This window comes from Chlamydotis macqueenii, chromosome 28 (genome assembly GCF_036417535.1).
Source record: "Chlamydotis macqueenii isolate bChlMac1 chromosome 28, bChlMac1.mat, whole genome shotgun sequence".
Taxonomy (NCBI): Eukaryota; Metazoa; Chordata; class Aves; order Otidiformes; family Otididae; genus Chlamydotis; species Chlamydotis macqueenii.
In genome coordinates this window covers 3008944-3290335 of record NC_141583.1, presented here as the reverse complement: position 1 = coordinate 3290335, position 281392 = coordinate 3008944, and the positions used below count along the sequence as shown (strand labels likewise).

At 45.5% G+C, this 281392-nt stretch overlaps 13 protein-coding genes, 1 long non-coding RNA gene and 1 other non-coding gene across 35 annotated transcripts; 6 read left to right on the top strand and 9 right to left on the bottom strand.

The window, feature by feature from the left end:
• Positions 1–561: 561 nt before the first annotated feature.
• Positions 562–2013, bottom strand: LOC147597371 (protein NDRG2-like; the record flags this gene model as incomplete). The annotated part of the gene is made up of 3 exons (XM_086768129.1): positions 1873–2013; positions 1057–1113; positions 562–656 (listed from the first exon to the last, which is right to left on the bottom strand). Coding segments are annotated over exons 1-3 (293 nt in total), but the record flags the coding sequence as incomplete, so codon positions are not given.
• A 652-nt stretch (positions 2014–2665) lies between these two features.
• LOC147597370 (protein NDRG2-like) lies at positions 2666–57060 on the bottom strand. The gene is made up of 8 exons (XM_086768128.1): positions 56998–57060; positions 56853–56908; positions 56753–56768; positions 56591–56644; positions 5513–5618; positions 5345–5464; positions 2850–2912; positions 2666–2730 (listed from the first exon to the last, which is right to left on the bottom strand). Exons 1-8 carry the CDS (start codon positions 57058–57060, stop codon positions 2666–2668), a joined length of 543 nt encoding a protein of 180 aa, XP_086624254.1.
• Positions 57061–65215: 8155 nt separating this feature from the next.
• Positions 65216–66685, top strand: LOC147597369 (uncharacterized). Its single transcript, XM_086768127.1, has 2 exons — positions 65216–65312; positions 65736–66685. The coding sequence occupies exons 1-2, from the start codon at positions 65216–65218 to the stop codon at positions 66683–66685; spliced, it is 1047 nt and encodes a 348-aa protein (XP_086624253.1).
• Positions 66686–83932: 17247 nt separating this feature from the next.
• Positions 83933–94219, bottom strand: LOC104482174 (acrosin-like). Its single transcript, XM_086768398.1, has 6 exons — positions 94123–94219; positions 86514–87646; positions 86000–86197; positions 85388–85653; positions 84970–85112; positions 83933–84482 (listed from the first exon to the last, which is right to left on the bottom strand). Exons 2-6 carry the CDS (start codon positions 86597–86599, stop codon positions 84123–84125), a joined length of 1053 nt encoding a protein of 350 aa, XP_086624524.1. The 5' UTR covers positions 86600–87646; positions 94123–94219; the 3' UTR covers positions 83933–84122.
• Positions 89626–98547, bottom strand: GOLPH3L (golgi phosphoprotein 3 like). The gene is made up of 4 exons (XM_010129663.2): positions 98365–98547; positions 92638–92769; positions 92341–92455; positions 89626–91869 (listed from the first exon to the last, which is right to left on the bottom strand). Exons 1-4 carry the CDS (start codon positions 98545–98547, stop codon positions 91442–91444), a joined length of 858 nt encoding a protein of 285 aa, XP_010127965.1. The 3' UTR covers positions 89626–91441.
• Positions 98548–100306: 1759 nt separating this feature from the next.
• HORMAD1 (HORMA domain containing 1) lies at positions 100307–115233 on the bottom strand. Its single transcript, XM_010129666.2, has 13 exons — positions 115187–115233; positions 114700–114844; positions 114306–114369; positions 112549–112585; positions 112137–112157; positions 112008–112034; positions 111272–111339; positions 109215–109363; positions 108353–108609; positions 106202–106265; positions 103010–103068; positions 102200–102283; positions 100307–100443 (listed from the first exon to the last, which is right to left on the bottom strand). The coding sequence occupies exons 1-13, from the start codon at positions 115217–115219 to the stop codon at positions 100363–100365; spliced, it is 1089 nt and encodes a 362-aa protein (XP_010127968.1). The 5' UTR covers positions 115220–115233; the 3' UTR covers positions 100307–100362.
• A 6940-nt stretch (positions 115234–122173) lies between these two features.
• On the top strand, positions 122174–181806 carry KHDC4 (KH domain containing 4, pre-mRNA splicing factor). 7 transcript variants are annotated; one of them, XM_086768470.1, is made up of 15 exons: positions 122217–122280; positions 122418–122655; positions 124900–125028; positions 125382–125461; positions 126123–126175; positions 127542–127705; positions 128078–128289; positions 128862–128922; positions 129799–129856; positions 130069–130322; positions 131267–131422; positions 132443–132555; positions 134561–134652; positions 134982–135033; positions 181791–181806. In XM_086768470.1, exons 1-14 carry the CDS (start codon positions 122234–122236, stop codon positions 135011–135013), a joined length of 1689 nt encoding a protein of 562 aa, XP_086624596.1. In that variant the 5' UTR covers positions 122217–122233; the 3' UTR covers positions 135014–135033; positions 181791–181806. The 7 variants fall into 7 exon arrangements, 5 of the variants coding, with proteins under 5 accessions (XP_086624594.1, XP_086624592.1, XP_086624596.1 ...); XM_086768468.1 differs by lacking the exons at positions 122217–122280; positions 134982–135033; positions 181791–181806 and adding exons at positions 122174–122211; positions 135607–137000; XM_086768466.1 differs by lacking the exons at positions 134982–135033; positions 181791–181806 and adding an exon at positions 135607–137000 and having other exon boundaries at positions 122174–122280.
• On the top strand, positions 127847–127975 carry LOC147597368 (small Cajal body-specific RNA 4). The gene has a single exon (XR_015261269.1).
• On the top strand, positions 137142–148052 carry RIT1 (Ras like without CAAX 1). Of its 2 annotated transcripts, none has more exons than XM_086768482.1 (6): positions 137142–137260; positions 137337–137455; positions 137953–138009; positions 138969–139042; positions 140162–140353; positions 141413–144152. In XM_086768482.1, the coding sequence occupies exons 2-6, from the start codon at positions 137359–137361 to the stop codon at positions 141641–141643; spliced, it is 651 nt and encodes a 216-aa protein (XP_086624608.1). In that variant the 5' UTR covers positions 137142–137260; positions 137337–137358; the 3' UTR covers positions 141644–144152. The 2 variants fall into 2 exon arrangements, 1 of the variants encoding a protein (XP_086624608.1); XR_015261261.1 differs by lacking the exon at positions 137142–137260 and adding an exon at positions 147735–148052 and having other exon boundaries at positions 137272–137455; positions 141413–145797.
• Positions 152351–162977, bottom strand: SYT11 (synaptotagmin 11). 3 transcript variants are annotated; one of them, XM_086768476.1, is made up of 4 exons: positions 162841–162977; positions 159211–160034; positions 156952–157075; positions 152351–155388 (listed from the first exon to the last, which is right to left on the bottom strand). In XM_086768476.1, the coding sequence occupies exons 1-4, from the start codon at positions 162872–162874 to the stop codon at positions 155078–155080; spliced, it is 1293 nt and encodes a 430-aa protein (XP_086624602.1). In that variant the 5' UTR covers positions 162875–162977; the 3' UTR covers positions 152351–155077. The 3 variants fall into 3 exon arrangements, with proteins under 3 accessions (XP_086624602.1, XP_086624601.1, XP_086624603.1); XM_086768475.1 differs by having other exon boundaries at positions 152351–155391; positions 156955–157075; XM_086768477.1 differs by having other exon boundaries at positions 156955–157075.
• On the top strand, positions 162844–192012 carry LOC104483680 (GON-4-like protein). 3 transcript variants are annotated; one of them, XM_086768464.1, is made up of 32 exons: positions 162844–163114; positions 163552–163927; positions 165869–166030; positions 166776–166972; positions 168311–168385; positions 168739–168789; positions 169217–169267; positions 170223–170318; positions 170562–170666; positions 171479–171649; positions 172473–172665; positions 173416–173517; positions 174163–174203; positions 174495–174598; positions 176880–177078; positions 178169–178255; positions 178786–178957; positions 179671–179815; positions 180002–180152; positions 180836–180952; positions 181456–183180; positions 183775–184018; positions 184982–185163; positions 185721–185918; positions 186453–186596; positions 187077–187220; positions 187519–187638; positions 187924–188037; positions 188570–188777; positions 189738–190521; positions 191003–191105; positions 191747–192012. In XM_086768464.1, exons 1-32 carry the CDS (start codon positions 162851–162853, stop codon positions 191894–191896), a joined length of 6975 nt encoding a protein of 2324 aa, XP_086624590.1. In that variant the 5' UTR covers positions 162844–162850; the 3' UTR covers positions 191897–192012. The 3 variants fall into 3 exon arrangements, with proteins under 3 accessions (XP_086624590.1, XP_086624589.1, XP_086624591.1); XM_086768463.1 differs by having other exon boundaries at positions 165869–166090; XM_086768465.1 differs by lacking the exons at positions 162844–163114; positions 163552–163927; positions 165869–166030 and adding an exon at positions 166069–166090 and having other exon boundaries at positions 166778–166972; positions 185703–185918.
• Positions 180645–181752, bottom strand: LOC147597367 (uncharacterized). The gene is made up of 2 exons (XR_015261262.1): positions 181626–181752; positions 180645–180911 (listed from the first exon to the last, which is right to left on the bottom strand). It is a non-coding gene; the product is annotated as an uncharacterized LOC147597367 (long non-coding RNA).
• Positions 192013–192034: 22 nt separating the features above from the next.
• MSTO1 (misato mitochondrial distribution and morphology regulator 1) lies at positions 192035–196765 on the bottom strand. 3 transcript variants are annotated; one of them, XM_086768472.1, is made up of 14 exons: positions 196675–196765; positions 196324–196447; positions 196204–196258; positions 195963–196120; positions 195441–195579; positions 195203–195320; positions 194980–195114; positions 194709–194861; positions 194019–194150; positions 193672–193856; positions 193328–193429; positions 193083–193201; positions 192693–192830; positions 192035–192215 (listed from the first exon to the last, which is right to left on the bottom strand). In XM_086768472.1, exons 1-14 carry the CDS (start codon positions 196747–196749, stop codon positions 192040–192042), a joined length of 1809 nt encoding a protein of 602 aa, XP_086624598.1. In that variant the 5' UTR covers positions 196750–196765; the 3' UTR covers positions 192035–192039. The 3 variants fall into 3 exon arrangements, with proteins under 3 accessions (XP_086624598.1, XP_086624600.1, XP_086624599.1); XM_086768474.1 differs by lacking the exon at positions 192035–192215 and adding an exon at positions 195884–195932 and having other exon boundaries at positions 192388–192830; positions 196045–196120; XM_086768473.1 differs by lacking the exon at positions 192035–192215 and having other exon boundaries at positions 192388–192830.
• A 137-nt stretch (positions 196766–196902) lies between these two features.
• Positions 196903–213209, bottom strand: DAP3 (death associated protein 3). Of its 4 annotated transcripts, none has more exons than XM_086768479.1 (14): positions 213089–213163; positions 211755–211817; positions 210994–211041; positions 207575–207697; positions 204621–204722; positions 201863–201971; positions 200182–200274; positions 199623–199753; positions 199156–199236; positions 198597–198755; positions 198117–198176; positions 197324–197413; positions 197137–197254; positions 196903–197020 (listed from the first exon to the last, which is right to left on the bottom strand). In XM_086768479.1, exons 3-14 carry the CDS (start codon positions 211033–211035, stop codon positions 196935–196937), a joined length of 1194 nt encoding a protein of 397 aa, XP_086624605.1. In that variant the 5' UTR covers positions 211036–211041; positions 211755–211817; positions 213089–213163; the 3' UTR covers positions 196903–196934. The 4 variants fall into 4 exon arrangements, with proteins under 4 accessions (XP_086624605.1, XP_086624606.1, XP_086624604.1 ...); XM_086768480.1 differs by lacking the exon at positions 213089–213163 and adding an exon at positions 213028–213043; XM_086768478.1 differs by lacking the exon at positions 211755–211817 and having other exon boundaries at positions 213089–213209.
• A 149-nt stretch (positions 213210–213358) lies between these two features.
• On the top strand, positions 213359–280332 carry ASH1L (ASH1 like histone lysine methyltransferase). 5 transcript variants are annotated; one of them, XM_086768431.1, is made up of 28 exons: positions 213359–213494; positions 222249–222771; positions 230963–231026; positions 242996–243097; positions 246342–247083; positions 248158–248337; positions 255203–255297; positions 258703–258776; positions 260338–260383; positions 260607–260715; positions 261071–261277; positions 262284–262430; positions 263380–263488; positions 263677–263838; positions 264048–264142; positions 264399–264556; positions 266701–266853; positions 267301–267355; positions 267458–267590; positions 268033–268281; positions 268729–268815; positions 269083–269173; positions 273424–273562; positions 274169–274341; positions 274832–274998; positions 276217–276257; positions 276989–277290; positions 278044–280332. In XM_086768431.1, exons 2-28 carry the CDS (start codon positions 222349–222351, stop codon positions 278133–278135), a joined length of 4395 nt encoding a protein of 1464 aa, XP_086624557.1. In that variant the 5' UTR covers positions 213359–213494; positions 222249–222348; the 3' UTR covers positions 278136–280332. The 5 variants fall into 5 exon arrangements, with proteins under 5 accessions (XP_086624557.1, XP_086624553.1, XP_086624555.1 ...); XM_086768427.1 differs by having other exon boundaries at positions 230963–235706; XM_086768428.1 differs by lacking the exon at positions 213359–213494 and adding an exon at positions 226806–226839 and having other exon boundaries at positions 222750–222771; positions 230963–235706.
• The last annotated feature ends 1060 nt before the right edge of the window (positions 280333–281392 follow it).

The window sequence follows — 281392 nt, the reverse complement described above, 5'->3', positions numbered from 1 at the left end:
TTCCCAGTCCCTCCCAGTTCCCTCCCAATCCCCCCCGGTTCAATCCCAGTTCAATCCCAGTCCTCCTAGCCCAATCCCAGTCCCCTCCCAGTCCCCTCCCAGTCCCCCCCAGTCCCCCCCAGTCCCCTGCCAATCCCCCCCCAGTCCCCCCCCAGTCCCCACCAGTCCCCCCAGTTCCATCCCAGTCCCCCCCCGGTTCAATCCCAGTGCTCCTAGCCCAGTCCCAGTCCCCCCCCAGTTCCCTCCCAGTCCCCCCCGGTTCAATCCCAGTTCAATCCCAGTTTGATCCCAGTCCTCCTAGCCCAATCCCAGTCCCTCCCAGCCCCCCCAGTTCCCTCCCAGTCCGCCCTGGTTCAATCCCAGTTCAGTCCCAGTCCTCCTAGCCCAGTCCCAGTCCCCTCCCAGTCCCCCGCAGTCCCCTCCCAGTCCCCACCAGTCCCCCCAGTTCCATTCCAGCCCCTCCCAGTTCCCTCCCAGTTCAATCCCAGCTCGATCCCAGTGCTCCGAGGGCAGTCCCAGTGCCCCGCAGCCCCGCCGCAGCGCCCCCAGTTTGCCCAGTACCTGTTGTACATGGCCCAGAGCAGGGGGGCGTTGGGCGCCGCCCCCAGCCGCCGCCGGGCCTGCTGCACCGGGGGAGGGGCGGCCGCCAGCTCCTCCTGCGGCCTGCGCGTCACAGCCCCGCCCCCCGCCCCGCCCCTGCCCCGCCCCTGCCCCGCCCCTGCCCCGCCCCTGCCCCGCCCCCGTGTCACAGCCCTGCCCCCGCCCCGCCCCCACCCTGTGACCCACAAGTGACCCTCCCCCAACCCTTAACTGAGCTCCCTGACCCACAAGTGCCCCCCCCCGATCCACAAGTGGCCCTTGGGGCCTCCAGGTGGACTCTGGGCCCCCCAAGTGCCCCCCACAGGCCCCCCAAGTGCCCCCAGGCCCCCCAAGTGCCCCTTGAGGGCCCCCAAAACTGACCCCCAGGACCCACAAGTGGCCCTCCCCAGACCCCCAAGCGCCCCCCGGACCCACAAGTGGCCCCCCACGGGACCCCCAAGTGCCCCCCCGCCCGACCTGCGTGAAGAGGTGCGCCAGGATGAGCTCGCTGCTGGAGGACGTCAGGCCCGACAGCTGGGGGGGCACCCGTGGGACCCACGGCGACCCACGGCGACCCACGGCGACCCACCGCGATCCACCGGCACCCACAGACACCGTAGGGACCCACCGCGACCCACAGCGACCCACAGCGACCCACAGACACCGTAGGGACCCACAGCGACCCACGGCGACCCACGGCGACCCACAGACACCCACAGACACGGTAGGGACCCACAGCGACCCACAGACACCGTAGGGACCCACAGCGACCCACGGCGACCCACGGCGACCCACAGACACCGTAGGGACCCACCGTGACCCACAGCGACCCACAGCGACCCACAGACACCGTAGGGACCCACGGCGACCCACAGACACCGTAGGGACCCACAGCGACCCACAGCGACCCACAGACACCGTAGGGACCCACAGCGACCCACAGCGACCGTAGGGACCCACCGCGACCCACAGCGACCCACAGACACCGTAGGGACCCACAGCGACCCACGGCGACCCACAGACACCGTAGGGACCCACAGCGACCCACAGCGACCCACAGCTACCGTAGGGACCCACAGCGACCCACAGCCGCCCACCAACACCGTAGGGACCCGCAGCGACCCACAGCCACCCACAGCGACCCACGGCGACCCATAGGGACCCACAGTGAGCCACACGCGACCCCAAGCGACCCACAGCGCCATGGGGCCAGCAGCAGGGAACCCCCCCAAACCCCGCCCCCTTCTGCCCCCCCCTCCCCATTGGCCCTCCCCACCCGCCGGCCCTGCCCACCTTGTGCGCCACCCAATCCACCCAGCCCTTGGCGCGGGGGTTGATGTTGATCAGCACCAGCCCCTCCACCGCCTCGGGGTGCAGCAGGTGTGGGGCGGGGCCAGACCCATAGCGCCCCACGGCCACGCCCCCCCACCCCATAGCGACCCCCCAGCCCCATAGCGACCCCCCAGCCCCACAGCCACGCCCCCCGAGAGCCCCCAGCGACCCACAAGTGCCAAACCAAGAGACCCCACTAACCTCCTCCAGCCCCATAGCGCCCCACGGCCACGCCCCCCCGCCCCATAGCGACCCCCCAGCCCCATAGCGAACCCCTGCCCCATAGCGATGCCCCCCGACAGCCCACAACCCCCTAGCGACCCACAAGTGCCCAACCAAGAGACCCCACTAACTTCCTCCCGCCCCATAGCGACCCCCCCAGCCCCATAGCGACCCCCCAGCCCCATAGCCGAGCCCCCAACCCCCCAGCGACCCACAAGTGCCCAGAGACCCCACTAACCTCCTCCAGCCCCATAGCGCCCCACGGCCATGCCCCCCTGCCCCATAGCGACCCCCCCAGCCCCATAGCGACCCCCCAGCCCCACAGCCACGTCCCCCTGCCCCATAGCGACCCCCCCCGCCCCATAGCGACCCCCCCAGCCCCACAGCCACGCCCCCCCTGCCCCATAGCGACCCCCCCAGCCCCATAGCGACCCCCCCCAGCCCCACAGAACCTCCCCCGAGATTCCCGCAGCCCTGCATTCCCCCCAAATCTGCCCCCCACCCTGCCCCGCCCCACGCCCCGCCCCACATCTCACCCCAAATTTAGCCAGGACGAAGGCGCCGGCGCCCACCCCGATGCCCACGACGCTGGCGATGCTGGGGGGGGTGGGCGGGGTCAGGCCGGTGCTGACCCCGCCCCCCCGTCCCGTCCCGCTACGGGTCAGGGGCCCCCTCCCCGCCCCACAGCGCTGTGGGGCGCCCCCCCGCCCACTCACTTGAGGTGCCGGAGGACGCAGGGGACGATTTCGGCCAGTTGCTCCAGGGAGGGGTACTGGTACCTGCGGGGGAGGGGCGGGGGGCGGGGGGGGAGGGGCGACGGGGGGAGGGGCAAGGGGTCAATCGGGGGTCGAGGTGGGGGGAGGGCGGGCGAGGGGACCAATGAGGTGAAGCGATGGCGGTTGGGGGGGGGGAGGAGTGCGTAGGGTGACGCTGCGATGTGATGGCGGTCGCGGTGGGGGGACGGGGGGGCGGGGGGTCAACTGGGGGGGGAGGGGTGGGGGGGTCAACAGAGAGACGACAGGGTCAACTGGGGGTTAATGGGGGCAACTGGGGGTTAGTGGGGGGCAACTGGGGGTTAATGGGGGTCAGTGGGGTCAACTGGGGGTTAATGGAGGCAACTGGGGGTTAATGGGGGTCAACTGGGGGTTAGTGGGGGGCAAATGGGGGTTAATGGGGGTCAGTGGGGTCAACGGGGGTTAATCGGGGTCAACTGGGGGTTAATGGGGGTCAACGGGGGGCTTATGGGGGGCAACTGGGGGTTAATGGGGGAAACTGGGGGTTAATGGGGGGCAACTGGGGGTCAATGGGGGCAACTGGGGGTTAATGGGGGTCACGGGTCAACTGGGGGTTAATGGGGGTCAACTGGGGGTTAATGGGGGTCAATGGGGGGCTTATGGGGGGCAACTGGGGGTTAATGGGGGGCAACTGGGGGTCAATGGGGGCAACTGGGGGTCAACTGGGGGTTAATGGGGGGCAACTGGGGGTTAATGGGGGTCAGTGGGGTCAACTGGGGGTTAATGGGGGTCAACTGGGGGTTAATGGGGGTCAACGGGGGGTCAACTGGGGTTTAATGGGGGTCAACTGGGGGTTAATGGGGGTCAACGGGGGTTAATGGGTGTCAATGGGGGGTTAATGGGGTCAACGGGGGGTCAATGGGGGTCAACTGGGGGTTAATGGGGGTCAACTGGGTGTTAATGGGGGCAACCAGGTGTTACTGGGGGTCACTGGGGGTTAATGGGGGTCAACTGGGGGTCAATGGGGGGCAACTGGGGGTCAATGGGGGTCAACGGGGGGTCAATGGGGGTCAACTGGGGGTTAATGGGGGTCAACGAGGGGTTAATGGGGGCAACTGGGGGGTTAATGGGGGTCAGTGGGTGTTAATGGGGGCAACCAGGTGTTACTGGGGGTCACTGGGGGTTAATGGGGGTCAACTGGGGGTTAATGGGGGTTAACAGGGGTCAATGGGGGTCAACTGGGGGTTAATGGGTGCAACTGGGGGTTAATGCGGGCAACTGGGGATTAATGGGGGTCAACAGGGGGTTAATGGGGGTCAGTGGGGTCAACTGGGGGTTAGTGGGGGGCAACTGGGGGTTAATGGGGGTCACTGGGGTCAATGGGGGGCAACTGGGGGTCAATGGGGGTCAACGGAGGGTCAATGGGGGTCAACTGGGGGTTAATGGGGGTCAACGAGGGGTTAATGGGGGCAACTGGGGGTTAATGGGGGTCAGTGGGTGTTAATGGGGGCAACCAGGTGTTACTGGGGGTCACTGGGGGTTAATGGGGGTCAACTGGGTGTTAATGGGGGTTAACAAGGGTCAACTGGGGGTTAGTGGGGGGCAACTGGGGGTTAATGGGGGTCACTGGGGTCAATGGGGGGCAACTGGGGGTCAATGGGGGTCAACGGAGGGTCAATGGGGGTCAACTGGGGGTTAATGGGGGTCAACGAGGGGTTAATGGGGGCAACTGGGGGTTAATGGGGGTCAGTGGGGTCAACGGGGGGTCAACGGAGGGTCAACAAGGGGTTAATGGGGGCAACTGGGGGTTAATGGGGGTCAGTGGGGTCAACGGGGGGTTAATGGGGGTCAACTGGGTGTTAATGGGGGTCAATGGGGGTTAATGGGGGCAACTGGGGGTTAATGGGGGTCAACGGGGTGTTAATGGGGGCAACTGGGGGTTAATGGGGGTCAGTGGGGTCAACGGGGGGTTAATGGGGGTCAGTGGGGTCAACTGGGGGTTAATGGGGGCAACTGGGGGTTAATGGGGGTCAACGGGGGGTTAATGGGGGCAACTGGGGGTTAATGGGGGTCAGTGGGGTCAACGGGGGGTTAATGGGGGTCAATGGGGGTCAACTGGGGGTTAATGGGGGCAACTGGGGGTTAATGGGTGTCAGTGGGGTCAACTGGTGGTTAATGGGGGCAACTGGGGGGTTAATGGGGGTCACTGGGATCAACTGGGGGGGTCCGTGGGGTCAACTGGGGGGGCAGTGGGGTCAACCGGGTCGTCAGAGGGGTCAACGCAGTCAACTGGGAGTCACTGGGGTTAACTGGGGGGGCAGTGGGGTCAACAGGGGGGTCAGTGGGGTCAACCTGGGGGTCACTGGGGTCAACTGGGGGGGCAGTGGGGTCAACTGGGGGGGCAGTGGGGTCAACGCAGTCAACTGGGAGTCACTGGGGTCAACTGGGGGGAGCGGAAGAGGGGAGTGCAGACGCACCCCGGGGGTAGGGCGGGGCGCCCACCTCCATGCCGGGGGGGTCGAGGTGGACGAGCAGGAAGTGGCTGGCGACCTCCCGCGTCTCGGGGTGGGCGAACAGCGGGGCGAAGCACGAAGCGTCTGCGGGGGAGGGGCGCGGCGGGAGAGGGGGAAGGGGGCGGGACTCACGCGTGTGGCCCACGTCCGGCAGCATCAGCAGGGCGGGGCGACCAGGGCGGGGCGCGCCCTCCAGCGCCACGTGAACAGGCCCCAACGGCGTCTCCAACACCGCCCCCTGCTGGCCGGGAGGACCGGACACCGGAACGGGGAGTGGTCGCCGCCACAACCCCACAGGTTCGCCCCCAAAATCTCGCGATTTCCCCAAGATTCCCACCTTTTACCCGCCAAATCCCGCATTTTTGCCCCAAATTACCCCATTTCGCACCAAAATCCCCCATTTTGCCCCAAAATCTAACAATTCCCCCCAAATTCCCCCATTTTGCCCCCCAAATCCCGCATTTTTGCCCCAAATTCCCCCATTACATACCAAAATCCAACATTTTGCCCCCGAAATCCCGGGATTTCCCCCAAATTCCCACATTTTGCCCCCAAAATCCCCCAGTCTTGCCCCAAATTCCCCCATTTCGCACCAAAATCCCCCATTTTGCCCCAAAATCTAACAATTCCCCCCAAATTCCACCGTTTCGCCCCCCCCCCCCCCCCCCCCCCCCCCCCCCCCCAATCTCGCATTTTTGCCCAAATTCCCCCATTTCACACCAAAAGCCTACATTTTGCCCCCAAAATCCTGGAATTTCCCCCCAAATTCCCCCATTTCGCACCAAAATTCCGACATTTTTGCCCCAAATTCCCCCATTTCGCACCAAAATTCCCACATTTTGCCCCCAAAATCCAGCATTTTACACCAAAACCCCACATTTTGCCCCCAAAATCCCCCATTTTTGCCCCAAATTCCCCCATTTCGCACCAAAATCCCACATTTTGCCCCCAAGTCCCACATTTTTGCCCCAAATTCCCACATTTCGCACCAAAATCCACATTTTGCTCCCAAAATCCTGTGATTTCCCCAAATTCCCCCATTTTGCCCCCCAAATCCTGCATTTTTGCCCCAAATTCCTGCATTTTTGCCCCAAATTCCCACGTTTCGCAACAAAATTTCCACATTTTGCCCCAAATTCCCCCATTTCACACCAAAATCCACATTTTGCCCCCCAAAATCCCGCAATTTCCCCCCAAATTCCCCCATTTTGCCCCCCAAATCCCACATTTTTGCCCCAAATTCCCACATTTTTCCCCCAAATTCCCGCATTTCGCACCAAAATCCCACATTTTGCTCCCAAAATCCTGTGATTTCCCCAAATTCCCCCATTTTCCCCCCCAAATCCCGCATTTTTGCCCCAAATTCCCGCATTTTTGCCCCAAATTCCCACATTTTACACCAAAATTCCCACATTTTGCCCCAAATTCCCACATTTCACACCAAAAACCCACATTTTGCCCCCAAAATCTCCCATTTTTGCCCCAAATCCCGCATTTTTGCCCCAAATTCCCACATTTTCCCCCCAAATTCCCCCATTTTGCCCCCCAAATCCCACATTTTTGCCCCAAATTCCCCCATTTCGCACCAAAATTCCCACATTTTGCCCCAAAATCCCGTGATTTCCCCCCAAATTCCCCCATTTTGCCCCCAAAATCCCGCATTTTTGCCCCAAATTCCCGCATTTTACACCAAAATCCCACATTTTGCCCCCAAATTCCCCCAGTTTTGCCCCAAATTCCCGTATTTAGCCCCAAATCCCGCTTTTTTGCCCCAAATTCCCCAATTTCGCACCAAAATTCCCACATTTTTCCCCAAATCCCCCCATTTCACACCAAAATCCCACATTTTGCCCCCAAAATCCCGCAATTTCCCCCCAAATTCCCCCATTTTGCCCCCAAAATCCCACATTTTTGCCCCAAATTCCCGCATTTTACACCAAAATCCCCCATTTTGCCCCCAAAATCCCCCATTTTCCCCCCAAATTCCCGCATTTTGCACCAAAATCCCACATTTTGGTCCCAAAATGCTGTGATTGCCCCAAATTCCCCCATTTTGCCGCAAATTCCCGCATTTTTGCCCCCCAAGTCCCACATTTTTGCCCCAAATCCCCCCATTTCACACCAAAATCCCACATTTTGCTCCCAAAATCCCGCAATTTCCCCCCAAATTCCCCCATTTTGCCCCCAAAATCCCACATTTTTGCCCCAAATTCCCGCATTTTACACCAAAATCCCACATTTTGCCCCCAAAATCCCCCATTTTTCCCCCAAATTCCCGCTTTTTTGCCCCAAATCCCGCATTTTTGCCCCAAATTCCCGCATTTCGCACCAAAATTCCCACATTTTGCCCCAAATTCCCCCATTTCACACCAAAATCCCACATTGTTGCCCCAAAATCCCGCGATTTCCCCCGAAATTCCCCCGTTTTGCCCCCAAATGCCGCATTTTTGTCCAAAACTCCCACATTTCACCCCAAATTCCCACATTTTGCCCCCAAATTCCGTGATTTCCCCCAAAATCCCCCATTTCGCACCAAAATCCCACATGTTGCCCCCAAAATCCCGGGATTTCCCCCAAATTCCCCCGTTTCGCCCCCCAAATCCCGCATTTTTGCCCCAAATTCCCCCATTTTGCCCCCCAAATCCCACATTTTTGCCCCAAATTCCCCCATTTCGCACCAAAATTCCCACATTTTGCCCCAAATCCCCCCATTTCACACCAAAATCCCACATTTTGCCCCCAAAATCCCCCATTTTTCCCCAAAATTCCCGCATTTCGCACCAAAATCCCACATTTTGCTCCCAAAATGCTGTGATTTCCCCAAATTCCCCCGTTTTGCCCCCAAATCCCGCATTTTTCCCCCAAATTCCCCCATTTCGCACCAAAATTCCCACATTTTGCCCCCAAAATCCCGCAATTTCCCCCCAAATTCCCCCATTTTGCCCCCAAAATCCCACATTTTTGCCCCAAATTCCCGCATTTTACACCAAAATCCCACATTTTCCCCCCAAAATCCCCCATTTTCCCCACAAATTCCCGCTTTTTTGCCCCAAATCCCGCATTTTTACCCCAAATTCCCGCATTTCGCACCAAAATTCCCACGTTTTGCCCCAAATTCCCCCATTTCGCACCAAAATCCCACATTGTTGCCCCAAAATCCCGCGATTTTCCCCCCAAATTCCCCCGTTTTGCCCCCAAATGCCGCATTTTTGCCCAAAATTCCCACATTTTCCACCATAATTCCACATTTTGCCCCCCAAGTCCCACATTTTTGCCCCAAATTCCCACATTTCACACCAAAATCCCACATTTTGCCCCCAAAATCCCGTGATTTCCCCCAAATTCCCCCATTTTGCCCCCCAAATCCCCCATTCTTGCCCCAAATTCCCCCATTTTGCACCAAAATCCCACATTTTGCCCCCAAAATCCCGTGATTTCCCCCAAATTCCCCCGTTTCGCCCCCCAAATCCCGCATTTTTGCTCCAAATTCCCACATTTTTCCCCCAAATTCCCGCATTTCGCACCAAAATCCCACATTTTGCTCCCAAAATCCTGTGATTTCCCCAAATTCCCCCATTTTGCCCCCCAAATCCCGCATTTTTGCCCCAAATTCCCACATTTTTGCCCCAAATTCCCACATTTTACACCAAAATTCCCACATTTTGCCCCAAATTCCCACATTTCACACCAAAAGCCCACATTTTGCCCCCAAAATCCCAGAATTTCCCACCAAATTCCCCCATTTTGCCCCCAAAATCTCCCATTTTTGCCCCAAATTCCCGCATTTCACACCAAAATCCCACATTTTGCCCCCAAAATTCCGCGTTTTTGCCCCAAATTCCCACATTTCGCACCAAAATCCCACATTTTGCCCCCAAAATTCCCCATTTTTCCCCCAAATTCCCGCTTTTTTGCCCCAAATCCCGCATTTTTGCCCCAAATTCCCGCATTTCGCACCAAAATTCCCACATTTTGCCCCAAATTCCCCCATTTCACACCAAAATCCCACATTGTTGCCCCAAAATCCCGCGATTTCCCCCGAAATTCCCCCGTTTTGCCCCCAAATGCCGCATTTTTGTCCAAAACTCCCACATTTCACCCCAAATTCCCACATTTTGCCCCCAAATTCCCGTGATTTCCCCCAAAATCCCCCATTTCGCACCAAAATCCCACATGTTGCCCCCAAAATCCCGGGATTTCCCCCAAATTCCCCCGTTTCGCCCCCCAAATCCCGCATTTTTGCCCCAAATTCCCCCATTTTGCCCCCCAAATCCCACATTTTTGCCCCAAATTCCCCCATTTCGCACCAAAATTCCCACATTTTGCCCCAAATCCCCCCATTTCACACCAAAATCCCACATTTTGCCCCCAAAATCCCCCATTTTTCCCCAAAATTCCCGCATTTCGCACCAAAATCCCACATTTTGCTCCCAAAATGCTGTGATTTCCCCAAATTCCCCCGTTTTGCCCCCCAAATCCCGCATTTTTCCCCCAAATTCCCCCATTTCGCACCAAAATTCCCACATTTTGCCCCCAAAATCCCGCAATTTCCCCCCAAATTCCCCCATTTTGCCCCCAAAATCCCACATTTTTGCCCCAAATTCCCGCATTTTACACCAAAATCCCACATTTTCCCCCCAAAATCCCCCATTTTCCCCACAAATTCCCGCTTTTTTGCCCCAAATCCCGCATTTTTACCCCAAATTCCCGCATTTCGCACCAAAATTCCCACGTTTTGCCCCAAATTCCCCCATTTCGCACCAAAATCCCACATTGTTGCCCCAAAATCCCGCGATTTTCCCCCCAAATTCCCCCGTTTTGCCCCCAAATGCCGCATTTTTGCCCAAAATTCCCACATTTTCCACCATAATTCCACATTTTGCCCCCCAAGTCCCACATTTTTGCCCCAAATTCCCACATTTCACACCAAAATCCCACATTTTGCCCCCAAAATCCCGTGATTTCCCCCAAATTCCCCCATTTTGCCCCCCAAATCCCCCATTCTTGCCCCAAATTCCCCCATTTTGCACCAAAATCCCACATTTTGCCCCCAAAATCCCGTGATTTCCCCCAAATTCCCCCGTTTCGCCCCCCAAATCCCGCATTTTTGCTCCAAATTCCCACATTTTTCCCCCAAATTCCCGCATTTCGCACCAAAATCCCACATTTTGCTCCCAAAATCCTGTGATTTCCCCAAATTCCCCCATTTTGCCCCCCAAATCCCGCATTTTTGCCCCAAATTCCCACATTTTTGCCCCAAATTCCCACATTTTACACCAAAATTCCCACATTTTGCCCCAAATTCCCACATTTCACACCAAAAGCCCACATTTTGCCCCCAAAATCCCAGAATTTCCCACCAAATTCCCCCATTTTGCCCCCAAAATCTCCCATTTTTGCCCCAAATTCCCGCATTTCACACCAAAATCCCACATTTTGCCCCCAAAATTCCGCGTTTTTGCCCCAAATTCCCACATTTCGCACCAAAATCCCACATTTTGCCCCCCAAATCCTACGATTTCCCCCAAATTCCCCCATTTTCCTCCAAAATCCCGCATTTTTGCCCCAAATTCCCGCATTTTTGCCCCAAATTCCCCCATTTCGCACCAAAATCCCACATTTTGCTCCCAAAATGCTGTGATTTCCCCAAATTCCCCATTTTTGCCCCAAATTCCCGCATTTTTGCCCCAAATTCCCACATTTTGCCCCAAATTCCCCCATTTCACACCAAAATCCCACATTTTGCCCCCAAAATCCCACAATTTCCCCCCAAATTCCCCCATTTTGCCCCCAAAATCCCACATTTTTGCCCCAAATTCCCGCATTTTACACCAAAATCCCACATTTTGCCCCCCAAATCCCCCATTTTTCCCCCAAATTCCCGCTTTTTTGCCCCAAATCCCGCATTTTTGCCCCAAATTCCCCCATTTCGCACCAAAATTCCCACATTTTGCCCCAAATTCCCCCATTTCGCACCAAAATCCCAAATTGTTGCCCCAAAATCCCGCGATTTCCCCCCAAATTCCCCCGTTTCGCCCCCCAAATCCCGCATTTTTGCCCCAAATTCCCACATTTTTTCCCAAATTCCCCCATTTCGCACCAAAATCCCACATTTTGGTCCCAAAATCCTGTGATTTCCCCAAATTCCCCCATTTTGCCCCCCAAATCCCGCATTTTTGCCCCAAATTCCCGCATTTTTGCCCCAAATTCCCACATTTTACACCAAAATTCCCACATTTTGCCCCAAATTCCCACATTTCACACCAAAAACCCACATTTTGCCCCCAAAATCTCCCATTTTTGCCCCAAATCCCGCATTTTTGCCCCAAATTCCCACATTTTTGCCCCAAATTCCCACATTTTGCCCCAAATTCCCCCATTTCACACCAAAATCCCACATTTTGCCCCCAAAATCCCGTGATTTCCCCCAAATTCCCCCGTTTCACCCCCCAAATCCCGCATTTTTGCCCCAAATTCCCGCATTTCACACCAAAAGCCCACATTTTGCCCCAAAATCCCGGAATTTCCCACCAAATTCCCCCATTTTGCCCCCCAAATCCCACATTTTTGCCCCAAATTCCCCCATTTCGCACCAAAATTCCCACATTTTGCCCCAAATCCCCCCATTTCACACCAAAATCCCACATTTTGCCCCCAAAATCCCCCATTTTTCCCCCAAATTCCCGCATTTCGCACCAAAATCCCACATTTTGCCCCCAAAATCCCGCAATTTCCCCCCAAATTCCCCCATTTTGTCCCCAAAATCTCCCATTTTTGCCCCAAATTCCCACATTTTGCCCCAAATTCCCCCATTTTGCACCAAAATCCCACATTTTGCCCCCAAAATCCCGTGATTTCCCCCAAATTCCCCCGTTTCACCCCCCAAATCCCGCATTTTTGCCCCAAATTCCCGCATTTCACACCAAAAGCCCACATTTTGCCCCAAAAATCCCGGAATTTCCCACCAAATTCCCCCATTTTGCCCCCCAAATCCCGCATTTTTGCCCCAAATTCCCCCATTTCGCACCAAAATTCCCACATTTTGCCCCAAATCCCCCCATTTCACACCAAAATCCCACATTTTACTCCCAAAATCCCCCATTTTTCCCCCAGATTCCCGCATTTCGCACCAAAATCCCACATTTTGCTCCCAAAATGCTGTGATTTCCCCAAATTCCCCCATTCTGCCCCCCAAATTCCCGCATTTTTGCCCCAAATTCCCCCATTTCACACCAAAATCCACATTTTGCCCCCAAAATCCCGCAATTCCCCCCCAAATTCCCCCATTTTGCCCCCCAAATCCCACATTTTTGCCCCAAATTCCCACATTTTTCCCCCAAATTCCCGCATTTCGCACCAAAATCCCACATTTTGCTCCCAAAATCCTGTGATTTCCCCAAATTCCCCCGTTTTGCCCCCCAAATCCCGCATTTTTGCCCCAAATTCCCGCATTTTTGCCCCAAATTCCCACATTTTACACCAAAATTCCCACATTTTGCCCCAAATTCCCCCATTTCACACCAAAATCCACATTTTGCCCCCAAAATCCCGCAATTCCCCCCCAAATTCCCCCATTTTGCCCCCCAAATCCCACATTTTTGCCCCAAATTCCCACATTTTTCCCCCAAATTCCCGCATTTCGCACCAAAATCCCACATTTTGCTCCCAAAATCCTGTGATTTCCCCAAATTCCCCCGTTTTGCCCCCCAAATCCCGCATTTTTGCCCCAAATTCCCGCATTTTTGCCCCAAATTCCCACATTTTACACCAAAATTCCCACATTTTGCCCCAAATTCCCACATTTCACACCAAAAACCCACATTTTGCCCCCAAAATCTCCCATTTTTGCCCCAAATCCCGCATTTTTGCCCCAAATTCCCACATTTTTGCCCCAAATTCGCACATTTTGCCCCAAATTCCCCCATTTCACACCAAAATCCCACATTTTAGCCCCAAAATCCCGTGATTTCCCCCAAATTCCCCCGTTTCACCCCCCAAATCCCGCATTTTTGCCCCAAATTCCCGCATTTCACACCAAAAGCCCACATTTTGCCCCAAAATCCCGGAATTTCCCACCAAATTCCCCCATTTTGCCCCCCAAAATCCCCCATTTTTCCCCCAAATTCCCGCTTTTTTGCCCCAAATCCCGCATTTTTGCCCCAAATTCCCGCATTTCGCACCAAAATTCCCACATTTTGCCCCAAATTCCCCCATTTCACACCAAAATCCCACATTGTTGCCCCAAAATCCCGCGATTTCCCCCGAAATTCCCCCGTTTTGCCCCCAAATGCCGCATTTTTGTCCAAAACTCCCACATTTCACCCCAAATTCCCACATTTTGCCCCCAAATTCCCGTGATTTCCCCCAAAATCCCCCATTTCGCACCAAAATCCCACATGTTGCCCCCAAAATCCCGGGATTTCCCCCAAATTCCCCCGTTTCGCCCCCCAAATCCCGCATTTTTGCCCCAAATTCCCCCATTTTGCCCCCCAAATCCCACATTTTTGCCCCAAATTCCCCCATTTCGCACCAAAATTCCCACATTTTGCCCCAAATCCCCCCATTTCACACCAAAATCCCACATTTTGCCCCCAAAATCCCCCATTTTTCCCCAAAATTCCCCCATTTCGCACCAAAATCCCACATTTTGCTCCCAAAATGCTGTGATTTCCCCAAATTCCCCCGTTTTGCCCCCCAAATCCCGCATTTTTCCCCCAAATTCCCCCATTTCGCACCAAAATTCCCACATTTTGCCCCAAATTCCCCCATTTTCCACCATAATTCCACATTTTGCCCCCCAAGTCCCACATTTTTGCCCCAAATTCCCACATTTCACACCAAAATCCCACATTTTGCCCCCCAAATCCCGCATTTTTGCCCCAAATTCCCCCATTTTGCCCCCCAAATCCCCCATTCTTGCCCCAAATTCCCCCATTTTGCACCAAAATCCCACATTTTGCCCCCAAAATCCCGTGATTTCCCCCAAATTCCCCGTTTCACCCCCCAAATCCCGCATTTTTGCCCCAAATTCCCGCATTTCACACCAAAATCCCACATTTTGCCCCAAAAATCCCGGAATTTCGCACCAAATTCCCCCATTTTGCCCCCCAAATCCCGCATTTTTGCCCCAAATTCCCCCATTTCGCACCAAAATTCCCACATTTTGCCCCAAATCCCCCCATTTCACACCAAAATCCCACATTTTGCTCCCAAAATCCCCCATTTTTCCCCCAGATTCCCGCATTTCGCACCAAAATCCCACATTTTGCTCCCAAAATGCTGTGATTTCCCCAAATTCCCCCATTTTGCCCCCCAAATTCCCGCATTTTTGCCCCAAATTCCCCCATTTCACACCAAAATCCACATTTTGCCCCCAAAATCCCGCAATTTCCCCCCAAATTCCCCCATTTTGCCCCCCAAATCCCACATTTTTGCCCCAAATTCCCACATTTTTCCCCCAAATTCCCGCATTTCGCACCAAAATCCCACATTTTGCTCCCAAAATCCTGTGATTTCCCCAAATTCCCCCATTTTGCCCCCCAAATCCCGCATTTTTGCCCCAAAATTCCCGCATTTTTGCCCCAAATTCCCACATTTTACACCAAAATTCCCCCATTTTGCCCCCCAAATCCCACATTTTTGCCCCAAAAACCCACATTTTGCCCCCAAAATCTCCCATTTTTGCCCCAAATCCCGCATTTTTGCCCCAAATTCCCACATTTTTGCCCCAAATTCCCACATTTTGCCCCAAATTCCCCATTTTGCACCAAAATCCCACATTTTGCCCCCAAAATCCCGTGATTTCCCCCAAATTCCCCCGTTTCACCCCCCAAATCCCGCATTTTTGCCCCAAATTCCCACATTTTACACCAAAATTCCCACATTTTGCCCCAAATTCCCACATTTCACACCAAAAACCCACATTTTGCCCCCAAAATCTCCCATTTTTGCCCCAAATCCCGCATTTTTGCCCCAAATTCCCACATTTTTGCCCCAAATTCCCACATTTTGCCCCAAATTCCCCATTTTGCACCAAAATCCCACATTTTGCCCCCAAAATCCCGTGATTTCCCCCAAATTCCCCCGTTTCACCCCCCAAATCCCGCATTTTTGCCCCAAATTGCCGCATTTCACACCAAAATTTCCACATTTTGCCCCAAAATCCCGGAATTTCCCACCAAATTCCCCCATTTTGCCCCCCAAATCCCGCATTTTTGCCCCAAATTCCCCCATTTCGCACCAAAATTCCCACATTTTGCCCCAAATCCCCCCATTTCACACCAAAATCCCACATTTTGCCCCCAAAATCCCCCATTTTTCCCCCAAATTCCCGCATTTCGCACCAAAATACCACATTTTGCTCCCAAACTGCTGTGATTTCCCCAAATTCCCGCATTTTAGCCCCAAATCCCGCATTTTTGCCCCAAATTCCCGCATTTCGCACCAAAATTCCCACATTTTGCCCCAAAATCCCGTGATTTCCCCCCAAATTCCCCCATTTTGCCCCCAAAATCCCGCATTTTTGCCCCAAATTCCCGCATTTTACACCAAAATCCCACATTTTGCCCCCAAATTCCCCCATTTTTCCCCCAAATTCCCGCATTTTAGCCCCAAATCCCGCATTTTTACCCCAAATTCCCGCATTTCGCACCAAAATTCCCACATTTTGCCCCAAATTCCCCCATTTCGCACTAAAATCCCACATTGTTGCCCCAAAATCCCGTGATTTCCCCCCAAATTCCCCCGTTTCGCCCCCAAATGCTGCATTTTTGCCCAAAATTCCCACATTTTACACCAAAATCCCACATTTTGCCCCCAAAATCCCCCAGTTTTGCCCCAAATTCCCGTATTTTAGCCCCAAATCCCGCTTTTTTGCCCCAAATTCCCGCATTTCACACCAAAATTCCCACATTTTTCCCCAAATCCCCCCATTTCACACAAAATCCCACATTTTGCCCCCAAAATCCCGCAATTTCCCCCCAAATTCCCCCATTTTGCCCCCAAAATCCCACATTTTTGCCCCAAATTCCCGCATTTTACACCAAAATCCCACATTTTGCCCCCAAAATCCCCCATTTTCCCCCCAAATTCCCGCATTTTGCACCAAAATCCCACATTTTGGTCCCAAAATGCTGTGATTGCCCCAAATTCCCACATTTTGCCCCAAATTCCCGCATTTTTGCCCCCCAAGTCCCACATTTTTGCCCCAAATCCCCCCATTTCACACCAAAATCCCACATTTTGCTCCCAAAATCCTGCAATTTCCCCCCAAATTCCCCCATTTTGCCCCCAAAATCCCACATTTTTGCCCCAAATTCCCGCATTTTACACCAAAATCCCACATTTTGCCCCCAAAATCCCCCATTTTTCCCCCAAATTCCCGCTTTTTTGCCCCAAATCCCGCATTTTTGCCCCAAATTCCCGCATTTCGCACCAAAATTCCCACATTTTGCCCCAAATTCCCCCATTTCACACCAAAATCCCACATTGTTGCCCCAAAATCCCGCGATTTCCCCCGAAATTCCCCCGTTTTGCCCCCAAATGCCGCATTTTTGTCCAAAACTCCCACATTTCACCCCAAATTCCCACATTTTGCCCCCAAATTCCCGTGATTTCCCCCAAAATCCCCCATTTCGCACCAAAATCCCACATGTTGCCCCCAAAATCCCGGGATTTCCCCCAAATTCCCCCGTTTCGCCCCCCAAATCCCGCATTTTTGCCCCAAATTCCCCCATTTTGCCCCCCAAATCCCACATTTTTGCCCCAAATTCCCCCATTTCGCACCAAAATTCCCACATTTTGCCCCAAATCCCCCCATTTCACACCAAAATCCCACATTTTGCCCCCAAAATCCCCCATTTTTCCCCAAAATTCCCCCATTTCGCACCAAAATCCCACATTTTGCTCCCAAAATGCTGTGATTTCCCCAAATTCCCCCGTTTTGCCCCCCAAATCCCGCATTTTTCCCCCAAATTCCCCCATTTCGCACCAAAATTCCCACATTTTGCCCCCAAAATCCCGCAATTTCCCCCCAAATTCCCCCATTTTGCCCCCAAAATCCCACATTTTTGCCCCAAATTCCCGCATTTTACACCAAAATCCCACATTTTCCCCCCAAAATCCCCCATTTTCCCCACAAATTCCCGCTTTTTTGCCCCAAATCCCGCATTTTTACCCCAAATTCCCGCATTTCGCACCAAAATTCCCACGTTTTGCCCCAAATTCCCCCATTTCGCACCAAAATCCCACATTGTTGCCCCAAAATCCCGCGATTTTCCCCCCAAATTCCCCCGTTTTGCCCCCAAATGCCGCATTTTTGCCCAAAATTCCCACATTTCGCACCAAAATCCCACATTTTGCTCCCAAAATCCTGTGATTTCCCCATATTCCCCCATTTTGCCCCCCAAATCCCGCATTTTTGCCCCAAATTCCCCCATTTTCCACCATAATTCCACATTTTGCCCCCCAAGTCCCACATTTTTGCCCCAAATTCCCACATTTCACACCAAAATCCCACATTTTGCCCCCAAAATCCCATGATTTCCCCCAAATTCCGCCATTTTGCCCCCCAAATCCCCCATTCTTGCCCCAAATTCCCCCATTTTGCACCAAAATCCCACATTTTGCCCCCAAAATCCCGTGATTTCCCCCAAATTCCCCCGTTTCGCCCCCCAAATCCCGCATTTTTGCCCCAAATTCCCACATTTTGCCCCAAATTCCCCCATTTTGCACCAAAATCCCACATTTTGTCCCCAAAATCCCGTGATTTCCCCCAAATTCCCCGTTTCACCCCCCAAATCCCGCATTTTTGCCCCAAATTCCCGCATTTCACACCAAAAGCCCACATTTTGCCCCAAAAATCCCGGAATTTCGCACCAAATTCCCCCATTTTGCCCCCCAAATCCCGCATTTTTGCCCCAAATTCCCCCATTTCGCACCAAAATTCCCACATTTTGCCCCAAATCCCCCCATTTCACACCAAAATCCCACATTTTGCTCCCAAAATCCCCCATTTTTCCCCCAGATTCCCGCATTTCGCACCAAAATCCCACATTTTGCTCCCAAAATGCTGTGATTTCCCCAAATTCCCCCATTTTGCCCCCCAAATCCCGCATTTTTGCCCCAAATTCCCGCATTTTTGCCCCAAATTCCCACATTTTACACCAAAATTCCCCCATTTTGCCCCCCAAATCCCACATTTTTGCCCCAAAAACCCACATTTTGCCCCCAAAATCTCCCATTTTTGCCCCAAATCCCGCATTTTTGCCCCAAATTCCCACATTTTTGCCCCAAATTCCCACATTTTGCCCCAAATTCCCCATTTTGCACCAAAATCCCACATTTTGCCCCCAAAATCCCGTGATTTCCCCCAAATTCCCCCGTTTCACCCCCCAAATCCCGCATTTTTGCCCCAAATTCCCTCATTTCACACCAAAAGCCCACATTTTGCCCCAAAATCCCGGAATTTCCCACCAAATTCCCCCATTTTGCCCCCCAAAATCCCCCATTTTTCCCCCAAATTCCCGCTTTTTTGCCCCAAATCCCGCATTTTTGCCCCAAATTCCCGCATTTCGCACCAAAATTCCCACATTTTGCCCCAAATTCCCCCATTTCACACCAAAATCCCACATTGTTGCCCCAAAATCCCGCGATTTCCCCCGAAATTCCCCCGTTTTGCCCCCAAATGCTGCATTTTTGTCCAAAACTCCCACATTTCACCCCAAATTCCCACATTTTGCCCCCAAATTCCCGTGATTTCCCCCAAAATCCCCCATTTCGCACCAAAATCCCACATTTTGCCCCCAAAATCCCGGGATTTCCCCCAAATTCCCCCGTTTCGCCCCCCAAATCCCGCATTTTTGCCCCAAATTCCCCCATTTTGCCCCCCAAATCCCACATTTTTGCCCCAAATTCCCCCATTTCGCACCAAAATTCCCACATTTTGCCCCAAATCCCCCCATTTCACACCAAAATCCCACATTTTGCCCCCAAAATCCCCCATTTTTCCCCAAAATTCCCGCATTTCGCACCAAAATCCCACATTTTGCTCCCAAAATGCTGTGATTTCCCCAAATTCCCCCGTTTTGCCCCCCAAATCCCGCATTTTTCCCCCAAATTCCCCCATTTCGCACCAAAATTCCCACATTTTGCCCCCAAAATCCCGCAATTTCCCCCCAAATTCCCCCATTTTGCCCCCAAAATCCCACATTTTTGCCCCAAATTCCCGCATTTTACACCAAAATCCCACATTTTCCCCCCAAAATCCCCCATTTTCCCCACAAATTCCCGCTTTTTTGCCCCAAATCCCGCATTTTTACCCCAAATTCCCCCATTTCGCACCAAAATTCCCACGTTTTGCCCCAAATTCCCCCATTTCGCACCAAAATCCCACATTGTTGCCCCAAAATCCTGCGATTTTCCCCCCAAATTCCCCCGTTTTGCCCCCAAATGCCGCATTTTTGCCCAAAATTCCCACATTTCGCACCAAAATCCCACATTTTGCTCCCAAAATCCTGTGATTTCCCCATATTCCCCCATTTTGCCCCCAAAATCCCGCATTTTTGCCCCAAATTCCCCCATTTTCCACCATAATTCCACATTTTGCCCCCCAAATCCCACATTTTTGCCCCAAATTCCCACATTTCACACCAAAATCCCACATTTTGCCCCCAAAATCCCCCATTTTTTCCCCAAATTCCCGCATTTCGCACCAAATTCCCCCATTTTGCCCCCAAAATCCCGCAATTTCCCCCCAAATTCCCCCATTTTGCCCCCAAAATCCCACATTCTTGCCCCAAATTCCCCCATTTTGCACCAAAATCCCACATTTTGCCCCCAAAATCCCGTGATTTCCCCCAAATTCCCCCGTTTCGCCCCCCAAATCCCGCATTTTTGCTCCAAATTCCCACATTTTTCCCCCAAATTCCCGCATTTCGCACCAAAATCCCACATTTTGCTCCCAAAATCCTGTGATTTCCCGAAATTCCCCCATTTTGCCCCCCAAATCCCGCATTTTTGCCCCAAATTCCCGCATTTTTGCCCCAAATTCCCACATTTTACACCAAAATTCCCACATTTTGCCCCAAATTCCCACATTTCACACCAAAAGCCCACATTTTGCCCCCAAAATCCCGCAATTTCCCCCCAAATTCCCCCATTTTGCCCCCCAAATCCCACATTTTTGCCCCAAATTCCCACATTTTTCCCCCAAATTCCCGCATTTCGCACCAAAGTCCCACATTTTGCTCCCAAAATCCTGTGATTTCCCCAAATTCCCCCATTTTGCCCCCCAAATCCCGCATTTTTGCCCCAAATTCCCGCATTTTTGCCCCAAATTCCCACATTTTACACCAAAATTCCCCCATTTTGCCCCCCAAATCCCACATTTTTGCCCCAAAAACCCACATTTTGCCCCCAAAATCTCCCATTTTTGCCCCAAATCCCGCATTTTTGCCCCAAATTCCCACATTTTTGCCCCAAATTCCCACATTTTGCCCCAAATTCCCCATTTTGCACCAAAATCCCACATTTTGCCCCCAAAATCCCGTGATTTCCCCCAAATTCCCCCGTTTCACCCCCCAAATCCCGCATTTTTGCCCCAAATTCCCACATTTTACACCAAAATTCCCACATTTTGCCCCAAATTCCCACATTTCACACCAAAAACCCACATTTTGCCCCCAAAATCTCCCATTTTTGCCCCAAATCCCGCATTTTTGCCCCAAATTCCCACATTTTTGCCCCAAATTCCCCCATTTTGCCCCAAATTCCCCCATTTCACACCAAAATCCCATATTTTGCCCCCAAAATCCCGTGATTTCCCCCAAATTCCCCCGTTTCACCCCCCAAATCCCGCATTTTTGCCCCAAATTGCCGCATTTCACACCAAAATTTCCACATTTTGCCCCAAAATCCCGGAATTTCCCACCAAATTCCCCCATTTTGCCCCCCAAATCCCGCATTTTTGCCCCAAATTCCCCCATTTCGCACCAAAATTCCCACATTTTGCCCCAAATCCCCCCATTTCACACCAAAATCCCACATTTTGCCCCCAAAATCCCCCATTTTTCCCCCAAATTCCCGCATTTCGCACCAAAATACCACATTTTGCTCCCAAAATGCTGTGATTTCCCCAAATTCCCGCATTTTAGCCCCAAATCCCGCATTTTTGCCCCAAATTCCCGCATTTCGCACCAAAATTCCCACATTTTGCCCCAAAATCCCGTGATTTCCCCCCAAATTCCCCCATTTTGCCCCCAAAATCCCGCATTTTTGCCCCAAATTCCCGCATTTTACACCAAAATCCCACATTTTGCCCCCAAATTCCCCCATTTTTCCCCCAAATTCCCGCATTTTAGCCCCAAATCCCGCATTTTTACCCCAAATTCCCGCATTTCGCACCAAAATTCCCACATTTTGCCCCAAATTCCCCCATTTCGCACTAAAATCCCACATTGTTGCCCCAAAATCCCGTGATTTCCCCCCAAATTCCCCCGTTTCGCCCCCAAATGCTGCATTTTTGCCCAAAATTCCCACATTTTACACCAAAATCCCACATTTTGCCCCCAAAATCCCCCAGTTTTGCCCCAAATTCCCGTATTTTAGCCCCAAATCCCGCTTTTTTGCCCCAAATTCCCCAATTTCGCACCAAAATTCCCACATTTTTCCCCAAATCCCCCCATTTCACACAAAATCCCACATTTTGCCCCCAAAATCCCGCAATTTCCCCCCAAATTCCCCCATTTTGCCCCCAAAATCCCACATTTTTGCCCCAAATTCCCGCATTTTACACCAAAATCCCCCATTTTGCCCCCAAAATCCCCCATTTTCCCCCCAAATTCCCGCATTTTGCACCAAAATCCCACATTTTGGTCCCAAAATGCTGTGATTGCCCCAAATTCCCACATTTTGCCCCAAATTCCCGCATTTTTGCCCCCCAAGTCCCACATTTTTGCCCCAAATCCCCCCATTTCACACCAAAATCCCACATTTTGCTCCCAAAATCCTGCAATTTCCCCCCAAATTCCCCCATTTTGCCCCCAAAATCCCACATTTTTGCCCCAAATTCCCGCATTTTACACCAAAATCCCACATTTTGCCCCCAAAATCCCACATTTTTCCCCCCAAATTCCCGCTTTTTTGCCCCAAATCCCGCATTTTTGCCCCAAATTCCCGCATTTCGCACCAAAATTCCCACATTTTGCCCCAAATTCCCCCATTTCACACCAAAATCCCACATTGTTGCCCCAAAATCCCGCGATTTCCCCCGAAATTCCCCCGTTTTGCCCCCAAATGCCGCATTTTTGTCCAAAACTCCCACATTTCACCCCAAATTCCCACATTTTGCCCCCAAATTCCCGTGATTTCCCCCAAAATCCCCCATTTCGCACCAAAATCCCACATTTTGCCCCCAAAATCCCGGGATTTCCCCCAAATTCCCCCGTTTCGCCCCCCAAATCCCGCATTTTTGCCCCAAATTCCCCCATTTTGCCCCCCAAATCCCACATTTTTGCCCCAAATTCCCCCATTTCGCACCAAAATTCCCACATTTTGCCCCAAAATGCTGTGATTTCCCCAAATTCCCCCGTTTTGCCCCCCAAATCCCGCATTTTTCCCCCAAATTCCCCCATTTCGCACCAAAATTCCCACATTTTGCCCCCAAAATCCCGCAATTTCCCCCCAAATTCCCCCATTTTGCCCCCAAAATCCCACATTTTTGCCCCAAATTCCCGCATTTTACACCAAAATCCCACATTTTGCCCCCAAAATCCCCCATTTTCCCCACAAATTCCCGCTTTTTTGCCCCAAATCCCGCATTTTTACCCCAAATTCCCGCATTTCGCACCAAAATTCCCACGTTTTGCCCCAAATTCCCCCATTTCGCACCAAAATCCCACATTGTTGCCCCAAAATCCCGCGATTTTCCCCCCAAATTCCCCCGTTTTGCCCCCAAATGCCGCATTTTTGCCCAAAATTCCCACATTTCGCACCAAAATCCCACATTTTGCTCCCAAAATCCTGTGATTTCCCCATATTCCCCCATTTTGCCCCCCAAATCCCGCATTTTTGCCCCAAATTCCCCCATTTTCCACCATAATTCCACATTTTGCCCCCCAAGTCCCACATTTTTGCCCCAAATTCCCACATTTCACACCAAAATCCCACATTTTGCCCCCAAAATCCCGTGATTTCCCCCAAATTCCGCCATTTTGCCCCCCAAATCCCCCATTCTTGCCCCAAATTCCCCCATTTTGCACCAAAATCCCACATTTTGCCCCCAAAATCCCGTGATTTCCCCCAAATTCCCCCGTTTCGCCCCCCAAATCCCGCATTTTTGCCCCAAATTCCCACATTTTGCCCCAAATTCCCCCATTTTGCACCAAAATCCCACATTTTGTCCCCAAAATCCCGTGATTTCCCCCAAATTCCCCGTTTCACCCCCCAAATCCCGCATTTTTGCCCCAAATTCCCGCATTTCACACCAAAAGCCCACATTTTGCCCCAAAAATCCCGGAATTTCGCACCAAATTCCCCCATTTTGCCCCCCAAATCCCGCATTTTTGCCCCAAATTCCCCCATTTCGCACCAAAATTCCCACATTTTGCCCCAAATCCCCCCATTTCACACCAAAATCCCACATTTTGCTCCCAAAATCCCCCATTTTTCCCCCAGATTCCCGCATTTCGCACCAAAATCCCACATTTTGCTCCCAAAATCCTGTGATTTCCCCAAATTCCCCCATTTTGCCCCCCAAATCCCGCATTTTTGCCCCAAATTCCCGCATTTTTGCCCCAAATTCCCACATTTTACACCAAAATTCCCCCATTTTGCCCCCCAAATCCCACATTTTTGCCCCAAAAACCCACATTTTGCCCCCAAAATCTCCCATTTTTGCCCCAAATCCCGCATTTTTGCCCCAAATTCCCACATTTTTGCCCCAAATTCCCACATTTTGCCCCAAATTCCCCATTTTGCACCAAAATCCCACATTTTGCCCCCAAAATCCCGTGATTTCCCCCAAATTCCCCCGTTTGACCCCCCAAATCCCGCATTTTTGCCCCAAATTCCCTCATTTCACACCAAAAGCCCACATTTTGCCCCAAAATCCCGGAATTTCCCACCAAATTCCCCCATTTTGCCCCCCAAAATCCCCCATTTTTCCCCCAAATTCCCGCTTTTTTGCCCCAAATCCCGCATTTTTGCCCCAAATTCCCGCATTTCGCACCAAAATTCCCACATTTTGCCCCAAATTCCCCCATTTCACACCAAAATCCCACATTGTTGCCCCAAAATCCCGCGATTTCCCCCGAAATTCCCCCGTTTTGCCCCCAAATGCTGCATTTTTGTCCAAAACTCCCACATTTCACCCCAAATTCCCACATTTTGCCCCCAAATTCCCGTGATTTCCCCCAAAATCCCCCATTTCGCACCAAAATCCCACATTTTGCCCCCAAAATCCCGGGATTTCCCCCAAATTCCCCCGTTTCGCCCCCCAAATCCCGCATTTTTGCCCCAAATTCCCCCATTTTGCCCCCCAAATCCCACATTTTTGCCCCAAATTCCCCCATTTCGCACCAAAATTCCCACATTTTGCCCCAAATCCCCCCATTTCACACCAAAATCCCACATTTTGCCCCCAAAATCCCCCATTTTTCCCCAAAATTCCCCCATTTCGCACCAAAATCCCACATTTTGCTCCCAAAATCCTGTGATTTCCCCAAATTCCCCCGTTTTGCCCCCCAAATCCCGCATTTTTCCCCCAAATTCCCCCATTTCGCACCAAAATTCCCACATTTTGCCCCCAAAATCCCGCAATTTCCCCCCAAATTCCCCCATTTTGCCCCCAAAATCCCACATTTTTGCCCCAAATTCCCGCATTTTACACCAAAATCCCACATTTTCCCCCCAAAATCCCCCATTTTCCCCACAAATTCCCGCTTTTTTGCCCCAAATCCCGCATTTTTACCCCAAATTCCCGCATTTCGCACCAAAATTCCCACATTTTGCCCCAAATTCCCCCATTTCGCACCAAAATCCCACATTGTTGCCCCAAAATCCTGCGATTTTCCCCCCAAATTCCCCCGTTTTGCCCCCAAATGCCGCATTTTTGCCCAAAATTCCCACATTTCGCACCAAAATCCCACATTTTGCTCCCAAAATCCTGTGATTTCCCCATATTCCCCCATTTTGCCCCCAAAATCCCGCATTTTTGCCCCAAATTCCCCCATTTTCCACCATAATTCCACATTTTGCCCCCCAAATCCCACATTTTTGCCCCAAATTCCCACATTTCACACCAAAATCCCACATTTTGCCCCCAAAATCCCCCATTTTTTCCCCAAATTCCCGCATTTCGCACCAAATTCCCCCATTTTGCCCCCAAAATCCCGCAATTTCCCCCCAAATTCCCCCATTTTGCCCCCAAAATCCCACATTCTTGCCCCAAATTCCCCCATTTTGCACCAAAATCCCACATTTTGCCCCCAAAATCCCGTGATTTCCCCCAAATTCCCCCGTTTCGCCCCCCAAATCCCGCATTTTTGCTCCAAATTCCCACATTTTTCCCCCAAATTCCCGCATTTCGCACCAAAATCCCACATTTTGCTCCCAAAATCCTGTGATTTCCCGAAATTCCCCCATTTTGCCCCCGAAATCCCGCATTTTTGCCCCAAATTCCCGCATTTTTGCCCCAAATTCCCACATTTTACACCAAAATTCCCACATTTTGCCCCAAATTCCCACATTTCACACCAAAAGCCCACATTTTGCCCCCAAAATCCCGCAATTTCCCCCCAAATTCCCCCATTTTGCCCCCCAAATCCCACATTTTTGCCCCAAATTCCCACATTTTTCCCCCAAATTCCCGCATTTCGCACCAAAGTCCCACATTTTGCTCCCAAAATCCTGTGATTTCCCCAAATTCCCCCATTTTGCCCCCCAAATCCCGCATTTTTGCCCCAAATTCCCGCATTTTTGCCCCAAATTCCCACATTTTACACCAAAATTCCCCCATTTTGCCCCCCAAATCCCACATTTTTGCCCCAAAAACCCACATTTTGCCCCCAAAATCTCCCATTTTTGCCCCAAATTCCCACATTTTTGCCCCAAATTCCCACATTTTGCCCCAAATTCCCCATTTTGCACCAAAATCCCACATTTTGCCCCCAAAATCCCGTGATTTCCCCCAAATTCCCCCGTTTCACCCCCCAAATCCCGCATTTTTGCCCCAAATTCCCACATTTTACACCAAAATTCCCACATTTTGCCCCAAATTCCCACATTTCACACCAAAAACCCACATTTTGCCCCCAAAATCTCCCATTTTTGCCCCAAATCCCGCATTTTTGCCCCAAATTCCCACATTTTTGCCCCAAATTCCCCCATTTTGCCCCAAATTCCCCCATTTCACACCAAAATCCCATATTTTGCCCCCAAAATCCCGTGATTTCCCCCAAATTCCCCCGTTTCACCCCCCAAATCCCGCATTTTTGCCCCAAATTGCCGCATTTCACACCAAAATTTCCACATTTTGCCCCAAAATCCCGGAATTTCCCACCAAATTCCCCCATTTTGCCCCCCAAATCCCGCATTTTTGCCCCAAATTCCCCCATTTCGCACCAAAATTCCCACATTTTGCCCCAAATCCCCCCATTTCACACCAAAATCCCACATTTTGCCCCCAAAATCCCCCATTTTTCCCCCAAATTCCCGCATTTCGCACCAAAATACCACATTTTGCTCCCAAAATGCTGTGATTTCCCCAAATTCCCGCATTTTAGCCCCAAATCCCGCATTTTTGCCCCAAATTCCCGCATTTCGCACCAAAATTCCCACATTTTGCCCCAAAATCCCGTGATTTCCCCCCAAATTCCCCCATTTTGCCCCCAAAATCCCGCATTTTTGCCCCAAATTCCCGCATTTTACACCAAAATCCCACATTTTGCCCCCAAATTCCCCCATTTTTCCCCCAAATTCCCGCATTTTAGCCCCAAATCCCGCATTTTTACCCCAAATTCCCGCATTTCGCACCAAAATTCCCACATTTTGCCCCAAATTCCCCCATTTCGCACTAAAATCCCACATTGTTGCCCCAAAATCCCGTGATTTCCCCCCAAATTCCCCCGTTTCGCCCCCAAATGCTGCATTTTTGCCCAAAATTCCCACATTTTACACCAAAATCCCACATTTTGCCCCCAAAATCCCCCAGTTTTGCCCCAAATTCCCGTATTTTAGCCCCAAATCCCGCTTTTTTGCCCCAAATTCCCCAATTTCGCACCAAAATTCCCACATTTTTCCCCAAATCCCCCCATTTCACACAAAATCCCACATTTTGCCCCCAAAATCCCGCAATTTCCCCCCAAATTCCCCCATTTTGCCCCCAAAATCCCACATTTTTGCCCCAAATTCCCGCATTTTACACCAAAATCCCCCATTTTGCCCCCAAAATCCCCCATTTTCCCCCCAAATTCCCGCATTTTGCACCAAAATCCCACATTTTGGTCCCAAAATGCTGTGATTGCCCCAAATTCCCACATTTTGCCCCAAATTCCCGCATTTTTGCCCCCCAAGTCCCACATTTTTGCCCCAAATCCCCCCATTTCACACCAAAATCCCACATTTTGCTCCCAAAATCCTGCAATTTCCCCCCAAATTCCCCCATTTTGCCCCCAAAATCCCACATTTTTGCCCCAAATTCCCGCATTTTACACCAAAATCCCACATTTTGCCCCCAAAATCCCCCATTTTTCCCCCCAAATTCCCGCTTTTTTGCCCCAAATCCCGCATTTTTGCCCCAAATTCCCGCATTTCGCACCAAAATTCCCACATTTTGCCCCAAATTCCCCCATTTCACACCAAAATCCCACATTGTTGCCCCAAAATCCCGCGATTTCCCCCGAAATTCCCCCGTTTTGCCCCCAAATGCCGCATTTTTGTCCAAAACTCCCACATTTCACCCCAAATTCCCACATTTTGCCCCCAAATTCCCGTGATTTCCCCCAAAATCCCCCATTTCGCACCAAAATCCCACATTTTGCCCCCAAAATCCCGGGATTTCCCCCAAATTCCCCCGTTTCGCCCCCCAAATCCCGCATTTTTGCCCCAAATTCCCCCATTTTGCCCCCCAAATCCCACATTTTTGCCCCAAATTCCCCCATTTCGCACCAAAATTCCCACATTTTGCCCCAAATCCCCCCATTTCACACCAAAATCCCACATTTTGCCCCCAAAATCCCCCATTTTTCCCCAAAATTCCCCCATTTCGCACCAAAATCCCACATTTTGCTCCCAAAATGCTGTGATTTCCCCAAATTCCCCCGTTTTGCCCCCCAAATCCCGCATTTTTCCCCCAAATTCCCCCATTTCGCACCAAAATTCCCACATTTTGCCCCCAAAATCCCGCAATTTCCCCCCAAATTCCCCCATTTTGCCCCCAAAATCCCACATTTTTGCCCCAAATTCCCGCATTTTACACCAAAATCCCACATTTTCCCCCCAAAATCCCCCATTTTCCCCACAAATTCCCGCTTTTTTGCCCCAAATCCCGCATTTTTACCCCAAATTCCCGCATTTCGCACCAAAATTCCCACGTTTTGCCCCAAATTCCCCCATTTCGCACCAAAATCCCACATTGTTGCCCCAAAATCCCGCGATTTTCCCCCCAAATTCCCCCGTTTTGCCCCCAAATGCCGCATTTTTGCCCAAAATTCCCACATTTCGCACCAAAATCCCACATTTTGCTCCCAAAATCCTGTGATTTCCCCATATTCCCCCATTTTGCCCCCCAAATCCCGCATTTTTGCCCCAAATTCCCCCATTTTCCACCATAATTCCACATTTTGCCCCCCAAGTCCCACATTTTTGCCCCAAATTCCCACATTTCACACCAAAATCCCACATTTTGCCCCCCAAATCCCGTGATTTCCCCCAAATTCCGCCATTTTGCCCCCCAAATCCCCCATTCTTGCCCCAAATTCCCCCATTTTGCACCAAAATCCCACATTTTGTCCCCAAAATCCCGTGATTTCCCCCAAATTCCCCGTTTCACCCCCCAAATCCCGCATTTTTGCCCCAAATTCCCGCATTTCACACCAAAAGCCCACATTTTGCCCCAAAAATCCCGGAATTTCGCACCAAATTCCCCCATTTTGCCCCCCAAATCCCGCATTTTTGCCCCAAATTCCCCCATTTCGCACCAAAATTCCCACATTTTGCCCCAAATCCCCCCATTTCACACCAAAATCCCACATTTTGCTCCCAAAATCCCCCATTTTTCCCCCAGATTCCCGCATTTCGCACCAAAATCCCACATTTTGCTCCCAAAATGCTGTGATTTCCCCAAATTCCCCCATTTTGCCCCCCAAATTCCCGCATTTTTGCCCCAAATTCCCCCATTTCACACCAAAATCCACATTTTGCCCCCAAAATCCCGCAATTTCCCCCCAAATTCCCCCATTTTGCCCCCCAAATCCCACATTTTTGCCCCAAATTCCCACATTTTTCCCCCAAATTCCCGCGTTTCGCACCAAAATCCCACATTTTGCTCCCAAAATCCTGTGATTTCCCCAAATTCCCCCATTTTGCCCCCCAAATCCCGCATTTTTGCCCCAAATTCCCGCATTTTTGCCCCAAATTCCCACATTTTACACCAAAATTCCCCCATTTTTCCCCCCAAATCCCACATTTTTGCCCCAAAAACCCACATTTTGCCCCCAAAATCTCCCATTTTTGCCCCAAATCCTGCATTTTTGCCCCAAATTCCCACATTTTTGCCCCAGATTCCCACATTTTGCCCCAAATTCCCCATTTTGCACCAAAATCCCACATTTTGCCCCCAAAATCCCGTGATTTCCCCCAAATTCCCCCGTTTCACCCCCCAAATCCCGCATTTTTGCCCCAAATTCCCTCATTTCACACCAAAAGCCCACATTTTGCCCCAAAATCCCGGAATTTCCCACCAAATTCCCCCATTTTGCCCCCCAAAATCCCCCATTTTTCCCCCAAATTCCCGCTTTTTTGCCCCAAATCCCGCATTTTTGCCCCAAATTCCCGCATTTCGCACCAAAATTCCCACATTTTGCCCCAAATTCCCCCATTTCACACCAAAATCCCACATTGTTGCCCCAAAATCCCGCGATTTCCCCCGAAATTCCCCCGTTTTGCCCCCAAATGCCGCATTTTTGTCCAAAACTCCCACATTTCACCCCAAATTCCCACATTTTGCCCCCAAATTCCCGTGATTTCCCCCAAAATCCCCCATTTCGCACCAAAATCCCACATTTTGCCCCCAAAATCCCGGGATTTCCCCCAAATTCCCCCGTTTCGCCCCCCAAATCCCGCATTTTTGCCCCAAATTCCCCCATTTTGCCCCCCAAATCCCACATTTTTGCCCCAAATTCCCCCATTTCGCACCAAAATTCCCACATTTTGCCCCAAATCCCCCCATTTCACACCAAAATCCCACATTTTGCCCCCAAAATCCCCCATTTTTCCCCAAAATTCCCGCATTTCGCACCAAAATCCCACATTTTGCTCCCAAAATGCTGTGATTTCCCCAAATTCCCCCGTTTTGCCCCCCAAATCCCGCATTTTTCCCCCAAATTCCCCCATTTCGCACCAAAATTCCCACATTTTGCCCCCAAAATCCCGCAATTTCCCCCCAAATTCCCCCATTTTGCCCCCAAAATCCCACATTTTTGCCCCAAATTCCCGCATTTTACACCAAAATCCCACATTTTCCCCCCAAAATCCCCCATTTTCCCCACAAATTCCCGCTTTTTTGCCCCAAATCCCGCATTTTTACCCCAAATTCCCGCATTTCGCACCAAAATTCCCACGTTTTGCCCCAAATTCCCCCATTTCGCACCAAAATCCCACATTGTTGCCCCAAAATCCCGCGATTTTCCCCCCAAATTCCCCCGTTTTGCCCCCAAATGCCGCATTTTTGCCCAAAATTCCCACATTTCGCACCAAAATCCCACATTTTGCTCCCAAAATCCTGTGATTTCCCCATATTCCCCCATTTTGCCCCCCAAATCCCGCATTTTTGCCCCAAATTCCCCCATTTTCCACCATAATTCCACATTTTGCCCCCCAAATCCCACATTTTTTCCCCAAATTCCCACATTTCACACCAAAATCCCACATTTTGCCCCCAAAATCCCCCATTTTTTCCCCAAATTCCCGCATTTCGCACCAAATTCCCCCATTTTGCCCCCAAAATCCCGCAATTTCCCCCCAAATTCCCCCATTTTGCCCCCAAAATCTCCCATTTTTGCCCCAAATTCCCGCATTTTACACCAAAATCCCACATTTTGCCCCCAAAATTCCGCATTTTTGCCCCAAATTCCCACATTTCGCACCAAAATCCCACATTTTGCCCCCCAAATCCTACGATTTCCCCCAAATTCCCCCATTTTCCCCCAAAATCCCGCATTTTTGCCCCAAATTCCCGCATTTTTGCCCCAAATTCCCCCATTTCGCACCAAAATCCCACATTTTGCTCCCAAAATGCTGTGATTTCCCCAAATTCCCCCATTTTGCCCCAAATTCCCGCATTTTTGCCCCAAATTCCCACATTTTGCCCCAAATTCCCCCATTTCACACCAAAATCCCACATTTTGCCCCCAAAATCCCACAATTTCCCCCCAAATTCCCCCATTTTGCCCCCAAAATCCCACATTTTTGCCCCAAATTCCCGCATTTTACACCAAAATCCCACATTTTGCCCCCAAAATCCCCCATTTTTCCCCCAAATTCCCGCTTTTTTGCCCCAAATCCCGCATTTTTGCCCCAAATTCCCCCATTTCGCACCAAAATTCCCACATTTTGCCCCAAATTCCCCCATTTCGCACCAAAATCCCACATTGTTGCCCCAAAATCCCGCGATTTCCCCCGAAATTCCCCTGTTTTGCCCCCAAATGCCGCATTTTTGCCCAAAACTCCCACATTTCACACCAAAAACCCACATTTTGCCCCCAAAATCCCGGGATTTCACCCCAAATTCCCACATTTTGCCCCCAAAATCCCCCATTCTTGCCCCAAATTCCCCCATTTCGCACCAAAATCCCACATTTTGCCCCCAAAATCCCGTGATTTCCCCCAAATTCCCCCGTTTCGCCCCCCAAATCCCGCATTTTTGCCCCAAATTCCCACATTTTTGCCCCAAATTCCCCCATTTCGCACCAAAATCCCACATTTTGCTCCCAAAATCCTGTGATTTCCCCAAATTCCCCCATTTTGCCCCCCAAATCCCGCATTTTTGCCCCAAATTCCCGCATTTTTGCCCAAAATTCCCACATTTTACACCAAAATTCCCACATTTTGCCCCAAATTCCCACATTTCACACCAAAAACCCACATTTTGCCCCCAAAATCTCCCATTTTTGCCCCAAATCCCGCATTTTTGCCCCAAATTCCCACATTTTTGCCCCAAATTCCCACATTTTGCCCCAAATTCCCCCATTTCACACCAAAATCCCACATTTTGCCCCCAAAATCCCGTGATTTCCCCCAAATTCCCCCATTTCACCCCCCAAATCCCGCATTTTTGCCCCAAATTCCCGCATTTCACACCAAAAGCCCACATTTTGCCCCAAAATCCCGGAATTTCCCACCAAAATCCCCCCATTTTGCCCCCCAAATCCCACATTTTTGCCCCAAATTCCCCCATTTCGCACCAAAATTCCCACATTTTGCCCCAAATCCCCCCATTTCACACCAAAATCCCACATTTTGCCCCCAAAATCCCCCATTTTTCCCCCAAATTACCGCATTTCGCACCAAAATCCCACATTTTGCTCCCAAAATGCTGTGATTTCCCCAAATTCCCCCATTTTGCCCCCCAAATCCCGCATTTTTGCCCCAAATTCCCCCATTTCACACCAAAATCCACATTTTGCCCCCAAAATCCCGCAATTTCCCCCCAAATTCCCCCATTTTGCCCCCCAAATCCCACATTTTTGCCCCAAATTCCCACATTTTTCCCCCAAATTCCCGCATTTCGCACCAAAATCCCACATTTTGCTCCCAAAATCCTGTGATTTCCCCAAATTCCCCCATTTTGCCCCCCAAATCCCGCATTTTTGCCCCAAATTCCCGCATTTTTGCCCCAAATTCCCACATTTTACACCAAAATTCCCACATTTTGCCCCAAATTCCCACATTTCACACCAAAAGCCCACATTTTGCCCCTAAAATCTCCCATTTTTGCCCCAAATCCCGCATTTTTGCCCCAAATTCCCACATTTTTGCCCCAAATTCCCCCATTTTGCCCCAAATTCCCCCATTTCACACCAAAATCCCACATTTTGCCCCCAAAATCCCGTGATTTCCCCCAAATTCCCCCGTTTCACCCCCCAAATCCCGCATTTTTGCCCCAAATTCCCGCATTTCACACCAGAAGCCCACATTTTGCCCCAAAATCCCGGAATTTCCCACCAAATTCCCCCATTTTGCCCCCCAAATCCCGCATTTTTGCCCCAAATCCCGCATTTTTGCCCCAAATTCCCACATTTTTGCCCCAAATTCCCACATTTTGCCCCAAATTCCCCCATTGTGCCCCCCAAATCCCACATTTTTGCCCCAAATTCCCCCATTTCGCACCAAAATTCCCACATTTTGCCCCAAATTCCCCCACTTCACACCAAAATCCCACATTTTGCCCCCAAAATCCCCCATTTTTCCCCCAAATTCCCGCATTTCGCACCAAAATCCCACATTTTGCTCCCAAAATGCTGTGATTTCCCCCAAATTCCCCCGTTTCACCCCCCAAATCCCGCATTTTTGCCCCAAATTCCCGCATTTCACACCAAAAGCCCACATTTTGCCCCAAAATCCCGTGATTTCCCACCAAATTCCCCCATTTTGCCCCCCAAATCCCGCATTTTTGCCCCAAATTCCCCCATTTCGCACCAAAATTCCCACATTTTGCCCCAAATCCCCCCATTTCACACCAAAATCCCACATTTTGCTCCCAAAATCCCCCATTTTTCCCCCAGATTCCCGCATTTCGCACCAAAATCCCACATTTTGCTCCCAAAATGCTGTGATTTCCCCAAATTCCCCCATTTTGCCCCCCAAATCCCGCATTTTTGCCCCAAATTCCCCCATTTCACACCAAAATCCCACATTTTGCCCCCAAAATCCCGCAATTTCCCCCCAAATTCCCCCATTTTGCCCCCAAAATCTCCCATTTTTGCCCCAAATTCCCACATTTTGCCCCAAATTCCCCCATTTTGCACCAAAATCCCACATTTTGCCCCCAAAATCCCGTGATTTCCCCCAAATTCCCCCGTTTCACCCCCCAAATCCCGCATTTTTGCCCCAAATTCCCGCATTTTCCACCATAATTCCCACATTTTGCCCCAAATTCCCCCATTTCACACCAAAATCCCACATTGTTGCCCCAAAATCCCGTGATTTCCCCCCAAATTCCCCCGTTTTGCCCCCAAATGCTGCATTTTTGCCCAAAATTCCCACATTTTACACCAAAATCCCACATTTTGCCCCCAAAATCCCCCAGTTTTGCCCCAAATTCCCGCATTTTAGCCCCAAATCCCGCTTTTTTGCCCCAAATTCCCCAATTTCGCACCAAAATTCCCACATTTTTCCCCAAATCCCCCCATTTCACACCAAAATCCCACATTTTGCCCCCAAAATCCCGCAATTTCCCCCCAAATTCCCCCATTTTGCCCCCAAAATCCCACATTTTTACCCCAAATTCCCGCATTTTACACCAAAATCCCCCATTTTGCCCCCAAAATCCCCCATTTTCCCCCCAAATTCCCGCATTTTGCACCAAAATCCCACATTTTGCTCCCAAAATGCTGTGATTTCCCCAAATTCCCCCATTTTGCCCCAAATTCCCGCATTTTTGCCCCCCAAGTCCCACATTTTTGCCCCAAATCCCCCCATTTCACACCAAAATCCCACATTTTGCTCCCAAAATCCCGCAATTTCCCCCCAAATTCCCCCATTTTGCCCCCAAAATCCCACATTTTTGCCCCAAATTCCCGCATTTTACACCAAAATCCCACATTTTGCCCCCAAAATCCCCCATTTTTCCCCCAAATTCCCGCTTTTTTGCCCCAAATCCCGCATTTTTGCCCCAAATTCCCGCATTTCGCACCAAAATTCCCACATTTTGCCCCAAATTCCCCCATTTCACACCAAAATCCCACATTGTTGCCCCAAAATCCCGCGATTTCCCCCGAAATTCCCCCGTTTTGCCCCAAATGCCGCATTTTTGCCCAAAACTCCCACATTTCACCCCAAATTCCCCCATTTTGCCCCCAAAATCCCGTGATTTCCCCCAAATTCCCCCATTTCGCACCAAAATCCCACATTTTACCCCCAAAATCCCGCAATTTCCCCCCAAATTCCCCTATTTTGCCCCCCAAATCCCGCATTTTTGCCCCAAATTCCCGCATTTTTGCCCCAAATTCCCACATTTTACACCAAAATTCCCACATTTTGCCCCAAATTCCCACATTTCACACCAAAAGCCCACATTTTGCCCCCAAAATCTCCCATTTTTGCCCCAAATCCCACATTTTTGCCCCAAATTCCCACATTTTTGCCCCAAATTCCCCCATTTCACACCAAAATCCCACATTTTGCCCCCAAAATCCCGTGATTTCCCCCAAATTCCCCCGTTTCACCCCCCAAATCCCGCATTTTTGCCCCAAATTCCCGCATTTTCCACCATAATTCCCACATTTTGCCCCAAATTCCCCCATTTCACACCAAAATCCCACATTGTTGCCCCAAAATCCCGTGATTTCCCCCCAAATTCCCCCGTTTTGCCCCCAAATGCTGCATTTTTGCCCAAAATTCCCACATTTTACACCAAAATCCCACATTTTGCCCCCAAAATCCCCCAGTTTTGCCCCAAATTCCCGCATTTTAGCCCCAAATCCCGCTTTTTTGCCCCAAATTCCCCAATTTCGCACCAAAATTCCCACATTTTGCCCCAAATCCCCCCATTTCACACCAAAATCCCACATTTTGCCCCCAAAATCCCGCAATTTCCCCCCAAATTCCCCCATTTTGCCCCCAAAATCCCACATTTTTACCCCAAATTCCCGCATTTTACAGCAAAATCCCCCATTTTGCCCCCAAAATCCCCCATTTTCCCCCCAAATTCCCGCATTTTGCACCAAAATCCCACATTTTGCTCCCAAAATGCTGTGATTGCCCCAAATTCCCCCATTTTGCCCCAAATTCCCGCATTTTTGCCCCCCAAGTCCCACATTTTTGCCCCAAATCCCCCCATTTCACACCAAAATCCCACATTTTGCTCCCAAAATCCCGCAATTTCCCCCCAAATTCCCCCATTTTGCCCCCAAAATCCCACATTTTTGCCCCAAATTCCCGCATTTTACACCAAAATCCCACATTTTGCCCCCAAAATCCCCCATTTTTCCCCCAAATTCCCGCTTTTTTGCCCCAAATCCCGCATTTTTGCCCCAAATTCCCGCATTTCGCACCAAAATTCCCACATTTTGCCCCAAATTCCCCCATTTCACACCAAAATCCCACATTGTTGCCCCAAAATCCCGCGATTTCCCCCGAAATTCCCCCGTTTTGCCCCCAAATGCCGCATTTTTGCCCAAAACTCCCACATTTCACCCCAAATTCCCCCATTTTGCCCCCAAAATCCCGTGATTTCCCCCCAAATTCCCCTATTTTGCCCCCCAAATCCCGCATTTTTGCCCCAAATTCCCGCATTTTTGCCCCAAATTCCCACATTTTACACCAAAATTCCCACATTTTGCCCCAAATTCCCACATTTCACACCAAAAGCCCACATTTTGCCCCCAAAATCTCCCATTTTTGCCCCAAATCCCGCATTTTTGCCCCAAATTCCCACATTTTTGCCCCAAATTCCCCCATTTTGCCCCAAATTCCCCCATTTCACACCAAAATCCCACATTTTGCCCCCAAAATCCCGTGATTTCCCCCAAAATTCCCCCGTTTCACCCCCCAAATCCCGCATTTTTGCCCCAAATTCCCGCATTTCACACCAAAAGCCCACATTTTGCCCCAAAATCCCGGAATTTCCCACCAAATTCCCCCATTTTGCCCCCCAAATCCCACATTTTTGCCCCAAATTCCCCCATTTCGCACCAAAATTCCCACATTTTGCCCCAAATCCCCCCATTTCACACCAAAATCCCACATTTTGCCCCCAAAATCCCCCATTTTTCCCCCAAATTCCCACATTTCGCACCAAAATCCCACATTTTGCTCCCAAAATGCTGTGATTTCCCCAAATTCCCGCATTTTAGCCCCAAATCCCGCATTTTTGCCCCAAATTCCCCCATTTCACACCAAAATCCCACATTTTGCCCCAAAATCCCATGATTTCCCCCCAAATTCCCCCATTTTGCCCCCAAAATCCCACATTTTTGCCCCAAATTCCCCCATTTTACACCAAAATCCCACATTTTGCCCCCAAAATCCCCCATTTTTCCCCCAAATTCCCGCATTTTAGCCCCAAATCCCGCATTTTTACCCCAAATTCCCGCATTTCGCACCAAAATTCCCACATTTTGCCCCAAATTCCCCCATTTCGCACCAAAATTTCACATTGTTGCCCCAAAATCCCGCGATTTCCCCCCAAATTCCCCCGTTTTGCCCCCGAATGCCGCATTTTTGCCCAAAATTCCCACATTTCACACCAAAATCCCACATTTTGTTCCCAAAATCCTGTGATTTCCCCATATTCCCCCATTTTGCCCCCAAAATCCCACATTTTTGCCCCAAATTCCCGCATTTTACACCAAAATCCCACATTTTGCCCCCAAAATCCCCCATTTTCCCCCAAATTCCCACATTTCACACCAAAATCCCACATTTTGCTCCCAAAATGCTGTGATTGCCCCAAATTCCCCCATTTTGCCCCAAATTCCCGCATTTTTGCCCCAAATCCCCCCATTTCACACCAAAATCCCACATTGTTGCCCCAAAATCCCGCGATTTCCCCCGAAATTCCCCCGTTTTGCCCCCCAAATGCCGCATTTTTGCCCAAAACTCCCACATTTCCCACCAAATTCCCACATTTTGCCCCCAAAATCCCGTGATTTCCCCCAAATTCCCCCGTTTCGCCCCCCAAATCCCGCATTTTTGCCTAAAATTCCCCCATTTTGCCCCCCAAATCTCGCATTTTTGCCCCAAATTCCCCCATTTCGCACCAAAATCCCACATTTTGCCCCCAAAATCCCGTGATTTCCCCCAAATTCCCCCGTTTCGCCCCCCAAATCCCCCATTTTTCCCCCAAATTCCCGCATTTCACACCAAAAGCCCACATTTTGCCCCAAAATCCAGGAATTTCCCCCCAAATACCCCCATTTTGCCCCCCAAATCCCGCATTTTTGCCCCAAATTCCCCCATTTCGCACCAAAATTCCCACATTTTGCCCCAAATCCCCCCATTTCACACCAAAATCCCACATTTTGCTCCCAAAATCCCCCATTTTTCCCCCAGATTCCCGCATTTCGCACCAAAATCCCACATTTTGCTCCCAAAATGCTGTGATTTCCCCAAATTCCCCCATTTTGCCCCCCAAATCCCGCATTTTTGCCCCAAATTCCCCCATTTCACACCAAAATCCCACATTTTGCCCCCAAAATCCCGCAATTTCCCCCCAAATTCCCCCATTTTGCCCCCAAAATCTCCCATTTTTGCCCCAAATTCCCACATTTTGCCCCAAATTCCCCCATTTTGCACCAAAATCCCACATTTTGCCCCCAAAATCCCGTGATTTCCCCCAAATTCCCCCGTTTCACCCCCCAAATCCCGCATTTTTGCCCCAAATTCCCGCATTTTCCACCATAATTCCCACATTTTGCCCCAAATTCCCCCATTTCACACCAAAATCCCACATTGTTGCCCCAAAATCCCGTGATTTCCCCCCAAATTCCCCCGTTTTGCCCCCAAATGCTGCATTTTTGCCCAAAATTCCCACATTTTACACCAAAATCCCACATTTTGCCCCCAAAATCCCCCAGTTTTGCCCCAAATTCCCGCATTTTAGCCCCAAATCCCGCTTTTTTGCCCCAAATTCCCCAATTTCGCACCAAAATTCCCACATTTTTCCCCAAATCCCCCCATTTCACACCAAAATCCCACATTTTGCCCCCAAAATCCCGCAATTTCCCCCCAAATTCCCCCATTTTGCCCCCAAAATCCCACATTTTTACCCCAAATTCCCGCATTTTACACCAAAATCCCCCATTTTGCCCCCAAAATCCCCCATTTTCCCCCCAAATTCCCGCATTTTGCACCAAAATCCCACATTTTGCTCCCAAAATGCTGTGATTTCCCCAAATTCCCCCATTTTGCCCCAAATTCCCGCATTTTTGCCCCCCAAGTCCCACATTTTTGCCCCAAATCCCCCCATTTCACACCAAAATCCCACATTTTGCTCCCAAAATCCCGCAATTTCCCCCCAAATTCCCCCATTTTGCCCCCAAAATCCCACATTTTTGCCCCAAATTCCCGCATTTTACACCAAAATCCCACATTTTGCCCCCAAAATCCCCCATTTTTCCCCCAAATTCCCGCTTTTTTGCCCCAAATCCCGCATTTTTGCCCCAAATTCCCGCATTTCGCACCAAAATTCCCACATTTTGCCCCAAATTCCCCCATTTCACACCAAAATCCCACATTGTTGCCCCAAAATCCCGCGATTTCCCCCGAAATTCCCCCGTTTTGCCCCCAAATGCCGCATTTTTGCCCAAAACTCCCACATTTCACCCCAAATTCCCCCATTTTGCCCCCAAAATCCCGTGATTTCCCCCAAATTCCCCCATTTCGCACCAAAATCCCACATTTTACCCCCAAAATCCCGCAATTTCCCCCCAAATTCCCCTATTTTGCCCCCCAAATCCCGCATTTTTGCCCCAAATTCCCGCATTTTTGCCCCAAATTCCCACATTTTACACCAAAATTCCCACATTTTGCCCCAAATTCCCACATTTCACACCAAAAGCCCACATTTTGCCCCCAAAATCTCCCATTTTTGCCCCAAATCCCACATTTTTGCCCCAAATTCCCACATTTTTGCCCCAAATTCCCCCATTTCACACCAAAATCCCACATTTTGCCCCCAAAATCCCGTGATTTCCCCCAAATTCCCCCGTTTCACCCCCCAAATCCCGCATTTTTGCCCCAAATTCCCGCATTTTCCACCATAATTCCCACATTTTGCCCCAAATTCCCCCATTTCACACCAAAATCCCACATTGTTGCCCCAAAATCCCGTGATTTCCCCCCAAATTCCCCCGTTTTGCCCCCAAATGCTGCATTTTTGCCCAAAATTCCCACATTTTACACCAAAATCCCACATTTTGCCCCCAAAATCCCCCAGTTTTGCCCCAAATTCCCGCATTTTAGCCCCAAATCCCGCTTTTTTGCCCCAAATTCCCCAATTTCGCACCAAAATTCCCACATTTTGCCCCAAATCCCCCCATTTCACACCAAAATCCCACATTTTGCCCCCAAAATCCCGCAATTTCCCCCCAAATTCCCCCATTTTGCCCCCAAAATCCCACATTTTTACCCCAAATTCCCGCATTTTACAGCAAAATCCCCCATTTTGCCCCCAAAATCCCCCATTTTCCCCCCAAATTCCCGCATTTTGCACCAAAATCCCACATTTTGCTCCCAAAATGCTGTGATTGCCCCAAATTCCCCCATTTTGCCCCAAATTCCCGCATTTTTGCCCCCCAAGTCCCACATTTTTGCCCCAAATCCCCCCATTTCACACCAAAATCCCACATTTTGCTCCCAAAATCCCGCAATTTCCCCCCAAATTCCCCCATTTTGCCCCCAAAATCCCACATTTTTGCCCCAAATTCCCGCATTTTACACCAAAATCCCACATTTTGCCCCCAAAATCCCCCATTTTTCCCCCAAATTCCCGCTTTTTTGCCCCAAATCCCGCATTTTTGCCCCAAATTCCCGCATTTCGCACCAAAATTCCCACATTTTGCCCCAAATTCCCCCATTTCACACCAAAATCCCACATTGTTGCCCCAAAATCCCGCGATTTCCCCCGAAATTCCCCCGTTTTGCCCCCAAATGCCGCATTTTTGCCCAAAACTCCCACATTTCACCCCAAATTCCCCCATTTTGCCCCCAAAATCCCGTGATTTCCCCCCAAATTCCCCTATTTTGCCCCCCAAATCCCGCATTTTTGCCCCAAATTCCCGCATTTTTGCCCCAAATTCCCACATTTTACACCAAAATTCCCACATTTTGCCCCAAATTCCCACATTTCACACCAAAAGCCCACATTTTGCCCCCAAAATCTCCCATTTTTGCCCCAAATCCCGCATTTTTGCCCCAAATTCCCACATTTTTGCCCCAAATTCCCCCATTTTGCCCCAAATTCCCCCATTTCACACCAAAATCCCACATTTTGCCCCCAAAATCCCGTGATTTCCCCCAAAATTCCCCCGTTTCACCCCCCAAATCCCGCATTTTTGCCCCAAATTCCCGCATTTCACACCAAAAGCCCACATTTTGCCCCAAAATCCCGGAATTTCCCACCAAATTCCCCCATTTTGCCCCCCAAATCCCACATTTTTGCCCCAAATTCCCCCATTTCGCACCAAAATTCCCACATTTTGCCCCAAATCCCCCCATTTCACACCAAAATCCCACATTTTGCCCCCAAAATCCCCCATTTTTCCCCCAAATTCCCACATTTCGCACCAAAATCCCACATTTTGCTCCCAAAATGCTGTGATTTCCCCAAATTCCCGCATTTTAGCCCCAAATCCCGCATTTTTGCCCCAAATTCCCCCATTTCACACCAAAATCCCACATTTTGCCCCAAAATCCCATGATTTCCCCCCAAATTCCCCCATTTTGCCCCCAAAATCCCACATTTTTGCCCCAAATTCCCCCATTTTACACCAAAATCCCACATTTTGCCCCCAAAATCCCCCATTTTTCCCCCAAATTCCCGCATTTTAGCCCCAAATCCCGCATTTTTACCCCAAATTCCCGCATTTCGCACCAAAATTCCCACATTTTGCCCCAAATTCCCCCATTTCGCACCAAAATTTCACATTGTTGCCCCAAAATCCCGCGATTTCCCCCCAAATTCCCCCGTTTTGCCCCCGAATGCCGCATTTTTGCCCAAAATTCCCACATTTCACACCAAAATCCCACATTTTGCTCCCAAAATCCTGTGATTTCCCCATATTCCCCCATTTTGCCCCCAAAATCCCACATTTTTGCCCCAAATTCCCGCATTTTACACCAAAATCCCACATTTTGCCCCCAAAATCCCCCATTTTCCCCCAAATTCCCACATTTCACACCAAAATCCCACATTTTGCTCCCAAAATGCTGTGATTGCCCCAAATTCCCCCATTTTGCCCCAAATTCCCGCATTTTTGCCCCAAATCCCCCCATTTCACACCAAAATCCCACATTGTTGCCCCAAAATCCCGCGATTTCCCCCGAAATTCCCCCGTTTTGCCCCCCAAATGCCGCATTTTTGCCCAAAACTCCCACATTTCCCACCAAATTCCCACATTTTGCCCCCAAAATCCCGTGATTTCCCCCAAATTCCCCCGTTTCGCCCCCCAAATCCCGCATTTTTGCCTAAAATTCCCCCATTTTGCCCCCCAAATCTCGCATTTTTGCCCCAAATTCCCCCATTTCGCACCAAAATCCCACATTTTGCCCCCAAAATCCCGTGATTTCCCCCAAATTCCCCCGTTTCGCCCCCCAAATCCCCCATTTTTCCCCCAAATTCCCGCATTTCACACCAAAAGCCCACATTTTGCCCCAAAATCCAGGAATTTCCCCCCAAATACCCCCATTTTGCCCCCCAAATCCCGCATTTTTGCCCCAAATTCCCCCATTTCGCACCAAAATTCCCACATTTTTGCCCCAAATTCCCCCATTTCACACCAAAATCCCACATTGTTGCCCCAAAATCCCGCGATTTCCCCCCAAATTCCCCCGTTTCGCCCCCAAATCTCGCATTTTTGCCCAAAACTCCCACATTTCACACCAAAATCCCACATTTTGCCCCCAAAATCCCCCATTTTTCGCCCAAATTCCTGCATTTTTGCCCCAAATCCCGCTTTTTTGCCCCAAATTCCCCCATTTCGCACCAAAATTCCCACATTTTGCCCCAAATCCCCCCATTTCACACCAAAATCCCACATTTTGCCCACTGAAAAGGGAAGCTAGGGAAGGAATTTGTCCTGTCATAGAGCGGTTCATAGAACTAAGACTACTAAAAGAATGTGAGTCAGAATTCAATACACCTGTACTTCCAGTTAAGAAACCTGATGGGTCCTATAGGATAGTTCAAGACTTAAGAGCCATCAACAAAATAACAGAGGACCTGTGGTAGCTAACCCCTATACCCTATTAACCATGCTAAAACCTGATTTAGCTTGGTTTACGGTCCTAGATTTAAAAGATGCTTTCTTTTGCCTCCCTCTCCATGAAGCCAGCCAGAAAATTTTTGCTTTCGAATGGGAAAATCCCAAAAGTGGTCGAAAGACCCGGCTCACATGGACGGTGTTGCCGCAGGGTTTTAAAAATAGCCCCACAATTTTTGGGAATCAGCTAGCAAAGGACTTGGAATCATGGGAACCACCATCAGAAGAAGGGAAGGTGTTACAATATGTAGACGACCTTCTTATTGCAACCAGAACCAAAGAATCCTGTGTCATTTGGACCGTGAGTCTGTGAAATTTCCTGGGACTACAGGGATATCGGGTTTCTAAGAAAAAGGCACAGGCGTTGTTACAACCCCAGGTCACGTACCTGGGGTACGAGATCAGTGCCGGACAACGGATCCTAGGACAAGCCCGGAAAGAGGCCATATGCCAAAGCCCCCGACCACAAACTATAAAGGAACTACGGACATTCTTAGGAATGACGGGGTGGTGCCAACTTTGGATATGTGATTATGGTCTGCCTGTTAAGCCACTCTATTCCCTGATAGCAGCTAACCAAAAGGATCTCCAGTGGGATGCTGAGTCAGATCGAGCCTTCCATCAGCTGAAGAAAGCCCTGATGTCGGCATCGGCATTGGGACTTCCTGATGTGAGTAAGCCATTTTTTCTATTTTCCCACGAAAAACAAGGAATGGCACTAGGAATATTGGCACAAGATTTGGGACCATACAGACGGGCGGTAGCATACTTCTCCAAACAGCTGGATGCCGCTGCGAAAGGGTGGCTGTTCTGGTTTTGTTAGTGGGGGGGGGCCTAAGGTGGCAGCTTCTGTAGGAAACTGCTAGAAGTCGCTCCCCTTTGTTCAGTGGACTCGGCCGGGCCTAGGGCGGACCCGCTGCTGGCCAAGGCCAAGCCAATTGGTAGCAGAATGTCCCGTGATAACGCCTCTGCGATAACGTATTTAAATAGGGGAAAACAGAAAAAAAAAAAAAGGGAGAAATGTGAAGCAGCTGAGCGGGGGGCAGCGAGGGGGAAGCGCGAGCCTTGTGGGCCTTGCAGGCCTCACCCTCTGGCCTCTCGCCAGGCAGCCGACTGGGCCCAACTCGGCCCGGCCTGGCTGCAAGAAGTGGAGAGGAGATGAGAAGTGAATGAGATGTAAAAAGGATCCTGAGAGGCGTCTGCCAGCCTGTTGTGAGGAACGGCTGCAGACGCCAAGGTCAGTGAAGGAGGAGGGGGAGGAGTAATGCAGCTCCTGGCCAAGATTCCTCTGCAACTCGTGGTGACGACCGTGGTGGAGCAGGTTGTCCCCCTGCAGCCCATGGAGGTCCACGGAGGGGCAGAGATCCACCTGCAGCCCGTGGAGGACCCCACGCCGGAGCAGGTGGAGGCCTGAAGGAGGCTGTGCCCCATGGAGGGCCCGCTGGGACAGCTGTTCTAGAGGGACTGCACCCCGTGGAAGAGATGACCCACGCCGGAGCAGTTTCACGGAGGACTGTGGACGTGGGAGGGACCCCACGCTGGAGCAGAGGAGGAATGCGAGGAGTTCTTCCCCCGACAATGACACAGAGGCGTAAAACAACGTGTGATGAACTGACAGCGACCCCCATTCCCCCGCCCCCGACCCCCCCCTCCATGCCGCTCGGGAGGGGAAGGTAGTAGAGATAATGTTAAGCCCGGGAAGAGGGAGGGGTGGGGGGAGGTTATCTTGTTCCCTGTCTCATTCTCCTGCTAGTTTTAGAAATAAATGAGTGTTTTTCCCCAAGTCGAGTCTGTTTTGCCTGTAACGGTAACTTTACAAATTTCTTCCCGTCCTTATCTCAAACCTCGAGCCGTTTTTCTTATATCATCTCCTCCTATTCTCTCGGAGGGTGGGGGGAGCGAGAGAGAGACTGTGTAGTCTGGTCCCGATCGGGGCTGAACTACGACAGTGGCCCAGCTGTCTGAGAGCAGTAGCAGCTGTCATTCTAAACATTCAAGAAGCCTGAAAGTTCACTCTAGGCCAGAAAATGACTGTCCTAGTTTCCCAGACTGTATCTGCGGTCCTTGAAGCAAAAGGAGGGCATTGGCTTTCCCCACAAAGGTTCCTGAAATATCAAGCTATAATGGTTGAACAGGATGATGTTGAAATCGTGACCACAAACATCATCAATCCGGCCTCATTCCTTGATGGGAACATCGGGGAGCCGGTGAGTCATGACTGCTTGGAAACAATTGAAACCATGTATTCTAGTCGAACGGATCTTAAAGATGTCCCTGTCGATGGAGCCGAACATTGGTTCACCGATGGAAGCAGCTATATGTTAAATGGAAGGCGACATTCCGGATATGCTGTTACCACTTTTGAAAAGGTGATAGAGTCCAGGCCACTATCAGCCGACGTCTCAGCCCAAAAGGCCGAGATCATAGCCCTTACCTGAGCCCTGGAGAGAGCCCAGGGAAGGACTGTAAACATTTGGACTGACCCTAAATATGCCTTTGGGGTGGTACATGCCCATGGAGCAATATGGAAGGCAAGAGGACTGTTAAATTCTCATGGAAAAACCATCAAACACGCAGAAGGGATTTTGAAAATCCTGAATGCAGTCCAGCTTCCCAAAAAGGTGGCAATTATGCATATTAAAGCACACCAGAAAGTGAGCACAGAATTGGAAAGAGGAAATGAGCTGGCAGATAGGGAAGCAAAACAAGCAGCTAGAGAAACAATCAAGGTAGAGGGTGCGCTAATACCTGATGGACAGGTATTTCTAGAAGGTAAACCAGAATACACAAAGGAAGTCGGCAAACTTATTAATGATCTAAAGGGGTCATATAATGAGGAAGGGTGGGCCAATTACTACCCCTCACACGGGAGGGTAGTAATTCCCTCCTACATGATATGGTCAGTAGTCCGAGAAGAACATAGAAAAAGACACTGGGGGGAGGGGGGGGCAGAAGCCCTATATAAAGATCTCATCAGGAACATAATAGCGTGAAACTTAGACACTACCGTTAGACAAGTAACTCAACAATGTGATCTTTGTCTCCAGACTAATCCTAAAGTTGTAAAAGGGCCGAAACTTGAAAAAATCGGAAAGGGGAATGGTCCGGGACAACGTTGGCAGATTGATTTCTCAGAACTCCCTAGAAAAGGGGGGTATCGATACTTATTAGTACTTACGGATACCTTTTCAGGCTGGCCAGAAGCTTTCCCGTGCGGAACTGCTAAAGCCTGGGAAGTAACCAAAATACTGCTCCAGGAAATAGTACCTAGGTTTGGAGTCCCAGCAGTAATGTCCTCGGATAGAGGACCACATTTTGTGTCCAGAATAGTACAAGCAATTAGCCACCATCTAGGGATAGAGTGGCAATTACATACCTCTTACCGACCACAATCAAGTGGCCAGGTGGAGAAAATGAATCACCCAATCAAACAACAGATTGTCAAGTTGGGTCAGGAAACTAATCTAACTTTACCATTAGCTCTTATACGAATACGAACCAGACCAAGAGCAAGAGAAGGGCTTAGTCCATTCGAAATTCTATATGGACGACCCTATGGGGTACAAAAGGGAACGTCTTCACAAATTGGTGAAGAAATAATGACCTCCTATATGGTGGCACTAAACAAACAATTAAAAAGAATTGAAAAACATGCAATGGGAACACGTCGTAGGGGTCTGGATGGGCCTGTTCACGATATACAACCAGGGGACTATGTATATGTTAAGTCTCTTACAGAAAGAGACTGGAACCACAGTGGGCCGGACCTTTTCAAGTCCTCCTCTCCACCTACACGGCAATTAAGGTAAAGGGACAGAACTCCTGGATACACCATACTCGGATCAAGAGAGCCTCTGCAACCTTGTGGAAAGTAACTCCAGACAACAATGAAGACTTGAGACTTAAACTCGTTCGAACGGATAAGGGCAGGAACAGTGCAGTAGTGAACCGGAGGGACACCACAGCAAACGATACCGGACAAAGAAACCGGGACCGGCCAGTAACTAATCTCGCCCAAATCTGTCATCGGTGCAGTTTATATCTTATTTGTCATTTTATTATAGGAAATATAAAACCCATTTTAGCAGGTCACCAAAGGCAGTACATTATCTACAGAAGTAGCTGTACTAATCCACTAGACCAACTAAATCCTAAAATGACCAATTGTTTAATTGGAATTGTGATTGGGCTTACAATATTTTCCTGCATCTTACCACCAACTTGTAATCAAAAGGACACCAAATGGCCGTGGTCTCACGCCTCCCTTGGGTTTACAGGAAGCATGGGACCACCTTTTAAACGGTCGGGCTTAAACTTGGCCACTGTGGTTATGCACAAAATGGAAATGTACTCAGGGCATGAGTGGGGCTGGGACAGAGGCAACAGGGATCCTTAATACTATGGTGCGCCCCGTTGTGATCTTATTGATTAGCTTAGGAGTTTTATTAATATTAACTATTGTGCTGTACCTATGGGTTTGGAGAATGTTTAAGAAAGTAACACTGTCGTAGTTCAGCCCCGATCAGGACCAGACTACGCAGTCTCTCTCTCACTCCTCCCACCCTCCGAGAGAACAGGGGGAGATAATGTAAGGAAAAACGGCTCGAGGTTTGAGATAAGGACAGGGAGAAATCCTTAAAGTTACCGTCACGGGCAAAACAGACTCGACTTGGGGAAAACTATTCATTTATTACTACAAACAGCAAGATAATGAGACAGAGAACAAGATAACCTCCCTCCACCCCTCCCTCTTCCCAAGCTTAACATCGAGCGATATAAAACCGGGAAGGGGGCGGGGCCACCCGGTTTTTCACTGAGGGGGCGGGGCCATCGCAGCTGCACCCCCCGCCTAGGCCCCGCCCCCCTCCCCCGGCCAGGCGGCGTTCACTGGAAGGGGCTGCACGACAAGGACGACGCCGGCGCCTACGCCATGGCCAGCGTCTCCAGCAGCGACGAGGGCTGAGCCCCCACGGACGGCCCCGTGCCGGGAGGAAGCCCCGCCCACCCCCTTCCTCCGAGGAAGAGGAGGGGATGGCGCTGCTTTGCCAGCGCGGCATGGGCCACGAGTAAAAACTCCCCTGGGCCCCTTCCCGCCTCTCATCTCTGCCCAGCGTTCTGTCCCAAGATGGCCGCCGTGGGCGGGGCCATCGCGGGTCTTGAGAGCTCAACCAGGTTGGCCAACCCAACGTGGCCCCGCCCATAAGCTGGGGGGGTGGGGGGCGGAGCTCACTGCGGGTCTCACCTTGCCGCCATTGGACACCGGAGGTCTCCCCTCGCCGCCATTGGGTGTCTCGGGTCGTCCCTCGCCGCGATTGGGTGTCTCAGGTCCTCCCTCGCCATGGGTGGGGCGACCCCCAAAATGGCCTCCTTGCCCCACAAAATGGCCTCCCGCCCCCCAGCTAGGCCTTCTGCCCCCCCAAAATGGCGTCCTGCCCCCCAAAATGCGCTCTTGCCCCCGAAAGTGGTCTCCTGCCCTACAACTGGGCCTTCTACCCTCCCAAAATGCGCTCCTGTCCCCCAAAATGCGCTCTTGCCCCCGAAAGTGGCCTCCTGCCCCATAACTGGGCCTTCTACCCCCCAAAATGGCGTCCTGCCCCCCAAAATGCTCTCTTGCCCCTGAAAAGTGGCCCCCTGCCCCACAACTGGGCCTTCTACCCCCCAAAATGGCGTCCTGCCCCCCAAAATGCTCTCTTGCCCCCGAAAGTGGCCCCCTGCCCCACAACTGGGCCTTCTACCCCCCCAAAATGGCGTCCTGCCCCCATAAAATGGCGTCCTGCTGTTATAGTTTATCTGCCCTCTTTGTCCAATTAACTGACAGAGATTGGCCAATTAAAAATTTGGTTTATTAAAGCAAGCGACCAGTAAGCAAAACAGCGCTGGGCGGCCGGGGAGTCTCCTGCTCCGCCAACGGCGCGCGCCGAGATAGCAAACCGCCCCATTCTTATACAGTAAAAACAATAAATATTCCGTTGATGCTTATACATATTCATTACCTAAACCCACCTACTCTCGCTTCGTATGCTAATTAGCTTATCAGTCCTTCGCGCTTGCGCAAATTCTCCCAGGAATTGTGGGCGAGGGTCTTCGGGGGTCTTTTGGGAGGAAGGCCGTAGGTCTTCTTCACGGTGTACTTTTCACCTTTGCCTGGAATGTGCTGTTCCCACAAGTTGGCAGTGTCCTTATCAGTCTGAGCCGATTCGTGTCCTTCTTGAACAAGGAGATTTATGTGATGGGTGCCATCCTGTTCTCGAATCCTTGCTCCTTTTAATCACTCCCTCCCTCCCTCGAGATAATGTGAGACTGTTTCTTGCTCCAAACCAGACTTCCCCCTCCCACTAATTGCTTCTTCAAACTATATGGTTAGAAAGTTACTGGTTTTATACCCTTCATCTTTATGAGCCCCCCCCCGCTCCCTCCTTTCGCAGTCCTGCATGCCGTTTTTACATAGCCAGGTGCCTGTGGCTGACCTTGTGTATTTAATGTAACTTTCTTGTGGCCGACTTTGTGTATTTCATATAACTCTCCATTGTTCTGACAAGGTTTGATGAACAAACAGCTCACAGTTTATTACAATCCCCCCTTTTTCTTTTCACTATTTTGTTCATCAAATCGCTTAAGCACCTGCTGGCTCAAAATGAGGGTCTCCTCCACCTCCGGTATTCCTCCCAGAGGTTCATGCTTGGCTCTCATAAGCATCAAATGAGCTGCTTCCAATCTGTTTTTTACAATTGTAACTACTCTATTGAATATACAGGGTCCAAAAGTTAATACCAGTATTAATATAATCAAGGGTCCTGCAATGGTAGATAGTAATGCGGTAAGCCAAGGAGAGTGGTTAAACCAGGACTCATACCAGCTTTGTTGCGTTTCTTGTTCTCGTTTTCGTTTTTCTAGGCCTTCCCGAAGTTTTGTCATAGTATCCCTTACAATCCCTGTGTGATCAGCATATACACAACATTGTTCTCCCAAGGCAGCACATAGCCCACCTTGTTGTAGAAACATTAAATCTAACCCCCTTCGGTTTTGTAGCACCACCTCTGATAATGATCTAACAGATTTTTCCAAGGCAGTTATTGATTGTTCAATTCTTACCAAGTCTTCGTCTACTGCTATTCTAAGTGATTGAAATTTCTGATTTTGTTGGACCAATGACGTTATTCCTGTGCCCGCGCCTGTTGCTCCTACAGCTATCAAAGTGGCTATTGTCAAAGCCGTAAAGGTAAATGGTTCTCGTTTCTGTAAGTGGTGACTCTGGGTATTCTGGTTATTATGCACAAATTCCTCAGGGTGGTATATGATCCGGGGGATTATCATCACTTGGATGCAATATTCCTCATATTCGTTGAACAATTTAAGAGATAAACAGGGAGTGATTCCAGTTTTGGAGCAGATCCATTTGGTGTTACGGGCTGGTATTAGCCAATCAGCAGGGGGCTTCCCTTTCAGGGAAGCTCTTATCTTGCATAATTTATTTTTCTCTGGGGGTACATTCCCAATACATCTCCCTTGTCCCGATACATGTTGCATCGTCAGGCCTGGTTTTCGACCTTCAGAATCCCATAAACATTGTGTTGGGTTTGAACCATTTACCCTTTTCGCCTTTGAGTGGATGCCTATTGCCTCATAGAAGTCTAGTATCGCAACACAACCAGCAATGTTGGGTCATATTTGGGTTTGTGTGGTTTAATACCAGGTAACTGGCTTGCATCAGTTTCCAAAGAGGGTTATCCCCAGAGTTTTCGTCAGGGGTTTGGATGGCTTGGGTACTATTCATTACAATAACTTTCGTTACATCACCCTCTGTTTCCTTGACCAAACTATCAGTCAATGTCTGGTCGGGGTCTATTTTCTTAGCCAAATCATCAGTCAGGACCTGGTTGGGGCCTACTGGCAGTGGATCATTCGAGGCTGGTTTCTTTTTAATGTGTATTAGCCCACCTCTATCTTGCCCTAGTTCCTTATTATAACGAACTCCCCAAGTTCTTCCTACTAGCCAGCTAGGGTCCTGAGGTCCGGTCACATTCAAGTGCCAGTAGTTGCAACTCCACTTTGCGATACTGACAGACCCACTTCTATCCAGTGTACGTACCACTTGCGGCTTACATCCATAAGGGGCCCAAGATACCTTCAAGAAGGGATCTTTTCCAGGCTCTGGAATCCACCGGTTAGCAATTGTTTCACAACCCCAGTATGCGCAAAAATGTTGTCCTGGTTGGTTACAATACGATTTCCCAGGGTTAGAGCTCGGGCATAGATAAAATGGTGTACCTTCATTTTTACACGCTCCATCTACTGGCGCTAACTGACACAGAGTGGTCTTAAAGGCAGGGGCCCCTGGAGTTATTATAGTTTGTATGACTTTATCATCATCAATGCCCACTTGATGCAGTGTCCATTAGAATGGCTGATGAGCTTGGTGGCTCAGTTTCCCCCATGTTTGTGGTAACATTAAAAACAGAATAGTCAGGACGTACCGAAAAGGGTGAAGCCTCCAATTTTGTTTTAAGCCAATTTGACTAGTGCCTTTTTCCCATTTGGAACCTCGGGGCCTTTTCACTTGGAGGGCCTTTAAATCATCTGCAGTGACAGGGGTCAGTTCTCCACAGCACCTTGTCCCTCCACCTCGCTCGTCAACTCGGTTGCTTCGAGCTACGAGGAATGTCATCTTCTTGGTGGCAAGGACAATCTTCAGGAGAAATGTGACAGTGAATCGGCCCTCACTTATTTATTTTCTGTTCGGCTCCCGATTCTCCTGGGAGTAGCACTTTGGTATTTTATTTTTAAATTGTTTAAACGAGGCTACTCCTGTTTTCGGCACTTCCAAAGATATGTAAGTTCCTTCACTGCTACTACCAAACTTATTGCTACAATTAATATGAACTATGTGACACATCGCTTTTCTTAAAGGCTCATATATATAATGATAATTACAATTACAACCACAATTCTGATTTCAATATAGTCCTTATGTATCCATGTATTTTCCAGGTCTCCAAGTGTGGTTCTTCTGTAAAAAAAAGGTTAACAAGCGAAGCGTCTCCGCCTTACCGATACATGTTCATTGCTCAGTTCAATTTATTAGTCTGTCTTTTTCTTCGCAGTTTTAATTTCAAGGTATTCGGGTCTCCAGAGCTCTCCCACTGCTCCTCGGAGATGGGTCCTTTTACCCGGCTGGCATGGGTCCACCCCCGTTCAGCAGTCCGGATGGCGGTTTCTGTAGTGAGTAAAACAAGATAAGGCCCTTCCCAGCGGGGAGTTAGTGAGGACTCCTTCCATGACCTAATTAAAACGTTATCTCCAGGTTGTATATTGTGTATTGCAATGTCCAACGGAGGCCTTTGTACTGCTAAGCCTTTATCTCGCAATTGTTTCCTCATAGACATGAGTTGGATTATGTACTGTTTCAGTTGTAAATTTTCAGCCTGGGGATGATCTCGGGGAACCTCCAAATCATAAGGCATTCCATATAACATTTCGAAAGGGGAGATTCCCACATCCGTGTGAGGTTGGATTCTAATATTTAATAAGGCTAAGGGAAGGCATTTTACCCCATAACCCTGGCCCCTAGCCCTATCCCTGGCCCCTAACCCTAACCCTGGCCCAAAACCCTGGCCACTAGCACTAACACTGGCCACTAGCCCTAACCCTGGCCCAAAACCCTGACCACTAGCCCTAACCCTGGCCCAAAACCCTGGACCCTGACCCAAAACCCTGGCCCCTAGCCCTAACCCTGGCCCATAGCCCTAATCCTGGCCCAAAACCCTGGCCCCTAGCCCTAACCCTGGCCCCTAGCCCTAACCCTGGCCCAAAACCCTGGCCCCTAGCCCTAGCCCTGGCCCAAAACCCTGGCCCCTAGCCCTAACCCTGGCCCAAAACCCTGGCCCCTAGACCTAACCCTGGCCCAAAACCCTGGCCACTAGCCCTAACCCTGGCCCACAATCCAGGCCCCTAGCCCTAACCCTGGCCCAAAACCCTGGCTTCTAGCCCTAACCCTGGCCCAAAACCCCGGCCCCTATCCCTAACCCTGGCCCCTGGCCCTAACCCCAGCCCCTAGCCCTAACCCTGGCCCAAAACCCTGGACCCTGACCCAAAACCCTGGCCCCTAGCCCTAACCCTGGCCCAAAATCCTGGCCCCTAGCCCTAATCCTGGCCCCTAGCCCTAACCCTGGCCCACAACCCCGGCCCCTTGCCATAACCCTGGCCCAAAACCCTGGCCCCTGGCCCTACCCCTGGCCCCTAGCCCTAACCCTGGCCCAAAACCCCGGCCCCTAACCCTAACCCTGACCCCTAGCCCTAACCCTGGCCCCTAGCCCTAACCCTGGCCCCTAGCCCTAACCCTTGGCCCAAAACGCTGGCCCCTAGCCCTAACCCTGGACCCTAGCCCTAACCCTGGCCCCTAGCCCTAATCCTGGCCCACAATCCAGGCCCCTAGCCCTAACCCTGGCCCAAACCCCCGGCCCCTAGCCCTAACCCTGGCCCAAAACCCTGGCCCCTACCCCTAACCCTGGCCCCTAGCCCTAACCCTGGCCCAAAACCCTGGCCCCTAGCCCTAACCCTGGCCCAAAACCCCGGCCCCTAGCCCTATCCCTGGCCCTAAACCCTGGACCCTAGCCCTAACCCTGGCCCAAAACCCCGGCCCCTAGCCCTAACCCTGGCCCTAAACCCCGGCCCCGAGCCCTAACCCTGGCCCAAAACCCCGGCCCCTAGCCCTATCCCTGGCCCAAAACCCCAGCCCTTCGCCCTAACCTTGACCCCTAGCCCTAACCCCGGCCCCTAGCCCTAACCCTGACCCCTAGCCCTAACCCTGGCCCCTAGCCCTTACCCTAGCCCATAACCCTGGCCCCTAGCCCTATCCCTGGCCCCTAGCCCTATCCCTGGCCCCTAGCCCTAACCCTGGCCCCTAACCCTAACCCTGGCCCAAAACCCTGGCCACTAGCACTAACACTGGCCACTAGCCCTAACCCTGGCCCAAAACCCTGACCACTAGCCCTAACCCTGGCCCAAAACCCTGGACCCTGACCCAAAACCCTGGCCCCTAGCCCTAACCCTGGCCCAAAATCCTGGCCCCTAGCCCTAACCCTGGCCCCTAGCCCTAACCCTGGCCCACAACCCCGGCCCCTTGCCATAACCCTGGCCCAAAACCCTGGCCCCTGGCCCTAACCCTGGCACCTAGCCCTAACACTGGCCCAAAACCCCGGGCCCTACGCCTAAACCTGGCCCAAAACCCCGGCCCCTAGCCCTAACCCTGGCCCAAAACCCTGGCCCCTAGCCCTAACCCTGGCCCAAAACCCCGGCCCCTAACCCTAACCCTGACCCCTAGCCCTAACCCTGGCCCCTAGCCCTAACCCTGGCCCCTAGCCCTAACCCTTGGCCCAAAACCCTGGCCCCTAGCCCTAACCCCGGCCCCTAGCCCTAACCCTGGCCCCTAGCCCTAACCCCGGCCCCTAGCCCTAACCCCGGCCCCTACCCCTAAACCTGGCCCAATACCCCGGCCCCTAGCCCTAACCCTGGCCCAAACCCCTGGCCCCTAGTCCTAACCCTGGCCCAAAACCCCAGCCCCTAGCCCTAACCCTGGCCCCTAGCCCTAACCCTGGCCCCTAACCCTAACCCTGGCCCAAAACCCTGGCCCCTAGCCCTAACCCTGAACCAAAACCCCGTCCCCTGGTCCTAACCCTGGCCCAAAACCCTGGCCCCTAGCCCTAACCCTGGCTCCTAGCCCTAACCCTGGCCCAAAACCCTGGCCCCTAGCCCTAACCCTGGCCCCTAGCCCTAACCCTGGCCCAAAACCCTGTCCCCTAGCCCTAACCCTGGCCCCTAGCCCTAAACCCTGGCCCCTAGCCCTAACCCTGGCCCCTAGCCCTAAACCCTGGCCCCTAGCCCTAACCCTGGCCCCTAGCCCTAAACCCTGGCCCCTAGTCCTAACCCTGGCCCCTAGCCCTAAACCCTGGCCCCTAGCCCTAACCCTGGCCCAAAACCCTGGCTCCTAGCCCTAACCCTGGCCCAAAACCCCGGCCCCTAGCCCTAGCCCTGGTCCAAAACCCCGGCCCCTAGCCCTAACTTTGACCCCTAGCCCTAACCCCGGCCCCTAGCCCTAACCCTGACCCCTAGCCCTAACCCTGGCCCAAAACCCCGGCCCCTAGCCCTAACCCCGGCCCAAAACCCCGGCCCCTAGCCCTAACCCCGGCCCAAAACCCCAGCCCCTAGCCCTAACCCCGGCCCCTAGCCCTAACCCCGGCCCAAAACCCCGGCCCCTAGCCCTAACCCTGGCCCCTAGCCCTAACCCCGGCCCAAAACCTTGGCCCCTAGCCCTAACCGCGGCCCCTAGCCCTAACCCCGGCCCAAAACCCCGGCCCCTAGCCCTAACCCTGGCCCAAAACCCCGGCCCCTAGCCCTAACCCCGGCCCAAAACCCCGGCCCCTAGCCCTAACCCCTGCCCAAAACCCCGGCCCCTAGCCCTAACCCCGGCCCAAAACCCCGGCCCCTAGCCCTAACCCCAGCCCAAAACCCCGGCCCCTTGCTTTAACCCCAGCCCCTAGCCCTAACTCCGGCCCAAAACCCCGGCCCCTAGCCCTAACCCCTGCCCAAAACCCCGGCCGCTAGCCCAAAACCCCGGCCCCTAGCCCTAACCCCGGCCCAAAACCCTAACCCCGGCCCAAAACCCTAACCCTAATGGTCGCTACCCCTAACGACCCTAACGACCCTAACACAACAGCACCGTTACACAGCCTCACGTGGATCGACACAGACATTTCCCATGGCACGCCCCACCTCCGACGAAACAGTTTTATCTGCTCACCCGGTCAGTGCCAATGCCAGAGTCAAACACCGCAGCTATCCTTCGCTGTGGCACCTAAGGTAGCGAGAGACAAAATTACTATTAGACTCGTGATAAATAACCGACCCCACCCACCTCCGGGCCGTCACCCGGCTCGCCTCAGATGCTCGTGTGGCTCTGCACAGGGCCCGCGCAGAACCTGCGACACAAAGTAAAAACGCTATGCTGAGTCACCACGTAAAACATGGTTGGTAAACAACAACCTGACTCCCGACCTCCTCACCTTCCGAATCCGCTCCTCAGGGTGGACCGCCCTCCCTCAAAGCCTGCAAAGGAGACCTACGAGAAACCCAAACACAAAGACACACGCTGACGTATTGCCCAAACGCTCGGTCGGCTGCGACTATGCCCGCCTCCGTCCCCTTTACCCGAGGGACCTGCCCGCCTAAGATCCGTCTGTTCCGGTTCCAATGTTCGAGCTGGTACGGCATCTGCAAACCAAAACTGAAGATTACTAAATATTTCAATCCCTACACAACACCTGAAAATAATAACCTCTGCTTCGACGCACCGGTCGCCTCTCACCTCGCCTGAGTCTGCTCTTCCGCCCTTGCAATTAAAAGGAAAAAAAGCAATACCTCAGTTCAGTCCTATACCCACTCATTGCTCGTCGCATCTAATACTGCAGGCTCACCTGGCATCTTAAACGCTCGCCTCTCCTCCACCGCCCCTCGGTGCGCGGCTCAGCCCACTGCATCTGTAGAAACGTGAACCTAGTCAACCGCATGCAGAGCGATACCTTAGCAGATTCAAAAAAGTCTTTTTTCAAATTTAACAATATCCCCGCCCTATGACCCAACCGCAGGCTGCCATTACAAGGCCTACAGAAATCAAATATTAGACTCTGTCCCTACAAACCTTCACACCTTCGAGATCCCGTCTGCTCCACTCCGACTGAGGCTGCCCCTCCCAGGCAGCTCCGGTCATCCCATCGCCACCTGCAAAAGGCTACAAAAGCGGCTCTTCCCACGCCTGCTCATCGCCACAGAACTATACCACCTTTGCTTCCGCCACCCGGGTGTATAGCCGTGTTCATCGCAGACCATTATCGCTACTCCACCTCACCCTCGCTCTATGGGTCCAAGCGCGGCAGCTCCGAGCCAAACACGCACAAACACACACGCAGACGCTAGCCAGAACGCCGAACTATACGCCTCAAATAACAAGAAACGCTCTTGGCCCAAAGGATGACGCCAAGACGGAAGATGACTAAGACCTGAGGGTACAAGACAGCAATGACGCGAGGTACTCTGTCAGAGAAAGAACAAAGCGTCGTGGCCCGGGACAAGACTTTACTCCCCGATCTGAGGAGACATATGTGCGAGAAGCCTGGCTTCGACATCTAGAGAACCTCAGGATGCAGGGAAGAAGTCCCAGTCCCTGAAAAAGAACTGCTGGAGAGCAGAGCCGCTCACACAGCCAAGAACAACGCCAGAAGAGAGGATCATCTGCCGACTTCTGACAGGTGAGAACAATCCGCACCCAAACATCGTTACGCCATAAAAGAAGGGCCCTATCGGGACCGTGCCGACGAGAATCCGCGTTTGGGACCCAAAGGCTGGTGCCCGAGGCGTCCGCCGTACGCCTCGAGTGAAAGGAGAATGCCGAGATCCGAGGAATGTCTAGAATGCGAAAGATGGACCGTGCAAACAGAACGACGACCGACGGTGGCTGGAACTGCCCTGCTCAACACACTATCATCTTGCAGAATGGTAACCCACCCCCTTTACCTGCTGAAAGGGACCGTTCCTGGACAGGCCTTCCGCTCCACGCTACTATTAAAATCCCTTCCTGAAATCGCTAGCCTGGACCCCTCCCTTCTCCTGCCCCTTTCGAGCGCCCATGCCCAAACTTAACTTTCAGAGGGCCGGGAGTCTGAATCCATCAACGATGAAAAAAACCACGGTTGTTCCGCTGTATTACGCCTGCGGTGGCTGGGACGCTCTTAGTCATCTGCAAAAAGACAAGCAGACCCCGATCCTCACAAAACAGCGCTGCATCCATAGACACGAGTGTTTCCTACAAGGAGCCCCACCACAGACAAAGCGATGTATACCGCTCACGCGCTCCACGGCCAATTCCACAGTCAAACACTGCGGCTGTCCTTCAACTGAGGCACCTGAGATAGTGAGAGACACGAGATTATCGTTGCTATTAGGAGAAATCACCGGCCCCACCCTCCTCCTCTCCACCACGGGGCAGCTCACCTCAAACGCTCACGCTGCTCCGCAGGTGGCCTGCACACAACCTGCGACACCGAGGAGAAACATCACGCTGAGTCACTGTGTTAAAACAGACTCTTACGTCTTGGCCCACAACCTCCTCACCTTCTCACGCTGCTCTTCGGTACAGGGCACTGTCGCTCTGAGTGGTACCTACAAAAAAAAAAAAAACAACACAAAAAAAACCCAGAAACCAAAACAAAAACAAACCACGAGCAGAAAGACACACGCTGAGACACTGCCCGAGATCTCAGTCTGCCAGCACCCAGGCCCGTCTCCTGCTCCTTTACCTCAACACCTCACCCGCCTAGGATCCATCACTCGCTATGGTCGCCTCGAGGCAGGCGCAGCACCTGCAAACTCCAAACAACGTGGTCTGATTAAAATACCACCAGCCGCTTGACACCTTAAAAATAACCGCTACCTTGGCCCAAGGGTCGCCGCTCCCCTCGCCCGAGTCCGGTCCAGTGCCCGTCGCTCATAGTACTCGTCTCCACAGACCCGCAGATTAAAAATAAAAATAGCGATACCTCAGTTTAGGCCTGTAGTCACTCATCGCCCGTTCCCTCCGATACCGTGCAACCTCCGTCTCCCTTCGGTGCGTGGCTCTGCCCTCTGCACCTGTAGAAACAACATCAGATGATTCAACTGCACACACAGCAATACCTTAACAAATGTTAAGACATCTTATTGTAAATTTAGAATTGCCATCTAGAACCCAACTGCAGGCTGCCATTAAAAGACATTAAGAAACCACACATCGAGCCCTGCGCATAAAAGCCCTCACAACTTCAAGGTTCCATCTTCACCACTAGCGCTCCAGCTGCCCCTCCCGCATGCCACCGGTCATCCCCTGGCACCCGCAAGTTATTATTGGACTCGCTGTCCTCGCCTGCTGCAAACAACCGCTGAACTTCACATTTGTTGGATACCTGGAGAGCCAGGGGCACTTAGTGAACAATCCAGACCGAATGGAATTGTTGTGTTTTTGAGTAGCAGGCCTCAAGGACATCGATAAGGCCGCTTGTGAGAAAGTAATGAAGCTGCCTGTAAGAAAGTACTGAAGCCACCTGTGAGAAAATAATGAGGCCGTCTGTGAGAAAGTAATGAAGCTCCCTGTGAGAAAGTAAACGAAGCAACCTTGAGAAGAAGGAAAACAGCTGGCATATGCGACTGGGGGCTGAACGTGAAGCAGGGTGCAGGTGGAGAGAGCCGTGCGCGTGAACATAGAGACTTAACGAATCATATTTTAGCTAGGAGCGCGTGCATGATATAGTTAGCCAATTAGTAGAGAGCTTGCGCATGATACGGAATTAGAAGGGCTATATTAACCGGGATGTATCAACAATAAAGTGGCATTTGCTTGATCATATTGGTCGTCAGCAGTGTCCGTTACTTCCGCGTCAACAGGTGGCGCCTGAACAGGGACCCTCAGATCGGCGTTGGACATCCCAACGGAGCCGAAATAGGAAAAGAAGAAAAGAGGGGGCGGAAGCCGGTCGAAGGCGAGTGCTGCCCCAGCACTCGGGAAGTCGCTATAGCGCAAAAAGGTACAAAAGGTACGGAGGGAATCTCGTCTTGGCCAGGCGAGCGGCCGGGGAGGAAATAGGGTCCACACTGACCAAAGAGGAGTCAGCAGTGGTTAAGCTCCTCCAACATATGCTCTCTGTGAGAGGACTGAGTTATGACTCGGCCGTCCTAGAAGCTTTGCTGCAGTGGGCAAAGAAAAGGGAATTAATCTCCACAGTTGATGATGCTTTTGAACTCCCGACATGGGAGAAGATAGGAAAAGAGCTGTGGGATGAAACAAGTAAGGGATCAAAGGAGGTGAGCAAACTCTCCACCGTGTGGAGGCTAATTAACGAAACATTGATAAGCATGAAAGCCGAGCGTTCAGTTGCCGCATCTGCTTTTGCGGCCTTAACTCCAGCCGGCGGGTCCACCTCCGCTACCAGCATGCTGTTCTCGGGTTTAACGAGCCCTGCCGCCGCCCCGGCTGGTGCTGAGGGTGGGGGGGTTCGAGTCCCAGCAAGGACTGCAGGAGCTGCAGCCACAGCCCCTATAACTGTAGATATACAAGCACCAGAAGGAAAAACTGCCGAAAGCCTTTCACCACCAGATGTACCACTGCCAGGCACCCCGCCATGCTGCGCCAGTGCAGGCTCAGAGTCACGAGTCTTTTCGCCGACACCGACAGCTCCGGTTTATCCCCCATTACCACCTTCTTCCCCGCCACCACGGCGTGAGGAGGAGGGGGATGAACATTCATCCGGCTCGAAGGACGCACAGCTGCAAGAGATGCTAAAAAGGCTGGAAGCCCTAGAGATTCGCCTAGAAGCGTCGCTGGGAAACTTGTCAATTCCATCGCCTGTGCCACATCGAGACCTGCCAGCGTCCAACCTATTCGTTCCGAACGGAGCATCGGGTGAGATCAGTCCTTTTGCACCTTTACAAGGGACGCCGGCGGGAGGGGCCGGGGATTTGAATCCGATAGCACGGTGGAAAGAGGTGATTCGAGATGCTTTGATAGAAGGAGAGCCTTTTCCTATGGCATTTCCAGTTGTGACTGATAATACCGGGAGAGGTGTGTGGCAGGCATTAGACTGGAAAATATTGAAGGAAGCTAAAAGTGCAGTTACTCAGTGTGGGCTAAAATCATCATATGCTCAATCTGTGTTGGGGCATATTTTTTCATCACAGTTGTTAACTCCTTATGATATTAGAATGATTGTCCAGATGCTTTTGCTACCGTCGCAGCAGCTGCAGTTCTTTCAGTACTGGCAGACTGCTTGTGATAGGGCAGCTGCATCGCCTCAACAACAGGGTGATCCATTATTCGGGGTGCAAACTCAAATGCTGATGGGAGCGGGACCCTACACACGATCTGATTGGCAAGCGCGATTTGCTACCGAAGTGTTACAACTGGGCCAAGATTTGGCTTATAGAGCGCTTGCTAGGGTGCACGATGAAAAGTCCGGACCTGCCTTTACATCAGTAAGGCAAGGTCCCACAGAACCATATGGGAAATTTATTGATCGGTTGCACGCTGCAATAATGGGTCACCCTGATCTGGATGATGACATGAAAGCAAAGTTCTTAGATATGCTTGCCTTTAATAATGCTAATGAAAAAACTAAGAGAGTCCTTAGTGTGCTGCCAAATGGATCTAGTACAGGGCAACTGCTGGAAGCTGCCGAGCGAATGGTAGAAGAAGAAAAGGCTACAGTCATGGCTGCTGTCGTAGGTGCAGCAGTTAAACCCTTGGTACCAAAAAAGCAGGCAAAGAGAAAGAACAAAAGGTGTTTTAGTTGTGGAAAATTGGGTCATTTCACTAAGGACTGTTGGCGATCGGGAAACAGGGCACGGAGCGCGTTCCACCCACGCGCAACGACACAAGTACAGGGTGCTTGGACCGCTGCGCGGCCGCCACAGTCGGCAGTGCCGGAGTGGACTTGGCAACAGCAGTAGATGTGACATTAACAACTTCAGAGGTTCAACTAGTTGATTCTGATCAGCAAGGACCGTTAGGGCATGGGTTAAGTGCATTATTTATAGGCCGTTCATCAGTGTCTCGAAAAGGCATATTTATAGTGCCTGGAATTATTGATGCAGATTATTGCGGGACTATAAAGATTATGGTGTATACACTAACACCACCCCTTACCATACCAGCACAATCAAAGATAGCACAATTGGTACCGTTTCATGCATGTGTTCCTCGGGCACACTCGGTCGTCCGCGGCCGGGGAGGCTTTGGGTCCGCCGGCGCGCCAAATGTCTTATTGGCAATCGATATCGCCAGGGGAAAGCCAGAAGAAAAGGTCACAATTAAACATCCTAATGGACAATCCTTGGCGCTGTCGATGCTAATTGACACGGGTGCAGATGTTACCATTATTCCTGCAACAAAGTGGCCCTGTAATTGGCCATTGGTACCGGCAGTTACCACTGTGGTAGGGGTGGGAGGCGCACAGCGCACGATGATCAGTAAATCAATAGTGTCATTTAATTTTCAAGATGGTACAGTAGTTACCACGAGGCCGTATGTAATGCACACGCCTATAGCTCTTTTAGGTCGAGACGTGCTGTCCCAAATGAAAGCCCAGCTTGTAACCCAGCCTTTTTAGGGGTGGCCATGGTCAAGCAGCCTGTTTTAAAACTCACCTGGACGACGGCAACCCCAGTGTGGGTAGACCAATGGCCGCTAAAGCAGGATAGGCTGCAAATATTACAGAACCTAGTACATGAGCAATTGGAAGCAGGTCATATTGTGCCATCCATAAGCCCTAGGAACACCCCCGTTTTCACTATTCCAAAGAAATTGGGTAGATGGCGACTGCTGCATGATTTACGTGCAGTAAACGCTGTCATGCAGGATATGGGAACTTTACAGTCGGGATTACCTTCCCCTGTAATGATCCCTGAAAATTGGGATTTACTTATTATTGATTTAAAAGATTGTTTTTTCACCATTCCTTTACATCCAGATGACGCAGATGCTTTCACGGTACCAGCAGTTAACAAGCAGGAACCTGCTAAAAGGTATCAATGCGTGGTGCTACCCCAAGGCATGAAAAATTCCCCCACAATGTGTCAGAATTTTGTCGCATGGGCTCTGCAGCCATTTTGGCATCAGTCTTTGTTAATCTATCATTATATGGATGACATCTTAATAGCAGGCGAAAAAATGAATGCAGAAAAAATATTACAAGAGTTAATAAAAACTTTAGAGCCAAAAGGACTAAAAATTGCCCCTGAAAAAGTACAGCGTAAAGGCCCATGGCAATATTTAGGCTGGGTAATTACTGGAAGCACGGTGCGACCGCAAAAAATACAAATTCATACAGACATTAAGAACCTCTCAGATGTTCAGAAATTGTTGGGAGACATACAGCGGGTAAGATCCATCACTGGAATCACTAATGATGATTTAGCTCCTTTAATGCCCCTGCTGGGAACTACGACCAAACCAAATGAACGGTGAACTTTATCAGTAGAACAGAAACAGGTGTTAGACCAGATTGTAGAAAAAATTCTAACAGCTGCCACACAAAGAAAAATTAATGATTTACCTTTACAGTTTTTGATTGTTAATTCGTCACCCAAGCGACAACATTTAATAGGGCTCATAGTGCAAGCAGAAGAACAGCACATTAGAATTTTGGAATGGGTATTTCTATCTTACCAACCCAAAACCACAGTTTGTACAAGGGTCGAGCTGTTAGCTAACATGATTATAAAAGGCAGAAGAAGGATTTTGGAACTGTCAGCTCAAGAACCTAAAAGGCTATTTGTACCTATAGCTCAAAATTATTTGGACTGGCTGTTAGCAACTTCAGAGATGCTTCAAATCGCTTTAGCTGACTACCCAGGTGCTGTAACTAATCATTATCCTTCAGCCAAACTTTTGTCACTGTTGCAAAATCAAGACTTTGACGAAGCCCCTCGCAGGTCGGAAGTACCAGTAGAAGGACTCACAGTATTTACAGATGCTGGGAGGAAATCTAAACGAGCTGCCATCGCTTGGTACAGTAATAACCAATGGAATCATCACATTCTTACAGGTTACATCACGGACTCCCTGCAGACGCTTGAACTGAGAGCAGTGGTGTGGGCCTTTCAACAGTGGCATGATGAGCCTCTAAATGTTGTTTCAGATTCATTGTATGTGGTGGGCACGACACAGCGTTTAGAACGTGCCATGATAAAAACAGTAAAAAATAATACTTTGTATATGTTATTGATGCAGCTGTTGTTTTTGCTAAATCAACGCAGAGAACCTTATTTTATAACACACATTCGCAGTCATCAGTTTAACCAAGGCTTGTCTATAGGAAACAACATAGTAGACAAGCTAGTCGCTGCTGCATGGAAAAATCAAACAGGGGAAACAGCCAAACATGTTCTGAAGCATATGCATGCTGCCATTGCCGCACCAGGAGCTCCTCAAGAAATCAAAACTGACAATGGCCCTGCATATGTTTCGCAAACGTTTGTACGCTTTTGCCAACTGTGGGGTATTCGCAGAGTAACAGGTATTCCTCGCTCCCCTACAGGCCAAGCCATTGTAGAGCGTGCACATGCCACCTTAAAATCGCTTTTGCAAAAACAAAAAGGGGGAGAGCCGGCACCCTCTGAAAGGCTTGCAAAAGCGCTTTATGTGCTAAATTATCTGAGATTAACAGGAGACCGCGAATCTCCTCCAATTGTAATTCATCATATGTCATTGCAATCTGGACTGCAGAAAAGTGATTCGGTGAAGGTGCAGTACCAGGATTTAAAAACTGGGGAATGGAGAGGTCCGGCAGAAGTGAAAATGACCGGTCGAGGTTATGTTTGTGTTTTGACAAGACGAAGGACCACGATGGGTTCCAAGTCGATGGGTGAAACCTTGGAAGGAAGACCTGGGACAGCAGGATGCATCATCATCATCCTCCTGATGCTGGTAACTGGGTGTGTCGGTGAGACTGCAGACTTACATCGTATTGACCCCAGACCAAACGTGTGGCTGACATTTGCCAACATTACAAACCAATCATCGTTTTGTGTGTCAATGGCTACTCCTGCTGATCCTTTTCGTACGTGTCTGATTGGTACTCCCTATTGGAATCCGGATGACTGGAAAGGATGGGTCAATAATCACACTGTTTTGAATGAGACTGTGTTGAATCAAACATGCCACGCAAAGATGGAGTGCGCCAGCCTCCGCCCTGCACAGAGACCGGTGTGTTGTTCTGGGAATAGCAATCAAATTGGAATAGCTGCAGCACTGGTGATTAGGCATTTAAATCACAGTTTGCCTTGGGATCCACAAGAGTTAGATCTAATGGGATCCTTAAATGGTTCAGGGTCTTGTTTTATGCTGGGAGGTCCCCTTTTTACAGAAAAGGGGGTAAATACAGCATGGAACAGGAACCAATGGACTGATGTAACTAGTAAAATGACTGACACCCAAGGAAAACCTGTGTATACTTATCAAAACAGCTCAGGAGATTATTGTAATGGAGCAGTGGGAGCAGAAATCAAAGGTTCAAAGATGCCTCTTTGGGTGAATGACACGGCCAAGGCCATACCCCCGGGATACTTCTTAATTTGTGGGGATCGGGCCTGGTCGGGAGTGCCAAAAGGGGCTATAGGAGGACCGTGTTATTTTGGAAAACTGATAATGTTTGCTCCATCTATGAAAGTATTGCGAAATCGTACTCGAGCAAGGAGATCACTAAAAGTATTAGCTCCCAACTGTGACGGCAATTTAACCCTGTTGGGGACAGCTGAGCGTATAGCATTATCTATATTTGTTCCTTGGGCGGCATCTGCAAAAGCTTTAGCTAGCTTAAATAGATTAGCTTGTTGGGCACAAAAGCAAATGAATTTAACCTCTAGCATGTTATCGGGATTGTTAGAAGACATGGATAGTATGCGTCATGCTATTTTGCAGAATCGGGCAGCCGTTGATTTTTTGTTATTAGCGCATGGACATGGATGTGAAGATTTTGAAGGTATGTGTTGCATGAATATTTCTGATCACTCTAAATCAATACACTATCAGTTGGCAGAGTTACGCCGGAACATGCACGCAATACAAGTGGAAAATGGACTTTCGGACTGGCTGAAATCTTTGGGAGTCACAGGCTGGCTAAAAGATTTGATAGTACATGGGCTGGTAATATTAGTGGCTTTGCTGTTGGCACTAATGATATTGGGGTGTATTTTAAAATGCTTTGTGAAAGTTATGGAACGTATGATGACTGGGGTCTGGATTGTTCAAAAACAAAAAGGGGGATTTGTTGGATACCTGGAGAGCCAGGGGCACTTAGTGAACAATCCAGACTGAATGGAATTGTTGTGTTTTTGAGTAGCAGGCCTCAAGGACATCGATAAGGCCGCTTGTGAGAAAGTACTGAAGCTGCCTGTAAGAAAAATACTGAAGCCACCTGTGAGAAAATAATGAGGCCGTCTGTGAGAAAGTAATGAAGCTCCCTGTGAGAAAGTAAACGAAGCAACCTTGAGAAGAAGGAAAACAGCTGGCATACGCGACTGGGGGCTGAACGTGAAGCAGGGTGCAGGTGGAGAGAGCCGTGCGCGTGAACATAGAGACTTAACGAATCATACTTTAGCTAGGAGCGCGTGCATGATATAGTTAACCAATTAGTAGAGAGCTTGCGCATGATACGGAATTAGAAGGGCTATATTAACCGGGATGTATCAACAATAAAGTGGCATTTGCTTGATCATATTGGTCGTCAGCAGTGTCCGTTACTTCCGCGTCAACACACTTTACCGCACAACCTTTGCCTCAATCCTCAAGGCGTATCGCTATGTTCATTGGAGACCTTACTCTCCACTCTACAGCTCCAGGCAGGGCAGATCCGAGCCAAACACCCACATCCTCAGACTGACAACACACAGCACGCTGTAAACTACAAGGCTGAATCAAGAGAAGTATCACAGCTGGAAAGATGACACCCAGATGGAAAAACGACATCTGGATGGAAAAATTCCTCGGAGAGGAAGATGACCGGCGAGACCGAGATGGCTACGAGAGGACGCTCTCCAGCACCGCCAGAGTAGAACGTCAGGGCCAGGGACCGGACCTTACTCTACAAGCAGAGAATACAGTTGTGCGACAAGCCTGGATTCTAGACCTAAAAACATCAGGAAGCAAGGAAGCAATCCCGCTCTGAAGAATCGACGGCTAGAGAGCAGAGCCGCTGCCAAGAATGACGCCATCAAAGAGGACCGTCCCTAATCTTCCGAGACGCGAGAACGACCGGCGCCCGAAGCTTGCGACACCGTAAAAGAAGGGCCCGATCGGGACCGTGCCGGCAAGTACCGGCGTCAAAGACCCTCGGGATGGCTCCCGCTATGCTCCTTAAGCAAAAATAAAAATGCATTGACGCCCAAGGAAGGTCAAATACACAAAAGACAAACCACACGAGGGACAAAACAACAGACACGGGCTGGAACTGCCCTGCCCAGGCAAGTATTATCCTGAGGAATAAGTAGCCTCATTTTTACCTCCCCAGTGCAGTCTCTCCTCAAACACCCCCTCTACCCTACTATATTCTCCAAAACCCCTTTCTGTCATTGCTAACCTCTTCTCCTCCCACCCTGCACTCCTCTCCGACACCCGTTCCTCCGCTTAGCTTTCACAGGGCCGGGGGTCCGACTGCATCCTCAACAAAAAAACCCTGTGGTGGCTCCGATGAATTATTCCTTCGGTTGCCGGGTCCCTCTTCGTCACCTGCGTAAGATAAAGCCAGCGTGAACCTTCAGAAACAGGTGTGAGTCCGCGTCACCTTGGAGAACATAGATGTTACTGACGACATGTCCCAGCTCAGACAAACCGCCATCTGCTGCTCACCTGCGCGGTGAGCAATTCCAGACTCGGACCTTGTGGCCATCCTTCCTCATTGCACCTAAGATTACAGACACAAAGTTAACGTGGCACTTGCGAGAAAGCTCCTACCCCACCCTCCGCCTGTCCGCCACCCGGCTCGCTTCCAGCATGGGTGCAGCCCTGCGGGCCGCCCGCATGGAATCTGCGACGTGAAGGAGAAACACTATGCCGGGTAGCCGTGTTACATGACATAAATGTTGAAAATTTATGAGGTGATTCTTGCTAACTGTAGAACTGTAGTCTAGGTTAAATCTTCATAAAATTCGTTTGTTCCTAAAGGGAGTGGGACCCTAGAGATCTTATAATACGCATTTGTTAGAAGCTAGCCTAGCATATCTTTAATACAATAGTAAGTCCCAAACACCCCCAAACACCACCTGCAGAAATAGGTGCTGAGCCATCACTTTGGAGCCAGGAAAATCAAGGAGCATCGCAACCTGTTCTCAAGACCAGAGATGGAGATTTCAAGGAGGAGTTTGACCAGCAAATTCGAGGAGGGGGCGTTTTGACGACCACCAAGACCACCAAAAGACCCTCGACTCAAAAGACTGGGCATGCGCGAGTGGGTGGGGAAATGATGTAATGGTTTCTCAGAAAATTTATGTTTATGCATATTATTTCTTGGAATTTAATGAATATGTATAATTAATGTGTATTTAACCCGTGCTGTTGATCAAATGGGTGCGCACGCTAGGTGGAGCGATCCCCCGTGCGCCCAGCGCTGCAATAAAGAAGTGCCTGCTTCTTAACTTCTCGTTGCTGTTAAGGAGTTTTATTCCGGATTTCGGTAACAGTTTTGGCGACCCAGATGGGACCTTGCGAGTGAGACTGAACGAGATCGAGTGTTGATCAAACTCCAGCCGGCACCGAGGGATTCTTAGGAAGACCCATCGCTCTCGACTCACAAAGCTCCTCGCAACGTTCCCTGGAGAAAAGGGTAAGGCACTTCTTCTTTGAAATCTGTCTGCTCTGGATAGCCTGCCCGTAAGGCGCGGCGAAAGCTTCGCAGAGCTGGCGCTCAGAGGGTACCCGTCTGTTCTGGAAGCCTAGGCGTCTGCCCGTAAGTCATAAGCGAAAGCTATTGCTGGGTTGGACATTTGCGTATTTGGGACTGTGGGGTAACGTTAGAAGGGATGCACGTACGCTGGAGGGGCGGTCCGTGGCGACTCACGCACTGGACGCGGATGAATGCATCAGTGCAGGGGTTAGGTGTGTCCCTGTACGTGGTGGGCACGGATAAGTCCATGAGTGTAGGGGTAGGTGCGTGGCGGGCATGGATGGGTCTATGGGTGCAGGGGGGCGGGTGCATTCGCGTGCATAGCGGGTGTACGGGTATTTAACCCTGTGTTGCGCAGCATTAAATTGAAGGCTTGGCTTGACGGTATCCATGTGATGCCCTGCTTTCCCCGGAGCGGGGCTCCGGTGCGTGCGGGGTAGGTTAGCTGGCAAGAGAAGCCTGCAGGGACAATTGTCATTTGCATTGGTTTGGTTTTTGTATTTGGGACAATTGTCATTTGCATTTATCTGGTATTTGGCATTTAGTCTAAATTGTTTAAGAGTAAGAGTATGGGAAGTATTGGTAAGGTTTGTACGCAGCTTGGAAAGGGGCCCCAGCGTGTTTTAGGAGTGATTTACAAGCTGGTAATTGTTGCTTCAGTGCGTTTTTTTTGTTTTGTTTTTTTTTAAGTCTGTATGCATGTGTTGTGGTGTACGGGACTTGAATAATATACAGTATTGCATTTGGGGTTTTAAACTTTTCTTGGTGATGGGATTGATTTTGTCTGTAGAACAGTATTATTGTCTTTATGGTACCAAAAACTCTTTTGTAAAATACGGGAAAACACATAACTTCTATGTCTACCTCAATGGGAGGGGAAACATTAATGAAGTCTCTAGTGGGATGTGTTCTTAAACAGTGGGAGGATATAAGGGGAGACCCAATGACTAGGAAAAATTGATACAATATTTTACAGTTGATGTTATCTTGTAGAAGGGAAAGAAAGTGAGATGTGGTCCCCTATGTTGATTTGTTCTTTGCTTTGAGAAATCACCCCGAGTGGCAGAAAGATTGCGGATATGTCCCCAAGGATCTGATGGCTTTGGCATTAGAGGAAAAAAAAAAAAAAAAAAAAGAAAAAAGGTTGAAAAGATCTTGTTTGGCTTGTAGCATAAAAAGTGGTGTTTAAATTGTGGAACTGAAGAGGAAGACATAGAATTCATGTGTTAAATTCATGTGTTAAATTCATGTGTTAAATTCATGTGTTAAATTCATGTGTTGTCTCTAAGTGTTGATGTAGGTTTAACAAATGAAACAGTAGAAAAAGGGGGCAGAACACCGAACCCCCGGTGGGAGCTGTAGAGCGGGGCAGTTGGATGATGAGGGATTCAGTCCTATTGCAGGGAGAACTGGAAGCTGACAAGACCAGACAGACCAAGGAGCGGCTTGAGCCCTGCCCCGCACTTCGACAAGCGGTAGGGGAACAAACCGGGGATGAGGTCGGGGTGTGGTAGAGGAATGGATAAAATAACCGCAATAGGAGAGAGATTGGGAAAATCAGTGTGCAAAGTGTGAAGAATGGTGGCACTGGAAAAATGAATGTCCTTATTCTGAAAAAGAAACAAAAAACTGGCAGCACAGCAGATGCCTGTGTCAGAGGTGCAAAGAGGACTGGGGGAGAATTCCCCAGCAGAACCCCTGGTTACAATCCAGCTGGGGACCCAAACCATGGATTTTCTATTTTGATACTGGAGCTATTCAGTTTTAAGTACTGGTAGAAGAAAATTGAGTAAAAAGCACGTAGACAAAATTGGTGCCACAGGGAAAGCTGAACAGAAATTTTTCTTTCAATCCTTAACTTTAAGCTGGGTAAGCAATGGGAACTGGCAAATTTTTATATATACCAGAGTGTCCTGTTGCGTTACTGGGGAGAGATTTATTGAGCAAATTGCAAGCAAAAGTTAATTTTTAAAACTGTGAAATGCAATTAAATATACCCTAATCAAAAGCCACAGAGTCAAGAATTTTTGTGTTACAGACAACTTCAGAGCCATATGAAATCCCTCAAGAAGTGGACAATGCAGTAACCCTTTGGTGTGGGCTGCCGAACTTCCCGGACATTCAAAAGCAGCAGAACTGGTAAAGATTTTTCTAATGGAAAGCACCAAACCGGTAAGACAAAACCAGTACCCTTTAAAATTAGAAGCTAGAAGAGGCCTTGAGAAAATAATTGAAATTTAAAAAAAATATCGACTATTAGTCAAATGTGAACCAGAATTCAATACTCCCATTTTACCCGTGAAAAAAGCCAAAAAGTGAGGAATATAGGTTAGAACAAGATTTTAATAGCAATAAATTTAATAGTCCAAGATATTCACCCCTTAGTGGCAAACCCATATACCTTGTTGACAGCTTTAAAAGAAAATCACAAGTGGTTCACAGTATTGGACTTGAAGGATGCCTTTTTCTGTATTCCCCTTGACAAAAATAGTCAGGCGTATTTTGCCTTTGAACTGGAAAATCCCACAACTGGGCAGAAGACTCAGCTCACCTGGGCAGTGCTACCTCAAGGATTTAAAAATAGCCCAACGATCCTTGGAAATCAATTGGCTAAGGAATTAGAAACATGCAAAATAATTTATCCTGAAAGACTGGTGTTGCAATATGTAGATGACATTTTAGTAGCCACAGAAACCAGAGAAGAATATTTCAACTTGACTACTAACCTGCTAAATTTCTTGGGCCAAAGTGATAACAGAGTTTCCAAGACGAAAGCACAGATTGGAAAAGAGACTGTCATGCATTTGGGATTTGAAATCACACAGGAACAAAGACGACTTGGAAATGAGAGAAAAGAGGCGATTTGCCAAATGCCGGAGCCAAAAGGAGCTAAGGAGCTGCGAACATTTCTGGGAATGGCTGGCTGGTGTCACCTGTGGATTAAAGGAATCGAAGGAGGGACCCCTTGTGTGGGACCTGGAACTCGAAAGGCATTCCAGAATGTGAAGGCAGCTCTGACATCCACTCCTGCTCTAGGGTTGCCCAATTTAACCAAACCCTTTGAACTGTTTGTTCGTGAAAGACAGCACTCAGCTCTCAGAAGAATCCTTTCTCAGAAAAATGGAGAATGAAGAAGACTGGTTGGTTATTTCTCCAAACAATTGGACAATGTTAGCCAAGGATGACCAGGTTGTCTACGAGCTGTAGCAGCAACTGTCCTCCTGATTTAAGAAGCTCGTAAGCTGACAACTGGACAGCCAAGAACAGTTTATGTACCGCATACGGTGCTTTCTGTTCTGGAACAGAAAGAAGGACACTGGTTATCGCCAAGCAGGATGCTCAAACATCACATTGTCCTGTTGGAACAAGATGATGTCAAATTGAAAACAACTACAACAATAAATCCTGCCATCTTTTTAAATTCAATAGAAGAAGTTCTAAGTCATGACTGCCTACAGACCATCAAACAAGTTTATTCCAGCAGAAGTAACAGAAGAGTGAACATACCTGACCCAGAATTCAAGATATGCACTGATGGAAGCAGGTTCGTGAGAAATGGAAGAAGATTGGCTGGATATGCAACAACAACACAAACTCTGTTATTGATGCAAAGCCGCTCTCAGTGAACACCTCAGCACAAAAGGCGGAATTGATAACTAGCCCTCATAAAAGCCTGAAAATGGACAGAAGAGAAAAAGTGAATATCTGGACTGATTTAAAGTGTGCTTTTGGAGCAGTACATGCCCATGGAGCCACGTGGAAAGAAAGAGGAACGCTGACAGCACAAGGAACTGTGGGATATTTGGAAAGCAATGGACACGTAGTGAACAATCCAGACACAATGGGACTGTTTCAGAGGCCTCTGCAGGCAGTAGGCCCTCCATGTAGTAGATGGGAATATGAGCAAGTGTATCAATGTACGCGAATGTAGCGAAGTGAGCTATGCGGATGGGAATATGGGCGAATGTATCGAAGTGAACAGGACCTGAGCACAATGGACAAAGCGAGTATACATGCTGAGAAGCAACGGTACAATAGACAAAGTAAGAAATACGTGACTATATCCAGTATACAGCTTTAACCAATCAAATTAGGACTTTAGGAGTACGGACAGCACATACTAACCAATCAATGAATGACTTGCTATGTCTATATAATCTGAGCTATCTAGGCAATAAAGTGGCATTTGCTTGATCATATTGGTCGTCAGCAGTGTCCGTTACTTCCGCGTCAACAAGTGGCGCCCGAACAGGGACCCTTGGAGAAAGGGTTCGGGGACCCTCGGATCGGTGTTGAATTTCACGACAGAAAACCGACGGAGTGAGGGGATGGAAGCCGGCCGAAGTTGAGTGCTGCCCCGGCATTCGGAAGATGCTAAAGCGCAAAAAGGTACAGTGGGAATCTCGTCTTGGCCAGGCGAGCGGCCGGGGAGGAGATGGGGTCCACGCTGACCAAAGAGGAATCAGCAGTGGTTAAGCTCCTCCAACATATGCTCTCTAAGAGAGACTTAAGATATGACTCAGCCTTCCTAGAAGCTTTGCTGTTTTGGTCAAAGAAAAAGGACTTGATCCTCACAGTTGATGCTGCTTTTGAAATCCCAACATGGGAAAAGATAGGGGCAGAGCTGTGGGAAGAAGTATGTAAGGGATCCAAGGAGGCGAGTAAGCTTTCTGCTATGTGGAAGTTAATCATAGAAACTTTAAAAACTATGAAGGCAGAACATTTGGCAGCAGCTTCTGCTTTTGCCGCGTTAACTCTGGATGATTCAAAAGAAACTTCTTCTGCAACAAGTATGCTATTCACAGAACCAACTATTCCAGCTGTTGTTCCTGCCTGTGTAGCTGGAGAAAATGGAGTCTCCGCAAGGGTTTGTGCAGCCAAAAAATCTGCAGTAGCAGCTCCAGAGCTTGGGGACCAGCCCTTGGAAAAAGCCGACAACCTGGTAAAACTTCCGCTGACAACAGCAGAAGAGACGGGATACAACTCAGTCTCTGGCTCTCATTCTTCATCACCTAAACCAGTCAGCACGTCTCTGTATCCACTGTTGCCACCGTTTGAGGGAAAGAAGGAGCGGGCGACAGATATGGGGGATACGCAAGTGAAGCCTGTGCTGGTATCATCTTTCAGTGCAGGAGCGTCATCACTCCGGCAACCACCTCCAACGAACACTTTTATCTCCGAGGACATATCGGGTGAGATCAGTCCAACCAACCCTAACCCTAATGTTAAGCCTAACCCTATGGACCCTAACATTAACCCTAAACCATAACCCTAACCCCTCACCCTAAACCCTAAACCTAAACCTAAAGCCTAGCCCTAAACCCTACACACTAAACACTAACCCTAACCCCTAACCCCTAACCCTAACCCCTGAACCACACCCTAACCCTAACCCTAACCCATAACCCCTAACACTAAAACCTAACCATAACCCCTAAACCTAACCCTAACCCCTAACACGAAACCCTAACCCTAACCCTAACCCCTAACCCTAAACTTAATGACCCTAACCCAAAAACTAACCCCGACGCTAAAGACCCATAACCCTAACCCTAACCCTAAAACCTAACCATAACCCAACCCTAACCCGAATGACCCTAACTCTAACCCTAACCATAAAACTAACCCCTAACCCTAACCCTACACCTAATGACCTTAACACTAACCCTAACCCTAATGACCTTAACACTAACCCTAACCCCAACCCCTAACCCTAACCCTAACGCTAACCCTAAATCCTAAACCCTAACCATAACCCTCATGTCGTGGTTTTGTTAGTGAGGGGGGGGGCCTAAGGTGGTAGCTTCTGTAGGAAACTGCTAGAAGTCGCTCCCCTTTGTTCAGGGGACTTGGCCAGGCCTAGGGCGGACCCACTGCTGGCCAAGGCCAAGCCAATTGGTAGCAGAATGTCCCATGATAACGCCTCTGCGATAACGTATTTAAATAGGGGAAAACAGAAAAAAAAAAAGAGAGAGAAGAGAAGATGTGAAGAAGCTGAGCGGGGGCAGAGGTGCAGAGGGGGAGGCGCAGGCCTCATGGGCCTTGCAGGCCTCACCCTCTGGCCTCTCGCCAAGCCGCTGACTGGGCCCGACTCGGTCCAGCCCGGCTGCAAGAAGTGGAGAGGAGATGAGAAGTGAGTAAGATGTAAAAAAGATCCTGAGAGACATCTACCAGCCTGTTGTGAGGAACGGCTGCAGACGCCAAGGTCAGTGAAGGAGGAGGGGGAGGAGTAATGCGGCTTCTGGCCAAGATTCCCCTGCAGCCTGTGGTGACAACCATGGTGGAGCAGGTTGTCCCCCTGCAGCCCATGGAGGTCCACAGAGGAGCAGAGATCCACTTGGAGCCCATGAAGGACCCCGTACCGGGGGAGGTGGATGCCTGAAGGCAGCTGTGGCCCGTGGAGGGCCCGCTGGGACAGCTGTTCTAGAGGGACTGCACCCCGTGGAAGAGATGACCCACGGCAGAGCAGTTCCACAAAGGACTGTGGCCCGTGGGAGGGACCCCACGATGGAGCAGGGGAGGAATGTGAGGAGTTCTTTCCCCAACGAGGAAGCAGAGGCGTAAAGCAACATATGATGAACTGACTGCAACCCCCATTCCCTCTTCCCCCCTGTGCCGCTCGGGAGGGGAAGGTAGTAGAGATAATGTTAAGCTTGGGAAGAGGGAGGGGTGGGGGGAGGTTATCTTGTTCTCTGTCTCATCCTGCTGTTTGTAGTAATAAATGAATAGTTTTCCCCAAGTCGAGTCTGTTTTGCCCGTGACGGTAACTTTAAGGATTTCTCCCTGTCCTTATCTCAAACCTCGAGCCGTTTTTCCTTATATTTTCTCTCCCTGTTCTCTCGGAGTGTGGGGGGAGTGAGAGAGAGACTGCGTAGTCTGGTCCAATCGGGGCTGAACTACGACACCTCACTATAACCCCAAACCCTGAACCACACCCTAACCCTAACCCTAATGACCCTAAGCCCGAAAGATAACCCCAACGCTAATGACCCTAACCCTAACCCTAATCACCCGAACACTACTGACCATAACCCTAACCCAACCCTAACACTAACCCTAATCCTAACCCTAATGACCCTAACCCTAACCCTAAACCTAACCCTAACCCTAACCATAATGACCCTAACCCTAAACCCTAACACTAATCCTAAACTCTAACCCTAACCTTAACCCTAATCCAAACCTAACCCTAACCCTAAACCTAAACCCTAATTCTAACCGTGACCCTAATCATAACCCTAAACCTAACCGCTAACCCAAATGACCCTAACGCTAAGCCTAACCCTAACTCTAACCCTAAAGGTAACCCTAACCCTAACCCCTAAACATAGAATCATAGACTCATAGAATGGTTAGGGTTGGAAGGGACCTTCAAAGGTCATCTAGTCCAACCCCCCTGCAAGGAGCAGGGACATCCCTGACTAGGTCAGGTTGCTCAGAGCTTCATCCAGCCTGGCCTTGAACGTTTCCAGAGATGGGGCCTCCACCACCTTTCTGGGCAACCTGTTCCAGTGTTCTATAACTCGCATCGTAAAAAAATTTTTCCTAATTTCTAATCTAAATCTACCCCCCTCTATTTTAAAACCATTACTCCTCGTCCTATCGCAACAGGCCCTACTAAACAGCCTATCCCCATCTTTCTTGTAGGCCCCCGTGAGGTACTGGAAGACCGCTATCAGGTCTCCCCGGAGCCTCCTCTTCTGCAGGCTGAACAGCCCCAACTCTCTCAGCCTGTCCTCATAAGAGAGGTGCTCCAGCCCTTTTATCATCTTCGTGGCTTCCTCTGGACCTTCTCCAACTGGTCCATGTCCTTCTTGTGCTGGGGGCTCCAGAGCTGGACACAGTACTCCAGGTGGGGTCTCACCAGGGCAGAGTAGAGGGGGAGAATCACCTCCCTCGACCTGCTGGCCACACTTCTCTTGATGCAGCCCAGGATGCGGTTGGCCTTCTGGGCCGCAAGGGCGCATTGCCTGCTCATTGCCTGCTCATGTTAAGCTTCTCATCCACCAGCACTCCCAAGTCCTTCTCCTCAGGGCTGCTCTCAATCCATTCCCCGCCCAGCCTGGATTTGTGCCTGGGATTGCCATGACCCAGGTGCAGGACCTTGCACTTGGCCTGGTTGAACTTCATGCGGTTGGCACGGGCCCACCTCTCCAGCCTGTCAAGGTCCCTTTGGATGGCATCCCTCCCTTCCAGCGTGTCGACGGCACCACACAACTTGGTGTCGTCGGCCAACTTGCTGAGGGTGCACTCTATCCCACTGTCCATGTCACCGACAAAGATGTTGAACAGGGCCGGGCCCAGCACGGACCCCTGAGGGACGCCACTCGTGACCGGTCTCCAGTTGGACATTGAGCCGTTGACCACCACTCTCTGAGTGCGGCCATCCAGCCAACTCCTTATCCACCAAGTGGTCCGTCCATCAAACCCATGTCTCTCCAGTTTAGAGAGAAGGATGTCGTGCGGGACAGTGTCAAAAGCTTTGCACAAGTCCAGGTAGATGATGTCAGTTGCTCGTCCCTTGTCCACTGATGCCGTCACCCCATCATAGAAGGCCACCAAATTGGTCAGGCACGATCTGCCCTTGGTGAAGCCATGTTGGCAGTCACTAACCACCTCCTTGCTCTCCATGTGCCTTAGCATGGTTTCCAGGAGAATCTGCTCCATGACCTTGCCAGGCACAGAGGTGAGGCTGACCGGCCTGGAGTTACCCGGGTCTTCCTTATTCCCTTTTTAAAAACTGGGGTTATGTTCCCTCTCTTCCAGTCATCGGGGACCTCACCAGACCGCCACGACTTCTCAAATACGATAGCCAGTGGCTTGGCAACTTCATCCGCCAGTTCCCTCAGGACCCGCGGATGGATCTCATCAGGACCCATGGACTTGTGCACCTTCAGGTTCCTTAGATGATCCCGAACCTGCTTTTCCAGTACAATGGGCAGTTCTTCATTCTCGCAGTCCCTGCTTGCACCTTCAAACATAACCTTAACCCATAATACTATCCCTAACCCTAATGACCCTGACCCTAACCCTAATGACCCTGATGCTAACCCTACATACTAACCCTAACCCTAACCCTAAACTCTAACCCTAACCCTAACGACCCTAACCCCGAAAACTAACCCCAACACTAATGACCCTAACCCTAATCATCGTAACCATAACCCTAATGCTAACACCAAGCAATGAACCACACCATAACCCTAACCCTAATCACCCGAACCCTAATGACCGTAACCCTAACACCTAACCTTAACCCCAAACACCTAACCCTATACCCCTAACCCTAACCCGTAACCCTAAATCTAACCCTACCTCTAACCCCTAACCCCCAATCCCAACCGTAACCCGTAACCCTAACCCTAACCCTAATGGCCCTAACCCTAACCCTAACCCTAACCTCTAACTCCTAACCCCTAACCCCCAATCCCAACCATAACCCGTAACCCTAACCCTAACCCTAACGGCCCTAACCCTAACCCTAACTGTAACCCCTAACTGTAACCCTAACCCCTAGCCCAAAGCCTAACGATAATGGTCCCTAACACTAACGCTAACCCTAACCCTAACCCTAATGAGCCTAACCCTAACCATAACCCTAACCCCTCACCCTACACCCTAACCCTAAACCCTAAACCTAAACCTAAACCCTAACCCTAAACCCTAACCCTAACCCCAAACCCTGAACCACACCCTAACGCTAACCCTAACCGTAACCCTAACACTAAACCTTACCCTAACCCTAACCCTGACCTTAACCCTAACCCAAACCCTAACCCTAACCCTAAACCCTAACCCTAACCCTAATCCTAACCCCTAAACCTAACACTAACGCTAACACTAAACCGAACCATAATGACCCTAAACCTAAGACTAAGCCTAACCCTAACCCTAATGGTAACCCTAACCCTAATGACCCTAACCCTAACCCTAACCCCTAAACATAACCCTAACCTCTAATCCTAACCCTAACCCTAATAACCCTAATCCCTAACCCTAAACTACCCCTACCCCTAACCCCTAACCCTAATCCCTAACCACCCTAACCCTAATCACTTTAACCCCAAACCCAAGCCTAACCCTAACCCAAATCCCAACCCTAACCCCAACCCTAAACCCAACCCTAACCCTAACCCTAATGATCCTACCCCTAACCCGAACCCCTAACCCAAACCCCTAACCCCTAACCCTAACCATAACCCTAACCCTAACCCTAACCGTAAACCCTAACCCTAACACTAACACTAAACCCTAATTTTAAGTCTAACCCTAACCCCTAACCCTGACCCTGGCCGTAATCCTGACCCTAAATCTGACCATAAGCCTGACACAAACCCTAACCCTAACCGTAACCCGTAACCCTAACCCTAACCATAAACCTAGCCCTAAACCGAATGACGCTAAACCTAATGACCCTAACCCAAACCCTAAACCTAACCCCAAACGCTAACCCTAAACCTAACCCTAAATCCTAACCCGAACCCTAACCCTAACCACAAAACCTAACCCTGACCCTAAACCTGACCCTAACCCTGACCCTGACCATAACCCTAACGCTGACCCTGACCCTGACTCTACCCCTAACCCTGACCCTAGCGCTAACCCTAACCCTAAGCTAACCCTAACCCTAATGACCCTAACCTCTAACACTAACCCCTAAACCTTACCCTTACCCTAACCGTAACCCTAACCCTAACCCTAACGCTGATCCAAACCCAACCCCAACCCCAACCCCTAACAGTAACCCTAACACGTAACCCTAACCCTAACACTAACGCCCTAACCCAAACCCTGAACCTAACCCTAAGCACTAGCCCTAAACCTAAACCCTAGCCACAACCCTAAACCTAAATCTACCCCTAACCCTAAGCCTAACCCCTAACCCTAACCCTAATGGTCCCTAACCCTAACCCTAACCCCTAACCCTAACCCTAACCCTAATGACCCTAAACCTGAAAACTAACCCCAACACTAATGACCGTAACCCTAACCCTAATCACCCTAACTCTAATAACCCTAATCCTAACGCAACCCTAACCCTAACCCTACCCCTAACGACCCTAACCTAACCCTAACCCTAACATTAACCCTAACTTTAATGACCTAAACTTAATCTTAAACCAAACCTGACCCTAACCCATAACCCTAACAGTAAACTTAACCATGACCCTAACCCTAATGACCCTAACCCTAACTCTAACCCCTAACCGCTAACCCAAACCCTAACCCTAACCCTAAAAATAATCCTAACCCTAATGACCCTAACCCTAACCCTAACACTTACCCTAACCCTAATGCTGACCTTAACCTTAACCCTAACCCAAACCCTAACCCTAATTCTACCTAACCCTAACCCTAACCCTAATGATCCTAAACCTAAGACTAACCCTAAAGGTAACCCTAACCCTAGTGACCCTAACCCTAACCCTAAACCTAACCCTAACCCTAACCCGAACCCTAACCCGAACCCTAACCCTAACCTAACCCTAACCCCGAATCCTAACCCTAACCCCAAACCTAACCATAACTCTAACCCTAACCCGAACCCTAACCCGAACCCTAACCCTAACCTAACCCTAACCCCGAATCCTAACCATAACCCTAACCCTAACCCCTAACCCTAACCCTAACCCTAAGCCCAACCCTAACCCTAACCCTGACCCTAATCCTAACCACTAACCCTACCCCTAACCCACCCTAACCCTAACCCGAACCCTAACCCTAAGGCCCTAACCCTAAACCTAACCCTAACCCTACATCTAATCCTACCCCTACCCCTAACCCTAACCCCTAACCCCTAACCCTAACCCTAGCCGCTAACCCCTGAACCCTAACCCCAACCGTAACCTGCAACCCTAATCCCTAACCCTAACCCCTAAAATTAACCCTAACACTAATGGTCCCTAACCCTAACCCCAATGAACCTACCCCTGAAAATGAACCACAACGCTAATGACCCTAAGCCTAACCCTAATCCTAATCACCCTAACAATAATAATCCTAACCCTAACGCAACCCTAACCCTAACCCTAACACGTAACCCTAACCCTAACCCTAACCGCAACTGTAACCTGTAACCCTAATCCCTAACCCTAACCCCTAAAATTAACCCTAACCCTAATGGTCCCTAACCCTAACCCTAACCCTAATGAACCTAACCCTGAAAACGAACCCCAACGCTAATGACCCTAAGCCTAACCCTAATCACCCTAACTCTAATCACCCTAACGATAATAATCCTAACCCTAACGCAACCCTAACCCTAACCCTAACCCTAACCCTACCTCTAACGACCCTAGCCATAATGACCCTAACCCTAACCCTAACCCTAACACTAACGCCCTAACCCTAACCCTGAAACTAACCCTAACACTAACTGCTAGGCCTAAACATAAACCCTAGCCCCAACCCTAACCCTAAATCTACCCCTAACCCTAACCCCTAACCGTAATGACCCTAAACCTGAAAACTAACCCCAACGCTAATGACCCTAACCCTAACCCTAATCACCCTAACCCTAATAACCCTAATACTAATGCAACCCTAAACCTAACCCTAACCCTACCCCTAACGACCCTAACCCTAATGACCCTAACCTAACCCTAACCCTAACATTAACCCTAACTTACATGACCTAACCTTAATCTTAACCCGAACCCTGACCCTAACCCCTAACCCTAACACTAAACTTAACCATGACCCTAAGCCTAATGACCCTAACCCTAACCCTAATGGCACCCTAACCCTAACCCTAACCCTAAACTTAACCAAAGTCTAACCCTAACCCTAAAAATAATCCTAACCCTAATGACCCTAACCCTAACACTTACCCTAACCTTAACACTGACCTTAACCTTAACCCTAACCCTAATTGTACCTAACCCTAACCCTAATGACGTAAACCTAAGACTAACCCTAAAGATAACCCTAACCCTAATGACCCTAACCCAACCCTAACACTAATCCTAATGACCCTAACCCTAATAACCGTATCCCTAACCCTAGCCTATCGCTAACACTGACCCTAACCCTAAACCTAACCCTAACCCCGAAACCTAACCCTAACCCTAACCCGAAACCTAACCCCTAATCCTAACCCTAACCCTAAACCCAACCCTAACCCTAACCCTGACCCTAATCCTAACCACTAACCCTAACCCTAACCCTAACCCTAACCCTAACCCACCGTAACCCTAACCCTAACCCTAACTCTAACCCTAAACCGAATCCTAACCCTAATGACCCTAACCCTAACCCTAACACTTACCCTAACCCTAACCCTGACCTTAACCTTAACCCTAACCGTAACCGTAATGGACCTAACCCTAACCCTGGCCCTAACCCTAACCCTAACCCTAACCCCTAACCACTAACCCTAACCCTAACCCCTAACCCTAATCCTAACCCCTAACCGTAACTCTAACTGTAATTACCACAACCCTAACCATAACCCTAACACTAAACCCTAACGTTAAACCTAAACCCTAACGCCTAACCCTAACCCTAACCAGAACCCGAACCCCTAACCTTAACCCTAACCCTAACCCTAATGACCTAACCCCTAACCCTAACCCCTAACCCTGACCTCTAACCCTAACACTAACCCTAACTCTAACCCTAACCCTAACCCTAATGACCTTAAACCTAATGACCCTAACCCTAACCCTGACGCTGACCGTAACCCTAACCCTAACGCTAAGCCTAACCCTAACCCTAACCCGTAAACCCTAGCAACTAACCCTGTCCCTGACACTGACCTTAACACTGATCCTAACCCTAACCCCTAACCCTAACCCAAAACCCTAACCCACCGTAACCCTAACCCTAACCCTAACTCTAACCCCTAACCCCTAACCCTAAACCTAATCCTAACCCTAATGACCCTAACCCTAACCCTAACACTTACCCTAACCCTAACCCTGACCTTAACCTTAACCCTAACCCTAACCGTAATGGACCTAACCCTAACCCTAACCCTGGCCCTAACCCTGGCCCTAACCCTAACCCTAACCCTAACCCCTAACCACTAACCCTAACCCTAACCCTAACCCTAACCCTAACCCTAACCGTAACCCTAACCATAACCCTAGTGGCCCTAACCCTAACCTCTAACTTTAACCCTAACCCTAACGCGAAACCTCACCCTAACCCTAACCCTAACCCTAATGGTCGCTATGCCTAACCCTAACCCTAAAACTAATGACCCTAACGGTAACCCTAATAGTTGCTAACCCTAACCCTAATCCTAACCCCTAACCCTAACCCTAATAACCCTAACCCTAATGACCCTAACCCTAACCCCTAACCCTAAGCCTAACAATAACCCTAATCCTAACCTTAACCCTAACGTCCTTAACCCTAACCCTAAACCATAACCCTAACTTTCAGGATTGTTCCACAAAGGCTTCCACCAGGCCCTGAGCATCAGCTCGGGCGCTTTGATGCCCCCAAATGCTCTGCCTGCCCCATCCTTTTTTCCTCTCCTCTTCCCAGCCGCAGTGTCCCCGTCTGCTCCATCCCACGGTGGCACTGAGCCCCTCTCCTCTCTGAGCAGCCACGGTTCCAGCCCTGTTGAGTGACTCTCGCCCTTTGTGCCCCCCCTTGTCTGCATGCAGCCCCATTTGCCAGGTGCCAGGCATGGAAATCCTTGCCTTGCGCAGGAGACAGAATTGGGCTGAAGCACGTTTCGCTGTGAACACTGGCAGCTTTATTTGAAGACCTAAGTCAACTCCGGCATTTGTGCGCACTTCTGAGCGTGGGCCGGACAGAGCAGGCCTTTGAAACAGAGGCTGCCTTTGGCTCAGCAGGTGTTGGCCCAGCTGGAAAAGGTGGTGGCACGCTGCAGCCTGCCCTGGGCCCTGTGCATGCTGCTGCTCAGGTCTTTTTTCCCGTTAGGACCTGCAGGAGTTCCTGCACCTGAGTAAAGAAGGCCACCAGCTTCTGGAGTGGAAACGGGCAGGAGCTAAACCCGCTTGGCTGTGTTGGTATTGGCCTCGGCCTCTGCAAGGGGGTTGAGGCAGTGGGAAAGTGACTCCATGCCTGTGATGTCGAAGCAGCCCTTTCTGGCTCAAGCAGCCCCATCTGCACCAGGATCCAGTCATAAAAGTGCTGAGTGGAGGTGTAGATCCCTGGCCGATGTGCTCTGGCACAGCCAGTCCCCCAGCTGGTCACTCCAACAAGCCAGAAGTACTCGGCATTGTTATCCTGGCACATAAGAGGACCACCGCTGTCACCCTGCAGTGGAGGAGAGAGGGTTAGGGTAGTGCTGGGTGGCCTCTGTCAGCAGCAGGGCTGGTGCCTTCTCTCTCGCAGCACCTGCCACAGCTGTGTTCAGCGCACAGAAAGGCTCTGCTCTGGGGCCAGAGCCTCCAGAGCTGTGTCTGGAGAGGGCTGTAGGCCTGTAAGGTAGGGCTCACGCTCGTCTCTGTACAGTGATCCTGGCTGTGCGGAAGAGAGATGTTCCAGGATGTGGGCCTGTGTGCTGCCAGGAGCACCGGATGGGCTTTCTGGGTAGAGTCCCAGGCCTCTGTGACAAGGAGGGCACTGGGCCAGGAAGGCCCTGCAGATGGGGAAGGGGAGGTGAGCTGCAAGAGCGGTGGCAGGGGGACCCAGCAGCGGGAGGGTGACTTGCCAGGCAAAGCAGGGGCGCAGGTCTGTTTGGGAGGCTGTGACAGGTCTGCCTGTGCTGCTGAGGCAACATTGACTTGTAGCATGCTCCTACCTGGCAGGTGTCGATGCCACCCTGCGCATAGCCGGCACACAAGTTGTGGCTGTGGATGGCCCCCCTATACCAGTTGCTGCTGTTACAGAGGTAGGTGTCGATGAGGCGGACCCTGGCCTCCTGCAGGACAGTGGCTGCTCCAGCTGTGAGCACAGAAAGGCATTAACACCCTGCAGTTCCTTGCCCTCTCTCCTCCCCTGGCTGGGTCAACCGCTTCCCAAGGCCTTGGCTTTGCATCCTGAAGGCGTTGTAGCCGTCTTTCCCTCCTGTCTTTGGGCAATGGGTCAGGCCCATCTCTCTACAGGCCTCCGTCCCCGCAGCCTGGCGCTGGCTTTGGCCTCTGCTCTCAGCAAGCCCAAACCCTCTCCCCAGTGCACCCAGCTTGCATGCAGGACACGAGTACGTCTTGGGAACTCACCACCCTCAATCATGGCACCCCAACCACTGATGTAGCAGGCTGTCAGTCTGGACACTCTCAGTGAGGCGTCAGGCACGCAGGCAAGCTGTATGTAGTAGTTGCACTGGACAGGCTGGTCCAACTCCAGCAACGCAATGTCGTTCCTATACGTGATATTATTGTAGTATTCATGAATCATCAGCCGATTGATGTGGCGCACTTGGACCTCAGGGCCCAGGTGAGTCAGCCAGGTGGCACCGATAACCACGCGCCACATGCTGAGGTTCCTGGAAGGCAGAGGGAGAGAGGGATCAGAGGTAGCGGAGCCATGGATGTGCTGCAGTGGCCCAGCAGGTGCCTGCCTTCTGCTTGGCAAGGAAGAGAGGAAAGCAGTGCAATGGAGGCTGCGGCCGCCCTAGCATGCCTTAGGCTCGAGGAATGTCCAGCTGGAGGCTGCTAGGAAGCAGTGGCAGCAGCCCAGTCTTCTCCTGAGCACCCTCTCCACTGGGCTTGGGAGTGCCCAGGCCCTGGGCGCACTGCAGGGAAAGTGCAGGGATGGGAGCAGCAGGTGGTGCCGCGGACAGGGCAGCTGCCAGCATTGTGCGGATATCCCCATTCCCCACTCCTCCTTACCAGGCCTCCTTGAAGCAGTGGGCTGCTGTGAGGACCCACTGTGGGCTGATGAGGGAGCCTCCGCATATGTGCCCCGTGCCTGCAACCCAGGGATCTTGGATGCTGACCGTCCAGGGCCAGGCCCCTGGCTGGGCATCTCGGCCACCCACCACGCGTGACGAGCCGTAAGTTGAAGCCATGGGCCGGAGCCCGCAGGTTCTGTAAGCAGAAACTGATGAGTGCCCTGCTCAATGGCTTGCGGCTGCTCAGGCTGAAGGTCAGCCCTCTTCCCTCCCCACAAGGTGCCGCATGGACAGCAGGAGCAGGGGACCCCGTGGGGAATGCATCTCTTCAGCCCTTTGGCTGCTTTGGCTCAATAGATTAGTTGTGCCAGCAGCCTGGGTGCTGGCAAGGAACTGAGGCTCCCAGGTGGTGTTCAGGAAGCTGTGGTGTGGCCACAGAGGACAAGCGGGCACCCTCCAGTGAACCCCACCAGGGCTGTTCAAGCTCCTTCCCACAGCCTGAGGCCACTTACCCACAGCTGTCCCATGTGCCGCTCATAGGCTGCAGCAAGGCCAGCAGGATGAGAAGAGGGAGCAAAGCCATCGCTGCCAGTGGCATGTGGCAGCTGCAAGAACCACAGGCTTGTTGTCACTAGTGCAGCCGCTGCTGGAGTGCCTGCAGTACCCTGGTTGCCCGTGGTGCCCTTGGCCCCAGGGCTGATGTCACAGAGGCACTGGTTCCGTGTGCTGGGGGCAGGGCTGGAACACGGGGTTCTAAGCAGCAAGGGGGGTGGGCCAGAAGCTGGGACCAGACACCCCCACCAGACCCCTGCTGAATGCTCTGCTTGTGTGATGAGGGTGTGCAGGCCCCATGGCAGGCAGCAGCGCCTGGCTCCCAGCACTGCCTGCCAACAGCTAGCAGGAAAAAAAACAAGTGTGGCATCACAGCCTCTTTGAGAAGGCCACTGCCACCCTGCTCGCTGCAGCCCTTTGCCACCAGGTCCTCCCCCAAAACCATACCCCAGAGAACATCACCACCACAGGCAGAGTGCACTGGCTGTGGAAGAGCCAGTTTGCTAACAGCTGCGGCAGGCAAGCAGTGATGTGCAAGCCAAAGCAGTCAAGCACAGCCAAGCAGTGCCCAGCGTGGCACAGACCTTGACTCTTTCAAGATCCCTATCACCTCTCGCTCACCAGCTCGTCCAGCTTCATGCTCACCAGGGAATTGCACATGCACACAGCGCTCCCACCAGTAGTTGGCCCACGATACACGCTGTTTCCCACTGCTGCGTCCCTAGGATCTGTGTCCCCTTCTGCCATCACTAGCAGCCCGGCCCCTGGGCTCAGCGCCTGCACCAAGTACAGCGTGGGGGGGGCCACACAGGAGAGGACCTGCTCTCAAAAAGAAGTTAGGATGTCCTGTGGTGATGAGGTGCAGGGCTCAGTCAGACAAGCAAACCAACCAGCAGTTTGCTGATGCGTGACTGGCTTCTTGATCACAGAACCAGAGACTCATTAGGATTGGAAAGGGACCTTTAAAGCCCACCCAGTCCAACCCCCTGCAAGGACCAGGGACCCCTTCAAGCAGATCAGGTTGCTCAGAGCCTCAGCCAACCGGGCCTGGAATATTTCCAGGGATGGGGCATCCACTGCCTCTCTGGGCAACCTGTTCCAGTGTTCAACCACCCTCAGTGTAAAAAATTTTTTCCTAATATCTAATCTAAATCTACCTCCCTCTATTTTAAAACCATCACCCGTCGTCCTATCCCAACAGGCCCTGCTGGAGACTTTATGCTCGTCTTTCCTGCAGCCCCCTTTAGCTACTCGAAGGCCGCTCTAAGGTCTCCCCGGAGCCTCCTCTTCTCCAGGCTGAACAGCCCCAGCTCTCTCAGCCTGGCCTCACAGCAGAGCTGCTCCAGCCCTCTGATCATCTTTGTGGCCTCCTCTGGACCCTCTCCAACTGCTCCACGTCCTTCTGATGCTGGGGGCTCCAGAGCTGGATGCAGTACTCCGGCGGGGGGGGGGCGAGGTCTCACCAGAGCAGAGGGGGAGAATCCCCTCCCTCGACCTGCTCCTCTTGATGCAGCCCAGGATGCGGTTGGCCTTCTGGGCCACAAGGGCACATTGCCAGCTCATCCACCAGCACTCCCAAGTCCTTCTCCTCAGCACTGGTCTCCACCCATTCCCCGCCCAGCCTGGATTTGTGCCTGGGATTGCCATGACACACATGCAGGGCCTTGCACTTGGCCTGGTTGAACTTCATGAGGCAGGCACAGGCCCAGCTCTCCAGCCTGTCAAGGTCCCTCTGGATGGCATCCCTGCCTTCCAGCGAAATAACCATCCAGAAAAGAAAGCCCAGGAACAGTTCACCACTGGAGAGAGGGGGCAGGGAAGGAAAGGCTCTGTCGCTTGAGATTTAAGAACATTCAACTGATGCTTCCCAGGAGAGAGCTGACGCTGGTTTGAAGCAACGGGGCAGTCTAGGCGACCTTGACTTGATCCCATTGACATATGCTATCGATCCATTGCAATGGTGTAACACATAAATTTTTCTCCTTATATGCACAATCACATTGTAATTTAACTAGATTTGCTACAGCCATTTGCCTGTCTCCCAACCATAAAACTGCAGTTTCAAGAGCATCTAAACAAGCTGGAATTTGCTGATCAATTCCTGCTTGTAAAGCTAAATCTTGAGTTACAGTACCTAGTACAGAAGCTACCTCATGCAGTGTGAACAGACTAAAGTCATTGTAGCAATTGTTGCTGAAGCAAATATAATTATTGCTGATATGATAAAAGCTATAAGCCATAGGTTGCTTTACAGCATTAACTAATTGACTTAGACTGGAATCCCCTTCTGTTCTGGTTTTGTTTAGTGAAGGAGGGCCACCGTGGTAACTTCTGTAAGAAGCTGCTAGAAGTTGTTTCCCCTTTGTCCGGTGGACTCGGCCGGGCCTAGGGCGGACCCGCTGCTGGCCAAGGCCGAGCCAATTGGTAGCAGAATGTTCCCTTATAACACCTCTGCGATAACGTATTTAAGAAGGGGAAAAACAGGAAAGAAAAAAAAAAAAAAGAGAAGATGTGAGGACACTGAGCGGGGGCAGAGAAGGGGAGGTGCGGGCCTTGTGGGTCTTGCAGGCCTTACCGTTGGGGTGAAACGCTGGCAGATTGAAGGACATTGCTGGGGATTAGCCGGTGTGGTCTGAGTCAGTTACCTGGAGTGGATTATCAGTTGCGGGTCATCCCAGGTGAGTTGTCTGCTGTGGATTATCCCAAGTGGGCCCCCTGGTGTAGGTCATCCCCACCATGCACATTTCTACCCACTCTCCCCCTCCCACCCCCACCCATCCCCACCTCATGTCTGTCCCCCCCGTGTCTCTGCACCCTTCCAAATGCTTTCCACTGGAATGTGCCCCCATGTGAGTTTGTCCCCTGTGGCTGGCTCCCTGCACCCCCTGCCCTCCTGTCTTGTACCCCCACTCCCCTCCTGCTCTGCCCCCCCATATTCAGCCCCACCCCCACCCCAAACCCCTCTGCCCGCAGACCCCGGGGGCGATGCCTGCCACTCACTGTCCCCACCTGCTTCCCTGCACCCCACTCCCACCTCAATGGTTTTAACTTGTAATTTGCAACTGTTTTCAGTTTTATCGCTTGTCTTTCTGGGGGTTTATTGCTCTCTGGTTTGTGGTTTGTTTTTTTTTCCTCTTTTCCTTACAAGTGGTAGTGGTGGTTGGTTGTTTCTTTTTAATTATTAAACTGTTTTTATCTCAATCCACGAGTTTCTTCACTTTCACCCTTCTCATTCTCTCCCCATCCCGCAAGGGCATGGGCAGCGAGCAAGTGGCTGTGTGGTACTTGGTTGCTGGCTGGGGATAAACTACAACGCAAGGTGAGTTGCCAGCCCTGCCTGGCTGATGCTTTAGGCTCTCCATGTTATTGCCACCATCCTGATAGCCCCTCCTCATTCTTCATTCCTGCTTTGCAGTGCCTTTTGCTCCATAAGCAGCCGTACTCATGCTGCGCAAACGCACCTGTCCCCCAGCCTCGGGGAAGTAACTCTGCCCAAGACACAGAGCAAAATATCCTTGGCACAATCCATAGCAATTCTGCCTCTCAAGGCACCCAGCAGGCCCCTTTCTCTCACCTCTTACTCCAAAAGCTTTTTGCATCAAAGCGAGATGACAGCTGGATTTCTCCCAGCGCTGTATTTCAGCTGTGTTGCTGGCTGAACATGGCTTGTGGGCCAGCAGCTATTTACAGGAGTCTGAAACAAGGGGACGGAGTGTTGAAGTTATTGTTTTAAGGAGACAAATTAGGTAACCAAAGGCACTGAGCTCCTCGCCATGCAGTGGCAGAACAGCCCCTCCATGCTGTGTGTGGCAGGCAGCACAGTGACACTGTGACACGTGCTGGCAGGAGCGGCAAGGAGCGCAGAGCTCCTGTGCGGAGCGGAGATGGAGCCTGCAGGGCTCTGCGGTCACCTGCTGAGGCCACCGGACACAGCAGTGCCTTTGTGCTGTCCCTGCTTCACGTCCACTTCAGGTGGGCAGGGCGGTACCACCATGCAGCGCTTGAGCCACGGGGACGCTTTTTGGCACAGAGGTCATGAATATCACTGCCCAGGCTGCGAGGGGGAAAAGGGCAGAGAAATACAAGCCCAGTGCCCCCAGTAAGTGGTTACTGTCTGTGGATGGTATGAACAGGGCTGAGGAATCAACCGGAAGCAGGTACTGCAGCTGTGAGGTTGTGCATGCATGTTGTCATCACATTTTCCAGGCTGCTGTCTGCCACTAACAGCAATGCAGTGCTGGGGTGCCTGCGGAGTGATGCCGCCACACTCATTGCTGCCTCCCAGTTAAGAAACGCCGCTGCCGCTCCATGTGTGCAGTGCTGGCAAGCTCTTAGCGCACAAAGCAGACTCCCTCAAACCAGCCTTCTGCCTGCTCCCCTGCCCCAGGGGGCTTCCTCCGTAAGGGAATCTGCACTGCCTTGGCAGTTCAAAGGCAAGATCTGTGTGTGAACAGGGAGCCATGGAGGCAGCCAGACAAGCCAGCACACCTGGAGTGCAAACAGAGTGCAGGCTGCTCCACAGCCCCATTTCTGACAGGGTTTAGCCTATCTGCACAGCTTGGTTCCTGCATGCAGAGGCAAGGCTGGGCTCTGCCACCTCCCAGCTCTACACTGGTCCAAGAAGGAAGCCCACAGGCAAGGAGTGCTGTATGGGGAGCAAAGAGCCACCACCACCTCTCCCCAGAGGCGCTGGCCTTTGGAGCTCACACAGGTGAGCTCTCTCCCATCCACCCCTCCATGGGAGAGAGCAAAGAAAGTGAAACCCCTCCAGTCTCCCTCAGCTCAGCTCACCCATTGCTGCAGGAACTCCACGCCCAACTGCCCCTGGCCTCATGTCAAGGCAGGGGTGAGGCTCCCCCACCTGGTTTGGGGGGTTTGAGGAGCTTTTTTAGGACTTATTGAAGGCTGCCAGGACAGCCCAGATCATCTCTGCACCCCCAGCTTTGGCAGCTTCCACCTCAGGGTCCATATCAAGGAGGTCCTTGGTCCTGTTCATTGCCACATCGTACTTGTCATTTGCCAGGCTGGCAAAAACATTCTCCAGCACATCTGAGGAGTGGGCCAGCACCAGGAGAGCCAGAGTCCTGCGGTCCATGCGGTGGGGGTCGTTCACCCACCGCTCCAGCATGCTCTCCTGGAGCTTCTTCACCAAACGCTGCTTCTCAGTGGCATTGGTGACAGGATGGGTGGTCATGTCAAAGAGGAGGAAGTTCTGCTTCTCCGTGGTGAGTATGCCCTTTTCCACCAATGCCTTGGCAACGCGCTCACGCACGTTCCTCAGCTGGTACTGCAGCTTGAAGGGATTCCAGGTCTCCCCTGCGGGAGAGGAGAACCTGTTCAACACTAGGGCACTGACAGCTTTGCCACCCAATGCCAGTGCCCAGGGCTGCTTCCAGCCCAGGACCATCTGTGCTTGCACTGACACCAGCCCCTGCCTGACTCTGACCCGCTTCTCCCATCAGTTCAAGCTGGCAAAGCTCCCAGCAGCCACAGCACCCTGGGGTAGATCCCTTTGGAAAGCCCATTCTACCCAGGACCTTGGACTCCAGACTCAGTGGACTCAGCAAGAAAAAAGAAGCAATGGAGATTAAGGTCTAAGTCTTCCACCAAGCTCCTGACAAAAAGATCCAGAAAACCATTCTCTGCCCCCACGTTCAGCCTTCCTGTGTTCTGCTGTCAGTATTCTGCCCATCTCCAGCAAAGCAAGGGGATGGCCAAGCCATGGAGAGGGGACAGGCGGCAGGGAAGGGCACGAGGGAGATGGGAAAATGCTGCCTCTGGCCCTACCAGTGAGCAGCTCTATCCAGGTCTGCACCGTTTCTGCAGACTCTGTGGCCCTGATGTGTCTGAGAGTCTCATCCAGCAAGACGTCACCAGTCGGTGCATCCGACTTCAAGATCACCTGGAAGGACAAAGCGGAGACACAGTGTAAGGCTGGATACAGACCTGCCGCTCCTTTCCTGAAGGACTGGCACCAGCCCTAGCATGCAGATCTGCTTCGGCAAAGCTCGCTGCCAGCAGGCTCGTCTGGGGAGGACAGAGCCCCGAAGCCTGTCAGGCCCCCAACCCCTGCAGCACCTTCACCTTCCTCTCCAGCAGCCTCTTCTTCCTGAGGGAGAGTGGCTCCAGGCAGATCCGTCCACGCAGAGCCAGCTCGATGAGGATGCCACCTCGCAGGCCCGAGGAGATGCAGTCATTCCAGAAGGAGGTATAGCCCTGGAGAGAGACAATGGACAGAAAGAGAAGAGAGATGGGAAGGGAATTTCTGCCAAGCCCCCCATCCCTTCTGGCCTGCTCAGGTGACTCTCCCAACTCCCATTAACAGCTCTGCCTCCCAGGCCAAAGGGAGAAAAGGGCTTTCCCCACCAGGTGACAAGTCCCCGGCAGCCCCAATGAACCCAGCCCCTCCCTGCCCAAAACCTCCCTGTAAACACTGAGCAATTCAGCCTGTGTCCTTCCCACTGCACCTACAACCACCCGACACACCCCAGTGCTGACCAGGCAGCTGCACCCAACCCCAGCTCGTAAAAAAAATCTGAACGAGAATGAGAAATGTGAGACCCTTTCCCCTGGCAAGCCCCGGGCCACGGGACACTGCCGCTGCTGCAGGACTGCAGCAACGCAAGTTCCGCTCTGCCTCGGCGCTGGCTGCGGACATGCCTGGGGGGAAACAGGAGGTGAAATCCACCCTTCTCCTTGAAGAAAGCCCCCACCAGCTCCAGGCATGCCCTGAGAGTAATTAGCTGTATGAAAAAATTGCTCTTCAGACCCACAAAGAAGAGTTTCCCTGCTACCTGCAGCATCATCCCACAGCGTCCAGGCTGCTGCAAGCCCCAGCTCCCACCACAGGGCACAAGAGCTTCCTCAGCCCCTTGCCCACCCCACTCCCCTCCCTCAAATCTGCCCATGGACTTCTGCAAGAGAAGAGATTTCCCGTCAGATGAAGGATGGGAAAACACATCCCACCTCTCCCACCAGAGTGGGCACCTTGGGGCTGGGGTGTGGCAGTTTGCATCTCAACAGCAGGACAGCGCCAGGGCTGCTGCTGATCAGCTCTGCTTGAACACGACGTGTTCCGCCCCTGGCCCCAAGCCCTGTTCTCCAAGGCCACCACGGGACAGGGTCCTCATCCTGAGAAGCGCAAGCTCTATAATCATTAAGGTATTTGGCAAAGCAACAAAAAGGTGCAGAGGTCTGGAAAATATGACCCACAAGGAAGCAGCAATTGAATTAGGGTTTTTGCTTCAGGGGAGAGAAGATAGAGGGAGAATACGATAAGGGGTGTCAGACACACAAAAGGCGGCAGCAGAAAGGAAAGGAATGGCCAGTTCCCACTTCCACTGTGCATGGGACAGAGTCCTGGGCTAAAACTGTAGCCAGAGAAATTGGAGCTGGCACCAGGAAGAATCATAGAATGGTTAGGATTGGAAGGGACCTTCAAAGGTCATCTAGTCCAACGCCCCTGCAAGGAGCAGGGACATCCCTGACTAGATCAGGTTGCTCAGAGCCCCATCCAGCCTGGCCTTGAACGCTTCCAGAGATGGGGCATCCACTGCCTCTCTGGGCAACCTGTTCCACCACCCTCAGTGTAAAATACTTTTTCCTAATGTCTAATCTGAATCTACCTCCCTCTATTTTAAAACCATCACCCGTCGTCCTATCCCAACAGGCCCTGCTGGAGACTTTATGCTCATCTTCCCTGCAGCCCCCTTTAGGGCCGCTCTAAGGTCTCCCCGGAGCCTCCTCTTTTCCAGGCTGAACAGCCCCAGCTCTCTCAGCCTGGCCTCACAGCAGAGCTGCTCCAGCCCTCTGATCATCTTTGTGGCCTCCTCTGGACCCTCTCCAACTGCTCCACGTCCTTCTGATGCTGGGGGCTCCAGAGCTGGATACAGTACTCCGGCAGGGTGGGGTCTCACCAGAGCAGAGTAGAGGGGGAGAATCCCCTCCCTCAACCTGCTGGCCACGCTCCTCTTGATGCAGCCCAGGATGCGGTTGGCCTTCTGGGCCACAAGGGCACATTGCCGGCTCATGTTGAGCTTCTTCTCTACCAGCACTCCCAAGTCCTTCTCCTCAGCACTGTCTCCACCCATTCTCCGCCCAGCCTATAATTGTGCCTGGGATTGCCACGACCCAGGTGCAGGACTTTGCACTTGGCCTGGTTGAACTTCATGAGGCAGGCACAGGCCCAGCTCTCCAGCCTGTCAAGATCCCTCTGGATGGCATCCCTGCCTTCCAGCGAAATAACCATCCAGAAAAGAAAGCCCAGGAACAGTTCACCACTGGAGAGAGGGGGCAGGGAAGGAAAGGCTCTGTCCCTTGAGATTTAAGAACATTCAACTGATGCTTCCCAGAAGAGAGCTGACGCTGGTTTGAAGCAACGGGGCAGTCTAGGTGACCTCTTTGTTCTCTTCTTCCACTCGTCTTTTACCCCCTGATCAGAACAAAGACTGGCTGTTCCAGCCTGATGACTGCTGCGTCACAGCACAGATGCAGGGCAGCAGTCCTTGGATTTCAGGGCAAGCGGGCAGTACGCAGGGCTGCAGGGAGAGGCTGGGAACAGGGCATGTGCTGGCGCTTGAGATGGGTCCAAGGGAAGGGTGAGCCAAGTGGGATGCAAAGTCACAACGTGCTTATTTGCAGGGGGCCGCCAATACACCATAAACTCCACGGCCCGTTTGTAACTTCCTTTTCGTTACTCTTTTTCTCTGGAGGGAGTGGGGGGGGAGGAGAGAAAGCACAGATCTAAAAGCTACCAGAGGGCTGCAGACAAAGCAACCTAACAAACTCCCTTCCTAAGAAAAAAGAGACAGAACACACAACCCTCTTACACGGAAGTTTTTACAGTCCATATGGTTAAACTCTTGTCCCCAGTGTGTCTGTTTATACAGTGCATCTGGACACCGGGTTGCTCAGCTTGCGTAGCAAGAGAACCATAAAAGAAATTAAAATCTTTATTTGCTTTCTTCATTTCCTTGTGAGGAAAGACAAAGCAATCTTTCATCTCTGCCCTGCTGATTTCCATCCACAGGAGACACACTGTTTTTTGCATGCGCCCTTATGGAACAAGTTCTCCAGGAAATGGTGTGGAGGTAACCGAAAGTTTTAATTCAGCTGGAAGGCACATTACCCCTAGAAAATTCTACGGAGTCTGAAATCAAACAAGTTGAAAGCTCCTGCGTTACTTTCAGCTTCTGAAATCAGACTGGTTACAAATGCCATGCTGGTGTGCAGCTGGTTTCCCCTAGATGGACAGACTGGTACTTAAAATAATTAAATTACCCTGTGAGCTCACTGGATTTGGCTAAAATTGTCTTGGTTTTTCCCAGTCATCAAACCATGAGTGAACAACAGAGCCAGGAAAGCCCAATGCCTGGATGCCTGGGAGGGCAGCTCACAGCCAGACTACTGCTGCCTTTGGTCATCCTTTTGAGATGTAGGAATGCAGAAGAAAAGTGGGGGGAAGCGGAGGGGAAGTGTGACTTTTTTTCCCCCCATCTATTGTGCTGTCCTAACTTCCTGGTGGCTGAAGCACCATTCCCAGGAGTACAATAACCAAGCCAAGAATGCTAAACATAGCAGGAAGAAAGCAGACCATGCCACGCTCCTAGGCTGCTCTCAAATATTTCCTCCAAAATTATTTGCATGATTAGAATGGATTGAGAGCAGCCCTGAGGAGAAGGACTTGGGAGTGCTGGTGGATGAGAAGCTCAACATGAGCAGGCAATGCGCCCTTGCGGCCCAGAAGGCCAACCGCATCCTGGGCTGCATCAAAAGCAGCATGGCCAGCAGGTCGAGGGAGGGGATTCTGCCCCTCTACTCTGCTCTGGTGAGACCCTGCCCGAGTACTGCATCCAGCTCTGGAGCCCCCAGCATCAGAAGGACGTGGAGCTGTTGCAGCGGGTCCAGAGGAGGCCACAAAGATGATCAGAGGGCTGGAGCAGCTCTGCTGTGAGGCCAGGCTGAGAGAGCTGGGGCTGTTCAGCCTGGAGAAGAGGAGGCTCCAGGGAGACCTTAGAGCGGCCTTCGAGTAGCTAAAGGGGGCTGCAGGAAAGACGAGCATAAAGTCTCCAGCAGGGCCTGTTGGGATAGGACGACGGGTGATGGTTTTAAAATAGAGGGAGGTAGATTTAGATTAGATATTAGGAAAAAATTTTTTACACTGAGGGTGGTTGAACACTGGAACAGGTTGCCCAGAGAGGCAGTGGATGCCCCATCCCTGGAAATATTCCAGGCCCGGTTGGCTGAGGCTCTGAGCAACCTGATCTGCTTGAAGGGGTCCCTGGTCCTTGCAGGGGGTTGGACTGGGTGGGCTTTAAAGGTCCCTTTCCAACCCTAACGATTCTCTGGTTCTGTGTTCTCTTTATAGCCTGTCTCTCCTGCTACTTCCTACTGGGCTCAGTAGATCTTATCCGAGTTGGTTAAATGCGACAGCTACAAGCCTCTGTCACTCACACAACCTGCAGCTCTCCCCTACCAGATCTGCATGTGGTCTGCGTCAGAAGCCACAGCCTGAGTAGGTCTACATGAGAGCAAGGCACCAGCTCAGACTAACTCAGAAGTAGCAGAGCTCTACGGAAAAAAAAAAGTTCAGGCACCTCACAGGGGCTTAATTTCAACCCAGAGAAACAGATGAAGAGAAGGTGGCCCAGCTACCACTGCTTTGACAACCAGTGTCTCCTTTCCTCAGAGTGGGAAACAGGCTCCCAGGAAGAGTGCTCCTGGAGCTGAAAAACCTGTGTTTAAGGCTCTCCTCTGCCATTATCATCCCAAGAAGCACCCTGGGCAACTGGTTAGGTTCCTCTGGTCTCGATTTCCACATGTGCTTGACAGGAATAGCAGCATCGGATTCTCCCAAAGAGATCAAGACAATGCATGCAATAAATTTAGACAAGGCATGCAATAAATTTAGACAAGGCACACTGACACAGCAGACAGGAGCCAAGCAGCTCAGTGAACTCTTTTCCCCATGGCAGAGTTGAGAAACGAGTTCCTACGGCTGATGAGCACGAAACAATTCTGTTTGACCTGGGTCCCTTTCCAGCAGAGAATGATTCCATGAAAATAACCAGCTGTGAGGTCTGTCTGCTGCTGCCAAGGAAAGCTGTTAAACCAGCACACAAGGGCGAGATGAGCGCCCAGCAAAGTGATTCCTGTCCAGCCCCACTCCCCTCAAGCCTGGAGCTGCATGATGACATTCCTGCCCAGCTAAAGAAATTACCAGCTTGAAAACAGAGACGTGGCTCCTACCTCCTTGGCCACTGCTGTGCTCAGACCCATCCTGCACCTGCTTTCAACTCCCAGTCCAGCCACCTTCTCTCACCTTTCCCACTTCTCTTGAAACCTGCCTCTGTCATTTTTCACATCAATTTTTAACAAAGTGGAAACGGTGCTCAGAGTGTCCCTGTGTTCCAGCTGATCATTTCAGGTAGGAAAGTGCACTTGGGCTAGGGAAGAGGACATTTACCATCTGATGCACAAGGTTAAGCTCCTTTTATCCTACGTCTTTGACTCTAGCAAAGGATAAACCTGCCTTTGCTCTGCCAACAGCAGTTGCACAATACCAAAAGGTGCCCATCACCTTCCAGCCACCTCTTACAGTCCTTGCAGCAGAGCTGGTGGGACAGCCTTTATGAGCAATCTCCACAGCTCAGTTTAAGCTACAGAAGTGGGTGGTTTGTGCTAAGCAGGCTGGCTTTGTTGAAGAGGATTCAGAGGAACTTGTACAATCCCTTCTGCTGCTCACCGAGAACCTCATCTCCAAGACAGCACTGTGACTGCTGCACATGCAGCCATTAGAGACATCTGCCTTACCTCCTTGTCCTTCAGCCCCAGGAGCAGCACCTCCTCCATGAGCGTGAGGCGGATATCTTTGGTGTCATCACGATCATCATCATTCAGGTCTCTGTCCGCAACTGCAATATCCTCGCTGTCAGGCTTCTTGTCCAAGTTCCTTCCCGCTTCTGCACGCCGTCCTCGGTGTGTTAGCGTTGTCATCTCCTCCAGCTGGGCAGAGAAACGAGGTCCGCCCCGTTTCTAAATACAACGGACTACCCAAGACCCAAAAAAAGACCCCAGACCCAAAACCCAGGCTTCCAGGGAGGCAAGGACACGGGATGCTTGCCGGTTCTACTCAGGAATTTTCGGCTTACCCTTCCCAGGATGGCCACACAAGCCATCTTGTGCAGGAGTGGCCAGTCTCCAGATATCGAGGCTCGAGGAGATGGTTGCATGTTCAGGGAGAGATCTGAGCCACAGCCAAGTCCTTTTCACCCAGGGGACCTCCCGGCTGTGCACTCCTGCACCCAGACAGGACCTGGGGCACCCGGCAGCGTCCCGGGGCAGTAAAGAAAGAGCTCCTGTCCCGCCAATGGCCGCTCTCGCCTCCCCACTGTGCGGTAACCTGCCCGCAGCCCATACTTGACCTTTCCACGGAAGTGAACGAGCTCCAGGTTACCAGGCTGCCAAGCCCAAACCTCCCACGAGAACCCCACACCCCACGATCTCGGGGTGGAAGGGGGGGGGCGCACAGCCGTACCCCTGCCCCTCCCCGCACCGAGTTTCAGGGCTAAGAAACAAAACCCGCGTTCAGGTTTTTCCCTCGATCTTACCCCTGCCCAGCGGCTCCTTCCCAAACCTCCCCCGCTCCTTTCCTTTCCCTGCGATCAAACTTCGGAGCCCGGGAGCGGAGAAACTTCGACTTGGGGCCAGGGGAGGGCGGGAGCAGCCCGTCGGCTTCCTGGGCTCCGGTAATCCAGACCGGAGCGCGGCGCTGGCAAATGCGAGCCCGCCCGTTCGGGAGCCGCCCCTGAGCGCGGCCGTGGCTTTCCCCTCCTCCTCCTTCCAGAGGAGGAGGAAGGCGGCGCGCTCAGAGCCCGCCAGCGTCAAGAAATACACAGCAACTTAACAGGAACACGGTTTTAACTGAGGAACGACAGAAATACATACTTAAGTCAAAAGCGTCAAGACATGTTCAGCTCTCCACACCATGCAGAAACAGCTTCACTCCAACTCATTTACAACAACAGGAAAAATCAACATTTTCTGGTTAGAAAAATAAATGCCACCACATCCAACTTCTGCAATTAATCATTTCACAGGTTTCTCCAAATAATCTCACACCATCACCACAGATACCTGCCACAGATTAATACTTTGTTTGTCATTACATACATGTATCTCATCACAGCTCAACAGAAATTCCTGCCTTTTGGCATGAAATATGTAGCTGAAGGTATGAAGAATGCTTGTTTTTTCACTTGAGTCTGGAGCCTTCAGTCTGGAAAAAAAGTGCAAAGAATCAAGGCCCCCTAACTGTCCCAAGTAGTAAAAGCAAAAGATGCAATACTGCTGTAACGGACAACACAGCTCCCCTGAGCATGCTCTGTAAAGCTCTGCAAATTAACCTAAGAGTTGAGGGTAAGGCCAGTTTTGAACAAGGAGTTCCTCAGCTCTGAAATGCAGCCCAAAGTTACAGGTGACACCTTGTGTTGTGGGTAATGAACATTACACCATCACCATCAGGATTTAAACATGGCAGGGAGTCAAATCCCCCAAATCACTTTTGTTACAAAAATTATTGGCTACATCAGTAGTCAGGTACCTTTCCTTCCTGATGGGGTACAACCTCCTATTAAAAAAAGTTTGATTTCTTCAGCTGGGCTTCTTGACAGATTTTCTCTCCTTAAAGTACTCTCCATTTTGACTACAAATAGAACAGAAAAGATCCCTAAGAGATATTTAAATATGAACTTTCACATTAAACAACAAAATGAAAGTGGTGTGGTGGAGAACTCTGTAAACAAACAGCAGCTAAAACCGCTCCTTTGGTTCACTGATCTTTCTCCTTTTTGGCAGCACATCTTGACTAGATGACAGCTCAAACTGATGAACCTGCCAAGGGAAAATTCATACCGCGTTACAGATTACCGCACGGCACAGACTGCAGCCTACTCCACAGCATTAGCAAGTTTAACATGGGAGAAGCCCACCCTGAACAAGACAATTGTGTGATGCATCAAGCTGCATATCAAGCATCTGGCTCACCCTTGCTATTACCTAGGCACAGAGGCAATGCCCTCAAAGTCCAATTCCACAAGCAGCTGTCAGCCAACACAGTGGCCCCAGGTGCAGACACTGCAGAGCCAGGTGGAACCAGGAGGGCCTTGCACAACAGCAGAGCACTCCGAACCAATGGGAGAGGGGGCTCAGCACCACACAGGCTCATCTTACTGAGTTTAATCCAATTATTTCTGACTTGCACATGTGAAAAGATGACAGTTTAGCCTTTAGCTCTACTGTGCTTTTGATTACTTAAAGCAACTGTGCTTTGTTTAAATTCTAGTATTTAGTTAATTAACAAAACTTTTTTTTTTACAAAAAAAGATACAGCAATAGTGAGCATACAGAACAATCTCTTTTCCACATTAGTGAGTAACAGAAAATACTGCATGACCCTGGAATTAGAAGTAAAAAAATTCTATTCTTCAGTAAGCACTACTTTACAAAAAGCCTGAATCTACTAGTTCTATATTCCAAATTTAACATCTCCACTTCATGAATTTCTTGCACACTCTGACAGCCCTTTTCACATGCAGCTTTCATACACAGGTATTTAACACACAGCCCAGTTTCTCTTCTGGATTTCTTTAGAACGTTCTGCTGATGAATTAATTTTGCATGCTCCCAAGCTTGATTTCCATCAGCCTTTACAAAAATAAGCCAACTAGTAGTTTAGGAAAAAAACTACTGGCAACGACTGAGCTGCACATTATGAATCCTTACAAAACTACTGCATTAAAAATTGATGAAGAGTTTTCTTGAGTGAGGACAGGAAGGGCATGACTTTCCTTGGCCCTAACACTAGTTTCCCTCCTGTTAATTAAGACCACTCATTTACTAAAATGGTAGTATTCAGCCCATAGCTTTTTCTGAGAAGAACCTATCAGTAACCTTGAACACTCACAAGTAAGAGAGATGCTGAGGTCTTACAAATGCCTTCAAGAGCCTCGCAAAGCTGAAGCTACCAAGCTCAGCTGGTAAAGGCAGCAGCAGACAGACACACAGGGGCCCCACAATGCCATCCTCAAAAGCCAAATTCCACACTGAAGACAACTTCTGCTCCACCTGTGCAAGGCTGGAGGAATCTGGATCCCCCACAAGTAGCACCAACTACAAGAATCATCTGCTGCAATGTGATTAAGCAAAGAAATAATGGATTTTTCTTGGTATGAGTGAGTCATGGAGCCAAGGTTAGAATTCTGGCCTTGCGTTTTCCAAGTAAAATCACTAGCAAGCATACAGTACACTGGGCTGGGGATCTCTGCTGGCACGCACTCCCATCAACAATGGATTAAATCAGTGGGGAATCTGGCTAAACACATTCTTCAAGAAGACATAAATCAATCTTAATGAATCTTTCTCAACTTAACTATACCAACATTCAGCTTTTAACTCTTTGGAACATATTTTTTACATTAAGAATCCAAATATGTTTAATTTAATGGGAATTATAGAATTGATAAGAATTTAATTCTGTTAACATGAAATGTATTGAAGCTTAGAGTTTTACTCACTGTTTGAAACAGAAAAAGGCTTAAAGAAAGCAGAAATAGAAAGTACAGAACTAGAGAAAAAAAACAGTACTAACAGTGCTGGTTTGAAATATCTTTCCACTTCTTGTCCTGCTCTCTGACACATTAAGTTTAGACGTCTTACTTGCCAAATTATCAACCTAAAATCAGAAAGTGGATGTTGCCTTGTGACAGAAGTAAAAAAAATATATATATTAATATTAGAGGCTACAGCAGCATTCAATGCTGTAGCATGCAGAAAGCTCTGGCTCTGCTCACCACAGCCCTTGAACTGAAATTTAATTTATACAGGAGTATATCCATTGAAGTCAACGGCACTATTTACAGTCACACGTGTCAAAAAGCCTTGACAGATCAAAGCATCAGTTACTTTTACACAGTAAGTCACTCACAGTTACCTAGGACTATTCTGTTTTGAGAAATCTTAAGGATCTGTGTTTGAAGTAGTCCTCCACATTTAAATTACAGGGAATATAGCCCAAGTAATAAACCTGCATTTTAAGTTTCTTAAATAAGTTTTGGTCTGTCAGAATAAGCAGAGAAATTTCTATTAGGGAGAGTGTTTAGTTATGACAGTTTATGAACATGGAAATTACGTTCCCATTTCTCTTTGCAGTTAGACCATCTGTTTGGTTTGAAAACTGTATCACAGAGGAACAGCCTTTTGTTATTAGTTTTGAGTCCTTTAGAATACTAACCATTTCTGTAAAACATCAGAAAGTAAAACGTAAAGGCATTTTATTGCTGAAAATACTGACTGTGCTAAATAAGCCCTTAGAAGATTACCTATTAATCACTGGAAATAGGAAAGAAGTTTCTCAAAAGGTCTACTAAAAGTTTAAGACAACAGATTGCAGTTTCCATACCTGAGGATTCTGGTTCCCTTCAGCTTTTGTAACTTCTTCTTCACAAGTTAAATTTGGTTCTATAAAAAGAGTTGTTATCTAATAGAGCACTGTTGACAACATACTAGCAGCCTCTTAACACTGTTTTGCCACAAGGAACATGTGCACTTTATAAATGCAGTGAATACATGCTTCAAAAGGGCTCTAATTCTCTATGTACAAGTAATTAACTCCAAGCATTACACACTACATCTTTAATTCCGCTGTGTCCTTTCACAGCTTCTTATTACAGGCACAGAAGAAATGCTTATGCTAAGTAGTACAGATTTACACACAGGATCTTTAGAAGAGTGGGCTTGATCCTCAAACTCGTTTATACACTAAATGCTCATCTACCTTGCAATTTGCTTCCAAGTAATGGCCTCACAAGCCCATTTCCACTGCAGAGTGGGCAAACAGAGCTTCAGGGCCACTCTGGCACAGCTTCTGTGTATTCTGAACCCTCTGCCAGCAGCCGGCTCCCATTTTGTAACCCAGCCACACAGAACCCAGCAACTTTGGCTGCAGTTCCTGTAGCTACAGCTCCCCTTGTCACCACCTGCAGTCACATGAACAGGCCATGAAGAATGAACAGTCAGTTCTGTAGATTTTTTGTTGTTGTTTCTAATCCATGCTGGGTCTTTTTCTAGGACATAGATATAGGCATGAACTGCTTCAAAGTGACCGTGCTTCAGCTGTGGCAATGACTGAGGAATTTCAGTGTGACAAATGCATTTTCCTATGTCTTGTAGTTCTTGTAAATAAAACATTATACCAACTCCATAAAAGAAGAAATTTGCTGCGTATTTGCATGGTTTTGGAACTTCTATCAATTTCTAAAATCACCAGATAAAGCTTTATGTGCTTATTCAGTTCTGCAGCCTGCTAGCATCACCAAGATAAAAAACGCTGATCTACATGTGCTGTTTCCTACACATCTCCATGATGATTTCTGAACAGCATGGAAATGTTAGCTGTTTTTACAAAGTTGCACATTTTATTTCTGGAAAAACCAACATTACCATCACTATTTAAATATACAGCACAGCCTATTCAGTGTTGTGTTGAACAACACAAGACTCCAACCTGTTTTAAGAAAAAAAAATATCCAGGCTCAACATGCTTTGTTCCACTGCCTCTGCAAGCACTCAGACATCATGGTAGCCCCAACGCACTGCTTGTCGTGTTCAGGTTGGGAGGACCAAAAGCATCCACCACCTCTCTGGGCAACCTGATCCACTGTTCCACCACCCTCAGTGTAAAACACTTTTTCCTAATGTCTAATCTGAATCTACCTCCCTCTATTTTAGAACCATCACCCCTCATCCTGTCACAACAGGCCCTGCTGGAGACTTTATGCTCATCTTTCCTGCAGCCCCCTTTAGCTACTCGAAGGCTGCTCTAAGGTCTCCCCGGAGCCTCCTCTTCTCCAGGCTGAACAGCCCCAGCTCTCTCAGCCTGGCCTCACAGCAGAGCTGCTCCAGCCCTCTCATCATCTTTGTGGCCTCCTCTGGACCCTCTCCAACTGTTCCACGTCCTTCTGATGCTGGAAGTTCCAGAGCTGGATGCAGTGCTGCAGGGGGGTCTCACCAGAGCAGAGGGGGAGAATCCCCTCCCTCAACCTGCTGGCCATACTCCTCTCGATGCAGCCCAGGATGCTGTTGGCCTTCTACTTCTAGTTTCTCTAAAACTTTAAAGGGACACTTCTGCTCAGAGATGTCTGAGGACAGAGTTTGCTGTCTCATGTTTTGAACTGGAGACAGTCTGGATCCACATCTTGGAGCACTAATTAAAAACAATGGAGTGCTTCCAGGGTGTGTTTCTGGTAGCAGCTGCTGTCAGGCTAGTGTAGCCAGGACAGTTATTTTATTTGCACTTCTGCATTCAGAGCTTACAGCAGAGGACATTTATATGACTGTAAACAAACAATGAAAAAACTATATTTATAAATGCTAAGAAAAATCCAACAAGATGGGTGCTGCTGTTTTTCATCAGAAAGGATGAGCAGGTACTTCCTCATGTCCTGCATAGGAAGAAGAGCATAATTGTTTGATAGCTTTGCCTTGCAGTGTTAAAGAGTCCTCAGAGTACTTCTAAAACATAAAATTTAATTTATACTCTCTGCAGAACTCTCAGTTCCAGTTACTTATTGAAGTTGTTATAGGAAACTTTTTAAAAAATAAAATGGAAGTAAATGTTTTTGGTACCTTCTTGGGAAGCACTGCTTTATAAGCTTCCACCTGGAATTTGCTTTTTGCTGCTACTCACATTGTCTGCATAGTTTTACATTAAAAGATTTTACGGTGTTAGGATTTTACTTGAGGAAACTGAGTTTGCTGAGATTCATACTAACAAAAGTGCTTTGCTAGAACTTTCACCTATTAAAGCTAAAGTTTAAAAAGTTCATTTGCAATTATCAAAAGTCCATGTACACAGTAAGAGAAAACAGCACACAGGTCCAGAGTAAGCTGTGAAAGCAAGCAGCTAGGATAGGCACTAAAACAGCCAGGAGCACAGTCATCATACAACCACTCATAAAACAAAACATTTTGCGAGATAGTTACTGATTGTATCTGGAATAGCAAGCCACAGTACCAAACAACTCCCTTTGTACTGAAGTGCTTGCATCATACAGATAGGTATTTTTACATGGGTATCATTCAGCCTACCCCAACGTAAAAATTCTTCTGTGTACACAAGCCCAAATGGTCTCGATTCCTCCACAACCACACAGACTGAAGCACGTAGGAATTGCAGAATCAGACCGTGGTCCTACTGTAGTCAGAGCTCAAGGATAAGTCAAGAACACAATACCTCCACAAGCTTTATGTGGAAATTAAATATAGTTAGTGTTAGTAAAAACACACTAACAACAACAATTAAAAAAATCAAAGTTTGTGTCTAAATACATAAGTCAATAAATTTAGCTTGTCTGATAAAACAATGGAGTAGAAGACCAGATTTTTAAAACAGAAACATAAAAAACATGCATTCGTCAACCAAGTGCTGCACAGAACAGAGCCACGATAGAAAATAAAGGCATAACAGTGTATGTGAAGAAAAGAGAATGTACATTTGAATAGCAGTCTACATCAGAAAACTGAGGTTTTGTTCTAGTAGCATCAGGAAAGAGGGACAAACTGAAGACACTTGAAAAATAAACATAAATGTTACCTTGAGCTTCTGAAATATTTACATTATTCCTATCTTCCACTTTTTTATCCAAGACAGGATCTTCCTAGATTAAGAAAACGGTCTGTCATTTATTGCAGACAAATAAGGAAGACAGTTTGTATTCAGATGTTTCAGGCCAGAGTTTATTAGATGGATTCTCAGTGGAACAAACTGTATTGAAGTAATTGAATCTGACATGGAATGTACAGACTAGCTCAGTATTAATTATTAAAGCAAGCACACATTCAATTCACCTACCAGACACCTGTAAAAACCACTAAAATTGTAACATTAGATATTGAAAGAAAACTATCCGTGCATCAATTACACATTCCTATTGCCTGTGAAACTGCAATTCAGAGGCATCTGCAGATTTAGGGGGCCAAGCAGTTTATTTCCATCCTATCACCTACAGGCCTCCTTAGTAATGCCAATTAAGGAGGAGGGGTCAAAAGCACTGAAGCACACCTCCTCCTCACCTATGGACAGTATAAATCAGCATGTTTTAACGTAACTAAAGGTATTTGCTACCTGCCTCAACTGCCCCCAGATATATGTGCCTCCAATTGCTGAAGTCTGCACAAGCACATTCCCAAGAGCTGTCTCTTGGCACTCTAGCATCAGCAGCGAGATGCACAAGTCTGTTACGCACTCATGCCTTCAGCAAACGTCACTGTGCTTTTTTTTCTAGGCAGATTTCCCCAGGGGAAAATCCCAACACAGAAACAAGTTTGTTTTAACATTAGCTGTGGCATCAGTAGCTGTATGTACAAGAGGATCTCAGAGCAGATTTATTGCCAGTCAATACTGTCTCACTGCAGCAGCTCCCTTAGGACTGGTACAGGACATCTCCAGGGAGGCTTCACCTGTGTCCTGTGCATGGAGCTGAACAAATGGCACCTGTACCTACAGCACAAAGCTGCCCCTCTGCTTACAGAATCATAGAATGGTTAGGGTTGGAAGGGACCTTCAAAGGTCATCTAGTCCAACCCCCCTGCAAGGAGCAGGGACATCTCCAACCAGATCAGGTTCCTCAGAGCCTCATCCAGCCTGGCCTTGAACGTTTCAAGGGATGGGGCTTCCACCACCTCTCTGGGCAACCTGTTCCAGTGTTCCAAAACTCGCATCGTAAAACATTTTTTCCTAATTTCTAATCTAAATCTACCCCCCTCTATTTTAAAACCATTACTCCTCATCCTATTGCAACAGGCCCTACTAAACAGCCTATCCCCATCTTTCTTGTAGGCCCCCTTGAGGTACTGGAAGACCGCTGTCAGGTCTCCCCGGAGCCTCCTCTTCTGCAGGCTGAACAGCCCCAACTCTCTCAGCCTGTCCTCATAAGAGAGGTGCTCCAGCCCTCTAATCATCTTCGTGGCCCTCCTCTAGACCTTCTCCAACTGGTCCATGTCCTTCTTGTGCTGGGGGCTCCAGAACTGGACACAGTACTCCAGGGCAGTCTCACCAGGGCAGAGGTGGGAAAAAATCCCCTCCCTCGACCTGCTGGCCACGCTTCTCTTGATGCGGCCCAGGATGCGGTTGGCCTTCTGGGCCGCAAGGGCGCATTGCCTGCTCATTGCCTGCTCATGTTAAGCTTCTCATCCACCAGCACTCCCAAGTCCTTCTCCTCAGGGCTGCTCTCAATCCATTCCCCGCCCAGCCTGGATTTGTGCCTGGGATTGCCATGACCCAGGTGCAGGACCTTGCACTTTGCTGGTTGAACTTCATGAGGTTGGCACGGGCCCACCTCTCCAGCCTGTCAAGGTCCCTCTGGATGGCATCCCTGCCTTCCAGCGTGTCAACAGCACCACACAACTTGGTGTCATAAAGTCCTATCCTCCCCAGTCTCGCAGAGACAAGACTACCAACAGTGCTGCTGCTGCTGACAGGCATTATACTGATGCACTTATTCAGTACTGCTTTAACAATGACAGCTGGATAATTGAAGCAGTAGAATTAAAGCAAAAAGGTACTGAAGACATGTTGTCTTCCTTAAATATATCTGGAAACAGATACATTTTTCATTAATGTTATACGTTACAGAGTTTTTCATTAATGTTATAGTAAGATATACGGTAAAACAATTAATGGCTCTTCTCTAAACTATAAATCACAAAAAATTCAACCAGCTACACAAAACATTTGTGCTCTTACATTCATATTCTGGTTCTCTTCTTCTGGATCATCTCTGTCTACTCTGAGCACCTGGAGAGGCATATCAGTTTCTCCATGCTTTAGGATGCTTTTATCAACATTTTCCATTCGTTGTTTTTCAGTTGTAACTTTAACTTTCAGCATATGAAAAGGTGTTGGCACTTCACCCACATTCAGATACATAGGCTCCCCCTCAAATATCATCCCCTCACATTCACCCTCCTTAAAACCAGGAGGCTGGTAATCAGATGGTGTAACTGCAGAAAAGAATTCATTAAATGTGTTAGAATTAAACATGTTCTTGTAAAACTGATTTTAACTTGTACAGTGAAAAGACTTTTTCCCCTTTAAATACAAAGAGCTACTCCAAAAAAAAAAATCATGTGGAGAGGGGAATATTCAACTTGTACTAAGTGAAGTTCTTTTCCCCCGTACACAACAGGCAAAACCGAATTAAAGCAATTTGAAACAATTTATACACACAGAGATGAGCTAGAAGCTCTGATTTTTCCTTATAAAGCAATAATACATTCTGAAACCACAGTAACATATTTAAGTAGTCATCCAAACTATAACTAGTCTGGCAAACATGTTACATCCTAACATACTCAGGAAAACTCAATTTGTCTTTAAAGCACACCAAAATCCTTAATCCAGGGATGTCAGTGACAAGATTGTGTTCCTACAGTGAGATCAAATCCATTTCCCTTGGACTTTAGAAACTGTCATGAGAAACAGACACATGCAAAATAGCATCATTTAACGAGTCCCATCAGCCATAAAGATTATATACTAAAATACTTCTTTGAACTGTTTTCCAATGTCTGAACACAGATATATCAAGGTAATATGGAAACACTACCTTCATCATAATAAAACAGCTTCATAGTCAGGCAAACATCATTTGGTAATGGACTCAGATTTTGCATCAGAACATAAATCTTGCGAATGAGGAGGATGCTTGCTTTCTTGGTGTCTGCACAGGCGATTGTGGAATCACTCCTTTTACTACTAAAAATGGACAAAGTATTCATTTTTTTTAATATACAGAGTAAGCTGTTTCTAGTATTAAGATACATGACTGTAACAGACTATGAACATCAGAAGCAGGCATCACATTTATTGGTTAATGCCTGAGATTACAAGCACTGCAAGTGACCTGCATGTTCTCTGCCCCTTGGAAGATAAATCCTGAGCCAGGGGCATCATGAAAGCATTATGATACAGCCACTGCAACCAACTACTGTACATTACATAATGCTTAAAGAAAGAAAGTAGGTATATTTGAAAGCCCTAATTCTGCAAAGTCTTATGTACTTGCTTTCCCTTAAATAAAACAAGTAACACTATTGATTTTGACAAGAAAGGTACGTGTGCCTCCAACATTTCCATGCTCCTGTTCTACCAGCAGCTGACCCAACCCTACCTTACAGCCACTAAAAAGGCTCTCCCTCTGCTCCCCTTCTCCTCACAGCCACACAGCTTAGAGAGGCACCCGAAGACCTGAACAGCCAGTGCAAGGCAAGCAACTATGAGTTATTTCATTGGGTAACCCTGTCTTTTGGAAGCACACCCTTAACTGTGATGGTTTCAAATGTCTCCCCCCTCTGCAGATGGTTATCTCCTTCCCTGCAGGGTGTCAAAGAAGTAGGCTCATGCCTTATATTTTCAAATTAGTCCTGCATGAGTTTATGCTAATATACTAAGGCAACCCGGTGTGGCTGAGGGTCACATTTCCCTCTACCAGTGGGGTTTCTGGTTTGGGGTTTTTTTGTTGTTGTTTTTTGGAGTTTTTTTGTGTGTTTTAGTTTTGTTTTTACACATGACTTACAACCTCTTTGTAACTCAACTTAGCCCAAAGGACCTAGGTCTGCAGCACTGCATCTTTTTTTTTTATTTAAAAAGCATTTTACACAGGAGGAAAGCTGGTAGAAGTTTGTCAGGTATGAACTTGCCACATTTTAATAACTTGTCTTAAAATAAGACATTTCCTTGCAGCTGTGACTGACCAACAAACCCCTACAACAGAAGGCGGCTCAGTGGAGATGGGCAAGGGTGATGCGTCCATGAAGCTCAGGGAATAACACAGGGCATCACTGACCACTGCTGTTGCAAAGAATGCCGACTTCGACTCAACACACAGGGAACCTCAGCATGGCCTTCAGCTTAGATAAATAGCTATGTCAGTTGAGTGAACCAACCATCCAATCACAGTTGATTGGATCAACTGGTAGTATAAATGTAAATTAGTTCATTAAAAGCATGCAAATGTCTCCTTGAGTTCGGCAGACCAGTATGAGGAAGTGGATATGTGGCTCAGTTCAAAGAGTATAAAAACTAAACAACTAACAAAAGAATTCCGAAGAAAACAATAAACTGGAGTTGGTGTCAACCCACATATTCCTTCCCCACAACTGGGGACACCCAGCATCATGACAGTAAGCATATTGTAAAGACCAATAACATGAATCCTATTGGTATTGTGATTGAATTGCATATCGCAATAGCTATGCTCTAAGTGTAGCTTACATTTGTACTGCGTTTTCAGTGTATTTTGTATCATCGCTGCTGAATGAGAAATTCCATGTAACATCAAGTATCTTCAGATAAGTACATCTAGGATTAAACATTCCACCCTCCACACATGGAATATCTTAAAGAACCCAGTCAGACAGTACTGGACTCTGACACTAAGAATCATCTTTTGAGTGGATATTTTAAAATATGAGCATAATCTGACAAAATGATTCACTGTATTTTAAGAATAAGTCTAAGCTAACAGTATACACTGATAAAATTAAGTCTTAAGACTCAGAATTTAAAAAAAAGAAAAACAGATAAAATCCAAAGTTCTAGCATTCAGGTGTATGCAAATAGACTGTAAAACCACAAAGCAGAATAAAGTCACAGTGACAGTACCTGCTGAAATCCAGGAGTGGCCCATTGTGAGTGTACTTGAATTTGAAGTGGTAACATTCTGTAATTGTCTGCAGACAAATCCAGTAATTATGAAATTATCATCCGTCAAGCAAACTACTGCTGTTTGTCTAGTAATCTATTAACCTTGAATTTAAAGAAAATGATAGCCCAACTCCTGTATGATCCACTTAGAAGCACCAAATACAGCTTTCTAATGCTGTAACAATTAACGCCAATAATGTATAACTGTCATCAAATAAAAATGAAGACTGTATTCTCTCCCAGGAAACACAATGATAAAATATTTTGAAACATCGGAGTAATTTTTTAGAATGAAATACTCATTCAAATTTTAATCACTATGAAAATATTTCACACACATACCAGAGACATGGTGACACTCAACAGTTAGTCAAAACATACCAAGTTTTTCCACAAAGAAGTTCCATAAATTTGTTATTCAGAGTTAGGACAATGCATCTTTATGGGCATTTAACTCTGCAACATAACTTTGGGTTTCTTGTGCCGGCCTGAGAATAACCTGACATTAGATATTCAAAGGCAATTCACTCAACAGCAATTCTGATTAGCTCTAGTGATTCTTACATTTGATATTTTAAGATGCTCTTTTTTAAAATGTGCATTAATGTGAGTGTTAAGTACTATTGCTTGTACACACGTTTCACCATATCCATACTATCATGAGTCACCCAGTAAAATATCCTAGTAGATTTACCTGAGGATCTTCTGGATGGGTACAGACCTGTATTTTTAAAGTCAATATATAGAAAACAGCATAAGAAACATACATATCTCTATGCATCTACCTTAAAAAGTGTGTACCTTACTTTTCAAGGATACTTACTGCTAGGACAATCATTCTCAGCTGTCAGAAAGATAATTAAGAGAAAGAAAATAGAACATTAAATGTATTTCATAGCCCAGCTTACGAAGCTGTTTTGTTCTTCTAGCTCTGGAAACCAAACAACTAAGGCCTGTTTGAAGAGAAACCTCTTCATTCACTTAACTCCTTATTGTGTAGGGAAGGACTTACTCAACTGGCAGAAGAAAATTCCTACATATCCCTGACGTTTAGTGTTTCTGTTTACAAAGAACATTATCCTGAAATGTCTGTGCATTCCACATTGTAGCTAACTGTTTTAACATACTAAAATACCCTGATCAGAAAGTCCTGTAACTATACTGGCAGCTAACAGATTTATACAAATTAATGTTTCAATACATTTAAAATACCTAAATGATCCTGGAAGACTTACATATTTCTTCTGCAACGCATCGTAGCATCCTAACATCCTGCAAAAATCAAATAATATTGTTCACCTACTACTAATTTCCATTTGCTTTGCTTCTGACTAAACAAAATAGTTCCAAAAATGAAGTTCTTGTGCTTAGCCTTGTTATTATATCAAAGCAATAGAATAGCAGAATAAGTATTATTTATCTTAGTAGTGAAACAAGCAGTAACTATCTTTGTAACACCAAATCATCCTTACCTCTTTGCAGAATAAGTATTATATTTAAGTAAATAATTTATCAGTAAAGACATAATGCAATTGTATGCCTGTCATTTTCAAACACCTTCTAACACATATATTCATCAATCAGTTTATAAATAAGTACTTTAGCTGAACACTAACAGCTCTGAAGGACAAAGGAGTTATCTTATTGCCATTATTTAGATGATGCAATTTGCTTTTTATATAACATGCAAACAACAGTCAAATAGTGAACCAAAACTTACCCTGATTTTTCTTCTAACAATTCTTCTGAATATAGTCAATGAGCAAAAATTGGTTTGGGTGTGTACATGATGCTGACTTTAGAAAGGCTACTCTCCTGTAAACTCAAACAGGTAGCACACCCTTCACACAAAAACCAGGGAGCTTTTCCTTGCCAGCATCCACAGCCGGCCACACCAGTGCCCTTGCTAATGTTTCATGCATGAGGAAAAGGCAAAATGCACTTGGCACCACTTCAGTTTTCCCTACCACAGAAGATCAATTAAGAAATTCCAGGTTACAGTAAAGGAAGCCATTTTCTCTCCCTCCCTCCCTCTTAATGATGGCACACAGACAAAAAGCAGATGACAATTTCAACTTTAACATTAGAACTCAGGGCTACATCCCTGAACATCTCAACACTGACAGTAGCTGCAAACCCCCTCTGCTGAACGCAGCATCATTTCTGATGCCTCATCTTGTACTACAGGCAGTAAAAGTGTGAAAAGAACAAATATGGCCTTTATAGAGGTAACAAAAAATAGGAATGTGTACACAGTATAAGGTCTTTGCCTCATTTACTCTTTTCTGAACAGCAAGTAGAGCAGCCATGAACAAGTCTTGCAGTTATTGTGAACACAAAGAAAATCAAAATACCTCTAGTCTCAAGTGACATACTTACACTCAACTGTGTTAATGTACAAGCAGACAACTGCCATTTGCAGACACAATTCTGCCTTTGTATGTAAAAGCCAACAGTACTTTCTTATACAAGTCTGACAGCAAGATCTTTAAATTCAAGATGCAAAATACTAAGTAACACTGCATCTCCTGTTCAACTAGAGAGGAACTACTGGCTAGATTTTTGCATTTTATGTGCGCCCCTGAGCACTCATATACACCTACAGAAACGAAATGTAAATTATAATCACTCTGTAAACAAAGATTTGTGCTCTGCTAAGCACTAAGTTGTAAGCTTTTCTAGAAACACTACTGTGCAAGTCGTAAACACATACATTCACAAATTTTGACTTTCCATTTTAAAAAAAAGTTGTCAACATAGTAAATACTATACACTAAATGCACTGCCTGGGCAGCTGTTCACTCACAGCAAGTGACCTTTTTCTTTTTATCTGCAAACAACTAGAAAGGTATCTTTCAGAACTGCCATCACCTAATTCCAGGGCAGGGGAGCTGTAACTACATACTCTTTAAGGTCCCTTCCAACCCAAACCATTCTATATGATTCTACGACATCCTAAGGAAGTGTTATATATGCACTGTGATTAACATACCATTTCACCAGCTGAGTAGAGCCAGGGCAGTTCTTGTCTTCCCTCAGAATTTTGACAGAGACATCTCAAAAAAAAACCAATATATATATATCCATATTTACTTAGGACAAAATGCAACTATGTTACTAAGAAAGTCAAACTCATTCCCTAAAAGTATATATCAAAAGCAAACTAAAGTTAACATCACCAACAGGTGTAGGCATAGTTCTAATTGCTGAGTTAGCATCACTACCATCTAGCAAAATTCAACAATTAAAGTATTAGTGAAGTTTCCATTACAGTCATTGAATATTGGCTATTACCTTTAATTAGGGTGGCTTTGAAAACACTCCTTAACTCCCTAACAACCCTATGACAATAGATTTTGCAAAGAATCATGAAGACAGCCCATTACCATCCATGTATCTCGTTCCATAGGCACTTTCAGGAAAGATTCCTCTCAGATACGTAATGCAGGAGACTGCTACTGCCAGAAGCCTCTTCACTAACATCAGGGATTGCTGTTCAGTAGATATTTTGTTAGGAAACACAACTGCACTCTGAAGATTAAAAGAAAGAAAAGAATTAGTCTCTGTCCACAACAATAAACCTGTACAGTCTTACAATCTGGTCCAATGCTTGCTTAACATTTTAATTTAATTCAGAAGTAGGACTTTCATCATTTATAAGACTTGTAAGTTAAGACTCAAAATATTTTGCTATCAAGCATCTTTATTCATAGTTAAAAGACTGAATTAGTCTGTAATTTTCAAGTGAAGAAATATTACAGAAATACCTAATACAGTCTACCCAGTCTACCTGGGTAGACTATTTCAGCTAAAATTCACTGATTTTTCCAATTCAAATACTATCCTGCGCTGAAATACACAAGAAAATCATACCACACAACTCCTTTGCTTCTGAGCAGTTGCCATTTTACAGATACTCTTCTGTCTGTTTTAATAAAACATCTGCATTAACACACATATAACCACCATTCACAAGTGCACACAAGCCCAAACTGCAGTTATTCACCTTTAACAACCACATACCTGAACCTATGACCACTTCCTGCACAATTAATCAATTCAAATAAACCCCATAATTTTAAGGAAACAGAGCAAGACAGTTCAGTTAATAACTGCCAGTATTAGATTCTTGATTTTCACACCAGCACAGACTTCCCCCAAAGCTGCAGCATGCAGTAATTAGAATACTGTGTGCCCATTTATAAGAAACATGAGCCCTTGAAAGCAATACTCTGAAGCGCTAACCCACATCCAGCCTTATGTTTTCAAAAGACCCCAAGAAGAGGTTCTCCACATTTAAGTCACCTCCAGGCTCAGGTTGTTTTCCTGTGTAATCTAAATTAGTATTGGAGAAAAGAGAATCCTCTCCTGTTATTCTTCTTGTTGAGTCACATTTTCATTAAGCCTGTAACCCTCAGCACTGTGAGCCTGGCTCCACGAGACAAGCCCTCCACACTATCTGTAAAAATTAGATGCATTCACACTTAAGGACATGGAAAATGCCTCCCCTAAGTAGGAGGCTGGCCCTGGACAATGGAGGGAACCAATCTCCCCCTCAGCTGAGCCTCCACCAACCTGCCTGATCTCAGTACCTCCATGAAAAATGAAGAGACCCTTGCCTGCATTATTACCCCTAGAAAAGACAACCTGCCTCTGAAAATCCTGAAAGCAGGGGAAACCCCGCAGGAAATGAGGAACTGAACACAACCCTCACTCCCGGAAACAGCAAACACCCACAAACCCAACAACCCCTCAAAAAGCACTGCCACATCCACCCGCTCTCTCCATTTTTATAGGGCAAGGGGCCGTGTGCAAACGGAGGGGCGGGCTCGGCCTCCCGGTACGCACCGCTGAGGGCCGTGCGCAGCGCCGCCGCGCCAAATGGGCCCCCGCCCCGCCCGGCCCCGCCCCCGGCGGCGGAGCTGGGTGTGAGGTTCCCGATTTTGCGGGGGGGTGAGAGGTGTGCATCGCCGCTTTCTTAACTGTTTGAGCCAAGTAAATACAAAAGTGATTCACAGCAGCTGTTGCTCGTGAAACCATTTTTAAGCCAGCATGTAGGCTTCACGTCAGTGTAATTTAAGCTTAAATGTAAAGAAAAAGTTTTAGTGAGGTTGCAGTCTCAACAAATAGTTTATACATTAAGACCTTTTTCCTTCAGCATTGGTTTTACCTCCCTGTTCGATGCAAGCGCTGCGCTCGATCCCAGGTTGTGCCGTGTGGGTGCGATGGCAGCTGTAAGTGCCAGTGACAGCATCTGTATTTTGGTGTCATCATCACCAGAACTTGCAGCAGTGTGAAACCACTGGCAGCAGCTCTTTTTCCTTCCCACACTTGTGGCAGCAGTGGGATGCTCCATATCCACTGTTCCCAAATCACAAACAAAACAAAAGAGCAGCTGGCCAGGGTGAAGGACTCAGTGGGACGATGGGAGGCCAGGACACTTGGCCTCCAGAGATGCTGCCTTCAAGGAGATCAACTCCACAGGACGCTCACACATCAGGCTGCATGTCCCGGAGCCTTCCTTATTTCCCTGATTGGCACATCTAAGCATTCCAGCTCAGGGTTATCCCTGTCTCTGTGGAGGGGAAGACAATTGGGTGAGGAGAGCTCGCTGTGCAGCCAAAGCAGGTGAGCAGTGTGAGCACAGAACAAAGAAGAAACTCTTCCTGCACTCATACCGACTCACCCCGGTGTGTATTTTCAGACTGTTCCCACAATATGCAGCCACAGAAGGCAGCACAAAGAAACTCCTTTCAAGAGCCCTGAATTGCCATTGCCTACTTCTGAAGAACACAGGCAGACAGGTTGGATATGTAATATGGATTTAGGCAATTGTTGTGTCACTTGATTGTAGAAAATCAAGCTCGGATATGTTAGGAGAAATAAGTACACTAAAAAAATATGCTGATACAGATTCAGAGCACATCTCTTACTGTGGCTTATTTTCCCATTCAATTACCTATTTTGGGTATTGTTCATCTTGGAAAAGGAACTGTAGCCCTTTTCAAAAGTAGTTCTTTGATGACTTAGTCATAACAGAACGACTTTCTGGTTGCACCTGTAAGAACTGTTGACAGAAACTGGAAAAAGGGGGAACACGAGAGAGAGAAGACCATTATTAAAAAAAAAAAAAAAAGACAGATGACACTAACTGCTGCTGTTGCATTTCTGGGTTCCTGTAGAAAGGACAGTTTGTATTTGGGCTGAACAGGAAAAGAAAACTGGAAGCATCCATGGACAAAAGGAAGGAGAAAGAAGAGAACAGAAAAGCAGGAAAGGTCACCTTGCCAGAATTGCCCCAACAGCAAGGCGGGACAGAAAGCTACAAGATGCGGAGGGCCCAGGTATGGGAGTATCAACAGAGCAGCTGTTTTCTGGTTGGGGTGGCACTGAGTTGGGAAGGTCTCCAAATCCCTCCAAAGAGCAGGGTGGGTGACTCCGGTTTTCATTCTCACCTGCTCACTGCTGTGAGGGAGGAATTGCCAACAGAGGCCAAGGGGCAAAACGAGGAGCTGACCAGGATGAGGTCATCAGGGACCTGCTCTGTCCCTGGAAAGGAAGCCACCTCTGCCCAGGTGCCGGCTCTGGAGCTCGAGCAGAATCTCTCCCAATCACATGGCTTGAGCCAGCTCCAGCCAGCAGCGTGGAGGGGGAGAGCTGTCTCTCCAAGGAAACCACCATACCCACCTGACCCCAACTCCCGATTTTGCAAGAAGCGTATCTGTTGTCATGTAAAGTACCAGTGTGAGCAGCAAGGATGAGACCAAGAGTTTGACTAACGTCAAGCCAGAAGTGGTCTTGGAGCATGGTTTCCAATGATGTCAATGGAGAAATATGTATCCAACTTTTGCCTTTAAACTGAAAGAAAGTAGGTGTGGGCCATCCAAATCCAGATGTCAAATTATTTTTGCTCCACCTGTGGCACGACCAGATTCTCCCTTTTTGAAACCAACTCAGGCCACAAATTTCTGTCACTTGTCTGTCTTACAGCTGCCTCAGGAGGAACAAGATAGCTTCAGCTCCTCAGAGACCGCCTTCTATAAAGAAGAGGGTCTACAAACAGTAGGAAGCTTAGATTCAGGTGAGGAGGAAGTGTCAAAGTGAGCTGGAAAGTTTAGGGGACATTGAAAAATGGCTGACTCAAAAACCTTCCCTCAGCAAACAAGAACAAAGATGCCAGCAAAGAATAAAGGCATGCAGAGCAGACAGGAGAGCTCCTATCAAATCAGCCATGACCAACAGCCTGGATGTAAGTACAAAAGTGCACAGGAAATAATGTCTGCTGTCCAACCAGTAGAGTGACTCTGCTTTCCCCAAGATGATGCCACATGAACAGGCATGGTGATCCTGGATAATGGTGATCTCAGGATATTTTCTAATCCTTTTCAGCACTCACCATCAAAGAGCAGCCAGCCTCAGAAGAAGGGTAGCATTCCCCTTGTTTGTGCATCATACCCCCAGGCTCTTGTCATGCTGCATAACCTCCTGCATGAAAAGAAGCCGAGGATGGTGGACATATTCAGGAAGGCTGGTATGGAGGAAGAACAAAAGAGCAGGCTCCATTAAAGTCATCAAGGAGGTGTATAGGGAACAGAAAAGTAATGAGCTGCTACAACTCTGCCCTATTTTCCTGCATGCCAACCCAGAGCAAATGAAAGAGCTTCAGCAAGGGCCATTTTCACTTGCCTTACTCTCAGAGAATGGGTTCCCCCACCCATGAAAAGCTGAAGGGCAAAGGGAAGGGAAAGCTGCAGAGATGTGCCTAGAGCGAGTCCCAGGAGGGAGTGAAGAAACCCATTGCCTCACAGACTTGGAAGACAGTCACTGCTCAATAATGTGTCTCTCGGGATCCTGCTGTAGACCTTGAACTGGGCCCCACTTCTGGATAAAAGAAGCATATTACATAAAGAGTGTGTACTCAAGCTGAAGGTATGGAAGCTGGACTGACCACTAAATACACTTCTCAGCTGGGAGCTTTTCTGTTTGCCTGGTAACAAAAGGCCTCTGCATTTTTTGAAGAGTAACAAACACCATGCTTCCTGGGGCCAAGAGCTGTAGCTGAAGTGTGTGTGTGGGCAGCAGGTGGTGCAAGGACACCCTGCTTGACATCCATCCTTTCCCAGGTGGTGCCTGGCACTACCAGTTCCCAAGGTCTGACCCTGTCTAATGACAGGCAAACGCTGCGGGGTTTGTGGAGCAGCCATCTGCACAACACATGTGGCAGGGCTCACTCAGATGGTCACTAAGTTGCTGAGCCTCTAGTTCAGTCCTAGGAGAGATGATCATTCTGGTGGATCCTGGAGAAGGATTGCAGGAACCCCTGTTAGGAGTCCAAAGCATTACTTAGTTAATGCAGATAAATTACATCTCTGTAGGAGCCCATTACAGCACTTGGTGCCACAATGTGACACCCGTGTAACACCTGAAGAGTCATTACTGAGTCATTCATCAGTCTCATCATGGGGTGCTGCCCTTGATATGGCAAATCCCCAACTGACTTCTCCATTTTTTCCTTCAGGAATAGGATAATAATTTGTAGGAAAACCAAATATATGAGAGTTTTTCCTCCTGAGGGAGCCCTTGTCGTAGTTCAGCCCCGATCGGGACCAGACTACGCAGTCTGTCTCTCGCTCCCCCCACCCTCCGAGAGAATAGGGGGAGATGATATAAGAAAAAACAGCTCAAGGTTTGAGATAAGGACAGGGAGAAATCCTTAAAGTTACCGTCACGGGCAAAACAGACTCGACTTGGGGAAAACTATTCATTTATTTCTAAAATTAGCAGGAGAATGAGACAGGGAACAAGATAACCTCCCCCCACCCCTCCCTCTTCCCGGGCTTAACATTATCTCTCCTACCTTCCCCTCCCGAGCGGCACGGGGGGGGAAAAGGGAATGGGGGTCGCAGTCAGTTCATCACGCGTTGTTTTATGCCGCTGTATCATCGTCGGGGGAAGAACTCCTCGCATTCCTCCTCTGCTCTAGCGTGGGGTCCCTCCCACGGGCCACAGTCCTTCGTGAAACTGCTCCGGCGTGGGTCATCTCTTCCACGGGGTGCAGTCCCTCCAGAACAGCTGTCCCAGCGGGCCCTCCACGGGCCACAGCCTCCTTCAGGCCTCCACCTGCTCTGGCGTGGGGTCCTCCACGGGCTGCAGGTGGATCTCTGCCCCTCCGTGGACCTCCATGGGCTGCAGGGGGACAACCTGCTCCACCATGGTCGTCACCACGAGTTGCAGAGGAATCTTGGCCAGGAGCTGCATTACTCCTCCCCCTCCTCCTTCACTGACCTTGGCGTCTGCAGCCGTTCCTCACAACAGGCTGGCAGACGCCTCTCAGGATCCTTTTTACATCTCATTCACTTCTCATCTCCTCTCCACTTCTTGCAGCCGGGCCGGGCCGAGTTGGGCCCAGTCGGCTGCCCGGCGGGAGGCCAGAGGGTGAGGCCTGCAAGGCCCACAAGGCTCGCGCTTCCCCCTCTCTGCCCCCCGCTCAGCTGCTTCACATCTTCTCCTCCTTTTTTTCCTGTTTTCCCCTACTTAAATACGTTATCGCAGAGGCATTATCACGGGACATTCTGCTACCAATTGGCTCGGCCTTGGCCAGCAGCAGGTCCGCCCTAGGCCCGGCCGAGTCCACTGAACAAAGGGGAGCGACTTCTAGCAGTTTCCTACAGAAGCTACCACCTTAGGCCCCCCCTCACTAACAAAACCAGAACACCCTTGAAACACCATCCCTTTCCCAAGGAAATGTTTCTGCCCTGGTTTTTGAACAAGAAGGATTCACCACGTCAAAGGCAAGCAAACTGTGGCATAGCTGCCAGGGACAGCAAGTGGGCAAATTTGAGCATCAAACAGATACCACATACAGGACTTTCAGACTGATCTGAAAAGGATCTTTAATTTTTCAAAGAAAGTCAACAATTCTATCCACATTACGCAGAGGTAAAGTGGTATCTGTCTTGTGGTCACAATCCTCAGTACTGAACTGGAGGCAGGAAAATTGAATGTTATGACAGGAAATCAGAGTTTTACTCTGAAAGAGTGAGCTCAAAAACCCTGTAAGTGCCCCCCAATACTTTCCAAAGCCTCTCAGTACAGCCCAGAAATCCAAAACAGATCTGCTCCTCGTGACTTATGCTGACCCTTTATTTGGAAGTGAAGCTGAAGAGAGAAAGGGAAACACCAGGCGCCTGTGCAGCCCCTCCAGCACCCTCTGTTCTCTACATTATATGGACACTCGTCCAGGGGCAGGCCTGGGGCTTCCCGGGGTACCTGGAGCCGAGTTTAGGGGGCAGTTCAGTGGCCCTTGGACTGAATATGGTGGCACCTTCCCCTTCCCCAGCCGCGGTTTAGAGGCGCCAGCACGTCAAGGGAAAACGCGCATGCGCCAGGGGGCGACGGGGAGTGTGACTCGCGCCAAGGTGGCGGGCGGGGGGACAGTACACGCGCCTCCTGGCTGTGGTACCGGTGTGCGAACAGCTGACGGCGGCAGTGTGACAGACAGCAGTGCGCATGCGTTAGCCTCCTGCCCGTGGGACGGCGGGCGGCCCGCTAGGGGCAACAGCGCGCATGCGTGAGATCCCTACCTGCAGGGCCTGGAGCGCGCGTGCTCGACGGTAGCCGCCGCTTTCCGTGACGTCACCGCTGGCAGCCCCGCGGTGTGAGCGCGCTCCGGCTTGTCCCCTCAACACCGCCCTCCCCCCGCCTGTGTCGCGGTGCTGCGCGGCCGGTTTCTCGCGGTCAGCCCCGAACGGACCGTCCGCCACGCCTGTCCGGGGTCAGCGATGACCCTCCCGCCCGAGGGGACACCACCCCCGGCCACACCGTCTCTATGGCAACGCCCGGAAGGGGCGTTTCGAGGCGGCCTCGAGGCCGGAAATGACGCTACGTCTGGCGCGGAGGTGGTGGAGCCGGGCCGGAGCCATGTTAGCGGGAGGTGGAGGGCAGCGCGACGCGGGCGCTGCTGCCGGGTGAGGCTGCGCCGCGGGCGCGGCAAGTTCTCGGGCGCCCCTAGAGAGGGGCCTCGGCGCGGCGGTTCCGAGGCGTGGCGGGTCCTGGGGCTTCCGCGGGGGCAGCGGGCCGGGACTGAGGCCTCTCTCTTTTCCAGGCGTCGCAGTAAGTGGGACCAGCCTGGCCCGGCCCCCGCCTTTCTTCTCCCCGGCACGGCGCCACTGCCCGGGCGGCCTTTCCCCGGCGCCGGGGATGGCGGCACCGCTGTGGCGGGCTCCGAGAGTTCCGCAGCCCCCTCGGGAGCGCTGGATGCGGCCGCGGCCGTGGCCGCGAAAATCAACGCGATGTTAATGGCCAAAGGGAAACTGAAGCCGGCGCCAAGCACGGTGGACAAGGTGAGTGCCCGGACAGGAGGCGCGCCGTGCCGGTGGGACCACCAGGCCCGGGGTGATGGTTGAGGGGGCGAGAGTGGGTGTCACGTCTGTTTTCTGAAACCTGCGGCCTTTATTTGTCGGAATAGCTCTCAGTGAGAGGGGAAATGCTGGAAGTTTGCTTCGTGAACTAGGATATAACAAAAAACAATTCGAAAACCTTCTTTTAATTTTTTTTTTTTATCAGAATAACAGAAAACTGGCATAGTTGTGAGGTCAGTCCTGCTGCTCTTCCATAAAAGCCTTCCATAAAAGCCTTATCACCAAAGTGATCTGTAGGAAGATGATAAACTTTTTTTCTGGAGTATTTTCCAAGTAGTACAACTGATGTAAAAACTCCTGTATAAAACAGTTTAAAATATGAGACCGCATTATTTGCATGCTGGAACAAGTTATCAGTAGGAGCCATATGTCCAGGTTCTAAACAACTTGGTCAGGCAGGCAATCATTGTAGGTCCCTTCCAACGGAAGTTTTCTATGCCAAAGCAAATATAACTTAAAGCTTGTCTTACCATTTCAGTAACAGGAACAGCCTTGCTTTTCTGTATATTGTTAGCCTATGCTACAGCCAAGTTTAGAAGGCTGTTTCAAGTTTCCTTCCAAACTTATTCAAATACAAGCCGCAAAAACATAATTCTTCTTGTTAACTTTGTATCTTCTTTTTCACATCCATGGTATTGGTGGGACTGCCAATTGTGTTCTAAGGGTTTGCCTTGTGAGGCAGCATCAAGATGAGTATTCATTTTGCCATTGGATTTATTCACAGATAATGTAAGAAAGAGGGGCAAATGTGCCCTGCCATGTATTCACCATGATTGGTTCTCTGTAAGTTCTGTATCCGAAATGGCCGTCACAGCCTTTTTAATAGATGAGGTTTAGTAGCGAATGTTTCTTTGATCGTTGCTATCAGAGGTGGTTTGACACATTGTTTGCTGCATGATGGTGTCTGCTTCTCAATACTTAACATCCACGTGAGGATGTGAAATTTTCAGTGTTGAAGAAAGTGTAGCTTGGTTTCAGGTAGCCCCCGTAGTCATAATAGATGGAAGTAAAGCCTGTTTGCTGACTAGCAGTTTGAAACCCTTAAAAACTGGAAGATACTGTGATGTCTTGTTCTTCCATCTGGGCTTTTTTCCAGAAGTTCTGGTGACATTGTGGCACCTTGTGACAAATTGTATTGCTGTGGGAACCACTTAACCGATGAATTAGTTTGCAAGTGGGGTTGGTTTTTTTATTGCATATGTTGCTTTTGGTAGGAAATTACGACATTTCCAGAGTAATTATCTCTGATGGCACTTCAGATTGTGAGCAAATGGAAATTATGGAGCCTGCAGGTTAATGAATGTACTTTTCTTTTTAAGTGTGGAAGGCATGGGGAAATGGAACACGTGTACAATGCATTAGACCTGTGTCCCTCTGTAGCTGCTTTCTGGCTGTCATGCAAGTGCTGTGCTTCATGTGATATTTGTGAGTGGATGGATATCTTTTGGATGTTACTGGAAGAGTCTCTCTTTATGTTTATGTCCCCAAAAGCATTTCAGACTTTTTAGAAGGATGTACTATTGAACTCTCTATGCGTGGAAAAAGTTATAAGGTCTTAGTTGCAACTCCTACTCTTTTGTCACCTCTTTTGAATCTGTTTGTGACTTTGTGGCTTCTTCTTCCTTAGCACTTAGATACTGAAACAAAATATTATGCCCTTGTTTTTTTTTAAAAAAAAGAAGGGAGGAGGAAGGGTAGTCATAGTGTGGATGAGTTTGGATCTTGAACAGAAGTTCTAAATTCTATGTCTGTGTAAGGGGAGTTGAGGGAAGTATGAGTTATGTGCTTTATTAGCCTCACAGAATTCTGTCAGAGATGTCAATTCAAGTGTAAGGTGCCTTGATTTCCATTTGAGCAACTTTACTACTTGGTTCTACACCTGTTTTTCAATTTATAGAACAGAAACAGTAATTACTTATTATATTAAAATGTGCTGAAGATAAACCTGGTGTTTTTGTTTGGGCTCAGTGGGGTTGTGAAAACGTAGATTATTAAGTAGTAGATATAAGGCACTTTCTGCTAATATTTGTAAAGCTTTTGGATTCAACAGCTGAAAGGGGAGAATGAGAAGGATATTCACCTCTATAGTACTAGGGTCAGTTTGTTTGTTACATCATTTATCTCTGCTTTCCAACCACTGGCCTTTTGCAACGGTTGTCTTTGAAGCTGCAGGCTCTGGGAAAAGGTCCGATTACAAGTAAAAGCAAAGATGACCTTGTGGTGGCAGAGGTAGAAATCAATGACGTCCCCCTCACATGCAGAAACCTGCTGACAAGAGGACAGACTCAGGATGAGGTATGTTCAGCATCTACGTGTCATTTGTTAGGCTTTGCAGCATGTTTGTACTTGTTTGTAAGGTTAAAAGAGCTTGCCACAAACTATATCCAGTGGTTGCATCCTGTTTTTACAAAACTGTGTTTTCTAAGATACTTTTAGTAGTTTTGGTTTGGTCAATAAAATGTCATATGATGAGGAAAGGTAGAATAGCTGGTATTGTTTATCAGGAACCATTCATTCTCTTACCACTTTATTAATGCCTTCTTTTTGGTTTTTTTTATAGAACAACATAGCTTAAACCCCTTTGGGGTTTGTGTGTGCTTTGTTTATTATTGGTAAACTTCTCACTGGGGTTTTTGAATTGTTTGTAGATAAGTCGACTTAGTGGTGCAGCTGTCTCTACTCGAGGGAGATTCATGACTGCAGAAGAGAAAGCAAAAGTGGGACCTGGGTTTGTATTTGGTTTTTGGGATTTCTGCTTTTTCTCCTTATTGGGTAGCTAAGTGGTGGGCGGTTTGTTTGGTTTGTTTTTGTGAGCAGTGTCACCTTTGGGCACCAGAGCAAATTGACTGCTGAGTGTTTCAAATACATTTACCTTTATGATAGTACTGACTGCATAGCTACTTTCCTACCTGCTTAATATTGATAGGGTGGAATTAAAAACAAACAAACAACAAAACAAAAAATAAACAAACCACAAATGTGGCATAGCAAACTGAGCTGAACTTATTCCAACTGAGCACTATACTGAATCTCTAGTGCATTTTGCCAAGAATGGGCAACTTTCCAATTACAAAGAGAGCTAATATTTCATAAACGCAGTGCTTTAAGTTAGTTAACCTTTCCTGTGGACAAGCAAATTAAAGTTTTCAGTGGTATAACTTTAATAAGTCATCATGTAATTAACTTCTGAATCTTTTTAGTTTTCAGTGCAAAGCTTTGTCTACTGAGCACTCTGGTATTCAATGAATAAGTATTTACTTCCTTATATGATGAGTATTTGAAATCATTGTGGAAGACTTTGTGTCTAGATGACTGTAATATAATTAGATTGAGTCCATTATTGTATGTTGTCTGTGGGTTTAATGGACTACTTGACACTTCTTTTCCAGAGATCGTCCTTTGTATCTTCACGTCCAGGGTCAGACACGGGAACTGGTTGACAGTAAGTGTACAAAGCATTTTGCTTTTTCTCCCCTTATTTGTGTTAAAGGGGTTTTACTAAGGGGCTTTTTTGTGATGGTATGGATTTGTACTATAAGCACCTTGGTGTTGATAACAGACCCCATTTAAACAGCTAGCTCAGTCACCAAAATAACTGTCATAGTTCAGCCTCGACTGGGACCAGACTATGCAGTCTCTCTCACTCCCCCCACCCTCTAGTGGGACAGAAGGCAGAACTGGTAAACAAAAAAAAAAAAAACAGCAAAAACACGTGGGTTGAGATTGAACAAAAAGTAAACTTAACAGCAATAACAGAAGAAAACAAAACAGTGATGGAATACAAATACCGTATAATGGCTCACCACAGATCTCCACAGCCAGTCTCTTGCAAGTAGCAAGAGGCTCCCCTCAGCACCCTCCTCACTGATACACCGAGCATGATGGCAGATGGGATGGAACAGCCCTTTGGCTAATTTGGGTAAATTAACCCCAGCTGTTAGCTAATTAGTTAATTATCCCAGCTGAGTGCCCCAGCCATAGGGTCTACCAGCTCCAGTTCTCCTCCCAGCTCAGGTGAATATTAACTCTATCCTAGCCAGAACCAGGACAGATCTCTACTCAGAACTACCTAAGGTGCTATGTACTGCATTAGTCATGAAACTAAAACTTTTGATAGATTACAAGGAAGGTGGGGGGAGTGGGTAGGGTTTCTAGGCAAGCACAGCTCTTACGTATGAGTTTATTCACTGATAACACACAGAGATCCCGTTATAATAGGTGTGTGACAGGGAGACCTTCCCTTTAATATCAAATATGAACATTTGTTGTGAAATATCTACATTTCCATTAGAAGCATAAAAAAAGCATCTTGCCTGTGTCTGCTGGAAAATAAAGGAAAACTATAAACTATTCAGGTGTTCTTTTGTTCTATGTATCAGTTCATGGGCTTACATTCAATTGTCTATTGAAACTTGAAGCTGCCCACTTTTATCTACCTTGATTTCCACAGCCAGTAAACAATTTTTCACATGTCAGTTTACTAATTAATGCAGAAGTAAATTCTATACAGGATTCATGTAAATGTTTCTAGTATTTTCTAAAACGTCTAGGCTAAAACTGCCCACCTGCATGTATTAGGCTAAGCTTTATCAGAGCAGGAGTGGAGAAAAAACCTTTATGCTTGTTGCCATCATTTTTGATCCAATCCCAGAATGCTAATATTGGGCCATGCTGTCAAATGTAATCTTTTTGTCTGTAGATCTGCTGTCACACAATATGGGAAAGTAATCTAGTCCTTTCACGATTTGCTTACTCTGGGCAGTTGACAAGGGCCAAAATGTAAATGAATTTAACTTTCTGTCAACTAGGAGCTGTTAATCGAATTAAAGAGATAATTACTAATGGAGTAGTGAAAGCAGCCACAGGTTCTAGTCCGACATTCAATGGAGCTACTGTTACTGTCTATCACCAGCCAGCCCCTATTACTCAATTGTCTCCAGCAGTTGGCCAAAAACCTCCATTCCAGTCAGGGGTGAGTAATTAATTTATATGAATTTCATGATATCATGATTACAATATTTGCCTATTACAAAATATGTGTGTAATGTACTATTTATTTTTAAAACAAAAAACAGCTCAAAACAATAAAAACCCCTCCTTGCGTGTTGTGAAAGCTGGAGGACTAATCAGTCTGAGTCCGAAGAGTGAGACTCAGATGACAGTAGACTCCTAAAAGAAAAGGGATGGAGAGAGTGGTCCTACTTAAAGAAAAGCAAAGGGCTGACTGTGCCATCTGACACTTAACTGTTCTGACTGTTGTAGAAATAAGATTTCTGGCCTCCAGTGAAATGAACATCCTAATTCTTAGAGTGCAATAATAAGGTTTTTACCATTACGCTTACAGATGCATTATGTTCAGGACAAGTTATTTGTTGGTCTGGAACATGCTGTACCTACGTTTAATGTGAAGGAGAAGGTGGAAGGGCCTGGTTGCTCCTACTTGCAGCACATTCAAATTGAAACGGGTGCCAAAGTCTTTCTTCGTGGGAAAGGCTCAGGTTGCATAGAACCAGCATCAGGCAGAGAAGCTTTTGAACCCATGTATATCTACATCAGGTATGAGGGCTTGGTTTTTTTCCTTAAAAAAAAAAAAAAAAAATCCCAGTGACCAGTCATGAATGGAGGTTAATGTTTAATCGCTGTGGGGAATTCTTAATTCTGATTGACTTAATGTAAATGCAATAGTTTTTGAATGTGACTTTTATTTTGATAGACATATCTCTAAAGTGATAAAGATATCAACCATATGGTGTTATGATATAAACTGATATTCAACCATAAGGTGTTGCTTTTATTGTGAACACAGTAAAGCTGTGTTCTTTTTGGGCTTGAGTTGCAATGTTGAGCTTTAAAGGAAGAATACAAAATGCATTGACCAATCAAGTCAATGTTCTATGCTTGTTTCTTGCAGTACTTAGACTAACCTGAATTTTCATGTGGAAAATAAATACTCATCGCTTTTGTTCACAATTGTGCTAAGTAGCTGCAGAGCTGCTAGAGTCCCGTTGAGGTGACTGATCACTCATGAAAGGGATAAGGTCTGACAGCAGATTGCTGATGAAAGAAGTAGCTTCCAAATTTGATGGAAATGCTTGTGCTTATGACTTTTTTTTTTTATATGTTTTCAGTCACCCAAAGCCAGAAGGTTTGGCAGCTGCTAAAAAGCTCTGTGAGAACCTATTGCAAACCGTGAGTAGCTCTTACAAATACAAGATTTGAGAGCCTGTCGTAGCTCTCGTGTGCGTGGCTAATTATTTTTTTATGCTCTCAGCAAAACTGTCCATGTGTTCTAACTTGCTAATAGGTTTCTTCTTTTTACTACTGCTATCCAGTTTTTGTACAGTGAATAAACATTTGTCAGGATGGAGCTGTAGTAGTGGAATTTTGTGGAAAAAGGAAAAGCAAATACTTCCTGAGCAGAACTGGGGGTGGGGAGCAGGGGATTGTCTGACTGTATGCAAACTAAGAAATCCTGCTTTTTTTTCTGATTGCTATAGCTTCCCTTGCTTTAGCTTTAAATTTTGTGCAGAGCCATGCTGACTGCTTTATCTTTCCAAAAGTGACTGTTGTACCAAAAAAAAAATTTTAGAAAAATCTCTAACATGTACACATAGAAAATTGATTTCTCAGTTTTTCTTATAAGAATGCAAATAGAGTAAAATCCTGTAAGACAGTCTTTCTGTTAGTACTGTCAATTTTGTATGGGGTACAAAGTCTATTTTGAAAAATATATGGAGGCTTTTTTAGATTCTTTGAGTGTTTTGTCTCTAGTGAAGTAGTTTGTTGACTTAGTTTGTTTCCTGTGAAAGATTATCCTATATTTTTAGACAAATCTGTCACAGACACCAGCAGGATTCAGTGGGCTTTTGGTGGTGGTTTTGATCTGTGGGGTTTTGTTTTCAGTTTTTATGTTTGGATTATTGCCTTTTTTTTTTTTCATAGTATGTTCTGTAGTCAAAATCACCTTAGAGTTTTATGAGGATGCATGCTATGATGCCTTTTGCCTGCAAAACATTAATATAGTAAATAGATGTTTATTGTCTGATCTTTGAATATTCTTTTCAGGTTCATGCTGAATATTCCCGATTTGTGAATCAGATAACCACTGCAGTACCCTTAGCAGGTAAACTTTAGCAATAAAGAAGTCATTGGAGTTGCATTCTGCACAGCTGTACTTACAGTTAGTCTTGTGGAATTTATTTAGCTGCGGAAGTCTTCTTAAGTCCTTCAACTGGCAAGCAGTGCAGCTTCTTTTACATTTGGTAATTAAATTGGATATTTTTGTGCCTCTAACTGAATTGAAGATGACCCTTTTTTTTCCCTTTCTCTCACCAGGCTTCACGCAGCCTGCAACTATAAATAGTGTACCATCCCAGCCATCGTATTACCCTTCTAATGGGTATCAGTCTGGTTATCCTGTTGTTCCCCCTCCTCAACAACCAGTTCAGCCACCATATGGTGTACCAGGCGTAGTACCACCTGCAGTGCCATTGGCACCTGGAGTCTTAACAGCACTACCTACAGGAGTTCCGCCTGTGCCAACACAGTATCCGATATCACAAGTACAGCCTCCAGCCAGCACTGGCCAGGTACTGCCACAGATTAGAATCATAGAACAGGGTTGGAAAGGGAGCTTTAAAGGTCATCCAGTCCAGCTCCCCTGCAAGGAGCAAGGACACCTTCAAGCAGATCAAGTTGCTCAGAGCCTCAGCCAACCGGGCCTGGAATGTTTCCAGGGATGGGGCATCCACTGCCTCTCTGGGCACCCTGTTCCACTGTTCCACCACCCTCAGAGTAAAACATTTTTTTTTCTGATGTCTAATCTGAATCTACCTCCCTCTATTTTAGAACCATCACCCCTTGTCCTATCGCAACAGGCCCTGCTGGAGACTTTCTCCCTGTCTTTCGTGTAGGCCACTTTAGCTACTGGAAGGCTGCTCTAAGATCTCCCTGGAGCCTCTTCCAGGCTGAACAGCCCCAGCTCTCTCAGCCTGGCCTCACAGGAGAGGTGCTCCAGCCCTCTGATCATCTTTGTGGCCTCCTCTGGACCCTCTCCAACTGGTCCATGTCCTTATGTTGGGGGCTCCAGAGCTGTTTCTTTGCTGACAATAAAATACTTAGAGTAGTTCCAGATGGAGAATTCTTTGGGGCTGCTTTTTTTGGTTATTGCTTTGCCGATGCTTCTGTCTAGGCAACTAAATTGTTGGTGTGACTGCATCATCCTGCATGTTTCATATCATAGTCACCTGTTAAGATAAAGGACATCTGCAGGAGGGGTCGCTTGTGTATGAAAAGCATTATCACAGGCTGTGATGCAGCTATGTAGGTACAATGAGTTTGAATTAGAGTGATTAGTTTGAGGTGGGAGCATCCTATAAATTACATATTTGTTTTATCTTTAAGTTGTAAATTTCCTTTTAGCTTTGAAACTAGTTATGTGTTCTGTTCCTATGTATGAAACTCTACATTGAATTAATACTTTTTATATATATTACCAAATTTTTTTGTTTTGTTTTCAACTTCTGCGTGCCAGAGTCCACTGAGCAGTCCTTTTCTTCCTGCTGCCGCAGTAAAAACAACCATGCCGACTGGTACACAGCCACAAGTCCAACCCCATCCCCAAGGTCAAAAGAGACGCTTCACTGAGGAACTACCAGATGAGAGAGAGTCAGGACTGCTGGGATATCAGGTGGAATAAAATCGGCAATTTTACTTCATTCACCGTAATGGAACTTTGCTGGAAGGAGATTGTTATTAGCGCAGTTTATTTGGTGACACTCATGCAAGACCTTTGGCAGATGGTAGCAATTGTTACAAAACATGAAGACAATGCTTTGGTTTCTTTGAATGGATGCACTGTTCTTAAACTGTGACTGACTTGATTCATTGGCAGTTTGCTTTCCCTGCCCTCAGTCTTTCATGAAGAATAGCGGTGCATTCAGGTCAAAGAGATTACAATAGCGTGTTAACTGGTTAGTTTAAAGACAGATGATTTGGGGTTTTGATTGGGTTTTTTGTGGGTCTTTTGGGTGGGCTTGTTTGAGGGGTGGGATGGAAGTGTGGTAATAACTTCCAGATTTTTCCCATTTACCTTTCTTGCAGGTTGCACTTGAGAGGATTTCAAGAAGCCTAGTTTTAAAGATGGATTTATTTATTTATTTATTTTTAGATAGCCAGTGTTAAATCATTGATTATATAAAAAAAAAATAAGTATGAGTCCTTCAGACTTGTGTGTGAGAAAAGGGAGTTTCTGCAAATGCTTCTCTGGTGATACACCTCTGCTCACAGGCAGAAACCCTTAATAAAAGCTTTGCCTAGAAACAGTAAGGAACTGCCTGTATGTTAGACATAATATTAGTATTTTGAGCAGAGTTTACTGTGGCATGAGGTCTATACAGTATTCAGAATTAGCTGATTGAGGAGATAAGTCGATCCATGAACTAAGCAGCTATGTTTACTGTTCTGAACTACTGAAAAGGTGGAGTAGATGGTGAGGTGTCTTCCATATTGTTGTTCAGGCGTGTTTCTTACCACGTTACCCTCAGTATTTTTAGAAGAAAGCATTTTGCTTAACAATGACGGTTAGTGGTTTCTCCTGCTAGTTGGCAATATGCTCTGAAAAGTTGGGTTTCCTATCATTATCATTAAGGAGCTATAGCTTATCTTGTAGTTGTAGATTTGCTAATGCCGTGTGTTTTTCTGCTCATAGCATGGACCCATTCATATGACTAATTTAGGTACAGGCTTCTCCAGTCAGAGTGAAATCGATGGAGCCGGATCGAAGCCAGCAAGTTCCTCAGGAAAGGAGAGAGAGAGGGACAGGTGAGTAATGAGAGAGTTACGTTCAGGTCTTTTCTAATTCTGATGGAAAGCTTATTTCAGAGATTATCTGTTTCATGTTGTCTTCTATGACTTGAGGGTTGGGAGAATTGTTTATTTTTTTGTGTGTCATTTTTTCTGGTGGGTTTTTTGTTTGTTTGTTTTTGGTTTTTGTTTTTTTTTTTGGTGTGGTATGGGGGGTTGGTTGGTTCTTTTTTTCTTTTTTTCAAGAAGAGATGCAAGGGTTACCTTTCTGTGCCACATAATGAAAATAGCTTAATTTCCACTCCTCCTTAAGTCTATATGCTCTTTGGTTGTCTAGGTCTTGTATTTTGCCAACTTCTTGAGATAACAACCTTTTGAAATAGGTTAGCACTTACACTTAAAATTATTCCAATTTTAAAACAGATCTGAAAAAGTTGTAAACTTGACATCTTGCAGCCTCAAGTTTCAGGGGAAGACTTACTTGGTAATCCCTTTTATTTTCTGGTTTTTATGTAGTACATTAAGGGTATTGGTAAAGTTTTCTGTGTTCTGTCTTGCATATTGTCCTAAATTCTGCATAGCTATTTGAAGTCATCAGGCATGATCTTCCTTATACTTATACTTCCTTATATTCCTCTTCCTTATACACTCCAGTGACTGATCCACAAAACTGTCAGGCTAGCAGTTTATTTCATAGCATGATAGCATGGTTTGGGTTGGAAGGGGCCATTAAACTCCCCACTCCCTCTGCCGTGAGGGGTGGACATCTACTAGGCTTCTGCTAGAACAGATTGCTCAAAGCGCCATCCAACCTGACCTTGAACACTTAGAGGAATGGAGCATCCACAACTTCCTTTGGAAACCCAGTGTATCATCACCATTCAAAAATGAATTTCTTCCTTGTGTCTAATCAAAATCTTCCCTCTTTTAGTTTAAAAAAATTACCCCTTGTCCTATCACTACAGGCCTTGGTAAAAAGTCTGTCACTCTCTTTATTATAAGCCCCCTTTAGGTACTGAAAGGCTATAATAAGGTCTCCCTGGAGCCTTCTCTTCTCCAGGCTGAACAGCTCCAGCTCTCACCCTTGCTCATAGGAAAGGTGCTCCAGCCCTTGGATCATTTTTGTGGTCCTCTTCTGGTCCCATTCCAACAGGTACCTGTCTTGTGCTGGGGACCGCAGAGCTGGATGCAGGGCCCCATGTGGGTTCTTGAGAGTGGAGTAGAGGGAGAGAATCACCTCCCTCAACCTGCTGGCCGCTCTTCTTTTTACGCAGCCTAAGACATGATTGGCTTTCTGGGCTGCAAGCGCATGTTGCCAACTTGTGTCCAGTTTTTCATCCACCAGTACCCCCAGGTTCTTAAGGGCAGGGCTGCTCTCAATCCCTTCATCCTCCAGCCTGTGTTGATACCAGGGGGTTGCTCTGACCCATGTGCAGGACTTGGCTTTGTTGAACTTTGAGGTTCGCGTGGGCCCACTTCTTGAGCTTGTCCAGGTCCCTCTGGATGTCATCCTATCCCTCAGTCATGTCAACCGCACCACTCAGCTTGGTGTCACCTGCAAACTCGCTGAGGATGCACTTGATCCCACTGTCTATGTCACTGATGAAGACATTAAATAGTATTGGTCCCAGTACAGACCTTTGAGGGATGCAACTTGTTACTGATTTCCACTTGGACATTGAGCTGTTGACTGTAGTTCTTTGGACGTGGCCATCCAGCCAATTCCTTACCCATCTAATAGTCCATCCATCAAATCCATTTATTTCCAATTTAGAGGTAAGAATAATGGAGGGGACTGTATTGAAGGCCTTACTGAAGTCCAGGTAGGTGACATGAGTTGCTCTTCCCTTGTCCACTGATGCAGTCACTCCAGTGTAGAAGGCAACTAGATTAGTCAGGCAATTGAAAGTTGAACTCCTCAGGTCAAGAACTGAGTTATGAATTTGTTTGCTGTTACCTTTAACTCTGTGCTTGTTTTAAGAAAAAATAAAGGCTTGGTTTAAATTTCCATTGGTTTAAATAGGCAGCTGATGCCTCCGCCAGCTTTTCCTGTCACTGGGATGAAATCAGAATCTGAAGAAAGAAATGGTGCAGGGTCTTTACCAGGCAACCATGGTGAGTGCAATGAATAAAATATACTTCTAAGTCAAGTTTCCTTTCCCAAATGAGTTTGCACTGGTCTTAACGTTCATTTAAATGGGTGATTTTTTTTTTTTTTTTGACTGTTCTTTATACCACATTGTTTAAGTGAAAAGCAGGTTGTATTGCACTGCTCTAAAATCACTTATGTTTGCTGTGGTTATATAGACACGATGCTTCTCTTAAAACTTTAATGAATATCTGTATGAATGAGGAGAGTGTAATTAAGTGAAGGATGAAGGACAGATGTTTTTGACCCAGCAGTCAGCTGAGGCACAGACTCTTATAGGATTGTTTTGTAACAGATGTCATGTGGCTTTACACTGTGAACAGCTAGAGGCACTAAGGAGTATCAGTGTTCAGGTGTGTATTTACAGACATGAGTTATGTCTGCAAACAACAGAAGCTGTCAGATTTCATCCTTTCCTAGGGCTGTCATACATAAAATATTTACAACTTGGTAAAACAGATAATCATTTTAACTCTCCTAGTTTAGTGCCTTTCAAGTCTGCAGGTATGTCTTGTTAGACCATTTAACCTTAGTTTTTCTGCAGTATTGGTCCCAGAGATTGCTCTTCTGTTAGCTTTCTTTTGAACAAAATTTCTACTTTTCTTTACATGTTTATCTCTTTAACGGTGAAATTCCTATCACTTATATCTGTTTGCTAACTTTACTTTTTTTGTGTGTTTCTTTCTTCTTTCTCTGTTCTCTTACATGGTTCTGGTGGATCACATGTGCTGTTGCTGGTGATGTTTCGTGTGGCCTTCGACCTTGGATGACCGTTGGCCTTGTGACCTCAAAATGGTGTCCAACTAACAATTTACAATTAACATCTTTTTTTATTAACTTGTTTTGGGGCATTTTATCTCTTTTTATTTTTATTTTTCCTTCTTGGGGGCTGGGGGGATTGTTTTGTTTTCCCCTCCTAGATCATCAAGCTAAGAAGATGAAAACTGCAGAAAAGGGCTTTGGATTAGTGGCATATGCTGGAGATTCATCAGATGAAGAGGAGGAACATGGTGGCCATAAAAACGCAAGTACTTTTTCACAGGGATGGAGTTTGGGATACCAATACCCTTCCTCACAACAGCGAGCTAAACAACAGATGCCATTTTGGATGGCACCATAAAAGCTGCAGAAGAGTTTTCATTCATCTATTTTTTTTTTTTTTCCTCTCTAGCAATAACGCATGTATATTACAGAATGAACTTTGCAAATATGCATTGGTTTTACATTTGCAGAAGCTAAAGGTTCAGTATTCCCCCTTGAAAGGGCTGCATTATTTTTAAAGTCCTTATTTCCGCAGTAACTTTATCATTAAAAAAAAAATATTTGAAATAATATTCTGACAGGGCTAGTCCCTTATACAATGGGGGAAATACTGTAAAGAGAAACTAGGGAAGCCTGTTGGTCCTGGTTTCCCATTTTTCCAGAGTAACTTAAAAATGGAAAGAGTCAGTCATGCTGACTTCATTCTGCACCTGGTGTTTGTATCTTGAGTGTTCCTGCTGACAGCCTGTGTTTGCAGTCCTGTTGAGCTAATGGTGACCCCAGCTTCAATGTTCGGACTTTGGACAAAGGAAAGGAATATAACAATAGTTCTGAAAAACTTGAGAATCACATTTCCTACAACTCTTATTTTTACTTTAAGCATTTCCTGTAACTCAGCACTGTTTTTTCTTTACGATATGGTTTTACTAACCCCACAACTTCTTGTTCTAGCCAGATGTTGGGGCGGGGAATGCTCATTTTTTTTGGATGGGTTCATCTTGCCGCTTATCCCCAGGTGGACTTGGCACTGTAGCACTGGTACTTAATCTTCTCCGGTCATCCCTGGATTCATTCCCATTCAGCAGTTTGGACGGAGTTCCTTCTCTTGAGGTTCGCCCCCATCTCTTAACTCGTTCACTTACTTGATTCTACCCCTTCTGTTTCACGGTGGTTTAACAAAGAAAAAGCAGGCAGCAACCGGGTCCGCACAGCACCAGTGACCCCAGCACAGGCGTTTCTCTTGCTTTGAAGCATTGGAACCTGGGAATAAATTGTTGGTTCCATAAATATGGACATGAACTGCAACACAGGCTTTCTTGGCTGGGCAGGCTGTTGCAGAAAGAACTCTTTTGTATGGAGAAGAGAGGCGTGGGACTGCAACGAGGTGCTGGTCAGCTTTTGAAACAAGAGAAATAGTTTTTAAAATGGGGAAGTGTGTTGCTGCTGCACACTGAAAGACCGTGCTGGCTCACTTGTACAAACCTTGTCTTTCCTATGTGTTGTAAATAATTAGAACCGTACTTTCGTTATAAATAAATGTATAAATATTCTGCTTCTTGCTGTTTGTTTGTTTGTTTGTTTGTTTGTTTTAATGAGGTGTGACTTCAAGTCGGGGGGAACTGCTCTGGCAGAGCCTCAGGCCGGGCCGCCTTCCCGGCCCCGCGCCTGCGCTGGCGCGGCCGGGCGCCGTCCGGGTCCCACCCTTTCCGCACGGCGGGGGCGTGGTCGGGCGGTCACTGGCGGTGGAGGTGCCGCCGCCATTTTGGTGTGGCTGCTTCGGGCCGGGAGGATACCGCGCAGAGGAGCCTGACGGTGAGGAGGGAGTGGGCGGCGGCGGGGCAGGGTCGGCGAGGGGCTGCCGCTGCTCACCCACTTCTCTGCTCTTCAGCGGCGGCTTCTTCGGCGCCGAGATGGATTGTGGAGCCCGCCCTGGTTGCGGCGGCGCTCCGGGCCAGTCCCGCGAGTACAAGCTGGTGATGCTGGGCGCCGGCGGCGTTGGCAAGAGCGGTGCGTACCGGGACCGCGGGGGCAGCCCTGGAGACCCTCGCTGCGGCGGGGGGCGAGGCCGCCGATTTCCTCTCAGCTGCGCGGAGCGGCCGGGGGGCTCCGGCAGCAGCGCTGGTGGCGGGAGCGCCGCGGGGCTCGGCTGGGCAGCGGCCGGGTGACGGGTTGTTGGGACAAAACAGCCCGGCTTTGGGCGCTGTTCCCCCCGCGGTGTCTGCGGAGTGCTGTGTGTCATCGTCTTCCGCGTTTTGGCTGTGCCCAGCTTTGTTTCTGAAACTCGTTGCGGAGTGGTTTTTTTGAAGGCAAGGGCTCAGTTCTCCGAGTTACTTAACTTTTAACTTATTTCATCCACTGTGTTTCTTTCAAGTCTTAGTACCGTGTATGGTTTCATGTTTCAGTTATTAGTGAAATAATGTGCTCAGGTGTAGTGTGAACTGAATGCCGAAGCGGCAGATGTTTACCGAGACTTGTGCAATTGTGTCTCTGATTTTTGTTTCCAGCCATGACCATGCAGTTCATCAGTCACCGGTTTCCAGAGGATCATGATCCCACAATCGGTAAGAAAAAAGCTCTCTTTTCTCTTTGGCGTTCGCTCCCTCTCTTAGCAGGTTAAGCTCTTGTAGAATATATTGTTTTAAAGTACTCAATTTAGAGAGCTCTGAATTTGGCTGTAAATTGAAGACCCAAGTCCTTTAAATTACTCATTTAAAAGTATTAAGAATTCTGAGACTGGTGTGAGGACTGGGATACACATCCTGAGTTTTAGATCTTTAGTGGTTTTCCTATCGTATGTATTCAGGCTATGCATGATCTGTATTTGTATGTTGGCAGGCAAGGATGAAAAACTGCTGATAAGTGATTATTAGTTGTTCGAAAAATCTAGTCTCTATGCTGTAGATTGACTCTCTGCTATTAATTTGTCAGGCCAAATTGTGCTCTGTGTTTTAGAAACTGGGAGAGATGAAAGTGCTTAACAACTTACTGTATTGCTGTGTAACTTTTGTAGCAGCTCTAAGAGAAACCGTAAGCAACACTTACACTATCAAAGGAAAAGTGGAAAAAAGGGCCAGACGCTTGTTGAAAGCAGACTGTTTTAGTGTGGGATTGCTGACTTAGAGGGACAGAATAGTTATTGTTTTACTTTTAAGAAAATGACAGTTGGTGGTGGCCAGTTCTTCTCTTGAATCACAAGTATTTTTCTGGCTTTCAGAAAAATGTAATGCTCTTACTCTGTGCTTTCCACCAAGGTGTCCAAAATTAATTTATAGGATGTAGTCATGTGTCTGTCAGAAATAGCATGTACAATAGCGTGATTTTAGCAAACAGTTGGCAGGATACTATATCACACCAGAACAATTAAAAGTTTGATATGTTGTTAAACAAAGATCAGACTAACGTAGTATAATATTACCAGATTAGGTTCTTCTAGTGTAACATTCTCTTTGCATATTGATGACTAATGAGTTTTGCAATTGTATTCCAATCTTGTTCTTTCCAATGTGCTGTGAATTCATAGAGGATGCTTATAAAATACGAATACGCATTGATGACGAACCTGCCAATCTGGATATCTTGGACACAGCAGGACAGGTATGTGAGTAATAAGAAGTGTGATGGTTTAGCCCGAATCACCACACAGTTTCTCGCTCACCCTCCCCCTCCCCAGCAGGATGGGGGAGAGAATTGGGAAGGAAGGAGAACTCGTGGGTTGAGATGAAGACAACTTACTAAAATAACAAGGGAAAACTACAATAATAACAGAATGTAAGGATATTAAAATATACAAAGTGAACAGCATATGTTTTCTCACCACCCGATGTCCCAATGAGCGATACAGCCCGTCCCGAGCAGCCATCACGGAAACAAAACCGAGCGGCAAGCAAAGGAGCAAAAGGGAGCCAGCAAGGGAGAGGGAACGATGCCAGCAAAAACAAGCAGGAAGGATGGATGCCAGGAAGGCAGATACCCACCCTCGCCTGCCCCCACTTATATACTGAGCATGACGTTTATGGCATGGAACACTCTCTTTGGCCAGTTTGGATCAATTATGGTGTCTATCTTTCTCCCAGCTTCCTGCATCTGCAAATTAGCGAGACTCGGAAAGCAGGACGGTGTCCCTGGTCTCATTCACAACAACTGGTATCATCAGGGTGTTTATCAACATTCTTCACACACGACATCCAAAACATACCAGCTACTGAGAGGAAAAATTAACTCCATCCCTGTCAAAACCAGGACAGAAGTCAATTGGGAGGATGTTAAGTAGGCTGTAATGGTCAGGTGCAGAGACAGAGATCCTCTAAAAGCATGCGTGTCTCTTCTTCCAAATTGTTTTCTGAGATCTTACTTTTTCTAAGCATCATGTTGCTTATAAGCATCTGTATCATACTGTCTGTATTTAGGCAGCTCAGATGCTGCTCTGGTTTCATGCACTGCTCTCTCCATTGCACCTTGCTGTTCGTGATCAACAAGCAATACATATTGGCTGATGAATAGCGTGTTGGTATGATTTCTGTAGCGAGGGAAACTTGGTGTTAATCCCAGATATGTGTAGTATCTTGTGCTATACGTAACGAGATGAGAAGATAGATGACTGATGTGTTTACAGAGTTCCTGTGCAGCTGTTTTTGGAATGCATATGTTTCCTATTCTGAGCAAATTAGACATTCATTGTATTTGTACAATTGAAATGTAATTGTCTGTTTCTAGGCAGAGTTTACGGCCATGAGAGACCAGTACATGAGGGCTGGTGAGGGATTTATCATCTGTTATTCAATCACAGACCGGCGCAGTTTCCATGAAGTGCGTGAGTTCAAACAGCTAATCTATCGTGTTCGACGCACTGATGACACTCCTGTGGTCCTGGTGGGAAATAAATCTGATCTGACACAGCTACGGCAGGTAAATGGCCTACAATTACAAGTTGTTTCTGTTGTAAAATGCAGTAATACAAAAGGTTATACTCCCTTTCTTTTTTCTTTTTTTTTTCATGTTTACTATGTAATAAGTTGAACAGTAGAGAAGTACTTGTTTAACCTGGAATGTGCTGAATAACCAAATGCATATAGCAATAACAAAAATAAAGTCTTCAAGTTGATGCTTTGGGTTTCAACTGCTCTTGGGCTTTTGTTTGTTTGGTTGGTTTTTTTTAATTCCTGAAAGGAGATAGTGTTAATAGAGATTAAGCATTCTGTAAACCACTTGCAGACACTACTACAAATTGCAGATGCTAATGTGCTAAGAATGGGTGCGTAATGATGGAGAACTTGGATAAGAATGGACAGAAAGGAAAATTACATAGCATAAGAAAACAGTAACTACTGTCTGTGGGAAACCAGCCTGGAATTAGGTGAATTTTCAGTGTGCATTGTAGCAGGAAAATTATGGTAGCTATGGTAGAACACCCATGCTAAGAAATGTAAAGTATAGGATGAGGAGTGGATGTTGCTTTTCTATGGCCTCAGCAAGACTGGATTTTTTGTTTGGTTTTGATTTTTTGGTTTGGTTTGGGTTTGTTTGTTTGGTTTTGTTGGGGGTTTTTTGGTTTTTTGAAAGGTTTTGGTTGGTTCTGGGAAGTAGTTTGACAAACCTAATAGATTTTGACCAGGAGAAGGAAATACTCTTGGCTTACCAAACTGACAAATGCTTATGTTAGGGCCGAGGACTGCTCGCATTAGGCAACTTCTAGATTAAGCTCCAAGGAAAGAATATTCTTTCGAAAGACTTTGGTGTTCATGAGTGTCCAGAGAGTCTCTTGCAGATGATTGCATTGCTAGAGAAGTGATGACTGAAAAAGAAAGAAAAACAGATTTGTAGAGAAAGATGTAGAGACCACTGGAATTAGCTTTTTTAGAACTGGAAGGGTACATGCACAGTTACAGCGCAAGCAGAACAAGAAGTGGTAAAGAAATAAACTTTCTGGTTTTGGCTTTCTTGACAAGTGTGAAAATTTTTTTTCAGGTCTCCAAAGAAGAAGGCTCTGCTTTAGCACGAGAATTCAACTGCCCTTTTTTTGAAACTTCAGCTGCATATCGTTATTATATTGATGATGTATTCCATGCTCTTGTGCGGGAAATCCGCAGGAAAGAAAAAGAAGCAGTAATGGCAATGGAAAAAAAATCAAAACCTAAAAGTAGCATGTGGAAAAGACTGAAGTCACCATTCAGAAGGAAGAAGGATTCAGTCACTTGAACAGCGAGAATTCCTCTGCAAGATTAAAAAAAAACAAACAAAAACCTGTGAACAGCCATTTGTAACCAAAGCGATTTAGTGACAACATTTTGACAGCATGTTTTAAACCTGATGGAACTTTTATGAGGGAATGCATAACTTTTACCAATTATTTTTGTTTAGAATGATATTCCTTTAATTTTGGATATTTAACTTAAGACACAGTAACAGTTGTACTTTTGTTTGTTGTTCTTTTTTTACTGGATCCAGCAAACATTGCTTGTATGTCGTTGGTTACAAATGCTGATAGGTTTGTGTCCCTGCACTTTTGAGTGTTTGTCTTTGGTCAGTGCGTACTGGAAGCTGAATTGTATAAAATAGTGCTGAAGTTCTACCCAGCCTAACTTAACTAATTTTTTCCTAGTTTGCACAAGAAAATTTTGCTGCTCTCTGGAACAGTAACCCACATCACGAGAGGCAGCTTGTCGAGGTCATGCTGAAATGTAGTTTACAAAGTGTATGTCATGACTAGCAGGCCTGGCTGTGTATAGCTGTTATTGAATGGAGCTGTGCTAGAGCTCTTGTGTTCTCATTGCATAGATTATTTTTTTTTCCAGCAAAAGTAATGTGGAATCCTTGTACAGGTTTATCTCAATTATCAGTTAATCAGTAGTGTTGTAGGTGGGATTCTAAACAAGTCAGAACAAGAAAATTATGGTTCCTATGGCAGCTATAACTTGGCAACAGTGCATGGATATGTAGCATTTTCCTACTGTAAATAGCATTTACTCTGTTGCCATAGCATGTGTAATGTAATGATATTGTTGATGCTGTAGAAACCACAGCTTTGAATTTTCTGACTTGTGTGTTAAAAATCCCAGCTGTAATGGTGCACTGGCTTATTTATTTACAGTCAGTTTTATGTTCTTGTCTTAAAGGAGCCAGTAGATGTCTCTAACATAGTAATTTCAAATTATTCTATGATTATCTACTTTGTAGAGCAAATGACTGATCCTGAGGTATCTGGGCCCACAATTAATATCCCTAATACTGGTAAGGTTCTTTCAGTGGAGTCTGAGAAGTGGAATTGCTGGTGCAGTGGGAGGAAGCAGTTAGCTGGGCACAGTGACAGTCCTGACCAATACTCACATCCCTGACCTCACATACACAGGCAGTGCGAGTACAGGCTTTCCTACGCTCAGTGAAGAATGATTTGGTTAAGAAAGTGCTTCTGAGGCAGACCTTCCATATGTAGAGATCTTCTCTGCTTTCTAGCTGATTTACATATACATTGGTTATAGAATTTAAATCCAGCAGAGACACAGATGTCTGGTGTTTCTCTTGATTTTGTTGTTTTAATAATAGAACAAGTCATAGTTGGGCAACTCATACATGGTTAAAACAAGTTTCTCAGAGAACTAAGTGCCTAGAATCTTTCAGTTTGAGTGAAAGAGCTTAGTAGATCAAGTGTAGTATAGCTGCTGTTATTCTTCAACCATCTGTGCCAGTAACTATGTTAATCTTACTGATAAAAATTCAGGTCTGTTATGTCAGTCTTAGTGATAGTGCAGTCAAAACTGAAAATTCTTCTATAAAAGGATTAGTAAGAGAAGCAAGGACAGCAAATACATAAACTTAAGCTTCTGTTCTTGCTAAACTCCTTACTGCTTAAGATATGACTGGAAACTCTGTTCCTGTTGGTTTTAAAAGTATTTTCTTTATGTAAGAGTTAAAAAAAAAAAACTTAAAATGAGAAATCTGGAGGGGGGTTACATTTTTTAGTTTTGTTTGTGGCAGAGCTAAACATTTAAATTGATATCTGTTTCTCACTTCCAGTGCTTCAGTGTTACGTTACACTGGTAATAACCACATGTATGTTGTTTGAAAAAAACTGAGAATAATTCAGATTGTTTAGAATTTAAGACCTCTTTGATGTTAACTGTGTGAGCAGTTGTGTGCATCTTTTCAGTAGTTACTGGTTTAGGACTGAAATCCCTTCTAATCACTGTTGGGTTAAATGCTATCTCTAACTCAGATAACAATCCTAGGAAAACCATCTAGCAGAAAATTTGAGGAGGAGGAGGGAGAAGTTGCTCTAAAAGCAGTCGCTGATTTTGTCATCGTAAAAAGTATTTCAGACTAGCCTTCTGAAAATGCTGAACAGTGATTACAGGTTTTCCCCGTGCTTTTCCTTGATCCAGTAAGCTAACGTAAAATATTAGTCGGCTTCTTACATTCAAAATTTTCAGACAATATGTAAAGGTAACCTGTCAGCAGTACTGAAAGCTGTATGGGAGTATTTTCACCTTTAAATAACTGATGTCTGTGCCTTACATGATTCCTTCAATGCAATTTAAGTGTTTACTAATGCCTTTTGTGAGCCTGTTGCTTGTAGAGTTGTTACATCAAAACAGCAGCAAGCACTTTTTTTACACAGTGTTATTCAAAAATAGTTTTATTTTTTCATGTATAAATTTGTACATGGAATTATTGTTTTATTTGACAGAATATATAATTTTTAATACAAGCATTTGCAATTGATGTTTTAATCTGTGGTGTCTAGCATGTTGGGTAGAAGGCCATTCAGCCTGAGAGTGCTGAAGAAGGAAAGCTCATGGTGTGTTTGTAAATTATTTTGGAAAATGCGTACCTTACTTGAAAAAAAAGGAGTTGGGACGTTATGTTTAAGTGGTGCAAAGCTTAAAAATTCTGTAATGCGAGTCTGGTGCCAAATAATTTAAATAGGATTTGGACATTTTGCAACTGTATTCCTTTACCTTTGTATGCTCGGCATGACATGTGTTGACTTTCCGAGTTTTAGTCAGGAGTGGGGCAATAGCAGCTGTATGCGGCAAGTGTCTAAATCTTAGCCCAGATGCTTGAGTGTTGGGGCACCGGCCAAAGTAATCCCTCTGCGTTTGCCACTGCCTCGGTTTCTCTGTGAACTGGTTGTTTGCATTTTATTATTCTGTACTAGTAGAAAGCAGCTGGCTTTAGACTCCCTTGGGACATTGGTATGGCTGTTGTTATTTCTCCCCTTGAGGTATTTGTACTGTAGCCAGATTTGCAATATAATTCTTGCCTTACAGCTAACAAAAGGCTACTCTCGTCACTGGTGTTGGGTTAGAGATGATCTCTCCTTGGCGAGTCATGTGAATGACGATCTAGTGGTAGAGACGCAGAATGCTTCAGCCTCTCCTGCACACAGTGTAAATGTCTCCTAGTGCATTCAGCAGGCATTTGGAGGCAGCTTCCCCAACTACCATCTCCTGTAACCGTGTCTTGTAAGAATCCTCTTGTTTGCAGCAGTAACTCAGGTATGCATTTTTCTAGTCTGGAGAGATGCTTCAGTTGTAGTGGTTGTGGCAATAAGGTCCCTAAATCGAGTTTACTATGTTTTGCTGTCTGAACAGATGAGTTGGCAGATAAATCTTCCCCCAGTTGACAGCCTGCTTCTTCCCCTGCTGTTACTGGCTGCTGCTTTCGTGAGAAAGCCTCTTGAACTGTAATTTTGGACTAAATGCAAGATTCCTAGAAGGTTAACTGTACCATATTGTTCAACACGTCCAGTTGACAGCCATGAACCACATGGCATGCAGGTGATGTTGTGGTTTTTCCTTTATTATCCTTAACAGAAAGAGTATCTTTGTCCATCAGCACGTAGCTGATGATTAGGAGTGAGTTTAAAGCACACTTTGGAAGCTACTCTTTATCCAAGAAGCTCTGAAAAACTAGAAACATGAAAATTTGGTAGACCTGCCAGATGTTTTTAGCAACATCAAATGACTTCTTCAGGGTATTTTCTAAGTGGCAGTAACACAATAGCAATAGCTTTGGTAGCGTTATTTTATTCCGGTGTATGTTCTCATCCTGCGTGCAGTTTTCATTCAATCATTTAATAGTTAGCTTTTTTCTAAGCCTACTAGGAAATAATTCCAGGTCTGTCTAGCTTTTAATACCTCCAAAGCCACAACACATCACAACTCGCTCCATTTTGTAGACTAGTTAGGAATATATTGACCAATGCTGACTCTTGCAGTGTGTTCTCTTAGGGCTTCCCAGTAGCTCCTCTGCTGTGAAAAGTGTCACCTTGCTCATGCTCCTTTTGGTTTTTTCTCCTTTTTCAGAGTTGATGACATTCCTTATTCCAGGACAGCCTTGCTTAAGAGTCCCAGGTGAGATACAAAATACCCCAGTACAGTACACCAGCTATTTCACCCCCTCCCTGCTTAACCCTTCGATACATCCTGAGTAAAGATCTGAAACACAACTTACCTTTTTTCTAAAGCTGTGCTGTCATTGATGGTGCTGTTGCTCATGTTATTTACTATGGATTGGGCCGGTTTATCCAAAGTCAGCATGTTAAATTGTATTCAGTGATAGGTAGCAGTTCTTCAGTAATTTTGCTACATCTCTATTGTGTTCTCCATAAATACAGGAAACATAATTTAGACCAAAAGAAAAGGCTGTTCTTGCATATTTTTTGGCTACGTGGCTTTCAAACGTAGACCTAAACAAATTACTTTGCAGATACTCCTACTAAAAATTTGTAAGTATGTAGGTGCTATGGTAAGATCTAGAGATTAATTAGGGGAAAACCAGTAATTAGCTTGCTAGAAGCAGATGACTAAGAGCTTAGTTTTTACGCTTCTTGCTAGAAATTCAGAAGCTGTTTCAGCTGTTCCAGTGGTGACCCCTTTCTTAAAGGGCATGAAGAAATCTGTGGAATTGAAAAAATTCCTACCACTGCATTCTTAAAATTCTTTCTCCAGCATGATTGCTAAGTGTCATCTGTCATCTGAATAGTTACACAAGTAAGGTTTTTGTATAAAAGTTTACTATAATGGAATCATAGAATCATAGAATGGTTAGGGTTGGAAGGGACCTTCAAAGGTCATCTAGTCCAACCCCCCTGCAAGGAGCAGGGACATCCCTGACTAGGTCAGGTTGCTCAGAGCCCCATCCAGCCTGGCCTTGAACGTTTCAAGGGATGGGGCCTCCACCACCTCTCTGGGCAACCTGTTCCAGTGTTCTATAACTCGCATCGTAAAAAAAATTTTTCCTAATTTCTAATCTAAATCTACCCCCCTCTATTTTAAAACCATTACTCCTCATCCTATTGCAACAGGCCCTACTAAACAGCCTCTCCCCATCTTTCTTGTAGGCCCCCTTGAGGTACTGGAAGACCGCTGTCAGGTCTCCCCGGAGCCTCCTCTTCTGCAGGCTGAACAGCCCCAACTCTCTCAGCCTGTCCTCATAAGAGAGGTGCTCCAGCCCTTTTATCATCTTTGTGGCCCTCCTCTGGACCTTCTCCAACTGGTCCATGTCCTTCTTGTGCTGGGGGCTCCAGAACTGGACGCAGTACTCCAGGGCAGTCTCACCAGGGCAGAGTAGAGGGGGAGAATCCCCTCCCTCGACCTGCTGGCCACGCTTCTCTTGCAGCCCAGGATGCGGTTGGTTTCTGGGCCGCAGGGGCGCATTGCCGGCTCGTGTTGAGCTTCTCATCCACCAGCACTCCCAAGTCCTTCTCCTCAGGGCTGCTCTCGATCCATTCCCCGCCCAGCCTGGATTTGTGCCTGGGATTGCCATGACCCAGGTGCAGGACCTTGCACTTGGCCTGGTTGAACTTCATGAGGTTGGCACGGGCCCACCTCTCCAGCCTGTCAAGGTCCCTCTGGATGGCATCCCTCCCTTCCAGCGTGTCGACGGCACCACACAGCTTGGTGTCGTTGGCCAACTTGCTGAGGGTGCACTCTATCCCACTGTCCATGTCGCCGACAACAGATGTTGAACATGGAGACTAAATAAAAGCTACCTGAGAGCTCCCATAGGTGTCAAATGTGTGGGACAAAGAGCTTTTCAGTATTTTATCTCCCCGAGGCCAGGCTCAAAGGCGTTTAAGGTTGTAATTGCCAAGATCTGCCCACAAACAGCGTATCCATCACCAGAAACAAAGAAATCTCAGCTAAGAAGGGTCTAACGCTGTCGTATTCAGTGTGTGCATGTAGTTTAGCAAATTTTGCTGTTTACTGCCTGCTTCGAGTGTACTAAGGAAGTCTTTCATACGTTCTATGGTGCTGATAGAGATTTACTTTGTGTGATTTTATTGCAGGAATGCAAAATGGTAACGCCTCAATAAAGGTCAGTCTTTTGCTGAGATAACAAGAAGTTGTTTACAAAAGTGCAAAACTGGTAACATTTAAGATACGTGGAGGTTAATTACATGTGACTGAGAACTGAAAAACAAAACCTGACAAAACTCCTGCTGAATTAAACCAGCAACACTTGTGTAACGAGTGGAGGAGTGATACAAAATACTACATGGAAACCTGATGATTCAGTCAAGTATCTGGGTTATGGGCAGCTTGCTGTCATGCTGTCTATTTTAGATATGTATAAATCTGGTTGCAAATAAACTTACAAGACTTAAGATGGATGCTCCCGAGCTGTCCTTTGTTCTCCAGTGCAACCCAGCTATTTTCTAGTTTGTGATTTGCCACAGCAAATGAGCGAAACTGGAACGTTTCACTTGGCATAGGCTGAGGTAGTTTCTTCCACTGAGTCTGTGCATTAAATTGACAGAAGATGCACAAAAAGCATCTGACTTGGATTTGTACTCAAACAGCTAAACCACTGGATGGCCTGCAGTGGAAGAGCTCATCGTCATTAACATGGAGGGAAAGGTTAATTCTGACAACTGCTTTCTTTATTAATACTCAGCTTTAAATCTGGCATGTAATTGGAATGCTACACAAATAAACAAATCCTAGAAATACAGAAAAAAAACTCCTCTGAAAACATCGGCGAAGCTCGGTATTGAGAAACAGTACATTAGGATGACTAAGAAAGAATTAAAAGGAAAAAATATAGTTTATTACATAGCCTGAGGATAAGTGTATGCATAAACACAGTTTTGCTAATATTCATGAATCAGTAAAACTAATATTGCCATGAGATCTCAAAGAACGCTGTTGTAGTTCAGCCCCGATCGGGACCAGACTACGCAGTCGCTCTCCCGCTCCCCCCACCCTCCATAGGGGGAGATGATATAAGGAAAACGGCTCGAGGTTTGAGATAAGGACAGGGAGAAATCCTTGAAGTTACCGTCATGGGCAAAACAGACTCGGCTTGGGGGAAAATACTCTTTTATTTCTAAAACTAGCAGGAGAATGAGACAGGGAACAAGATAACCTCCCCCCACCCCTCCCTCTTCCCGGGCTTAACATTGTCTCTACCACCTTCCCCCCCCACCCCAAGCGGCACAGGGGGGAAGAGGGAATGGGGGTTGCGGTCAGTTCATCACACATTGTTTCACGCCTCTTCTTCATGGTCGGGGGAAGAACTCCTCACATTCCTCCCCTGCTCCATCGTGGGGTCCCTCCCACGGGCCACAGTCCTTTGTGGAACTGCTCTGGCGTGGGTCATCTCTTCCACAGGTGCAGTCCTTCTAGAACAGCTGTCCCAGCGGGCCCTCCACGGGCCACAGCTGCCTTCAGACATCCACCTCCCCCAGTACGGGGTCCTTCATGGGCTCCAAGTGGATCTCTGCTCCTCCGTGGGCCTCCATGGGCTGCAGGGGGACAACCTGCTCCACCATGGTCGTCACCACAGGCTGCAGGGGAATCTTGGCCAGGAGCCGCATTACTCCTCCCCCTCCTTCTGAACTGACCTTGGTGTCTGCAGCCGTTCCTCGCAACAGGCTGGCAGACGCCTCTCAGGATCCTTTTTACATCTTATTCACTTCTCATCTCCTCTCCACTTCTTGCAGCCAGGCCGGGCCGAGTTGGGCCCAGTCGGCTGCCCGGCGGGAGGCCAGAGGGTGAGGCCTGCAAGGCCCACGAGGCTCGCGCTTCCCCCTCTCTGCCCCCCGCTCAGCTGCTTCACATCTTCTCGTCCTTTTTTTCCTGTTTTCCCCTACTTAAATACGTTATCGCAGAGGCGTTATCACGGGACATTCTGCTACCAATTGGCTCGGCCTTGGCCAGCAGCGGGTCCGCTCTAGGCCTGGCCGAGTCCACTGAACAAAGGGGAGCAACTTGCAGCAGTTTCCTACAGAAGCCACCACCTGAGGCCCCCCCCCCCGCACTAAACAAAACCAGAACAAATGCTTAGATGAATTTACTTTAATCTTTTAATCTTGTTTGCTTTTGGGTTGGTTTTGTTTTGTTTGTTTGTTTGGTTTTTTTGTCTTCCTGTTCTGTATTAGAAATAACAGAGTGCAGCACTTTGAACACAGGATAAGAAAATATTGTGCAGTATAGTAGAGGTGAAGGGAAGAGTTGTTTTGGTTCTTTGGTGGTTTGGTTTTTGGTGGGTTTTTTTTTTTTTTTTTTTTTGTGGTTTGGTTGTTTTTTTTTCCTTTTGATCCTTTTCTGACACTTCCCTATCTTCTACTTATTTCTTGGTATGTTTTTCCTTTCCTGTCCTGTTTCCCGATTGGCCCAATAGAGAAAGTATCTCCCCAAGAATCATGTACTTTCTGTGGCACAGAAGTGAAGCCAGTTCAGACCCAGCAGTTGCAGACGTCCAGGCAGGCGCTATGTTACACACCTGCAGTGTGCAGGCATGGTGGCGTTCTGGTGCTTTGGGCTCCGAGAGGGACTAGCTTGGCTTTCAGTCATTATTGAAGAAGACTTTGCAAGTTTTGACAATAACGGTGTTAACACTGGGGCCCTGGATCTGACTGACATGGTGGAATGGTTCGTTGAATGCTCGAGATCCAGTTGGTGCAGTTTAATGAGGGTGAAATAAGGATGCTCTGAAGGCCCAGGACGCTCTGAAGCCCCTCAGAGGGATGCGTCTGATAGCAGCTTCTTCCCTCTTAGCACAATCTCATGTATTTGAGGCTCGAAAAGCAGACAGAGCTATTCCAGACTCAGCCTGCTCAAAGGAAATACCGGAAAGAGCCCTGACCCACCGTCTGCCATCAGAAGTGAATCGCATTGCCGTGGCAACATGATTCGCTCCTACAGGGAATTAGGTGAGGCAGAAGCTGTCGGAGAAGGAAAGACTCAATTATGCTGAAAGCAGCGCAAAGTCCTGCTGGTTGAAATGGCACCAGCACCGGGACCCAAGGAAGGTGGGAAGAGAGTTAAAGCTGAGCTTCCATGCTCTCCACAAAAACATTTCTCTTTTCATGGTTTGTCAAACCCATTCTGTTTGATTTTTTTTTCTTTTTCTTATGCAGATTCTTTTGTTTCTGTTTCAGCTGAATGGTGTAAGGACCTGAAACCGGGCATTTGTTAAAGGCATGCAGTATTAGATGCAGAAGCCAAGCAGAGGAGGATGAAGCGAGATTTTCTTTCACATCTTGCACAATAAGTAGAAAATAATCAGCAACTGTGCACTTTGGCTGAGCAGTTTTAGCCAACTGCTCTAATAACTGTGGTTATCGTTATTACCATGATGAATAACTGAAAGTGGTTAAACTTGCTATCAATCACAGTGCAGAGAAAAACGTAATTAGTGGTCAGCGTAGGTGTTAAATAAACCACCACATCGAGTCGTTGGGCATTGAATTCAAATGCATGCACAAGTCATATGGATCACTACCTGCATAATTTCATTAGCTTCTGATAATTTTTGTTCAGCACCTTGTCTGCCTGCCACAGTTGAGTTATAGGTGTTGAATCACCAGAGCAGGAGTCAGGTCAAGCTAACTAAACTTCTTGAGTGCGTCAGCCACTTCTTCCTCAGTATTACAAAAATAGCTGAGAATGTCACTGCCGAACCTGGTGCCGAACCTGGTGACTGATCTGTGCAGTTTGATCATTTTCATCTTTGTCCCAGAGTAAAGTTGGAGAGAGTAGGTTTTTTTTTTTGTGGTAATGGTGGTGTATTTGTATTAGAGAAGGCATGCAAGGTACTCAGAGTGCACTCTTGCACTCGGAGCAGAAGGCAGGGAAGCTTGTGATATCCTTACCTCTGGTGCAGAATTTTGTGTGAAGAGCTGCAGCACTGGCCACATTCCTTTTTCTGGGACATCAGGAAATCTTTTTGTAAAGCTTGGGCTGAAACTGTCTGGTTTCTTGAAGATGAGACCTGAAGCTTAACCACTGGGACACCTAAAACACCTCTGGAGATTGGTCCTTTGCTACATGGGAAGCTATCAAAAAGACTGAAGTACAGCATTAAAGTGCTTGCTGTAGTCTGTGTTGCTGGGGAAGCAGAGCTTGCTGCTCTGTACTATTTGGCATTTTCCAAAGACATGGCTTTGTGCCTAGCAATATTGTTCTGTGTAGTGCTGACGGGGAACTGCAGAAAAACAAGTCATAGAAGGCAGATCACTGTACTTTAGGAGAGATTGTTGCATCTGGCACAGAGAGAGACGGACAGAAGTGTTCCTGGAGAATTTGGTTTTGATTAGGCATCCAGGAATGCCTCTAACTGACAAATGTTAAAGTCAAATTGCTTCTTTTTCTGCCAATCTAATGTCCTCTCTTTTTCACTTAGATTCAGCTTAGCTAATGAATAGCCATTCCTGCCAAATTATACCAAATTACAATGCTGCGTAGATCACGGAGAGTTTTTGTATGTGTTAAGTAATAGTGTCATACTTAATTTGTCAGGATTCGGTTATGTTCCTTTATGTCTTTTGAGATTTATTTTCTGTGTGCTTTTCCTGTGAATTGTCATAGCAGAAATGCACGTTTTTAGAAACCAATTCTTAAAGTGTTCAGTATAGTCATGTACATGTTACCTATGGTCAAACATGGCACAGTCAGCAGCTAAAGTGATTTAATTTTTATTTGCACGCTCAATGTGCATTAACAAATTCAACATACAAGATAGCATTACATAATGTAGATTAGCTTATAGCATTATGCAGTTTCACACATGTTGACTTAGGTTTTTTGCCTTTTTTTTTCTTTTTTTCACACAAAGTTGTAACTGTCCAAGTTAATTTTACAATAGAAGACACAAGGTAAAGAATAGTCACACCTGGGAGATTTTACAGTGAGTCCGCTGTTACTTACTATTTTAAGTTTTAAAAAATATATATCTGCACATCTTCAGTTTCCTATTATTCCAGAAATGTGTTGGAGCTACTCCTTTCTGCCCAATAGCCTAAGTCTATTTACCCTGAGCATGTTTCCTTGACAAGAAGTTCATGTTTCGTTTTCAACTAAAGGAACCTTAAGGATATCATCTAGGCTTAAGCATGCTTTTCACACCGAAGGGAAAAAATGGAACTTTGTCGTTGTTGTTAGTACCTTCTGTTCAGATGTTTGGAGCGGTGTTGGAAAGCATGCTCCGAGGAAAAGTCGTGACAGTTGCTAAATTTCAGCAATACGATTGCTTAGTGCAAAAACTAGGATTGAAATAGATCTACACCGATTTCCAAGGGAGAACTCGTTCTCTGGTTTGTGGCTGTGAGCCGCTAGTAGCGCACGAGCTAGAAAGCATTTAAGACAAAGATAAAATCTACTACAACCGCAGGCAGAAATCCTCGTAATCAGGATTGATAAAGCATGAACAAAATCCACGCTTCTGTCTGCCGTGCAAGCCTGAAAAATAGAGAGCTTCAGCTTCAATGCGACTTCTGTTGCTAAAAAGACACTGCCTGGAAGGACGTTTCAATGAGTAACTACCTATGAGTGAGAAAATTCAGCTTTCCAAAAATAATTTCCTAGGAAGGGATGCCAAAGTATTGCCAACTAACAAAGTGCTGACTGTTTGCACAAAGAGCCCTCCCAGCAGCTGTTGCTTTACACGGTGGCTGGAGAGGAAACCAAGTAAGACTTGCTCCATTATTCTGCTTTCATTAGTATGAAGGTGGAAAGGATCATTTTTCCAGCAGGGCTCTAAAATTCAGTAGTCAAGCCCTGTAAGGAGTTAAATGATCTTAAAAATTTGAAATTATAATACATTATTTACATTCCACAGGGCACAGAACAGACTGGCTGCCTGGAAGCAACTAAATGTTTACTGAGAATTTGCGGTCTTCTTCCTTGCCTCTTTGCAAGCTCACTTCTGCTTCAGATTTCCATTGGAGAGTTCAGAAATAATTTTAATTTCTACAGCCTGTTATAACTATTTCTGCTCAGTTTACCAACAATGTTTACAATCAATTATTTGCTGCCAGTCATAATCCTTGTATCTTTCCTAGCTTGAATGTAATACGAAGCCAAATTGAGCTACTTGCCAGGATGGTACTGTCTGTACAAAACCAGTTCATAGGCTACCATGAGATCCAACACAGCTACTGCCAAACTTTTATGCGTGGAACTTTATGAACTTCTGTTCAAAACTACTGACTATTCAGGGTTAATAGCCTGAAGTGCTACAGGTCTCACTTGTCAAGTAACATTTTTACACTTCACTTAAGCATATCCTAAGTCTCAGAAGTCATTCACAATTTAAGAACTAACTCAAGCTGCCTTGAAACTCTGAAAATTAACTTCTCCAAGAGTATGACACATTCTGCAGTGGCAGGCTTTGCCCTATGTTTACTCTTTTTTTGAGAGCTGGCTTTTAGGTAGCTACAAGTACATATATAATGCAAATTGACTCAAGCATGAATAAAGGGAAGCTTTCTATTTCACTTAAAACCTCTTCCCCAAGATACTTTCATATTTCAAATATGTTATGCCTTTATAATAGAACCTATCAATCATGTGTAATTTCACTTTGAATGTTTAAAAGAATCTGCAAGAGTTTCCTTACCAATCAATGACACATCTGTGTTCGTTTTTTTTTCTTGGGCCCTTCATGCACAGACAGGGTTAGATAAAATTAAGTAGAGTGGCGTTTCCCCTCTTCTGATAGTCTGTGAGATCATGCCTGTGCATCCATGTGGTGAAAGCAACGTGATCAATTTGTTGGTGTTTGAATTTTAGATGGAAATCTTTGATGTTGTGACCTTAGAGCTCCACAACAAGTACATCGCAATGGCAAGGATTTCAGTACATGACAACAGAATTATTTCTTCTCTGAAGGAAAGTGCCATTTTCCCCCTGTATTTTCCTTTTGCTAGTGCAGAATTCTAAACCGTCTTTACATGGAAATGCGGTTGGTACTCCCAAACCAGCAAAGAACAGAACTGCAAGAACCAATGGGCAGGCAAACTAACAAGAAACTAGAGGTTAAACAGCAGAATTCAGAAACTTTGGGAGAAGCCTAATGAAGACAGGCCAATCTTGGTGAATACCAGCAAAGACAGTTCAGCACAAACACAACTTCCATAGTGACAGATAATTGTATTAAAATCTGCAACTTGATAGTGGTAGTTATACTAATTTCAGTTTGTATTAGGCATGCAATAGCGTGATTACACTGTTATATATATTTGTGGTTTTTTTTTTTTTCATTTAATGCTCTTTAGAATTTTAGTGCCCTGCAAAATCACATCACTAGAGAACCAATCAGCTGCTGCTTCTTACGAAAGTTTAGTTCTACAGCTAAAACAAGGTTTAAGTCTGTTCTATGAGTCAGCTGTCACTGCCACAACCTCTGCTAGTATTCGCTCAGGCTGTGCCATTTGGCAACTGGCTTTCTAGGGTTCTCACACACCTCTCGCCAGTGTTCCACACCACCTGCAGTGATGCTGTGCGCTCCCAAAATCAACCGTCCCACCACTTCATTTTTTGTGGTACGGTCGAAATCGATAACTAGAAACTCAATGCTGATGTCAGGAAGGAGATCGACAGGGATATCGTAAATGAAGGATTCATTGAAGACAGGATTCAAAGTGCACTTCTTCACGTGAGTCTTCTTTTTTGCTATGCGCTTTCTTCCGTAATAAACATTCACCTTAACGTATGGATCTGCTGGAGAAGAGAGAGAGATACACTAATAACACAGCCCAGCAAGGCGCCTGGAAGTAACAAATAGGGCTTAGCTTGCTGAACTTGAGCCAGCTCAAGTAAATGGTGTGAATCTAGGCTACTGACTCCAGCTCGCCCAGGAGGGGGGCAATGTTGGCGTATCTTCTCATTGCAAAGCAACTCGCTGTGCGAGTTCTTTATGAGTTTCAACATTGCCTGAGGACTGGGGGGAAGCAAGTTGCAGGTAAATTGCGGAAATTAATCCTAGAAGTACCAAACAGGCACTCTCTGGTGAGATCAGTGCCTGACTGGCCAAAACTTTAACTTTTCACTGTCATCTATAACAAGAAATATTTATGCTATTTCAGGAAATAGCCCAACAAAGCATCAAAATGGTTTTAATAATTCGCAGATGGAAAACATTTATAGTAGAAGGTACTGAAAAAAGAGAAAGTTTAAAGCAAAGCCTTCATTTTTTCCATCAGCCTCACTTTGTCATTTTATCAGTCAGCTTCCTCTTTATGCGGATGCTTGTTTAGGATTAAAATTAAGATATCAGGCACACAGTGCTTTTTCTTCACTCAACGCACATTTCGAAGGTGGACGTAACTTCCTCAGCTAACACTGGCTAATTTTCACTTTTTTTATCCAACTGAAATGATAAGCTTATGCATAAGATAAAGATCATATAAAGAAATGATATTAGCCTTGCAAGATTCAGCAGGTAGATGAACAGTTACTGAAAAATTTAACCTGTAGTTGGAGACCACGCATGGAAAGCTTTTAATTTTTTTAAGAAAGAGTAAAATGTAAGGCCTGCAGTAGACAATTAAGCCTAGTCTGCATTCTTTCTGGGGTATACAGGACTAAATTCACTATCAGTCAGGCTATTATTGAATCTCAAGTTGATTCCCACCATTTTCCCATAATCCTGAAGAAAACTTTCCTAAGGGGATTCAGGAGTTGGAGATACTATGAAACAGGAAAGACAGAACAGCTGCTCTGTTCTTCTTTTCAAATAGCAGAACACCACCACCAGTAAAAACAACAAAAAAAGACCAAAAAAAAAAATTGTTTCTAATGTCATAAGAATTTATTCCTCTCTATTCTGAGTCTATTCATCCTCTTTTTTATGCTTGCTTTCTTTTACCCTCCTCTTCTAGGAGCAGCATTTGAGGTAGACGCAGCAAGCAGTGGATGTGCTGTGGAAAAAAGTGCTGCTAAGGGCAACGATGAGTGTCAGCAGCACGGAGGCACGGGGCCTGCACAGTCTGGCCAAGAGCAACACGGAGATATGCTGAATTTGGAAAATACTGCCTTCATAAGCAAACCAGGTGATGCCAGAAAGATGCAACTGTTGGTCTCACAGTAGGAAGTATTTGATCTTGTTTGTATAACCATCTGTTGGTGAGTGATGGATTGCTTGTAGGGATCCACTGCCCTTAGAAAGAGTTTGAGGAAAAGCGTGCAAAGAAAGTCTTCAGATAAGACAGGTAAAAAGATCTGAAAAGGAACTTGGGAGATTTTTTTTTCCTACAATTTAGAGCTGGAGAAAATAGCTTCTACCTGAGAGGCCAGTGATATCCATCTTTGGCAAATGTCTGGCTTTCAGCACCACAACAGTCATTCTCTGCGCCACAGGCTGATAAGACAAGGAGACTTGCAGCTCCCCTCTGCTAATGCATTTCTGTGAAAAAGAAACAGAAATAACTTATTACGACAAGATACTCTTATAAATAGAGGCAAATGTTGGAGGTCACCAGAACGTCCTTTCCCTGTGCTAAGTGCTTAAAAAGTTGGAAAATTAGATGCAGGCCATTTTAAGCACCTCAGGCAGATGGAGCCTCTGGGAGAAGGAGCACATGGCATAAGGTAAATCACCCTGCGCTGTTCACTCTATGCCTGCTGTGCACAGTAAGCATCACTACAGCCTCTCCCCTTGAATTCTGTTTTTCCGGGAGGGCAAACCTGATGGGTGCCTTCTCAGAGAACAGCAGCTGCAGTTGCCTTTTGAGGTCTGCTACTAGAGGTGGCTGTGCATTTCAGAAGCTTAAGTTTCATTGACTTTTGGTGGAGCTTCGATGGGCAAGCACTTCAAGTTCTTCACGTGTGTTTTGACAGTTTCACCATCAGTTTAAGTCTGCAAAGGTACAGGATGAAGATAAAAGAAAATAAAAACAGATCTGCTCAGTTAAACTTGCTGTATATCCTTTTGAAGAGTAACATGTTCAGAACTTTTGCTCCGTAGATACACCAGAATACAACAACGAGAGACAGTACTGGTGGAGGGTGTGTGCGTATATGTTGTTAGTGTTTTGGGATTCTTTTGGTCTGAAGTAATTTAATGCAGTTACTTTGAAATAATTTGAATTCTTACACTGTCTGTTAGAAATTATTGGGAATGTTCATTAGGATGGGATATACACCTTTGCTGGCTTGAACCAGTGCAATAATTTACTGGGGTTTAAATGCAATTCTGTAGTCCAGATTTTGAAACTTCATTACATTGAAAACTTTGTTTGGCAACAGCTATTTGGACATTGTGGAACTATGCAGATTTTTCAAGAATGCACACCTGACACTAAGGTAAATCTATTTTTGATTAATAATAAATGTTAAATAATTTGCATCCTTGATTAAATCTATTTTTATTTAGCGTGACCTTTTTTTTCTCTATTTTTAATCTAGTATGTCTAAGAGATATGGTCAAATGCACTGAAAAGAATACTGTTAAAAGAACCTAAACCACTTGTTTCATCATGATGTAAAGCATCCCAAGAACCTGAGAAAAGCAAAGTAATGACCAGAACTCTGGTTTTGTTGTGATTCCTTTGGTTCGTTTTGAGTCACTGACATAGAGTCTCCTTCAAATAACTTAAAAAAAAAAAAAAAGTTAAACACCCCATACAGTAGAATAAACTTGTCAAGTAAAATACTGCAACTCCAGGATGTGATGAAGTATTTTATAGACCCCAATAACAATTTCCAACACATTAAGGCAGTAAGTGAGCCCAAATGCCTTTTCCTATTGAACCTGGAGGATGGGTAGCAAAAATAAACTAAGCAAGAAAACAAAAATCTTAAGTACCACCTCATCCTCCTACCTGAGCATAGTGTATTTCCTGAGGACAGAAGACATCTTCCCCAGTGTAAGCCTTAATAGCTTATGCGGATTGCTCATCTTTCTAGTTTACAGAACTAGATGGTAAGAGTGGGATTCATTTCACCTAAATTTTAGATGTCTACATTTGACAAAACCATCTTAGACATACTTTGTCACTTTGCTCTCAAGTGAGAAAAAAAAAGGAGTCATCTAGGGTGGGATTCATCTGAGCTATTTAGACGTCTGCTCCAGGCAAGAGGAATCACGTCAGACTCTGCTGACTACGCTGATGTATTCCCGTTGATGTATGGCTTACAGTAAGAATTCCGATGTAGATAATTACAAGTACAGGTGCCTAAAATGGTCAGACCAGACAAACCTCCCTCTGTAATGGAGCGGTGTCTCTGCAGATGAATGTCCCATTATCACATCAGCTCTTTTACAAAGATGGGGACTGTGCCTTTTTTCGTGGCATCACCAGCTGCAGCATTCATCATTTCTATGCTTAAATAGTGACCATGCCTTATCAAATTGCCATAACCACACAGCAGAGAAACACCTAACTAAAAAGCACAGCCATATAATACCAATCTGTGCAAAAATGGGTTTCATGGCTAAGGATTTGCAGTATTCCTGTTTATTAGACCACGGAGGCTCCCAGATATAAAGAACTGGGATCAAATACAATGCAATCAGTCATACTATATGAAGCAACTTACTTGTATGTTCCTTTTGAGGATCTCCCTGGTCAGCTGAACCTTTCCAGTGCTTGGATCCACTCCTGCAAGGGGCACCATGACCTCTCCAATAACATCATCTCGAGAAAAGCGATCAAAGCTCAACACGAGGAAGTGAAGCACCAAATCCTGGAGCTGGCTGTATGGAATCCCATAGAAGGTGAAGGTTTCATCAAAAACTGGGTCTAATGTCTTGCGAAGTACACGAGTCTTCACTCGATGCCTTTTATCTGGAAGAATCGTCATCTTGATATAAGGGTCAGAGCTCTGAGTGTGCTCATCCATCACCGGCAGCCCATGAGCCTCCTGAATGGTAACTACCAGCGCTTTTTTAGGGAAGTTGTAGTCCACTGAGAAAGTCAGTTCACCCAACATGACATCATCCCCTGGAGAAGATGGGGAGGAGGTTTTACTTTCCCCTGGAGTGAGGCTTTGATCTGGACTTAGTTCATCTCCATAATCTACTTTTATTGGGAGCTGGTCGACATGAGGGGCTGCATTTGGCCCATCTGGAGCCTTATCGGAGCCTATTAAACCAGATTCAGCAGCATCCACCAAGAGGTTTCCCCTTCCAGTTTCCTTAGGAGTGCCATTCTTGTCTCTCCGGATTCGGTTAATTTTCTTCTTGTTACTCAAGGTCTCCGGATAGATACTGATGCCTTTCAACATGTGAATGAATTTATATGGTGGGGTTTTGTGCTTCTTTTCTGCTTGCTGGTGACAGCATGTCCACACAAAAACTGTTACCGAGACAGAAACCACAAGGACAGTAGCACCAATGAGGCCTGCCACAACTGGAGAGACATCTGCGGAGAAGACAAGGCAGTCAGGAATGAGCTTGTACCTTTGCAGTGGCCGCACCCCCGTGGGGCCAAGGACATCTGGATGGAGAACTACATGGTACTATTTTCTGGTTCTTAATTCAATGATTTTGGTATCAAAGCTTTCCCAGAGTAAAAAGTTACTGCCTTTAATTTATATTTTCCCGTGCCAGAAACATTTTACACTCCTAAGGCATGCTTGACCTATGTTTAATGTGCTAAGAACTTCCAACAGTTGATTGCCTTATCTTGCCAAATCAAGCTCCCATATTACCAGCATCTCCACAGGAATACGGTTTCTTGATTTGCAGGAAGCACTATTTTTTTTTGTTCAATGGCTCGTTCAGAAACATTACACAACTCTATTTTAACAACAGGAAGGGAGTAATAAATATGGCCATAACCCTGGATCTGGAGTTACCTTTTATTAACAATTTATAAAAAATCACTTTGGCCTGAAATGGTTGATCCTTGCCCCTTATGGCAGATACGGGGCCAACAGTATACACAAAATTTCATGTGAAATCCAGTGTCCAAAACTGGACAGGACAGAAAATCCTGTGTTTGGATTAGGGATTATTTGATATTTTCTAGAGCTTATGTCAACTATGTTCTTCAGTCATGACGAGCTAGAATAAAAAAAGCACCATGTTCATTTTAAGCATGCTAGTTATTTTCTGTTTGTAACAGTTGACTTGGGAGAAGTATTACCAAGACACAGAATGAAACCCCGAGTGTTGAGCTCCCAGTACATTATATTGACATCCTCATGCAATTCCAGCCAAGGGACACCACAATGATTAAGGACAGATAATGGAGAGCAGAGGGAAGGCAGCAAAAGAGCAGGGTTGGTTTGGTCTTAAAACAGAAGGAAAAGGGAGAGATCTTTTTGCTGTCTTTAATTTCTTGGTGGGAGGTTATAGGGAAGGCAGAGCCAGGCTCTTCTTATAACTTACTATTGTATTACTGGTTTGATCATCATTAAAGTTGTTGATTGTTTTTTCGGAAGCAAGCAAACACAAAAGCCCTATGTCTCTTTCTTTATAAATTGTACAAACTGCTTCTATAGTAAAAGGGAAAATCAAAAATCATTGTCATGACAATCCTGGGAATAGCTAAATGGAACAGCTAGTAAAAAAGGTAAGCTTGTCTGATTTTCCCATCTTCATTCTGTACCATAAACAGGAGAAAATAATCTTTCAACCTCACGCTTGAAGCTATAGAGAGCACCTTGATTTTGTATTTTTCTGTTCTTCCCACAGCACTATTTACTGAGGTTAACAGGCTAGAATACAAGACTGAATATCTGCTAGGCTCAGGAAAAACTGTGATTTTTCAAGAGAATACGTCCCCTTTTTGCAAAAATAGCACAATCACTTTTGGTTAGACAGAAGCCTTCCCAGACTGAAACTGGAAGTCTTTTGCAACGGTGAGCGACTTCACAGATAAATCTGCTTCAGGCCCCACTACAAGTATAGCCTTGGATTGAATTAGCTAAAGCAAGAATAATTCATCGTATTAACAAAACACCCCGAAAACCCCAAGTTTATTTTGTTATTTAATGTTCCCTCTTTAAAATGAGGCAAGTGGTCTTTAACAGGCACCACAGCCTGCCTCCTCAAAACCAGAACTGTGCTTTTTTATTCAAACATTGTGGATGAGATCTTTGTTCTGAGGTCATGCTAAAATTTAACGGAAACAAACACAACTTTTGGGGATATGGAATTATTTTTCAATTAATGAAAAATCATTGTAAACTTCATTTTGAAACTCATGCCTGCTAATTATACCCTAATGGCTAATGGTGGCCAACGGCTGATGGCAGCACGCAGCTCTTGGATTCCAGGAAACACAACGTAAAAGGTAAGTAGATACACTGTACAGTAGAACAATGATGATTACTAAGTACTTCAGAATTTAAAGGAAATGTAATAACTGTGCATTAACTACGGGGCCTTATGGTCCGAGGGGAGGTCAGTCAATTGCTGGAGGACAGAAAGAGGCAGCGGTTTGTATCTTCAGGACTGGAGAAACCCAACCGACAGCCACGCAACGCTGCAGTACGAGCCCTTGTCACCTACTGGACTACAGGAAAAAAAATAAAACCCTCTCAAAAATGCGCGAGTACCAGCTCGGGAGAACGATTTCACCGGCGGCCCAGGGAGACGTGCCATGCCCGGGCTGGATGGCGGCCACACAGGCCGGGCTCTGGGCCGTTTCGCCTCCGATGATCCAGCAGCGTTCGTATTTTCTCCATCGCCACCGAGGCGCTCTCCGCAGCCCCGCGATCGGCTCCCGCCTGCACCGGGGCAGGCCGTGCCCCCCCCCACTCCCGCCCCGCCCTCCCCGTCGCCGCCGCCGCTGCCCGCAGACCCCCCCTCTCCCGGGCGTCTCGGCAGGGCCCCGCCTTGCCGAACCACCGGTGCCGGTGCCGCAGCCGCTCCGGCCCCCGGGGAGACGCGAACAAAGGCCCGGGGCGCGGCGCGGCACCGGCGCAAAACATCACGTCATGCGCCCCGCACCTGCTCCCCGCGGGCCCAGGCTCCGCTGCCGACGGCCGGGCCGCGGCCCCTCTCCCGCCGCGGCTACGGGGGCCGAGCGCTGGCACCACCCCAGCCGGCGAGCGGCGGCTGTCGGCTGCCCCCGGAGGAGGGAGGGCCGGCCCGCGGTGGCGGGGGGGGCGGCACACGGTGCCGGTGCGGCGAGCGGGGCCGATGGCGCCGCATGGGGCCCCGCCTGGACGCTCCCGGGGCGGAGGAAGAGGCCCTCCGCGCGGCGCGGCCCCACTCACCGAAGCCGGGATGGACACTGGTGATCTCCGCCATGGCCCAGCCTCAGGCCGGGGCTGCCGCCCCCGCCCGCAGGATGCTCGCAGCCGCGGGATGCAGGAGCTGCCGACTGGTCCCGATGCGGCACAGGCCCCGCCCGGCGGCCTGGCCCGCCCCTCCCGCGCCCGGCGGCGGCCGGCCCCGCCCCGCAGCCAGCCGGCGGTGACTCGGCAAGTGTCGGGGCTGTGGCCGCGCCTCGCGGGCGAGGAGCCGGGTGGCAGCGGAGCTGCGGGGCGTGTGCGTGGTTTGGCAGGGCCGGTGACCCCACCCCCCCCCCCCCAATTCCTGTGAAGGGATGACACCCGGGCCGATGATGGGGGCTGTGGGGATACCGGGCAGGCCCAGGGGTAGATCCTCCGGGGGTGGGGGGGGGGAGACGACACCGGAGTTAGGCAGCGAGCTCGGCGGCTGGCAACGGCGCCCAGCAAAGATGGCGGCGGCCGCGCTTGCTGCCTCGAGTCGTCACAGCACGGCTGGCGGCCCGCGCGCGGCCAACATGGCGGCGGCTCGCCCCGCGCCCGGGCAACATGGCGGCGCGGCGCCTGCGCGGCGGGCGTGCCCGGCAGCGGCGCTTCCGCTTCCTGCGGAGGGAGCGGAGCGGGACGGGACGGCGCGGCGGGGCCGGCCCGGCCCGGGTCAAGGCGGTTGCCGCCAGCCGCTTTCCTGTCTTCTAGGTGGGCGCCAGCATGTCATTGTCGCTGAAGATGCTTCCCTGCAAGAAGAGGAGAGCGGCTGTGGCGGGGCCGCAGAGCTCGCGGGAGCGCGGCGGCGCCGGGGAGGACGGGGAACGGCCCGGCGCCGGCGGCTCCTTCTCGGCGGGCGCTGCCGATGGCGGCTGTTCCGTCAAGCTCGCGTCGGCGGCCCGAGCGGGCGGACCGCCCTTCTCCGGGCCGAGCGTCTGGAGGGGACCCGGGGAGGCCGCGCTGAAGGGCGGGAAGAGGCCCCCGGCCAGGGCGGCCCCGACCGGTCAAGAAGCGCCGGGCGCAGAGGAGGCTCGCGCCGCCACTCAGCTCCCCGAGGGCTTGGGGAATCCCGAGGCCGTGGCAGAAGGTGAGCGCGGGCGCTGCCCGTCGCGCTGTGCGGGGCGGGGGCCGTGGTCGGTGGTTCCCCTCACCCCGACTGCCGCCCCAGCTTCTGCCGGCCCGGCCTCTGTGCGCCGCCGAGGTCAGCCACAGGCGTGCGGAGGTAACGCTGCTCCTCGGCGTGCTCGCTTGTTTTCGTGGGGTTTTTTTTCTTATCTGATATAGTACAGGCTAGCAGGCATCCCGTTTTCAAAGTTTGGGAGGGTTTCCTTCTTTAAAACATTTGAAAACTATCAGAGAACTAAAGTTGCTTGCCTCTAGTGCTGCAGAGCACCAGGCTCTTTAGAAGTTGCTTTTTGTCAAATTTCCAGTCTAAAATACGCAATTTTACAAACTTGTGTGCATTTTTCCGGTCTTACCGCTGTGTTTAATCTTTGGTGGACTGTAATAGGGATCAGTCCTAACAATAACTTTCATAGACGAGTTTCCACAGGTTTTACATGGTACAAGATATGCTACTTTTAGCTACTTTTTAGAGACATCTTTGTAAATCCAGGCCTCGGTTTGAAACAGTGACCTTGCATTTAGTTTTTAAAAATAAATGTTTGGCTAGTTCTGAGACTGGCAAAAGTGCAAGCTGCTGCTTCCAAAAATACTGCTTTTCAGAGGTTTTTTTTTGTCCACGTTTGCTTTCCTTCTCAGAAGATAATTTTTTCAAGCATTTGGAAAAATAGTCTAGAGGGGCACTTGTATGGGGCTCTACTGTGATCCTTTACAGGAATTAACACAAGTAGAACTTGTGCTAAGATCAAGTTACAAATTTGTTGTGGGGCGTAAGTATTTTGGAAGCTTGTGTAAAAAGCCCTGGTGAACTTTGCTTGCTCTTAGGTGAAAGTGTGGTGTGTGAGCTTGTGAGGGAGAGAAGAGGTATTCACGATTAAAGTGAAGTCATTTTGTATCTCCAGTCATCTTTAAGTCTACTGAAAGAAGTGGTTGTTCTCTGTTTCCTCAAGTTGCCCATCCTATTCTTTTTTTTTCCTGGTATACATCTTTGTCTCTGAACTCAGTGAGACTGGAGAATCGATCTGGAAAAAAAAAAAAGCAGGGGTGTATGTGGGAAGTGTGGGGCTGTTGTTTTTTCCTCTCCCTCTGGATCAACTGCCTGATCGACACAAATAGCTGTGCCAGCTGCTGCGATGTTGGGGAGCTGTTTTCGTAGTGGCTTAAGGTGTTTGTGAAACTTCAGGTTTTAGCTGTTTTTTAATCACTGGAAGCCCATCTAACTACAGGCTGCAGCAAAAAGAGACAGTGCTTCCTCGTTTTCTTGTGAAAAGTGCTGTCTCTGCTTCTTGTGCTGCTGTGATTAGCTCACTGATTTGACTGAAAGCTGATTCTGTGTCAGGAGAAAAGGGAGTGGAACAGTGATGAGTTCACAGTTGTTTTCTAGGCCTGTGTAACTTCTAGGACTGCGCAGGAAGGGTATGTGGCCACCCCTCTCAGCACTAGTGTGGTTTTAAACTGCATCCTAAAGTTGCAGTCAGCTGTGCTGTTCTAACCTGTCTGGGTGAAAGGAGTGCCTGTGCCTAGCTGTTGGTTTCTGTTGTTGTGCTTGCATCTGTGCAGCAGGGAGTACAACCATGTTTTAAACAAATCATCCGGTTTTTGTGATTGGATCAATTGTCAAGAATGGTTTTGAGCGTAGCTGTGCAAAACTAGTAGTGGAGGGGGCAAGACTAAAATAGCTGGAGGTGGGGATCTTTTCACCTGGATTTGTTTCCAGCAGGATGGGGCTGCTGCTGCAGTGTTCGGAATATTGATCGTTTCCACGGGCTAGGTTTAGACTTGTGCAGTTGATTTAACAGATTTGAATGGGTAATGATAAGCTTTTGTAATTGCAGCAGCCTCTTAACCTTGCTCAGCTGCGTCCGTATGGCATATCTGACTACAACTTAGTGTCTGCTCTTTACAGGGAAAACGCCTAAGCTGTATACAGAGGTGGAATTGAATTCGCAGAGAGATCTGTATCTGACTGAAAACCAGTCTGCAGTGCAGGAGTCTCCAGGGAGAAGTTCTTTGCAGCTGGCTGTTAGAAATCCTACCATGATGAAGCCACTGAAGAACACCAGAGTTGGTGAGTGGCCCCAGCAGACTGATGAGGAAAATGAGGATTTGGGGCTGTTTATTCCGTTGGGTAAGCTTTGTGCAAGGAACAGACCTGTGACTTGAATACAGTAGACGCAGAACTCTGGAATTGTGTGTACCATGGCAGGGACTGCTTACGTGCAACATTTTTTGAAGTTTTCATCCTGTGCTCTGTAATTCGGTGGCTAAATAAACTACAGGTATCCAAGTGAAACTTGCTGGAGCTGATCTCTGCAATTTTTGGTTACTATAAATGCTGTTTTCCTTCAGAGGAAGTTACAAGTCTTTCGTTTCCCTGACTCAGCAAAACAGTGCCACTTGGGAATCAGTTTTGAGTCTCAGAAACTGTAACCTGCTCTTCCTGTATAATGCCTGGAATTTTGCAATTGTTTTAATCTTGATGGTATGCTTAAAGCACCTCCTTCTGGGAAAGGCCTAAAAAGGATGCTGGGGCCATTATGTAAAAGCAGTCTGGTAGAGATGGTAAATGCATAACCTTTATTTGCTTGACTGACGTGACCCACTCGGGTCCTGCAGAATTTGAATCTGTTAGTCAAAAGATTCTTTCTGGTTCTTATGGCTGTTTCCATTTGGGTCATCTCCTTATCAGCTGCTGGAAAGCTGCTGCCATTTCAGTATCTGCAGAATTCTAGCTTTTTTTTAAATGCATACTGTCAGAATGTGCTGGATGTGAAGTGTCTGAATTTTTATATTCTGTTTGTATTAATTTTTAGAGGAGCAAGATGGAGAGGATATTGAGAGAAGAAAGAGGAGGAGGAAGGCAACCAAACGGAAAAGAGAAGGGAAAAGTCAAGAAGAGGAGGGACCTTTGTCTTGTGACATCAAGCTAGATGATACGCTTGATCGCACCTTAGAAGATGGAGCTAAACAACATAACCTGACAGTTGTCAATGTGCGAAACATCCTGCATGTGAGTGTGGTGGGACTGTGACAGGGAACGGAGAGTTGCCCAACTTTTTAAGAAAGTGCAGTCTAGATTTGAGTATAGTACTAATGGTAGCTCTTGATTTCATGATGGTAGGCACTGATGTCCTAATCTCTCCTATAAAAAGCTATTAAGAGAGAATCAAGTGGCGTACGTGTAAGTTACTTGGACCTTGCTTTGTTATTAGGTACTGTTCCCTGACTTCCATTTATTTACAAGCGTGAATGGGTCTGTTTTACTGTACCATAATAGCAGTTGCAGGAGTACTTGAACTAAAGTGCATACTTCTTGTTCCAGGTGAGGAGATGTAGACTGCAAATTCCCTGTTTCTTGTTTTGGGTGAACTGTTTCATGATAAAATCCTGATGGAATTTTAGTGGTGCTGACAGAAATGCATTACTCTTAGTTAATGACTCCATCACACAACTTCCAGTTAGAAAGGAACTGCAAGAATATCTGTGCTATCACAGCTGTGTAGGGAAACTAATTCTACACCTATGTTAGGTGCAGATTTCAGTTTATCCCATGAGCAGGATCTGGGTAACAATATTTTCCCACTGGACCAAAAACTGTGCTTCCCTCTGCAGCTAGTGTTATTCTAATCTGGATGATCTCAGACATTTTTGCTTTGTGCCATCCTTGTGGCAAACAAACTGGAGACTGCCATGATTTTTTTGGGGCAGATTCACTAGCTGATTTTGTGCAAGTGCCATAAATTAATGCCTTTCTTTGTCATATGGCACTGTGGAAGGGCTGTAAATATCTCAGTCACCTACCTTCCCTGGAACCTTATGGATTCAGAAAATGTAGTCACGGATGCTGGATCTCTTCTGCCTTCCTCTATTTCTTTTAAATATATACCATGTTACCTGAAATAATGTAGCACAATGTTTCAAAGAGTAGATTATTATGTACTTTCTCTAGGGAATTAGACCCTTACTATTTTGAAGCCTATGGGTGCTTAAAGATTTAAGTTTTCTGTTACAGCTTCATAGCAGCGTTTCTCACATTTTACTGATTACGTGGCAGGAGGGAAGAGAAACTGGTGTCAGCTTTTGTTTCAGCAATTTTCTTTCCTTCTGCTGGAAATTTAGTTCACAGAACATTCACAGAGAACGTGGTGCAAATGTTTTTATTGCTGCAGTGCTTACTTTGTATCTTCTTGTCCAGTCACTGAACAATCTTTTTTATTATAGTATAATTATAAAGTATACTGTACACTGAATGTTTCTACATTGTGTTTCCAACTAGCTTATTTTAACCTGAAGTCTATTTCTTTTTAACAAACAGAATATAAAGGATATTTCTTTGTGTGTTCTGTAGGAAGTGATCACAAACGAGCATGTGGTTGCCATGATGAAAGCAGCCATCAGTGAGACAGAAGATATACCTTTGTTTGTAAGTAAAAAGCTTGTTCCATTTGGTTTTTCAGTTGTTCCAAATGCATTATATGTTCACTAGTCTATCTTCTTGGTCCATGATGTGGTATGGAGAGACTAGGTAGAATAGGTAATACCATAATTTACTTTTAATTACCAGATTTGCTACTGGATGAAGTGAGTAGTGTCTGTATATGAGTGTGAATTGTGAAACAGAATTATGAGAGGGTATTTTTGATGTTACTTTGATCATGTCTAACAGATAATGAATTTCAAAAAAGAAAAGTCTTGTAGTCAAGAGTTGCTGGGGAAAAGTTTTCAGTTAAGGAAAATAGCTGAATAGGTTGCTATTGTCTTGTTTTAAACTCTCAGGAGCCCAAAATGACTCGTTCCAAACTGAAGGAAGTTGTAGAGAAAGGAGTGGTAAGTACATCATCTGCTTTTATTATTGCACCCTCCCTGTACTTGAATGGTTTTGATTGGTGGGTCTTCTAAAAGAAGTGTAAAGTATGCTTTTATGGGTTTTATTCTTAAAATGAAAAAAATGAAACAAGGTAAAAAATGATTCATTTTAGATAAGCAGGGTAAAACCAGGTCAGAGTTAGAAAATGCAGTGAACTGGCAGTATCCATTGTACTGAAGTTATTGCTTGTAGAGATCACGTGAGCAGTTTAGAAAGCCTTTGTTTGAAGTCTTCTTTTTTTTTTTTTTTTTTTTTTTTCCCCTTGGCTACTTTGGAGAACAAGGCCTCAAGCTCAAGTACTCATTTAATTTAATAGATTGTCTAAGCCGTGCCACACTGTCACACTGTGCTTTTCAGAGTCGGTTAAAGTGTTTTTGCTGTCTTCAGGTGATTCCAACATGGAATATTTCTCCAATTAAGAAGGCAAATGAGCTGAAGGTAAGGGAACTATTGCTGGGAAACTGGAGACCATACCAGCTTGCTGAGCAAGGAATCTTTTGGAGGGTTGGGGTGGACTCGTGTCTAGCATGCTGGGATCTTGGTGCCCAGGAGCATTGCAAACAGGGTACTCAAGGCAGGAGAAGGCAGTTAACATAGGAGCAGGTGCACAGAGGGCCCAAAAGCTTCCCGTGTTGGTGCTGCAGGAGCCTCTACCTGGATAAAACTCCTGATAGTGAATGCCACTGGCCAGACCTCATGCTGCGAGGTGCTCCTCCATGGGCCTGTTTTATACACTGTAGGACTGCCTGGACCTGTGGCCTGGATCTCAATTTTTTTCTTTTTTTCCCGAGCTCTACCTGCTCCAAAAGATTTGTTATCTAAGTGTAGGCAGGATTCAGCAGTGTAGCAGGAGTGAATGGTCATTCAAGTACTAGAAACATGTCTTCAAGATAGTGTCTGCTCATGCAGTGTTTCCGTCCTATAAATGCTAAATCATTAAGGAAGACTTTTTTTATACTGAGGGTGGTGGGACATTGGCCCAGGTTGCCCAGAGAGGCAGTGGATGCCCCTTCCCTGGAAACATCCAAGGCCAGGTTGGACAGGGCTCTGAGCAACCTCATCTGCTTGAATGTGTCCCTGCTCCTTGCAGGGGGTTTGGATTGGGTGGGCTTTAATGCTCCCTTTCCTGGGTGGGCTTTAATGCTCCCTTTCCAACCCTAACGATTTTATGATTCTGTGATTTATGCCCATTCTTGCACCTTTTCAAACGACTAACTTTACCAATCTTACTTTAGTAATTTTTTTTTTTTCTTCAGCCTTTTCAGTAATCTTCCTTTCTGAGATTCAGAGCATTTCCTCAGTTAGAAGTCTTTGATCTGATAGTGCACCATTAGAGTGCAGCTCTTTTATCTTGCCTCTAAAAAGTTGTCACCTTTCTTCTGTTCTGTTGCAGCCTCCTCAGTTTGTGGACATTCCTCTTGAGGAAGATGATTCATCTGATGAAGAATACCAGCCTGAGGATGAGGATGAGGATGAGACTGCAGAAGAGGTAAATGCAACTTGTACAAAGATCTGTATTGTTCAGCATGGAGTTGTCTGCATGTTTGAGTCGGCAGAATGCTCTCTTTATTTTGACACATGAAAACTTGTAAGTCATCCCAGACCTTCTAGTAATCTTTCTTCAGTGCTATATTATTCATTTGGCTAAAAAAGGGTCTTCAGAATATTAGTTGAAGCAGTATTTGATTGTGGCATGATTGTTTGGTTGCATCCTGTATCTTTTGCACTGTAGAGCTTACTGGAAAGTGATGTGGAAAGCACTGCTTCTTCTCCTCGGGGAGCAAAACGATCTAGGACAAGGCGATCATCTGAGGAAGAGGGAGGGGCACTCTGCGAGGTAAACTTGCAAGAGAGTTTTTGCTTTTTTTTAGAAACAACTTGCAGTCATTATTCCTAAATTATTAATGCAAAAGCAAAAATATATATTGTTGCTTAAAGCTGTGGTGACGTTACAGGTGCTATGTGGCTTTGGGGTCCCACTGCAATGATTCCTACATAAGCAGTGAAGTGTAACCCTTGCAGAAAGAGCTTAGTCTCAAATAAACACAAGTACTTTAAAAACCACTGGCAATGGAAATAATCAGCTCTTCTTCAGATAATGATTATTTCTCTAATTATTTTTGTGAGGAATGCAGGAGAATTGCTTCCTATGCTTGGCTTAGGAGGAGAAAGTGATTTTGAGAAAAGGTATTTGTGGTGACTGTATGCACTGTCAAATCAGTAGGTGTATGAACAGTGTGATAAGAGCTGAGTATCAGCAGACAAGAATGGGAAAGCAACTGTGAGAACTGACCACTGACACTGCAATCAGAGAAGGAGCAATGATGTATTGATATTTCCACATTCTGCTCTGTTTTTGAGAGGGTTAGGAGTGTGCCACAACTACTGTTCAGGTTTATCAGCTCTAGCAATGTTAAAGACTGATACTCAAATCTTCCAGATGTCTCCTTTCCTGCAAGTCTTAGTGAATTCATTTATTCTTTCTGAAAATCAAAGTGAGTGTAATATGAAGAATCCGTTTGCTTCTGTGAAGCATTTCTCTTATTTCTATTGTGATAGTCTGGTCAAGCAGGAAAAAAAAGACTTATTCTGTCCTTTGAAATTTATGTTCTAAATAAAACCTTTTAACACAAAGGCCTTTTTAATTAGGTGGAGAAGGTTACTACACCTGTTGTTAGACATATTAGTGCTGAAGTAGTTCCTATGGGGCCTCCACCGCCTCCAAAACCAAAGCAAAACAAAGACAGCATGTTCATGGAGAAGCTGCATGCAGTGGATGAAGAATTGGCTTCAAGCCCAGTATGCATGGATTCTTACCAGGTACTGGTTTTTGGGAGGCTATAATAGTGTCTTTTTAGTTTGAGTAAAATTTGTTAGAAAGGAAGTAACTTTCTGGTGTTCTCTGTTATTACTTGTGCTGCATTCTACTCTTCTTTTGTAACTTTAAATAATAAGTTGAATCTTTATAGTAGGACACTAGCTCTATGAGAGAATAGAGCTGTTAGTAAAGTGTTGTTAGTGATACTTTTAGTTTCTTGTATTGTAACTACACTTTCTGTTTATGCTCATAAGTCTCTGACTGCCATTAATGTAATGTTAATGTAATTCTATGGAATTTACATAACTAATGAAAATAGTTTTCCTGTTAAAAGATATTCTGTCAGCTTAATTGTGTTTTGTAGGCAAGTATGCTATTAACACCTGAGGAAGCTTGGTTTTAATTAATTGTTATTAATAATGAGAAAAATATTCTGATCTGTGTTACTCTGCAAGGATGAGGAGTCATGAAGAGACAGCCCTGTGCTGCTGCTCAAGATGAATTTCAGATAGTGAAGAGGGCAAACAGAATAAAACATAATGTGAGAGAATCAAATATTGTGAGTGGAGATTGCTTCCTTGGTAGCAGATAAGAGTTTAGCATGAGATAAATTAACGATACTATATTTATAAACAATAACAGTTTAATAGTGAGAGTAATGAATGTTTAGCTTTCTTGGACTACTGAAGTAAATGATTCTTTGTGGGAGGAATGTAAGATCTTCTGGTATTGGACTTTTTTGACTGGGCTGAAAACCTTCCTGCCGGAGAAACTGAGAAAAGCAGAGACGTTGTTATTCCGTTGTGCTTTTCCTTCACCTTTCAGTCTCTGGAAGACAGCCTCATTGCCTTCCGAACCCGATCTAAGAGACCACTGAAGGATGTTCCTCTTGGTCAGCTGGAGGCTGAGCTCCGAGCCCCAGATATCACTCCTGATATGTATGATCCCAATACTGCAGATGATGAAGAGTGGAAAAGGTGGCTTGGTGGACTCATGAACGATGATATGGAGAATGAAGGTATTTGACAGATGTTTTGTTGTTGTACGCTGGAATTGGGGTTTACATTGAAAGCTTGGGACTTTTTCTTTCTGTTTATACATGATGTTCTTGGCTGCAGCCATTAGCCTGTTTAGTAGTCTGCATGTGTTTTGCATGCCATCAGCTTTCCTTATCTTCTCCACGGACATTTATGAGAGTTTTTAAACGTCAGGTGTCTCACTGTAAATATTTATTAGCTAGCGCATGCAGTAACTGGCAGCCATAAAGGAAAGTTTTGTTTTTCAGCCCTTAGTCCATTGTGTTGTGTCATGAAGCTGGCAGCATTGATATATTTGAATCTATTTGAGTGTGTCTTGTGAGGGACATGACTTGTTTCGGTAGAAACAACTATTTTTGTTCTTCGAGAAGAAAGAAGAACAGGCTTTGGGGCTTGACTTCCTTTTGTCCTGAATTTACCAGTTGCTTACACTTGTGCAAATTGAATATAAAACACACTTCACTCTTTCTAAGTTTAGCTGAAACTCTGGTAACAGAGAATACATCCAGCTTGTCTAAATGGGAATGTCTACAAATAAGGATGCTAGTAGCTAAGTTTGAAAAGAGGATGGGCTTGATACTGCTTCCTTAAAAAGGAACATACGGTTAACTTCAAGCAGTAATCCTAGCCCTCTTTGTGCCTGATCAGGCAGTAAATGAAGTGCTTCTGCTCCTGGCAACTGATTGATCTTGAGACAGGGTCGTAACATTTCAAAACACGCTTCTTATTAGATGAAGCAGATGATGATGATGACCCTGAGTACAATTTCCTGGAAGATCTGGATGAACCAGATACAGAAGACTTCAGAAATGATCGTGCTGTGAGAATTACCAGTAAGTCCTTTGGGAATCTCACCTCCTTTCTTGTTAGGATTAGTAATTCATTTCAAAAAGCAAGTATTTTGCTGCAAAGATTTTGCAGTGTAGGCTAATTAAAAAAAAAACAAAACCTGCCTATTTACTATGCAAAGCTGGCTTTCTGTGAATACATGGAAGGATCTAGCCAGAGCTGCTGTGCTATCAGATGCAACTTTAATCCATTGCAAAGACTGAAGAATAATACTTAATGTGATAGTACAGTCTTTCATAAAGCTCCAACCAATTCAGAATTGAATGCTTGCCTTATGACTAGAGTGTAATTATGTTTTCTCCAAGTCCTTATAATGTTCAAATTAGTTTTAGAAACATATCACTTTTCATCTTCTCAATAAAGCACACTTGTTTTAGATCTTATTACAGGTTAATGTAACTTTAAATTTAATTTGAAAACTTCATTTTTGTATGATATTTTTGAATCAGAACAATCTCAGCTGAAGTTTTTTGGTACCCATCATTAAAAAGGGATATAATATCAGGGGCATTTCCTTCTTGGGTTTCCCTTTGCAAGAGAGATTCCTTAAATGATTTGATATTATGATAGAATTGCTAAGTGTTTTTTGGAGAAGGAGTCTTCATACTTCTTTTTAATTTTACTTGCAGAAAAGGAAGTTAATGAACTGATGGAGGAGCTGTTTGAGACAGTAAGTGATAAATTGGGTATAAGAAAGAACAGGTCTTTCTCAGATCTGACATGAAATCTCTAAAGCCATAAAGGGATGGTTTCCATAAGATGCGTAGTGCTGACTTGTGTGCAGAGGGCCCTGCCATAAAAGTGTAGTTTTTAGCCTTGCAAAGGAACTTCCTTAAGTCTCTGCAGAGATGAATGTCTATGTTAAGACGATCATCATGAGCTTTATTAGCTAAAGACAGTTGCTTGTAAAGGTACTGCCTGAGCTTTCTGTTCCTGACTGTTGCTGCACATTTGTTGTCAGTTTCAGGACGAGATGGGTTTCTCAAACATGGAAGATGAAGGTCCAGAAGATGAAGATAATGTTACAGAGTCACGACCAAATTTTAATACACCGCAGGCGCTTAGGTAGGATCATTTGGTTATGGTTGTAAAATTAAGAAAGTAGGAATAATTTCATTATGATAAAAAGCCTGTGGTTACCTGCAGCTGTACTATGCCACCCACCAAAGAGATAATGCCTTTTCAGCGCAGGCCACTGTCTTGAAAGCTATGAGCCGTTTTTGTTTATGAGATTGAACTTAACTCTCTTTTTTCTGTCTGCCACGTTTGACTTTACTGATTATGATTCATCTGAAGATGACAATTACAACAATGAAAGTGTAACTGTTCGTGAAGAGACAGCAAGAATGCATGCACTGAAAGATTGGTGCCGGCTGTTCTCTATCATCGTTGAAATCAGCAGAGGTCCTTCAGACTGATGAACTATTCCAACAAGACAGCATCTCTAGTGGAGGATTCTGTTCCTGCTTCTTTAATCTCCATGCTATATATGCTGTCCCTGTGTATTTTAATTATGTTTATTTCTCAAGTCCATCCACACATCTCCCCTTTATTAGACTAATTCTTCTGAAGAAAAGTGCTTCACTACCTGCTAAGTCACTTACTTCAGCTCTTAAACTAACGATAGTGGAGTAGGATATTGCGTGACTGGTGATAACACTTCAAAGCAATGGGTGGAGAAACAGTGGATACTAGGGTGTTACTGCATATGTGATCAAAGTTGTGTAGGACCTGTGCAAAGAAGGTCCCAACCTCAAAGTGCTAGCCACTCTAGCTCTCGTAATTCTTGTGCTTTATGCTGTGGTGATGGGTGTACCATTCTGAAATAATTTCAGAGAAGTAATAGTTTTCTTCCTTTTTTTTTTTTTAAATTTTTTTTTTTTTAATTGTTAAGTGGAAGGGTAAAGTTCACTTACTGCCCATGCATTTTTTTGGTGACAATAAATGCTTGAGCTGGTTTAACCTAGTGTGTCACCTTATCTTTTAAATAAATAGCTTGGATGTAGTGGTGGCCTTTTCTAAGGAAAAAGACTTCATAAGATAGCTGAGGCTTAGGTCTGAAATGACTATAAAGTTTGGGAATTGGCTCTCTGATTTTTTTTTTTTGTATGGGTTATACTTGAATCAGTGCCTTGAAGAGGAAGGGATCTAAAGCATTCCTAGGTAATAATACCGCTCTATTTAACCAGTTACAGAAACTAGATAAAGGTGAATTGCAGTATGAATGGTGTCTCCTTGTTTGTGGGGCAGATCAGCTCAAGATCAAGCTGTATCTGTTTGGGAAAGGAGCTAAAATGAAGGCTGGAGTTTCCTGATACCCTCTCTGGAGTGAGCAGTACCAGAGGGGAGTGCAGCAATTCTTAAACCAGCTACAGACTAAAAGCAAGGAAACTTTATGCTCTTTCTTATTATTTGTAAGCATTTGTCTTTGATAATGGCTAGTTGTATTAATTTTTCATTGGTGGGCAGTTTTTCCAGTTGTTTCTTCCCCAGTTTTATCTGTATGCAGGATTCTTAAAGTTGTTTTGTGGTAAAATATCCATTTGATAGGTTTACTGTTGTTTTTATGATACTTTGCATTAGAAGCATTGTGGAAGAACTTTACTTGTAACTGACTTCAGGCCTGTTACAGAAGTTAAGCCGATAAGTAGCAGAAATCAGAATTTTAACTGCTGTAGTTAAAATAAATAAAAATCTGTGATAAAGCAGGGGATAGCTGAAGCTGATTTTGAAAGGATAGTAATATGTACATCCTCTTTTCTGCTACCGGAGTAGCTCATACTATAGTGTCAGCAGATGTCTGGTAGCGTACTCTGCATATAGCTAGGTAATACTTAAATTTATTTATTTATTTTTAGGTAACAGCATTTGAGTCAGCATGTGATCTTTCTGGAGACCCTTGTGGTAAAATGCCACCCATGATAACTTGACTTCAGACCTTGCTTGATGAAACAAGTTAAATAGGATTTGTTCTAATGTAATCTAGATTATCTTAGATCCTGAGAGTATCTGTGCACTTGAATGGAGCATACGTAGGATATGATTGGGAATGGTAGACAAGACTGTTAACTGTCCTTGAAATAAACAGTTGAAGCATTGCATCCCAGAACTACGAAAGTGCTGTGGTAGATTAAAAGATTACATATAAGCCAACTGTATAAATAACTCTGTTTTTTTCAAGTTGAAGTACAGTGTCAAAGTGTTGAGTAGTATAGCAGGTAGATAGTTACATAGATGATAGTTCTTGTGCTGTGCATTGCAGATACAAAGTGAAATGTTCTAAATAAATGTGGATGGTTATTAAATCATGCACTTACTATATTTTGATCTGCCTGATCTCAAGCAGATTTGAAGAGCCTTTGGCCAATTTACTGAATGAACAACACCGGACAGTGAAGGAACAGCTTGAGCAGTTGAGAATGAAAAAGTCCTCGATCAAGCCACCACAAGAGATAGAAAAATCAAAACCTCAAAACGAGAAACCTCTGCAGACCCTTGTTCTGGACAGTACACAAAGAAAGAGACTCCAGCAGCAAATGCAGCAGGTAATAAAATGTTTCGTCTGACCTGATGAACATTTGCTGTATGCTGGGGGAATGGGGAAAGCCAGTGGTACAGCAAGCACTTTGTCGTGCTTCCTTAAAGAAATTTGTTGAAAAAGCTATATTTGAAGCTGGAGCTTTATTAGGTGGTGTTTACCTGCCTGATTCCACACCAAAAGACAACTTTAATTGAATGTGCGAAGTAGAGCTTATTTCTTGGCATCTGAATTGTTCTCATGTGAGATAGCTGCCTTGGCTATGTTTGAATTCTGACTGTAATCTGCCAAAATTCTGTTTTCATCAACTTCTGTATTACTCTCTGAGAATACTACTCTTGATGTAGTTAGGATTCTTTTTTTCCTCCTCCCACCATGCAAAACTGTGTAGAAATTCAGTTTGAACATTTTAGTAGCTGTCAGCAGCATAGACGAGAAGCTGTACTTGGAATTTTTTCCATGTCCCTACAAAGTTCAAGAGGACTTATTCTCAAAACTTGCCATCAACTTGCTCTCACGAGGACAAAGTGCCCTGGTTTTGTGTGAACTTGATACAAGTCTTGCTGCGTAGCTGTTTGTTATTCTGCATACCTCGTACAGTGTCATGTCTTGGTCTGTGGCAGCAAGGAAAGGGAGCAGACCTCTCCAACAGAAGCTGAAAAATGCATCTTGTGTTAGACGTGTAGAGTAAATTACCTTTTAAATTTTTCAGCTGCCAAGCAAGATGTATGATGTTTGTGCATGTATGGGGAGTTCTGCTAGCTGAAGTCATTGATTCTGAAGAATTACTTCAGTATTTAATTAGAAAAAGATATCCTTTCTGTATTGATCGTTATGGTATGAAACTTTGACACAAAAGCTAGGAAGCTGTCCTAAGACTTAAACAGATGATGTGTTCAAAATCTGTGCAATAAACTTCCTGCCACTGGATATTAAAGTTTCCCGTCAGTTTTCTATTGCTTAGAAGGCTTCTTGAAATCACAATGTGATTTTTGGAGTGCTCGGGAGGTAGTTCTTGTGCCTTTATACTTATGCTTTCCAGTTTCTTGGATTTCTGATACACTGAAAAAAGCATTTGTCTGCTTTTATTCTTCAAGCATGTTCAGCTTCTGACTCAAATCCATCTTCTTGCAAGTTCCAACCCTGCTTTAAATTCAGAGGCCAGTACTACCAGGATGTTTTTGGTAAGGATATGTCTAAAATCAGAGCTACTTGAATTTTAATGATTGCTGGTCACTGGAGATATTTGGAGAGTTTAATTTATTTAATTGATCCTGTTAAATTGAGGGAGACTACCACTCAATGAGGAAATGATGTTAGCCTACTGTGAGCATGCTCAGTACTTAAAAAAATAATTCACATTATGCTGGCGAATAACAGTGCTCTGAATCAGCATGTCTTTGTATTTTTTTTTATAGTTTTCTTGGAGATACTGAAAACAAAGTTCAAAAAATACCACTTCTGTAATTAGTGAACGCTCTGTGACCTTGAAAGGTTTGGAATGTGGGGGAAATTAAAAAAAAAAAAAAAAAAAAATTTGCCTCTGACTGTCCTAGACTTGTAATGCTTAAAAGTAAGACCTGTAGCACTCTACTTTTCTATTCCTGCCACTTAACCAGCTTTTATTTTTTGCATTACTGCATTGCATGTATTTGTTCTCTACCTTCCATTTGGAGGCATGTTCTTTTATCTTTTTCTGTATTTGACTTTGCAGAGCGAGCTTGGTAACTTTGCTCGAAGCTCCACGCTCCTTCATCAATCATTCAATTCTAAGTTTCAAACAATGTTTCAGCCATGTAACTTGAAGGGAGCACTGCAACTCATTGAAGATTTTCATGCCCAAGTCCAAGTTGACTGGAGCCCTCGGAAAGCTGTGAAGAAGAGTGGTATGTATTTGAAGGGACAAGAGGTGGGAAAGAATTTACAGTGGGATTTATTTTACGCTGTGCATGCTCCAGATGAGGTGTGGTTTGAACTGCTGTTTGGAATGAATTTTATTTTTTAAATTTTGTGAAGTATTTTTAGATAAAACCATCCACTATATTGACTGCATTTTTGTTTCTTAAACTTGGAACACAGTAAAGCATGTTATCTGAGCTGTTGACTTTTGTTTGACATCATAGTCCTGCCATTTATTGTTCTGCAGATGATGTTTTGAGCTGCAGGAGTCCATCAGGAAACTATGAAACTGGAAATAAGTGTTCCAAATGTGTAGGTTAGCACACATCAAGAAAATATTCCCTTTATTGGAGAATTTAAGTTAAAAAAAAAAAAAAGCTCCAAACTGTTGGTTTCGAATATTTGGTTTGTGATTTTTCTGTTACGAGAGTGAACTCACTTGAAATAAACCGAGGTTTTTGCAAGTGCTTTTTCATTATAGAGTAAAAGATAAGATGGAAGGGGAAAGTAATTTTACCTTTTGCTGATGCAAACTTAAGTGCAAAACCTAGGAAATATGCAAATTCTAAAAGCCAAGGAGAAAGTATCTCTCTTTTTGCAGTGAAGGGAGTAAAAGAAACAGCATTTTCAAGAAGTCAGTTGTGAAAAACATTATTTGTCCATGTATACGTTTGTCCTTATCCGTCAATTCTTTTCACAGCCAATGAGTTTCCATGTTTGCCAAAGCAAGTGGCGTGGATTTTGGCAACAAGGAGAGTCTTCATGTATCCAGAGCTACTGCCAATATGTTCCTTAAAAGCAAACCCTCCCCGGGACAAGATTATCTTCACTAAGGCAGAGGACAAGTAGGTGCTTAGAATTGCTGAATTAAATGCATACAAATGAGACTTCTTTGTTAAGGGGAATTTCTAGAATGCTGTCTTTTGGGATATCTGTGTGTTGTGCAACAGCACATCCAAATAGCAGTCTGTCATATTGTCTAAAAGACTTTTTAACTTCCCCCCATCCCTGCTGCTTCTTTCCTTCTTTAGTTTATTAGCTTTAGGTTTGAAACATTTTGAAGGGACAGAGTTTCCAAAGCCTTTGATCAGCAAGTATCTCTTGCCAACAAAAACTGCCCACCAGCTTACAGTACGAATCAAGAATCTCAATATGAATCGAGCCCCTGATAATATCATCAGAGTAAGTGATGCATTACATTATAGTTTGGTATTTTTCAGATTTGTGTGTCTGGTTGGTGTTTATTATACAAGAAGAGACGTTCTGTTTGTTCCAAGGACATTTTGTTTATGTGCTGTCACTTCCTTAAAAGAAAATGTCATCCTTTTATAAGCAATGAGTATTTCTTCAAGAGGACCTCATGCTCTGTATTTTGCAAGTACTTATATTACTATTTTGACTCTTTAGAGCCCAGTCCTTGCAGACAGTCCCAGTACAACTGTGGCTTCAATAATCCTGACAAATGAATACAAATAAACTTTGAGTAGTGAAGCTTAAATAAAAGTACTGCCTCCAGTCAGGCTGAAGGTCCATCTGGCCAGATACCCTGTCCCATAAGCTAATGGAAACTGATGAAGAGAGAATAAAAACCTGAAACACTTAAACCAAGTATGCCTGCACATCTGCCAGAACTTCATGCTTGCTTTCGAGAGAAACCAAGATGACAGTGAGCTCTTGTTCAGCCTTTATTATTCTTTTTTAGTGCTTCTGTGGGTAGTACCTTATTAAAGTAGTAGTGATAAGAATTGCTTTACTCACACGAGCACTTTGACAGAGCACAATCCTTATTCTACATCCCAGCAGTTATTGGACAGGTAATCTGACCACAACTACCTTGTCTTGCATTGTCTCCTGTCTCCGCGTAGTACTATAAAAAGACAAAACAGTTGCCCATTCTGTTCAAGTGCTGTGAGGAAATCCAGCCTAGTGAGTGGAAGCCGCCTGTGGAGAGAGAAGAACATCGCCTGCCGTTTTGGCTAAAGGTAATTATTGCCATTCTTCATCCAGCACAGGGTTTTTTTGTTGTTGTTTGGTTCATTTCTTTCTCTGAGATGCTTTGCACAAGGAGTTGTGCTTTGCACAAGGAGTTGCCTAAGTTGGAGGCATAGTGACCATGTCTGCAAGTCAGTCAAAGAGGACTGTGTCTGATGAAAGAATTAGACTCAGATGCCATAAAATCCCGTTCTCTTAATTGCCCGTTGTATTTCATGGTTACAGTGAAGCTTTCTTCCCACAAAATCTTGTACGCACTAAAGGAACCTTTGTAAAGCAATTCGGGTCTGTTGTGTCATTCAGGCTCTGAAATTATTTTGAAGGCTTTGGAGTAAAACTTGTGAATATAAAGTAATGTACAGTAGTATAAAGTAAATTAAAAATGCTTTACCTCTAGAAGCAAGTTGCTGTCTGCCACCTTCTGTGGTGCTATTTGAAGGTGGTAACAGGAATAGCTTATGGACTGGACTAATAAACTCTTGTTCCATTTTAGGCAAGCTTGCCCTCCATTCAGGGGGAATTGAAGCAATTAGCAGAAGATGCCAGGGAGATGCCAGGTTCACCTGATGCAGAATCTGTCTTTTTGGGGACAGGAAAGGAAACTTCAGACACAGAATGTGATGAAAAATACCCTCTACTTATGCCAAAGGGACTAGTACTGACCTTAAAGCCCCTTGCCAATCGATTCTCTAGAAGAGCATGGAGGAGGCAGAGATCTTCAGCTCTGAAGCCTGTCCTCATTCGACCGAGTCCTTGTCTGCAGCCCAGTTCCAATACTATTAACGTCCAGAAAACTGTGAAGATGTCCCAGTCAGAAGCTCCTCCCAGCAAAGTTATGGTTCAGATTCCTCGGCTGATCCAGCCAGCTACAGTTATGCAGACGGTGCCGGGAGTGCAGCCTTTGAATGTTCCAGCAGTGGTAGGAAGTGGGGATGGCTTGGAATTTCAGAATGTGCTCTCCACTTCGCACTCAGAGGCCAGACAAGCTTTTTCAGCTGCTGTATCCCCAGCTCTGGTGTCCTCAAATCCAGTAACTTTTCAGCCAAAACTGATGTTGCCAGTTTTGGCTGGAGCAAAAATACGCAAACCTTGTGTTCGTAAGGGATACCAAAAGAAAAAAGGGACAAAATCTGCCCCACTAATAAAGACTTCACCTTTGATTCAGCCATCTCCTGTCATCCTTACCGTACCTGCTACCACAGTGAAAGTGGTTAATATAGGCAATGGTTGCAATATGATTCAGCCCATAAATACAGCAGTTGGTAGAGGCACTCAGGCTATTCCAGTTACAACCTTATTGGTAAATCCATCCACTTTCCCATGTCCATTAAATCAGCCTCTAGTGACTTCTTCAATCCCTTCACTGATAGTCTCTCCTAACCCTGTTGGTCTTTCTGCGTCATGTGTTGGTGAAAATGAAGAACAGCTGAATTTGGTTCCTTCCTGCCCTGCTGGAAACAACAAAAATACTTATCCCACAGTGGAGCCCAAGGTTGAACCCCTTGGAGTTTCATGCTCCGCTGTCTCACCCAAGGAGTGTAGTACAAATCCTGCCACTTCAAATAATGACAATCAGGAAAAGGTAAATAAGAGTGACTGCTGTAGCTGGACAGTGGTAGAAGGAGATGAGAATGCTTCAGAGCCCTTGTCTGTGGACCTTTTGCCTCATTTAGAAGATCCAGATGAAACGGTGAAAATTGAGCCTGAAGACTCAAATGATGCTACCAAGGAACCAGTACAGAAGAGGGATCTTTTATGTGCTGAAGTGAAGGAGGAATTCATGCTGGATCTTGGCCAGGAGCTGAACATGGAGGCTGCATGTTCATGTTCAAATGACCTGAAAGAAATTAAAAAGGAGTGTACTTCATGTGATGAGAAGGGAGAACAACAACGACGGGCTTTGCAGTCATCTCCCTGTGGTGAACAGCAGATGGATACAGGTGTTGTTGCTGGACCACAAGTAAGCAGTGAGTCTCCAAAGAATCTTTCTTACGCAGCAGATGTTGAGGCAGAATTTAGTAGTCCACTAGGAAGGGCAGAGGATTCATCCAGCGTAGATGGCCAGTCTGTTGGGACACCAGCTGGTCCTGAAGCCGGAGGGGAGAGAGAAGGACAAGAAGAAGAGGAAGAAGACGATTTTGATGACTTTACACAAGATGAGGATGAAGAAATGTCATCAGCCTCAGAAGAATCTATTCTTTCAGTGCCAGAACTTCAGGTAAAAGCAAACAAAACTTTAAAAAACTTACTAGTGACAAGTATGGGTGTCCTGAAACACCCTAGTGGAGTCAGGGCAAATCAAAATTTGAATCCAATAGGACTGTTAACTATATTTTAGCATGATATTGTGCTATTTTACAGAGAAATTGGACACCCCATTTTTCTGAGAAGATTTTAAGTCCAAGCTAAAGGAATATCATGCAAAAATGCAGATTTAAATTCTGCTGAGTTGTAAGGACTTCCTCGACTGAGGCTGTTCTTTAGTAAGAAGTACTTTTAAGTGCAAATTATTTTCCAGGTCACAATTCCAGCAAGCCCTCAAGAACTAAGATGATCATTAAGGAATCCCATCTAACTTAAAGCTTTTTTTTTAGTGGCAGATTCTGACATCTAATTTTGTGCGTGATACAAAAAAATAGGCAGTTCTCGTGGAGGTTGAATTCTGTTGCTTCAGTAGAATCCTCTAGTTGGTCAGGTGTTGATGTGTGAAATTGGCTGTTGGAATTATGATGGAGTGAACTGGTTGCTGAACGACATTAAAACAAACACTAAAAGAAAGCAATGTGATGGGTTTTTGTTGTTGCTTTCTAAGGAGACAATGGAAAAACTTACTTGGCTTGCAACAGAGAGACGCTTAAGCCAAGAAGGAGATTCTGAAGAAGAGAATTCGCAGGAAGAGAACTCTGAGCCTGAGGAGGAGGAGGAGGAGGAAGGGGAAGGAATAGAGAATTTACAGAAAGATGATGAAATGTGTGGAGGTGTTTCAGAGGAACCTAAATCTGCCTTCACATTGGCAAAGATGGCTCCACAGGTGGAAGCCCACAGAGTGCCAGCAGGTGAGTTCTGTGGGTTTCTTTTGGCACAGGGCATGGGGGAGTAGAGCTGCTCTCTGCATTAAAAGCAAAACAATGGAGAAACTCTGTCTGGTTGTAACTTCACTTGGGGTATCTGAGCTTAGTGATGGTTTCCCTCTGGAATTTAAATTTTGCAGCACAGTAACAATTCTGTAAAAACAATCCTTACCATAGCATCTTTAGTTCATTGTAATGCATTTATGCTTCAAAAATTTGCAGACATAAGATTTGTGGTTTGTGTCAGCTAATAGCCAATACCTATATAAGAGCAATATGTAATAGTCAAGTCTTTGCCAAGTTGAATTTTGTGTTATAAGGTCACATTGGGGAAAAATAAATGAAACAATAATACCTTAACAGAATCTAGCAAGTGGTAGATTAATTTGAGCAATGAAATTTGAGGAGGTGAACCTCTGTCCCTTAAACCAACAGGTTCCTAATCTAAAGATGTAAGAATCTCAGTGTAGCAACTCTTAGTACACTATTTCATTCCCTATAATGTGACACTAGTTACTTACCTGTGCTGTTAACTCTATTCATGTAAATAATAAGCTGAAAGAATAATTTGCAAGTGTTACAGCCAGCTCTGCTCATATTGTACACCGGTTCACCCACTATGATTTGTTTGCCCCTGGTATGCAGTAGATGTATCTCTTAGTTCTTAGCAGACTGCTATCTGAGTAACAGCTAGGATGGGTTTGTTGCTGTATCCAGAGAATGTACCTGTCAGGTGCTATAAAAATAAACAGCCAATTTAAAATACCTTAGCCAGCCTGACTAATGAAAAGTATATTGCTCATACACTTACAGGAGAGCATAAAGAGTTAACTCATCCCTAACTCTGCAAACCCACTTTTCTATTGCAACATTGATCTAGAAGAGTAGTTGTCAGCCCAGGGAATGTATGAAAAGTACCTGTACAATGTGCTTCGTGCTTCTTCACAGGAGAAAACATGAAAGCCCCTGGGAAGAGCAGGAGCTCCCACAGAACAAGAAATAAGAGGGGACGAGCTCGTGCTAGCAAAGATACATCTAAGCTGCTCCTCTTGTATGATGAAGACATCCTGGAGAGAGATCCCCTGCGGGAGCAGAAAGATCTGGCGTTTGCACAAGCCTACCTAACCAGGGTAAAGCCAGGCCAGTATGTAACCCAGAAACAGGGACACCGGACACTTTGAGTCCTCTAACAGTCCGTGCCTGAGCCACATAACTGCCAGTTCTAACTGGGTGTGTTGGATCTGGTCAAGATAGAATCATAGGATAGTTTGCGTTGGAAGGGACCTTTAATGGTTCTTTAAAGGATGGTGTTATCTTTCTTTATAGCACCCTGTTTGGTCATCCTTTACTTATGAAACTGTCTTTATCTCAACCTATGAGTTTTTTTGCTTTTGCTCTTCCCTGCCTTCTGCTGCTTGGGGGAGGTGGGGAGTGAGTGAGTGGCTGTGAGAGTGCTTAGCTGCTGGCTAAGGGGCCTCTTTTAATTTCAGGGTTTCGTAGTCTTGAATTTGATTCCCTTCCCTCTTGTGAGCAGTTCAAATATATCTTTAAGGAAGAAACTTGGTTGGCTCAACAAAACTGGAAGCACTGTGTAAATTCTGAGCAGCAAGAGATCAAAGATTACTAAATGAACTTGTTTTCTTCCTGGATGTTATGTAGTCCTATAAAGGTCTGTTACTCTTTCCAGGTGCGTGAAGCCTTGCAGCATGTTCCTGGAAAGTATGAAGACTTCCTTCGTGTTATCTATGAGTTTGAGATTAGCACGGACAAGCGAACAGCTGTGGATCTCTATTCCACTTTACAGAAACTGTTGCATGACTGGCCACAGTTGCTCACAGATTTTGCTGCCTTTCTTTTACCAGAACAAGCTTTGGAGTGCGGACTGGTAGGTAAAATGAAAAGAAAAGACCAGATTTTAAGCAGACAATGTGAATGCTTGTGGGAGTGAAAGAATAAGGAATACTTCCTAGGGCAGGAAAGGTAAACAGCTGGTAAATAATTTGCTTACCTTGCAGTTTTATTAATCAGAATTGAAAAGTCTAGTGTTTGTTTTAAGTCTCATACTAAGTGTTACTGTGAAGAATCAGCCTTTCCCAGTTACATTGCAGAACCTGATTGCAGAGACAATGTGCAGATACAGCAAGTGGACTGGTTCCCTTGTCTCGCAAATCAGCCTTCCAGTTTGTAAGAGAGGTTTTTGCCTGTTACATTCTTTCTGGATTTTCCTTTCTTAGGTGCATATGGTTGAAGCAAAACTTTATAGCTTGCATAAGTATTGATTACGTGAAGTCTTTTATCTTCCTCCACCTTTTCCCAGTTCAAAACAGGCATTTTATAGCTTCCTTAAGCCAAGCCAAGCCTAGAGATGCTTGGAAATATATTCTCGAACATGAGGCGTGCATCTTTTTCTTTTGGTCAGTTTGAAGAGCAGCAAGCGTTTGAAAAAAGCCGGAAGTTCCTCAGGCAGCTGGAGATTTGTTTTGCTGAAAATCCTGCCCACCATCAAAAGATCATCAAAGTTCTGCAGAGTTGTGCAGACTGCCTCCCCCAGGAGATTGCAGAGGTAATCAGGCATCCAGGTATCTCCTTTCTCAAAACCCCAGAGAATGCAATTAGCTAGCCTGCTCCACTGTTCCCATGTAGCGGCTCTTGGAGACCACAAGAGTTTATCAAGTGTGATCTCTCTCTCCGTGGGGCATGGTAGAGAGTTGAAGCTGCCTCTTCAAGAGGCTTTACAATTAACTGGTCTGTGTGTCTCCTCTCTCCTACTTCCACCTTACTTTTATCACTTTGCAGGTGCAATTTTAGCTCAGTGCCGCCTACAGAGTCTGCCTAGAATTTTGAAGGGATATTTCTATTCTAATTTGATAGCTGGATGTGGAGTGATCTCAAAATATTTGTTAAGTAATACCAGTGTAAGCATAAACTTCCATATTGGAGGTCTGATAAGCCCTGATGTTCCACTTGCTTTGAGAAATCCTTCTCAGAAGAATGCGACGACGTGGAATGAAATACTAATTTTCTCTGGATTTCTCTCTTTCAGCTGAAGACACAAATGTGGCAGCTGTTGAAAGGACATGACCACTTGCAGGATGAGTTCTCCATTTTTTTTGATCACCTACGGCCCTCAGCCAGCCGCATGGGAGACTTTGAGGAGATCAACTGGACAGAAGAGAAGGAATATGAGGTTGAGCAATCTTTTCCGCAAGACCAGAAAAGATAAAAGCAGAGATACTAGACATGTTTGAACTTGAAGAACTCAAATTGAGGCTGCATTTCCAGAGAGAGGGAATCAGCAGGGTGGGATAGCTGTTGGTGACTGAAGCAAACGTCACTTTTTTTACGTCATTTATGTCTCTTCTATCATGATTGAACTTGTGTTGTGGAACTGAGCTCGATATTCAGAAATTCATGAGGAAAATGAAGTTTGGTTTGCTGAAGAGCAGTCATGATAGAGCAGGTTTTGTGTGTTTGTTTTTTTGTAGTTTGATGGGTTTGAAGAGGTGTCTTTGCCAGATGTAGAAGAGGAGGATGAACCACCCAAGATGCATGCAGCCTCAAAAAATAAGAAGCGGAAAGAAATCGGAGGCCAGAACAATGACAAGGTCGGCCTGGGGTATCTCACTAGTCCACATACCTGGAATCCAAGCAAATGTATGCCCATGAGGATAACTGTGTCTTATCGGGAGACATGACACAGCCTAAAAAGATTCGAAGAAAGGGGGATTGGAATGTTTTCACGGTGCTTTGCTTGCTAGCAGCATAATCGCTTTAGTTCTGTCTGGGTGTGTGCAGAGTGCCACGTTCTGCTCCCTCTGGGGTTAACCTTCCCCTGACTGTCATCTTTGTGTACCATGCACATTTGTCAGCTGGAGTATGTCTGTTTCCAGGAGGTCGAGTGGGTAGATGGGATGAAGGAATGTTCATGTTCCTGCCATGAAGGGAGTAGCGATCTCAAGCTAAAGAAAAGCAAAAGGAGGACCTGCAGCCATTGTAGTAGTAAGGTTAGTTGATAGGCCAAGTCATTGGAGTGGTGAGTGGAAAGTAGCGTCCTGCCCAGAGTTCCCCTGTTGTGATGATCTGTCCAGTCTCTGGCTTCATGTCTCAAAAAGAATGTGTTGAGGAAGAAAGTAAATCAAAAGATGACCAGTAGTGTCTCCCTCTTCAGAGCTCTGACTGCACTATCTGCCCTTCCCCTGTCTATCTCCTGCTCACTTTCTGCTGCCCCTTCTTGCTATGCTAAATAGTGCTAATTTTTATGTTCTTTTCTGTTAAGAATAAGTTGGGGTTTTTTGTTGGTTTTTTTTTTTGTTTGTTTTGTTTTTTTTTTTTAGTGGAAGATGCTTATGTGGCCACTGTGTGAAAATAACTGTGCCTGTTTGTAATAATAAAAAAGATTCAGCTTTCTAAATGCAAACATATTGCCAACCTGAAGCCTTTGTTAGGGTCAAGGAATACTTTGGAAGCAAGGTCAAGGTGTTAGGTTTGGATTGATATACCACATCTGTAATTGTATGCCTATATATTGATTTGCAGGTGTGTGAAAACAAATTTTATAAAAGTAAAGATTCTCAAGAGCTTACTGCAAACCTTGTTCAACAAGAATTGAGTCCTCAGCCTGAAGGGAAGGATTCTGGAATGTCTAAGGAACCTGCAGAAGAAAGCCTGGAGAACAGAGATGAGGGAGAGGATGTCCAGAGCAGAACAAAAACCGTATCTAGGGGAGTGGACTCTTTGGCTTCAGGTATGCAAAAATCTGATGTACAGACAGGTATATCATTAATCTCCAAACACAAATGAAAATAGGTATAGGACTTTCTAATGCAAATTTATTGAGATAATGAGAATTTCCAATAATCTTTTTTTCTTGTTTTTTTTTTTGTTGTGTTCATTCACTCTGAGTGCTCTAAACATGCAAATATCTAGAGAATTCCCTTCAAAAAAAGCTTTCCTGACTAGAGAAATACTCTCCTCTTTTCAAAATTATTGGTCCATTTAAGCTTCTCTTGCTAGCATACTAACCTAATTCCCAGTACTACCAGTCTGTGATACTAGGGGTTTTTTCCAGCTTGCACTTTAGCACAGCAGTTCAAAATCACCATCTCTTTAATCTTCCTTTAAATGATCTCCTTCATGTTACTTGTTTTTCCCGCAGTCTGATATAGATAAGGGGATTTATTTGATTATTTCAGAATAAATAAATCATTATTTCAGGATAAACAACCTGGAAGAAATCTCTTCCTTCTGTCAGTAACCGTGTCTCAGTTATTGCTACTGGTTAGAGACAATGCATAGGTTAAACATAGTGTTAAATGGAATGCAACCTGATGTAAAGTTTGTAGTGGTTTTGTAAGTAGGATGCCAAGGGCAGCGATGTTTGTTTCACTTGAGAATTTTGTTCTGGGCAATGCACTTAAGCTTTTTCATGTATTCCTCACTTGTTTGCACAGCAGCTGGTTGTAGTAACCCACAATGGTGAAGAGAACTGACTGTAGAGTGCCTTCTTTGAAGTACAGAATGGGTAAACTGCAGATAGAATTACAAAGCAGCTCCCAAACTGCATTCTCATTTACAGCATTATGCTCTAGAATAATAATCTTTTTTTTTTTTTTTTTTTTTAAAATCTTCAAAAGTAAATTAATAAAGCCTCCAGAAGTTTTTCTTACTAACAGCAACTAACCAACTTGTTTGGATTTCTTATCAGGATCTCACCTGGAAGGAAAGATTGTTTCTGGCAGACACGCATCTTCTGCACTGCCAAACAATCAGGTCCAAGAAGCAGGTGTCAGCGCTGTTGTGAATACTGCAAAAGACAGTGACTCTTCTAGCACTGGCTCCAGATGGACACATGTACAAAAAGCTACTCTAAAACTACCTCAGGAAACCAAAGACTGCCCTTGCACTCTGGGAAGTGAGAGTGAGGGACTAAACCAGCAACAGCAAGGAAAAGCAGATGCTTCCCTTGGGCTGAGCAGAGAGCTGCCGCTGTCTTCTCGTTCTGCTACAGTAGAAGGTTTAACGGGACCTAGTTTCTCTTCTGGAAAGAGTTTATGTCAGACTGAAGGACTTCATTCTGATTCATCAGATACACTTGCTGTCTTTGGTCATGTTTCAAGATTAGATGTGAAAGAATTGGAAGGACCACCTTTGCCTCTGGAAAGAAAACTTGAAGCAAAGCAGGGCTGGATGACACTGGGTAGAAAACCAACACTGGGTAAGAGCTGCAGCTCACAGTTCCCTGATAATTGCATTTTGGAAACAGATTATAGAGACTGCACTGTAAATTTTCCTGAGAGCAGACTGAAGTCAAATGCAAACAACTGCTTCCAGGGGCATCAGCCTTCTGAGCAGCTAGAATGTAGAGTGGTTACTGCCTCCCTGGGGCAAAAGGAAGAGGAGCAGCAACAGCAGCGAGTCACAGAAGCAACTGTGTGTGCTAAGAACAGCAAAGTCAGCTCAACGGGAGAGAAGGTTGTCCTCTGGACCAGGTAAATCCACCTGAACTGCATCTTAAATCCTTTGTGCACTCAGTATTTGACTTCAGCCTTCATATTATAGAGTATCCTTTATTTTCATTTTGTATTCCCATTTTCAAATGTCTTCTGCCCTCTCCCTTTGAATATTCCTGCCATATTTCCTGTAACCAGTCTGTCTTAGCTGCCACCATAGCTGCCAGCTGTCCTATGAGAAATACTATCTGCTCATGGCAGTGTAATTATTGTAGTACTTCAGGTTGGGAAAGATATATCTTTTTTTCTCCTTCAAAAAGCTTAAAAACAGGCTAAATGCAGCTCTGCTTAGAGATAAGTCTTGTCAGTGGTGGTGGTGGTAGTAGTAAAGGAACAAGCCTGCTGGACTTGCTCTGTGATTGCTGTCCTTGCCCGAGAACAGGCCTCTTGAGCTTGCGGTGGTTGAAGTGTGTCAATGCTGGTTTTCATCTGCTTTCCTAACTCTTGTACTGTTTTGTAGGGAGGCTGACAGAGTCATCCTTACCACTTGTCAAGAGAAAGGAGCCCATCTGGAAACCTTCCATGCCATCTCGCAGAAACTGGGCAACAAGACTGCTAGTGAGGTGAGGAGTTGGTGTGGAAAAACTTGCATCTGCTATGGCGAAAGGGGAAAGGAGGTGGAAAGGAAGGAAAGGCGGAGGTTTGCAGTCAGATTAGTCTCCCAAACTGAACTTTAATTTGATGTAATTGTAAATAGGGTGAGGGGGGAAATTTTCCTGCATCAGAGGAAAATAATCCCAATTGCAAATAAAAAACCAAAACAAACCCTGATCTATCCTGGTGGATTAAAAAAATCATTGCTGCTGTGGTCCTTTTTCCTTTTCACATTACCATTGATATTCCAGCCTTGTATTTGGTACGAGAATTGTTTGTGACTGGTAACTTGGGTCTGTAGCCTTCTACTTCAATACAAGGAATCTGCTGGGGTTTGTTTTGTTACCTTCCCCATGTTACTGCCTAGGAATCTTCCCAAACTGCCAGTTTTTTACCTGGAAGTCAGTAGAATATAACTGTTCTTCCAAAACAGACAATCTAGTGCTCTTCCATTTCTCTTTCCCTTTATGATTGAATCTTGCATAAAATGTGACTGGGGGGTTTTTTTTTAACATAAAAACACAAAACATCCTGAACTTTGTAATATAGCATTTTCATTGCATACCACCTTTTAGGTCACAAGTCATCTTGGATTTCCCTTGTTCTCCAGGTATCGCACAGGTTCAGAGAACTGATGAGGCTGTTTCATACATCCTGTGATGGGAGCTCTGAAGATGAGGAGGATGGAACTAGTACCAGTAACACAGACCAGTTGTCAGATAAAGATCTTCTGCTTTCTGAGGAAGAACCTGATGACTAAGATTTTTCTGCCTTGATGAGCTACTGGCTGCATCAGAAGCAGAGCTGTTTCCTGGTTTGCTGCTAGACAGGTGCTGTGGATAAAGGAAAAACGTTTGCACATTACTTAAGATAGCACCTTTGTTGTTGTTGTTCACTTTTCTGCTACACTTCTGACAAGCTGCAGTTCTTGATGGGTATCAAACTAAAGCAACGAAGGAAGGTGTTAGAGTGAGAACATCTAGAACCTACATGGGGTTCAACAATGAAATGACAGACATGATGCTTGTGGACACTGACCTCACTCCATGAAGACTGGGCCACCAGCCTTTGAAAAGAACCTGTAAATATTGTATCATAAGATATCTGTTTTCATGTGGAACAAACACATGATTTTTTTTCTGTTTTCCCCTTGTGGTGATTGTACGTGGGAAAGTTACAGTCAGAATTCTGTATTTATTGTGTGGTCTTATTCTAACAGGCAGAGCAAACTCACTTTGCCAAGTTTTTTAAAAAACAAACATATAAAAAAAACAGCCCCAGAAAAGCAGCTTTCCTCCTTTACAACACAACTGGACAACTTAAGCCAGCCCTTATAACAGGATTTTGTGGAAATGAAAGGAAAGTAACAGTTGGGCCATCTTTAAAGCCATTCCCTTTATTTTGAAAGTGATCTTAGATACTCCTACTTCCCCTCTCTCTAGTAATAAAGACAAGTTAGTCTGAATCTGCTTCATTTTCAGATTCATCTGCTTCAAACCCTGTTTCATAGCATTGGGATAGAGTTCGTAGCTCCTCTAAGGCCTCCTGGAAGTCACCATGTTCAACTCCAGCAGAAAAGAAGCTGGCCCCTCGCCGCGTGTTCAACTTCTGTAGATCCTTGTATAAGCTGGACAGGAGCGTGTGCAGAATCGGTGAAGACTGCAGGGCTGCTAGTACAGGGATGCTTTCAACAGCTGCAGGACAAAATACTTTGTTTTAAGAGACCCATTACAATCTGTGTCCCTACCCTATTCTACTTCAAAAGCAGTTGCTTTACGTGAACTCAGCATAACATAAGAGTTGATTAACACTCATCGTTTTTGCCCTACAAACACTCAAAAATAGGTTTTTGTGTTTTTTCTTTAGATCTCTTTTACCTCTGTTAGACCCTACTGACCCACGCAATCTCTTTCTGTTGGAAAGTAAGTTCAAAGGGCACTTGTTACCTGCTGAGGAATAACTGGGAAGTTTGTCCAGGAGGAAGCCTTGTCTGGTCAGAAGAGGAGAAAAAAACTGAGGGTATGGGGGTAGGGTACTGCATGGCTGCTCAAGCACGTGGGATGTGCTGTAAGGAAGAAGGTGAATAAAGTTATCCAAAACTTGCTCTATCTTCAGCTTCCAATGAGTGTTCCCTGTTTAAAAAAAAAAAAAACAAAAAAAACAAAACCCACACAAAAACACTGTTACCAACCTGAATGCCCCAGGAAACACAGTGTGTAAGTAATGCTGCAGAATCTGCTCAGTGCTCTCACAAGCATGGAGTGGAGAAGGGGGTTGCTTTCCTGGACAGTTGCTGGAAAGAAAACCAATTCATGGTTTTCCAGGGGACTGGACTGAAAAAGGTGACTGACTGAGCTGCTTTTTAGCTGTTTTGCTATAGAATTAGTAGCATAGAACTGACTAGACCACTAGATTTTTTTTTCCCATTCAGCTGGCACTCCTAATACCAGGACTGTGAATGACATTCGTAAGAAGTCATTGCTGTTGAGAGTGCCAGAGTTCTGAAGGCAAAAGTGCAGTTCAAATGCCAATTACCTGATGTGACTTTCTTTGCAAATTCCTCGTAGCACAACAGACTGAGCAAAACAGCAGCTGACCTTTTGCTCCCTACATGAAGACAGAAGCTTCCAGGGCACGTCCTGCTGGTAGGCACATAAGGTATCGGGGAGCGAGTAACTGTGTAGGGCAGGAAAGGGAACAGAGGCCCAGGCAGCTACAACCTGCAAGTCAGAGAAGGGGTGACAAGTCACAGTTTGGAACACACGGCCCGTATCCTGTTATGTGCATGCGTATGGGTGTGAAGCAGACCACCAGCTCGTGCCTACAGCAGTAGTTCAGCTAGAGCTGAAAGGATTAGAGGTTGCTGTTCTCTCTGCCCTTACCTTTCTCCCAGAAAAGTTAAGTGTTTCAGCAAGGTGCATCATAGAGCCCTGAGAGGAACAGAGCCGGTAAGGAGCAGTAAGGGTATCGAGAACTGCTGCCAAAATTGCACTGCTGTGGTAGTTCATGGATGCCTATGGAGGGAGGCAAAAGGAAGAGTTACAGGACAACTTCAAGTCGCCTGTTCTTTAACCAATTTTTGTACATTTAACTTAAGCATATTGTAAGTAAGTTGTGCTTTTATAGAGGTTGTGTTTAACAGCTATTTCAGGTTTTGGATAAGCAAGTCAGCTGTTTGCTAAAAGATCTCTTGCTAGTTTTCTTGTCAGCAGCTTCTTAGTGCTCAGACAAGGCTGGAGTTACATGCTCTGCACATGAAGAATAATGCAGTAAAGCATTTTTTTCAGTGCCAAAACTGGAAGCAGTTCACCAATAGAAAGACTGCAAAAAAAGGAAATGTGTTAATATTTTTAGACATATGAAAAAAATATGTGAATGAAAAGTTGGCAGTTCAGGCTGCTAACAGCAAAAAATCAGGAAAAAACCTTTTCTGCTTAGGAGAACACCATCATGAAAAAAACACTGCTAAAACTACATAGCTGTAGAAAACACTTGTAGAAAGTGGTACATCTGAAAAAGCTGAAAGCCAGCCAAGGAAGGTGTTTCTAGGTAAACCACTCTGTAGTACGTACATCATAGTTTATATACGGAAACATGACGGGAGGTTGTGGCTTGATTCCTAGACTCCCACTGAGCGACAGGGGGCAAAAGAGTGAGCTGTGTCTGGAAAGATGGACAATTCCTAGGGCCGTGTTCAGCAGTCTGCAAAAGTTCTTCTGACAATCCTGTGGGGAAAAACATCCAACCACTAGAATCTTAAAAATGCAAACAAGAAACAGTCTAATCCAGATTGGGCATGAAAGTGTCGCTTGTTCTGGTTTTTTTCCCCCATTGTTTACTTACTCCAACATTACTCATAACTGGTGTCAAGCCCCAGGTCAGGATTCCTTTTCCTGGATATTCATCATAGAGCAGTTCTGTCACCTTGGCACCGACTCCAGAGAATCCATTGTGTAGGTCACAAAGGACTTGAAACCCCTGTGTAAAATCATGGCAGCACCTGAGTTTATACTTAATCTTGAACAGAAAGTTTCTTGAAAGAGGAGTTTGGACTAAGCTGTCAAACCTGCAAATAATCACACTCTTCAACATAAAAGTGCAACCGATCTTCCACCTCCTCTATGCAGCTAGGATCCTGGAGGAGACTTTCACCTTGTCCAAAGGCTTCTAGACAACCACACTCTCTAAGAAAAAAAAAAAGAGGCGGGGGAGGAAGCTTATCCTATCCTCTTAATTTTTCCTTGAAGGTAAAACCAAGATCCTGTTCTAGACAACAGATTCTGAACCGAAACTCTAGGACGTACCCATCATGCATGTACTGACGGATGACATAGAGGCTTTTGGGATGCAAGTGCACACTGAGGTAATCGGACCAGACCTGCATGCTGCTGCCCGAGTAAACTTCCTGGGAAACAGCGAGTCGTGAAGGGGCAGGAGATGCACCTGGAATGAGAGAGATGTGAAAAGCGAAGGTCTTAAAAAGGAAACAAAAGCAGATTTTTATCTTGTCCAGTTTCTTAACCTATTTGCTGCTCTTTGACCCATCTTTCTGTAAGCAAAAAAACGTTATCCCATAGTTTTCCTTCTCCCCTCATGCTCCTTCACTGAGCAGCTGTCCAGCATCAGCCTGCTGTCACAGGCCCTGTCCTGCCTTTCTAGAACGCTTTGATCCCAGCAAGTAACCCACAGCCATCAGGACAGCGGCAACAGAACACAAACAAGAGACGCACAGAAAACGCACACGCACCTTGAACCGAAGCGCGGGCACCTCCCTTCTCGTCAGAGGAAGCCTCTTCCTAAGGAAAAGGGCCATGCACGGCAGTTACCTGACAGCAAAGGCCGCGCGCGAAGAACTCGCGGGGAGCCTGTGACCCACGCGGGTCCGGGCCGCTGCCACGTTCCCCTCACCGTCTGGCACCTGGCGTCCCGCGGCACGGAGCCCCCGGCCTCAGCGCGCTCCAGGTAGGCGGCCACCTCCCCGTCCCTGTGACACAAAAGCGGTGGCAGCTGCCAGTGGCCCCGCGCCGTGCCCCACTCCGCCCCGCACTCCGTACCCCCGGCACTCACCAGGCTACCGGTGCCTCCGGGCCCGCGCCGCCGCGCCTCAGCGTGCCCACGCCGCCTGCAAGAGAGGCCGGTCACGGTGGGATCCGCCCCTCGCCCGCCCCCCGCCCGCCCCGCTGGTACCTTTCAGCTCCAGCGCCACCAGCCGCGGCGTCTGCGTCTCCCGCCCGCCCGGCGCCCGCCCGGCGCGGAGCAGCGTGGCGGCGCGGAGCTCGGCGGCCTCGGAGGGGCCGCGCAGCGCGGCGGCCTGCAGCGGCGGGGGGAGCGGGTCAGCCCCGCGCCCCAGCCCCGGCACCGGCACCAACCCTCACCCCCCGCCGCCCCGGTCTCGGTCCCGCTCCTGCCCTCCCCTCTCTCGCCCCGCTCCCCGCCCCCAGCCTCCCGCCCCACATCCTCCGCTCCCCAGTACCGGCCCCGCTCCTCGGCCCCCGCCGCCGCCGCCGCCGCCCCGGTCCCGGTCCCCACGCCGCGCACCTGCAGCCCCCACCAGTGCGCGCCCACGCAGCCCGCGTAGTGCCCCAGCTGCAGCGTCACCGCCTCCCCCGCCATGGCTGCTTCTCGCGCCCCGCGCCAACCACGGCGCACGCGCGGCCCCCTCCCAGCAGCGCAGAACCCGGAACCGCGTCAGCGGCGAGGCCACGCCCCCGCCCGCCGCGCCCGCCCGCCCCGATGCCCCTCAAGCAGCCGGACACCGACACCGCGCGGGAGCCGCCGCCGCTCCGGCCTTTATTGCGCTACAGGGGCCCCGCCAGCCGCTCCAGCTGCCGCGGGTTGGAGCCGCTCAGGAAGCGCAGCTCCTCCTTGCCGTCCTCCGTGCGCGCTGCAAGACAAAGTGCGCTGGGGGCGCGGCCTCCTCCGCGGGGCCTGGGCCAGCCCCGCCTCCGCCTGGCACCCCCCGCCCCTCCCCGCCCCGGGACCCCCGGCCCCCCCGCCGACCTTTCTCGTGCTGCAGCCACTTGCGATCCAGGTAGTAGCGGTAGCAGCTCTCGAACTCCCGCGGGCTGTAATTGGGCACCGGGATGGGGACGAAGGGGTCCAGCGCGTCGAAGCCCTCCTGGGAAGGAACGCAGGGGTATCAGTTTTATTTCCCGCTGGGAAGAAGGGGAGAACCGAGGAGACTCACCTTTCCCAGCAACTCCTGGGGCAAATAAGCAGAACTGGGTTTGAAGAGTGAGCCAGTCTGGCTGAGGGTTGTCACAACAGCACCTCCGCTCTAAAGGAAAGGTAGAGTAGAAACGCTTTTAGCTGCAAATACAGTATTTGTGAAATAGCTATGGGCTGATTCTAAACAAGTGAGGTATTTTCTTCTTTGGTCTTATAGTTATGCCAACTCCAAAATTCTATATAATGGACTTAATAAAATGTTCCTGCGTTCACCGTGGCTACTCCAGGTACACATGCAGCACAGGGGATACACAGCTGGTGCTTCCAGTGCTGGCATTTAAATGTGTCATTCTTACCTAGAAATGACTTTCAGCTCAAACAACGGAAATACTTTTAAAAGGACTTTTCTGTGTACTTTCCCATCGAAGACTACCTGTTAGAGATATTGGCACCCAGCGGATTGTAAAAGAAGCAGAAGGAGTTGACCTCCTATAGCAAAAATTTTAACAGGTTTTTTTTTTTTTAAGAACTGAGAGTTCTTATTAGTTCAAAAAATCATAAACCAAAGTGTGATTAAGAGTTATTAAATACCTCTAGCTTGGGAAGCACGAGTCATAAACTGGAGTTTGGCACGGTAATCAAGAAAAGCATTGTCACATATTTGATCTGTTCTTACTGGTTTTGGGTGATGTCAGAAACACTGATGAGATGCTGAAGGAACAGTGTGATGTTAGATTTGTAGCTTGACACTTATCAGTGTGTAGCTTTAATTGCTGAGCACAACACACCCAAAGGTATCAGCCCAAACTCACCCAATCATTCATCATCATCTTTCTCAGATTGTACACAAGGGTCAGCTCCTCTGGAGAAACCTGGTGAAGATTGTCTTTATCACTTTTTTTTTTTTGCCAGCAGTTTCTATCTGAGACATAGATTCCCCTCCCCTACTTTAAATGAGACTGGAAGAATCATTTGCATCATCTAGGCACATTTTTTCTTTGCTCTGACTTAGCACTGCACCATTCAGCCTTAGTAGTGGTACACAGAGAAATGCCCAGACCTTTCCTAAAGGAACAATATATATATAAGCGCTTTTTTTTCTTACTGAAAGAACTTTCTTCGGTAAAAACGGTCTAACCACAAGATGAATTTTGCAGGTACCTCCAAGCTAGCAAAGCCAAACGTACATCTTTGAAGGATTACTACAGAATGTTAAAACGAACAACACACCCTCCCCTGCTCTCCCTTGCAGTAGGAATGCAGAAATATTATCAGAGCAGATCACTTCTTACAGGGCTTTTGTCTTCTTTCTTTAATGTAGTCCTTCCCCAAAGTGCATTGACGCCGTCCACTGCCACAAGAAGTCGGAATGAGCCGAGATTACATTGCTGCTTTATCTCTTTCAGCACAACCCCTACAGCATCGCTGGCATTTCTCACGCGAGCTAAACCCTTTAAGTAAGAAAAGGCACATAACTTGGGTTCATGGTGTTCTTGTTAATATGTAATGCTGGCAACTTTGGGCCCTGTCTGCCCTTTCTAAGGGGGAAGGAAGATAAAACAACAGTCAACAGTCCAGTCGTTCCCTTCAAAGGAGCAATCTGGTCTAAAGTACAGAGCATCAAAGAAGCAGGAACTAATTGTTGCTTCTACCCAAGTTCTCTGTACAACTTCCTTTACAGATCCATCACATCTTCCACAACACTTTTTGTAGCCCCCTTGCTGATAGGGAAATGCCTTCCATTTCCTAGAACTGGTATTTGTCTTTAGAAGCAATTTGTTCTACGTAACACAATGATGGGATCTTCTAATAAAAGGTGAGATAAAGCCAGAAGCACTTGTTGTTCCTTACCTGCTCCACCACTTCTCCCAATGGTCTGCCCTCCTCTGTGCTTTCTCGTTTGCCCCACACATATTTCTTTTGTGTTTTTATCTGCAGTAAGAGAATTACGATTAGACTGGGAAATAAGTAGTGCAAAGGCAGCTTGGCCAGTCTGGATGACAAGACTCATGGTTCTTTGCCAGTGTTAAAAACTAATGCAGAATCTGGGAGAAGTATTCATCGCCAATAGCCATCCCCACAGGGGGGGATTCAAAGCATTTCTTTTTCTGCAAAAACTGAATTCCAGTGAAGGGTAGGATTTGTATGAAATAGGAGTACATGCATTAACACATGAGGCATTTCTCAAAAATGCGCAAATCTAGGATTTGAGTTAAGGTGCTCAATGACAGGAAGCATGTGCACATGCAGTCCTTGAGAGGTGACGCTGCAGGCAGTTCTTAGCTACTAACCAAAACAACTTGACAGGCTCTACGAACCTCTTTTAGGAAGCACTCATTTGAGGTTTTGAAGTTCTTGAGCCAGAAAGATGCTTGCAAAGGCTGATCAAGACGTTCTTTGTTATAGGAAGACTGCAAAAGCTCCCTGCAGTTTTTCACCCAGAGATGAGCTGTAAGCAAAAGAAAACAGTTGCTTTTTTAAAAAAAGTCAAAATAATTGTATGAGTTGGGGATTGGGTTGTGTGTTTGTATCTTGAATCTTTATTCTGCTACACTATTAAGAAAAGTCTGCCATCCTTAACGGACAAGACTCTCCCCTGCGAGCAGACATCACATAGACCCACAAACAGTATGTCTCCTGTCATGCTTGTTGACAGTGGGCGGGGGGGGACGGATCAGAATATAAGCATGTGAGAGCATGTGAAAATAACTAATTATATTCTACTTTATTTTGGGGTTTTGTGCTTTGTAAGCATTCTCCACTATGGAAAAAACAAAGATAATTTGCTGTGGCCTACCCTACACCTTTCACTTGAAGGAGCATCTTTCGGATCAACAAGTGTATTTAATGTAGTACAGACCGCACCGGTGTTCTTACCATCTGGGATGTGCAGCACCAGCCAGCCTTGCCTTGCGCAGTAGTGAACCACGTGACACAGAGTCATGGTTTTTCCTGTTCCTTTCTCGCCATCTCACACATCATGGACTGTCAAGGAACATCTCCAAAACACTTTAATTACTACTTGACTGTACTTATTTTGCAAACGGCATAAAGGAAAAGCAGGGATGGCATTCCATTGTGCTTTTGTTTGGCAGCAAACCAAGCCTAAAGAGTTCCTTCCCTCTATATCCCCCCACCCCACTACCTCAGAGCTGATGATTCCCATTCCTTTAGTTGTGCTGATAGCCCTGTTTGTGGATCTGTGCCTGTTCTGGTTTTGTTGGGTGAGGGGGGGCCTCAGATGGTGGCTTCTGTAGGAAACTGCTGCAAGTCGCTCCCCTTTGTTCAGTCGACTCGGCCGGGCCTAGGGCGGACCCGCTGCTGGCCAAGGCCGAGCCAATTGGTAGCAGAATGTCCCGTGATAACACCTCTGCGATAACGTATTTAAATAGGGGAAAACAAAAAAAAAAAAAAAGGGAGAGATGTGAAGCAGCTGAGCGGGGGGCAGAGAGGGGGAAGCGCGAGCCTTGTGGGCCTTGCAGGCCTCACCCTCTGGCCTCCCGCCGGGCAGCCGACTGGGCCCAACTCGGCCCGGCCTGGCTGCAAGAAGTGGAGAGGAGATGAGAAGTGAATAAGATGTAAAAAGGATCCTGAGAGGCGTCTGCCAGCCTGTTGTGAGGAACGGCTGCAGACGCCAAGGTCAGTGAAGGAGGAGGGGGAGGAGTAATGCGGCTCCTGGCCAAGATTCCTCTGCAACTCGTGGTGACGACCATGGTGGAGCAGGTTGTCCCCCTGCAGCCCATGGAGGTCCACGGAGGGGCAGAGATCCACCTGCAGCCCGTGGAGGACCCCACGCCGGAGCAGGTGGAGGCCTGAAGGAGGCTGTGGCCCATGGAGGGCCCGCTGGGACAGCTGTTCTAGAGGGACTGCACCCCGTGGAAGAGATGACCCACGCCGGAGCAGTTCCACAAAGGACTGTGGCCCGTGGGAGGGACCCCACGATGGAGCAGAGGAGGAATGCGAGGAGTTCTTCCCCCGACAATGACACAGAGGCGTAAAACAACGCGTGATGAACTGACTGCGACCCCCATTCCCGCCCCCCCCCCCCGACCCCCCCCTCCATGCCGCTCGGGAGGGGAAGGTAGTAGAGATAATGTTAAGCCTGGGAAGAGGGGGGAGGTTATCTTGTTCCCTGTCTCATTCTCCTGCTAGTTTTAGAAATAAATGAGTATTTTTCCCCAAGTCGAGTCTGTTTTGCCCGTGACGGTAACTTCAAGGATTTCTCCCTGTCCTTATCTCAAACCTCGAGCCGTTTTTCTTATATCATCTCCCCCTGTTCTTTCGGAGGGTGGGGGGAGCGGGAGAGTGACTGTGTAGTCTGGTCCTGATCGGGGCTGAACTACGACAGTGCCTTAAGCTAAATCTGGTTAAAATAAAAGTATAGAAGACTCATGAACTTCTGAAACTAGCTTTGCTGACAGCAGACATGGGGTTGAACCACCTCCTGAAGACTAAACCACAGTGGTCAACGGAGGATCAAAACATCACCCTCATCTGCGTAAACTCACCTGCTTGCGTTTAATTTGCATTCTACCATAAAGTAAGTGATAGAAGATACAGATCACATATCTGACAGCTGGGTGTGCAAAGTTGGAGCTTTTCAGGTAAGTGAAAAGTTCTAGAGCTGGTTTTCGCACCATCAGGCAGGCTTCATTGAAGGTCTTAATCTGAGAAAAGGAACAGAACGTGAATAAGAAGCTGAGTGCTGGCACACTCCTGTTCCTGACATGACTCCATCTCTGACTGGTACTGTGCAGGATCTGAATGTCCACTGCTCTCCCCTTATCTGCCAAGCCAGGCATATCGTCACAGAAGTTTACCAAGTTGGTGTGTGTGTCCTGGCTCTGGCTACGATAGAGTTAATATTCACCTGAGCTGGGTGGGGAACTGAAGCTGGTAGCCCCTATGGCTGGGATAGTTCAATAATTAGCTAACAGCTGGGGTTAATTTACCCAAATTAGCCAAAGGGCTGTTCCATCCCATCTGCCATCATGCTCAGTGTATCAGTGAGGAGGGTGCTGAGGGGAGCCTCTTGCTACTTGCAAGAGACTGGCTGTGGAGATCTGTGGTGAGCCATTATACGGTATTTGTATTCCATCACTGTTTTGTTTTCTTCTGTTATTGCTGTTAAGTTTACTTTTTGTTCAATCTCAACCCACGTGTTTTTGCTGTTTTTTTTTTTTTTCTGGTTTTCTTTTGTTTACCAATTCTCCCCCTGTTCTCTCGGAGGGTGGGGGGGGAGTGGGAGAGAGACTGCCTAGTCTGGTCCCGATCGGGGCTGAACTATGACAGTGTGTTAGTTTTATTTAGTGCGAGGTGGGCCACAGTGGCAGCTTCTGTAAGAAGCTGCTAGAAGTTGTTTCCCCTTTGTCCGGTGGACTCGGCCGGGCCTAGGGTGGATGTGCTGCTGGCCAAGGCCGAGCCAATTGGTAGCAGAATGTTCCCTGGTAATGCCTCTGCGATAACGTATTTAAGAAGGGGAAAAACAGAAGAAAAGAGGGAAGAAGATGCGAAGACATTGAGCGGGGGCAGAGAAGGGAAGGCGCGAGCCTTGTGGGCCTTGCAGGCCTCACCTTTTGGCCTCCCGCCGGGCAGCCGACTGGGCTCAACTCGGCCCGGCCTGGCTGCAAGGAGTGGAGAGGAGATGAGATGTGAAGAGACCCTGAGAGGTGTCTGCCTGCCTGTTGTGAAGAATTTATTGTGAGAGGAACGGCTGCAGACACCAAGGTCAGTGAAGAAGAAGAGGGAGCAGTAATGCGGCTCCTGGCCAAGATTCCCCTGCAGCCTGTGGTGACGACCATGGTGGAGCAGGTTGTCCCCCTGCAGCCCAGGGAGGTCCACGGAGGGGCAGAGATCCACTTGGAGCCCGTGAAGGACCCCGTACTGGGGGAGGTGGATGCCTGAAGGCAGCTGTGGCCCGTGGAGGGCCCGCTGGGACAGCTGTTCTGGAGAGACTGCACCCGTGGAAGAGATGACCCACGCCGGAGCAGTTCCACAAAGGACTGTGGCCCGTGGGAGGGACCCCACGATGGAGCAGGGGAGGAATGTGAGGAGTTCTTCCCCCGACCATGAAGCAGCGGCGTAAAACAACGTATGATGAACTGACCGCAACCCCCATTCCCTCTTCCCCCCTGTGCCGCTCAGGAGGGGAAGGTAGTAGAGATAATGTTAAGCTTGGGAAGAGGGAGGGGTGGGGGGAGGTTATCTTGTTCCCTGTCTCATTCTCCTGCTAATTTTAGAAATAAATGAATAGTTTTCCCCAAGAGGAGTCTGTTTTGCCCGTGACGGTAACTTTAAGGATTTCTCCCTGTCCTTGTCTCAAACCTCGAGCCGTTTTTCTTATATCATCTTCCCCTTTTCTCTCGGAAGGTGGGGGGAGTGAGAGAGACTGCGTAGTCTGGTCCGATCGGGGCTGAACTACGACAAGGATAATGTTAAGCCTGGGAAGAGGGAGGGGTGGGGGGAGGTTATCTTGTTCTTTCTCGTTATCCTGCTTTGGTTTTAAAAATAAATGAATAGTTTTCCCCAGGTTAAGTCTGTTTTGCCTGTAATGGTAATTTTAAGGATTTTCTTCCTGTCCTTATCTCAAACCTCAAGCCATTTTTCTTATATTTTCTCTCCCTATTCTCTTGGAGGGTGGGGGAGTGAGAGAGAGACTGCATAGTCTGGTCCCGATTGGGGCTGAGCTACGACAGTTGGTCAAGTGGGACTTCCCCTTGGTGAAGCCGTGTTGACTACCCCGATGACTTTCTTGTTCTTTGTGTGCCTGGAAATGGTTTCCAGGATTAGCTGTTCCATCACCTTCCCAGAGATCAAGGTGAGGCCGACTGGCCTGTCAATGAATGAAAAGTCAACCACTAGAATTACTAACTCACAGATAGGAAATCTGTTCCTAAACTCAAGTAGGCAGTCTACGTTAGCTGCTAACGAAGCCTGATCCGGTCACAGCATGATCTGTCTCACAACAGAAATAAAGATTTTTTTTGTTGCTGATACAAAATTTAATGAGACAGCCTGTTTCATACAGGAAATGTAGTTGTAGAAAATATTTCTGTAATTTATAATGTACTCTGAAGTTAGAGATGAAAAATACTGGATAGAACGTTGCCTAAGGTGGAATCCTCACACCCTTCTGTCACTATTCTGGTTAGGCTGACTTTTTTTAGATGTAGAAAATAACAGTAAGGACCAGGAGTAATTGCATTCTTGCAGCACGTCACTGTTATTCCAACAGGAAAGCACCGTAGTTACACGATGGAACTGGTTCTTCCCACGTACCAGGCCACTCCCCACGAATCCGCTCTAAGACAAAGTACCTGCTGCTGGAAACGAGAGGGCAGTCCATGTGGAAACACAGCTTTCACCTCCTCAAGTGGAATGCTGTAATGGCGACCCTCGTGGTGTTCTGCGTGGTTGGCCTGGGAAGGTAAAATGCAAACTGTAACACTCGGGAAAGTCCGATACCTTTTTTCTGGATAGAGAAGGCCTGTAAGAATGGAACATGGAGGGAACACTCGACCAAAGTCAGTATCTACTTACTGAGAGCCAGAAGAACTAGCACATTAAAGTACAGCAGAAATTGTAGTATCAGGACACTACTGCCTTAGGAGGAGTGTAAAGAAATAATATTCTACCTGGCAATAAACAATGGAGGGATTCCTTGAGCGTGTATATGAACCATTGTGTTTTGTGAGCAATAGTGCCCCTATGCTTCATGAATTTATCTAATTTTTATGAGTGCTTCTGGTCACCACAATATTTTAGCAGTAATATGATCTCCTTTTGAGTTATCTGATAGATTCAAATTTACTATTTTCCTAACATGTAATACTTGCAAAGCACTTATTTACTCTTAGTCTAGTCATCAGTTTTTGTGTATTGTGTAATTAGGACAGTATATAGACTATTCTGCAGTACTTCCTGGGTAGTATCTCTGGCAGCTTTTGTGCTAAGCTTTGTCTAGCTTTTTCAGCAGCTTTGTGCTGAGCTTTGAAGCTTATATCATGTCCTGCTCTACACTTGCTGCACTCTACCATGTATTTAAAGTAAAAAAAAAAAAATCCTCCTCTATATTCTTCTGCATGCCAGTCTCTTGCTTCCATTTTGGTTGAGATGGAATCAGAATATAACAACTTCCTTGCTTTCTTTATTTTGCATAATAATGATCCAGGAAAAGCAGTTTTATTTACAATTCAGAAAGAAAAAGAAGCCATCATTATTTCTGGCTTTCAGCTTTAGCAGTTTTGGGGGCTGATTCAGACTTTCCTTGTACTTCTTATTAGCTTTGCTGTAGACTCAGGCCTTCATTTACTGAGGCCCAGAACAGATGAGACAATACTGGTATAGGCTCGATCCCTCACCTGTGCAATCTGGCTGACAAATGTTCAACCAGAATGAATGGATGGGGAAAAAAAAGGTTGCAATGAGTACTGCTACCCTGACCTGGCTGCTTGCTGTATTCTTCATGTTAAACTGTGCAAGCAGCTGTATCTACAGGTTTGATCACTATCTGGTTTTGCCATGAATATTTTGCTTTTCCCAGTTCTTTAACTGCTGCAGCTCTATTGCAGACCCATGAATTCTCTAGCCCCAAGATTCTTGCTACATGTTAGTCTCCCTCCCTTTCTTCAGACCAGATTTTCAGTCTTCCAGCATGCAACATGCCTGTTTTCTTCTCTTCTGCGTCCACCCACCATCCCTAGAAAAGCCCACGGTAACAATACCCCTATTCCACACCTTACTGAGCACAGGTCAGTGCGTCCTGGACTGTATCGTTTACCTCGGTACAGCTGCAGGACTCGAGGTACCCACAGGTTTGCCAAACTATACAAAGAAACCATTTGGTAACTTCAGCAAACTGCTCTCTAAGCTGCTTGAGGTGCCAATCTGGTGTTTACTGGTCAGTAAATCTTAGCAACAAGAAGAAAATTTTTAAAACCTGGCTAGTCAGTAGCTCCTCTACTGTAAGGAAATGTTACTTGGACGTAGACTAAAGATGAGAACTATTAAGAGAGACTTCAGTCTTTTTCCACTCAGAGCTGCATTTCAGACTCTGGGCTGGATTTTCTAGAGTCTTCCTGCCTGTATTGGACACAAGACAAACAGCACCTGTGTTTTTGCATGGCAGCGTTATCTACGCTTGAACAGAACAGTACTCAAGAGACCATTGGTCGTTCTCAGTTTCATCACTGACTTGCTGCATAACCTTAGGCAAATTCCTTCACTCTTCAGCTCCTACATCTGTAAAGTGGGTCAGTATCTTTATCCTCATATTTAGTCACTTTGAGTTTTGCTAATGGAAAGGTATATAAAACCTAAGTCTTATTAAAAATTTAGTTTTCATCTAGTTGTCTTAATCCATTCTTAACGGGATTTTATGGTGCAAAGTACGCGTGCAGTCAGAACTATTGGGTTTGTGGATGAAACAAACCAGCGGAGCCTCTCTGCTGCAATACGCGATCCGCAATACAGCAAGTCTGAGGAACGCTGATCTGATAAATTAATAAGCAATGGCGGTTGTCACCAAACATCAGGCACGTGAAGTCAGAATGCCAAAGCCAGTTGCCTGGCAACATAAATGGTAGGCACAGGACAGTGGGGACAATCCTTGCCATCTGGACTCTTCTGTGCAATCTATAGAGACACTTGCATCACATGAGTAAGATCATCTGCATGCTGCTGTTTCCATAGAGACCCCAGAGGAATCAGTATTGAAAAGACTCCAATTACAGCGGCAGCAGAAAAGCACCTCAAAGGCTTATTCCATTCATTTATTCCACTTCCTTTTGTGCTTGAGACTGAGAGTGTGAGGCTGGAATTATGATGCTGGAGAGCTGCTCTGTGCTGTGGTCATCTGGAGTGTGTTTTTTACCCCCCTTCATAGCCAATTTGGGGAGGTCAGTCAGGGAACAATAACCGTGGGGTTGAAATTAATGGTGTCTGATGACAAGCTAAGCCATATCTGAACTTCTACAATACACAGTCTATTTCAGAGACGGAATCAATACTTGTTCCCAGGAGCTTTCAGGCAGAGAAAGCTGCCCTGTCTTGTTTAAACCCAGGCAGGTGCACTGCACAGCCATGGCCTGTTCTCCTCTGGGCTGGCAATCATGGTCTAGATGCCTATTATTAGGCCTGTGTACTCCCTTCCCTTATGTTTACTAGAACAACACAATCCCAGTAAGCACTCCTGGCTCCAGCACGTCCACAGACAGACTCAGGGAATTTAAGCACTTGCTGTCTGACAATAACAACTCTGGCAGCAACTCACCGGATCATTCTCGCTGGTATAGAAAACTGCTCTTGGTCTTTCTGCCAGTGTTTGGACATCCTGGCTGACAAAGGAACTTAAGCAATCCTTGGCTGCGGTATGGAGGGCGTGCCCATGGTCCAACTAGGGAAAGAAAAAGGTAAAAAGACAACAAACTTCTCAGCAGTCAAAGATTACCAGTAAAAAAATCCAGTTAGCGATTTGTTTCGTACACTCATTGCATGCACATTATGATCGGGTCAAGGTAGAATGCAATACAGAATATAATTCTCTGCTATTAGAATAAAAAATCATCATTAGAATGTAAATTCATCATGAGAAAACGTGTGCTTTAGAACGACATTTCAGATTTAGACGCCTGCTTCTAAATCACTTCTGTTGGCTTAAGTCGGCTACCACGTTAAGCCAGCTAGAGCCAAGCCCTGTACCTGAAAGAGTGATCCCCTTCCAGGTGGCTGAAGGGCACAGGTACAGCTGTTAAGGCCTTATTGCTGGGAAGCTCCCACAATGTTTCTGCCCACACTGATGAATAGTAGCTTGAAAAATCAAGCTGTCCAGTAATCCATAATCACCTCAATTATTGAGGGATTAGTGCAGTGCTGCCTACTATTTGATATTTATAATTACATTCCCTGCACTGTTTTTCCTAACTGTGTTCCTGCATACAGACTTTTTCAGTTTCTCAGCCATGTCTGTATTATAATGAAACAGCCAGCTAAGCTGATTCTTTTTTCCACAGCCAGACTGCTGAAGCATGCCTGTAAAGCTTAGCCAAAATAGGCAAGAAAGTGAGTAGTAGAAGGACAAGCATTTTATTATGTTACGGTGAGAGAAAATATCAGCATTTATCAGTGAATTTTAAAAGTGTATAATCCAAACAGAGGCTATGACCAAAGCAAGCAAAACTGAAAGCCGCCCTTCGCATTACTGACTGGAACAGTTGCAGGCTCCACTGTAAACACAGCAGTTTCCTATTTTGTCTGTCTGCATAGATGAGAGTAGCCATAAACTGAAGTTTAGAGACAGGAACAGCTGTTTCAGTTCTCCGTGGCATGATGCAATTCTGCTGTCATCCAAGATTTCCTCAGGGGTCATCTGAAAGCCACAAGGGCTCTGAAGAAAGTGTAATGTCAGATTACCCCATGTCCCATGTTAAACACACAACGGACTCCTGAATCAGCACTTCAAGCACCCTTATTTAGGGAGGAAATCAAACTGGTTTGTACTCAAAACTAAATACCTACATAACAAACTACTGCAGTGTAAATACAAAACATCACTAAACATTCACTTTTGTCATTACATTTTAACATCACCTTCACTTGTTCCCACAATGATCTTTTCCTCCTCAAATCAAAACGATCAATTAGGATGTTTTATTTGGCTATGTTTCTTTTTAAGTCCATAGAAGTGACTTAATTTACAGCCTAGAGCAAGGCAGTAAGATGCTAATTTAATACATGAATAACTAGAGCAAGTAACTATTGTCACCTGTTCACCTAGGTCAGCCCTAGGTCATTTCTAGCCTGGACTCCTAGTCCCTCTCATTTTCTATGAGCATCCCACATTTCCTCCTCCTCAAATCTCAAGGGAAGGTCTTGGGGCTGTGAGCTTTGCTCACTTAAAAGAAAAAGCAAGCTTACTGCTCTGTGGACATCATTTCCCTGGAGTACCATACAAATCCTCGTCCCTGACCTGTGTAACACTGAGCGATAATTAAGCAAAGATTAACTTCTTGCTCTGGCCATGTTCAGTTTTTATGTGTGTCTAGACTCAGGTCAAGACTTCAGTTGAATGATACTTAGTGAAATCAATATTAGCAATACCACTTGTTTAAAAACCACACTCTCAGAATATCAGCAGGAGTTGGATTGTCTATGGTACAGTCCCTAGTAAGTTCTGTGAAGGGGGTAGAAGACAGCACAGTAAGACAGGATGCAAGTGTGAGAAGTCCAGTCCTCTGTTCTTGCAGCCAAGTACATAGGATTCATGTTTTTCCATCAACAGAATGTATCTCATCTTTAAATTGCTACAGCTTTCTGCTGGAAGGATACGATTTCAGAACATCACTTCTCTGAGCCTTAGCATGATATGTCTTCCTCAAAGTCACCTTCTAGCCTTGTAGTGCTTTGGAACTCTTCCTTTGTGGACTGTAGCTTGCACTGGGCTGCAGAAGCAGCTTCTAAGTACCTGGAGACATGAAATCCTTCCTAACCTTGAAGTGCTACAAAATAAAGACAAGTTCCTAGAGTAGTGTTTACACCACTACTCACAGTTATCCTGTTTGAGAGATACAGACTTGCATTTTATGAATTACCATGTTTCTGTTTATGAAACTGATGCACAAGTGCCTGTGCACTTTTAACAGGCTACAAGAATATGTGAGTGACCTAAAATACCGCTGCTAATGCATTATATATTCTGACTTTATAGTAGCAATATGCCACCTGGTCCCTCCTCCTGAACAGGAGACAGTGGCTTATTGCTGATCCCCTTGGCTTCCTGCAGAATGCCAGAAACACAGACGTATAACTTTCTGGCTCACCGTAGAGCTCTGCGTAGTAAATCCTGAGGTTCTCATGTTTTCACATCATCTTTTAATGCAGTTTATGCTCGTAGCGTAGAGTGGATTTTATAGTAAGTTTCCATCTGCCAAAGGACACAGCAATCTAACTCATATCCCTGAAATGGCAGCAAACTATCACGTGGTACACGGAGATTAATCACAAAGTCATGTGCCATAAGGTGGAGCTGTTCCTACATGATTCCACATATCTTAGTCTCTAGAAAAGACTGTTTATTTCATAAAGGCTGCCATCATAAGTGCAGTGCTGTACAACCAGAATCTCGTCTCTGGAAAAAAGTAGTTATAGAGCCATCCTCTTTAACTAAGTGCTGTGAAAAAGCGTTTAAAAGACAACAGCAAACAAACCAACTGCAATTATTTACCGTGAGGAAGTAATTCCAGATATGCAACATTAATTCATTACGCTGTTTATAATATAAAGAAGCTTCACTGATAACATAGTGCTGCTGTGTTGTTGTGGCAGAGCTAATATTACTACACCCACCCGAAACACTGAGCCACCTCTGGCAAAATTATCCTCCCACCAGCCACACAGGCTCTGTGAAAGGCTGGTGATTCTGTTCTGAATAAAAGCCTTCTTCCTTTGTACTTTCCAGCAGCGCAGAGCAAGTAGATTCTCTGTTTTCTGAGAAACACTTGCACTGAAGATGCGGAATTTCAGCATTCCGGACATTTCAGAATGCTAAACTTTAGTCTTCCAACAAACGTCTTATTTAAGCCAAATGTACAGGCTTCCTTACATGTTTCCCCCTCCCTGTTCCTTTCCTTCTCTCTCACAGGTGACACGAGAGATTAAATACTGGAAGCAGCATCATGCTATTATAGGACGTACCTTTAGAGGATGGTAGACAAGTCCTTTCAGACTTCTCAGCATTTTTTTCTGCAGAGACAGAAGTAGATTCTTTAGGTTTTTTAATTGTTTAATGTACCTTACGCTGGGAGAGAATCGTTCCTGCCTAAAAAGCTTAAAGTCTAGGCACACAAATAATTCAGACAAACTGTCAGAATGCTCTGCAGCAATACAGTTGACTACTGGTAAGCAGCATCATTGGCCAAATAAAATAAAATTAATTATGTTGCCTTTTTTTCAGAGAGACATTGGCAGAAAAAAAAAAAAAAAACTTACTTTATAAGTAAAGATACTTCATTCATTTAGTCAGGAGGACAGATTATTTTATTGGGGAAGGGCATCTATTGTGACTGCAGATGTTAGGAGATGTAAGAGCAAGGGCTCTTACAAAATAAATCACACAGTAATTATTTTGAAGAAACTGGAATAATGCAGAGACTGAAGGTGCTTCTGTGTTTCCAGCTTCATCCTAATCATCATATACTAGTATGTACTGCTCAACCATCTTTGATTACAACAGGAAAAAGAACACAAAAGAAAACAGTTGAGCACTTGTGATGTAAAAATAGAGGCAAAAAGGTAAGTAAATTAGTTAAATCTGTCACCTTGAATGCCAGCATTCAAGGCCGTTCTTCTTCATACCACTTTCTTCGAAGAAAGTAATGACAATACCTAACAAAGATGCTTTGAGAATTCTTTCATTGTGATTAAGTTACACAATGCCTTCAAAGCAAGATAATTACCTTGTAATTCCTTAGGAAGAATAGCTGTCTTGGTGGAATGGGTGGTTAACTGCAGCGCTAATGCTAAGCAAGACAAAGATGATTTAACTGCACACAATGGCATTTATAACTGTTACTGCACAGAATAAGAAAATAACTCCACAGTGAAGGACACTAATTCTGTAAAGATGCTTCACATTCTTTCATCTAACAATCAATGCACAATACATATTTGGAAAATGAGCTCCAGTTTTATTGCTTCGAGAATCAGTTAAATCAGTTAAGATATCAGCCTGGGGAGGCTGTTCTAGTCATTTTACTTTCCCATGCTAGCATGTACAGCAGAAGAGGAAGGAGAAATCCAGTTCTGCATTAAGAATGTATCCCAGTTGTTTCAAATCACAGGTTTAACAGTAAAGAAAGCAGGGATGGAGAAGCTGCTTTCTGAAACACAAGTAGTAAAATGAAAGACTCACAAGAACCTGAAAATTTCTGTTTATTTTTGGCATCTTCAACATTGTGACAGAACTCTTGAATGACTATTTTAACACAAGTTGTAAGGGCTCTTCTCCAGGGGTTGTGTATCTGTGGGAGAGGAGCTTTAGCAGAAGAGTAGATTAAAACTGCAGTCACATCACTGCTTTGTACCCGGACCAAGTTAAAGAACTGTCCAACTCGGCATACTGTTCCTTTATAGAAATGTCTGCTCGTGGTCTTTAGGAAAGGATTTATAGATTGGAATGAAATTTACTAGTGAAAATTATGCAAAGAACCCTAAAAGTTATATCTGCAGACATCATTAAGTAATCCTAACCTCTGTGAACTAAATTTAAAATAAATTTCCGGTTGCTTGCTGTCTATATATTCACTGCTGGCTTCAGGAGCCTGAAGCCAAGCGCCAGAAATGCAGAAGACGGAAACAACTTGGAGCAAATAGGAGCGTTACCGCCTTTGGACGGACGGTGTCTGCATGCCCGCTGCCGGTTCAGGGCCCTGTTCCCCCAGGCCTGCTCCCCAGTTCTCCTTCCCACGTGCTCTCCACTGCACTCCACCATTCTCTCTTTTTCTAGGCGTACACAGGATTGAGATAATAAAGAGGCACAAAGTACGGCCTTTAACCTGATCTAGAAACGGCGGCCATTAGAGAAACCCGGGAAAGCTGGAGCCCCGTTCGGGAAACCCGCGAAGGGGAACCAAAGGCAGCCGGCCGCCCGGCCAGGCCAGAAGCTTCTGCCCCCGTCCCCGCCGCTGCTCGGCCGGCTCCCTCCCGCAGCCTGGCGCCCCGATTACCGACCTGCCGCCGCGCCTCGGAGCCGGGCCACCCCCCAGGCCCCAGGTCGGCGCCCGACACTCACCGCTGGCGGCGGGCCCGCCTCGCTGACAGGATCCGCTGCGCCAGAGGCCGGGGATGACGCCAGGCCGCTACGGGTGCCGCGCGGGGCCAAGCGGCGCTGGGTGGGGCGGGGCGGCGCGGGCCCCGCCCACCGCCGGGCTGACGGCGCCCGCGCTCGGCGGGGGCGTGGCTGGCCCGGATGGGGCGGGGCGGGGCGGGGCCGGGCGCGGGGCAGGCGGGGCGCTGGGCGCTCGCTCGCGGTGGAGCAGGAGCCGCCGCCATTTTGGTTTCGCTGCCTCGGCTCGGAGCAGGGCCGAAGCGGCGGCCGGTCGGTCCGGGTCCCGCCCTGGCCTCGTCCGTGCGGGCGGCCGGGAAGATGCGGCGCGGAGAAGCCCATCCTCGACCCCGGCCGTGTTGTCGCTGACACGGTGAGGAACGGGCGGGCGGGCGAGCGGGCGGCGGGCGGCGGGCGGGGACTGGGACCGCCTCAGGCCCGGAGCCGGGGGGAGGGGAGCCTGGCCAGGGAGCCGCCGCGGGGTCCGCCCCGCACCGGCACTGAGGCGCGCGCCGCCCCGCATCCCCGCCGCGCTGCCCCGGGCCCCGCCGGCGGGCGCGGGGCATCCCCTTTGGCGGGGCTTGAGGGGGCGGCGGTGGGGGATCCTCGGCGACGGGCGTGCGCGGAGGGCCCGGGCAGGGCCCGCGCCCGGAGAGGAGCGGGGGACCCCGGCAGGGCCCTTGCGTGAAGCGGAGCCGGGGATCCCTGACAGCCGGGCCCGCGCCGGGAGGGGGCGGAGGATCCCTGACAGCCGGGCCCGCGCCGGGGAGGGAAGCGGGGGATCCCCGCCAACGGGGCGCCGGAGGGGGGGGGGCGTCCCGGTGACAGGAGCGGCGCCCGCACGGAGGCCGGGTGCCGGCGGTTGCCCGAAGCCGGGCCTGTGCCCCGCGGGGGCGGAGAGAGCCTGACAGCCGCGCTCATGCGTTGCGCGGGGCCTGCGGGAGCGGGGTGGGGGGGGGCGGGATATCGCCTGACAGCTGGGCCGCTGCCGCGCTGAGGGGGCCGGGGGTCACCCCGCACGGCCCCGGGGAGTCCTGCGTCTGGCAGGTGCCCGTGTCGGGCTTCAGGAGGTTGTCCTGGTGATCGGGTCTGTGCGCAAGTCTCTGCAGCCCCCAAACTTTATTTTTTTTTTTCTGTAGGGCAGAGGTGGTGTGGGCCTTCCCTTATGGGGAAGGCGGTGGTGCAGGGGGAGCTGGGGCTGCTGGAGGCGGGGGTCTCTGGCAGATTTTTTGCTCTTTGGTATATTGGCTAGTTTAAGTCAGTGGCTTGTAGACTTTTCTGCTTGCAGTCCTCCTCCTCAAAACCGTAATGCTGAAATTTTACTCTTTTTGGATTTTTAATCTTGTTTTAGTTTTACAATGAGTAATGTGGGATTTGACGGTTCAGCCTAATGTATCTTAGCCTTACCCATCTCTCAGATCAGAAGCCACAATGTGTTACTGTCCTTTTCTTTCTGTTAGATAGCCTCCCAACATTCTAATTTCTGTTTTTCATCCTTGGTTTGTGGTTCCTTCATCCTGTTAATTACCTAGCAGAGAACTAGAAACTGCTTGGAATGTGGGTTTCCATGACATGGCCTCAGGACACACATTCATTCTCCTTGTAGTTATAGGTTGTCTGGAGCCGGTAAGGAAAACTTGAGATAGTGGGTTCTTACACTGGTTTTCCAGTCTTGTTAGGAGAGTTCTGGAGAGCAGGAACCATGGGATGGATGTGTGGTAAAAATCTATGACTTTATGTTCATACGTTTAAATATACATAGTTTCCATTTTCAAGAGCAGTGTACCTTTTTTTGCATCTTTCGTTGTTTATTTTGATTGCCTTCTTTGCATTAGTGTAGATTGCACCTGCAAAGGCAGTGTTTTCCGAGAATGTGGGAGTTTGTAGGGCCTGAAGACTTGTATTTCATGTGGATCATCCTTGAGGACCTTGAGACCTTCCCTGGTGCTCCTGTCTCCGTGTGAATTCTAGCAGCTGGTTGAACATATGCATAGAGATGGGCTCTGAAATCATCATGTCTGCCTACTTGAGTTCTTAAGAAGCATTGTTACTCGAAAATGAAAGCTTCAGTAGCTTTTCTAAACTGTATAAGAGTATAAGACAGAGTTGTTTGGGGTTTTTTTGAGGGAGTCTAGGTACATCTTGGTTTTAAAGACAAAATTACCACAACTTCTTTTTGGACTCAACTTACATTTGATTGCTACAGGCAGTCAAAAGTCATCTAAAAAGCACTTGATGTCTGAGTAATAATCATAGAATCATAAAATCTTAGGGTTAAAAGGGACCTTCAAAGGTCATCCAGTCCAACCCCCCTGCAAGGAGCAAGGACACCTTCAAGCAGATCAGGTTGCTCAGAGCCTCAGCCAGCCTGGCCTTGAACGTTTCCAGGGATGGGGCTTCCACCGCCTCTCTGGGCACCCTGGGCCGGTGTTCCAGTATGGATCATACACCACCCTCAGTGTAAAACACTTTTTCCTAATGTCTAATCTGAATCTACCTCCCTCTATTTTAGAACCATCACCCCTCGTCCTGTCACAACAGGCCCTGCTGGAGACTTTATGCTCATCTTTCCTGCAGCCCCCTTTAGCTACTCGAAGGCTGCTCTAAGGTCTCCCCGGAGCCTCCTCTTCTCCAGGCTGAACAGCCCCAGCTCTCTCAGCCTGGCCTCACAGCAGAGCTGCTCCAGCCCTCTGATCATCTTTGTGGCCTCCTCTGGACCCGCTGCAACAGCTCCACGTCCTTCTGATGCTGGGGGCTCCAGAGCTGGATGCAGTGCTGTGGGGCAGGGTCTCACCAGAGCAGAGTAAAGGAGCAGAATCCCCTCCCTCGACCTGCTGCCCACGCTGCTGGGGGTGCAGCCCAGGATGCTGTTGGCTTTCTGGGCCACAAAGGCACATTGCCGGCTCACGTTGAGCTTCTCATCCACCAGCACTCCCAATTCCTTCTCCTCAGGGCTGCTCTCCATCCATTCTCCCCCAGCCTGGATTTGTGCCTGGGATTGCCACGACCCAGGTGCAGGGCCTTGCACTTGGCCTGGTTAAAGGTCAGGAGGTTTGCACGGGCCCACCTCTCCAGCCTGTCAATGAACAGTAAAATAATCTGAGTCATAATTTACAAAAAGAAGCAGCTTATTTTCAGTTGTTTTCAGAAGTTTTAACTGTCCTTGAGGATACAAAAAACAGTTTAAACATTTGGTGCAAGAGACAGGCTTGTTGATAGACATTATAATGCTGTTGTCACAAGAGAAAAATGGAAATAGCACATATAGTTACTGAATCACAATTATTGAAAAATAAGTGTTGTTATCAAATGGATTGTTGACTTAAAAAAAAAAATTAATTTGTGCTGCCATTGGCAAGAGGTTGACTTGTGCTATTGTGGACACATTTCTTCCACTCCAATGAGGTCATGTGTTTCATTTCACAGCTTTCAAAAAGAAAAAAAAAAATCTGATATGCAGATCTAATGTGATTATTCTGTGAAAGCAAAGTCTGTATTTGTGCCTAGTTTTCTGTATCACGGCTTTACACGATGTGCAGCATGGCTCACATGGTGTGTATGGCCATCCTAGTGCTGGGCTATTTTTGGTATAACCAAAGGTATTGTCTGCACATTGTGTCAGGAGTTAAAGGTGAAATACTGGTTTACTGTGTTCCTTACATTATCTTTTACTAGGTGGGTATAAATAACAGACCTTTTTGTTCAGAAAAATCCATTGAAAGGCATTAGATGTAGAGACATAGCTCTCAGGAAGTTCCTGAATCACAAATTCAGAGGCTGGGAGAATGTTTTAGTGGAATTACCACAGCATACCTTGGTTTTTTTATGCTTTTCCCTAGGCAATCAGTATTGGCTAATGTTGGGACTAACAGCATAAAGCTAAGTGAACCTTTGGTCTGATCAAATATGGGTTTTGTTATGCAGTGTTTAGCAATTTCCTATTAATTTGCATATGAACAGTGAAACAACAAAATTATCAGGCAAGTCAAAATTCAGTCTTGTGTTTCGAAACTTTTCAGTTAAGGTACAATACCAGAAGAAGTAAGGATAAGATATCACAGGAAACATTATATCTGCTTACAAAGTTTTCTTCCCACTGGAGCATACTCACCAAGTGTCATCATGTCTGCGCTTTGCGTTTCTTCCTACAAAATAAGTGTCCTGCTACCATTTGCTCTCCTGACACATGGCCCATACTGTCTTTGCCACCAACACTTCTGTAGAATATTCTTCTTGACAAGACGAGTACTCTGTTATTTTACAGCAGTCAAAAACCCATCTAACATGTTCTATTTGTAAAATATTATGTTTGTCATCTCATATAACACAAACAGTAACTTTATTTCTGACAAGTGTCTCCATCTCTAAACATTTAAAAATACTCGCATAGGTAATCCGAGGTCCTTGAACTTCTGTTTCAGTGACCTCCAGTGATCCGTGTGGCTGCTTAAGATTTGTGATGTGGAGAAATACAGTGGGGTTTTTATGACATGTGTTATTCTCTTTTTGAGCAAGAACCTCTGAGTGTAGTAGCTGTCTTCCATAGCAGAAGAGAGAAGACAAGGAATATGAGAGGGGATTTGTGGGAGGCTATAGAGTTACTAGTAATATTCTGGGGTTTCAGGCACTCAGCTGAATTTTTAAAATATCCCCTGGAGCTAAAGCAATGGAAAGAATCAAAAGAAAAATACTGATCTTCCAAATATAAAATCATGATATGTTTTAGTCAACAAAAGCAGTAGCAGAAATGAAGATGACATAGTAAATTGAACAGAGGGAAAAAAAAAAATCCAACTCATTTCATAGTGCTAAGGGGGCAGGGAGGGGAGACATCTAGGAGCTGACAGTAGAAGTCAACCCTTGGTATTTTTTTTCTCTGTAAAAGCAGAGGATCAGAAGAACAGAAATCTTAGCAGATGATGGGCAAACAGGGCTTTGGATGTGTCAACAGGGGAATAAGAATTAATAATAGGTGTTAAAACTGTTTATGGCATTAGCAAAATAATTAATGAATACCATTTAGTTCTAGGTAGCACATGTCAAAACAAGTGTGAAAATGCTTCTTAGTTAATCTTTTTGGAGAAGAGCAATTGCAGGAGGGATTTGAGATCCTGGATCTACTGGATGAGAGACTGGAAGTTTGATGTGTTTTGCTTCTTAGAGAGATGGTTAGGACATGTCTTGATCATAATTTGTAAGGCTGTGTAGAGATTTGGTACTAGATGGTTCTTAATCTAGCAAAATTTATGTTAGCCTAAGATCCCATCAATGAAAGTTGTTGCAAAATGTGGATTAGGTCTTGGAATAGAGTCCCCAGGGAAGTGGCTGTTTCTTTAATCAGAAAAAGTCTTTAAATAAAAAATGTTGATGTTGCTTTGAAAAGACCTGGTATGGGTCTGCAAAATGTGAGCAGTGGGATAGGAATTGCTGAGCAGAGTTTTTGGCCTGGTCTAGAATGCCATGCTGCTTGATTATAGCGGTACTTTCGAGTCTTAGAAGTTACAAAGCAGTATGGTTAAATGACAGTGTGCAAGCTTAGAAAATACTTAATTGTGGGCTTGGGCAATCAGGTTTCGCTGCTTTAATTTCCCGTGAATCTTACGGGGCGCACCAAATGGATATAGTGCTTTTCTTGTCAAGGTCCTTTTAGTGGAAACACAGAAAGATCTATTTCAGGGATCAGCGTCGTGGAAGCAGGTACTTTGCCAGTCCATTTTTTCTGACCTGAACAAGCCTATAGTATAATTAAAAACAAGACTTGCAAATTAACAGAACAAATGTGGAAAGCAAAGACACAGTTATGTACTTTGTATTGCATGGGTAAATACAATAGTTTCAGGTCTTGAAAGTACCAAATTCTTGGAGTTTTCATGGTAAATTCATGCAAGCTTTTATAGCTGCCTCTGAACTATGACTGTCATTTGGCTGCTCATTTGCATTGTCATCCACAAGGAGATTTTAAGGCACAACCTGCAAGAAGAATACTACAGATCCCATAGGCTGGTGCAGGCAGGGCATATGGAGTGTGAAGGGTAGCACAGAGAAAGCAATGGTGTTACTTAAGAAAAAGGGGGGAAAAAACCAAAACAAAAAAAAACCCCAACAACAACAACAAAACTAACCACAACATACATAATGATCGTCACTGGTGAAACAGAAAGCACTAAGGAGTGGGAACAAGTGAAGAACTGAGATGCCGTTATGCACACCTTGAAGACAACAACAGGAAGCTTGAACTTAATGAGATAGGGAAGAAAAGCCATTCTTGGGATTCAAAGAGATGAGACCTAATCAGTTCACGGTTATGAAAATGATCAGATTGGCAGACACATTTTCTGTGAATTAGAGTGGGGTAATTGGAAAGTAGAGAGACAAAGATTACAGTGATTGAGGCAAAATGATTATTAGGTCCAGGATTAGCATTTTTATTGTCTGTGTAGGGAGGAATTAATGGGTAAACAAAATGACCTGCTATGTGTTTATGAGCGCCATCAATTTAGTGACTTTGTTTCTAGGATAGTTACTGATTCTGTGTTATCACAGAATAAGATTTTAGCACAGTTCTCCTTTAATTCTCAGTGTTCGCTTTGTCTTGTTCTTGCAGTTTCTAAGGTCAGTGTATGAGTGTACTTACTTACTTAAAGCCTTGCTATTAAGTAAATATGGAGTCAAATACAGCAGTATAGATGGTGCTGTTTCAACTTAATTTGGTTTCAAATTTTAAGCTATTCATTAATTTTAATTGTAAGAAAATGACTGAAGTGTTGTAACTGTTCTGCACTGTAGTCACAAGAGAAGGAAACATTTGTATGAACATAGATTTGAGAGTTGCATGACGGCCTGTAGGATTCTCTACTTTTCTTGAACTTGAATAATAAAAACTCATGCATTAGCTTAGAATTATTTTACTGCTGGCCAGTTTTCCTTTGTGCATTGGCATGTAGGAAAAAGCCCATTTTTTGGCAACATTTTGTAACCTAGTGGACTGAACATTGGGCCTTGAACTGGGAACCTTCACTGACTTGCTCTACCCTTTTTTTCCAGTTGTAAAATGGGGATTTTATCTAATTACCTTTGGTCTTCCAAGTAATAATACTGGGTTTGATTTTTCAGGAAGTTCTTAGTTGAAAAGTCATAGCTGCAGGTAGAAATCCCTTTTAATAATGTGCACAGAACATATGAAAATAAGTTTGTTTTCGCTGAGAACAATGAAGCCTAGCTTTCTAATGATTTGTGTTCTCAGCAGCATTTCTTCTGTCCCCACTAATCCTGGCATCTCACTTCCAACCTGTGTCCACTGCAGTTGCCTTAGTCCTCTCCCAGTATCACCTTTCACATTCCTTATCCTTCCCCCTTTTTATACAGTGCTTGTGTTTACTGAGCCTCCTCAAAATACCACCTCCTCACTCTTGTTTTTCTAATTACTGTCTGGACAAGAGGCATATGGCTTTGGGACCTGCCACGTGCTGATGGGCTCGAGTATGCATGTGCTGACCTGCCAGGAGGCCAAATGTCAGAGATAATTGCTGAGCTCCTTGAAACCTTTTTGAAACCATTGAAATTCATTTTGAAGTTCACTGAAACCGTTGAAATCTTTTCGTAGCATTACTTACAATTTAGCTTTAATAATTGTATAGAAGAACAGAAAATCGTCAGGTTTCAGGCCTGCTTCTGACAGATTTCATTTTTTAAAATTATTAAGATATTTAAATGATTGAGATATTTAAATGCTTTCTGCTTGGAATGCCCCTAAAACAAATACATCCACCCAGATTGTTCTGTTTTGGCTCCTGGAATTTGAGAAAGGAGAACTTCTCTCCTGAGCTGCTGTTAAGACTAAGTAGAGTTTGATCTGGAGTGGCTCGGTACGCCATACCCACGGGGTAGATGGGCATATGGACGATGTGTTGTCATAGCAGTGTCAAAAAGACCTCATACTTTTTCAGTACACTACAAGGATTGTGTATGTCTTTGTGGCCATCACATTTCACCAGGAGTTCCTGATCATCCTACCACAGTTCTTTTGAGGGTTGCTGATGTGCAAATTCTCAGTTCTGTAAACATTACTCTTGTATCATATTCTAAATAATCTGACCATGTTGAAATGCATATGTTTAGCTTTTCCTTTTTAACCTGTGATTCATCCTCTTTGCTAGTTATCGATATGCCATATTTGTATCTTCTCCAGATTCTTTCTGCGATGATTTTTGTTTCCATGGGGTACACTGATTTTGTTTGGTTTTTGGCAGTGAGGGAAACAGCAGCTTACAGCTCTGTGGTGGTCTGTGTGCAAGCACGGGAAGCAGTGCTGGCACACTGCGCAAGTAGTCTGCCAGTCAGGGATTTGAAACCCTTGCATTAGCAAGCCGATTCAGATCAACTTTTGCTTTAGTTCTTACAGCAGCTAAGATGAAAAAGTTCCCTCTAATATCTTATAATAAATAGCTTAATTATACACAGATAACAGTGTCTCTGATGGTAGAAGTGTGGACTTTTCTGTTCCCGTGCTGCAGGAAGTACAAATTAGTGTGTGAATGTATTTGGTGGGGTTGATTGATGTTTTTTGGGTTGGTTTTTTTTTTATTGTCCTCCTGTCCTTCCTGAATTGTGGAAAGTTCTCAACTGAAAACCAGATTTTGTGGCATATTTGGAAACCAGTGCATACTTGGGTTAAGCTCAACTTTCCTAGTGGCTTAGATGAACAAATCATATTGTCTCTGGGTTTTGGATGCTTTATCATAGGTTTCATTACCTGCATCATTCCTTAGACGCAACTGTTTCAGTGGGTCCAGCCTAAGAGTAGCAGTACTAGGAGAAGCTGGGCTCTGCATTTAACTAAGAAAAGTTATTTTGATGATCAATATTAAAAACCTTAATCATCATTTGAAGTGTCCTGTGGATGAACTGGAAATTATAATAGTCACATACTTTTGATTTTCACCTATTGCCTGAAAGTAGTCTTACAGATAAATTGTATTTTTGTAGTAGATTACAGGAAGGGTTGGTGTTTTGAAACAGCTGTGTAATTTTGCTTGTCTGCAGTACGATTGTTCACTTTCTAATTGTTTTTAATATTAATTCAATTTCTGCTTGGAGATTTAAGTTTACTTCTGTCTTTCTTCTTCAGAGTAAAAGATGCTGGCTGCCAGTAGTAGAACAGATCTTCTGTGGAACATATCTCTATAAATCTTCCCTAAAATTACCCGAAGGCATTTATTTCGCCTGTGATGGACCCTTGGAATACTGCTATGTTAGGCTTGGGTTCTGATTCTGAAGGGTTTTCTGGGAAAAGCCCCTCTGTAGTAAACATTGGCACATTGGTTGGAAAAGGAGAAGTAAAGCTAGAAAGTTGCACCAAGGAAGAAGACGAGAGTAAGAAGAAGAGTCGGGAGGGGAACAGTACTGAGAATGGGAAGAATGAGGCTCAAACTGATGCACAGCAGCAGTTTTCAGTGAAAGAAACAAACTTTTCAGAGGGAAACTTGAAACTGAAGATTGGTCTTCAAGCAAAGCGAACGAAAAAACCTCCCAAGAACCTTGAGAATTATGTGTGCCGACCTGCTATAAAAACCAGCATCAAGCAACCAAGAAGGGCACCGAAGAGTGGGAAGATGACAGACGAAAAGAACGAGCACTGTCCTTCAAAACAAGTGAGTAGTGTGTTTATGTAGTGTTTTGCAAGTCATAGTAAATTTAAACTGCATTTAAAAGTTTCTGGCATCTCTGGACGATCATGTTCTACTAACTGTTTTTCCATATAACCTCTGATATTGAAGATTCTGAAGTTAGAAACTGTTTGATTTAATTCCCATCGACAGGAAAAAAATGCTTTTGCTCTTTCACAGCTTTCCAAGACTGTTTTTTTAACAGTAGCGAATGATAATTCCCATGTTCACTCGAAGTGAACGTCATAAGTATATTTCTGAAAAGCAATAGTGTAATTTTTAGTCTCTTGTATAGAAGAAAGTGGAGGGTCTTGTCTCTATTTAAATGGGGCTGTGTATTTGCAGTGTTTGTCTCTAGTATTTGGATTTATATTTTTTCTTCATCTGTTAGAACCATTGTTTTTGCTGTGTGTCTAAACTGACTCTCTGCAATGAACATGTCGAGCAATGTCTGAAAAGTAAAAAATACTTCTCCAGATATGTTAGAAAACAGCCCGATGATAAACTGCATATAAATGCAGTGGCTTGAGAGATGTGCCAGGTATTTTCCAAATGTAAGGAGATAGCCCTGCCTTGAGGATATCCTGGTTTTATGATCCACAGGATATAATGAGTAAGAGAAGCAATAACAGATAGGGAAAATAGGATAAATGGCAAGAGTTATAAATGTAGTTGTATAGATGCTAAATTTTAGAAGTGGGTTTTTTTTACAGCATGCTCTTTTTACCAATACACATAAAAGTTTTGGTAACTAATAAAATGTTAGAATATCCCCTCCATAATCTGTCTCCTTTTAGTACATGCCTACTGATTTAAAGCTGAATGTTTTCCCTGTACTCCCATTTTCTTGCACCTATCTGTGTTTCCTTATGAGTGCATATTTATCTCCCAGTTTCCTTGTGCATTCCTTATGTAGCCTTGTTCAACTTTGCAAGTCCAGGCAGTTCAGCAAGAGAATACTCCTCCCTGGAAGTTAGAGTCCTTCCTTCACATGTGTTACCTGTTCATGGAGCTCCAGTTTCAAAGGTTCCCAAGGCCGAAGGTTTTTAATTTCTCTAGCCTATGTCCTATTCATAAGGCTACCTGCATAAATTCGTCCTGGCGTATCTTGTAAGGTAGAGGGTCCCCAGAGGGAAGAAAGATCCTGTGTCTTGTACTGAGACAATGTCTATCTAACATACCCAAACCTTTTTCTTTCTCCTGGAATACCCAGACTTAAGTTTTCCTTGAGGAAGAGGATCTTTAAAGAGTAATAAATTATGCCCTGAAAGAACAAGTGTGCTGTATGTTATGGGTGATGAGTAAAATTACTTTATCCAGACTCTACCATGCAACTGCATTGTTGTTTGGGTTTTTTCCCTCCATTATAAACAGAAAGGCATTTTTTTGTCAGCCTATCAAACAAGAAATTCTCAAGTGGTACATTATGTAACTTAAAAGTTTGGCTATGGCCTTTGTTTTACATTCTTCCATTTCAGAACAAGCTTATTGTTTCTAATGATTTCTCTAACTTCATCTTGAAAAAATTGGAAAAGTTGATTGCAATTTGTCATTGTACTGATGACTTACTTTTTTTTTTTTTTTTTTAACAAGACTAGATTGCTATGAGTTGAGCAATTGGGCCAATCTGGAATATCCAGTCATTGATCTCTCTTGATGTTCGAACTGAGGTGGTACTTGAAACTGAAAATCTCTGACTAGCAGAGAACCATTAAGTATGGAAACTTTCCCATTGCATCAAGAGATCGTGCCCTGGGAATTTTTGCCAGGGAAAATAATTAATATTTAAACTCAGATGGTGACAGCATGGATTCTTCATCCTTGACATCTTTGTTTATATACTAAGTATAGAGATCCATCGTATTTCAGATGGAAATTAGAAAGCTAGGAAACAAATAGTACTGAAATTATTAAATATTATTGATATTGTATATGATATCATTAATACCATATCACTTTTTAATTCCTCCTGTTCTAAGTGGAGTTACTCCTGCTCCTTATCTGATGAACAACCTAAACACATAATGTAGAGAAGTGCAGATCTGTTGCATTAAATTTGCATTAGAAATAGCTTCGAATCTCTGACTAATGATAATTCACTTTAGATACTCTGCTTTCTCTCTCAAATTGTACTGAAATGGTTTAACCGTATATTCCCTGCTGCCATTCTGGCACTTTGGGTTGTTAGAAATGACAGTTTACAGCATCCTACTGATTTCTAGCAAGTGTGATTAAAACGAGTCTTTCTAGAAACAAATGGTAATCATGATTTAAAACCATTGCATGTTTTGAATATGATACCCGAGGGTATTTCATTTCCTACTGCAATGAAATAAAGCAAGTTTTAGTACTGCAAGTTACATTTCGGAAAATTAAAGTGGTCCCTTAATCTTTCCTTTCAATGGAGAGGAGGGGAAAAAAGGAAATATATGACCAATTCAGAGCAAGGTGTGGCAATACTTTGAACTGTGAAACTGAACTCTCTGTACTTTTAAAGGAGGAATAAAGAATTTGAATGGAAACTTAGGACTTGCACTATACTCAGTAAGACCCAAAGAGAAGTGGTGGAGGTCTTTTCCTGAGAATATCAGGGTAAAAATTAAAGTAGTAGAAAAGTACTTTGCACTCCCACCTATGGCAGCTATGTTTCTTTCTCAGGCTTACTGCTGAAAGGACTCTTAAGAGTTGGGCAGTGTCTTCAGTTATGTTAGTAGAGGGTTTCTCTCCGTTCTGAAAGATGAGTTAGGTGAAGTGGGTATTTTGTATATTTACAATTTGTACTCCAGAAATGTGTAGACAGAAAAGCTAATAGTCTTCTGAAGAGAAAATCATAAAACATAAAAGAGAGACCTAGAAATGGCTATGATTCACAGGTGTTAAGAGATACAACATTAAAAGTTACTGTAATAGCAAAACAGTATTCAATTTGCTTTTTGACACTGACTATGAAACTTGGATTTCCTTCTCTCAGAAAAATGTCCTGTGACAGATAGACATTGCTTTATGGCTAGTGTACCTTTGCTAATCCTGAAAACCTAAGCCTTAGACATAAATATCAATTTTCTTTTGTTAGTTACAGCACAAGAGGTGTATGAATGGTTTCCCTATGCAAGGTATATGTAGCCAATGACATAGCAAAGTTGCCCTACTGAAGTTTTAGAAAATAGGAAAGCAAGAAGTGATCATAACAGCCTGTTGTAATTGTAAAATAGTCATGGTAAAAGAGTGAAGCAAGTTGGAACATGCCGTTTTGCTCCATCTCCTTATTTCTTTGTAAAATTGCTGAGTGCAGTATTCTGTAGTTCTTTCTATTGCCCTTGGTTATGTAGGGAAGCTCTCAAGGAAAGTTGGCTGATGAAATCACAGCCACTAACTGAAAATTTTCAAGCAAAATGTTACAAAGCTGAAGAAGAGGTTTTTTTTTGTAGCTCAATATTATTTTCTGCAGGATCTGGGACAGAAGTTTTTGTCTTAGATATATTAGATATATTGATGCCACAATTACACAACCAATTTCTGTGATTCTTCAGCATGCTTATTTGAATTATAGCCTGTGCATTGACCAGATGTACAACAGCTAAGGTAATAATAGGTAGATCTCTGTATGTGTGTATGTACATCTAAAAATCCTTATTGCTTGCTGGTAGTTCTCCAGAGAATTAACAAGCAAAATTTTCATTAACAATCTGTTTTCTTCTAACTGTTTCAGCTTTTGGAAGCTGAGGCTATGTTATGTTTCCTAATTTTGTTCTTCTGTGAGAAGTGTGAGTTTTACACCAGACTTAATAGGAGATATCCTTGTTCTTCTGAAAGATTATCTACTCTTCGTGCAAATAAATACCAATAACAGTAAATCATGATCTAGTAATAATAAACCCTGAGATCATGCTGTAGTGTAACCATGAATGCCTTTTTTAGAAGTAAGTCCAATGCTGTTGGTGCCTGTGATGATTCTGGAATGATTGATTATAACCTGTTACTATTTTATATCAAAATAACCTGAAATTTTTATTTTTCAGATTAATGGTGCAAGTCTAGAAACCGTATGTCCGTGTAAGAGGTTTAAAATTTGGAATTCAGTTTAGTGCAAAATTAACAATAATACCAATTTTACTAAAACTTACATGTTCTATGTAATGGCTTTGGGCGATTCTTTTATTGGATAGAGTTTTAAGCCAGGTAGTTGTAGCTAAAGATTGCACAGGAATAAATGTTTTCGTTTTTAAAGTACAAAATTACTTTAATGCAATGTAAGCTAGACCTTTTTAATGGCTTTGCACGTAGATGAAACCTGCCATCTGAAAGCCAAGGTAACATATGATAAGTTAGAACTCTTGACTGAAAATGCATATAATCCAAGGAAAGCTGTCTTAGGCATTTATGTGGCATAGTCAACTTGCATTGAAACATAGAGGTATCAGTGATGAAGCCTGAAATATGTGCTAGTTTGCGGACATATTAGGTGAGTCGGATGGATGAAACATCTATGAGATGTTAGGGGTTTGTTTGGTTTTTTTTTTTCCTGTGGATGATTTGTTATTAGACCTCACAAGACTATCTGCATTAAAATCTGACTTTACATTTGCTCTGATATAAAACTGTGCATTTGTTCGAGTCAGACGGTGAGGAAGAGCTCCCTGCTCCATGGAACCACAAAAGTGAAACTCTAAATGTGCTGCATGTAAGGCCAGCTTCCAGCACTAGGAGCAAAATGACAAGAAGAGCCTAGATACGCATTTGTAGAGCTGCATGTGAACGTGCTGTTCTCGCTGAAAGCACTCTAACATGTTTTGGACTTCAGATCTCTCCTCCCCATCTAATGGACTGATTGCGCAATATAAGTTATTTCAGGAAAGTGTGGCACCTTTTTTGTCTCCAGTGCAGTAGGATGTATCATGTCTGCTTCCCGCCTCCCAGCTGTAAGTTTTGTGAGTAAGAGGGTGGCTAAGTTGGGGGGAAGTTCCTGAAATGTGACGCTCCAGCATAATTTAAATAAGATTGCAGCTGCCACAGAAAAGCTGGGCTAAGTGCCAAACTATTCTCCATAGACCACAGTCTCTTTTACACTCCAGCGTAACCAATACGACTGGTGGGTTTTCTTCTACTGCTGCAGCAGGTTTGGAGACATCCAATCCCAACCGATTCTCGTAGTCACCCTGCCCTAAAAGGAGAATTTTGATCAGTGACATATCACTGTTCTGATAAAATCTTGTGTACTTTCTAGAAACACATTTGGGCTGGTAGAGCAGTGATCATAGCAGTGAAATTTAGCTTCTGGTACATCAAAGGTTTCAGAGTGAACCTAGCAGTTCACTGAGGAAACAAGCAGTTATCGAGGCTAGTCTGAGACATAGGAGGTGATCTGTTTTCACTAGCTTTTAGATAACTTTCTTAAAGATACTGGTAGTTGGAGTGTATCACCACTTATGCTGTGACTGGTGCTGGTAAAGTTGTACTGATGCTGAGAGATTTACTTGGTTTCCTCAGTGTATGAGCAGTGTATTTAAATTCTTTTCTTCCATTGTTGCCTTCCATACAGAAAATGTCCTTCTTATTCCTGAAGTTCATGGCTGTGCACTACTCAAATTTAATTTTTTATCATCTCTTTACAATAGTCTTATTCTTCCTGTATGGTACTCCTTAGTGAGAGCAATACCTCCCATTCACTTCAACAGAAAGTTTGAACTTTTTAATAATACAGAGCTACAAGAATGAAGTCTGACTTTATGCTTCTTGGGGTTTTTTTAAAATGTTTTTGCAGCTACTGCAGCAGCCAGATTGGTGCAACCTTCTCTGAAGAAGGTTAGCTATTTTGAGCAACATGTCTCTATTAACTGTTATCAGAATAATTTTTTTCCTTGGGGAAAAAAAACACACCACCACGCCCATTTCCCCCCAAAATAAACAGTTTCTGTTAATCATATTGATTATTAAGTGGCTTTACAAAAAAAAAATAATTTTCCATATAAATTTTTTGTTTTTAAAAATGCTGAAAAAATTACAAACTTTTTTATTTCCTATCTGTCATCTCAATAGAAGTTTCTTGTTTTGTTTTTCATGTTCTTTGAAATAATTTTCAGTATGCTTGGAAAATTCACTCGCCCTAGATGAGAATGAAACTTTCCAGGGCGAATTCTGTCAGCTTTCAAAGAATCTTTATTTGATGCTAAAGTAATGTTTTCAAAATCCTGGCATCTTATTTAGATCAAAGCCAGTGTTTGAAAGGGTTTTCTTACTTATTTATTTTATTGAATTATCTAATAAAACTTCCAAGCTCTTTGTTTGGAAACAGGTTAGGAGAAGTACTCCTTCCAGTACCTAAAGGGGGCTGATAAGAAGGATGGGGAGAAACTCTTTAGCAAGGCTTGTTGCAATATGACAAGAGGTAATGGTTTTAAAATAGAGGGAGGTAGACTGAGGCTGGATAGAAGGAAAAATGTTTTACAGTGAGGGTGGTGGCACACTGGAACAGGTTGCCCAGAGAGGCAGTGGATGCCCCATCCCTGGAAACATTCCAGGCCCGGTTGGATGAGGCTCTGAGCAACCTGATCTGGTTGGGGATGTCCCTGCTTCTTGCAGGGGGTTGGACTGGGTGGGCTTTAAAGGTCCCTTTCCAACCCTAATGATTCTATGATTCTAAAATTTTGTTCCAAAGTTCTTTTCAAAATTTAAGACCATAGAAAATAGGATGTAACTCTATGAAGGCAGTCATTCATGTTGATCAGAAGGACTACTTTGATATGATTTAATTAAGGTCTCTAGCACTCACAACGTACCCCAGGTATGTCCAAGAGAGTTGGCTGAAGTGACTGGATTCCATGTTTGGAGTTGTGTCATGTGTTGTGCTGACTCAGTAGTTCCCAGTAAATGCCAGGCCTGCAGGTGGGCAGAAAGAAACAGCTCTTGCTCCATCCCAGCAGAAAGGCAGCAGCTCAGGATTTCAAGTGCCTGTTGATGCACTGCAGAGGCTCTGCCAGCTCAGGCAGCACATTACTGAAGCAGCTACTTCCCATCTCTAGCAAACTGTCAGACTGAATCCAGCTTGCAGTCTTCCGTTTAAGTAATGCTGGTGTAGCTCACTGAAGAAATACTTCGTTCATGATCAGCACAAAGTTTGCTGTTTATCAAATGATTCCAAAGGAATCCAGTCTCTGTCTTTCGTCAGCATAATTAAATATTGGCCAACCATTCTAATGCTGACTGTAATCAAGTACTGTAAGTACCATGCAGTTGTCTTATTCATTATTGCAGAGGGATGAATAGGTGTGACATGGATGCCTTTCAGTCTATATTTAATGTTTGAAATAGTAGATCTCAGAAGGTTTTCAAATTGTGTATATATGTAATTATCTCATAAGGGATCAGAGTCTTCCATTCTTAGCCCTGCTTGAACTGAATGTGTCCCCTGCATTTCGGAGATGTGTTGGGCACTGTATATAAAGAAGAATGTCCTTCCAAAATAAAAGATTAACTTATTGAGATTTTCCTAATAGGATTTATTGAGTCAATGGGTGTTGCGATTTTGTTTTAATCTTTACAGAATACATTTCAAATTCGGTTATGTCAGAACTGAAAATAACTTTGCAAGTTTCATTTTCTCCATGTGTGTTGTGTGTGTGTGTCCCCACCCATACAAACAACAGAATAATTTAACTTATTTTAGTACTATCAGCAGTCTGCTGCAAGGAGAACCTGTTACTACAGTGGCTGAGGGTGTCACAGGACAAGACTGAGAAACACTGGTAGAGCTGTGCATGAACAGGTTTACACAATGCCTGCCCTTGCAGTGCATTGCTCAGCTGCTTCTCAGTAGCATGTGATGTCTTCAAGTGCGATCGCACTATAAATAGTTAGCCTAGGACATTATTCGTAATGGATTTTTTTAGTAAACATCAGCAGTATTTTTTGAGAATGTTTATGATTGGGAGACAAATTAAATTGTTTACATTTAAGGACTGGGAGCAAGTTTGGGTTTCCTTAACATCAGAAAAGTCTTAACATGTCCACTGAAATATATTTGCCTTAAAATTAATAGGATCATGAAGTGTGTGTGTATATATTTACCCTGTTATCAAAAGCAAGTATTAATCATCAGAATATAAAAAGATACTGTTCTATTCAGAGAGAGTCTTTGTGCTCTGTTCCTAAAGATTTTCTTTTTTTAATTAACTTCTAGGACCCTTCAAAGTCATACAAGAAGGCTGGAGAAGGTGCAACAGTTGAATTACGTGTGGAAGAAGGTACACAAGTAGAAACAAATCCTTTAGCTAAGAAAGTTTCCCCATTGCACTCTGAAATGACAGATTATATAAAGTCATCTCCTCCGACTCTTACCAGTAGCCATAATTCTGACTTAAAGGATAGAACACAAATTAATGGAGCAACAACTGTAACAGAAAAATTGGCTCAACTTATTGCAACTTGTCCTCCTTCAAAGTCTTCCAAAACAAAGCAGAAGAAGCCTGGAAATGGAACTGTGTCTGGTTTGGTTAAAGACTCTGGGAAGAAGCTACCAGGAACCATAACTGCAAGTGGGTTAGTTAATAAAGATTTGGTAAAGAAATTGCCAGGATCTGGTATTGCTGTTGGATTGATTAATAAGGACTCAGGGAAGAAGCCATTAGGGATCGGTAGTGCAGCCATATTGGTTAACAAGGACTCTGGGAAGAAGCCACAAGGGATTGGCCCATTAATTGGATTGGTTAACAAGGACTCTGGAAAGAGGCCACCAGGGATCAGTACTCCAACTGGGTTAGTTAACAAGGACTCCGGAAAGAAACAGCCAGTGAGCAGCTCTGCAGTTGGATTAATCAGCAGAGATGTTGGGAAGAAACTTCCGAGTATCAGCACTCCAGGTGGATTGACTAATAAGGAGGTTGTCAAGAAGCCAGTAGGGATTGGCACTTCAGCAGGATTGATTAACAAGGATGCTGCAAAGAAGTTGTTGGGAATCAATAGTCCTACAGGATTGGTTAACAAGGATTCTGGGAGAAAGATCTCAGGGACTGGCAATACAACACTTCTGACTAACAAAGACTCTGGAAGGAAGACACCAGGGATTGGCAGCCCGGTGGGACCAGTTAACAGGGACTCTGGGAGGAAGATGCCAGGAATTAGCAGTCCAGTGGGATTGGTTAGCAAAGACTCTGTAAAGAAGCCAACAGGAATCGGCAGTCCAGTTGGTTTGGTTGGCAAGGACTCTGGAACTCTGAAAGCAGACTCTCTTATGCCTGCCTCAGAGCCGTTTAAGCTTCCTTGCCATTCAAACCTTAGTAACCTTGAAAGCCATGAGGCTAGAGATTTACTGAAGGAAAGTACTACTAGCAAAGCATTTGAGAAGCATATTATGAGACAGAATAAAGAAAGTCTCTTGGAAAAATTCTCAGTTCGGAAAGAAATTGCTGATGGAGGCAAAGAGATGTTTAATGAAGGAATCTGCGTTCCACAGGATGCTTACTCAACCAGTGAAAAAGGGAGTTATGAAACATCTAAGCATGAAAAACAGCCTCCAGTATATTGCACTTCACCAGATTTCAGAACAGGAGGTGCTTCAGATTTATCGACAGCAAAGTCCCCATTTAGTGCAGTAGGAGAGGGAAATCTCCCATCGCCTTCACCCACAGTGTCTGTTACCACCTTAAACAGGAGCGTCTCAGCAACACCTTCACAGTTAGCATCTAACCCATTGCATTTAAGTTCCACAGCAGATCTCTTGGAAGGTATTTCAGATCAGATCGGCAAAACTCAGTTTTCTTCTGACGGTACAGTTATAAACAGAACATTGAACCATACTCTGAGCACTGATTTTAGATGTGCTGATAAAGATTTAAGTGATTTGAAAGCTACTTATGTAGAAACTTCAAGAACTAGTCCTTCTACAGGGAAAAAGCCCATTTTGGCAGCTGAAACAAGCATTCATGCTACTGTCACTCCTTCAGTAGTTAGTTTTACAAGCTTGTTTAGTAGCAAGCAGTTCCTAAAGATTGGTGCGATAGCTACATCAGATAAATCCTGCCAAGGAGCAAAAAATCTGAGCACCACTCAGCAATCAAAACCTTTAAAGAAAAGAAAAGGAAGAAAACCACGATGGACTAAAGTAGTGTCAAGAAACACATGTCGACCTGCGAAGAGTCTAGAACTAGAAAGGTCAGAGCTTTTTAAAAACATTTCATATGGCACACTGTCAAGCAGTAATTTGGAGCAGGCCAAATTCTTGAAAAACATTGGATCTTCTTCGTTTGTGGAGCATGAATTTGTCAAACATCAGTTGCCAAAACTGAATGAAGCTAATGGACAGTCTCTTGCACTGTTAGCTGAGACTGACAAACAAACTCAAAAGTTCTACAGTACTCACAAAAAACCCTCTAATTTATGTATGTCAGATGATTTCTTACCTGACATGTATAAACCCAAAAGAGGAAGACCAAAATCCAAGGAGATGCCAGAGCTCGAAGGTCCTCCCAAAAGAACTCTGAAGATCCCAGCATCAAAAGTCTTTTCAGTGCAGTCAAAAGAAGAGCAAGAACCTCCAGTTTTGCAGCCTGAAATAGAAATTCCCTCCTTAAAACAGAGCTTATCAGGACAACCTTTTCCTAAAAAGAGAGGGAGACCTAAAAGACAGATCAGGTCATCTATTAAAATGAAGCCACCTATTCTTTCTGTGGCACCTTTTGTTGGAACGGATAACTCAAGCAAGATAGAGTCTGAAAGCGATCAGCATCGAAGTGGAGATTTTTTTGAGAGAAAGGACCAGCTCCGAGGGCCAGAAGAAGTCCAAAAACCTAATATTTGTAGCATGACTGAATTGGAAGTAGAGTCAGACAGAAAAGTTGGCAAGAGAAATAATGGACAGTTAATGAAAACAATTATTCGAAAAATAAATAAAATGAAAACTCTGAAGCGAAAGAAGCTTTTGAATCAGATTCTGTCTAGTACGGTGGAACCAAATAACAAAGGGAAAGTGCAATCTAAACTCCACAACACAGTGTCAACTCTTGCTGCCACCTTTGGGTCGAAATTAGGCCAGCAAATAAATGTCAGCAAGAAAGGAACAATTTACATAGGAAAAAGGAGAGGAAGGAAACCTAAAGCTGTCCTGAATGGTATTTTAACTAGCAGTTCTGCCAATTTGACAGCTCTTGAGAAGTCTGCTCAACAAGCTCCTGGTACATCACTAGGACAAGTACTTCCCCATTTGCTGCCTTCAGCAGCTAATAATTCAGAGATTCTTCCATCTCCAGTTTGCTCCCAGTCTTCTGCAGTGAGTGGAGGACAGAGCCCTGTGAGCAGCGATGCAGGATTTATTGAGCCCAGCTCAGTGCCGTACTTACACATACACTCCAGACAAGGAAGCGTTGTTCAGACACTTGCAATGAAAAAAGCTGCTAAGGGAAGGAGGAGATTATCTCCACCTACGTTGCTGCCAAACTCTCCTTCTCACTTGAGTGAGCTGACATCACTGAAAGAAGCCACTCCCTCCCCAATAAGTGAGTCTCACAGCGATGAGACAATTCCCAGTGACAGTGGAATAGGAACAGATAACAACAGTACTTCAGATCGAGCGGAGAAATTTTGTGGGCAAAAGAAGAAAAGGCATTCGTTTGATCATGTTTCCCTTATTCCACCTGAAACTTCCACTGTTTTAAGTAATCTAAAAGAAAAGCATAAACACAAATGTAAGCGCCGCAGTCACGATTACCTTAGTTATGACAAAATGAAGAGACAGAAGCGAAAAAGGAAAAAGAAGTATCCTCAACTTCGAGGGAGGCAGGACCCAGATTTCCTCGCCGAATTAGAAGAATTAATAAGTCGATTAAGTGAAATTAGAATAACCCACAGAAGTCACCATTTTATACCCCGAGATTTACTGCCCACCATTTTTAGGATAAATTTCAATAGTTTTTATACCCATCCTACTTTTCCTTTAGATCCTTTGCACTACATTAGAAAACCTGATTTAAAGAAAAAGAGAGGCAGGCCTCCAAAAATGCGGGAGGCTATGGCAGAAATGCCTTTTATGCATAGCCTCAGCTTTCCTCTCTCCAGTACTGGGTTCTATCCATCTTACGGCATGCCTTATTCTCCTTCTCCCCTTGCAGCTGCTCCCATAGGCTTAGGTTATTATGGAAGGTACCCTCCCACTCTTTATCCTCCTCCACCTTCTCCTTCTTTTACTACCCCCCTGCCACCACCTTCCTACATGCATACAGGTCATTTGCTTCTCAATCCCACCAAATACCACAAGAAGAAGCATAAACTTTTACGCCAGGAGGCTTTCCTCACAACTAGTAGGACTCCGCTCTTGTCAATGAGCACGTACCCCAGTGTTCCACCTGAAATGGCTTATGGCTGGATGCTCGAACATAAGCATAGACATCGCCACAAGCACAGAGAACATCGTTCTTCTGAACAGCCACAGGTTTCCATGGACACTATAACAGCTAATAGCTCTTCCAGAACAGTTCTGGAGTCCTTAAAGCGCTACCGGTTTGGGAAGGAGGCTGTTGGTGAGAGGTACAAACATAAAGAGAAACACAGATGTCACATGTCTTGTCCACACCTGTCACCTTCAAAGGGTTTGCTAAGCAGAGATGAACAGTGGGTCAGGAGAGAGCCTTCGGAGTCTAATTCCTTAGCACTGGGATTGCAGACACCTCTACAGATAGACTGTTCAGAAAATTCCCCAGGTCTGTCCCTGGGGGGATTTACTCCAAGCTCTGAGTCAGCCAGCAATGATGAACACACAAATCTTTTCACAAGTGCAATAGGCAGCTGCAGAGTCACAAACTCTACCAGCACCAATGGACGTAAAAAATTAACTGACAGCCCTGGACTCTTCAGTGCACAAGACACCTCACTAAATCGACCTCTCAGAAAGGAACCCTTGCCTTCTATTGAAAAGGCACTACAGCCGCTGTCAGGTAAGGGAGCTCTAATTGTGCGTACTTATGAGTCTTGCTATTTTATGTTTTACCAAACAGGCACTAGAAAAGGAGGGCAAATATAGCTTTGGCTTTGTAGGACTTTCTGTGTTAAGTTTCAGTATGACTCTTGGTTGAGTGTTAAAGCACTGTTCTGTGCAGCATTTGGTGCAGACTGATGTAGTAAGTACCACTTCCCGCTGGATTTGTCTTGCTTTGTTATAGTAGTATATTAAGTTATGCTAAGCGATGCTTTGTCATGAAAAGGTCTTTTCTTTTTCCTTACAACTTTAACTTTCTGGAGAAATAAATTAAAATTTCTTATTATTTTTGATACTGCAAAAGCCATGTTTCTGTTTGTTTTGAAGTTTGGTTGATTGAGTTCAGACTAGCTATTGGTACTGCTATTGTGAATAACATTTCTGTTTAAGAAAATATTTCCTTTTTCTTTTATAATTCCATTTTAGTTATTTTGATAATCTCAACGACAGTATGGCTTTTGATCCCTGACTTGAGGCCTCTAGCAGTACCTTAGAACAGTTGCTAAATGATGCTGGGAATGCCTAGGATCCAGCCTTGTAGTGACTGCTTTATTCATAGTTGGGAAGCTCAGCGTAGCCTCAAGCAAAACTGAAACAGAACTAGCTAAGACTGTATATACAGAAAATTGCGGTGACACTGTCAGAGGGTTCCTACTTAAGGAAAAGACCTCCACTCTGAAACTGTGAACTTCTTCATTTGCATGATATTAAGGAGAAAAAAAAATCTAATGTGAAATTTAGGACTTGAGGAAACTGTATTATATGTCACTTTCCCTACTGGCTTAAGTGTCGCTTCATGCTGTACTTTATTATTACAGATGTTTATGGGAATAATTTTCACATTTTATCCACTTCTGTTGCTGTGGACATGTTAGTGAGACCACGTACCAAAGATAACTTGCAAAAGACAAAAGCGTGGCTTGTGCTCTTGCTTGCACACACTTCTGATGTGTAAAGGCAGCCTGATAGCTTCTCCTTCCCTCCCTCCAATACTTGCCTACACTCTCCCTTGAAATTTAAATCATTTGTCCAAAAACACTTGTCACTAATATTTCACAGACCAAGAGCCAAGCAAACAACGAGCTACCAGTGATGAATAATACTTCCTCACGTTCCTTATTCTCATTTTCCTCCTTGTGGTACTCCTGTTCTGATGGCTCCTGCCACCTCCCTGCTCTGACTGCAGTGCCTTGTATGTAAGGAAGGGTTTTTTCTCTTTGTTTTATTTTGACATTTGGGGGGTTTATGCTTTGCTTCTTTATTTTAAGGACAGTTGGAGGTGGCTGGATTCTTTTACAAGTTCATATTACTTAATATTATTTCGTGTTACTAAAACTACTTGTGGTGAGGGAGAGTCAGGAGAAAGCAATAAAGCCATGAGATTGCTTCTCCTGGAGCGATGGGAAAAAAAATAAAAGTGCTAGGTCACAAAAAGGGTTAAATTTGGGTGCAAGGAGTGAAGAATTCGTTGTGGTAGCTCCTGCAGTTCTGGGAATTTCCTGAGGATTTCCATTACAGTGAATGATCTGACTTGGGTTTTTGTGAGGAACAAGCTAATTCAGGGGAAAAGCTGAGATGTTTTAAGCTGCAACCTGCTCGTGAAGGCTCTGAATCACTCTCCCTCTCACAGTAGGTTTGACTGCTTCCTCAGATGCCATGTATCACTTTCAGTAAGTGTATTTCTCGCAATCTAAACCAGCTGTTTTTATTGTGAGACTGGCTTTCAGCTCAATATTCATCTCATTCACAAGGAGCTCCTAATGCCCCACATCATGTGCATGGACTGTATCAGAAAACTTGAAACTGCATCTTGTAAAAAGCCCCAGTAAAGTAAAAAGGCTGGCTTTTTGAATGTTGTGTTTTAACTGTATTGCTGAATTGTGATTCTGAAACTATTACCATGAAAGACTTAGGTGTTTTTGTGCACTTCGGAGAATAGCACAGATGGTGAAAAAACTTGTGGTGCATCAAAGATTATTTATTAAAACAGATGCAATTTAGGTGCATGGTGGAGGGAACACTGAATCAGAGCGGTTAAAACGAATAGTCAGAGACCAGTGTCAGCCTTCTAAAATTGTTCTGTATGATCCATAGGGGATATTAATGATATTTTATTTCAAAGTATCCCATATGGAAAATAAGCTTCCTTTCCATAGACTTTTGATGGTAAGTCTTGCCTGGTTGAATTAACTGACAGATTCTTTCTAAGGTATTAGCTGATGCTAGGTGTATTCAGAGATTTCCTGTGTCCGGGTTGTGTTAGAAACGCACATGTTTTGGCCAACAGGGCGCTAGCGAAAGTCAGTATTTCACAGAAGATGAAGTTCAGTTAGAAGTTTACATGCTGTAGGCTTGTTTAAAACAGACAGCGCGTGCACACAGTTATGCTGATGAAGGTCACAAGGCTCTAACATTTTGTCTGCAAGATTTTTGTAGGACACTGTTACCTGTTCATCTGAAGTTGACAGTGGTTTTCAGTAAACTTCTGAAGCTCTAAATCACGAGTTATTTCAAACAATTCATAGCTTGTCATAAACTGGTCTTGGTGTGCTGCTCACAGTTTCTGGGAGGAAAGGGAAAGAAGAACAAAATCAGCCATTTGGTGGGAATTGGTGCAGGTGAAGTCTTTGCTGCCTTCATTCCATCTAAAAGTAAAAGGACAGGTTTGAGGCATGCAGGCATAGTCTGACAGGGGCCGCACGTGCCTTTCTCTGTGTGTAGGGGATTGTGTGTTCCGACAGGAAAATCCTGCTTTGTGAAGTATTGAAAGCAGCCCTGAGGAGAAGGACTTGGGTGTGCTGGTGGATGAGAAGCTCGACACGAGCGGCCAACGCATGCTGGGCTGCATCAAAAGCAGCATGGCCAGCAGGTTGAGGAAGGGGATTCTGCTCCTTTACTCTGCTCTGGTGAGACCCTGCCCCACAGCGCTGCGTCCAGCTCTGGAGCCCCCAGCATCAGAAGGACGTGGAGCTGTTGCAGCGGGTCCAGAGGAGGCCACAAAGATGATCAGAGGGCTGGAGCAGCTCTGCTGTGAGGCCAGGCTGAGAGAGCTGGGGCTGTTCAGCCTGGAGAAGAGGAGGCTCCGGGGAGACCTTAGAGCAGCCTTCGAGTAGCTAAAGGGGGCTGCAGGAAAGACGAGCATAAAGTCTCCAGCAGGGCCTGTTGTGACAGGACGAGGGGTGATGGTTCTAAAATAGAGGGAGGTAGATTCAGATTAGACATTAGGAAAAAGTGTTTTACACTGAGGGTGGTGTATGATCCATACTGGAACACCGGCCCAGGGTGCCCAGAGAGGCGGTGGAAGCCCCATCCCTGGAAACGTTCAAGGCCAGGCTGGCTGAGGCTCTGAGCAACCTGATCTGCTTGAAGGTGTCCTTGCTTCTTGCAGGGTGGTTGGACTGGGTGGCCTGTAATGGTCCCTTCCCACCCAAACCCTTCTGTGATTCTCAGTATGAGCGTGTAATACCTCCATCCCCAGCCCGCGGTTCATGGGATGTGTTGGTGTCCATAGTGGCATCTGCGCATACCCGCCCGGAGGCGTCCCGAGTGAAGCTCAGCTTCGCTCTCAGTTGACCCTTGGCAGTCCGCTGTCCCCTCGCCTTTCCCGCAGCGCCGCTCGGTGCCCCGCGGGCGCCAACCGAGCTGCGGGCGGGGCGGTACCGGGCGGTACCGGCCCGCGGGAGCCCGCGCCACGCCGGCGGGCAGCGGCGCCCCCTGCCGGCCGCGCCGCTGCCTCAGCCTCAGCTGCGGGGAGAGCGCGGGCTCTGCCGGGCCCGGTCTCGGGCTGCCGCGGCGCGGCGTGGGGGGCTTCGTACGGGTGCCGCAAAGGCCCCTCGGGGGCTCTGGGTAGAAATGTCACAGCCGTTACCCGCCGCCCGTGGTGTGGGCCACAGTTCCACAAGGGAAGTAGGTACTGAGTCGGGGAGAGAAAACCTCCAGGGTACGAACATCGTCTGTCAGCAGGCACAGTTACAAACAGCTTTCTCATCCACGCAGTCCTCCAAATTCCTCTCGCTTCCCCCCACCCCCCATTATAACTTACAGCCCGTTCCTGCTTAGAACAAGCATTCCTGCTGTGTAAGTTCGGGGTTTTTTTTTCTCTGAGATCCCGGGGCGTTTGTATTAATCTACACTTTATGAAATCAGTGCATCAAATAATCAATTCTTTACAGAATTAAAAAAATAGTTGACTGCTTTTTCTAATATGAAGCAGTGGGGTGTAGTCTCCCTGCACAGCTCCGCTGCAGCCTCCTTTTTACCTGTGCGTTGTAGGAACAGACAGTGCAGAAGCTCTGTTTAAAAGCAGCAGCATCTCTACATCAGGATGCCGTGCAGGAAAATCAGAAAATCTTCACCAGAAATAGGATGTGCAACTTGGGACAATCTCCAGCAGCCTTATGGTTGTGCCCTTGTTGAGAAGAATTAATGAGAAAGAAAATTATTCCTCTGCCTTGTCAAAAAGTTAGAATATTTGGAAAAGTTATGCTGTTTACTTCCTCCATCAATCAAACATATCTTCTATGATGATCTTAAATTTTGCACCACGAGCAAATAGCACCCGTGATTAAAAAAAAATCCAAAGTTTGAGGCAAAACCGGATCTCAGAGGAGATTTTCCTGAAGATTTCTAGTAAACCAGATCGGTGCATTCCAGGATTCTCCCATTGCCTTATCCCTTAGAATTTCTAGTCATGCATTGAAGCTAACGATCCTTTGCATGGGTGCTAATTCGTGGCCTTGATTTAGAGCATAACTTCAGTGACTCTCTCTCGTTTCTTTGGAAGCTATTACAAAGGAAAGAGATCAGAACTGAACATGCAGCACTAAGCTGATTTATCAAAAATGGTATTTTGAAGGGAAAGAATGAAAGTCTATTTTAAAGTATGCATCCTAGATTTTATCTTCTAGCGATTTTCATGATGTGCATATTCTCATTGCATGCTGCCGCGTGCGTTTTTGCTTACCTGGGTTTTTATGCTGCTGTCTGAGTGTTTAACATCTCAGCATTTTCATAATTACAACATGCAGGTTTTTCTATGAAGTTTTGATAAATCCCACAACTATTCCTTTCAAGAGTAATTGAGATTCTCTAAAAGTTTAAGTTTTACAGAAATAAAACAAGTTACAGTATGAAAATATGTATATATAAAAAAGAAAACAGAAATAGGTCTTTCCTCATGTTATCAGCAAAGATGCCATTACCAGTTTTGTCCCTTAACCTTTCAATAGTCATAAGATTTCTATAGCTTTTTAAAAATTGTTTTTAAGTAATGATAATAATGATTACTGCTGCCTGATAACATCTTGCAGTGATAAGCCAATATCTAATGATTTTTTGTCGTAGTTTAGCCCCGATCAGGACCAGACTGCGCAGTCTCTCTCTCACTCCCCCCACCCTCCAAGAGAACAGGGGGAGATAATATAAGGAAAAACGGCTCGAGGTTTGAGATAAGGACGGGAAGAAATCCTTGAAGTCACCGTCACGGGCAAAACAGACTCGACTTGGGGAAAACTATTCATTTATTACTACAAACAGCAGGATAATGAGACAGAGAACAAGATAACCTCCATCCACCCCTCCCTCTTCCCAAGCTTAACATTATCTCTACCACCTTTCCTCCCCCGCCCCCCCAAGCGGCACAGAGGGGAAGAGGGAATGGGGGTTGCGGTCAGTTCATCACACATTGTTTCACGCCACTGCTTCATGGTTGGGGGAAGAACTCCTCACATTCCTCCCCTGCTCCATTGTTGGGTCCCACCCGTACGCCACAGTCCTTCGTGGAACTGCTCTGGCATGGGTCATCTCTTCCACGGGTGCAGTCTCTCTAGAACAGCTGCCCCAGCGGGCCCTCCACGGGGCACAGCCTCCTTCAGGCCTCCACCTCCCCCGGTACGGGGTCCTTCACGGGCTCCAAGTGGATCTCTGCTCCTCCGTGGACCTCCATGGGCTGCAGGGGGACAACCTGCTCCACCATGGTCGTCACCACAGGCTGCAGGGGAATCTTGGCCAGGAGCCGCATTACTGCTCCCTCTTCTTCTTCACTGACCTTGGTGTCTGCAGCCGTTCCTCACAACAGGCTGGCAGACGCCTCTCAGGATCCTTTTTACATCTCATTCACTTCAACTGCTCCTCTCCACTTCTTGCAGCCAGGCCGGGCCGAGTCGGGCCCAGTCGGCTGCCCGGCGGGAGGCCAGAGGGTGAGGCCTGCAAGGCCCATGAGGCCTGCACCTCCCCCTCTGTGCCTCTGCCCCGACTCAGCTTCTTCACATCTTCTCTTCTTTTTTTTTTCCCGTTTTCCCCTACTTAAATACATTATCGCAGAGGCGTTATCACAGGACATTCTGCTACCAATTGGCTCGGCCTTGGCCAGCGGCGGGTCCGCCCTAGGCCCGGCCGAGTCCACTGAACAAAGGGGAGCAACTTCTAGCAGTTTCCTACAGAAGCTGCCACTGCAGCCCCCCCTCACTAAACAAAACCACGACAACAGACAACATGCTGCAGTGAGTCCAGTGAAAAGCCACAAAGATGACTAAGAGATTGGAGCATCTGTCATACAGAGAGAGGCTGGGCTTGTCCAGCCTGGGGAAGAGAATGTGCAAGGGAGATCTTACCAATGCATACGTGTGCCTGATGGGAGGTAGTCAAGAAGTAGCTGCCACACTGTTCTCAGTGGTGCCCAGTGACAGGACAGGAGACAATGGGCACACATTGAAGTACAGGAAATTCTGTTAGTACATAAGAAAAATTGTAAGGGTGATTGAACTCTGGGTTGTGGTGTTTCCATTGTTGGTGATGTTGAAAATGCAACTGAACATGGTGGCCCTGAGCAATCTGCTCTAGTTGACCCTGATTTGAGCAGTGTTTCATCTAGGTAATCTGTAGAGGTCCTTTCCAAACTCAACTCTTCTGTGAAAATCAAGGAATGGAGCCAGGGGTTCATTTGAAAGTAGGAATATGGGTGGTTTGTTTTCTTTTTTTTTCATAAAAGCTAATACTCTGGTGGTATTAAGTGACTTTCTCATGGCTTGTTTACTGTTCTACCTATGCGATTAGCGTGTGATAAGTTTGTTCTTGATGGTCCGTTTCCACCCTTCTCCACCTACATGCATTATAGCAAGCAAACGTTCCTAAAGCTAAAACAGAGTAATCTTAGTTTGAATATTTAGCATCTACAGTGTGTGGTATGGGCACTGCTAGACTGAAATTTTTTTTTTTTTGTGCTTTTCTCTTCCCTAATCTGCTTTTCAGGCACTTTGCCAACACAGGACAAACCTTCCCAGAGGCAGTCAGAGAGCACAAATTGCAGTCCTTCCAGAAAGAGATCAACATCTGAGAGCACATCTTCTACAGGCAAGTAATATTTGGTGTCCTTGGTTTTGGGACCACTGCTATACTACGACCTATACTGCTACAGACAGCTGAGACAGCATTGCTGTGAGAACTTTAACAGTATGTTTATGGAGATACTGAGTTTATCCATTTACATTTTAGAATTCAAGTGCTGCAGATTGGGTTGTAGAATAGGGAAACTTGAGCTGGGATTTACTGAAGCAGCAGCATAGCTATGGCAGAATGGAATTTGGTACCTCACCAGGTTAAATTTGTCTTCATGAAGTTCAGTGCTTTAATACCAGCAAGACCTGTGACACTACAGTTAATCAATGAATTGGATGAATAGATTCATTCCTCCATGGAGAAGAGCTTGACTTCTGTGCTGTTCTGAAGGCAATTTGCTGCCCTAAGGTAGATAACTGTTAGGATCAAGACGGGGTGTGCTGTTACGTTTTCTTAATAACATGTGAGAACCCTGCTAAGGTGAGGAGGATGACAAGCAGATCATCCCAGTTGTCACTAACAGTGAAGTTGTGAATGACCCTAGGCAGGTCGAAAATTATATTAGGAGAGAGATGGAAGTACTGAAAGCCGTGGGAACTCTGGTGGCATTCTCTCAAATGAGGACCAAGTCTCAGATGCACAAAAGCATCATGAAGTTGAGCAAACGTATGCCAACAGGTTATTGAGGGAGCTGGCTTTCTGAGCCGTAGGGTGATATACTGTGCAGGTTGCTGCTTGAGAAAGTCCGTCCTTTTTACTTCATGAGGAGGGGAAAGGTACTTCTGATGTGTTTTGAGCTTTCTTTTGTAAGGAGGTCAGACTTGGGCAGTTACAGTGTGTGTGAATGTGTGCATGTTGCTGTCTGTCACATTTTCACACCTACAAAACTTTGGAATCCATTGACCAAATTGTCAGAGGAAAGATCTGAAAATGTTAATTTCCTCTATATTACCAGCAAGTTGACAGCCACGTAGTAAAGACAGACCTTGTTTGCAGTCCCTCTGAGGAGAATGTGGTGTAAGCTCACCTATGATTGAACATAAAAAAATCTATAACGTTGATCGATTTTGTAAGAAGCCCAGTTGTAGAAAGAACTTCTGTTAACAGAATTCAGACATTCTTAGGCACTGAAGTTGATTGCAAATTTGTAGTAAACATCCTTAGGATTGGTACCTACAGAACTAGTTATGATTTCCATATAGGAAAAATGTGCCAAAACTGCTGTTTCCTCCTCCCTTTAAACAGATATTTGCAGCAGGTGCTTTATTCAGCATATGCTAAAGGAAGTCATCTCCAGTGAAGAAGTGTTCTCTCTTTTTCCTCTCTGTCTTCTAACTTTCTTTTACTTACTCATTTTAAAGGGGCAGCTGTCATTGGTGTAAGTCTGTGTATAGGAAGGTGTTAAGAGTTCAGGTGTATTTTGTGCAGGAGAGCATAAGAATGAAATGAATCACAAATTTCTCAACTTCAAAGTCATTGAACTGATGATGCAGCTGCAAAGACCAGTCTTTGTTATATTTTCTGTAGATCTGGAATGCACATGGGATTTCAGTGCATTTGTCAGAGAGCTGCTTCGTTACCTAGGCTAAGTGTGCCAGACCAGGGCTGCAGCTGTTTTGGGGATCATAGCCTTCAGTTGTCCCATCCTTTTGGATCAGATTCCAGACAGAAACACTAGTTCAGGGACATCCATTAGACCTTGTGTCCAAATGTGTTGTGTTGTATAGTTTGGTAATCGTTGGATGGTGCAGCTGTTTACAGAGCTCACTGTGCTGAACAGATGATGGTTCTGTGAGGAGCCCTCAGCTCCAGCCCGGTGTGTGTTTAAAGACCGTAAGAAAACAAAGGGTAATTTATCTTTATTATTTCATCTAAAATTGAAAACTGAAAGTGTAAATCCTTCCAGTTCTTAAAACTTGTTCAGGTTGCTAGGTTTTCCAAGTGATTACAGTTAGGCTTACAGCCATGACCTGGCAAGTGTGTTCCTCTGTTCCTTTTTCACCCTGCAGGAGAAACTTTGTTCACAGGAGGATTTTTAGAACTTTTATGCTGATTTGTCTTCCTTTAAATTATGCACTCTCTGAAGTGTATTTTCATTTGCAATTGCAAATTCCTTACACTGGAATCTTAATGAGAAATACATTTCTCCAGAATACCACATTTGGACTAGTGAGCACTAGGACTCAAAAATATTTATTTTAAAGTATTTGTGTTTTGTCTTTGTCCACTGGTGCATAATCTTCCAGGATTTTATCCCTTTATAAAATGACAGAAGCCATTTTATAAAAACATTTTGTTGTCTTCACTTTGACAATTACCTTTACACTAGTACTGCTCTTCATTCTACAGCCTAGGACCCGCTGATTTAAGTAGGTCTAATCTAAATAATTGGCTGCTCTTGCAGTAACATTTTGTAAAGGCTAACATGCAGTTGTGAAATATTTATAAGAAGACAGCCTCCGTTTTATTCCAGAAAAAAAACAGGGTTTCTTCTGATTAAGTGTTATCACTAAGTACCAGCAGGGAAGCTTTGGGAAGCTCTTAGTTTGGAACAAATCCCTTTTTAATACAGCATAATCTGTATGGTTGACCTGGAAATTCTTTTTCAAATACCAGTCTGCAACTCTAAAGCATATAACGTTTTATTTTAAAAAGCGAGATCTAACTTTACTTCCTGTGTGAATTAGCCTTTCTCTTTTGTCCAGATATTTTGATTTACCTTTATCCAGACTTGTTCTTTATTGCAATCAGTTCTGTCATCATTATGTTTGTCTTTTTGAGAAAGAAACTGCAAGAGCAATGGAAAAATTTGTTTCAGTACTTCCCGACTACAAACAAGAAAAATTAGTTTAAAAACATTTCAGATGTCGCTCATTTTTTTAATTAGTATTTTGTTTTTCTGTGCACACTCTGTTTCTTGTTTTTAGTGTTGAGTAGAAAAAAAAAACTTGAAAAGGATTCTGGACTGTATGTACATAGAGAATGCTGTTAGAAGTGAGGGACTGCATGTGAATAAAGAGAAAATAGTTGTGTGCTAAAACTGATGATATAAAATGTAGACTTCCCACTGACTTGCATCGCTAGATCCCTTTCCCGTTAGAACTTGTGTTACAGATATTGGTGGTTTGTTGTGGAACATTCTGGGCAAGTACAGGATATAAAAGGCTGTCAGTCTATCCAAGTATTGTATTTTAATTCTAGCCTTGTTTGATTGTATCTCAAGTCTGTTTCAGTACATGTATGTGTGTTTGTGTTTCAGTGATTGGAGTACCTACTCGGGGAGCAAGGCTGGCAACTGCTGTTGATGATTCAGTGGATAGCTTACTGCAGCGCATGGCACAACATGAAGGCCAGGCTACGTTGGACAAAACCTTAGAAGCAGTCATTGCAAATGCGTCTATTCCACCATCAGCTAGTCCTGCTCGAAACCACAGCAGGGAGAGAGGTCTGGGGAAACAGGAGAGCCTCATAGCTCCAGCAGTTCCCAGCAGCTCTTGCAGCGATAGTATCTCACTTCTGTCAGACAGACTACCAAACAGCTATTCCCCACATCATCTCAAGAGAAGTGTGGTTGAAGCCATGCAGCGACAAGCTAGGAAAATGTGCAATTATAACAAGATCTTGGCAACAAAAAAAAATCTTGACCACGTCAATAAAATTCTGAAAGCCAAAAAGCTGCAAAGACAGTCACGGACAGGGAATAATTTTGTGAAGCGCAGGCCAGGTAGGCCCCGGAAATACCCGATGCAGGCTGTCGTGTCAATGCAAGCTTTCCAGGCAGCTCGACTGGTCAGTCAGGAGTTAGATAAAAGAGAAGAAAGCAGCAGTCCCTTACACCTTGGACCTGATACTATCACAGATGTGATTGAAGCTGTAGTGCAAAGTGTGAACTTGAACACGGATCACCAAAAAGGCTGGAAGAGAAAGAGGTGGCTTGCAGAGGAACAGGCCAGGAAGCGACAAAAGTCTTTACCCGAAGATGAACAGGAGAGCAATAAGAGGTAATTCCCCTACAATTTAGTACCCTCCATATAGTCACTGTTAATTTATAGCATTTCAGTTCACAGAAGAATCCTGCTCTAATGAGCTCAGCTTGTTGCATTTGTTTTTGTTAAGGAGTTCATTTTAGAGGGAACCAACATGTCATTTTTAAGTATGCTTAGGGTCTTCCTAAGTTACTGAACACACCCCAAAATGCAATGGAATCTCAGGTAATCTAACACTGTTGGGTTTGTGCTTGTGTCTCAAGTGAAGCTAGTTGATTGCCTTTGTGAAGAATACTTTTGTTGAGTTAGTAACAGGTTTATTGATGAGATACCATTGCAAAGATTGTTCCTTCATCATGTGTGGAATAAGGAACTGTAAGAGCTCATGCTACATGAGTGTGACTCATGCGTTACAAACAAATACTTGCAAGCAACACAGAATGTCAGGTCAGTTGAGTAAAACCAAAGCTGCAAGGAGGAGTTAAGGTGCGCAACTGTCTAAGAGTGCAATCAGTGGCTCGTAAAGGACCACACTAGGAATCTATTTCTTCACATACTTATCTCCAAAGTTGTCAGTACAAACAGATCAAACTCTTCCAGTAGTCTTCCTTCATGTGTTTTCAGAATAGTTCTAAAAAATAACATCCATTTGTGTTTCAGAAATGAGTACTGTAATACAGGCATTTAGATTAACAGAATGTTGCTGGAACCACATGTTCAAGGCACATGTATGGCTCTCCTGAAAGCTAAGAAAAGGTTTACCACGCACTATTTTTAGAGTACAAAAAAAGATAGCATAAGCTACCCTCTAAATTACTCAGCTGAGACTCCAAGGGATAAACATTAGCAGTACAAACAAAATTCTTTTTGTAGTAATTAATAACAACATTACTATAAAAAGATCATACATTTCTTGTGATTATGATTAACCACCACTTGATCATGATCACGGAATTGCATTTTCTTAAATACCTGAGACATCTAGTAATTCAGAAACATGGCCCTTTTTTTTCTGCTTACTATGACTGATCATACAGAGGAATGATGAAATATGACAAGATAGTCTTTAATCTTTACCTTTTCTTCCAGTTTTTCTGAAACAGTAGCTGAACCTCCCAGTCCACATGATGCCCTTGGGAAACCGCCTGAATCTGAAAACACTGAACAGCCTTTGCCTTCTCTAGCTCAGCGTGAGAAAAAAGCACCTCGACCTCCAAAGAAGAAGTACCAGAAGGCAGGACTCTACTCTGATGTGTACAAAACAATAGAGTAAGTAATAACCAGTGGGAAGCTGCTTTCTGATATTCCAGTGGAAACTGTCTCCTTTCAACTAGACCCATAAAGAACTGCTACTAATGAGTAGCTGAAATAAAACCATCAACTTAATTCAAACCTGTGAAAAATTACATGCATGATAATTATCAGAATCTGACCCTGTGAAGATTTAAAATGTAACCCCAGTCAGAAAGCAGCCTCCACCAATCTGAAAGTGTTTCTGAGTATCAACCTTGAAGAAGGTAAGAGAGCTTCAGTCAACAATCTTAATGATCATGGCAGTGAAAGTGCTGGGAGAGCTTGAGGTGTTCAGGTACTGAGTACAGTGTCTACATAAAAGGGGCCATTAGTTTTCTGGTTTTATTGACTGACTGATCACGACTGGTCGTCTTTTCTGTGACAGACTTTCAGATACGCACCCTGTTCATACCACAGTTAAGTGACATTCATCTCCTTCATTTTCTGTGAGTTGTTTAGAGTAAAAATCCAGGATTTTTTTTTTTCCCTCCGATTGTCTCAAAACCTCATGTGCATTAGAAAGTGGACACCTCCTGTTTCTGATACCCAGCCCACTTCTATTTATAGTTGTGTAAGTTTTCTACAGGAATTTGGACAAATATGTTGAAGTCAAGAATTTGCACTTCTCTCATAATATAACCTGACAGATTTTAAAAAAAAAAAAAAGAGAAAACTAGGCACCTTCTCATTATGTTGTAGGCCACTTAAAAATGTTACAGAGACCACTGGGAGACTGCTAGTTTATCAGCTGCTCTTGGTGTCTTCTCTTTCCGTGGCAGAATGAAGGCATCAATGAAAGGATCAAGACTAAGGAAGAAACAAAGATATAGGTCTGATCAAAGTGAAACTGCTTCTGTTTCTAATAGTTGAAAAGCAGATATGCTAAAATTTTCAGCATTTGGATGTTCCATCACTGGTATACAGTCACGCAATTTTCAAATATTCTGTCATAAAAGTTAGGTCTGTTGCCTTAGGAGAGGACCTGAGAGAGTCTTCTCTCTTTCTTTATTGTAAGATGTTACTTATGTTGTCAGACCTAGTCAGCTGAGGTTGGACCTTCATTTCATAGACAGTAAGCAAACATGTCATTTGAAAAATTCTATGAATACAGAAAGTGAAAGTCAAGGTTTGTGGGTATTGTGGATGCTGACAGAGTGGAGTTCACCACCGTGGAGGAGGCCACGACAACCCTCCCTCTACTTACAGCCCTCCTCCTCCCATCCTGTTTTGTGTTGCGGCTCCCTGGAAGTTTAGAGGCCTGGTTTGGTCTTCCCCTTTGCCTGTTGCTCCACAGGCTGAGTTCTTCCCTCACACTCATACTGATGTTTGTGACGAGCTGCTTAAGAACACTGAGGAAACTTTATCCTACCAAGGAAGCAAATGCTGCCTGCACAATCTGAACTACCTCTCTGCATGGTTGTTTGAACACTGATACTGAAACAAAGTGTGGAAATGCAGAGCTGGGCAAGGGCAGAACTGTGGCCATCTCAATTTAGGAGACTTGTCTTACAGCAAGGTGCAGCTTGAAGGGCTGATCCCACCATTTCTTCATGCTGGCACTGGGTTTGTTCTTTACTTGTCTGGTTCAGCAAACTAAATCAGCAGAACAATAGTCACTTTTTTTGTAATTAAATTTTCTGCTGGTTTAACTTGCTGTTCCAATTTTATTGCACAGTCAGAGATATGTCGGTGCAAGAGGAGGGCAGAAGTTATTTAGCTAACTTCCTGCTGTATGAGTATGAAAACGTGATCTTAGTTGAGAACAAAAATGCAACTCTGTAATCGTACGGCACCCTCTAGTGATAGTACAGTTAAGAGTTATCACTAACTCATAAAAGTCTCTACATTCTCTGTTAATGGGTATTGTACTCATCATTTTCCTGCATTTCTGTTTGCAGTGCTCAATTGCAGACACTGCCTTAGAAATATTTTCCTGCTCTATTGGATGTTTCTTAAATGCTTCCTAAATGTCATTAGAACATAGGAAGCTGTTAAAGTGTTTCTGAGGTTTGCTGTTACAATTTACAGCCTCTCGCAGCATCAGTCACTTCCAACTGCTGAACAACAGCACAGGAAATGTTTGTCATGTCATTGCCAGTTTTAGTCTACTGTTAAAAGAGAAGAGTCTGCATTATTTCTCTGCAGCCACTTGAATTGTATAATTTGCCTCAAGAGGATTTCACTCCAACTCACCTTGATCTAGAAACTTGATTAAAACACAGTGAAGAAAGCTCAGACTTTGATTCCTTGCAAGTGAACTAAGAATAAAAGGAGTGGTTTCTGGAGTCAGTCTCAGTTCTACCTCAGTTTCTGAGTGTAATTTTGTAGACTGCATTAGCTGACCTGATGTTAACCTCCACACGAGTTTTCCGGAATCCTCAGCTCCCACTGGAAGAATTACACAGATCTTTTGCTGAAGAGAAGTTCAGTGTGTGGTTGCACAAGACTGCAGCTTTGAGAAAAAGGAAGATTTTTGTACAGGAGTCATTATCTATTTACCCAGCAGTGTCTTTCCTACAGGAGTGCAAAGTCTAGTTCATCAAAGAAATTTAATAATAATTAGTAAATTATTAACTAATGAAAATGTATATTGTTTAGGGAAATACAATATTTTATATAATATATTATTTTATCAGTAATAACAATATGAGTCCTCATTGCAAAAGAGTAATCTATAGAATTTGCTGTGGTGAACGCTGAATTGCGCGTCTCCCGTCGGTAGGTATCCATAGCTGGTCAAGGACCACAATTGCACGGACGGTGTAGTTTAGTGAGTTTAGTGCAGGCCTGTTGCTCTTCTGGGACATGGTGTTTCCATGTGATAGGCTCGTGGCTTCTGCAGTGCCTCCATTTTGCTGATGTTAGAGTTTGTGGAGCTGCAGGGTGACTCAGAGTAAGTAACTGAACATTTTAAAATCAAACCTGTTGAAAGATCAGCCAGCTGAATTAAAATGACGGTCTAAGATTGGAGTTCAGCAAATGCTTTAAGTTGGCATAAGTTAATGTTGCACTAAAAGAATCAGTTTTACATTCTCCTCACCTTTGTGGCTTATTCCTATCCCTGTGCTGCCCTTTCCTTTGTCCTGTCGTAATGAGCAGGGCAACTGAACCAGGCTGGGATAGTGATTCAAAGGAGATCCAGCCTTCCGCAGTAGTTTCTTGGTCCAGTTAACCTTGCAGTCATACCAACAGTTAGCCAGCAGAAGGTGGGGAGCACCAAAACCAGCTTATACTGACTTAAAATGTTTGCCAAACTGTGGTCTCAGAGAGAAAATTGGGCTCCACACCTCAAACTGTGCATTCCACAGAGAACTAATCCCAGCCAACATGGTAAGAGTGTAGGGAGAAGACACTAGAAGCTGGAGAGGGGCAACAGAAATGGAACACCATAATTGGAAGGAAAGGAAGGATGGAAGTGTAGAGAAACGGGAGTGAAGGCTGGTTCTGGTCTTTGTTTCATTCTTAATGTGACTGAGACTGTAGACTGATATTCTGAGACTTAGCCTGACATTCAGCCTTTGCAGAATGGGACAAAATGTTCTCCTCTTCAGCGAAAAAAAAATCGGTTAGCCATTTCTCTGTTATTGGGACCTTGCAAAGAGAGGCCAGGTTAGTCTATTGTTGGTAAGTGGATCATTTACAAAATGGATGTCTTAAATTTGTCCCCACAGAAACTGAACCAAGCAACTTTGGGCGGTGAATTATAGAGAGGGGAAGCATTTCATACCTAGCCAGGTTTATGTTTTAGTCTGTCAAGCAATCAGAAATGTACTCCTCCAGCTTACTTTTGAAGGTATACTAACCTGAAACATTAGAAGGTGTCATTTCTCTGTGATTTTTGGTGAAGTCTCACCCTGTTCTAACAGGCTTGCTTGAAAAGGGGAGGGAGTGATCCTGGCCTTCTGGAGATATCTTTTGCTTTTCAACTGCAGTGATCATTGTATCTGTTTATTGAGGGAAACATCTTAAAGAGCGTGGTATGACAATGAGCGCTCATCCTTGATAGCAGGACAGTTGGCTGATCCTAGCGGACTGTGAGGACAGTCGGGTTAGTCCTGGGAATTCCTGTGACATCTGTAGTGAGGTGTATCTAGCCAGTAAGTATTCCAGCTTAGTTTAAAAATGACACAAACAATGGGATCCAAGCGATAGCAAAAGAAACCTGTTGTCAGTCCCACAGCCCCAAGTGAGATGAGTCGGACAGATTGGGCAATGATACCCAGTGTCAGCCAAGAATCCAGATTGCCAGACTGTGGTGGCAAGGCAGGCCAAGATTAAGTGAGGAAGTAAATCTGCAGGTCAGGGTCAGATCTAGTGATGGTAACCGGGGTCAGACACAGTCTGGCGTTGCCAGGCAGGTGCAGGGTCAAGCCAAGAAGCGAGAGCATGGCCCAGCCACCAGATTCACAACTCCTGTGGCCGAGCTGGAGATGGGTGCACATGCAAGGCAGTCCAGGCAGGGACTGAATGTTCAGGGCTGAGCATAAATGGATCTGCAGGGGCCATGGGCAGAGGGTGTGGGTGGAAGCCCCCTGAGAGGTTGGTCGAGAGGAGGGCATATTGGTGGTACTCAGGGCCCGGACACCGAATTTAAGCTGCTGTGAGGCTATCAGCATGCCTCAGCAGAGTGAAAGGCAGGGATCTTCTCATAAAGATAGTAGCTAAACACAAAACCAGAACCCTCATTGCCTGTCCAGAAACCCCAACCTAAAATAGCTCGTTATCTTCCTGGTGGGAATATGTGGGCCTATTAATACAGACCTTTTCTTGATAGTGTAGAGAGGCCTTTTTTAGTTCATGAGGCTTCTTTCTTTTTTTTTTTTGCATGGTATTTGTGTTTATAAAACTGTATGTATTGTTTATACTTTATTATTTTGGTATATTCCCTTTTTTCATGAATAATTTATGCTTTATTTTGAAATCTCAGCCTTTCCCTCTGAAGTCCCTAAAGTATTTGATGGCCTGTGTTCAGCTTACTGATTTGACATAACAATTCTTTACATGTCTCTAACAGTACTTCATCGCTACGTTTGGAAGGAAAATGCTTTCCCGGTGCTCTTTGTGACTAGGTCTAAGTTGGTTGTGTCTCTAGTGCTTGAAGAAATTCAGATTATATTTTGTGTTTTAGATAATTGCCTTCTACATTTCCTTTCCCCACTGGTTTCCTCTTTGCAGTTTGTTTACTGTAATTTATTTTTCCCTTGGCTTCCTTTACACTACATATGTGGGTGTTAAAGGGTGCACATCTGGCTTGAATTAAGTCACCTTTCTGTTTAATGTTTTTCCTTTTTTCTCTGCCTTTGGTTTAAGGAATTGCTTGCCTCTTGGAAATGGAGGTTTACACTTTGCCTTTTCAAAACACGTTTCCTTTTCCTCTTGATAAGAGCTTGCTTTCCAGGTCTTGTAAGTAGTTACTTTATGGCCTTTCTTTGCACGTTTTAGTGATTCAGTGCAGCACAACTTGAAAGGAGAGAAGCCATGAGTTGAGGCTTGGTTTGGTTGGGTTTTTTTGAGGGAGTTGTGCTTTTTTTTTTAATCCTCTCTAGAATGTCGTTTTTGCCTGATGGGCAAAGAAGCTGTCTGTTTGCCGGAGCAAATGAAATGAATCCTGCCATCAGCAGAGGGTCATGTTATTTAAAAAACGTAACCTTTGTTGTTTGAGAGAATGTTACTGCCTTTTGATTAGGATAGTTATGTGTCCACTGGTATATATTAAGTTAAATGCAAGTGTGTCATAATAACTAGAGGCTTCCCATATATAATATAAAAAGGAGAGTTGATTAATGGAGAGTATACACAGCATTTAGCTCAACAGAGCCCTCGTTTCAGCAGTATGCCTTAGCTTTTATTTCACTAAAATTGAGTAACTTGTTATACTTGTGAAATAAGTACCAGAAATCCAGAAAATTAGAAGACTGTGAACCACAAATTACTGCAATCTGTCAGTTCTGTTTCTGACCTTCAGTAATTATTTTCAGTTGTTGATATCGGTACCTCAAAATTTGTTTTTAACTTTCATTTTCCATTCACTAGTTAAACAGTATCCCATTTTTAATTGAGTCAGCTTTCAAATGTATGTCTGGTTATTAAAATAAACCCCTTAAAAATGTCAGTAAACTTTAATTTTGATCTTTGGTATATAAAAGTCTCTTCTAAATGTTGCAGGGCTGCAGTACTAAGTATAACCTCCTCAGTTTTTTCTTTCCGTACTTTGTCAGTAGCCACAAGGAGATGTTTATAAAAGGCAGGTTACTGAGCTAGGTGGTTTGACATCTTCCTGACCCATGCAACCATTCTTATTTCATATTTGTATTTTTTTCCTTCTGTAAAGGAGATGTCTCATTGCTTTTTCTAACTGTGATTTCTGTTCTTTTGCTACTATTCTTGATGAACCACCTTCTAAAGGAGTAGCACGTGAACATTTGTTCTTAGCAAATTAGGAAAGCAGCTACTATACATGTGTAACATGTCAAACACCTAAGCAAGCAACATCAGATACAATTTGTTGATCTTCCTTTTATTTTTCTAATTTTAGTTATTACTCAAATACCACATACTAGGAATTTAAAGTGTGGCGTCTCATAAGGTGTTGCCTGAATAGTAGTTAAGGAGAAAAATCAAATCGCGGGTTTTGAGATGAATGTGGTAAGTGTATTTGGCAAGCAACCTGGAAATCCTTTTTTTTCACCATTCCTATTATTGTTTTCTTGGCTGATGTTCTAGACATTTGTGCTTTAATTATAACAGAAAATGTGTTTTTGCAAATGACAGCTTACTCAAATGAATGCTTATTCCTCATTCTGATTTATTTTTTTTTTTTTTTGGTCACTGTCGTCCACAGTCCAAAGAGCCGCCTCATACAATTAAAGAAAGAAAAGCTCGAGTACACTCCTGGAGAGCATGAGCATGGATTGTTTCCAGCCCCTATTCACGTTGGTGGGTACCACATGAGTGTTTTATTTGTTGGGAAAGAACTATTGCACTTAGGTGACATGAAAATAGTCCGTTTGGGTTTCACAATCTCTCTGCCTCTCTCTGTTTTTTCTTTTTTTTTTTATTTTGTCACCTTACTAGCTTATTAATTTCTTTTGGCATAAGAACTTTACCAAAGGTCATACTCATCTGTCTGTGTTCTTCAGTGCAAAAGTTTTACTCAAGGGAGGCTTTTTTTCTTTTTTTTTAAATCATGAACTTTCTTCTTGGTTTTTGTTTACAGTAAGAAAATACCAGTCTAGTTTAAAACCTACCTTAACTGCTCTAATACTTTCGCTTAAATGCAGTACAGTAGTCTATTTTTCAAACTAATGTTACAGTAGAACAGCCAGAGACGATTACGACTGTTAGTGAAATCTGAAAAACTAAGCATGCAATAATAAATTTCCCCATGTCCACATGCACGTAGTGATGTCTGTCTTTAAGCATAGATAAAAGTGAGAAAGAACTTAGCTATTATATAAGTTTTTATTTCATCCCCGTTTTGAGGTCTCAGGTAGAACAGCAATGAGGTTTAGGGCTTCTCTTTGCCTTCTGCAGAAAGAAGCTGTAACCTAAGGCTAGCATGAACGTTTAGGATTCATGGAGTTCCAGGATGCAGTTCGCAAGTCCTTTCCACTGGGCTGGACTGCTTGGAGGGGATGGCCCTGAACTCCCAGACTAACCTTTTTCCAGCTCGTGTCATGTCCCAGGACAAACAGACTGATTTATTTTTCATGTAATTGTTTCAGCTTTTAAAATGCTGTGATTTCCTACTTCAAGTACTGTCATGCAAAGGAGTTTTGGAAATTCCACATTGTTCAGTAGGAATATATGTCCCATCAAATACAAACATTTAATTGATTTGTCTTCATAGATTCATAGAATCATAGAATGGTTAGGGTTGGAAGGGACCTTCAAAGGTCATCTAGTCCAACCCCCCTGCAAGGAGCAGGGACATCCCTGACTAGGTCAGGTTCCTCAGAGCCTCATCCAGCCTGGCCTTGAACGTTTCCAGAGATGGGGCCTCCACCACCTCTCTGGGCAACCTGGGCCAGTGTTCTATAACTCGCATCGTAAAAAATTTTTTCCTTATTTCCAATCTAAATCTACCCCCCTCTATTTTAAAACCATTACTCCTCATCCTATTGCAACAGGCCCTACTAAACAGCCTATCCCCATCTTTCTTGTAGGCCCCCGTGAGGTACTGGAAGACCGCTATCAGGTCTCCCCGGAGCCTCCTCTTCTGCAGGCTGAACAGCCCCAACTCTCTCAGCCTGTCCTCATAAGAGAGGTGCTCCAGCCCTTTTATCATCTTTGTGGCCCTCCTCTGGACCTTCTCCAACTGGTCCATGTCCTTCTTGTGCTGGGGGCTCCAGAACTGGACACGGTACTCCAGGTGGGGTCTCACCAGGGCAGAGTAGAGGGGGAGAATCCCCTCCCTCGACCTGCTGGCCACGCTTCTCTTGATGCAGCCCAGGATGCGGTTGGCCTTCTGGGCCACAAAGGCACATTGCCTGCTCATGTTAAGCTTCTCATCCACCAGCACTCCCAAGTCCTTCTCCTCAGGGCTGCTCTCAATCCATTCCCCTTCTTTAACTGAACTTTTTTGTTCCGTACACAATTTTGATTTTTACAGAGAGATAATAGCAGGCAAAGAGTTTGACAAATCTGTGTGAATCAGTAACTGCAAAACAGGTTTCAGAACTGAAAGGGTTAATTTAAATTCTCAAAAACGTGACCTTTCTCAATTCCTTTTTGAATTGGGTCCTATAACTCCGTTGCACAACTGAACCATCTGTCGGGATGGTTAGGTTCAGTTTGCAGTGCCACGATCCTGTTCTCTTTTCTCTTCACAAGGCCCTGACCTTGCATTTGTTTGTGCTAGCAGACGCCAACAAGCTCCTGCTCTGGAGATAAAGCTGCTTCGATTACTCTATATCGGGTAGCTGGAGAGTGGTTTAAGGGCAGAGCAGAGTTACGAGGTTTAGGACTCTGCCAGATGACTGCACTGGTGCCCACTTGACAAGGGCTGGAGGGACCTTCCGTGCACTCCAGGCACAGTGCCAGGGCACCTGAAAGAGCCTTTTGTTTTGCCCGCTGAGGTCATGAAAGTGAAAGCAAATTCCCAGCAGATTCAGCTCTTTCCTGGAACCTGCTATGGATGAATAAAACATTGAAAATGAAAAGTAATTTACTCCTAAATTGTAAGGAAAACATTATAAATTTTATTTTCCAGTGGTGAGGGTATATGTGTAAATTTATGTGAAACCACAAGAGTATTGCTGGAGGAATGTAAAGGCACTTGTTAACATTTAGAAAGGCTGGGAAAATCAGATATGGGACTGACAACTCATCCTTAGTCACTCTTCTCGCTGCAATTTTGTGACACAGCATTCCAACAAAGTGATAAGGAAACATTTTAATCTTGGCTAGAACTAACTTAGCGCTTGTGTCAGACCTCAGATCTTAAGTTAACAAAGTATGTAATGGGTTTGTTTCCTTCTTTTGGGAAGAGGTTAGAGTTGACAGTAAATTGTAGAAGAGAGACGAAATCTACAATGACAGTAGTAACTCCTGTCTAAGATGAGTTTTAGTTATTGCTGAAAATTCAGATCACCTTGAAGTCTTTCCAAAACACTTAGGAATGTGTTTGCCAAATCTGAATTCGTTCTTAAAGCTCTTTGGGTAAAGGTCGTAGGAACAAGCTTGGATACTATTTTCAAAACTGATTTGGTTTCTTTGAGTACAATATTGTGATTTAACATCTTGCATGAACTGTGCGTACAGGTTTTTTCATGCATGTTTGTTCTGTGTGCTAAATCATTGTATTCATGTGTATGCAGAAAAAGCTGAGGAGACAGTGTCAAGGTTGAGATTACTAGTGTTTCCCGTAAGACACAAAGTTGTATTCAGTTTTGTCAGTTATTGTCCCTTCGGTAGCTCACGTTCAGTGACCCCTCCCAGGTGAACACCTGCAGCGTTCCTGGCGCTGCTTTTAAGACTTGTGACTGTTGTAGTTCAGTGGCATCCATAACGTTGTCCCCCAAGCAGAAGGAAGCTCCCCTCTGCCACCTACCTCACCAGGCATCTCCTGTCTAAGATAGCAGCTTTCCTCGCTGTTGATAAAGGTTTAAATCTGACTAAGACAACAGAGTAGAATGCAAAAGATAGTGTCATGGAGGGTTCTTCCCCGTGCTTGCCGCTGACGAACAAAATGTTCTGGGAGGATTCTGCTCTTCTGCCTTTTTGACTTTTAGACGTTGAGAGGCCCTATCAGGATTTGGCAGTGTGCATAGGAGCAGCCCTTTTTCCTCTTGGGGATATGTGAATTTGAGTGTTTGTGACTTAGAAACTTTTTTGTTTCAGGAAAGTATCTCAGACAAAAGAGGATTGACTTCCAGCTGCCTTACGACATCCTCTGGCAGTGGAAACACAATCAGGTACAAGATAAAACGTTACTGTTGCCAAGATTATCATCGGAAGCCTTAGAAAGAAAATAGCAGGATTCTGACATGAAAGCTGTTTATATATCCCCTATATTCATGAATATTCTTGGGGTTGCCACGATATGAGGGAAAAAAAAGGATTTGCATATATATTTAATGTGAAGAATTTCCATTACTCCGTTTCTTGCAAAATAGCATTCCTATGGGCTTCTACTGAAAAAAAAGTCATTAATTTTGCTGCAGACTTTTATTTTGGTAGTGTGCCTACTTTCTGCAATGATCTTGTTTTAGACACGCCTCAGGAGAATTCAGATGTACTGCCAACAGCACTGAGAAATTTCAGGACTTATTTTTCTTGGATCAGTCCCAGCAGAGTGGAATTTATTTTTCACTTGCAAGCTGAAATTTTCATGCTGAGGGAAGAAGAGAAACTGTTTAACAGTCACATTCTTTTTAAAGAGCTTTAAATATGTGCAAACCTAAAAATAGGAATATATTTTTCCCTGAGAAGTTTCCACCAAGTGATTTAACACAGGATTTACGGCTGGAGGGTAAATCTGTCCCCAGCTCTACTGCAAGAAAGCGCTCTCAGACATGTAACTTAAACATGTAAATGAGCAAGACACATTCCCAGGTGATTGTGGCTCCAACTACTCTTTGTAATGCCACCAAAATCTGATCTTAAAGTAATGATCGTTGTTGACATTTCAGCCGAGGACAATTTCTTGCCATGTTTTGAAGATTACTTGCATCTGCCTGTCTTATCTATTCAATATTACATAAATAATAAATATGCGATCTGCTTCCTCGACATTTTCCTTATCCACCTAGAATACTGAAAACCCTTACAGAGTAGTTTTGTTTGTGCAGTGGTTGTATAGTTTGTACAGTGCCTGTCTGCCATGTGTATCACTGAGGGAAGGCTATTAATGTAGTAAATGTGAATGAAATATGTAATAAATTGAAATTACTCCTTTAAGCTTGTTGGAAAGCATGGAATATATATGAAGTTATGAAATATGATCTAAGCTTCCCTTTTCCTTGCAGTCATCTCCATCTGCAGAGGAAGTTTCTCTAATTAGAAGATGAATCTGCATTTTTCTTAGCTCCTACCTGTAGTCACAGTTTTGATAAGCATCTGAATTTTTCTTTTTCACTTTTTTAAGTGTTGACACATGGCAATTCCACCAAAGATGCTTTCTCCAAAGTAGATTCAAATAATTATACTTCTTTCAGTATTGAAAAGAACAGCGTTGTTCAGAATAGTTTGTCCGCATGATATGTGTTATCCATATTGCTCTGTTCAGGTAATATAGGAAGAATAAACAATATGTTAGAAAAACTGCTCAGCTAACTCATTAAGCCTAAGTTCTACTTATGCAGGTACTTTTTTGACCTGTTTACTAATGTAATCTGAACCTAAAGAAGAGAGTGCAGATGTATTTTCTAGTAATTACGAAACTGTTACGTATGTATAGAACATAATTTTCCTGATTGTTTTGAATAACAGGTGCACTTATGCAATGTATTAAAATTTTCTTTCCCTTCCTTTTAGTTGTATAAAAAGCCAGATGTACCGCTTTATAAAAAAATCCGTTCTAGTAAGTAAAATCTTATTACTAAAACGTGTTAACTGTGTAATTTTCACATGACACCCCTCCTTTCTGTCATGCTCTTCATCCTACCAAAGGCACTTCCACCTTCTTTTTTTCTTTATGTAATTAGAATGAAAATATTGTAGATAAATAGTTCTGGTTTTTCACTTGGAAATAATTCTTTTCCCTGTTTGGGGTTTTTTTTGTTGTGTTTTTTTTTTTCCTCCAGATGTCTATGTGGATGTCAAGCCTCTTTCTGGCTATGAGGCCACTACCTGCAATTGTAAGAAACCAGATGATGACAGCGGAAAGGGCTGTGTGGAGGACTGTCTTAACAGGTTAGAAATAGGTTGACTGACTATAATAAGAGAATGTCAATAAATGTATTATTTCACATCAACTAATAATATCTTAAGAAAAGAGTTGTGCTGAATGTCACCCCAGTAATAAAAGTATAGTGGCAGAGCATACAGGGTAACTTTCTGCTGCATGTGTGCTCTGTCACCTCTTTTCGGAGGAAGATTCCATTAAAAGCTCCATTTCACTGTTTGAATAGCAGTGAAGCATTTTAGTTCTTTAATTTTAGTTCTTTAATTGTTTAGTTCTTTTATTTGACAGAGAATTTTTTTCCTTGTATGATAGATCTGGAAGTATGCTGTTCACCTTCCTTTAACTTTGTTTTTTTTATTTTAGGATGATCTTTGCGGAGTGTTCACCAAACACCTGCCCTTGTGGTGAACAGTGTTGTAATCAGCGGATACAGAGGCATGAATGGGTGCAGTGCCTGGAAAGGTTCCGGGCTGAGGAGAAAGGATGGGGCATTCGTACCAAAGAACCCCTGAAAGCAGGACAGTTTATCATTGAATATCTGGGAGAAGTTGTTAGTGAGCAAGAATTCAGGTAGAAATATTTATTTGCTGCTTTAGCATGGAAGGCTCAATAAATTACTTCAGCATCTATTATCATTGCTGGGAAATCCTTAGATAGTAATGAAGGGCAGAGGAAGGGGGAAAAAAAAAAGAATGCTTTTCTGGTCACAGCCACCAGAAGGAATGCTTAGAATTCAGCTTTTTTGATCAACCAAGTTTTTTTCAGTCAAATAGAGAGGAATGACTAGTGTTTGGAATGCATCATCTCCCCACATCTGCTCTGGAAATGCCAAATGCCATAAGTGAATGTGAATTTGAGATAATTATGAGTACTGTGCGAGATAGAATTGAGGGGCAGAATGGGGCAGGAAGGGAAATCAGCTTTTGCAGATAGGTATGAAGAAAAAAGAACAAGTGGGAGCATTAGTAACCGATGAAAGAAAGACATTGTAGTCGTCTTAACTGCATAGCATGATAGGATAATTGAGATTGGAGGAACTTACCTGCTGTGCCTAGAGCTCCATCAGAAAACAAATGCAATCTTCTCATACAGAGATAACTGCTAACACAACTGACTCTTGTCACTGTTGCTCTCTTGCTAAAAAGAGGTAGCTATAATCCATGGATGTAATTCCAGAAATTATATCCAGTCCCAGATGATGAAAGAGGGAGGCTGATTGTTGTACACATGCGTACATAGACACACCAAAGAATGTATACTTGCATTTTCTCTTCCACACACAGGTTATCAACATGAAATGTATACAAATAATCTGCAGAACCCAAAAGGGAGCATTCCAGAAGAGCAAATTTTAAATTCTAATCCCAGCTCTGTCAATGGCCTTGACTTATAAAAATAGGTATAATAATGGTTTTCCTCCATCTCTAGGTGTATGGTTCTATAAAATATAAAAGCTTGTAATTGCTTTTTCTTCAAAACCCTCTCTCAGAATTCTTGAATGCACTATTACTATGTACCCTGTTTGCTTTGCAGCAACAAGCAGAATCACAAATAACTTTCCTGTGTTGCTTCCTAGGAACCGGATGATTGAACAGTACCATAATCACAGTGATCATTATTGCCTGAATTTAGACAGTGGAATGGTGATAGATAGTTATCGTATGGGCAATGAGGCTCGTTTTATCAACCACAGCTGTAATCCTAACTGTGAGATGCAGAAATGGTAAGAAAAATAATATTCTGTTTCCTGGAAGACTGATATACCAGTGACTAAGATATAGATAACCAGGTCATCTCAGAGAATCTGATCTAAAAATGGGAAGGGGAATCAAGCTGAACAGTGTGAATAATATTTACTATCATGCTTGCGTTGCACGAGAGAAGTAATGTAATATTTTAAGTGCTGGACATTTTGGAGACAGAATCTAAGTTTTCTGTCAAGGTAAATCCAACACTGCTGTTTGTCATACAAGCCTGATACAAATTTTGGAGCATAGGTAATGCTGTAAAATAATCTGTACGTATATATTCTTTCCTTCTGGCAATTCAAATATTTTTTAAAGCAGGCAGACAGGGAAGTAGTCTGATGTCAGTACACCCTGCATCGTATCAGTACTGTGTTATCGGAAGAAATCCAGTGCCAGACCAGTAGAAAGTACTTCTGAGAAATTTATAATGAATAGCGGATGGTCGTAATAGGAATCAGCTGTGGTGGCAGCTTGTGGTTGTCAGGTAACGCTAGTGGATTTAACCAACAGTAATCAAGTTCTAAATTTTAAAATTCAACACAAAAAAAAAATAAGTAAAAGAATTGGAGAGGCAATTAATTTTAGTCATTTTGTGAAATGAGGTGTGATGTTCGGTGTAAGTTTTTGATTCAGAGTGAGGGCCTGAATCTTGACAGTTGATAAGTAGATCCACCATGACAGCCAATGTAGTTTGTAGCTTCTCTATATGAAGCATAGTTTCCTACTCTTTCTAAATATGATGTTCACTTTTTTGGCTTTCAGAGTTTATGGTAAGAGATAAACAAGAGAACAGTACAAAAGAAGAACAAGCATAATCCAGGACGCAGCAGAAGTGTTGCTTCCTGTCTCTAACACTTCCGCTATGTGGACAAAGACAATTTTCTTTTTAATTATTGGGAATATTTTATTGTATTTTCCCTGCAGGTCTGTTAATGGTGTTTACCGGATTGGATTATATGCACTTAAAGACATGCCTGCTGGGACTGAATTGACTTACGATTACAATTTTCATTCATTTAATGTTGAAAAACAGGTAAGGATCACAGTGCAAAACCTTGAAAAAACTCACCAAGGACAAACAATTCTGTAAAGCTGAGGGTCAATTAACAAAACCTATTGTGTTGTATTTGACAGAACAATTGCGTTATAATATTGAGAGATAATCTAAATGTTTTGGGGTTTATTTAAAATAATTTATCTTTTTTTTTCCCCCCCCGAAAGCAACTCTGCAAATGTGGTTTTGACAAATGCAGAGGAATAATTGGGGGTAAAAGTCAGAGAATGAATGGACTTTCAAGCAAAGGCAATCAGCCTGTGAGCACCCACAGAAGGCCTGGACGGTCGAAAGAGAAAAGGAAGTCAAAGCACAAACTAAAGAAGAGAGTAAGTAGTAAAGACAGCTTTTTTGAGGATAAAGTTTAATAGGAAATCAGTTTGTGCCATCAGACCTAACCCGTGTGTATTTGTGTATTTTAAACATCAAAGAAGTACTACAGGGAAATAGTACAAGTTCTGTCTGAGGATCTACTTTTACTGCTTTGCTAAATTATTGGCACAGTTTTTCCTGCCTATCAGAATGATCTGTTTTCCAGAGGGGACACATCCCAGAGGAATCCAGTGAAAATGTGAATGCACCAACAAGGCTGACACCGCAGCTTCAGATGAAGCCCATGTCTAACAGAGAAAGGTAAGGAGTTATTTCAGTGGATTTTTCCTCAGAAACAGAGTGTTGTGCAAGTGTTGAAATTATTTTTTTTCTAGAAGATAGGTCATAATGAAATACCTGAGTAAGCAGGTTCTTAGTTCTCCTTTAACCAGCTAGGGTAGAATTCCTCTCCAGTGGCATCAGAGGTGTACCTCTAAGTATCTGTCTTTTTCTCCACATTAAGGAATTAATTTTACAGTAAGAAGGTGATTCTTGAATGCTTTTCTAATTTCTGTAGGAATTTTGTGTTAAAACACCATGTATTTTTGGTACGAAACTGGGAAAAGATTCGACAAAAACAAGAGGAAGTGAAGCACGTCAGTGACAATATTCATACCACATCGCTATACAACCGGTGGAATGGAATCTGTCGGGATGATGGCAACATTAAATCTGGTAAGGCCAACACAGATTCCTCAGATTGCTACTTTGAGAACCTGTATGAAGTGCCTGTGAAGAGTTTAAGCAAACTCTGTGCATACATCAAATGTAGAGTTACTACAAGATCTATATACCTTTTGTAATACCTACGGGGTGTGCTATAGAGATAACAATACCTATGTGTGTTTGTGTATGTGTGCCCTTGTCTTTACATAGCAGGGTAAGACAGATGCTCTTTCACTGTTTCAGTGTATTTTTGGCATTATCAGATTCTGCAGTTTCCTCCAAAACACTTAACGCTATTTTCATAGGAATGAGAAGTACTAGATAAACTGTTTGTCTGGTTGCTGGATCCATTTGTGTTCCTCCAGCAGCCCTGATGTCTCTGAAGCCCTGGTAGAAGTCACGTCTCACATTTCATCAAGAGCGATTTATCAGAGGAGGAGGATGATATTTAACATTTTCCATTACTGGACACTTACAGAGAAGGGCTGTTTTCTGCTTTCTGCTTCCCTAGACCAGAAATAGTTGCACTGACTTTAAAAACTGTCATTTATCCTCATAATTCAATGGATTTCAGGACTTCAGAGAAAAAGCTTTTTGGCCTGCAGTCAGTTACAGGAATAGGGCAAAATATGACTATCAGAAAACATGTATTAATCCTACTCCAAAAATAGCGCTTTATTCGTAGGACCGTAATCTTCACAGCTGTGCAGGATTTGGTCCCCGCTATCAGGTACGTGAGTAGTTGTGAAGTGAGTGTTTTGGGTGAATTAAATGACATGGTGTATTTGCTCCAACAACATAAAATACTTTTATAACCAGCTTAACCATTTAGATGACATGTAAGCAGAGAGAACTGATTTACTTTGGAATATGAAACTTGTTCTGGTTTTGTTTAGTGAAGGAGGGCCACCATGGTAACTTCTGTAAGAAGCTGCTAGAAGTTGTTTCCCCTTTGTCCGGTGGACTCGGCCGGGCCTGGGGCGGACCCGCTGCTGGCCAAGGCCGAGCCAATTGGTAGCAGAATGTTCCCTTATAACACCTCTGCGATAACGTATTTAAGAAGGGGAAACAGAAAGAAAAAGGAGAAGATGTGAAGCAGCTGAGCGGGGGGCAGAGAGGGGGAAGCGCGAGCCTTGTGGGGCTTGCAGGCCTCACCCTCTGGCCTCCCGCCGGGCAGCCAACTGGGCTCAACTCGGCCTGGCCCAGCTGCAAGAAGTGGAGAGGAGATGAGAAGTGAAGAGACCCTGAGAGGTGTCTGCCTGCCTGTTGTGAAGAATTTATTGTGAGAGGAGGGGGATCAGACACCAAGGTCAGTGAAGAAGGAGAGGGAGCAGTAATGCTGCTTCTGGCTGAGGTTCTCCTGCAGCCTGAGGTGATGACCATGGTGAGGCCGGCTGTGCCCCTGCAGCCCGGGGAGGCCCACAGAGGAGCAGAGATCCCCCTGCAGCCCGTGGAGGACCCCATGTCGGGGCAGGTGGATGCCTGAAGGAGGCTGTGGCCTGTGGAGGGCCCGCTGGGACAGCTGTTCTAGAGGGACTGCACCCCGTGGAAGAGATGACCCACGCCGGAGCAGTTTCACAAAGGACTGTGGCCCGTGGGAGGGACCCAACAATGGAGCAGGGGAGGAATGTGAGGAGTTCTTTCCCCAACGAGGAAGCAGAGGCGTAAAGCAACATGTGATGGACTGACTGTTACCCCCATTCCCTCTTCCCCCCTGTGCCGCTCGGGGGGGAAGGTAGTAGAGATAATGTTAAGCCTGGGAAGAGGGAGGGGTGGGGGGAGGTTATCTTGTTCTTTCTCATTATCCTGCTTTGGTTTCAAAAATAAATGAATAGTTTTCCCCAAGTCAAGTCTGTTTTGCCTGTAATGGTAACTTTAAGGATCTCTCCCTGTCCTTCTCTCAAACTTTGAGCCATTTTTCTTATATCATCTCCCCCTGTTCTCTCGGAGGGTGGGGGGACTGAGAGAGAGACTGCATAGTCTGGTCCCGATCGGGGCTGAGCTACAACAAAACTGAAGCCTTTTACTGTTATAGTAGCTTAGAAAATGTGTTAATTTTAATAATTGGTGATGGAGTCACTGAATGGGAAAAGATGCTGTAATTTGATCTTTAACTTTTTGTTTAGAGATAATTCTTTTTTGCCCTCTTTCAGATGTCTTCATGACCCAGTTTTCAGCCCTTCAGACCTCCCGCTCTGTGAGAACACGACGCTTGGCTGCAGCTGAAGAGAATATTGAAGTGGCTCGTGCTGCCCGCCTAGCACAAATCTTCAAGGAAATATGTGATAGCATCATATCCTATAAAGGTGAAGTTGACACTCCTAAAATAGTCTCCATGGAGACTTTTGCAGCCTTTGGAACAGTGAATAGAAAATACTAGAAAAAGAAGAGTTTATTTCAGGATCTTAAATAACCTTCCCTTTTTTTTTTCCCTTTCTTCTGCTACCAGTAATCACTTTGCTTTATCCTCAGCTCCTTCGTCTGCCACCAGAATCTGCAGATATTGCTGTCCTTTTAAACTGATTTTCCAGTAGTCCAGCAAAATGGTACAATTGACAGAATTGCAAGGAAACTATCCTCCATTTTGATACATGTAGTCTGGTTACAGCATCCAACTTCTAGAAATGCAAAAGCATTTCAATTCCCTGTACCTCAGATAGTAGCCTTTTTTTAAACTTAGATTGAATGTTGTTAGTTAGTTGTCTTAAGTTTTAATCAAGTAAATGTTGCTAAACTGTGTGCTCCTGTTACAGATTCCTCTAGGCAGGCTCTTGCAGCTCCCCTCCTGAATCTGCCCCCAAAGAAAAAGTAAGTACTTGCTTCTCAGAGAAACCCATAGTTTTCTATAATGGATTTGCACATCTTTGAAATGCTAGTGAAAATGACATCGTGCATACATTCCCATTTTAGAAATGCAGACTATTATGAAAAGATCTCTGACCCACTGGACCTTGTCACAATTGAGAAGCAGATCTTGACTGGCTATTATAAAACTGTGGAAGCTTTTGATGGGGACATGCTGAAGGTCTTCCGGAATGCAGAGGTGAGGCTCTCTCGCCGTAAAGCTATTGCATAAACAGTGGGGATATACCCCAGTTTAGTGCTCTATCTGACTTACTTGTTTTAGAGGAAGAGAACTTGGTGATGATCTGTTTTCGATGAACAGACATTGATAGCAGTTCATGTGCTTCAGCTTACTCTTCGTGCTTTTTGGTCACCTTAGGTCAGAAAATCAACAGTCAAGACATGCTAACCTAAAGAAATTTCAGTACCTTTTGGAAGAGGTACCTGGTTCTTCAGTGGCATATGTAAGATACGTGGACCTGCTGTTCAAAATAAAGAAGCAGAGGGACAGATTTGTACCACATTGATGAACGCAGCTTTAGTGAAAATACCTTTAAGGGTGCATGTAGACAGGAGGAATGTAGCAAAAGCATGGAACCTGGGGGAAAAAAAAAATGCTTCTTTGTTTTGTTTTTATTCAGAAATACTATGGCAGAAAATCTCCAACTGGGCGGGATGTATGCCGGCTACGGAAGGCGTATTACAATGCTCGCCATGAGGCATCTGCCCAAATTGATGAAATTGTGGGAGAAACAGCAAGTGAAGCTGACAGCAGCGAGACATCTGTCTGTGAAAAAGAAAATGGGCATGAGAAGGACGAGGATGTGATCCGTTGCATTTGTGGCCTTTACAAAGATGAAGGACTCATGATCCAGTGTGAAAAGTGCATGGTGAGAAAGAGGGAACACAAAATGGAGCCTGGTGCTCTTTTTCTGTTCTCCATAACCAGTGGAACTTTTACCAGCAGTTTCCGTGTAGCCAGTAGCATTAATTACCTCTTCAGACCTTCATTTCCTCTCCAAAAGAAATTAGAATATCTGTTTTCACTGAGGAAATGCAACTTGTATTTCTATGTAGAGGAGCTAGCACTTTTTTTAAACTTAAAGCAACTCCTGTCTTTAGGCGAGCAGAATTAATTTCAACCATTTGGGGCTTTTACACAAACAATTGCATGGGGATCTTGTCTGTCTTCTGACATATGTGAAATAGTTCAAATAAAATCTTGAATTTCCTTTGGGAAGCTTGTTTTCTTGCTTTCCTTAATATTTTTGAGAAAATGCAGTTTGTAAATAAATCTATCGCAAGAATTTCTAATTGGCTTGTATCTGTTTTTCTAGGTCTGGCAGCACTGTGACTGTATGGGTGTGAATTCTGATGTTGAACACTACTTGTGTGAGCAGTGTGAACCTCGATCTGTGAACAGGGTAAAAAACAAACGAACAAAAAAGTCTCATCTTTGTTACTACAGTTATAAACTAAAGCAGCTCGTGCATTTATATTTATTGAGATTGGCAAGACCCATGTGGGATTTTCAGTTTATAGTGTCGCTTCCTTGGTTTAGGTTTAATCACGTTAAGTGTCAATTCTTCTCTGTCCATTTCTGCCTGTTTCTAAAAGGATATCGGCCCCGTTCTTGCACTGATTGTGGTGGGCATGTCAGAATTTCCTTCCTTTTTTCTTTCTTCATCCAGGAGGTTCCCATGATTCCGCGTCCCCATTATGCTCAGCCTGGCTGTGTTTATTATATATGCTTATTACGGGATGATCTGCTGCTGCGCCAAGGTATGTGTTAGCACTGGTGGCTGCTGTGATTTCCATCAGATAAGAGTGTACAGAGATTTCTGGCATCACCCTATTTGAAATGCTTTTATCTTTTTACAAGTTGAAAGCTGCACTCTGCTATTATGGGAGTGACACATAGTAAGAATTCTCACAGGCTGGTTGATGAAGAAACATTACCTTTAGCACAGATAGCGCTTTCCTCCCAGCCGGAGAAGGAACTGACCCAACTTCTGGTAGTTAACATTTAGAAGTAAAGGCAAAGAAGACTATTAGGCATTCAGTATTTTAGTGTAGAATGGTCATTAAAACATCCAACTTGCTGCTTGTTTGTTCCCTAAAGTGTATCTTTCTGGACATTGCTTCAAAGCCCTGTTTCTTTCAGAGACAGCTACACGGCCACATAATTCAGTTCACTGATTATTTTTTTTTTATTTAATCCTACAGATACATACAAGTTTAGAAAGAAGCCTATATAATTATTAAGAGAACTGTTCTTGAATTAGTAAAACCAATTGGTATGTTTGCTAGAGAGGAATGGGAAAGTCTTTAGGAAAGAAGAGAATTATAAAAAAAAAAACAACCCAGGGTCAAAGAACCTGTACAGGATTCTAGAATTTGTATTTAGTCTTCCTTTTTCATTGTTGCTCTGCACTGCCTGTCCTGTCTAGAGTTTAGCCATTTGGTTTTCTTATTTCTTGTTTTATGCTGGGTTCCTTGCTGGAGAGTAACTCACGTGCTAGGGTTGTATCGGTACTTGCTTTTACGTTTTCTGTTAAAATGGATTATGTTTTAGGTGGATTTTGTGGGATCTTCGCATCATTCATAGCATTAGGGTAATTTTTGTCATGACACATTGTATTTCACTCACATACCTTTAATCTGATCTTGGTTAGAGAAATGTTAGTCCTTACGTACCAAAAGTTTGGAGGCATGACACCTGCCTATAGAAATTGTGATGCAGGCACGCAGGCATATAAGGCATCTTGGACACAGTAGAAGAGACAGTTCTTTACTCCCACTGGTTTCTGAAAGGTCATGTAATTTACAGATTCCAAGGCAAAAGAGACCGTAGTGACCTTCAGCCCTGCAGTCACTCTGTCTGTGGACCATTACATTTTTCCTTTATGTTGTGCATTAGAAAGAGGCTGATCTCGTGACAAAGACTGAAAGTGCTTTTGAGACCATTGCCTTCCTTTGTAAGGTGGTCCCCCCTCACTGCTGGGGAGATGTGTCTGTATGTTGAATTAGTTTGTCTTCCGGTTCCAAGCTTGAGAACTCATGTTTTTGAGGAACAAGGCTGAAAAGCTTCCGGCTGTGTGAGTGTACACACTTTACTGAGAACAAATCCCATAAATAAGTGAGAGGCCTTCAGTCTCTGGTTGGAGGACTTGTGTTTTAATTTCTTGACAATTCTACATGAGGTTGTTGAGTTATATACTACAGATGTGCTTCCTCTGCAAAAATTACCTAACACATAAAACCAGGAGCTGATGCAAATAGATCTGATCAGTTGGTCCATCACATCCTGCAGAGTGAACAAGGAGTTTTACCTCAGATGCGAGTTGATAAACAGATGTCAAAATGGATCCTGGAAAACCCACATAATCAGAAGCTGTCTTACATCATTACCTCTGATGCACCAGCAATAGCAGCCACATTTTTTCCTTCAAAACTGAGAGCTGTAAACTCCCTTTTCGAGACAGAGGGTCTCGAATACTAATACTAACAATACTAACCACTATTTCAGTGGTTAGTAATGTCTGGCCCGTGTTGGGCCCAGCCCTGTTCAACATCTTTGTTGGCGACATGGACAGTGGGATAGAGTGCACCCTCAGCAAGTTGGCCGACGACACCAAGCTGTGTGGTGCCGTTGACACGCTGGAAGGGAGGGACGCCATCCAGAAGGACCTTGACAGGCTGGAGAGGTGGGCCCATGCCAACCTCATGAAGTTCAACCAGGCCAAGTGCAAGGTCCTGCACCTGGGTCATGGCAATCCCAAGCACAAATACAGGCTGGGCGGGAAATGGATTGAGAGCAGCCCTGAGGAGAAGGACTTGGGAGTGCTGGTGGACGAGAAGCTCAACGTGAGCCGGCAATGCGCCCTTGCGGCCCAGAAGGCCAACGGCATCCTGGGCTGCATCAAGAGGAGCGTGGCCAACAGGTCGAGGGAGGTGATTCTCCCCCTCTGCTCTGGTGAGACCCCACCTGGAGTACTGTGTCCAGTTCTGGAGCCCCCAACACAAGAAGGACATGGACCAGTTGGAGAAGGTCCAGAGGAGGGCCACAAAGATGATAAAAGGGCTGGAGCACCTCTCTTATGAGGACAGGCTGAGAGAGTTGGGGCTGTTCAGCCTGCAGAAGAGGAGGCTCCGGGGAGACCTGATAGCGGTCTTCCAGTACCTCAAGGGGGCCTACAAGAAAGATGGGGAGAAGCTGTTTAGTAGGGCCTGTTGCAATAGGACGAGGAGTAATGGTTTTAAAATAGTGGTGAGTAGATTTAGATTGGAAATTAGGAAAAAAATTTTTACAATGCGAGTTATAGAACACTGGCTCAGGTTTCCCAGAGAGGTGGTGGAAGCCCCATCCCTGGAAACGTTCAAGGCCAGGCTGGATGAGGCTCTGAGGAACCTGATCTGGTTGGAGATGTCCCTTCTCCTTGCAGGGGGGTTGGACTAGATGACCTTTGAAGGTCCCTTCCAACCCTAAGCATTCTGTGATTCTATGCTGCGTACTATTCTTGTCATCCCATCTCAAAAAGAATATCTTGCTACGTGTAAAAACAAGCATGATGACAAAGATAATCGGATATGAAACGTCTTTGCTGGGAACAGAGTTTACGCAGATGATTTGGAGGGTGATATGATAAAGGTCTGTGAAATCACGAGTGGCATAGGAAGGTGCAACGATGTAGGAATTAGGGAACAAACACTGAAACTAGCAGGCAACATATTTAAACAAGAGGAAGTGGTTTTTTCACAAAAAGATATCTATGGAAAGCATTGCAACCGGAAGTTGTAGAGGTCAAGAGTATAAATGGTTCCAAAAAGATCAGACAAACTCTTGGAGTATCAGTCCCTGCCTGTTTATGTGCAGTGGTCCAGGTATAGCCTTCAGCTCTAGAAGTCCATAAAACAGAGATTAAAGGAAGCCTGAAGGGATTACCATGGGAAGGCTCTTCCTATGCATGCCTTATTCCTATGCTTTTTTCTCCTAAGCACCTGCTACTGCCCACTTTTCTAGCTAGAATATTATGCTATATGACCTTTGATCTTACCCAAGGTAGTTTTTCTTAAGTTTTGATGGCTTGGGACCTCCAGGTTTTTGTTGATTGTGAGATAAATAACTGAAAACATGGAATAAATTTTTAAATACTGTACACTAAATCCGACGGTATTTTCAGTAATACTTCAAGTTTCCCAAATGTTCTTCCTCTGAGACTCTTCAGGTTCTTTGTGAACATTATTGATTAAAGCTTTTTTCCTAAAGGAGAAAGGCTTTTTGAATAGAGGAGTGTATTTTCACCTTATCAAAAGATAGTCACTGTCACAAAGAAAAGTGCAGTGTACAAGTAAGAATGGCAGTCAGGTCTGGGCGGTGGAGAGGAAGTACTTTTCATGCTGTTTCGCAGATCGGAGCAGAGCCATTACAGTTAATTTGCTCATGGGATGAAATTAATAAATAGAAATTAAGGACCTGTTTAGGGGTTGCACTTGGGAAAGACTTTTTTGGTTGCCAGGAATGTCATTTTTGGTCAGCCCTTTTTGGAGTTCTGTTTACCTTTCCTGACCTATGCATCTTATTTCAGTTCTGCTGGAATAATCAAAGGCTTGGGGCTTCTCAGCCAATGATTTTTTCCTTAGTAATAATCTCTCTAAGTATCTTCTCTCTTAAAGATTTTTTTCTTTAAACATTGCAGCTGTCACTCATTTCTACACATTTTCCTAGTCAAAACTTACTTTGTTACATATCCTGCGGTCTGCCGTAATTTACCTTGATTCGTAACGTTACTATTTTCCGTCTAGGCATACAATTCAAGTTATGTTTAGTTCTTGCTATAAAGCTCTTGTGAAAAGGATCAAGGTAACCTTTCCTCCTTTTGCGGGTTCTGCGTTCGTTTTGCATCACTCTACAATTCAGCATTAGGTAGCTCTGTCATGTTAGTTTTAATGAAACCATTTACTCCTCTATTTTTGGTGTGCTGGACTCATGAAAAGCTCTTTACAGATGTGTATTTTGTGCCTATTACCAGGTGATTGTGTTTACCTGATGAGAGACAGCCGTAGAACTCCAGATGGACACCCTGTCCGGCAGTCGTATCGGCTGCTGTCCCACATCAACAGGGAGAAACTCGATATTTTCCGCATTGAAAAACTCTGGAAAAATGAGAAGTATGTTCAAGGCATCTTTCGAATTTAGACGTTCCATATACCTGCCTGTTAAAACACAGTAGTTTTGTGGAAGTCTTGTCATAGCTTAAAAATGCAGGACTGAACACGGTTCAATTACAAAGGCTTGATGATTTCCCACCAGTCTCTGCTTGTGCTCCACAACTGCTAAGTAAAAACATGTAAGGTTGGAGGTTTAAGTAAGGGATAAGAGATACGAGTTGATGCACTTTCCTTGCTGTTGGAATAGCTGAGGATACGCACTGACAGCTGAATTGGCTCAGCTAGCCATCGCTGGCTTGCTAAGCCACACTAAGCCACTCTAACATGATTAAATCCATATGCCCCGTAGATAGCAGCACACCAAGACTGCTGTGTTCCTAAAAATCACACTAGGAGTATTTCCATTTACTGAAGGGGATAAAGTTGAATGTGTAATATTCATGTAACTTTGCTTTTTGTCACAGTCACTGCAAAAGAGCAAGATAAATAATTCAAAGTTAAGTGGAGGGTGTTAAGTAAAGTTGTATCATGGACTTATAGAAATAGTCTTTTTTTTTCCCTTTCCTTTTATTTCTCTCTTTCTCTTACCTTTACACCTTCAAACAGAGAGGAGCGGTTTGCATTTGGTCATCATTATTTCCGTCCACATGAAACACATCATTCCCCTTCTCGAAAGTTTTATCACAATGAGCTCTTCCGGGTGCCGTTGTATGAAATTATCCCCTTAGAGGCTGTGGTGGGAACGTGCTGTGTTCTTGACCTATACACCTACTGCAAAGGTAAGGAAACTTAATGGAATGAGAAATTAAGTATAATACACCTTTCTAGTAATTTGGGAAGTACGCTAAAATAAGTTACTGCTGTAAAAAGGCAGTAGCCAGTGTTTACAGGGTATCAGAGCTGAGGAAATGCTATTGCTTTATCACTGGGACGGTGATTTCTGTTTTAAGAGGACCAGTACTGAAGAGACAGCAGCAGGATGGGATTATGGTGGGCAAGGAAGAGAAAGCAATGGCAGCTGATAATAGGTTTTGTGAAAGTTTGGGTACTGTTTGATTAGAGTATATAGGTTTTCCTCTTAAATTGGACTAGCAATGTGTCTGCTGTTATGATTCTGAATCAAGGAGAACAAATAAGAATGCCTGCCATCCCACTCTGACAGCCCCTACTTCTCTGAGGCTGTGTACAGCTTGTTCTGGTATACCACGTGTTTCCTCTTGAATCTGATGAACACATTTTCCCACGTGCTTTTTTTTTTTGAAACTACAGGGAGGCCAAAAGGCGTGAAGGAGCAGGATGTGTATATCTGTGATTACCGCCTTGATAAATCAGCTCATCTCTTCTACAAGATCCACCGAAATCGTTATCCTGTCTGCACCAAGCCCTATGCCTTTGACCACTTCCCCAAGAAACTCACACCTAAGAGAGACTTTTCAGTAAGTGTTTTGTTTCCTAGCATCCTTACTTTTTACTAAAAGACTGTGTGTATTTTTTGAAACCCCTGTCTCTCTGTTTATGAATAAAGCTTGGTAAACCGAAGGAAGCTTACACATAAGCATACACAGTCTGGATGAAAAGTCAGCTAGAAAGAAAGCTTGGAAAGAAAAACTGTAGACAGAGAATATGCAGTTCAAAAGCAAACAGATATTGAATGGATGGTTGTATAAGTTGGACGTGTAAGTTTGGAGATTGTGGCTTCTAGATGCTGATTTCATTTAAGCCCCTCTGAGTGAAGGAAATACAAAAATTCACTTTTCAGTCACAATTCTGCAACTGTGAAATAATTGTATACACTTCAGAGAATCACACAACATATAGTCCACTGACTCCAATAGTGAGTTTGTTAGCCTCTCTGTATCAGGCTTTCTCTTCTTTGGTGTAATTACTCCGTATTTTAATAAACTTGCTTAAAAAATTATTTTCAGCAGTACCTTGGAATAGTGATTCCCAATACAGAAAAGCAGTGTTTTCCTATTTCCATTTCCATGCTCTGTCAAATGACACACTGCATACTTATAATTGTCACTGAAAATTGGTATTTTATCAAAAAAAACAGCAGTGAGATAGGCAGCAAAATCATGAAGTACAGTTTTGCTTAACATCCTCCATCTGAATATCTGTTAATTTCCCTGTCTCATTTTCCCCTATTCCGTGGAAGTAGCAACCCTTCATTGTGCACGTCCTCCTACACAGCACTACTTTGTCTCTGAGTGCGGAGGTATCAGATCTGGCCAATCTTTTGCAAGTACGCACTTTTCTCCTGGAAGCAGAGAGGTTTTTGTAGTAGGTTTAGAGATGGTTCCAAACTTCTGCTATGCAGAAAGTAGAGATAATTTTTATCATGACGGTCTATGGCTTGAAATTTGTTTAGAAGATATGAAGAATCAGATAATAAGTCTAGCTCTAATTTATCCTTATTACACGATTGTGCCTTTTCATTTGAATCTGTCTGTTGTGCAAGATATGCCAGCCATGCATTGGCATTTCCAAAGCGTCAGATAGGCCAGGCCTGTATTGGTATTTCCAGAGTATTACACAGACCAGTCTCTGTCCAGTCTCTTCTGTGTTCTGGGAGTTAATGCAAAATAATCATAGTGCTTTCTTCCACTGTGGATTGCATTTGGGATTAACCATAATCTTTATTGTTGTTACAGCCTCACTATGTACCAGACAACTACAAGAGAAATGGAGGCAGGTGAGTCTTACCTGCCAGTTTGTTCGCTGAGAAGAGATGAGATAATCCTATTTGTTTGTCAAGTGTCCACTCTTTTTCCTACCCATTTCCCCTAGGTGCTATGGAAATAGTAAATTTAAATTATTTAAAGCAGAACTGTAAACTTTCAAAGAGGTAAGAGGGAACAAGTGAGGAGGAATAGAATATAGAAGCAGCCTTAGTGTTCCTTAATATTGTATGTAAGGAAGAGTACAGAAGCTATTTTGAAAGTTAGCAGAAGCAGCTGGATGTGGGAAATGACAGCCCAGGACAAGAGCATCCGGCCTTCCTGCACAAAGCGAGATCGGATCCCTGAGCAGACTGCACACGTGTGCATTGTAACAAGAACCAGAGTCAATGCACTCTCTCAGTTCCGTTAGAGTCTTTAAACATACCCATCAGGAGCCATGACTGTTGCAGAAAAACATCAGTAAGCACTGAACTCAGCTGTTTTGGAAGATTAAAACCTTTACAAATTGAAATTGAAAAGCAACTTGTTTTTAAAAGACTGCATTTGACGTTATGCAAGCAAGGTTATAGGAACATAGGCTCCCATAGATCATAACTGGTGGGTTTCAGTGCATGTATTATGTCAAATGACTGACATTCCAGAAAGTCCCCTACCTACCAAGAAGTCCTTGACTCACTAGTAATTGGCCTTTCAGGTGAGTGTCTGAAAAACTGTGGTATTTAAACTCTTCTTTTCCTGCTAGATCATCCTGGAAAACAGATCGCTCAAAACCACAGATTAAAGACTTGAACCAAGAGGAAGATTCTCTTCCACTCATTGAGGATGTATTAGGAAACCAAGATCAAACTTCAAGTGAGATGCCTAGCCTAGAGGAGCCAGAAAAAGAGGCAGTCTCCAGTGAGACCTGTGAAACTGATAAAAAGGCGGAAGAAAGCAATTCCAATACAAGGCAGCTGTGCACTCCCGAGGAAAGGCGGCATATTCAGAGAGAGAGACTTAATCAAATCCTGCTAAACCTCTTAGATAAAATCCCAGGGAAAAATGGTGAGATTTTATGTGACGGTTACATAATAGTATTTCTTCTACTGTTTTTTTTTTTTTAGTTCACTGCAGACCATATTGATAAAATAAATACTTTTGTTTGAACATGTTGCTAGTAGTAGACCTTATTAATATAATTAGTTTACTTTGCCGTAATGTTTTCTTTTGCAACAATAGCAGTTTCCACTGATTCCGAATGAAATGTCTTGCAACTGACAGTGTTTTCTGTAATATTTTTAGTAACCACGAACACTCTGAAGACAGATTTCCCCCCATTATTCATGTTTACAATTGAGAAACTTAACAGACATGCAAAGAAATACTGAAGAGAATTTGGAAAATCTCTTTCGACCTTTAATGAGTTTTCCCCTGAGTTCTAAGTAACTTCTGTAGATATTGTCTAACCTGTAGAATGAGGGTCCAGAGGTAGCAGTGGTTAAGTACGTGTCTGTTTTTAATTTAAAACCTAGGATGAGCTCTGTCCAGTCTCTTTCATGTTCTGGGATTTAATGCAAAATATTCATGGACTCATAGAATAAATTGGGTTGGAAGGATCTTTGGAGGTCATCTGGTCCAAACATGACTCAAAGCAGGGCTGACTTCAACCTTAAATCAGATTGCTCAGCACCTTGTCCAGCGGAGTTTTGAACACCGCTGTGGATGGAAACGCCCTTGAAAGAGCCGTGAATAGGGAAACAGCAAAACTGTTTGTTACTCCTGTCACCTTCTTTACCAGAAGCCTGTGGTCTGTTGCAGCTATTGATGTCACTTACTTGCTGGAGGAAGGATCAGGAAGAAAACTGAGGCGACGCACTCTCACCGTCCCGGAGAGCAGCTTCAGGAAGTGATGCCACCAGAGGAAGCTGTGGTCTGGAGTCTGCTACAAGATCTGCTGAGGACTGAGGGCAGGAGCCCAACTTCCTCTGCACCAGCCAAGGAAAAGAGGGCAGCAGAAAACTGACAAATATACAAACAGTTAGCACTTAGATATCTGGGTTGGCAGGTTGCCCTGCCCTGCTCTGCAGTGCTCTTACGGTGTGTGTGTTGTTGGGCGTGCCTTGTATTGATGTTAGGTACTGAGAAAAACCTTGTGGTTATTGTCCAGGATGGTCAAATTTAATTTATTTTTGCTTGATATTCCCACTCAGAGGAAAAATTTTAAAAAAAATTTGAAATGGGGAGGTAAGAAGGATAAGGACTGACTTACTCTGATGAGGATATTCCCCATGTTCACCAGTTAATCTGTGATTGTACAAGATACTGTTGGCACCGCCATGGCCCATACCAGTGAATGGTGGGAGGGGGAAGGCTCAGTGGCTTAAAATTAAAGGCTGCCCTAAAGTTGTGGCCTCTGATTTGCACAAGTTCCAAGAAGAGAGAAGTGTACCCAACATGTGAAAGGGTCACTGTGGAACGGCCAGTGCACACATGTACCTTTGGTCTGTGACAAGGAGAAACTTCCAAAGTCACCTCGGAGCAAAGCAGGAGTTGGCTGGTTGAGGCACTTGTTCTGTGTCAGAGAGGGGGGAGGGGACAGGGTGTGATTTTTTTTTTTCCACTTTTTTTTTCAGAGAAATTTTATAAAGCAAGTCAAATCCTGACAACACCATTGCTGTTGGTTTTTTTGATAAGCTGTGGTTCTTGTGTGTCTAGTGTGTTGTGCAAATTAAAATCTGTTAAAAGAAAAAGAAAAAGGAAAAAAAAAATGAAACCTTCACTACATGAACCGTCAAGCAGTATTCAGAGCGAGTATTTGTTGTGAACTGTAGAATATATCAACGGCTAACACTATTCTTGTGTTCTGGTTGTACAGCTTAAAATGTCCGTCTCTTAAATTAAGAGACAGCGTACCTGACACCGCCCTCTCTCTCTGCCCCGATGAAAAGTATTATTCCTGAAAGCAACAGCCGAGGCACTGATTTCTCGCCGCACGACACCGCGATTGCCATAACGTAGCACTAACCAGTGCTGCGCCCGACGACCTGCCCGGCCTGCGGAGCCAGGGAGCTGTCGCCTGTCTCTGGTCCAGGGCCAGGCTGTGGCAAAGGGAGGGGGTGGCTGGCGTACGCTGCCCCTTTGAAATGGCTTTGCTTTTTTGTCTTTCAGACGTACATATGCATATACAGTCCTGTTTTAGATGTTCTTCTAAGAAAACCAGTTTTTAATGTGCCAAGTTGTATATATCTGCTGCGTGGATGTAAAGCAATACAGTAGTTACATGTTCCTTTTTAATGGACCAAGCTTGTCCTAATGTACATTCTTGTTATTATTATAATTATTTTACTCTTAGTGGAACATGACTCATTCCATTAACTTTTATGTGTTGATTTAAAAAGAAAAAAAAAAAAAGAAAGGAAAAAACCCTTTGAGAAAAAATATTTTATTAAAAAAAAAGAAATAAGAAAATAGTTTGGAATATTTTCTTACTGTAGAGAAGCACTGTACAGTACCAGGAACCCTGAGTATAAAATACTCATGCGTGTAGTAGGAATATCGCATGTCCAAAATCTTGAGTTGTCTCATTTAGTTTAAAACAGAAATCATTGTCTCAAATGGTGTTAAACACTAAAAAGTTTTTAAAAAATAAAGTGCGTACAGAAGCGAGACACTAGCTCTGTCATTTTATCTTTCTTTTGTTGAAAGACTAAACAAAATGTTTTTTAGACAATCAAATGTTAGGTAAGTGCAAAGAATTGTTTTTCTTACTGGTGTAGAAATTAATGACTTTTTTTATTTTTCGGTTATTTTATAATAACGAGAAGACCAGTGTGTCACCAGGATCGCTGTTTTAAGACCAGGAAGCACTACATTATTGCAAATAGATATGAACTCTTAGTCTGCATGGGTGTAGGCTGTGTGATTGCTGAAAATAAATGCTGCTAATATATTTCCTTTTTACAAAGCATATCTAAATAGATCATTGTTTTGATGTTAATCTTTGTAAATTATGTATTACCAATTTTAACATTGGATGTAATTGCATAAAAAGCCTGCATCTCAATCCTGAGAGAGTCTAGTATTAAATGGAAAATCTTTTCCTATCGATGACTTGTGGGGTTTTCTTTGACACGTCTTTGATTTTCTTTTCTTGCCTCTTTGTCTCAGTGGCAGCTGTCGTGTTCTGACTCTTACAGCCTCTTTTACAGGGGGTGTTGCCCCTCTCTTTCGAATGTTCGATCGCCTGATGGGTGGCGGTGTTCTGCGAGGATTTAATTTGATGGTTCTCCTGGTCAGACCTTGGCAGGAGGGATGGTGGCAGTGTGCGTGCAGACAGGAGCATCAGCAGAGAGTCACTGTTTGGTAGTCAGAGGCTGTATGACCATATGGAACGGCAGTTCGGTACTGGAACCATTATGTCTACAAATCTAGTGGTTTTTCTTTTTGTTTTCCATTTCCTAGCCTGAATCTCTATGGTCATTAAAATGCCATGCTTGACCCCCCACGTTTGTCTTCCTTTTATACTAGAGCCACAACATCAAGAATTGCAGTGCTTCTTTTATTATTATTATTAGTTTAAAAGAGACAGAGAGAGAAAGAAAGTACCTGGATTTATATCCTGCTGGCTTGACCCCCATTTCAAAGTCCAGAGCCAGTTGTGGAATTCAATCAAACCTACTTAAGGCAAGCCAAATAACATTCCAATTAAGATACACTATCCCTTGTCTGTGAGCAAAAAATTCCAGAGAGAGATGAAAATGAGAACAGAATAAAAAGAGTGGCTTTAGCCTCGAAGAACACAGCCCATTGGCTGCAGCATGGTTGCCTTTGCTACCGAACCAGTAGCAGTTAGAGGGATGAAATGTACTGCTTGCTCCCTAGAAGAGAGCAGTGGCCCAAAAGTTGCCCCTAAGATAAGCTGCTACTGCCTTGTGGCCTTCGCTGGATGCTCTCCAGTCTCTTTTACTGGGAAAGCCAGTACAAAATGTAAACTGTGTGGTATAAAATCACAATGAGAAAAACAACTTGGGGGAAAAAAAAAAAAAAAACACACCAAAAAGAAAACCAAGCCACCCAGCAAAATCCTGTGACTCAGTAAAAAGATTTGTTTAACTTCTTAAATAAACAAGCAAGCCAACACATACTTTCACCAGTGCTGTGCAGCTTC

What these genes read in the sequence shown, in the direction of transcription:
- HORMAD1 (XM_010129666.2), bottom strand. Translation starts at nt 115,219, where the DNA reads ATGGCAACTGCTCAGAAGCAAAGGAGTTGTGTG. An exon ending in ATGCGTTGCAGAAGAAATAT is followed by an intron (nt 112,158 to 112,548) that starts GTAAGTCTTCCA and finishes TCTTTCTGACAG; the next exon opens with CTGAGAATGATTGTCCTAGC. An exon ending in AAGGGAACCAGAATCCTCAG is followed by an intron (nt 102,284 to 103,009) that starts GTATGGAAACTG and finishes TTCTGATTTTAG; the next exon opens with GTTGATAATTTGGCAAGTAA.
- GOLPH3L (XM_010129663.2), bottom strand. Translation starts at nt 98,547, where the DNA reads ATGACAACGCTAACACACCGAGGACGGCGTGCAGAAGCGGGAAGGAAC. An exon ending in AGAGGCTGCTGGAGAGGAAG is followed by an intron (nt 92,456 to 92,637) that starts GTGAAGGTGCTG and finishes TTGTCCTTCCAG; the next exon opens with GTGATCTTGAAGTCGGATGC. An exon ending in CTGGATAGAGCTGCTCACTG is followed by an intron (nt 91,870 to 92,340) that starts GTAGGGCCAGAG and finishes CCTCTCCCGCAG; the next exon opens with GGGAGACCTGGAATCCCTTC.
- LOC104483680 (XM_086768463.1), top strand. Translation starts at nt 162,851, where the DNA reads ATGGACACTGGTGATCTCCGCCATGGCCCAGCCTCAGGCCGGGGCTGC. An exon ending in GCAGCGGAGCTGCGGGGCGT is followed by an intron (nt 163,115 to 163,551) that starts GTGCGTGGTTTG and finishes CCTGTCTTCTAG; the next exon opens with GTGGGCGCCAGCATGTCATT. An exon ending in AGAAGGCAAATGAGCTGAAG is followed by an intron (nt 169,268 to 170,222) that starts GTAAGGGAACTA and finishes GTTCTGTTGCAG; the next exon opens with CCTCCTCAGTTTGTGGACAT.
- MSTO1 (XM_086768472.1), bottom strand. Translation starts at nt 196,749, where the DNA reads ATGGCGGGGGAGGCGGTGACGCTGCAGCTGGGGCACTACGCGGGCTGC. An exon ending in TGCAAAGAAAGTCACATCAG is followed by an intron (nt 193,430 to 193,671) that starts GTAATTGGCATT and finishes TTTTCTTTCCAG; the next exon opens with CAACTGTCCAGGAAAGCAAC. An exon ending in TTCTGCTGGAGTTGAACATG is followed by an intron (nt 192,216 to 192,692) that starts GTGACTTCCAGG and finishes CAATATTTACAG; the next exon opens with GTTCTTTTCAAAGGCTGGTG.
- RIT1 (XM_086768482.1), top strand. Translation starts at nt 137,359, where the DNA reads ATGGATTGTGGAGCCCGCCCTGGTTGCGGCGGCGCTCCGGGCCAGTCC. An exon ending in GGATCATGATCCCACAATCG is followed by an intron (nt 138,010 to 138,968) that starts GTAAGAAAAAAG and finishes GTGAATTCATAG; the next exon opens with AGGATGCTTATAAAATACGA. An exon ending in TCTTGGACACAGCAGGACAG is followed by an intron (nt 139,043 to 140,161) that starts GTATGTGAGTAA and finishes GTCTGTTTCTAG; the next exon opens with GCAGAGTTTACGGCCATGAG.
- ASH1L (XM_086768427.1), top strand. Translation starts at nt 222,349, where the DNA reads ATGGACCCTTGGAATACTGCTATGTTAGGCTTGGGTTCTGATTCTGAA. An exon ending in TCCAGCCCCTATTCACGTTG is followed by an intron (nt 255,298 to 258,702) that starts GTGGGTACCACA and finishes TTTTTGTTTCAG; the next exon opens with GAAAGTATCTCAGACAAAAG. An exon ending in TAAAATCCCAGGGAAAAATG is followed by an intron (nt 277,291 to 278,043) that starts GTGAGATTTTAT and finishes GGTCTGTTGCAG; the next exon opens with CTATTGATGTCACTTACTTG.
- LOC147597370 (XM_086768128.1), bottom strand. Translation starts at nt 57,060, where the DNA reads ATGCCGTACCAGCTCGAACATTGGAACCGGAACAGACGGATCTTAGGC. An exon ending in CTGGCATTGGCACTGACCGG is followed by an intron (nt 5,619 to 56,590) that starts GTGAGCAGATAA and finishes CCCGGCCAGCAG; the next exon opens with GGGGCGGTGTTGGAGACGCC. An exon ending in GCCGGACGTGGGCCACACGC is followed by an intron (nt 5,465 to 5,512) that starts GTGAGTCCCGCC and finishes CCTCCCCCGCAG; the next exon opens with ACGCTTCGTGCTTCGCCCCG.
- KHDC4 (XM_086768466.1), top strand. Translation starts at nt 122,189, where the DNA reads ATGACGCTACGTCTGGCGCGGAGGTGGTGGAGCCGGGCCGGAGCCATG. An exon ending in GAGGACAGACTCAGGATGAG is followed by an intron (nt 125,029 to 125,381) that starts GTATGTTCAGCA and finishes AATTGTTTGTAG; the next exon opens with ATAAGTCGACTTAGTGGTGC. An exon ending in CAGGACTGCTGGGATATCAG is followed by an intron (nt 131,423 to 132,442) that starts GTGGAATAAAAT and finishes TTCTGCTCATAG; the next exon opens with CATGGACCCATTCATATGAC.
- LOC147597369 (XM_086768127.1), top strand. Translation starts at nt 65,216, where the DNA reads ATGGGTTCCAAGTCGATGGGTGAAACCTTGGAAGGAAGACCTGGGACA. An exon ending in GCTGGTAACTGGGTGTGTCG is followed by an intron (nt 65,313 to 65,735) that starts GTGAGACTGCAG and finishes CCCTTTTTACAG; the next exon opens with AAAAGGGGGTAAATACAGCA.
- SYT11 (XM_086768476.1), bottom strand. Translation starts at nt 162,874, where the DNA reads ATGGCGGAGATCACCAGTGTCCATCCCGGCTTCG. An exon ending in CAGTGTCCATCCCGGCTTCG is followed by an intron (nt 160,035 to 162,840) that starts GTGAGTGGGGCC and finishes TCTTCTCCGCAG; the next exon opens with ATGTCTCTCCAGTTGTGGCA. An exon ending in TCCTCAAAAGGAACATACAA is followed by an intron (nt 157,076 to 159,210) that starts GTAAGTTGCTTC and finishes TCTTTTTCACAG; the next exon opens with AAATGCATTAGCAGAGGGGA.
- LOC104482174 (XM_086768398.1), bottom strand. Translation starts at nt 86,599, where the DNA reads ATGCCACTGGCAGCGATGGCTTTGCTCCCTCTTCTCATCCTGCTGGCC. An exon ending in CACTGCTTCAAGGAGGCCTG is followed by an intron (nt 85,654 to 85,999) that starts GTAAGGAGGAGT and finishes TCTGCCTTCCAG; the next exon opens with GAACCTCAGCATGTGGCGCG. An exon ending in GTGGCATCGACACCTGCCAG is followed by an intron (nt 84,483 to 84,969) that starts GTAGGAGCATGC and finishes CCTCCACTGCAG; the next exon opens with GGTGACAGCGGTGGTCCTCT.
- DAP3 (XM_086768478.1), bottom strand. Translation starts at nt 211,035, where the DNA reads ATGCTGAGAAGTCTGAAAGGACTTGTCTACCATCCTCTAAAG. An exon ending in GGTGCTGCACATCCCAGATG is followed by an intron (nt 199,754 to 200,181) that starts GTAAGAACACCG and finishes TTTTGCTTACAG; the next exon opens with CTCATCTCTGGGTGAAAAAC. An exon ending in TGGGAGAAGTGGTGGAGCAG is followed by an intron (nt 198,756 to 199,155) that starts GTAAGGAACAAC and finishes TCTTACTTAAAG; the next exon opens with GGTTTAGCTCGCGTGAGAAA.